Consider the following 226,424-nt stretch of genomic DNA (forward strand, 5'->3'; position numbering starts at 1 on the left):
GAGGGCTGGGCATCTTCAGTGGTAAGGACAGCACCAATAAAGGTGCAGAGGTCAGGCTTCTGCACAGCAAAAGAAACAGTCGACCAAACGAAAGAGCAACCTACCAAATGAGAGAAAATACCTGTGAATCATAAATCTGATAAGGGGTTGACAACCAAAATGTATGAGGACCTCATGTAACTCAACAGCAAAGAAAACAGAGAATCTGATTTAAAAACGGGTAGAAGCAGGGCTCAGTAGGGGAAGCATGTGACCCTTGATCTCCGGGTTGTGAGTTCAGGCCCTACATTGGGTATAGAGATTACCGAAAACTAAAATCTTTTTAAAAAATGGACAGAAGAACTGAATAGACATTTTTCTTTTTTTAATTTTTTAAATGTTTGTTTATTTTAAATGTTTTTATTTATTTTTGAGACAGAGAGAGACAAAGCATGAGCAGGGGAGGGACAGAGAGAGAGGGAGACACAGAACCCAAAGCAGGCTCCAGGCTCTGAGCTGTCAGCACAGAGCCTGACGTGGGGCTCAAACCCACGAACCGTGAGATCATGACCTGAGACAAAGTCAGACGCTTAACCGACTGAGCCACCCAGGCACCCCATGAATAGACATTTTTCTAAAGAAAACGTATAAATGGCCAATAAGTACATGAAAAGATGCTCAACATCACTCGTCATCAGGGAAATGCAAGTCACAACCACGACGAGGTATCAGCTCACACCCATCAGGGTGGCTAGTATCAAAAAGACAAGAGATAGTGAGTGTTGGCAAGGATGAGGAGAAAAGGAAACCCTACGTGCAGTTGGAAGGTGGAAAAGCTTGCGGTCCGCTAGGGGTAGACAGGCCTTGGAGGGCAGATGTGGGAGAGGTAGCAGGAGAGGTTGGAACCAGGTCGGGGGTGGCCTTGGAGACCACACTGGGATGCCCAGACTTTGTTGGGCCGTGGGGAGCCACTGAAGATGTCTGAGCTAAAGAGAGGCAAGATCACGGTTTGCTTCAGGACAGTCAATAACGAAGAAGAGAAATTGTCAGGCGTGGAACCTTCCACCTTGTCCCTTCAGAAGGGGAACAAGCACCCTTGAGAATTCTGATTTTCCAGAAGCTCTGTTACTTCCCCATGCTTGTGACTTCTAGTTCCTTGCAATGATTACCATGAAACCCCAAACCAGAAAGAGACTATGGAACTGCCCCACGCCTGTCAGGAGGAGAAGAGCCATAAGAGGGTATAAGGAGCTGTTCGAGAAGGAAGGCATCCCCAGGGCCCAGAGAGAAGGGCGGGGGGCTGAGGCAGTGGTGGGGGGGTGCGCAGGGAGACAGGCTGGCTTCTGTGGTATCCCTAAGTCACTGCTGGCTCCTAAGAAGAGCCAACCCCCTATCCAGGCTGGGACCCCCTCAGCAGGCCGTTGAGGCAGCCGTAACTGATTTTATTCTGAGCTGTGGGAATCTGTCGTAGCCCAGAGAAGCCCCGGGACCCCACTCCAAGAAGACCCCCCCCACACACACACCTGGGGAATCCAGGAGTCACATCCTAAGTGGCAGCCGGGACCCTGACACCAGGGTCCCGTCTGCTGCCCCTTCTGAGTCCAGGAAGTGGCCTTAGAAACTCCCTGAGGGGCGTGCTGAGTGCCTCTGTTGGTTAAGCATCTGACTCTTGATTTTGGCTCAGGTCATGATCTCGAGGTTTGTGAGATGGATCCCCGAGTCTGGTTCCTGCTGTGCCGAGCACGGAACCTGCCTGGGATTCTCTCTCTCTCTCTCTCTCTCTCTCTCTCTCTCTGCCCCTCCCCTGCTGCCCTCTGTTTCTCTCAAAATAAACAAATAAACATTAAAAACAAAAAAGAAGAAAAAAGAAATTTCCCGAGGAAGGCAGTAGAAGCATCCCAGACTGGCAGGCCAAGTACCTCTCTGTGTGTGACCTTGGACCAGTACCCGGTGGCTCTGGGCTTCAGCCTTCCTCATCTGGAACTGAGCCCTTGGCTTGTCTCACAGGCGGATGGTGAGCATCACATGGGACCACTGTTAGGAACATACTCTCTGAACAGTGAGGGACCAGTCAGGGCCCAGGTAGCCAGGGCAAGCTGGGTTTCCCAAGTGGGTCCCCTCTGGACACGGGCTGGAGGCCGGGCTGAGGGAACCCCGCACAGCCTCGCAGGCAAGCTCTTGCCTTGTTGGGTCTCCCCACCCTCTGATTACGCCAGGGAGAAAGTCTCCACTCCATGCACCCTGTCTTTAACTCTGTTCTCCCATGTGTTTGTGGCTTTGTTCAACAAACAGAAGAGGCTCCAGACTTCTTTCTGGAGGCCAGAACTCGTAGCTAGAATTAAATAATGATGTTTTCATCACTTTTATGTTTGATTTTCTTAGCTTCCTGGAAGCTTTATGATTTTGCATATTTTAAAGGGAACTTTTAGACTCAATAACATTTTAAATGTTTATTCTCTTTACTAAGCAACTCTGTGTCTAGGAATTTAACCTATGGAAACAGGTCCTTACAAAAACGTGCAAATATAAATGTACTTTATGAACAAACAGTGGTCATTCCAGCATAATTTAGAACTTGGAAACACTAAATGTCCATCACTAGGGGATTGGTCAGATAATTTATGGCATAGACATGCTTTAAATGATGTGCAACTCTCATAATGAATCCATTAAATGTTCATTTTTGAGAGAGAGAGAGAGAGTGAGGGAGGGGCAGAGAGAGGGAGACAGAGTATCTGAAGCAGTCTCTATGCTGACAGCAGACAGCCTGACGTGGGGTTGGAACTCATAAACCCTGAGATCATGACCTGAGCCGAAGTCGGACACTTAACCAACCGACTCAGTTAACCACCCAGCCACACCTCGTAATGAATGCATTAATACCTACATGTACCACTGACCTGTGAGTGTGAGCATGACGTGTTCTTAAGCAAAAAACACAAAGCTGTAAAACGGTAGTGGTAGTTTTTTTTTTTAAATTGTAATTATATATTTACACAGATAAAAAAATGCAAATTATTATTATTATTTTTTTTTTTTAAGAGAAAGAGTGCGAGCCTGCGAGAGTGGCAGAGGGAAAGACAGAATCCAAAGCAGGCCCCATGCTGAACGTGGCTCGGGGCTCAATCCCACAACCCTGGGAGCATGATCTGAGCCAAAATCAAGAGTCGGACTCTCAACCAAGTCACCCAGGCACTCCGGAATACAAATATTAGTAGAGATGTAAGGGGAGAAAACCATGGAAGAATATAACTGAACTATTAACAGTGAGAAGCAGAATTTCCATAAGATAAATTCCTATACACAGAGTTGCTGAATGAAGAAAATAAGCATTTACAATGTTACTGGGAGCCTAAAGTACAAATACACAAACAACTTTCTATATTATATGGATATTTTTAAATTTTATTTTATTTTTAAAATTTTTTTCAATGTTTATTTATATTTGAGAGAGAGAGAGAGAGCGCGAGTGGGGGAGGGGCAGAGAGAGAGGGAGACAGAATCAGAAGCAGGCTCCAGGCTCCGAGCTGTCAGCACAGAGCCCGACGCGGTGCTCGAACTCACAAACCTTGAGATCATGACCCGAGCCGAAGTCTGACACTTAACCGACTGGGCCACCCAGGTGCCCCATATATTATATATTTTGATAATTGATTTTTTTTAATACAAGCGTGTGTTACATAAATACTTTTATAAAGGTAATTTTTAATTGTTGTGACATTGAACAATAAAATAGAAGAGGCCTTTGGAGACAGTGCCCTAGTTCAGGGGAGGGCCACCAGTGGGGGGTGTGAGCCCTGCTTCAGCTGAGGGGCAGAGCTCCGAGAGTAATAGCTCCTTTTGGTCTTCCCCTCTTTTTCCAGGAACAAGGCCCCTGGCTGTGAATAGGGTGGAGGAAGAATTGTGCAGTCCAAATGGCTCATCCGTCTGGGAGGAAAATTCCAGCTCACGGGTTCCCTGGGGCCTGCCTGAGTGGCAAGCCTGGGAGACAGGAGCCAGCACAGGTGACCTATGGTTCTCCCCTCCCCCGACTCCTACACCCCCTCAGCACAGGGGCCCGTGAGGTCCAAGCCCTCCGCCAGCCCTTCTATATTCTTTCTATCTAGCCCTCAGGTTCACTTAGCTCTTTTTTTTTTCAAAAATTTTTTCAAATGTTTATTCGTTTTTGAGAGAGAGAAAGAGAGAGACACAGCGTGAGCAGGGGAGGGGCACAGAGAGAGAGAGAGAGAGAGAGAGGGACAGAATCCAAAGCAGGCTCCAGGTTCTGAGCTGTCAGCACAGAGCCTGACACGGGGCTCAAACCCATAAGGCTCACTTAGCTCTTTCCTTTTCCAGAACTTTCCAGAACTTCTGTACTCTGAGCACCAGACAGCCCTAGAGTCTGGAGACAGGGGTTGGGACCCAGGCTGCCCTACTCCCCAGCTCTGTCACCTTGGCTGAGCATTCTGTCTCCCTGAGCACTGACTTGGGAGTCAGCCAAGCCCAGGCTCCTATCTTATCCAAGTTTCACCTGTAATATAGGGACAGTAGTAGTACCTGGTTCATAGGGTCTGTGTGAGGGTAAAATGAGAAAATGGGTGTGAAGCAATAGGACAGACCTGGCATATAGAAACTGTTCAATAAATGGTTGCCAGCATTTTATCATCCTTTCCGTCTTTGTGACATCATTAGCTCCATTTACTACTGGGGAAATTGAGGCCTGATGTGGTATAATCTACCCAAAGTCCCACAAGGAGCAGGCCTGAACTGGGGAGGCGGGGGGAAGGGGAGCCAAAGTCTCCTGACCTCCAGACAGAGACTTTTCCCACGAGCAAGGATAATCCCCGTCTGGAATGAGGGTTGTTTATTCTCTTTACAGGGCAGATCCGGGTATTGGCTTATTCATCTTCCACCACAGTCAGGAAAGAAAGGGTCACAGGCTCTGGGATTCTCTGAAACCAGGACCCCCAGGGGGGTGGGCTTTGTGGGGCCAGGCCATGTAGTGGGCGGGCTTTCCCTTGGCATGGCTCAGCTGCCCCTGAGTTGGCGGCTGGGCCTGTGAGTCACAGCTGCCCCACATCTCCATTCCTGTCCCCACTGGCAGCCGCAGCCCCAGACCTCTGGCAGCAGTCCAGAGACGCGAGCGGTTCCAAAGCGAGGTGCCCGTGTTCCAGAAAGAGATGCCCCCTTCCCCGCATCAGAGAAAGCAAGCGATGGCCAAGATCACACAGTGAGGTGTGATAGATCTCAGACTGAAACCTGGTTCTACCTGAGGTGACCCCTGCCAGAGGGCCCAAGTGAGGAGGTCAGGAAGCTGTGGCCTGGGTCTAAGACGCTTGTGCTGGGGCCCATGCCCCGGTTAGCTCTATTGCCCTGGCCCCGTGCTGCTGCCAGGGTCTGTCAGGCCCGGGCTGGGCTGTGGAGCCTACGGTCAGGACAGAGCTGGCCAGCAGGCACCAGGATGTCTGGCCCATGCCGGCCCCGCACCACTGAGCGGCTGCAGTCGTGAGGGGCCTGGGGCCTGCTGGTCTGCACCCCTCTGCCCTGCCCTCAGAGCCATAGCTGGGCTCCTATTCCCTCGTTGGCCTCGCCCTGGCTGCACCCACCCCCGCCCACCTTCCTCTCTCTCTTCCTCTTCCTCTCTCTTGCTTGCCCTCTCTGCTCACTTCTTCCTGCGCTCTGGCCCCCTTGGGCGCCTCTGTCTTCCTTGCTCCCACTTGAGACCCAATCGCTAACTCACCAGGGCCTGGAATCTGGGCTGGAGCCGATGCCTCTCACGAGCCACACCAGCCTGGGCTGCGGGCGGAGTGGAGGGGAGGGCAGGGGGTGTCCCAGCTTAACAGCCAAAGCCAAAGCACATGGTGGGGTGGGGTGGGGGACGCGGGAGGGACTCAGGTTTCTCCACGTGAGCCTGTGAACAGTCCAGCTGGTCCCAGGGCCAGGCCCTGCAGAGCCGGAAGAACCTTTTCATTTCACACCTTGGAAAACCGAAGCCCAAGGTCCAGGCCATCCGGCTGCTAGCAAGGGGTGGAGAGAGTGTGAAAATCCCCATTTTACAGATGGAAATGAGACTCAGAACCGAAGGACCCTGTGTGGGGACACTGTGGCCGGGGATCAGCCCTGTTCACCCCATTTCATATCTGTCACCTCCCAGCACAGGGACTCAAACCCGTGAGAGACCACGAAGTCCACGAGTGAGAAGCACCAGGTTTAATATTAAAATCTTTCCCTTAAAAAAAAAAGTACGCAGATAAGAAAATTTGATGGCATATAAAATAGCACTTCTGCTGTATAAATGTGAGTTAATGTGAGTCCTAAAAATACTTGTAAACCTAGGTGATTACATCTTTGGTACCGTAGTGAGAACCCACTCCATCTCCTGGATGGGCAGAGGGGGCTGGTGCCCGGGGGCTGCTAGGCTGCCCTCCCCCCACTTCCAGCTCTCTTCCTGCCAACAGTCTTGGCTGCAGCCCTCGCTCCCCTGGCACCTCCAATGCCCCCTGGGTTGGGACATGGCTGGAAGAGAGAGTACAGTGAGCGGGCCTGGGCAGTGACAAAGCCATACCCCACAGTTACTCCCTTGGGGACCGGGCAGCTGGTGGGTGAGAAGGAAACCCCCAAAATATCTGCCTCTCGCACCCCTTCTCAGGTTCCCTAGAAAGCCTTCTTGTCCTTTCTGGGGGACCCCCAGACTCCTCACTGTCCATTATGTCTGTGGCACAGACCCGGACAGCTGCTGGAGAGGCAGACTGCGTGAGGTGGCCTGCTTTGCCCTCTCTGCCTCCTTTGTTCAGGAAGGCTCCAGAGGCGGTTGTGAGCCTGAAAGGGGTTCTGTAGTCTTCCCATGGGGCAGCTGCTGGGGGCTTTCCAAGACACTGGCTGTCACTTCGAGTCAAGACCTGGCCAGCTGGCCTTTTGGGACTTGCCCGGGGGCCTGGGGAAAGGGCACGGTTCCTGAATGCCCGGAGAGTGAGGCAGGGTCTGAAATCTCCCCAGACCCCAGCTGATGCCCAGGACGGAGGTTTGGGGCATTTGGCTTTGCTTCATCTGGGCAAGCGTGCCACCCCCTGGAATACTCTAGAATGTTCGTGCTGGCAGGACACAGGAAGTCACAGAGTCCACCTTGCTCATCTTTCAATAGGGCAAACAGGTCCGGAAAGGGTGAGGGATCCCTCCAGGGTCCCATGTCGAGTCCAATGCGCAGCCTGATCCACACGTGTGGACGTCTCTGGCGGGCCCACCAGCACGCTCATCACAGATGTGGGGCCCACCTGGCCCCGGAGACTCTGGTGGGTGAAGTAAGACTGGTGGTGACAAGGAAAAAGACCCGCGCACTTAGGGGGCCAGGAAGACACGAACGCAGGCACTTTGTATGGGGAGGTGTGTCCCAAGTGCCTGGGACAGCAGCTGTGGGCCAGGGTGTCCTGTACTTGGCTAGGCCCCCAGCATTAAGCGTGGATGGCCCCAGACCAGCTCGGGCCTGGGAAAGTGGAGACTGGCATTAAGGGGCGGTGGCTTCCGGATGAACACCACTGTCCAAGGCTGGGCCCCAGCTCACCAGGATCCGGGGATGCCAGAGTCCCTTCCCCAGCTCTTAGGTGGATGAAAGTGCAAGGAGAAGGCTACAGCTCCTTGAGGCGTAGCTGGCTGAACAGAAAAAAGCTAATCCCCCCCCTCTGGAACCTCGAGACTCTCTCTAGTGATTCCAGCCTCCCCACCTGTCAGCCAGGGAGAGAATCCCAGATTCTGCGTCACTGAGCCTGGCTTTCCCATCCTGTAGATGGAGAAACTAAGTGCCCTGGGAGAACCCTGGCCCCCAGTCACATGGCCTCCCCAGAGGCAGAGGGCTGGCCACAGCCCCTGCAGTCCTCTTGCCTCCTAAGCCAGCCCCAGCGGTTGGGTGCCACATGCCCACGGCAAAAGCTTTCTAGAAAGGGACAGCTGATGGGAGGCCAGGCCAGGCCGGGAGGCGCTGGGTGCTGGGAGGTAGAGGGGGAGCTCTGGGCAGGGCGAGGTGGGGCCAGCCCCCTACAGGAAGCTGTCCTCCGCCTCGGCCCGAGGCCCAGGGCAACATGAATCCAGTGGTGGCTCTGGCTCCACCTGGGGCTCGAGCTGGGGCTCTGGCTCTGGCTCCTCTTGGGGTTCCAGGGGGCTGTCACAGGAGATGGTAGAGGAGGTGTTGACTTCATTCAGGGTGGAGCTAGGAAGAGAAGGCACACGTGTGAGGGGCTGGGAGGGAGCCAGAGTAAGATAACAGCAATAATCAAGAGCTTCCTGTGGGTGCAAGCTTGCACCATGCACCTTACACCCTTTAGTTCATTGAAGCCTTGTAAAGACTACATAAGAGGGACGCCTGGGTGGCTTAAGGGTCGGTTAAGCATCTGACTTCGGCTCAGGTCATGACCTCACGGTCCGTGAGTTCGAGGGCCGCGTTGGGCTCTGTGCTGACAGCTCAGAGCCTGGAGCCTGCTTCGGATTCTGTGTCTCCCTCTCTCTCTGCCCCTCCCCCACTCACGCTTTGTCTCTCTCTCTCTCTCTCTCTTTCAAAACTAAATAAACATTAAAAAATTCTTAAAAAGAAAAAAAAAAAGACTACATAAGATAGGCACCATGAGGAAAGGGCTGATCAGAGAGGTTGTGTCAGTGGCCGACATCACACAGCGAGACTTTGGAGCAGAATATCCAGTTAGCTCCAAAGCTCACTCCTCACTCACCAGCAACTCCATTCCCTGCACTCCTGAAGCTGATCCCATTGGATCCTTCAGCAACCTCCAAATAGACGTGTGCTACTGTTTTCATTTTATAGTTGAGGAAACTGAGGCTTGGAAAGTGGAGGCAGCTTGTCTGAGGGCACATCGCAGGGCCAACATTCACACCTCAAGGTGTCTGAACTCTGAGCTTAACTCCTCTGCACACTGGCTACCAGGAGCCTTGGAACATTTGCTTCTTACGGAAGGTGAGGAGGGCCTTCTAGATCTTGTGTGTGCTCCCAGCAGCCGTGGGAGATGGGTCTCAGGGTGGCTGGGGGCAGAGCTGGAGCTGAAACCCAGCCTGTGGTCGCTGCCACTGCACCAGAGGGGGGGATCTGGTTTTGGGGGTGGGTCTGGCCTCACGGGGGACACTCCTCTCCAGCTGAGGGAAGATCCTGTTGGAACATGAAGTCCAGGCAACGGCTGGGCCTTCTTTCAACCACGCCCCCACCCCTACTGTAACTTCACCACATCTCAAGGCAAAAGTAAAACGTGAATCTCCTTCCCAGCCTGAATTCTGACCTCAGTTCCTGTGGGCACTATGCCTCCCACAATCACGCCAGGCTCCCGGGGGCCCTCGGGCCATGGTCCTGGAGAACAGAGCAGAGGCCAGGGCTGGCGATGACCCCAGAGTGATACACAGGCTGCCGGGGATGCCGATTAGATTTCCTACCTCTCCTTAGGGCCTGGATAGGACGAGAGGGTGGATGGCCTGTGGGGGCCACTTTTCAGGAAACAGCTACCTTGCAGCTAAGCCCTAGGCCTTCTGTCTCTTACCAGCCTGCCCTTTCCTCCTGAGGTCATCAAAGGTCAGATGAGTTCAGTTCTCTCTTCTCCTCACTGGCAGGAACAAGTGCTCACCCTAGGTAGCTTGCTTCTAAGGCAAGCCTGACGGCATGAACACACACACACACACACACACACACACACACACACACTGCACACTATTGCCTTGGGCCTCAGGCCACAGTGGCTACCTGGCAAGGCTGGGGGAACCCTCCAGGGGGCCCTCATCAGCAATCTCGGGTTTGGGGTCAGGCAGGGGGATGATATAGTCATTGTCACTCTCGTTGGGCTGCACAGCAGTGTAGAGCACAGAGCTGGTGTCCAGGGGGGATCGGAGTCCATTGAAGCCGGGAAAGCGGGCTTGGGACCGAAGGACGGCTGGGTGGTCGCTCCTCAGAAACTCCTCATCCACCTGCTGGTACTTCTGCTCCACAGGGAGGGAGAACCCAAGAGAGAGGGATGTTCAGACCAGAAATGCCCGTGGGGATCATCTAGCATGAGACTCTGACCTGGCCCCTCCTGCCTAAGGCAACTGGTGCTCAGAGAGGAAGGAGACCCACCCAAAGCCTCACAGCCGGGAGGCTCTCCCACCTGGCATCTCACAAGACCAGGTGAGCTCAGGGCCCCCCAGGGAGGGGGCAGTCGGCAGACTAGTGCCCGTGACCCTCACACTTCCCCTACTTCGTAGTAGACAGGTGTGGGCTCTCCCCCCGCCTCAACCTCCTTCAGTGGGGCCTCAGTTTCCCTAACTACTGAATGGTGACAACCCACTCCATCTCACCGGGCGCTGAGCTGGGACAAGATGTGGGGGGGGGGGGGGGGTGTGGTTAGGAACGGACAGGGGACAGGGAGCGCGCATCACCCCTCCCTGTAACTCCCTCTGGTGGACAAGCCCTACTGGCTTCATTGGCCTCAAATGAGCCTGCAACAGGGTCCAAGCTGTCCGGCCCTTAGCAGACATGGAGCCTGGGGTTGTTCAGATTTCTGAAGGAGACCCAGGCCGTGGCATGGGTGCAGAGACATGAAAAGGGAGCAGGATGAAGGGGGCTGTAGGCATCGACTTCCAAGCAGGACGTCATCTCAAAAACCTCTGTGCTGCTAAAATAAATTCCACTCATAGCTCCAGCCCATCCCTTACAAGAACCAGCAGGGAAACAGGCCCAAGAGGATACAGGGTGGTCCCTCAAATACCAGCATGACACACAGAGTCAGTGTCTGACTTCTGGACCAGAACTCTCCATTTCGCTGCCCCGACATACCTTCTTGTACCCCTCACCCAGCAGCCTCTCGAGAAGCAGCACCAGCTGGGAGAAGGGAGGCCGGATCTCAAACTTCTCTTCCCAGCACTTCTGCATGATCTCGTAGCTGGGGAGAGGTGCACAGGGGGTCAGGGTCTCTGGCTCAGAGTCTGCCGCCTCCCAGAACGAGGTGGGTAATGAAGGGAGTTGGGGAGGACTGGTGAATGGGACTGTTTTTCCCGCTCCCTCAAGGCCCTCCCTCCACCGGTGGTTCCATGGGGTTGACTGCTCCTTGGTGAGCACACGGCCCAGGCAGGTCTGGCTGGTAGGAGTTTTCATGCCCTGCTCTGGATGGGTGGGCACGAGACCCCAGCTGAGCCCTTGACAGTCAGCTTGGGGCCTTTTACTCAAACTAGGGTGGAAGCAGTGAGGAGGTAGCCGTGTGACCTGAAATCCAGGCCAGCGCAGGGGACAGCAGAGACCAGGTAAAACAAGAGATTCCTGATGACGGCGTCTGAATGCCTAGATCCAGCTATAGCAAGGTTTTTCTAGCTCCCTGAACTAATCTATTTTCACCTTAAGCTGGCAACATTGGACATCTATGGTTTGTACCCCCCAAAAAAACTCTCCCAAAGGCTCCACTCACATTTCATCGGAGGCATGGGCAGGCTGGGCCATTCGGTAACCCCGCTTGATGGCATTATAGAACTGCTCGTTCATGGGCAGCTCTGGGTAAGGGGTGCCACCTGTCAGGGAGGAGAGACAAGAGATACACAGGCTCAGACGTGTTGGAAAAGTGGCAGGTGCCCTATTCTATGGCACAGGGAGAGGCACACCAGCCCTCGAGCGGGCGAGGGTGCGGTGGCCTCGGCACTGGGAGATGTGGCTCTTTTAGAGGCTCTGGACAGAGATGACCACCACCCCCAGAATCAGAGAACCAGAGGACGCCAGAGTCAAATAGACTTTTTGATGTCACTTTCAGACCCCTCGAGAGATGGGGAGGTAAAGAGACCCAGGGAAGACAAGGGACTTGCCAAGCTCACACAGCAGCGAGACAGCAGCAGCACTGTGACTCGAGCCAGAGAGCCCTGACCACCGCCCTCCCCCCCCCCCCCCCACAGAGCCTGTCCCATGGCCCCACCAGGCTGGGGGTGTGAGTGGCCAGTGTGCCGTGCAGCTGAGGGCTGGGGGAAAAGGAAGCATACCCAGGGTGAAGATCTCCCAGAGTAGGATCCCGAAGGACCACACATCACTCAGGGTGGTATAGAGGCTGTTGAAGATGCTCTCGGGAGCCATCCACTTCAGAGGCAGGAAGGTCTGTGGGAGGGCAAGACGGCACTAAGTACCAGGACGGCCAAGCCGCAATCTGTGCCTGGGCCAGGGGAGGAGGTCTGGCCTCCTTACTTAGTAAGGCCCCCGCGCCTTACTCCCCAGACCCTGAGAGCCCGCCTCTGCAGGCATACAGATCCCACACTCATCCCAGTGCTGGCCAGAGGATCAGAAGGCCATGTTTTTTCACCCACAAGCTGGTCACATGGCAGCCTCTACCCTAAGGAGGAGCCCCAGGGTCTGAAGCCTCTTACAGAACGGCCCTTCTTCCTGATCCCAGTAGAGGCCCTGGCCAGGTTGGCAGACAGCAGGGGCGCCAGGGACATGCCAAGGTGCCACCCAACTCTCACCCGGCCACCTTAGATCTCTTGGGTCTAGAGACCCTCCATCTCTGGGGTTCACTGTCCCCTTGTGGAAAGTGGGAACATGAGTGGCAGGCAGAATGGTCACCAAATATACACTTGACCTGCTTCCCTCTTCCCAGAACCCATTACAGCTGGTCCCTCGCCCCCTGTCGTGACCAGTGAATCTGAGCCCCGGGATCACCCTTACAACCTTAACATCTCTGCCCCCTCCTGCCCCATGCACAGCCGGTGGCAAAGCCTGTCACCACTGGGCAGGGTAGGCCATGAGGAACTCCGTCCTGACCTCCTATATGCCACAGCCACACTGACCAGGAGGAAACCTGTTCCCAGGTCACACGGGTCAGGGAAGGTACTCACACTGCCTTTGGAGATATAGTTCGAGTCCCTCATGATGTCACGAGCCAGGCCAAAGTCACAGATCTTGACCAGCTTGCCTTCACAGATGAGCACGTTCCTGGCTGCCAGATCTCGGTGGACGCACTAGGTTGGGGGAGATGGGAGCTGAGGCCTTGGGGGCAGTTGTAGGAGAAGACCTCCCCGTCAAGGGCTTTGGGGAAAATGCATCGCCACACAGGCATGAGAGGCCACGCGGTGAGGGCTTTGACTGTCCTCACCCACCAGAGTTGTGGTGAGGGGACGTAGCTGCCATATGGAGCTATGTACTTGGAGGACCCTGGCTGGCTTGGGTTGCCCACCTCCCCATGACCCTGCTCCGCTCGCTGCAACCATACGTACGTTCTTGGAGGCCAGGAACTCCATGCCATTGGCCACCTGGTAGCTGAAGCCCACAAGATCTGTGTAGCTAAGCACCGGGGACTCGTTGATCAGAGTTGCCCGACAGGTCCTCTCAGGAGCTAAGAGAGAGAGCAGAAGTTCACCTACTTACTGTCTGTGTCTCCACATGGCCCACAGAACCCCCGCCCTTTTATTCACCGAGGCTGAATGTCCAATACAGGTAACTACTAACCCTCTAAGTCTCCCAAAAAAGGAAAACAATTGCCAAATATCTAATGTAAACCTCTCCTACCATATCAGTGCTCTCATTGGCCGGAAAAGCCTTTGGCATTAGCCTGAGGCCTGGGCCACCTTTTCTCAGCCTGACCTGCCCGCTTCTCAAGGACACTGGATCACCCTTGTGCCTGTGGTGTGCCAGCACCCCAGGAGGCCAGGTACTCCTCCAACCCAACTCCTCCCCTCTGGATCCAGAAACAGAGGCTCCCGATGGGGCTCCACCACAGGACAGCTTTGGGCAGGTGGCTAACCTCAGTTTCTGCATCTATGAAATGGGTACAAGGCCACCTTCCTCCCAGTAAGAAAGGCTGTGATAAGAAAGCATGATTACATAGGCAAGGGGGCGGTGCATAGGCATGCACCCACCTGTGGGGACGTAGTTGTCATAAGGGGCCACGTAGCTGGAGGACTCGATGTCTGCATATTTGATTCCTCCTTTCATGTCCAGCATGGGCACGTAGTCCACCGACTCGTCCTTGCTCATGTCCATGTAGCCACCGTCACTCTCCCCAGGCAGGGACACGTGGCTGGGGGAGAGAGGAACATCCCAGGAGGAGCCACAGGCTGTCCTTTTCCTTCCCTTCCCACCCCTGCTCGCCCCCAGGGCCCACCGGGCGCTATTACTCAGGGATTTCTTCTTTCCACTCATCCTCCTTCAGCTAGTCACAACTTGAATGGCCACGCAGTGAGCTCTCTCAGCCAGCCTGTGGGGCCCTAAGCTGGGCACTGGGGTGCTAAGAGGACACAAGACCCAGTGTGTGTCCTTAGGGAGCTCACACCTAGGCATGATCACAGCACCCCAGCATGAGGGTCATAAGAAGAGCATGAAGCAGGTGCCTTTCTGTGACACCATCCCGCCGTGATGCCCTGGGAGGCCCCAGCCACAGCCCAGAGGCGGCAGGAATTGCCCTAATTCCCTGCAGCACCTGCTCCCCAGAGAGCTACGGGACCGTGTATACACGTGTCTCTAGAGGTAGACCAAAGACCGGAAGGAAATCGATCAAATGTTGGGGAGGACAGGGGTGAGCCGTAATGTCTTTTAAGGATTTTCTGAAGTTATGCTTGTCTCTGCAATAAACCCATCTTGCTGTTGTCATCAGCAGAAGTAGGAAAAGTTACTTTTGGAAAAGAAGAAGAAAGACACTGCATTGCCCACGGGACACCGCACACCAGAGACTCCCAGCAGGGAGCAGAGCACCGTGCACTGCGATGGGAGTCGGACCTGGGACCGGAGAGCCCCAGGTGCTCACCGTGAAAGGAGAGGGTATCACGACACAGAGGGAGGGGCCGACGGGTCACATCCACAGAGAGTGCCCAGCCCAGGGTGGGACCCCTGCAGGCAGTCCATAGCTGGCAGCCGACCCCACCAAGACCATCACCAGAGTGTTAAGCCAGTTCCGGGGGAGGCCAAGCCCCGGGTCCCAGACTGACCCTTGAAACAGCCCGGGCTCCTACACCTTGTCTGCCCACCCTGGCCTCAGCCTCCGCCCCGGCCAGGAGGGAGCGAGCAGGTGCTCCTCGGGGCTCCCCGAAGATTCGGGTCCCCGGCCTCCTTTGGTACCTGGGCAGAGGGAGCCCCGCGGGCAGGGCGTTGCTGTAGAGCTCGGCGCTGGGCGGGCGGCGCTTGTCGGAGCAGCGCTGCAGGAAGGTGTGCTTGTTGCGGTGAAGGTAGTCCACCAGGTCGCCGTAGCGGCAGTACTCCGTGATGATGTAGATGGGTCCTAGGGGGGCACAGGCTCAGCGACAGTCCCCGGGGGGCCACAGACTTCCCATGGGGGCCCTGAGGCCGACCACCGGCTGCACGTCGGGAAGGCAGTGGGGTAAGACGGCAGAGAGGCTTTGGCACCAGGCGAACCTGGGTTCTCTTCCCGCCTCCGCGACCATGAGCGAGGTACTTATTCTCCCTGAGCTTCACTTTCCCCATCTGTTAAATGGGGCTAACCGCACCCACCTCCAAGGGCTGTCCTAAATGTTCCTAAGGTAACGCCTTCGTCGGCGCGGCTCAGGGCCCGGCACATGGCAAGTACACAGTGGTACATATCACCAACTTATTCTGGAGCCCCGTATATAAAGGAAATCAAGGCAACTATTTATTATCAGGTTATTGGATCCATTCAAATACAACACATTTACTTGAAGCCAATCAGTGGGAACGGGAAGATATTGATGAAAACAAAAATTTTGAAATGGGTGATCTTGCGGACATAAATTGGCCTATGTACGCAATGTACTTCTGTATTTTATTTTGGTTGCACAATACTGAGGAAAATTCCAAATCTCACAATAAGCAGCTGCAAACAACGATAACATTTTTTTTTTTTTTTTTTTTTTTACAGCCTAACTTGCAATCAGAGCTTCAAATAAACACACTGGCTAGAGAGGCTTTATTCTGTGATCTGAATGAAAGCCACTGCCAACCAGCATGCTGGTGGCCTCCAGTTGTAGGGATATAACTCACCTCACAGGGGCCGTGATTGATCAGTTTGTAAAATGTATTGTGAAAATTTAAAAATGTCAGAGGACCTGGGGCACCTGGGTGGCTCAGTCAGTTAAGCGTCCGACTTCGGCTCAGGTCATGATCTCTCGGCTCGAGAGTTCGAACCCCACATCGGGCTCTGTGCTGACAGCTCAGAGCCCGTTTCAGATCCTCTGTCCCCCTCTCTCTGCCCCTCCCCCACTTGCGCTTGCATTTCCCTCTCTCTCTCTCTCTCTCTCTCTCTCTCTCAAAAATAAGTAAACGTGGAGAAAAAATGTCAGAGCACCCCCGGGGTTTGGAAACGGCTGACCTGAGGAGTCCATGGGCCTTGAAAGTGTTGTGATTCTGTGAGTTTGTAAACCCCACCCCCGTGTGGGTCTGTGAGGTGAGGGCAGGATGGGCGCAGACCCTCCAGCTGGAGTGTCTCGTTGTCTGTGGATTGAGGAGGGGTGGGCAGGGGCCAGGCCTGGGCTGCTGGCATTTTCCAGAATCCTCTGGGGGAGTGGTTTTGGTACCTCCTTTGGTGCAGGCCCCCAGCAAGTTGACCACGTTCAGATGGGGCCCAAGGTGACTCATGATCTTCAGCTCTGACATGAGGGCCTGCTTCTCGCTGCTGCGGGCTGTGGCTGAGGGGGAGACGGGGCCTCAGGCATGCCCTGTCACCGAGGCCCCAAGGAGGCCCTTCTGCCCCACCCCGTGCTGGAAGACCCAGATGGCCGAGGGTGGTGAGGACCCACGTGCAGGGGGAGGAGAAAGAGGATGGGAGGACGGTCAGGGACGGAAGGAGGTGCCAGGAGGAGGGGGCAGGATGAGGAAGCCTCTTAGCCAAAGCAGAATCTGGAGTGGTGCTGGCCGCCAGGAGACCGGACCGCTTGCGCCCAGCAAATCAGAATCAGGGAGTGCCTGGATGTGCGGGCAAGGGGCAGGGGAGATGTGGGGCCCAGACGTGAGGGAGGGGCAGGCTCCCAGGACTCACATTTCAGCATCTTGACCGCCACTTTCATCGTGGCCTGAGAATGGCTCAGGCCGTGAGCTGTGGCCTCCACCACCTGCCCAAAGGCCCCAGAGCCGAGGGTGCGTCCTGGGGTAGAGACAATCCCTCAGCTCCTGGCCCACCAGGAAACGGCATACCCCATCCTCTCTGAGGTCAATCCCCCAAGCCACCTGGACTTAAGGTGTTCCCCTAAAGGAGTCTCCTAAGATAAGACCTCAGTGTTTGGCAGGCCTTCCTGGTGTCTCATCTAAGTTCTGCCTGCTTTCTGGACCATCTTTTGTCCCTGGAAGCCTTCTTTCCACCCCAGAAGGGTGCTCAGCTCCTCTGTATGCCTCACCCTCTCCAGCTAGACTAAGCACAGGCCTGGCATGCAGGCTGTCTTCGATGAATACTTCCTCTCTCGCCACAAAGGTCTCCTAGCTCACAAAGGCACAGGGTCATAGGACCTCAATGCTGAACGGTCCCTAGGGGACCACCTTGCCCATTATATGGCGGCGGGGACACTGAGGGCCAGAGAAGGCAGGACGGCAGCCCTAGGTCTCAAAGCTAGTCATGGCAAGGCTGGACCACACCTCAGACAGTCTTCCCCCCGACCTCAAGTACCCAAACTGCTCCACGACTACTCCCTGGACTGACCAAGCACAAGCTGGTCCCGTGGCAGCTCCCAGGTAGAGTCATAGGGCAGCTGCATAGGGTCCACGTAGATGTACTCATGGCCATCAGAGCTCACAGATTCAATCACCTTCCATCGGATCTCATAACGTGGCTTCTGTAGGACCGACACCAAGGATGGATCGTCAGAGGAGTTCTGGGCTTTGGGGCCCACGAGCCTATAGCCCCTTACAGAACAGATGGAGCAGGAGCCCCTGAGGCCAGGGAGGGGCAGAGGCATATTTGAAGTCACACAGCAAGTTACTGATAAAGCTCAGCTCCGTGGGCTCAGTGAGAACAGATGACAACAGGCCTTAGCTGGGCAGTGGCTGAAGAGGGGCTAACGGCCAAGGGCCCGGCTCATCAGAACCTCTTACCAGCTTCTCCCAGAGCATTGGCTGCTCCCCAGATGGGCATAGAAGGGCAGGCAGCCCCAGAAATGGACACAAGCTAGGGGCACTCGGCTGGGTATGGACAGCCCCTCCCCATGCTGGGTCACTCGCAGCGGGAATCTCAGAAGGATGTAAGCTTAGAATGTCGAAATCATAGCATGTTGGAATCACAGGATTGGAATCATAGAATGATAGAATCATGGGTGCTGCAACCTTAACTCGGGAATCTTAAAACGTTGGGATCGTAGAATAATGAAGCCACAGAACAGGGCATTGAAATCACAGGTTAATAGGACGCGAACGCATTTCATTAGAATCCTGGGAGTCTCTGGGGGTGAGAGGTGGAATTCTGGAGTCCAAGGTCCACCCAGAAAGTGCCTTGCCCTGTGGCTGGGAGGGGCAGGACTGATGTCCAAGTAAGACCCAGGAGGGCAGAGCAGGGGCAGGGGACCCCAGATGGCCTGGACCAGGCCTGAGATGGCCCTTGCTGCTGGGGGTGGAGGCAGCTCGGACACCAGTGCCATTCTATATCATTTTACACCTGCCCTGTGTGCTGGGCTGGGACGTGGACAGATCCTATAACATTCAAGGATGGCAGGGGCCTCCGTGCAACAAAAAAAAAAAAAAAAAGGAAAAGAAAATAGTGTACCAGTCTGCACCCATTAAGCAAGGATGGGAGATTACCTTTTGCCAGAGCATGATGAGGATGATGAGGGAGATGATTGTGAGGACCACCAAGGCCAGGATGGCCGAGATCACCACCACCTTGAAGGGCAGAGCTGGAAGCAGAGACAAGAGCTGGCCATAAGCAAAGAGGGAGCTTGGCAGCTGCCCTGGCCACCCCTCACCCCACCTCCAGAAACACGATCCCTCTCTGCTTGTCCCCCTCTCCATTAACCATACCCGTGACATCAGACTCACAGCCCCTCCCTCTGGGCCAGAACTTCAGCCTCTCCCATAAGTACCCAGGTCCCTAAGTAACAGCTGTAGCTCAGCTCACTATGGGCCCCCATATCCCTCAGCCCTTGCAAGGATCAGTCTGGCCCGACCACGTGTGACATGTCTGACCAGGCCTGACATGTCTGCCATGGCTTCAGACTAGATGCCAGCTCCTGATGACCAGACTCACCTCACCTCTGAATCTCTGCCCTTGCCGGGGCTCTCACAGCTGGGACAGAGCCTGACCAAGTGGCCAATGGACTGAGTGACTGAGCTCACACAACCTGATGAATCCAGACTGTTTCCTCCTCTACTTCCCCTGAGTACCCAGTGGCATTGGGGTAGTGACAGTAGTTATAAGGTGTATCCCCCAGGGAGCAGGGGTAACCAGGTAGGGCTAACTCTGGGCCCCCAAGTCCCAAGTCTCCTCCCTAAGGCCTCAGCCTCTTTGCTGCACAACTTCCCATTCTTTCCCCCTCCCTCTGCACCCACCCAGGCCAGACCCTCATAACCCCCTGCCCTGACCCACTGGCAACCCATGGGTTCCCTGAAGAACTCATTCCCTCCCCCTCTGTCCCCCACCTGCCCCTCTCGGCTCCCCTGGAGGCCCTGTCCCTCCTCCCTAGGGTCGCAGACCAACATCACTTCTCTCCTCCTTCTCCCCACCAGGTCACACATCGCAGTCCTGGGAAGGAAGACTGAATCTTCCAAGGAGCCATCTGAGTACAAAGAAGGTATGAAAACCTCCACCTATCCCATCCCAGGGTGGGGGGCTGGAGGCAACTCTGCGTACGGAGACACATGTGTGGGCCAGCTCACCGACCTGTCAAAATGCCTCACACAGCCCTCAACGCTCTGCTTGCGCTGGCTTCTGCCCACCCCTGCAGCTCCTCCTTTACCACTCCCTTGCCTCTGTCTCCTCTCTCCAGCCCCTAAATCACACACATACTCTGTGCTCCAGCCAAGATTTCTCTGATCCCATCGTGCCTCTGGGCTCTTGCACAGGCCATACATTTTTACTGGAACACCATTCCTCATCAGCTAACTCCCAGGTTATCTTTTCAGGTATTGACCTAAAGCTTCCTTTTTCCAGGACACTTTCCTGAATCCCATAGCTGGACATGGAGCCCCCTCCTCTCTCTAGGCTTTCCCCCACAAAGTACTGACCCCGGCAGTGGGACTGTCTGTTTCCTTCTCTGCCTTGTCTCTGGGTTGTGGGCACTAGAAGGGCAGGCAGGGCTGGGCCTTCCCCAGTGAGAAGCTGGGGATTACTATTCCATTATTATTTACTGAATAAGGAAACGAGCGAGTAAACGAAGTACAAGCAGACAGGTATATGCACACACAGGAACTAGCAGGGAGCAAGAGCATCCAGGTACTGGAAGAGACTATTCACACGGATAAGAATCATGCACGTCTGTGTATCTTCTAACAGACGTGCATTGTGCAGCAGGCATCTGTGTGCAGATTGTGTTTGCCTGCTGTCACGGAAAGGTGTGCTGCAACTCCATGCTTACACAGACGCACACATGCATAGGAATTCTACATGCACTGTTTGCACACCTGCACGGGGATTGTGCATGCGCACATATGTGCATACAGACATACACTCCTGGATTTATATACGTGTCTGGGGATTGGGCATATTCATATACGTGGTTTATAAACATACACTCGGTGGGCTGACACACAAGGCAGGTGACAGACATGCACTCCAGCTTTACATGCATGTCTGGGGGTTGGGCATTCTTCATTGTGTGGTTTACAAATCTACACTTGGAAGGTTTGCACCTGCATCCAAGGATCAGGCCTACTCATATGCATGGCTTATGACATGCATACAGCGTACATATACTATAGCCATGATTTATGTCAGAGACTCATGGATGTACACACATATGCCAATACTGTGTTGTTGTGTGAGTGTGTAAGAGCACACACTCTGGTGGGTTTCACAATGCTCCTGAGTGCCCACAGACACACTGACTCCAGCCCACTGGGCTCACAGGCACGGATCCAAGTATGGCAGGGTTGTGATGGGGGTGAATGGTCTTCAGGGGCCACTAAGGCAGGAGGACTCACAATGTGGCACCACGGTGACCTCCTGCATGTCGTGGCCCAGCAGGTTGTGCAGAGTGCAGCGCACGGACAGAGGCTGATCCACACGGCGCAGGCGCAGCGTGCTCACCACCTCGAACTCCTGATCCTCAGGCCAGTAAGTCACGTTAGTCTCCAGCTGGCTGTCCTCCTCGGAACTGTTCCCCAGTGGGGTGGGCGGCAGCTCACGCGGACATCTGCCGGGAGAGCCAGTCGGGTCAGCTTCCAGTCCCTTCCCTCTTCGGACTGGGAAACTGAAACCAAAGGCAAGCAGCGCCACAGGGCGGTGGTGGAAGGAGGCTCCCCTTACCTCCACCCCTCTGCCCGCCCCCCATCCGGCCCCACAACCCCCTTCTGGTTCCTGCTTCTTCCCAATGCCTGGTCCTGAGCTCGTTCCTCTTGTGGCCCCTAGACTGACCGGCAGAGGGCGCTCCTACCCCAGAACGGAAAGCCCTGGATGGCAAAATCCACTCCATTCATTTGATCATGAGTCAAGGTAAGGAAACGGACACTTTAGGTCATACAGAGAATCTCCAAGAAGCCACATCTCCTAGGACTGGGCTCTAGCCTGGAACAATGTGCCCAGAGAAGGGGCTGATCTAGACGACCTTCACTGGGTCCTTCCAGCCAGCTGTGGTTACCCTGGGAGACAGAGGCCCCAGGTCTGCTCACCTTTTGAGGTCACTGCAGGTAGACCAGGTGAGGTGTGGCTGGGGCATGCCCCGGCCGCGACAGCGGACTGTCTGCTCCCCGCTGGCAGGATGGTTTTCACTCAGCTCCAGCACACGGACAGGCACTGTGTGGAGAGGGCAGGAGGCCAGGAGGTGGGGAGGTCAGAAAGGACAGTGAGAAAGGCCCTCAGGAAGGACCTGGCCCAGCCTCTCCCCCCGGGGTGGGGGAAGGGAGCTTCAGGCTGCAGGTGAACATTAAATACCAGGAATCACCGTGTGAAAACTGACAGATTCCCCTTCTGGGTACTTCAAAGGGGAAGCCTCAGTGGGGTGCTAGTCTGTCTCTAACACCTCTCTGAGACTGGCTAATCTTCCCTTTTAACAAAGACAAGAGCAGGTCTGAGGGTCAGAGAAAGCCCTGGGAAAGCGCGAGCATGGAACTAGAATTTCATAGCATTGCTTTGTTTCCTCAGAGTTTATTTTAGTGGTTGCTTTCTATTTATGACATGTGATGCTGATTTTCCATCTACAATTGAGAGGTTAAATTCTCTTTCAAAATAAATTTATTTTTAGACAGTCAATTGACAAAACAGTAAGTCTTCAGTGTGTCATTCCCTTGCTCCAAACCCTGCAGTGGCTGGTCATTTCCGTCATAGTAAAAGCCAAGGTCCATACGGCAGCTCTAGAGGACTGTACTGTCTGCCCTCCTCCCAGCCCCCAACTGCCAGGCCTCAGCTCTGACCTCACCTCCCACCACTCCCCCCCTCTCTGTTCCAGCCACACAGGCTTTCTGCTGTTGCCGCTGCCTTCGTACAGCGTGGTGGGCCCTTTCCCACCAGCCACTTGCCTGATGGCCTCCCCTTGAAGTCTTCACGCAAACGTCGCCTCCCTGAGGCCAGCTCGATGAGGCTATATGCGCCCTGAACTCTCAGTCCTGTCTACCCAGGCTCTTTTTTTCTACAGCACTCCTTACCTTCTAACCTTCTATGTAATTTGCTGTGAGGTTTTAGAAACACCAGTCTAACCCAGTGGCCTCCTTGTATAACTTGAGGCCCAAAGAGGGGATATACTGAGTTCATCCAGCAGTGGAAGTGTGGGAGCTCAGCCTAGAAGCCAGCCTCCTGAGTCCTCAGCTCCTGCTCCTGCTCCTGCTCCCTCTATGGGTGGGTGGACAGTGTAGAGAGGGAGAATTGACAGAAGCGGGGGTTGGGGGTTGGTGGGAGGCAGGGTGGAGGGCCCCTCACCATTGACCTGCAGCTGGAAGGAGATCTGGGCCTCTGCATCCTCGTGGAAGGCCCGCATGGTGTAGTAGCCAGCCTCAGCCACCTTCACCCGCACCAATGTCAGTTCTGACACATACCTGGGGAGCAAGACAGGCCCAGCTGCCAGAGCTGGAAGGACTCTTATGGGAACCACCCCCCCCCCCCAACCTCCTTGTACAGACAAGAAAAACAAGACCCAGGGAGGGACAGGGGCTTCCCAAAGTTACACAGGCATCGGTAGCAAAGCCAGGACTCTCCTGAATCCCCACCTACAGGAACCTGGCTCCACTGAGCCAAGAGGGAGTGTTGGGTAGGAGGAGGAGGGTGGGGGGAGCACCCTTTCCCTCTCCCCCTCCCCCCTACATCTCCCCCTTGCAGAAAGGCCTGGCATTGCTTTATCCTAACATACCGTGCCTGTGTCAGCCTGCTCATCAGCCTCCCAGCCACCATCCATGCACAGGTGGTAGTGGCCTGCCTGGCACCCTCTTCCCTCTTCTCTGGCCTTTTTCTCCTCAGCTGCTCCCTGCTGGCTCCACCCATCACAAGGACAACTACACATCTGGGTGATCGTCAGAACAATGTCTGTTTCCCCCATAGACAGGAAATTCTAGGAGGCATAGAGTAGTCTATCTGGATCTCTGCAGCATCCCCCAGTGCCTGGCATGGCACCTCGCACATAGTGGACTCTCGGGAAAGGTGGGTCTACGTTTATCCAGTGGCTGAAGGCTGTGGGCTGCCTGGTAGCTGCAGAGAGTAACTTCAAGAATGGGGTGGGTGGGTTGCTGCTCACCGGGTCTCAGACACATTGCGTGTGGACAGGGCAATCTCGCCTGCGCTGGAGTCGCCTAGCGTGCGGTTGTCCTTGAGCCACATGACAGTAGGCGGCGGGTAGGCCTCGAACACCACCTGCAGAGTCCGGCTGCGGTGCAGCTCCGCGAATTGTACGGCGTCCAGCTCTCCCAGCAGCTGCACGTAGCCACTCTCTGCAAGGGGCGGCTGTCAGGGGCGGTGCCCCGGGGGCGGGGCTGTGCCCGGCTACCAATAAGGCAGCGCCTCCTGGAGGCGGGGCTCCCGGAGGCAGGGCATCAACTGAATGCCAAAGGAGCCCAGCCTTCTGGGGGCGGTGCTTCAGGCTTTAGGAGCCGGACGAGAGATGGAGTTACCCGAGCTGGGGTTGACGTTGGAACTAAGACGGAAGCAGGGGCCAAACTGAGGGGTGATACTGGTTTGGGAGCCAGGTTTGAGATTGGGACTGGAGTTGTTCTTACCGGGAGTGTTCTGGCTCAGGATTGCGGCTGAGGTGAGTTGCAACATGGTTGAATTTGAGGATGGGGCTGCCTGGGCCTGGGATGGCAGTTAGGTTTAGAAATCTGGTTGGGGCTGAGGTTCTGGCTAGGCAGAAAGCCTAGGCTGGGATTAGAGTTGGATTTGGGGCTGACATTGTGTTTTGGTTTGGATTTATCCCGGAAATAGGCTCTGGTTGGTACTGAATGAAGCTAGAGCTGTCCTTGAATGTGACTGACAGTACCCCGGGGCTGTGACAGGGTCTAGGTCTGGCTCAGAAAGAGGGTCGGGGCCAAGCCCAAGGCACGCACCAACCACAGTGACATTGATGGACTTTTCATCTCGATGGTCATTCACACTCTCCGATACATTGCAGATGTAGGTCCCTGAATCGCCAAGCTCGGCATTAGGGATGTGCAGGATGGAGCGTATGTGGGAGGGTACATTGAAGAGGAAGTCAGTCACTGGCTCCACCAGCCGCCCACTCTGTAGGGACAGGTGGGGAAAGCCCCCCAAATCAGGCCGCGTCCAAGAAGTTAGGCTGCAAGTCAAGATATCCTTGCCTCCTTGGCCCTTCCTCCAACCCCTGGCCCAGCGTTACCTCCATGCGTGGGTATGTCCATTCAAAGTTGACCACCTCATTTCCGGTCACAATGCACATGATGGTGATGTTCTCACCCTGGCGGACCACAGTCTGCACTGCATTCACTGAGACATTGATGGACGACACTGATGGAGAGAGACTGGCTTAGGGATGAGGAGGCCACCACCAGCCACCAGCACTTCGGCTTGGGGATGGGGTGAGGGTTCCGAGAGAGAGAAGGGATGAATGGTGTAGAAGATTCATTCATTCAACAAATATTTATTAAACATTTCCTATATGCCAAGTACTAGTCTAGGCACTGAGGCTTTAGCAGTAAACACGACAGACAAAATTCCTGTCCTCATGGAGCTGACATTCTAGAAGGGATGAGAGTCTTGAAACCAATGTCCTCTCTGGGCATCTAAGTATAGGAGACATGCATTGAGCACAACCACGCACCAGGCAGCCTCTGTCTTTAATCCTCACAATAATCCCACTAGGCGGGCAGTCACTATTTCCCCCATTTTACAGAGGAAGAAGTAGGCTCAGAGATTGTATGCCTTGTGCAAAGTCACTCAGACGGGAAGCGCACGGTTGGCCTTCAAACCCACCTGGCTCCAAGGCCTGTGCCTTTGCCTGACCCAATGTACAGCCCAGCCCTGCCACTAACACTTCCCGTAACCTCTGAGTGTCAGGTTTTTCCTCTGTAAAATGGGGAAACACCACCTGCCTTCCAAGACTACAGTGAAAATCCAGTGAAAAACGGAATTGCACACTTCGTAAAACTGGAAAGGGCTATACCTCTGCGGAGGGTCATACTTGCCTCTGCTGAGCATCAGGCCAGAAAGGGGGCTCACCCTGGAGACTGTAGACATAGTAGGCTTCAGAATCCACTTCCCTGTCCCCGATGATGGTTTTGCAGACATAGGTCTTGTCCTCGAAGATACCAGAGAAGCCACGTTGGTGGTCATAGGGGATGGGCAGTGGAATATCCACTTTCTTCTCGTGCAGTGTCACCACCAGGCTCGGATCCGTCACTCGGCAGGGAATTGTGATCTCAGATATTTCCGTGAGAAAGATGAACAGGTCCTCGGGGAAGACCGGAAGAAAGCCCATAGTCGGATCTGCCAGGTGTGGAGCCAAGAATGAGGGTCAAGGTGGCTGCTTTTCTGGCTATCCCCTGAATTTCTGTGTGTGACCTTGAGCAGGTGTCTTCCCTTCTCTGGCCCTCAGTCTTCCCATTATAGAATAAGGCTGCTCTCAGAGGTCTCTTCTAGCTTTCACATTTGATACGGTCAGCACCAGGGTGAGAAAGAAAATAAGCCACAAGTCAAAAGGCAGCTAGTACCTGGGGCTTGGAGAATGGGAAAGTTAGGACATGGAGGCCAAAAGAGAGCATACTGGAACCTGCTGAGAATGAAGAGTTCTTGGGAGCCAGGAATGGGGTGGGCTGGCAGGGAGGAGTCAGATATCCAGACCAAGGGGTGGGCGTAAACACAGTCCTGGACTGAGCCAGGCTGGATTCCATGATTTGTCTGCATTTCTAAGCTGGCTGTGCCTCACAGTGTTCACTAAGCACTCTCAGCTTCCCCCAGACACCTGCAGTTGAGAAGTCAGGGAGTGGGCACACAGGCGGGGGCCCTTACCTGGCACAAAGATGTAGAGCCGTTTTCGCTCAGCAGGCTCCGGCCCGAGGGAGTTTTTGTAGGTGCAAAAGTATTCTCCCGTGTCTAGCCCAGTGACATTGGTCAGTGTCAGTGTGCTGGAGAAGGTGCCATCCTGGTTCTTGGCCGTTTTCTGCAGGGGCTTCTGGGACATCCGTTCCCACACCACCGGAGCTGCACCCGAACAGGTCAGAACGAAGGTGCTGGAGATATTGAGGACAAGCTCTGGCTCCGGAGGTGTGATGACCAGGCCCCAGGAGGCCTGTGGTCCCAGCAGCAACAGCAGGGGCAGCAACAGCACCTGGCCTTTGGGAGAAAAGGCATCGGATGTCAGGGCACAGGCGCGTCAGCACCTCCCCCCACGGCTGACCCTGGAGGAGACCATATCTGCACAGTCCTTGAAGAACACACCTCCCTAATCCAACAGAGACTGGAACCCGTGCCTCTGAAGCCTGCTTGCCAAGTGCCTGGTCCCCAGGGACTCCTTCTAGCCTCCTGGCCTCCTGATCTTAGTGTCTCTCCATCCTAAGCCTCAGAGTCCTTCAGCTATGCTGTGTGCAGGCTGTGGGCATGTTCTCCCGAAAGCCTCAGGAAATCCTCGGGAAGCAATTCCCAGGCCTCCAGTTCCTGCATTACTTCCCAGGTCACTTTCTGAGCCCCTTCCCTGCAGCTGCCCCAGCTGCCTGGGTTCCATCCAAAGCCCAGAGGTGGCCTTGCTCGGGGAGGGTGGAGCACAGTAGTTCAGAGTAGGTCAGACTGGGCAGGAGAGACTCAGCAGCCGCTGGGAGCCAGAGGGAACTGGGGTGTGAGCGGGAGGGAGGGGCAGTCAGGTGATTGGTTCCCCTCCCCCTGCTGATATCCTCCGGGAAAGGTTCTATAAGCCACGTCCCCCAGACCTATGGGTGCTCAGCCAGCCAGTCAGTCATCCTTCATCCTTGGTAGGCTGTCAGCTGGTCACTGATTGCCAGTGACCATTGATTGACTAGCTGGTCGGCCGCCCAGCCCCTGGAGCACCGACAGCATGTAACAGGCAGCAGTGAGGGAAGGGTGTGCTAGGAGAAGCCCAGCCAGGCCTTGGGAGCTCACAGCCAGTGAGAGATCCAGGCAGGGGAGGGGAGTCCCAGACCGGAAGCAGACCAGCCAGGCTGATACCAATGAGTCCTCAGAAGAGGTGAGAGATGGAAGTGACTGTTAGCAAGTGGGGTGGGGGCAGCTGGTGAGGGGCCATGGGGTACGGAGGACTGAGCAAAGGATTTGAGCTAATGGCTCTGGACAAGCAGGGGTCCACCGAGGTTTCTGAGTTGAGTGGGCAGTAGAAAAAGGCCTCCACTGAGAGCCACAGGAAAGGCAGGAAATTGAGGTTCAAGAGCACGGCAGGGCCCCTGCCTCCCAGGCCCTGGTGCTATCATGCACCACCCTCCCAGGGCCCCCCTGCCCCTTTGACGACAGGAGCTAGCATGGCACTCAGAAGCTGCAGTGTACCTACCTTTGAGGACAGGAGCTGGCATGGTGCTCGGGAGCTGCGTGGTGTCCTGCAGAGTTAAACAAGGGTCAGGGCTCAGGGCGAGCCGAGTCATTTCAAAGTCTGACTTAGCACGTGGGTCCTACAGAGTAAACCCCAGCCCCAGTAAACCCAGTCTCCGTGTCCATGGGGCTGAAGTCAAAAACCACCCATGTCCCATTACCAAGAGGGCACTCATGCCCAAGGGTCCCCTCCCCCTGCACGGGGCTTGGCCTTGGGGTGCCTGGACCCTGCTTTGGCTCTGCCTCTACCTCTCCAGTGGCCTTGGCTGAATCCAGGCCTCTCTGGGCCTTAGTTTCTCTGTATGTACAGTGGGAGAGGGGACTTGGGCTGGATGGCGTCCAGCGCCCTCCAGCTCCAACAGCCAGTCCTCCGGGTGACAGTTCCAATACCAGGCTCTTATCTGCCAGGACAAATATTTGGGAAAGCGTGATGAAAGGCGTGGGGGAGCTGGAGGGGGTAAGCCAGAGCCCAGAGAACTCCCACAGGCTCCACAAGCACAACAGGAAGTGGAGGCGGCTGTGGGAAGGGAAGCGGGGGAGTCAGGACTGCGGAATGTAGGGGGGCACCTCCGTGCCTGGCCCCCTCTACTCAGCCCCAAGCTACACAGGGAGGCCCAGGGGAGAGGGGCCAGGGGGTGGGCCCAGGGGAGGCCCCACTGCACGGCAAGGCTTCGAAGGTCCTTGGAGACTACTGAATTCAAGTCTCCCACCCCCAGTGTCCGGATGGGGAAACTGAGGCTCTGAGAGGGAAAGAAGTTTGTCCAGGGTGACACAGCAGAACTTGTCCGAGAGGGAGACAAAGAGGCCTGGAATGATAGAGGCAGAGAGAGACAAACACAGAGACCAAAGGAGGCAGCGAGAGACAGAGGCAGGAACACAGAGACACAGACTGCATTAGGTGGGTCTTTGCTCGATCCCTGCCCTTGGCAGCCCTATCTGAGGGTCCCAAATAACCACCAGTGGCCAGGCTTACAAGGGTCTGCCCACGGCATCGACAGGAAGGAGGCCAGAAGTGGACAAGATCACAGAGCAAGAAACGTGAGAAGTGACCACATGACCGGGCAACAGGGAGCCTCCTGGTGCTGCGGGGCTGCTGACTTCCCTGAGGGGCTGCCCAGCCAGGTCCTGCTCCTGCGGCCAAGCCTGGCTTGCCCCCACTCCACTCCCCACCTTGGCCCTTTTACTCTCCAATCCAGGGCCAGGGTCCCGGTTTGAGCCCCGGCGCGGCTGCCTCCTGTGCCACTGCTGTCCCTATGTCCTCAGTCTCCAACTCTCAAAGAGGGATGACGGGAAGCTTACCACTCACAGGGCTGCATTGACACATACCGGTGGACCCCAGGCTCCCCTCTGCCCAGCACCCCACGAAGCTCCCTGAGCAGCTCTGCTCTGCCCTTCTTCCTCCTCCTGCCCCTTCAGACTGGCCTGCCTGAGGTTCCCCTCATTTCTCCCCTCTCCTCTCTCCCCACTGTCCCAGACCCGAAGCCCAGCCCTTCCACACACCCCCACTCCCTTGCCTTCTGCCCCAGCCCCTCCAGCTGGATGCCAGGCCTCCTCCTGCAGGAGGGAGCCGGGCCGTGGCAGAGCCAGCAGCCCCCACAGAGGCCCATCTGCCCCTCGGTGGGTGCCCCTCTGGCTCCCCCCTTCCTGCCCGAGATCTCAGCCAAAGAAAATCATTAGCAGCCCAGGCTGGGGGAGGGGGTCATTTCAGCCTCCCTGCCCCTCCCCTCGCAGCCTCCCTGGCTGGCCACACTGTTTATTATTCTAAAGGAGGAATTTGGTCGGCTGGCCTGGAGATGGGAGGTCACTGTAACCAGGCCTGGCCTGGCTCTGGAAGGCTGGGCCATGCCGGCTGGGCCCCCAGTTCCCCTGACCCTGGCTCCTCTCCTGCTGGGCCTCGGGCTGGGGGCAGCTTAGAGTCTTTGAGACTCTAATCCATGAGGGGCCTTCTCAAACAGGCTGTGGCCCAGAGAGGGACAGAATCATGACCTAGTCACACAGCAAAAAAGCAGGATCAGGCTAGGGATAGGATAGGCCAGTCAAAAGAGCTCAGAGCGAGTATAGATGCCCCGGGATCTTGGACTGACTTCTCTCTTTAGGCAATGAGCATTTTGGCTCTAGTCACAAGGGACCGCAGACTCGCTGGGAGACTCAGCAAGTCCCCTGCCTTCTCTGGGACTCAGTTTCCCTATGAATATCGGGAGAGGTTCAGATGGGTCAACTCAAAGAGCTATCCTGTTCTAAAACTGCTTTTTTGACTGGCCAGGGAGAAGGTTCTAGTCACTATTATTCCTGCTGGGGTGGTTTAGGGAGGTGAGGGCTGATGAGAAGGAGGGGGCTACATTAGTGAGGCTGGAGTCACGTGAGAATCCATAACCCATCTCATTCTGTGGATTGAATTTCCCTGACCATTTGGTCACAGACATGCCGTGTGGACTCTGACAAGTTGTTTCCCTCTCTGGGTCTTACTTTTCCCATCTCTACAATTGGGAGTTAGACGGTCTTTCAGGGGACTTTGAGACAAGTAAGCTGATGATACGGAAACCCCAGAGGTGGCATGGACAGCAAGCCAGAGGAGGACGGGGAAGAACCAGAGTGGAGTTTGGTGGCACCCAGACCTAAGCTCCCAGGCCATCTTTAGATGACTCCCTGACAGGCCCAGTTATCTACCTAATGCCGACGGACCTCTGTGCTTCCCAGAGGCTGCTGTGGTTCCAGCCAACCCCAGAGAGGTCCAGGCAGCTGATGTGGAGGTTAGGGGCTTTCCTGTGACAACTCCCTCTTCTTTAGGGGGAGGGCTGCAATCCAGGAAGGAGCCACCTGGGACAAGGTGGATGTCACAGTCAGGAAGCAGGCACCCTCTGACCTGCCATACTGTCCTGCCTGGGGAGGCCCCTGAAACAGAGAGAAGGAGGAGACTCTCAGGGATCCCCCCTCTGCCCATGAGGAGAGTGCTGAGGACCAAGAAGGCCTCACGATTCCTCTTATTTTGGCCCGATTAGGGGGACAGAGGTCAGTCCCAAGATGCAATAATTGCCCAGCTCCTCACAGTGAATCAAGGACCTCAAGTCCAGGGGAGCAAGCGTGCTTGGGGATCCCTCGTGAGCCCAGCCTTCCCTCCTCCCGGCTCTTCTGAGTCTCCACTCCTTTCCCACCACCTTAATCTAAATAAATCCAGTCCCTCTTGGCCACATCCGCCAGCAGCAGCTTCCCTCCCTCGGGGTCCCGAGACTCCCACGACACAGGGAGGCCAGGGAGGAGGGCCTCTGCGGCTGCCAGGGAGGGAGGCTTGCATACGGTGAGCGTGGACGCACACGCACACACCCCCGCCTGCACATTCACTCGCACGCTGCTCCGAAACACATCTGTGTGCAGCGGGCCATGTGTGTGCCCAGCCCCCACGCAGGCACTCAACATGTGCCTGCCCACGCAAGCCCCGCGTGCACACACTCCCCTCCCTCCCCGTGCCCAGCACACGTGCGCACGGCACAGACTGCCGCCTGCATGCCTCCCACACGCCCATGGGAGCGTGCACGTGTGCAGAGCTGTGTGCACACGATATGCACAGAGCGTGTGCACGCAGGCCCAGACACACCTGAACACACATCCACGACACCGAACACAAGCCAGTGCGTGTTCTACATTTCCTGTACCATTGGCCGTTCTGAGCACTTAGCCTCTTTCGACTTTACTTGCTCCTCAGCCAACTCTGGGAGGTGGATACAAGGATGATTCCTGTTTTCGATGGGGACACTGAGGCAGGGAGCACTTGGCGAACTTGCCCAGGAATGCACAGCAGAGACTGAACTCTCTCTACACCACCACCTTCTCCGCTTACTTGGTTTGGGCTGGGGAGAGGGTGGAGAGAGACAGATGGCAATGAGACTTGTTTAGCCGAGAAACCACAGGACTTGGTGATAGGTGCTGGGGCGCTGGAGCGAGAGTAGCTCAAATGAGCCCCCGCTCCTGTTTTGGACTTGGAATATTGGGGGCCAGGAGCGTGTGTGTCCTGGGGGCACAATGCCATTTTCTGAGATGAGAATGGGGCAGAGGGGCAGGGCTGGGAACTGCCACCCAGCTAGCTGCTTTAGGGTTTGGAGGGGCTGGGGGCACCTGAGTGGAAAGAGGCCCCCTCAGTCTGGCAGCAGGGGACAGGCCGGGCACAAATAGCGGCGAGATGGGGATGGGGGGGAAGGCATGCTGCGGGGAGGAGGGGGTCGTTGGGGCAGGCAGTCCCGGGCAGGCCGGGGATGCTCTGAATAAACAAGATGCCAGAGGGAGGAGGAGGCCTAGCCATGGAGTCTCGGGGTTAGAGTCATGGAATCTCAGAGCTCCATGGCCCTCGGGGATTATGTATCCAATCCAACCCTCTTCCTGTGCCCACTGTACAGGTGAGGAAACCGAGGCTGAGAAAGAACCGAGGCTGAGAAAGTGTTTTGACCTAGGCAAGCTCAGGTCCCTGGCTCTGATGTGAGGCTGGGGGCTCGAGGCCCAGGGGCTTAGACTATCTCTGTCCCCACAGAACGCCCCCTGCCCTGCCATACATAAAGCTTTATATCAAAGTCACTTTCCCTGTGCTGTCCCAGCCAGGCAGGGAACGGGGACTGAGACTCCCAGGAGATGGCTTACTAAGTTGCAGGCAGAAGCGGGACAGCGGCTCGAGTGGCCCCCTGGGAGCCTCGTCCTCTCTTCTATACACCTCTCTCCACTCTGCGTCCCCTGGGACAAACTGGCACAGATCCCTGGCTGGGGAATAAGGGGATGTGGGTCCTCGGCCCAGCTCTGTCACCCACCTGCAAGGTAGTCCTGCCCCTTTCTGAGCCTTGGCTTCCCCGTGTGCACAGAGGGTGGGCAGGGCTGTCCTGGATGCCCCTTCCAGAGCTGCCATGCTGTGGCCGTCGGGACCCTGCTCTGGAAGGCGGCTGGGCTGGGCTGGAACGCTGGGGTGGGGGTGGGGTGCCAGGGAGGGGCCCTGGCCTGGATGTCATGACTCAGCTCAGAGAAGGCAGCCAGCTTCGGGCCTGGGAGTGTGTGGGGGCAAGAGGCATCTGGAGCCAGGGACTGAGCCCTCCTGCCAGCAGCTGGGAGGGCACGTGAGTGAGGGCCACACCAGCTGGACCTGGCAGACTGTGGTCCGTGTGGCCTCAGCCCAAGTGAGCTGAGGCCTACGTGCACTCCTGCAGCATGGGTGGGAGCCAGGGAGGACTGCAGGGTCCGCTGGGCAGGGACACAGTTACAGGTCGGGGGGGTAGAAGCCTGGGAAGGGGCTCCCACCTGCCACCCTCAACCCTATGCCTCACTTCTGTCTGTTCGTAAAGGTTCAGCGCTCCACCTCTACACGATGACTCCCCCCACAAGCCTCAGGATCACATCAAGGCCAGAGAGGGTGACCAACCTGGCCCAAATCACACAGCGATGCAGCTTGGTCATCCAGGCTCTACTCTGCCACGCTGCTTCTAGACCCAGAGGACCTTCAATGTTTTCAGGTACCTATGAGGTCCCCCAAACAAAGCAGCAGCAGTCGGCTCAGTTGGAGGCTGGCCTGGGCGCTCGTTGTTCTGGAAGTCCAAGTGGGTGGAATTAACCGTGCCAGTTCCATGGACTGTTACTCTGTCGCTTCTGTCGGTCCTGCTGCACCTCCCCGCTTCTGTCTCCTCACCGCCAGTCTGTCCCCTCCCTCCTGTTCTCACACCCCAACCAAAGGAAACTTTCTGCCCCTAGGAAGGGGCTGGCTTCTTAACTCCGCCTTTAAGAACTTTGGTGCCCTGGCCCGGCCCTGCTGACAGCTCATCATCACTGACACAGGGAGGCTGATGCCCTCCCAGCTCCCCAGGGCCCGAGCGAGGCCCCCACACTCGTCACTCACTCTGTGTTCCTCGCCCCAGGAGGCCTCCCCGGGGACACAATGGAAAGAAATGACCTATTTTCTGGAAGTTCAAAATAAAACGAAACATCTGTCTGGATCAGAGCCAGGCTGATAAAGAACGGACCGATCCCCCCCCCAGCCCCAGCCCCCCCTTCTGCCACACACCCCCTCACCCGCCAGAGTGCTAGTGCTTGGGGGTGGGGGATACTGCAGGCCCAGCTACTTGGAACAGTTCGTGGGAAAGCGCTCAGTGTGTGCTTCACGGCCACTGGGGGCCCAGGGGAGGGGGCCTGGGTCCTCACACAGGCTGGGAACCAGCCTGAGAAGGAGGTCAGTGAGGGAGGGAGGCTTCTACATGCTCCCGTCCACCAGCCTGCCTGCCGAGCAAACACTTCCTGCCTCCTCCGGCACCTCTCTGGCCTCCCTGCTTGTCCCCCACAGCTGCCCACCCCCACCCCCGGGGCCATATGGCCTGGCTCTACCCAGGCCCAGTGGGCCCCTGGACCAGAGTCCTATGGATCCCATCTGGACCCCCTAGAGCGCCTACAGAATGGAACAAGGGCTTAGAAGGCACTGAAAGTAACAAGAGTAATAATAGCTACCTCTGATTTCGTTTGTATCCAATGCCTGGGCTAAGCCGTTGATGTGAATGATCTCAGAAGAATCCATGATCTCTGTGTTGCCTCTCCCATTTTACGGAGGAGAAAAGCAAGGCACAGAGAGGTTAAATCATTTGCCCAAGGTCACAGAGCTTGCCGGCAGGGGAGCCAGTGCTCAGCCCTGGGCGGACTGACCCCAGAGCGCCCAGGCTCAATGCCCACGTGACAGCCTCTCAAAGGCAGGAGGTAAAGACGACAAGCCCTTGCCTGGCACACAGCATGGCCTCAAATGAGCCACCCGCCTTGGTCTTTCGCCCTCTGCTTCCCGACCTCGCCTTTCAGTGCAGGCCCTCCTTGTAGCAGGGTGAGCCTGAAGCTGAAAAACAGGGTAGGAGACAGGCAGAGAGCCCCACAACCTGGGGGCTGGAAGGGGCCATAAATACTCCCTATTTGCGTCCCTCCCACCCCCCCACCCCCCGCCAACAGGCTGTGTGGTGCCCAGTGACCAGCGTCTCACCACCTCATCCATAACCCATTCCACTCTTGGAGGGCTCGGGATCCTCAGAGGTCCGGCTAGTCAGAATTTTTCATAACATGGGGGGTTTTGTTCTGTCCTCACAACAATGCTGAGAGAGGGTTATAATCGTGCTTTCTGTTTCATGACGAGGAAACTGAGTCTCAGAGAGGTCTAGTGACTTACCCAGGCTGACACAGCCAGTAAGCCACGAAGCGGGGACGCAAACTCAGGCTTGTCTGACTCCAAACCTGGAGGCTCAACTGCCATGAGAGCTGGCCTGTCTCCCACCCAGAAACAGGTCTGTCCACGGAGGAACAGTCCACAGTGAGTTTACCCTAATGGGGTCCGTACAGAATGCAGGCTCCCAAGGACCGAAGGATCCTGAGGTCGGAGCCCTGTCCCTCCCTCGCTGAGGTGCAGAGTGAGTGGGGGTGAGTCCCAGCTCGCCCAGCAATTTGAAAGTCAAGCTGGGGATAGAGCTCAGAACCTTCCTGCAACTTCACCGCAGAGCCTGCCGGAGAGCGCATGGGTGAGGAGAGGAGTCCTTGCTGAGGACAGCCTGGCTCTGGCCAGGACAGCCACTGCCTTGAGGCCCGTCCCGAGTATCAGTGAGGCGAGGTGTGTGGCCGGCTCTGCCACAGGCCCGCTGTGCTCAGGGTCCAGGCCTGCCCCTGCAGGGGCCCCAGCACCTCTGCAGCTGCAGAGTTCCGGGCCTTCACCATCCCTCACTGCCCTCCCTGCACCCCCCCGCCCCGCCCCCCAGAGCCTCATCTCTGGCCGGTGCCATGGCAACAGAGAGCCCAGGTCCTGGCAGCCAAAGGAGCCCCTGAGAGGGGTCCCAGGCTGAGGCTGGGGAGGCGGTGGGGGTGGGGGGGGTGCGGCGGTCGGAGACAAGCAAACCTTCTGTTCCCCGGGCTGCTGCCAGCCCCGGATCAGCCCTGGGCTGGGGTGGGGGCCGCAAATAGAATGGGTCCTCAGAGCCAAGTGGGCAGGGGGCAGGCAGGCCTCAGGCCGTTTGTCCTGACCCACCAGCACGTGGCCTGCCCCCGCCAGCCCAGAGCCCAAGCCCACAGGCAGGCCGAGGGAGCTAGCGAAGAGCAACCCTGCCATTAATTGGAGCCAATGTGGGGCATTGAGATTCCCCTCAGGGGCGGCAGAGCCAGAGGGGAGAAAACTCCCACATTTCACTTCCCTCTCCTTTTCTCAGCGTCTCTCTCTCTCTCTCTCTCACCCCTTCCTCCGGTCCCGCACCCCGCTTCTCCCCCAGACTGTTAGTCCGCTTCTCTGGGCCTCGGCGTTCCCATCTGGAAGTCGGGGCTCGTCACCGAGCTGTGGAGGCCATTGAATGAGTTCATACAAGGAAAATGCTTAGAACAGGGCCTGGCACACAGCCAGTCAGTGGCCTCGTTCTGCTTCACTCACGGGAGAGTAACTCACTCACTCACTCGCTCGCTCACTCGCCCAGGCCCCCTGGCCAGGCTCGTCAGCCAAGGATTGCACGTGACAAATGAGAAGGTAGGAAAGCCCCTTCCAGAAGGGCTCCTTAGGAAGGGGCAGCTGCTGTTGTGATTGGCATTGCCAGCAGGCTCAGCCAGGGTGGGGGCGGGGTGTCTCCTAGCATAGTCAGGGATTTCAAGGCCCACCCAGGACCACAACCCAAGTGCAATGACTCCTGTCCCCTGTCTGCCAACCACTTCCTTCCTGGACCTTTGTCTTAATCCCTTCATTTGATTCCCCCACAAATGAGGAAACACACCTAATAAGTTTTTCAGAGGCCTCTAGATTCCTTTTTGGTTTTTTTCCCCAATGTTTATTTTTGAGAGAGAGAGAGAGTTGGGGAGGGGCAGAGAGACACAGAGAGAGAGAGAGAGAGAGAGAGAGAGAGAGAGAATTGAAGCAGGCTCCAGGCTCCAAACTGTCAGCACTGACACGGGGCTCGAACTCACGAACCACGAGATCATGACCTGAGCTGAAGTCGGACGCTTAACTGACTGAGCCACCCAGGCGCCCTGAGCCTCCAAATTCCTAATTCAGAATTAGGCTTTACAGTAGATGCTTAATAGATGCTTACACAGCGTAAGGGATCAAATGGCCTTGTAGGGTCAGCCCTTCTGGTCTTCAAGCCTCAGCTGTCCCCTAACACCTCGGGGTTCGCTAAGCTGGGGAGCTGGGACGGGCAATCAATGTGGACTCTTTCCCTCCTGGGTGGTAATGGGACCAGCTGGCGAGAGGGCAAAAGGAGACCCTGATGCCACCCAGGGCATGGAAAGCACATGGAGCCCAGCCGGACCAGGTGTAGCAGTTCCATTCTGAAGCCACTTAATCCAGGTCCAAGTTCCAGGCGGCTCTACCACCTTGTAACTGTGTGACCTCTCTGACTTTCACTTTCTTGAGTCCCAGCCTCCCGGAAAATGACAGAAGAGACTTCCTTTTCCATTGCTGGGAGAGGTAAGATGATGACGAAAAGCACCTGTCACATAATAGGTGCTCAGTAAATGGCAACAATATGAATATGTGATTATTTCAGTGGGAAGGAGGTGGCCTCCAGCTCGGCCTCCAGGGTTTAGTGGGGTTCTTTGGTGGGTGATGCCAGGGAAGGACATTCCACAGCGGCTCTGCATGCGAAATGGGAGATCTCGGGGCACCTGGGAAAATAGCAGGAAGAAAACTTCTAGGTCAGAAATCAGGGCTCTTTAGCAAAGAGGTAGGTGATGGGCAGGGAAGGAGTGCAGAGGTTACTTTGGGAAAGTTTGGGGGTTCCGGGTGAGGATTTAGGCTTTGCCCTGCAGGCATGAGGAAGCCAACCTTTCAGGGCATTGGTAGTGGGGAAGGGGGCGGCTGGCTGCTGGCTGGACAGCAATACAGCCCAACTCCAAGCACTGTGGGAGGAGGGGCTCCTCAGATGGGAATGACAGGAGCAGGTTAGCATCAGTGGGAGGGCGTGGATTAGAATGGGGACAGTGGAGGCAGAGACGCCAGTTTCGGACATGAAGCCATCTCAAACCCTGCCTAAACCCCCTGGCAGAACCAGCTATATAATTTGTGGGGCCCCTTGTTACAATATTAACAATTTCAAGTGTGGGGCCCCCACGAAGCATGGAGGCCTCTGTGACTGCCCATGGTGAATGCACATGAGGTCATCCCTGCTCCCTGGACCAAAGGGGAGGCCAACTGTCCAGCCAGCCAGCTGCCCGTCTGTTTTATTCATCTCTCCATGCATTTATCTATCACTGTTTCACTACCCATTCAGCAGACAGGCCCCAGCCTGGGAACCTATAAGGGCACAAATACAGGTAAGAGGGGAGAAGCCCACGGTCTGCTGGGTCAGATGTGAGCCTTTCCCTTCAAGCCCGGTGCCCTGAGCTAGGGCTGTGACAGGTTTGTAAAGCGGAGCCTTGCCCTGTGCATTGACCCTGGAATCCCCCCACCCACCCAACTTCGGCTCAGTCTCAGGAGTGGAGAAGCTAGCAGGCCACAGTCTTTCAGTTCTACTTCTCAAGAAGGAAGGCTACCAGGGCAGCAACAAGGATTTGAAACAGCCACAGAAGCCTGGCAGAGGCTAAGGGCAAAGCGGGATGGAGCTTCTGGGGTCACTGAGCTGCTCCCTCGGCCTCCCCTTCGTGTGTATAAAAGGAATTTATGGCCAGAATGGAGAAGTGATATGATCAAAGCTCCATGGTCCACAAAACTACCCTGGGGGAGGGAGAGGGGGAGGGGGAGGGGGGGGTTCCACCCCTCATGGAAATGACACTTCCTCTTTAGCCCAAACTCTGCCCTGTGACCTCACACAGGGGAGGACTGGGGCTGAGTGAGCCTTGGATGACAGACGTGGATGGAGAAGCCACAGCACATGCCCAGCTCAGTGGTCCCGGGTTCAGTGCTATCACGGATGATCTGTACGACTTGAGCTACATCCCTCCCCTTCTCTGGACCTCAGTTTCCCACCCATAGAATAAGCAAGTTGGACCAGGTAACCCCCAGAGTCCTTTTCATCTCTGACCTTCAAGAACGGACTCCCTGGCCCTGCTGCCCCCACTTCCTAAAGTACAACCGTCTCCATCATCGGGCGGAGAAGCTGGTACCTCCTGCAGATGAAAGGTTTTGGGGCACCTGAGACATCAAATAGCTCTGATCTGAAGCAAGGAGAAGAGATGGCAGATGGCATTAATGCAGCTAAAGCAAAATACACTTTGATTTTCAGCCTCCTGCACTAGGCTGGGGGCAGGGTGCCCCAGAAAGCATCTGGGAAGGGGGGTTCCTGGGGCAAGGGCCTGGGGCTTCAGGAAGCCCTTTTGCCTGTGGGCTCTGAGTCTGAAATCTTGGGAGATTTCGATCTTAAGTGTGAGAGTCGCCTTAAGACCCTCACACTCGAAGCAACAACTGTGTCGATTCCACACCCGCGCCCACCCAGAGGTGGGGCGTGGGTCCCCACACCATTCCATTGCCTCGGGACCCCATCATTGCTCCAACCACCACTGGGCCAAAGCCCTTCTTCCTCTTGAAATCAGAGCATATGAGATTCGAAACATCAGCACTGGAAGGGGCCTAAAGGGTCACAGCATCCACACATCCACACCCCAACATGCACACCTCCCTACCCTCCTTCCTCTGTATCCCAGGAAAACGGGCTCCACAGGCACACACCCTCAGAGCTCCCTGAGAGACCAAGTGCGTTAACAGGCTGCTCTAACTATAGAAAGTTCCCCCTTTTTATTGCAGGTTACAGTTTTCCATTAGTGGTCATCGATCCTGACCTCTTTCTGTAACGGATGGAGAAAGGGTAAGAAAAACCCCTTTCATTGTGAAGTTAAATATGCATGATGCCTGAGTACACAACAGAGCTTGTGTGGCTGCCAATCCGGGCTGGCGTGGCTTGGAATCCTGGAATTGTTTGGGGCCTGGAAGGAGCTCAGAGATCATCTTGTTCAGCCTCCTGGTCTCACAGATGGGAAAACTGAGGCCCAGAGAAGGACTGACTCACCCGCGGTCACACAGAATGTGTTCCAGGGTCTGATGACCACCTCTGGAACTCTGAGGGGCCTCCGCAGCTGCGGCACATTCTCGGAGTTTGTGCTGCATCCCCAGGGGTGACCCGTGCCCCACCCAGCCTCTCATCCTGCGCTCTGGAGTCACAAACACCCGGATGCAAATCCCAGTTCTATGGCTTCCTAGCTGTGGGACGTTGGGCAACTGACTTAACCTCTCTGGGCAGTTCCTCGTATAAAACAGAGAGGGTTTCTATCTACGCCTGGAGGTTGCTGTGATGATTATATTAGTTTGGCAAATATTTATTAAGTGCTTTCTGAATGCTGGGCCTGTTCAAAGCCCCAAGGAACCCAGCAGTGAACTTCACAGTAATGGATGGGAGGCACAACAGAACCGCTCAGGAATCGGTGTCCCTGTTATATCACCCTGCCCACTCTACTTCCCAGCTGAGGTGCTATGAACTCTGCCCTGGGGGGAGGGGGGGGTGTGGGAAGGGCAGGAAGGCCTACGGAAAGCAGTGGAGGAAGATCTCCCCCCATTCCAAGGGCCCCCTGCCTACAGCGTTCTGAAACATGCATGAAGAAGTAAGGTGGGCATGAAGGGCATTTCAGGGAAGTCTAGGGGACCCTCTCATTCCTTCCGCCCTCCCCACCACACTCAGTAGCCCATCCCAAGCAAGGCACAAGTCCCCTCCTTCAGTCCTGAAGGCAGCTGGTTTCAGAACCAGCCTGTGCCTGGAAGATGGAACTGGGCCTTTAGAATCCCCACGGTATCCAAGCCCCTTCTGTGGGCATTGCCTTTTGTGGATCGCAGACGGCTTTCACCGCCAAGTCCTGTGCAGGAGGCAGAGAGAGCAGCGACCCTCTCTTAGCCAATGGCATTAGGTCGAGCCCTGTAAAGTGCGAACGCCTTACCTATGTTATACTCACACGGCCTACATACCTCCCTGCTGCTCACAGAGGAGGGGACTGATGGCCAATCAGACACAGGGTCACCCGGCCAGCCAGGAGCCAACTAGGGATTGATGCACAGTCATCTGATGCCCAAACCTGACGTCGTTTACGCATGGTGCCCACTGCCTTCGAGATGTGGATGCAGCCCGGAAAAAGGACATGGGGACCCGACGTTGGCCACACAGTGGACTTGAGTTGGGCCAGGACAAACGCCAGGTCTCCTGACTCTGAATCTACGGTGCTTTCCGCTGTCCCACATCTGTGGGCAATTACAAGTCTCAGCTTTTCTTCCCACAGAGGAGGGAGGGCTGCCTGATCACCCCTGAAGGGAAGGTGCTGACCAGATGGTCTCCTTCCTCACTTAGGGCCAGGCCAGGCTCCTGGTGGACCTGGGAGCAGGTGGGGCCTGAAGCTGAACTTAACCGCCGCAGAAGGTGCCGGAGCCAGGAGCAGCCTATGTGGGAGGATGGAGCCTGTCTTCCTTCTGACCTGGGGCTCCCCGGGTAGCAAAGGGTTACGTCTTTGCTTTCAAGCAGACACGGGCGAAGTACCAACTCTACTAACTGTGTGACACTGGGAAAGTCACATAGCCTCTCTGGGCCTTGGTTTCCTTGTCTGCAAAATAGGGGTAACAACAATACCAATTCCCAAGACCTGGTAGGTGAGGTCCCAGGCTCTGGGCCTGGCACAGGGCAAGCCCTCCTTGACAGTGACCAACACGATCCTCATCCTGGAGCACTGCGGGTTTAGGGCGTCTTGCATGGAGGCAGGGGAGGACTGTGTGACTTCAGATATCTCACTAGAGGCCTCTGTGCCCTCTGGGATTGCAGAGGCGGGCAGGGACACTCCTCCCTGTCTGACATAGAAAAATGCAGTCTGGAGGAACTACATGATGCTCTGGAAGGTCACCGGAGGGAAGGCCGGGGCCTGGTTCTGGTCTCACATTTGGGAACAGGAGGTATTCGGGGGAGCCCCTCCTCCCTTCCCCGGCACGTTTTCTCGGTTCCACTGACCGCCGGCAGATGCTGGGGACAGAACACAGAGCACAAACAGGAAGAGAAGGCCAAGCAACAAGGCAAAAGGGCATGACAAACACTTGGAAGACTGGAAGAACCTCGGAAGACTGCCTGGAAGAGGTGAAGTAGGCAAGGTCCTTGAAAGAAAATGGAGGGGATGAGGAAGTGCATTCTCATAGGCAGGATTGTGCTTACTGCTCCTGAGAACCCTGGGATCTGACTGACAACAAAGCCCAGGTTTGGAGAAATGAGGCAGGGAGCCTGTTATCTCCCGGAGCTCTGCCACTTAGTAGCAGCGTGATACAGTTTTGTAGCTGCTGTGAACCTCACACGTACAACCAACATAAAATCCGTCCCTGCCTCTGGAGCTGCTGGTGAGTTCCGTGAGATCATGCTCATAAAGCTCTCCACGCGGTCCTGGCATGCAGTTAAGTGTCAATGACAGCTACTATTAGGAGTTGGGGCTTTCTATAGGGGAGAATCAAAGAAGGAATCGTGATCAGATTCATGTTTTAGGATGGAGTGAAAGCAGCATCCGGAAAGAGGGAGACAGCAAGGCGGCCTGAGCAGCTGCCTGAGTCCAGAGGGAAGGGCCCAGCGACTGACCCCCTTCTTCACAGAGGGGCCCCCACATCTGACGGCCGGTCCCAGACCCCCAGCCCCACAGCCCCAGCTGCGTGACCGCTAGCCTTGCCACAGCCCCCTTGCCTTCGCACTTTCCCAGCCACTGGGGGTTTGGAAGGACATCTTAGGAATCTGGAAAATTTGCAAATCCATTTAAATCCGAAGAGGTTGCCTGGCTGCCGGCTGGCCTGGAGCCAGATGGATTCTTAAGGACAAGGCTTGGGCCCAGAGACAGGGGCCATGGCTCTGAGGTCCCCTATCCGTGTACCCTGCTTGCCACCTCCCAATGCCCCTCTCAAGCTCCTTCCAGCTCTCCCCAGCCCCGTCAGGCAGTGCTACGTTTTGGAGGCCCTCCGTTGGCACCCAGAAACCTCTGGGGTTCATTTGATGAAGGCAGGGGGCAGCAGGGCTATGGAGACTGAGACCGCCCACCCCAGAAGCAGCCTGAGCAGGAGAGGAGAGAACTAGCTCCTCCAGCCCTGACGTGGCCCACAGCCTCCCGGCCTCCTCCCATCTGGTTTTGTTAAAAATATTTTCCATTTTTTGACCTACCCAAGAAGGCACAGGCTGGCGCAAGGGGACAGGACAAGGGGTTGGGAATCCCCCCTTCTCCCAGCACTTACCTTGCTGCTGATGCCTGAGGGTGTGGGCACAGTCCTGAGCTTTGGGCTGTCACCCCCTCCAGGAAGTCCTCCTCACTGGCCTCTCATTAACAGAGAGACTTTGCTGGACCCCAAATGGGGCAAGCGCTGGGTAGGAGAGCAGGGAGGACAGCTGCAGTCTCTGGGAGCCTCAGGAGAACGGAGGGGAGTAGGGGGCTGCAGGGATGAGGAGTGGCCTCAATCCCAAAGCATCCTGCGGGAGGAGCAGGGTTGCCAGGAGGGGCCGCCCTGGGTCTGGCGGTCGGTGTTGCGGGGCACAGCCGCTGGTCAGAGGGTGGCCAGCTCTCTCCTTGCCGTCCTCCTTCTCTCTGCCTCCAACTTGTTCACAGAGGGATCCTGCGTCCCAGACGGGATGGGCAGGGACTGCGGGCGCTGGCAGCCCCAGGAGCTCACACTACTGTGGGCTTCCCTGCCCCTCCCCCACTTTGGGGGAAAGGCTGAAGGGCCGCCTCTGATTGGCTCAGCTCGGAGAAGGGGGGCGAGGGGGCGGGGAAGGTGGACGCGTGTGTCTGTTTTCAATTTCAGTTTCTTCCCCCTCTCTTTCTTTTCCCCCAAGTTTCTTGTTTTTCTTCCTCGTTTCCCTCTGCTTGCTCCCTCCGTCGCCTGCTCTCTCAGGATGTGAGGGGATGTTTAGAAATTCCGCAGCCCACGCCAACCGCTGAGTCACTTTTATTAAAAAGTGGCCTGGCCCCACTTGCCTGATGCCTTGCCGTGGTACCTGGGACCGAGTCCTCCCTCCGTGCCTCAGTTTCCCCATCTATAAAGGCAACTCCGATAAGTTACATGATTGATTCAGTCAACATCCATTTATTGAAAAGGCGTGTTGACGGGGCACCTGGGTGGCTCAGTGGGTTGAGTATCCCGCTTCGACTTCGGCTCAGGTCATGATCTCCCGGTTGGGGAGTTCGAGCCCCATATCGGGCTCTCTGATGTCAGCCTGTCAGCGCACAGAGCACACTTCGGATCCTCTGTCCCCCTCTCTGTGCCACTCCCCTACTTGTGCTCTCCCCAAAATAAATAAATACTTTTTTTAAAAAAAGCAAGTTGAGCACCAACTATGTGCCAGATACCATGCTGGGTGCTGGGAATGCGGTAGTGAGTAAGACACAGTCTCTGACTTCGGGGTGGCCCAGGCTAGTGGGAGAGACAGGGATGTACAGGCAGGTACCCCAAAGAAGGGCAAGGGCGCTGAGAGCGCATTTAGAGGGGTAGCTAACTGAGGCTTTTTACGATCAGTCACTTTTCAGAAGAAGAAACCCAAGACCCAAGTGTGAATTGGTTCAGAGGCAAAGAGACCTGCCCAGCGTCACCCAGTACAGCTCAGAGTTCCAAACGTATCACTTCTTGTCATCTCGCAGCCCCTGGAGTACCAGGAAAGGATTATTTCTCCACCTTATAGACGATGAAATGGAAGTCCGGAGAAGTGAAATGAGCTTCCTGAGCTCACACAGCAATGGCAGAACTGGGGCGGAATCAGGCCTCCTGGGTTACATGGTGAAACAGACACGGGCAATCTGACCCCAATGGAAGACCCACACCGCAGTGCAGACTGGGCCTCCCATCCTGCCTCCTTCCTCTGTTATCCCTTTCCCTGCCTCTCATGCAGTCAACAGGTATTTTCGAGTACCTGCTCATGTTCCATGTCCAGCTTCTTGCCCTCCCTTCCCTACTAGGGTCTGCCAAGGCCCCTCCAAAACCTGGGTGGATCTCTGGATCTCTGGCTCCCCCTACTTAGTCCACCCTCATTTCCTCAGACCACAAGACGTCTCTAGTCACAGACTCCTGGCTCTTAGATGCCCGAGGACATCATTTTAAAGGGCTTTAGGGGGGGCGACTGGGTGGCTTAGTCAGTTGAGCGTCCAACTCTTGATTTCAGCTCAGGTCATGATCTCGTGGTTCGTGGACTCCAGCCCCACATGTGTCATCACGGAGCCTGCTTGGGATTCTCTCTCCTCCTCTCTCTGCCCCTCCTCCCCTGCTCACTTGCTCTCTCTCTCTCAAAATAAATACATAAAAATTGCTTAAAAGTAAAAAAAATAAAAATTAAAGAGTTTAGGGAGTTTAGCTGAGTCATCCTCTGCCCCAACACTATATACATTGGGGAAACTAAGTCCCAAAAGGGGAAAAGAAAGGTGTCCCGGGTCGGGTCACACAGGTAGAGTCTGACTCTGCCCGGGGCTCCTTCCTTCCTACTCTCCGCACCTCTGTCTACCCCCTTCTTCTGGGGTCCTCTCTTCATGGGGCAGGAGTGTTTGCCCAAGCTGGGATTTCATGCCAACCACAATAGCATATCTTGAGGTCATTTCTTGGTCTTATCTAAGTGGAGATTGCCCAACATCTGAGCATCTGGGCTGGGCCGCACAGAGGGAGAAGAGTTCTCAGATGAGTCCTAAGCCATAGTGTGCAGGCCGTGAGAGACTCCGAAGAGAGGGGCCTGGCCTAGCTTGATAGCACTGGGGCCCTAGGGGATGAGAGGGGGACTCCAAAGACCACAGGGTCAGGCCTACACTGGGATTTCTTATGCCTGGAGACCCTACGAGTCCTTACAACTCTGAGCATTTGACTTGGCCACTCACCTCCAAAGCCTTGGCTTCTCTGCTGGGACCAGACAGTTTTGGGGGGGTGGGGTTCGGGGAGCAAAGAGGTATTTCAACCCCTAATTCCGCCCCCCCCAAGTCCGGGAATGAGGAGACCCAGATATGGACTTGATTTGTGGCCTTGGAGAGATACCTTTGCCTCTCTGAGCCTCAGTTTCCCCATTTGTACATAACGGGGTTGAACTCCTTGTGCTGGAAGGCGGTTGGGATGCTCTGTTTACAAGTGTCTTAGGTTGGACTCTGGCTAGGGAGAGGAGGCTGGTGGGCCCCAGAGCAAGGGGACAGCTGGGGGCCAGAGATGCAACACAGAGGGGAGGGGGTGGCTGGTGGTGGCTCCCCCGGGAAGCTGGCGGCGGCCGGTTTCCGGCCAGCCCAGCCGTCCGGCTGGCCCATCTGGAATCATTTAGCCCCTACCACCATTAACCCTTGGCAGGCACCAGGGCTGCTGTGCCTCCTCTCAGCTGAGATGGGGCTGGGGGACCAGAGCCACACGGAACACCACAGGGCACTCCCCAAGGGCTGGACCATTGAGGCAGAAGAGTCATGATTGACAGGGCAGGCTCTAGAGCCAGAGACAGAACTGGGTTCAGACCTCAGCTTCTGCAATTCCCAGCTGCGCAATCTTGAGCCAGTTGTTTAAACTCCTGAGCCTCAGTTTCTTCCTCTGGCAAATAGAGCTCATTTGAGGAATGATTTGAAAGACTGCTGCAATTTGTAATGCACTTAAAGGACTCAGTACAGCGTCTGGAAGTGTTAAGGAAATATTGAGTTTCCCTCGTTCCAGCTGCAGCCCATCACTGTGTGCTCCTGAGCCGAGCCGGTCCTTCTCTGGGCCTCAGTTTCCCCTGTGTGCTCTGAAGGGGTGGGCAGTGGGCAGTACCTTTGAGCAGTGTAGCACTTTCAAGCTGGGGTAGTCAGCACAGCCCCCCGGCCCCACCAGGGACAGGACCGGCCATGAATAGTCTCCTAGCTGCCCAGATGCTGGGAGCCCCGTCTAGCCTGGGACAACGCTGATGTGGAAAGGCTGGGCCCACAGTGAGCAGGCAGAGCATGGAGTGAGGGGAATCCTGCCTCAGGTGAAGTGAGCAGGATACAGAGGGAGAAGGAAGCTCTGGGTCTGGGGCTCAGCACTTCTCCCCCCTCCACTGCACAGGGTCACGCTCAAGGATTAAGAGCCTGAGCTCTGACACTGGAAGGTCCAACCCAGCTCTACCACTTGCTAGCTGTGTGACCCTGGGCAAATTAAATTACCCAAGCTCTCTGAGCCTCAGTGTTTTCGGCTGTAAAATGGGGATACATGTGCCTACCTCGCAGAGTCGTTGAGGGGCCTGCATGAGTGCCGCACCAGGTGTCTATGCAAGGACTAGAGCAGAGCGAGAAAGCCCCACTAAAGGTAACGATTCTCCGGCGTCTCCTCTGGGAGCCGCCGTCGCAGAAGTCCATCACCAGGGCCACAGGGCAGCCCATCCAAATGCTCATTTTACAGCCCAGATGACTGAGGCCAGGGCTGGAAAGTTGACTGAGCAAGGCTTTGTAATGCATAAGACCAGGACGGGAAGGGATGCTTTTTGTCTAGATTCAGGCCCAAGCTCTTCCCTGAAGGAGGGAACCAGGCTGAACTGAACCCCCCTCCCCAGACCCCCACCCACGCTTGTCAGAGCCGGAAGCCACAGCTCTCAGTGGGGCAGGGGGAGGAGGGGCCCGGAAAGGGCGCCTGAGTGGGAGAATTCCCAGTAGGCCAGCTCAGCACTCACTCAGGCAGGGCCAGCAGCCACCGCATCTGGCTCTCCCACGCTCCCAGCGCTGCCCCCCTCCCAGGCTCCCCAGGCCCGGGGTGAGGAAGCAGCACACACAGCACAGGCATCGGCACAGTCATCTTGGATGTCAGGGCCTGAAGTGTCCTAAGAGTGCATCCATAGTACAGGCATGGACACCGAGGTCCAGAGAGAGAGTGGAGAAGACTTGCCCGAGGTTAGCTGAGAGAGAAAGGTCCTGGAACGCGGGACTCCTGACCCCCAGCTCGGTGTCCTTCCACTCTGCATGCACTGAGCAGGTAGATCCTGGTACCTGCAGCTGGGGAGCCAGAATCGGGGTACATTGGGAAAGGCCTCTTCCCCTCCTGGACACTCGACATAGTGGCTGGCTGGTTGGGCAGAAGAACCAAGGGGGGGACTTTGGGCCACACTCCCACCCTAGATTCCTCGGGAATGATTTGAAAGACTGTCGCAATCTGTGATGCACTTAAAGGACTCAATACACTGTGTGCTGCCCTCACTGGGCCAGACTATAGCCACCAAAGCCTGACAGGGTCCCTGGAGATAGGGCTTTGGGACCCTGCCTACCTCGCTCGGCCTCTCCCAGGCTCCAGCTGACCTCAGTCTCAGTGCCCCAGAAATCAAGAGTGTGCCCTGGTACACACAGATGGTTCGAGGATCGTCAGAACAACAGGGCCCTCAGAGGACACATATGTCCCCCTCACTGGACACACTGGGTCCCAGAGAAGGCCGAAACCTGCAGGAGGGCACATAGCAAGAACCGGGCAGAGTCTGACCCCCAGGCTCTGCTGTCCCTCTTACCATTTATCCATACAGTAGAAATTAATTGAGCACCTACTATGGGCCCCACCCTCATAGGGCTCACAAGCAAACACCAAGGAAACCACAAATCAGTGATATCATATTGTGATCAGTGTGATGAAAAAGATGAAGAATAAGGGTGGGGGCTTTTGTCTAGGCAGATTAAGGCTTCTCTGGGAAAGAAATACTTCAACTGAAGCCTGAGGTTAAGAGGCCACACACACCACAAGAGTGGGAACAGTGTTCTAGGTAGAGGGAACAGCATATGCAAAAACTTGGAAGCCAAAAAGAACTTGGTGTGTTTGAACAGAAAGAAAAGAATGGTTGAGACACAGAGGGGACATGGCAGGGTAGAGCCTGGAGAGGAAGCCAGCGGCCAGGCCTCAGGGTCTTGTGGGTTTTGTCTTGAGGTCAGGAGGGCCACTGCACGATTTTAAACAGGCACTGATAAGATCAGGTCACTGTAGTGCACTGTGAAGGATGGGCTAACAAAGGCGACAGCAGGGGGCTAGTATGGAGGCTGTTGGAGTTGACTATGGACTGGCTGCCCTCCCTCCGGCACTGGATCGTAAATAGAGACTGTGGGAATGCACCCTATAGGGAGTTAGGACTTGTGGGCCCCAGTCCATGCTTAACCACTGACTCACGGAGTGACCTTCCTTTCCTTCCCTGGCTGCTGTATCTCCTTTGAACAAAGGGTCCGATGCGCTGCCCCTTCAGATGATTCTGCCCCTAGGCCTTAGGTTCTAGCATCCTTTCTGCTCCCTAAGTGGCGATGTACTGGAGGGCTGCCTTCCTTCCCCACAGGGAGCAGGAGGAGAATCAGGGAGTCTGGCAGGGAGGTCAAGTTGGAGACCAGGCAGCCTGTGAGCCTTCCGGTAGTACCCCGCAGTGCCAGCAGGTGACGCCCCAGCCTCTGGAGGACGAGAGGAAAGGTGCGGGAGGGGGAGGTGGGGAGAGGGGTGCAGAAGGAAAAGACGTGTCGCAGGAGCCCCAGCACCCACCCGTGAGCCTCACATCTGCCCCCTGGAGGTGGGCAGGGCAGGAACGGCCATCCCTGCTTTCACCTCAGAAATAGCTCAGGCTGGGTGGCTCGGTTGGTTCAGCGTCCAGCTTCTGCTCAGGTCATGATCTGAGGTTCAAGCCCCGCAGCAGGCTCTCTGCTGTCAGCACAGAGCCTGCTTCGGGTTCTCTGTCTCCCTCTCTCTCTGCCCCTCCCCTGCTTGCTCTCTGTCTCTCTCTGTCTCTCTCTCTCTCTCAAAAATAAAGTAAACATTTAAAAAAGAAAGAAAGAAATAGCTCAGAGAGAGCTCCTCACCTAAGGTCACAGAGTGAGTCAAGGCCCTTGGGCTGCAGTCTGGGTAAGTCGAAAGCCAGCCCACCAGCCTCTCTTAAGCAATCCACTTCCAACCGAAAGCTCAGCCCAGAACCTTTCCTCTTCCAAGGCCATAAACCTGTTTAGAAACCGAGTTATCACCAAGATCTTTATGAGGCCATGTCTCTGCGCCCCACCCCTGGAGGCTGTGGTCAGGTATGTGAGAGTAGCCCAGAGGGAAGAGGGGCCACGGGGAGCCAGAGGCAAGGAAGGGTCCAATAAACAGCTGCTCCCAGAGATAAGGGGCTATCAGAGGAAGAGGCTGTGACGCGGTGGACGGGGGCTTCTCCGCACAGTCACAGTACCGTGCTGGACCACCGTCTGAGACAACCAGTTCCCAGTGGGCAGATGGGGACACTGAGGCCCAGGGAGGCAGGTGCTCAAGGTCACATGGCGAGTCGGAGGCTAAGGTGGGGCGGGACCTGCCATTTCAGATTCCCCGCCTGGGACTTTTGAACAAGGTTACAGTGTTCTCAGGAGGGGGAAGCAGGATTCACATCAGGGCTGGTCTCGGGTCTCTGGTTGGAGGGGTCCATCTAAAGGTGAGGGTAACGGGAGAACTGAGGCTTTTTTGCATGAGCCAGAGGAGGAAGAGGAAGCAGATATTTGTATAAGCAAAACCCCGGGGTTTAAGAGAGAGACGCACACAGCGCACGACCTTCCCAGGCTGGAGAGGAAAGAAAAACTTCCAGAGAGGCCACCGACCTGCTATGTGGCCTCCGGGGAGCGACTTCACTTCTCTGAGCTCCAGCTGCTTCATCTGCAAGGTGGGGGTAACAAGACCCTGCCTCACCCTACCTGAAATAATACATGCAAATGACTTGGCCTCCTGCCTGGCACTAAGTGAAGGAGCGCGTTGGCTCTGTAAGGGTCTACCATGGTCAGCATGCAGCGAAGTCTATGTTGTCCCTGCTCTCCTACTCTATTGGAGGGGGTGGTGCTTGGAGGATCAGCAGGGCTGGGCCGAGGACCCCTCGGGCACTCTGGGTGGGCAGCGAGAAAGGCCAGTGGGGTCCGGAGACCCAGCTTCCGGGCCCAGCCCCGTGCCTGTGTGACCTTGCCTAGATACCTGGACCTCTCTGTGCTTCCTCATCCAGGAAATGGGGCCAGCCTGCTTTGCCCCGCCCTTCCCAACACCCAGGGTTCAGGAAAGAGCAGGCCCAGGGAAAGGTGGAAACAGAGGCCTACCCCCAGGATGTGTCTGTGGAGTAGGAGGCCTACCCCAGCCTCCACCCTGGGAGAGGACAACCCTGAGGGGATCACGAAGCCGGTGGGATGACTCCCCCCAGGCCTCAGGGCTCCCTGGTCTTGATCTCTCCCGGATCAGGAAATAGGCCCCACTCTGCCCAAAAGGCCCTCATCTCTCAGCCACCGCCCAAGTCCTAGGCACCGTCTTCGTCATTTCTGGACCCCTGCCCGGCTTCCCCGCTGCTCTTACCAAGATGTAATTTCACCTTTATCTGTGATTATTTGATTCATACATGCTTCTTCCCACCCCCCCCCCCAACCAGACTATAAACCCCAAGGGCAGGGCCTCACTACCATAATACATATTTGTCAAATGAATGAACACACGAGCAAATGAATTCCTGTATCTATTCCCGAGCTCTGATTTAGCATATTGTTGGAATTAGAGGGCACCCAGAAAGTACCAACCTTCCTGTCCCCCAGGATAGGCATGCTTTCTGCAGCGTCCGTGACCAGAGACCTCCAGCAGTCACTTGCATACCTCCTGTGATAATGAGCTCACTCTCTATTTCCTGACAGCCCATTTCATAATGGATGGCCCTTCAGAGGGCACTCTATTATGGATGGGTTGAAACCTATGTCTGTCTATGCCTACAGCTTTCTCTCTCAGGTCCCAGGTCTGTCCTGCACGGCTCCCCAAACTCAGAACCTCAAGTCCCATTCCAGATTTTCTCCTCCTGCTGAGCAATCCCGGTTTTGTCAACTCAGAGAGGAGAACCCTGTCTTTTTGGGCCTCTTCTCCCTTCTTTGTATACTTGTCAATTTTTTACTGACCGCTTGAAACAGTCAGAATTTCACCAATACGCCCCCTTCCTGACCTGGGAAAGGGAGCCTTTCCCGCAGAGGCAACCATGGGCTCATTCCATGTCAGTGACAGGCAGCTCCCTTTCCCCACCAGCTTTCATTTTGTTGCATAAACTTGGGCATGGCCCCTTTCCTTGCTGGGCCTCACTGCTGCCATCTGCACAATGGAAAGTTCCTCTGATCAGGAAGGGGAGCTCCGTGCTTCCTGTCCCCGATTCTGTTATAGTACCCATTGGAACCCCAGATGGACAAGATTCTGACCAGCGCCAGCTTCAATGGGTGGGTCACCTGTACAGTCACCCAAGGCCCAGTGTTTAGAAGGGCCCCATGGGTGGTTAAATCCTCTCTGTCGCCATCTTGCAATTCTGAATAATTTTTGAACAAGGGACCTCATGTTGTCATTTTGCACTGGACCCTGTAAATTATATTCAGATCCTGACATCTGTCTGGATCTAGCCTTGAAATGATGCTGACCTGCGCTGGCAAACTAATGCAGTGACCCAAGGGAGGGACAGGTTGATAAGACCCTGATTCTGTCCACCTTTTGGGGGCCACACGTCTCTGCACAGGTAGGGTGTCCCCAGGAAATGTTGGAGGATCAAACACCGTTGGGGGCTTCTGTGCAGCTCGTTGGCACCGAACCCCACCCCCCGTGGAAAGGGAACCCATCTCCCCAAGACTTCCTGACCCAGGGCCTTGTCCTTCATGAATCCTTCCCCAAATCTCTCAGCCTTGCTGCCCGTTCCGGGCTCCTCAGCTGTTTTACACACTCCCTCTTGGGTAGCTGTGAAATGTTTACCAGTCTTTCTTTAATAGGGGGAGGGACACGCATGAAGCGTTTAAAATACCAATGGGCCCCAGCTCTATAAGTGAACCAAAGCTTTTAGACCTTGATCACACAGGCCAACTGTTAAAAAAATCAACTGGAGAATTTTGCATCCAGACTGAGTGTTAGATAAGACTCAAGAATTTGTGTTAATTTTGTTAGATGTGTCTAATGGCATATTATGTAAGAAAGTGTCCATGCGTTTTAGAGATGCATGCGGAAGTATGTAGGGGTGAAATGACGCGGTGTTTGAAGTTTGTTTTTAAAATACTCTGGCAAAAAGAGGGGAGTCGATAAAATAACTTACAAAAACTTGATAATGGTTGAAGCTGAGTGATGGGGATATAGTGGCTCATTACAAATTCCACTTGTGTGTATGTTTGAAACTTCTTAGTAAAATAAAGGGGGCGGGGGAGGGAAGCGCCTGCTGAGAGAATTGTGAAAAATTCCCTAGAATGTCCTCTTAAAGATGCTCCTCTTTAAGAACTTTCTCTGGAGAGTCAACTCAGGAAAACTCCCCGATTGTATGCAGACTCCTGTATGTGCATATGTGCATTTTCCCGGAAAAACCTCCACAGCTTGCTTCGGAGGCTCAGAGGGGTCGTGACCCCTCCCCCCCCCAACATTAAGGACCCGCTACCTTACAGAGGGAACCCTGTTTGAAGTCAGGTTGCCCCCTCACCTCAGGCTGTTCACTGCGGAGTGCGCCACAGGCCCGATGTGGCTGTGTGACGCTGGCCTGGGGTTCCCCCCGCCGGCCCCTCGGATCCCTTTTCTCCACCTGTAAGATGGGGTCACGGGCGGTCCACGCGGCCCAGGGAGAAGGAAGTGTTCGGGCCGCCAGGCCGTCGGCCCCGCAGGAGCCCCACACCTAGCGATGCCTCGACGCTCGCCCGGGACGCGTCCTCCGCGCCCCCGCCCCCTCCAGGCCCCGGCCCGTCCACCTCCCGCTTGGGGCAGCAATTTGTCTCCTTTTGAACCCCCCGCCCCCGACGGGTTTCCCCCTTTGATTCGCGGCGCGGAGGCTCCCCCCCGCTTTGAAATGCAAACCCGCCCGGGCTGGGGCCGCGGGCGCCCGGAGCTATAAAAGGCCTGGGTGGGGCGGGCGCGGCGGCAGGGCCCGCGAGTTCAGGTGAACAGTCTGCTCGTCGGGGCGGCCGGCAGCGGCGGCTCCAGGGCCCAGCATGCGCGCGGGGCCCCGCGGCCACCATGTACGTGGGCTATGTGCTGGACAAGGATTCTCCGGTCTACCCCGGCCCCGCCAGGCCCGCGAGCCTCGGCCTGGGCCCGCAAGCCTACGGCCCCCCGCCCGCGCCCCCTGGGCCCTCGCAGTACCCCGACTTCACCGGCTACTCTCACGTGGAGCCGGCCCCCGCACCCTCTGCGGCCTGGAGCGCGCCCTTCTCTGCGCCCAAGGACGACTGGGCCGCCGCCTATGGCCCAGGCCCTGCGGCCCCCGCCGCCAGCCCAGCCCCGCTGGCATTCGGGCCCCCTCCGGACTTTAGCCCGGTGCCCGCGCCCCCTGGGCCTGGCCCAAGCCTCCTGGCGCAGCCCCTCGGCGGCCCGGGCGCACCGTCCTCGCCCGGAGCGCAAAGGCGGACGCCCTACGAGTGGATGCGGCGCAGCGTGGCGGCGGGAGGCGGCTGTGGCAGCGGTAAGGACCCCTCCTTTGCCCTGAGCCTTTGGAAGGTTCCCCTGGGCACCGGCAGGTGCTGGGGCCAGGCCCAGTTGCCCCCTGTCTCACCCTTGCCGTGGTCCCGCGTGGGTCCCCCCTTTGGGCCTCCCTGACCTCTCTGGTCGGGGGGTGCTGTTCTCTGAGCTTCCCCCTTCAGAATCCCAGCCTGCCTGAGCCTTAGCTTAGGAAGCACAACCTGTCCTTCTGTATGGATAGGGAAACGGAGACCCTTAGAAGTGAAGAAACTCGCCTTGTGGTTGCCTGGCAAGGCTGGAACTAGAACGCGGGTCCCCAGGTTTATGCCAGGGCTCTTTCAGCAACACTGGCCCTGGTGGTCATCCGTTTCTTCCACTCCCTATCCCAGCCCCAAGAGGAAGCTGCACACCATACCCAGAAGGGGCGGTGCACTGATTGTGTGAACACGGGCGGATCACTTTCCTTTCCAGGTCTCAGTGCCCCCATCAGTACAGTGGAGAGAGTGGCGGGTCATATCCTTTGGACTGAAAAAGAGCCCTCTTCGGTTGAATTGGTGTGGGGGTCCATACCTTGCCATCCCAGGGCCCTCCCTGAACTCTTGACCCTGGGGGAGGGGAAAGCAGGAGCAGTTGGGAAGGTGGCTACTGTTTGGCTCCTGAGACAGTGAACCTCCTGCCCCCAGGCAGGCCTCTCTGATCCACCCTCTTCAAAGGCAGAGGAGGGGGCAGGACAAAGGGCCAGCTTTAATGAGGGGCGGCCTGACCTCCTTTATAGGTCCCCCCTTTGTCATGTAACAGGCTGCCCCTTGGCTCAGTAGTGACTCCTGTTGGCCGGAAAGTGAACACGATACCCCATTGTCCCGACTGTGTCCGGCCTGTCCTGACAAAGGCCACCTGGCCTTAGGGGCGGGAAGTTGGCCTGCCCACCCTTTGATGTCCGACCCCTCCCCCCTTCCTCCAGCTGGGAGGGAGCCTGGGACTTCCCCCACCTCCTCTCTCTCTTCACCCCCATGTCCCTACACACATACTCCTCACTCGCTGGGGCAGATGCTGGGGAGGTCTGGCTATAATTGTAGCACCTTCTTGGGAGGCCCAGGGACACAGAAGCTCCTATCAGCCTCCAGAGGCCTCAGAGGACTGGGGTGGATGCCCCAGCTCTGCCATTCATTTGTGTGACCTTGGCTAAATACTAACAGCTAACATTTATGGAACACTTACTAACGGACCAGGCACTGCCTAAGACCTTGCGTGCATTAACCCATTTAATTCTTACAACATTATTGAAGGTACTGTCATCATCCCCATTTTTACGATGAAAAATCTACAACCTAGAGGGGTTAAACCCTTATGCAAGGACGTATAACCAGTAAATGGTGGGGCTGGGACTTGAACCCTGGCCAATTGACCACCAGGCCTGTGTTCTAATCCTCTAAACAATAGCTTCTCTTAAATTAGTCATCTTTTCTGGGTCTCAGTTTTACCATCTGTGACATGATAGGGAAGGGTCTTGTACCTTTGTTTGATTTTAAAGGGGCCCTTTAGAAAAATCTGGTGGAAAATACAAATCTTCCCCCTAGAAAAAAAGTGTTGCCTAATTCAGCAGATAATCCAAGGGATTCTAGAAGCTCCAAAATGATTTCTCCGTTGACCCTGGTTGAGAACCCTGCGTTAGATTGAATGAGAGGAGGTGTCTGGGGCCACTGACTCCCGGTTTTGTGTCCGTTCCCTGGAGAAATAAGCCTGCTTTTCCTGCTTCTCTATTCTAGTTGTTGCTTCCTCCTGATCAGGCAGCTTTGGAGATGGATGGTGAGGTGGCAGCTGGGAGAGGTCCAGATGGAGGAGGAGTTCCTCAGGAGCAAGGACCTGGAGAGGGTGCGCCAGTGGGGGTCAGAGGACAGGTGGGAGGCCTGGAGGAACTTTCAGGCTGTGTGATGTCAGGCAAATCGCCGTTCCTCTCTGGGCATAGGATCTTCAAGGGAACGGCCCCAGCCTCTGGTCTCAACCAGTCATTTGAAAACTGTTGTCCCCAGGCAGATAGGAGGCCCAGCTGTAAGTCTGCCCAAAGGCAAAACACCTTTCCCCTTTTACTCCCAGAAAGTAGAAAGAGAGGGCCAAGGGAGGTTTGCAGGCTCCCAAGGAGAGTGGCTGCCCCAGAAGCCAGGTTAGACTTATTCTGCTGAGGACACAGGCTCGCCAGCTTTCTAGAAGCTAGAAGCTGGTGCCTGTCTGCCCAGGGACATGTGACCAGTGTTCCTGAGATGGGGCAGGATTGGAATGGGGTTACAGAACTATCCTGAGAGAGAGGCCAAGCACCCCCCCGCCCCCCACCTACTGTGGCCTCAGTTTCTCCTTCTGAGCCATGAAGACCCCGGGGCTCTGGCGTGCTGCCTGTGTAATGCTGCTCTCTAGGATGGCAAAGGGAAGGTCAGCACCTGCCAGCACACCCCCCCCCCCCCCGCAACAAATGTTGCTGGCCACCTGGTCCTCTTGCCAGCCCCTTCTCTCCTGCACCTGAGCTTCTAGCACTCTAGAACATTTGAACCGGACAGTTGGGAGACCAAACAGGCAGTTGGGGAACTGAAGCCCAGGGACGGCAAACAATGTACTTGTTTCGCACCAGTGGAGGCTGAGCTGGGATAGATGTTGGGGGAGTCTGTTACAATTTCTCCGATGGTTTCCCGTTGGAAAATCTAGACTCCCTGAAGTCCACCAGACTGTAGAGCATCAGCACCTGGCCCCCGCCTGCCTCCCCAGCCTCGCCCCAGGCTATTTACTCTCTCCTTGGCCACCAAGCTCTAGACACTCCAGCCTTCTTTTACTTTCCCAGATGTGCCATGACCTGCTGCAGGTCTTGTGTGTGTGCTGTTCCCTCTTCCTGAAAACTCCTTGGCCCTAACTCTTGGCAGGCCTAGCTCCTTCTCACCCTTTAGGTCTTAGCTTGATGGTCATCTCCTCAGAGAGGTCCTCCATGATTTCCCAGGGAAGGCTCCCCCTATACACACACTGATAATCTTCGCCATGTTTCATTCAGAGCACTAACCCTGCTATCAGTTTACCCACTTGTGTGTGTGTGTGTGTGTGTGTGTGTGTGTGTTGTCTGTTTTCCCACCCACCAAGGTAAATGCCCATGAGGTCCAGAGCCACGTCCATTTGGCCCATCACTACATTCCAGATGCCATCTCAGTGCATGGCATTTAGTAGGGGCTCGATACATTTTGTTGAATGGATGAACAAGACAAGTGTGAGGAACAGTAAGACAGCTCTGAGAGAAGAGGGGGGGAGATGAGATCTGGGCTTTGACATGTTTCTGAGGTCCCAGCCCTGGAGATGGGCCCATGACTGTCCAGCTGATCGAGCTCTTGCCTGTGATGGAAGCCTGGTTGCTCCCCCTCTCCCTCCTGGGACGGTACTGCGGCCTCAGCCGAGGAGGTGGCTGAGATGAGACTGGGACTACCACCTTGGCTTTACCCTGCGGGACAGTGAGAACTGGAGAGAGGAGGGAGAGGCTGTTGGGCTCCATCCCATAATCAAAATATTAACCAATTCTGAGTGATTGCTGTCACTTGACTGGGACCAGGATAGGACAGGACTATAAGGGGTCCTATTTTGTGGTCTTCCCTGTTGGCGTATATAAATACCAGCTTTGTCATTAAGAGGGTTATACATCACCCTCTGTCAAAGGCTCAGCATCTATTCCTTGGGAATCGACAATACTTCGCAGGTTAGTGGCCTTTGGGGTAGTTGATGTCCCACACAGGCCAGGGAGATGCTCACGGGGATGATGAAGCTGTTGCAGCAGGGTTTAGGTCTTGGGCCAGCCCCTTCAGATTTCAGACAGAGAAACTGAGGCCCGGCGAGGGGATGAACTTTCCTCTCCCCACCACAATCCAGATCCCCTCTGTTGGCCTGTTGCCACAGCCACCAGCCTGGCCTCTCACCTTCACCCTCTCTCTGATACCCCAGCTGTCCTCACAGCCATTACCAGATGTACCTTTTCAAGGCACATCGCCTGATCCAGAGCATTCCGTGGCTCTCCACTGCCTTTGGAATGCCCGTCTCGTTGTATGTCATTTCATTGCTTTCAAATCCAGCCCCATTTCTGTGGCATTCAGAGCCCTCTTGAGAGGGCTGTTGAAGACACTCTCTCACTAGTTTGTCTAGATACAGAAATGCTTACTGGGGGTGGCTTACGGCTGCGTTTGGGAGCCTCAGGCCTCGGACTGCATTTCTGTTAGAAGCTGCCGAGCCTCAGGCAAGTTAACTTGGATCGTCTCTCTGAACCTCAGTTTCTTCCACGATAACATTAGGATAATAATAGGATTGTACCTTGAAGCAATGGGGCCCACTGAGCCCAGCCTCTCTGCTTGGCACACAGTAGGTACTTAGTATATCAGTGCCTATGACTGTCTCTGCCTGTCCCTAGCAGGTGCACGGAAACACACACCTCACACTCCCTGCCTCTCCAGTCCGGGTCCCTCAACCTAAATTACCCACCCTTCCTTCCTACATCTTCACTAGTTCAAACGCTGTGCCTTCGCTGCCACGGCCACCTCCTCTAGAAAGTCCTCCTTGGTTTCCTCCCCTCCAAGCACTACGTCAGGCCCTTGTTTTCACAGCATTTACCACTGTCTTCTTTACCCCTTCCATCTCCCTCAAGGACCTGTCAGAGTCAGCCCCGTCCTTCTCACCATGCCTTCCCGGGGGCAGGAGCTCGTGGCAAAGCCGAGAACTATGGCATTGGTTGAGTCCTCCCTGTGCACTAGGCAGCGTGCCAAGAACTTTGCACGGGTTTTCTCACTTAAGCTTCGTAAGGACCTTAAGAGGTGCGAGGATCTATTATTAGCCTCATTTTACAGATAAAGTTAATGAGGCTCAGAGAGGGTAAGGTACCTGCTCGAGCTCACATAGCTAGGATGCAAACGGCACGGGCTTCAAACCCAGACTCCACGGCCTAGGGAGTATCTATCAAAGAAAGCAACCCACTCAGCAACCCCAGACCCCTGCCCATGTGCGTCCCAGCCCGGGGGGGGGTGGGGGGGGTGGAAAGGAGGCTGGTCAGGGAGGAGCTGGAAGACGCGGATGGGGGGAGGGTGGGCACAGCAGGGGCCAGGCTGTTTAAAACTGGTTCTCTAGGCAGAAGCTGGATTTGACACCTCGTCTCTCAGATGTAGCTGGGAAGGGGAATGACCCAGTTAGAAGGTGGCAGAAGGCTTTTTTTGGTTGGGTGTTTTCCCCCCCCCCCGCTTTGGCAGATATTGCTGCCGAGAGCTCAGGGAATCATTCTGAAGGTCTAAAACAGCTTTGTTAGCAGTAGGGTCTGGCTGGTCAGGAGGAAGTTATCTTCGTGCGCTGGCCCTCCGGTTTCTGTTCTGGAGCTCCTGGGATTTGGAAACAACGTTTGCGTCTGGAGTCAACGTGGGTTAACTTGTTTGAACCCTCCCCATGCCACACTTCAGCCCTCAAGCTTGTAGGGGTGCACAGGGAGGGGGCAGACATTAGTGGAAGCCAAGATTGACCCTTCAAGTTCAACACCTTCCCGTGACTTCCCGTTGCTCTTGAAACCAAATTCAAACCCCTCACCCCAGGGCTCAGAGCTCTGCTGGTCTCTCCAGCCTTACCATGTGCCTCTCCCATTCGTTCATTTATTCGTTCAGGTAGGCAGACTGGGGACTCTGGCCAGGAAGGCAGACTGGGGGCTCTCGGGAGCTGGCATTATCTGCCCCTTGCTCTGCTACTCTCTGCCACAGGGCCTTTGCACATGCTGTTCTCTCTTCCTGGCACATTCCTCTCATCTTTGATATAGAAACCTCCTCAGCCTTCAGGTCTTGATTGAAATGTCACCTCCTCCAGGAGACCCCCCCAAAATAATTAAAGGAGTTCCCCCCCACCCTCCACCCCTGCAACTTATTCTGGCTCTCAGCTCTATGCTTACTTTCCTTCATGCTAATCCCAGTTTGTAATTATTTTGTTTGTTTGTTTTTAATCTGCCCCCCTCCCATGAAAGAGGGGAAGGAATGGTTTAACAAATCAATCCTGATCATCTACCATAGTAATAACGACATCAACTAGTACCTAGTAAGTACTCGGCACATGCTTAGCATTTCCTCAAATGCAGGTATTTCTGACCCCAGAACTGCACATTTCTGCATTAGATTAGTGGCTTTGACTAAGGCTCTGGGAGCAGGGGAGCTGGACAGAAGGACTGAGGTTGAGCTGACCAGCTGGTGGGCTGGCTGTGGGGGCCTGAAGTGCCTCTTGGGCTTTTGGCCTGAGTATCTGGAGGGTGGTAGCCATTTACCGAGATGAAGGAGGCCAAGGAGCAGATTTGTGTTGCATATTCAGCAAAGACTCATCAGGTACTCACTGTGTGTCAGGCACCATTGTGGGGCTGTGGGAGCAAGACGGCATTGTCCCTACCCTCGCGGAGCCGACCGGGGGAGCAAGGCGCTGAGGGGAGGGGGCTTGCAAAGGTCACCCCGTGATCCAGGAAAGGGCTGGAGCCTAGAGCCCCTCCCTGCATCGCACCCAGAATGTGTGACCTCAGGACGCAGGCCTGCAGACAGTTGGGCAGGAAGTTGACTTCCAGGGTGACCCTGGTAGGGCAAGGCTGAAAGGGGCACCGGGAAACAGCTCAGAGAGGCCTCAAGCTGTTCAGGCCTGGGGGAAGACGCGGAGGGACACAGTCGCTGTTTGCCAGTCGTGGAAGGGCTGTTCTGGGTCAAGGGCCCCCCCTTATTTTTTGGCTCCCCTGTGGAAAAACCGAGGGAAAATACAAGTAGGTGGTGGATGTAAAGAACAGGCTGCTTTGCAGATATACAAGCACACTCCGCTTAGGATGCGACACAGCTGTGGGCATCTGGCCCGAGGGAGGGTTTTGGTCTAGGAGGGCTGTCCAGTTGAACTTTCTGTGATCGCGGAAGTGCTGGGTATCTCTTCTGTCCAGTCTGCTAACTAGCCACTAGTTAGTTAATTCGTGTCCTCAGTTTACAGGTGTATTCCTGGCATCCAGAGAGGTTCGGTGACTTGCCTGGGCTCACGTCGCTGGCCTGTGGCCAGGCGGGGGTGGAACAGACAGGTCTCCCCGACCCTGAACTTTTCTGTCTTCCTCACTGCCTCCCTCAGCCAGGCCAGGCCGTGTGCCTCCACGGAGAAGACATGGCAGGGGACGATGCCAGGGTGGCCTGGGAGGAGAGGGTGCAGTGCCAGCTGAGTGCTGTGGCTGGGAAGGAGGGCGACAGTGGGGAGGAGAAGCTGGCCTAAGGCTGCAGGACCTCCCCATGCCCCTCCCCCCGGCCATGCCAGCCTCACCCCTGCTCCAGAGCTTGAATGAGGAACCGTGATGGAGCAGCCTGGGGCCTGGCCACACAGCCGGAACAAGGACCCAATCAGGGCGCAGTAGACACCCTCAGGGCCCAGGAAGGGACATCCATTCATCATGAAACCGGCCAGGTCAGGGCTGCCACAGCAGAGGTCCCACCCCTGCTGGCGGGATGGAGAATCAAGCCCAAGCCGAACATCCATACGCAGCGGCCGGCCGGATCTCCCCACTCGCAGGCCAGTGTGTTCCTTGCCCTGCAGCTCCCCATCGGGCCGCATTCCTCTGTCTCCCTAGGGACCCTTCCCGCATCCGCTTCCACAAATAGCTCAGCTGTCCTTGACATCCCCTTAGCTCTTTGCCCTTTACAAACTGCTTTCCCGTCCAAAGCCCGAAGAAGTTTAGTCACTTGTCAAGTCCTTCGGCCTGGGCCCAAGCCCTTAGAGGAGGGCTCAGAGCTGCAGAGAACTTCAGAATCTACAGGCCCTCAGCGCTGATCTTCTTCTGATGCACGGGAGAAACTGAGGCCTGGAGAGGAGAAGGGGCTTATTCAAGACCACACAGATGGCACAGAATTGGGGCCAGGAAACACTGACTTCGGCTAGTGGTGCAGAATAGCGTCCGTGGGCTGCCAGAGACGGCAGGGAGAGCAGGATGCCGTGGATCAGGGCTGGAGTATTTTTAACAGGCCTACCTGCGTACATGTGCGCATACTGCGTGTGTGTTTGTGTGTTGGGGGGGATTGTGATGCACAGTCAGGATGGGGCTGGACCACACAGGGAGAGGGCATGGAGGGTTGAGGCTGGGTCGGTGTTCCAGGCCCTGAGGGCCGGAACTGGCAGTGGCTTCCCCAGGGCCACAAACCTAGCAGGAAGAGGACAAAGGAAGTGCTGACCCGGGGGCCATTCGATTTTCCTGGAGCCACCCACCCCGCCCTGGGGACAGAGGCTGAACTCTGTCCTCGCCTGGCCCAGGCTGGGTGGGAAGGCCCCACCGCAGGCCGCTGTGGCTCCTGTCCCCTATCCTCCAGCTGGGCAGGCCCGGTATCTAGGCTCTCAGACAGGGAAATCGGTCTTAGAATTCTTTCGGCAAAAATAACAAACACAACCAGAGAATCAACAAACATTGGGAGCCTCATGTTTCCAAGTTGGAGAGGACCTTATAAATAAACAGTCTCATCCAGCACATCCCCCATTGCCCAGATCCATTTCCCAGCCTTTCTGCTACAGGGCTTATCGTGCCACTGTTGGAAATCAGCACGGTCTGCCCATCCTTGCGCACCTACTAAGTGCCAGGTACTGCGCTAGGCGTCCTCCATTTATGTCAAGTGATCCGCTGTGCCCCCCGGTGGTTGGAGATAATTATGGGAGTCCTCACCCTGTGTGAGAGGTTCTAGTGCTCTTTCTGAGGCTCGACAGACCTGGGTTGAAATCCCACCTGCCAGATGTGTGGACCTCTCTGAGCCCCAGTTTGCTTATCTGTAAGTAGGGATCACAGTTGCCCGGTTTCATAAATTGTTGAGAGATGTGTGCGTGTCCACACGTGGACGTGTTGGCCATTATTAGAATGTTAGTTGCCTGCATTGTATAGATACAGAACATGATGCTCAGAAAGCTGAGGTGACTGGTCCTAGATCACCCAGCCAGTGAGAAGCTGTACTGCACAATCCCAGAGGTCTGCTTGCTCAGACCACCTCATGCCTGGGACACCTGAGAGCTCGTCACACATCAAATCCCTGAGTCCCATTTTAGCCCCACTGAATCTGAATTTCTGGCTTAGAATCTGTGCTTTTAAAGAGCTTCCCAGGACCTCCAGTGTGCATGCTTTCGGAGATGGGGACTTTGCTACCTCCACAGCCGCCCAGTGCACACGGATGGGCCATTCCTCGTGTCCCAAAGCCTGAGCAAAGAGAAAGCCTCTCATTTGGGTGAGTTATCCGAGGATCTTCCCTGGTGTGCTCACCACTGAAGAGCTGGAGGGGGCTCCCCACCCCTCCTCCCACCCACTCGCACTGGCATCTGGCCCGGAGGGTTATTCATTAGGTGGCTGGGAGCGGCTGGCCTCCGTCAGACACCTGTTGCAGGAGCCCAGACTTCCCTCTCAGCCCCAGCATCCCAGGGGCCTGTAAATCATTCATCCCAGGGCCCTCTCCCTGCCTGCTGCTCTCACACACCTCCCTGCCCCCTCCTTCCTGGGCTCCTGGGTGGCGCAGGTGCTCATAGGAGGGGGAAGGGAGGGTGGCTTGGGGCAGTCAAGAGTTCTGGCCTAGAGCTGGGACTGGAGCCCAGGGCTCCTGACTGTCATTAAAAATACAAATTCATATCGCACATGGTAAAAAAAAAAGAGAGAGAGAGAGAGAAAGAGAAAAGAGAAAGGAAGGAGGGAAGGAAGGAAGGAAGGAAGGAAGGAAGGAAGGAAAGGAAGGAAGGAAGGGAAGGAAGAAGGAAAATAACAAATGAGGGGAGCCTGGGTGGCTCAGTCAGTTAAGCGTCCAACTTCAGCTCAGGTCATGGTCTTGTGGTTCGTGGGTTCGGGCCCCATTCCGGGCTCTGTGCTGACAGCTCAGAGCCTAGAACCTGCTTCAGATTCTGTGTTTCCCTCTCTCTCTCTGCCCCTCCCCCACTTGTTTTCTTTCTCTCCCTCTCTCTCTCTCTCTCTCTCTCTCTCTCTCCCTTTCTCAAAAATAAACATAAGAGAGAGAGGAAGGAAGGAAATAAAGGAGAGACAGGAAGGAAATAAAGGAAAGAAAGAAAGAAAGAAAGAAAGAAAGAAAGAAAGAAAGAAAGAAAGAAAGAAAAAGAAAGAAAAAGAAGGAAGGAAGGGATGGAGGGAAAGAAAGAGAGAAAGAAAGAAAAAAGAAAGAAGAGAAAGAAGGAAGGAAGAGAAGAAAGAAAGAAGAAAGAAAAAGAAAGAAAGAAGGAAAGAAAGGAAAGAAGGAAAGAAAAGAAAGGAAAAGGAAAAGAGAATCCTCTCAAAGACTCTTACATTCTCACCTTCCTGAGGCCCCACAGCTTCTAGCTCCCTCTCCAGAGGCAACCCTGTTATTGGCTTGTATATTCTTTTAGAAAGAATTCTATGGGTACACATACATGTGTGAGTGTGTATGTATGTGTGTGTGTCTCCCCATTTTTATACAAAAAAAACAGTAATATGCCATTCACGCTATTTTGTCTTTTTTTTTCCTCAACATATCTTAGAAATCACTCCATATTAGTATGTAGGGACCTTTATAGTTTCTTTCTTTCTTTTTTTTTTCTCACCATTTTATTTATTTTTGAGAGACAGAGAGAGACAGAGCATGAGCAGGGGAGGAGCAGAGAGAGAGGGAAACACAGAACTCGAAGCAGGCTCCAGGCTCTAAGCTGTCAGCACAGAGCCCGACGCGGGGCTCGAACTCACAGACTGCGAGATCACGACCTGAGCCCAAGTCAGACGCTCAGCCACCTGAGCCACCCAGACCCCCCAGTATAGTGTTCCTCTTCGTGGACCTACCGTCTCTTGTTTAGCAACTTCCCTACGTGTAGACGTGTACAGTTTTTAGTCTTGTGCCTTTCAAAACAGCCATAGCTTTGGGCACTTTTTCTGTGAGATCAATTCCAGGAATTGGGATTAATGGGTTGAAGGGTGCGTGTTAAATGAGGCTAGATAGTACCAAGTTGGGCTCCAAGGAGAATGTTCCAGTTATTACTCCGTGGACAGCATATGGGATCTGTTGGTTCCCGGACCACAGTGTGATACCAAATGTTTTGTTCTTCGGCAGAGCCATTTTCTTAGCAGTAAAATGGTGTGCTTTGAGAGCTTCACCAGACAGAGGTTGGCCAGTGGTTCCTGAGCTTACCAGCCCCATCTCCTGGGCCCAGAGAGGAGGCGACAGGGTCTGGGGGCTGGGTCTGCCCTGGCAAGAACAGCAAGAGATAATTACGTGGCTAGAGCCCTATCTCCTATCTGGTACCCCCCTCCTCAAATCTGGGATGAGTCAAGCTACGGTTTGAGTGGCCAGAGCCCAGGGTTTATACCGCTACCAGGCAGGATGGCCCTCGGCAAAGATGCCCCCCTTCTGAGCCCCAGTTTCCCCCCATTACAAAACTGGGTGTGATGGATCCCCGCTTGCTCATCAGAAAAAATGGGAAGGAGCCCTGGGTGCCTGAGGAAAAGGGTGTCTTTGTAAGCGCTGCTCGTAATCTCAGGCTGTTTGGGTGGGAAGGGAGCCTTGCAGCCCCACTTCAGGCTGTGAGTGTTCTGGGAATTTTCAAGGGCCCACCCAGCCTGTGGACCATCCAGCCCCAGCCCAGGGCTCTCGGGGGCCTGTCCTCACCATGATCTGGCCCCTCCCTTCCCAGAAGTACAAGTATAGCAGTGGTCTGCTCTTTGAGCGTCTCTTGCCCAGGATTAGGGGGCCTCTTGGGGGGTTCTGTGGACCCTAAGCCTGACGGGGTGGGGAGTTGTGCCAGGAGCAAGGAGTGGGACTCTAGACCAGATGACATGGCCTTGGGCAAGTCCACACTTGCAGGGGGCTTCAGTGACCCCGACTGTACAGGGAGGTTGAACTAGAAGGACTCACGAGGTCTCTATTATTTGGACCTCCAGCAGTTGTATAACCTGCTGGAACCCTTAGTCTCTTCATCCTTAAAATGGGAGGAGACTAAACCGAGCCCTTCTGGCGTTAGCCCAGCGAAGATGCAGAGCTCTGTTGGGCTCTGGGGGTGGTGGCATTAGGCAGAACTGTTTTTGAGTTGGCGTTGAATTTTCTAGGCCAAGGAAGGGCCCATCTGGAGCCAAGGCCTCAGCAGCCACTCCCTTGTCCCTTTCCTGGGCCAGACCTGGCCGAGGGCCGAAGTTGTCCCGTGCTACATCAGGCGGTGGGCTGAGGTCAGTGGATGTGGAAGCGTCCAGTGCGGTTCTGCTGCTCTGGCAGGAAACCCAAGGAAAAAAGCCCAGAAACATCTGCTGTCTCCCATTTTCCGCAAAACCATTTGGCTCTTGGGGAGCCCGGTGGCCGTCCTGCCAAGCTGCGTGGGCTTAGTAGTGGAGCGGGAGCTGGGAGAGGGGTGGGTGGTTAGCACAGGGGTGCTGAGGGACAGGCAAAGCCAGAGCTGTGACCCCGGGGGGGTAAAGGCCAGGCTGTGTGGGGGTAACTGGGTAAGGTGGAGCAGGGTCGATGGTGATTCCAAGACCCGCCATACCCTGGTGGGACACACGTGTGGGCCTGAAAGTGCTTGCGTGTGCCTCCTATTTATAGCCAAGTTCTCAGCTTCTTACGAAGGAAGCTGGTGTTTAGTCAGGCCCCCGCACCAGCCCAGGCCAAGCATGACTCTTAATATTCTCTCCAGACAGACCTCTGATCCCAGCCCCAAAGAGAGCCCTGACATTAACCCCAGTCGGTCCTCAAGTCCAGCTCTTGGCCCCAGGCTGAGCCCTGTAGAGAAGCCAAGCCACATCCTTCTCTCTCCTGGGTTACTGCGGGACTATCTGTGCTTCCCCCATCCTCTTGCCAATCTGTCCTCCATGCAGCAGCCAAAGTCATATTGAAACCTACATCAGACTTCCTGTCTCCTGGGCTCAGAACCCTGCAATGGCTCCCATCCCAGACAGAGTAAAACCCAGAGTCCTTTTCATGGCCTGTAAGGTTCTGGATAGCCTGCCCCTCTGTCCTTGCTCACTGCAGTCTGGCTATGCCAGCCTCCTCACTGTTCCTCACACATGTCAGATGTCAGGCATGTGCCCACCACGGGGCCTTTGCACTTGCTGTTCCCTGCACCTGGAACCCTCTTCCCCAGACACCTGCATGGCTATTTCCTTCGCCTCCTTTAGATCTTTGCTTAAATTCCCCTTCTCAGTAAGACCTTCATGGACGACTCTATTTAAAATCACGTACTCTCTCCTCCCCAAATTCCCAGTCCTCTTTTCCTGCCTTCTTTTTCTCTGGAATACCTATCAACTAACATATCAAATATGTAGTATTAACATATCAAATTATTTTGGTCTAGCTCCCTCCACTAGAACCTAATTTCACTGTGAGAAGGGATTTTTTTTTTTTTTTTTTTTTTAGTTTTGCTTACTGGTATACCCCAGTGGTTGGCCCACAGCAGGAGCTCAGTAAATATTTGTAGCCTGAGCCTGAGTCACTGCTCTGTGCCCGCAGAAGAAGCGGCAGTGTGGATGGCTCTGGGCAGACCAACCCCAGCTTGGGGCTTGGTGTCTAGGGCCAGGGCCTTTTGAGGTACCTGACAGGTCCTCAAGGCCACCAGCTGTCTCAGTGTTTTCTGTTTGGTCTCAGGGCCAGCAGCCACCAGGGGTTTGATGGAAATTGAGGAGCGCCCACCCCAGGACGGTGCGGCAAGCTTCTGCCTCTACCTGTGGTCGCTCTTCCCCACTCTCTTCTCATGCACTGGAAAGAGGGGCAGCTGACTCGTCATTAGTCTCCATCTGGCCTGGCCTGCCAGGTGACCCTCCGTGTCGCTGGTGTGAGTGCCTGTGGTCTCAGGATCCTGAATCAGAACCACCAGGGGGGCTTGCTAAAAATGCAGACTCTATCGCCAGGCTTTCCAGTTCACAGGGTCAGGGATGGCTGAGAAGCTGTGTTTTCCACAAGCTCCCCAAGTGTCCTTTGCGCAGCGGCATCTGGAAACTGCTGGGTTAGAGCTGGTGGAGCTGGCGATCACAGTAGGGTCAGAGGAGCCGGATTGAAACCCCAGCTCCACCAGCAGCTTGCTGTGTAACCCTGAGTGAGTGGCTTCTCTTCTCTGAGCCTCAGTGCCTCCCCAAATGGGCATGAGAGCAGTGCCTGCCTCTCAGGTTGGGGGTCTCCAAGCCTGACGTTGGGGGAGTAATTGTTACCCCAGGCCTCGGTGTGTGTCCCTCCCCACCTCAAGGTTCTCCCTTGGGGGCCTGGATTTCTCCCTTCACGGGGCCCTGCCTGGGCCTTTTACAGGCCCCACCCACCCCCTCACCACGTCTCCTGGCCCCTCTGCTTCTCAGGTAAGACCCGGACCAAGGACAAGTACCGCGTGGTCTACACCGACCACCAGCGCCTGGAGCTGGAAAAGGAGTTCCACTATAGCCGTTACATCACCATCCGGCGGAAGTCAGAGCTGGCCGCCAATCTGGGGCTCACTGAACGGCAGGTGTGTGGGTACCCCCACCTTAACCACAGGAGCAGTACTGGGAGTCTGGCCTCCAAGCTGTCAGGCAGATTACGGACTCAGTCAAGGGAGAACAGAGAGGTTGAGTCTCTGGCCATAGTCACACAGCATAGCAGAAACCCAAACCCCACTATCCCTGACCCCCAACGGGGGGGATAGGGGATCTGCTTAGCTATAGGCTACAGCAGGCTATGATGATTCCTGTTTAAGTCCCAGGGAGCACAGGGAAGTCTTCCTGGAGGAAGGGTGTTAGAGCATGGCCTTAGAAAATGGGGACAGAGGAGGTTACAGAGAAAGTTGTCTTTAGGGTTGCAGGTTGTAGACGGGGAGGATGTATTCAGCGTCCATGAATAGTCTGGGTGGTGGTGCAGGAGGGAGGCCCGAAGCCCCCTGTGGAGAAATAAGAGCCCAGCTATCCTCCCTCTTCCTCTCGCTCTGCCTTTTGGTCTCCTCCCCCGTCCCCCCCCCCGCCCCCCCCCCCAACCTAGCCCATCTCTGCTCTCTGATACCACAGGTGAAGATCTGGTTCCAAAACCGGCGGGCAAAGGAGCGCAAAGTGAACAAAAAGAAGCAGCAGCAGCAGCAGCCCCCACCGCCAGCCCACGAAGTGGCCCCCACCGCAGCTGGGCCGTCCCTGGGGGGCCTGGGCCCCAGCTCTGCCAGCCTCTTGGGTGCCTCCTCCCCAATGCCTGTTAAGGAGGAGTATCTGCCATAGCCCCCTGCCCCCACCCCGCGGGCTGGGGGCCTGGGGACTCCGACGCTGGGCATGTGGCTCCCGTTAAGGCCTAGGAGGCTCGGTCTGAGTCCCAGCCCTGCCACTGACCTTCTAGGTAACCTTGGACAAGTTGCCCACCCAGCCCTTGCATCCCCTTGGCCCATCTGTGCAGTGAGCCTATGGGAGAAGGACCTTTCCAGCTCCTGTGTTCTAGGCCTCAGGGGGGTAAAAGAACCCAGGGTAGGAGGTCTCAATCCCCAGAGGGCTAGGTGAGGGGCCATAAGTCCCTAGGTCCCACCTCCCCTTCCATAGGTTCAAGGGTGGGAGGCCCCTGGAGGGAGTGCACTGACTCTGGAGAAAGGGGGCAGAGCTGAGAGAAGATGGAAAGCTTGCAGCCCGGAACCGAGGGGGAGGGATGCGGTCAGCTCACACCTGCCTCTTCCTGCAGCCTCCCCTCTGGCTGCCCCCCACCGCAAATTGCCCTGACCCCTGTCCAGGCTGGATGCAAAGCGCAAAGCCCACAAGACGGAACCAGAGCAAGAGGCTCTGATGACCGACCCCTCTGGACCGCAGAGCCATATCCCCCCGCGAGCATTCTCAGTGGGGCCTCTAGATGGGGGGGAGCCAAGGGGGGCCAGAGGGGCAGCGTCCACCTGCCTAGTTTCTGTCACCCCACTAGGCTGTCCCTTAGGGCCCAGGCCCCAGGGAGTCCCCGGGGGACTTCCTCTGGACCAAGCGGCGCTCACAGCTGGGCAAGCGTTGTAAATAGAGTGGAATCTCTTGGATGCAGCTTCAAGAATAAATTTTTTTTCTCTTTAAAAAGAAGTATAAAAATCATTGTACACAGCATTAAAGGAAGATGCTGAAGAAGCATAAACCGTCCTCACCCTTCCCTAACAATTGCGCGGTCCCCTCCAGTCTCTGTAGGCCTGTAACAAGGTCACCTTTAAAATGTGTTTGAAAGATCAAAAGAGGACATTGTTAGAGTAAGTCCATGAGACTATGTAAAATTTTAAGTGCATCTTATAAGCAGAATCATCAGACCCAATATATCAGTTTTGTTTTTTTTTTATTACTCAAGTACTTTCAGCTCACATTTTTCTTTCAACAGATGATACTCATTGGGAACCCCCGTGTGCCAGGCCTGGCTGAGCCCACAAAAGTTCCTTGGCCCACAAAAGTTCCCAGTCGGAGCTATGCCCTGGGCATCAAAGGAACAGAGCATCCGGGGAGCCCAGAGTGGGCTCCCAGCTTATAGCAGAAGGTCTGGGAGGCTTCCTGGAGGAGGTGATGTTTGGATTGAGGCCTAAAGGTCTAGTAGGTGCTGTCAGACCAAAAAGAGACCAACATACTCATAAAAAAGAGTACTGACAATGTGAACTTAAAATATAATTTTTTTTAAACTCCTGAGACAAGCTACTGTTCTCAACTCCCTTCCAGGGGCGGGCAGAAGTCTGGGGCCTTCGCTCCTGAGAATCCTCTGGTGCCAGCTGCCTGCCCCTGTTTACCGTTCTGGGATGTGGCCCAGCCATAAAAAGTGTGTGCAGCCTGCCTGCCTGCCCTTTGCTCCTGGGGCACGTGACAGCAATGCACAAGGTGGATCCAGTCCCCACACAAGCCCCTGGGAGCAGCAGGCACTTCCCCCTCCTCCTGCTGGTGGCCTGGGAGACAGCACAGCTTCCCCGAAGATGGTGGGCATCTAAGGCCTGGGAACAAGGCGGTACCAGGGAAAGGACTATGCTTCCAAGAGCAGAGGAGGAAGGTTGGTGGAAGGTGCAGTTGGCAGCGCGCGGATTCTGACCTTCACAAATATTTGCTGTGTGACCCTGGGGTAACTGCATCTCCTCTCTGGGCCTCATTTAAGAAGTGGCTCAGGTCAAATAAGTTTGGCAAGTCCCGCAGACTCAACCCTTCTGGGGGCGAGAGTGGCACGTAAACACATCAAGTCTCTGATATGTCCAGCAGCAAAGAAACCCCTTGACTTTTCTTTAATCCAGCATTCTCCATGCTTTGCTACCCGGGAGCCCCCTACCAGCCCCTGCTAGCACCCCAGGGAGCACCACACACTCTGGAGTGTGGGCATGCTGTGGGCTGGAGGGCCATGCTTCAGCTGTAACTCGGTGTTCATGGCACGTTTTGTCACATGGCCTGGCCTCCAGCTTGACTACCTCCAAGCTCTGAGACTTCAGACAACTTACTTAGCTTCTCTGAGCCTCAGCCTCCTCGTTTGTCAATGGAAATGAAATACTTTGACCTATCCAGATTTTAGCACAGGGTAGGTGCTGTCTTTTAGCCACCTGCTTACGGGGCTGTTGTGTCCTAATGTGAGATGCTGGCGGGCCCGCCTAATGTCCCCACCACCCCAAGGCTGAGGACAGATGGTGGTGTGGAAGATCTGAGGCAGGGCAAGCCTGTCCCCAGCCACAGGAAAACCTCTGTCTGGCGGGAGGGCAGTGGCCGGGCCTGGCAGGCTGGGTGAGCAGCAGGTGAGGCCCACGTGGAAGGTCAGGGGGCTAGGTTGGGCCCACAAGTGAGGTTGATCACCTGTCAACCTCCAGAAAAGAGGAAACCTTTATCTAAAGGGACTTTCAAGCAGTGTCATGGGCTGCCTTGTGAGACAATGAGTTCCCTATCACTCAGAGGGTCCCCCCAGAGCCTGGGGTGTTGTGGCTCAAGAAAGGGACCCTTCCTGTCCTGTCGGACCCAGAAGCCAGCCCAGTGCTAAGAGGTATTCTAGCTTTCCTCTTGTGAGGAGCTGCTGTTACTTCTGTTCTGTATATAGCAATTTTATGTCCCCGTTCCCCCTGGGGGGCAGGCGCCGGTGGCTGGAGACTGGGGCTCCAGACAAACATCAGATATGGCTTGGCCTGGCCCTCAAAGGCCCATGGCCTGGTCATGGCCTGCAGCAAATCAGAAGCATGCCCATCAGCACTATGTTTTGCATGCAATTTCATCTGCAGACCCCTAATGCCCCGCTGAGAACCTCAGTCTGTCTCGACTGCCAAGAGATCAGTGTGGGCAGAGCAGAGAGGGCCACAGCTCCACTCTAGGGGAGGACTCAGCCCAGCTCTAGGAATAGAAAGGGTCTCCCGCCCCCCAGGGTATGTGTGTGCACACGCATGTGTAACGGATTGTGATGGGGATCTGTCCGAGGAAACCAGCCTGGCTCCTGGTGGATGAGGTGCCCTGCCAATGGGATGCAGAACCTGGGAGCACAGCAGGCCTAGGAGAGGGCGGCTTTGGAGGGCAATCCTGTCCCAGCACGGCCGCACCAGAGCCACTTTCTCTGAATCATACCAGATGGACCAGCAGCCTGATTCCTCATTTTTTACAGTCGCCACTCGCTGGTGTAACAAAACACATGCTCTACAGTGATACAGTCTGAACGTTTCAGCAAATTAAAAATGTTTATTTATATGCATTTAAAAATATCTCCGTATATAATAAAAGGAAGTACATTTTCATCTAAGACTTTCCTTAAATCAGCACACATCTCCATTAGACTTCTGGTTTGATGTGAGACCAGGAGAAATGAGAGAGAGAGAGGGAGAGAGAGAGGGGCGGGAAGAGGGAAAGAGAGACAGATTATTTACTGGTTGGGATTCCTAAGTGCTGTCTTTCTGCCAAGTAGTAACCAAACTTCCTCTGGGAGAGGGGAGAGGGGACAGTGGCTGCAGGGGACGTCAAACACGCTTGGTGTTCTGAGGGTGACTGAGGGTTCAGTGGGCAGACTGACTTATGTGGACAATATCTTCTAGAAGATGTTGGGATTTTGTTTGTTTGTTTGATGAAGACCAGACTTTTCCAACAAGGGCTGTGGTGATAGGGCAGGGGATGGCAGAAAGCTGTGATCTGGAGGGCAGAGCCTGAGTGGGCTCAGACTCCTAGATGCCAGGACTAACCCTGCCTCTACTTCACACAGCGATTATGCAAGTCCTGCCTTTTCTGGGCCTCGGTGTCCCCATCTGAAAAGTGGGAGCCTGGATCCATTTGCACTCACAGCCTCAATGACTGCCTCTGATGTGCAGTGTTCACCCCATAATGTGTTTGCTTGTGGAAGGCTAAAGATCCAGTCCTGTTCCCTCCCATTACCCCAAGGCTGGCTCCCCCCAGGACTGGGGGGACCAGGTGCAACTGGGAGGGGGCCATAAAGAAGCCAGTCTTCCAGGGCTCTTGAGCCAATGCCTCCCCTCTATTCCCTCTTCCTGTAGTTCTCCGGACCTTCCGTAGGATCTGATGAAACCCACGTACCAATGGGAGGGGGTTGTTCAGCAAAGCTGGAGCCTGTCCTATAAGAGAAGAGGTGATAGTCCCTGGAGCGGGGGGGGGGGGGGGGGGGGGGGGCGGTGGGTGGGTTCCACCTGGGCCTTCCTGGATTCAGGAGCTGCTGGCTTTTGCCCTCTTGGCTTCTCTCCAAAGCCCAGAGATTCAGTGCTCTGTGTGGCCTTGGGTATATGACTTCACTGCACTCTGAGGCAGGTTCCTCAGGTGCAAAATGGGGACGCACAAACCTGTCTTCCCAAGCTGTTGGAAAGAATTACAAATTAGATATTAGATATAAGCCTTCATCAAACGAACACAGTAGGGTTCAATAAATGTTCCTTCCCTTCACATTCAGGCCTAAAGGGCTCCTTCCTCCTGTATCTGGAGAGCCCCTGGCCTGCCCTTGAGGCCGGACTTAAAGAAAGGGGCCTCTGGGTGAGCAGGTGTGCCCAGAACCCACCAGCCTCTTTCCCGAAGCACACTTCAGTGTAAACCCTTCTTGCCCCTTCCAGACTCCGCGGGTATGAGAGGCAGCAGACCCTTATCTTCCCCATGTTGGCTGATGGTAGGGCAACCCTATGATTTAGTGTCTGAACTGGGACACCTTTGAGTGAAAGGGGCATGATTTGCAATGCATATGCTGGGTCCACTAGCTTATACCAGTTCAGGCCCATAGATGAAAGAACATGAATGCTCTAGCTAATAATTTCCTATCCTAGTCACAGGCTCACACAGACCCTCACGCTGCTCCGAGAGGTCAGTCGGGTACGGGGTGGCTGATGGCTCATCTTAGAGGTGTGAAATCCTAACAGTCCTGAGGTCATACTGCTGGTGGGAGAAACCCAGGTGCTCACGATCTAAGTCACAAGCCATGACAACAACACGGCGACCCTTGCCCTGTCTCTTCTTCCCAAACCTCTCCCAGGGAAAGGAGACATGTTCAAGACCTCCACCAGCCCAGAAGGTCCATGAGGCCTGACTCCGTCACTGGGGTCACTCACTAGCTCTGTGACCTTGACTCAACCTCTCTGCTTCAGTTTCTTCATCTGTAAAATAGGGATAGCACCATCTGTCTCTCCAGGTCCCTGTGTTGAGACAATAGGACCTAGCCCAGGATCTGGCACAATAAATACCGTGGGTGACTGAAAACTATCTGATTAATGGCTGCTGTGTCCTTTTCTTGGCAGAAGCGGGCAACCTCTAGTCAGTCGATAAACGTCAGTTGAGCCCCTGCTATGTGCCAGGCCCGGTGCTACCTGCTTTCTATGCACAGTCTCCCTGGGTTCCTCGCATCATTGTAAGGGAGGGCAGATTCTTAACCCCATTCTCCAGATGAAGAGGCAGCACAGCACGCTTAAGGAATGTGGGCAAGGTCACACAGCAAAGAGGAGGCGCTGCCTGGATCGCTGGAACCTAGAGCCCGGCTGTTAGTGTCCGTGCACGTGGCCTGCCACTCACTGCCCAACTGGGGAAAGGAAGGCCCAGAGAGGGCAGGTTACCTGCCCAAGGTCACGCAGGAGACGGCGGCCCGAGGCCTCCGGACCTCCGAGGGTTTCCGTCTCGGACCCCCCTCCTCCCGCGCTCGGGCCCCTCCAATCCGCAGCTCTGCGTGCGGGGGCGCGCGCATCCCCCGGCTGTCCGTCCGTCAGCCGTCTGTCTGGGTGGCTACGCGGGCGCAGCCGTGCTCCCCTCCCCAGCCCGGGGCGCTGCGCAGGGAGAGGCAGGGCGTTCGTGGCGCCCGGCGCGCGCGCCCCACGCCCCACGCCCCACGCCCCACGCCCGCAGCCGACAGACGGCAGCGCCTGCGCCCGAGCCCGCGCCCCCCCAGCCGGTGCGCGGGAGCCGCCGGGGCAAAGTCGCGGCGGCCGGCCGGCTGCGCGATCTCTGGCTCCCTCGCTCGCTCTCTGCTCTCAGGGGAAGGCAAGCCCGGAAGCCCCGGTAACCCGCCCTCCAAGATGAAGAAGCTCCAGGGAGCTCACCATCGCAAGGTAGGGCACGAGGACGAGGGGGCGCACACGGGGGCGGGGGCACACCTGAAGGCGGAGTGCAGAGAGAGGCCCGCCCCCCGTCCAGGCCCCGGGAGGGTCGGGGAGGGCGCCTGGACCATTGCGAGGTTCTGGGGGAGTCGGGGCTGAGCTAGATGGCAAGGAGGGGCGGGGTCACGGTCTGCTGGGGCAGGGGGGTGGGGGGGGATGCGGTTGGGAGGAGGGTTGGCAACACGGCCTTCCCCATCTGGGGGTCGGGATGTGTGTGAGGGGACCGAGGTTCGTTGGGCCGGGTCCTTCGAACAGGTGTCTGAAACCCCAGGAGGCGTGGGGTAGGGCGGCTGGGGCCAGGCGCCCGCCCTTCCCCAGCCCCCCGCCTGTTTCCTCCGGGGGCTGATTGGGGTTGGGGATGTAAGAATAGCCGAGGGCCAGCCTTGAGCTGGACTAATTACAGGGGTGGGGGGCGGGGAGCCGCCCTGGTCCTCATCGGGTGCGCTGTACACTGAAGCAGCGGCGGAGAGCCAGCAGGGAGACGCTATCTTTCCTGCCCGCGCTTTTGCCCTGCGGGGACCCACCACCTGCTTCCTCCCCACCGGCTTTAGCTTCCCTGCTAAGACCCCAGGCTGCCCCACTGCAGGGCTGGCAGGAGGCGAAGGCAGGGAGGGAGGAAATGGGAGACCCAAGGGATACGGGGGTGGGGCGGAGGCTGGCATGAGAGAGGTGGGCAAATCTGTGTTCTTGGAGCCCTGGGCCGGGACCTCAGCCCCTTCCCACCTCCTCCTGTGGGGTCAGACCTCCCGGCCCGAGGAGCCTGTGTGGGGTCAAGTTTTCTCGCTTTGGGCTTAAGAGTGGGGGGTGGGGGGTGGGGGATGTGGTGACCCCACAGGGCCGGTAGGTGTAGATATGAGAGAGAACTCACAGGGGCTGGTGTTATTGTGTCCCCCCCCCCCCATTCACGCTCTCTGCCCCTGCATCTGGGGCCATCGGTGTGTGTCTTGGGTCTTCTTGGGCCCTGCCCTCCGTTCTTTTCCATTCTCCTACTCTCTCTCCTTTCCTTTCCTCCCCTCTCCACTGCCACCAGACCACACAGTATGTAAATAGCCATAGTCTGTAAAGGCTTATCTCACGTAATCCTCCAAAATTCTGGGGGCTAAGTCTCTCTAGCCCCACTTTATAGACAAGGCAAAAACAGACGTGGGAGATGCAGCTAGCTGCTTTCCTAAAGATGGGCTCAGTAGCCTAGGACCAACAGGGCAGGGGTGGGGCCGCCTGGCCTCTGTGTCCCCTCCTTGGGTCTCAAGGTGAATGGGGCAGGGAGTGAGGAATGCCAGGTATCAGCAAAGGAACAGCGGTGTTCAGAGACGAGCACTGGGCTGAAAGTCAGGGAGTGTGGGTTCAGGTCTTAGTCTGCCCTTAACTTGCTGTTTGACCTTGGGCTCGTCTGTTTCCCTCCCTGAAACTCAGTGTCTTCATCTGCACAATGATGAAGTTGGACTCCACATTTCTATTGTCTCTTGCATCCTGAAGAAGGTGTGAGAGCCTTGGCTTGGGGCAGGCTAACCTCTTCTGGCCCCTGCTGCTGCTAGTGACCTACATCTGTTGGTTCTTAAAAGAGGGGGTGCAGGTCTGGCAAACCCACGATTCTGTTTCTGCGTGACTCCGGATAGGCGGCGGGGCGGGGGGGGGGGGGGACCGGGGGTGGGAGCTTCACACACAGGCGGAAGTGTGAAGCGACTCATTAAGCTTCCAACCCTGCCCCATTGATTTGGTCACTTGTCTCCCAGCCAGTCCCGTCCTCTTTGTGCCAGCCTCCTGGGATTCATCCATGGTGGGGTTGGGGGCCCCAGGTGGTCTTGAGATTGGCTCATCTTTGGAGGACCCAATCCCCTGTCCCTGGAGCAGGAGCAGGCTTCCCTCTGATCGGAGGAGGTGGGGGACAGAAGAGCTGGCAGCATCCTGCTCTTGGAACTCTTGTCACCATGGAAACAGAGAGCCGGGACTGCTCTGTGAGCAGAGAAAGGGCAGCAGCTTCTCAGGAGAGATCAGAGGAACCTCATTACTGGGCCCTCCTGCCAGCTGGCCTGAACAGGGTTGGGGGGTGGTCACAGGGTGACTGGCCTGTCACACTGCCCCATTTCAGGGGCCGATGTTAACTAGCTGCTCCTCCATACCTCCTGGAGCTCGCCTGGCAGGGAGTGATTCCGGAGAGCCAGTACCCACCCAGCTGGGGAGGGACCTTGTGGAAAGGGGCATCAGAGGGCAGGGGTGAGTTTCAGATCAGTCTGGGGGCCATTGCTACCCTCAGCCCAGCATGTCTGAGATCACCACAAGCCCAGTTACTGGAAAGGGCTTTTTCACGCTCTTCCTCATTATCACCATCACCCATAATTATGCCAGGCTGTCCTTGCTACCACTGGCCCTCTGGCCAACAGCCAGCCTCAGGCAGGATCATTACTATGGTCGCCACTGTCACTGAGAGTCACCTCAGTACTGTTACCCCCATTCTGCCCCCTGAACCCATTGCCCCGACCCTGTCACCGCAGCCAGCCAGACACCTCCAGTCCTGTGACACCTGCACTCTCCCTTCCCCATCTTTATCCCTGCAAAGCCTCCTCTGTCACCACCCAGTTTGTGTGTAGACACCTACTTGGGTGGTGCCGGGAAGGGGAATTTGAGGGGGGGAAAAGTGTGTCATCAATAACTGATTACTGAGTCCCTGTGCTAGGATCTGATCTGGTCTTCAACCACTGTAAGTGCCTCTGGTGAAGCCTCCCTCACAGACCATTAGAACCAGAAGACTAATAGATAGACCTACACTTCTCTGAATAAAGCTCAGCATACTAGCTTCTTAAAACCCTTTTCTTAAATAGAATTGCAGAATACTGTCTGTTCTAGTCCCTATTTGGAGAATTGCAGTGGGTATTGGTCCATTAAAGGATCTGACAAGCCCTGCAGTAAAGAAAACTTTTGCTTTGTGTTAACCCAGTGTTTCCCAAACTTCTTCTTCTTTTTTTTTTTTAAGTTTACTTATTTATTTTGAGAGAGAGAGTGTGCACACAGGCCTGGGGAGTGGGGAGAGCGGGGGGCGGGGGGGAGGGCAGAGAGAGAATCCAAAGCAGGCTCTACGTTGTCAGCCATGTCAGCGTAGAGCCCAACTCGGGGCTCAGACTCACAAACCATGAGATCATGACCTGACCTGAAATCAAGGGTCTGATGCTTAAGCAACTGAGCCACCCAGGCGATCCCTCCCGAAACTCCTTTGCCTCAAGAATCCTTTTTGCCGCTGAGCACCTGTGAACATCCAAAGGGATGTGTTTTTGGAAACACTGATTTATTCAATGCCTTCTATGTCTAAATGGGGAAACAAGGCTCAGAAAACTCTTTCCTAAAGTCACACTGTGAAGTGCCACCGACCTGGGGCTAGAATTGTAGTCTCCTGACTCCCAGTCCAGAGATATGACTGTTTTCCTATAACCACTGCTGAGCAGGAAACAGGGCGTCCTTTCTCCTCTCTCAAAACCATGAGATTTGATAATCGGCCTTCTTTGCAGCTCCATTCTTCTCTGCCAAGGGTCTGAATTTCAGAGGCAAGCAGGAAGGGTGTAGCTGTCCCTTTCTTCTGACCCATTTCAGGAGACCCTTTGGGGACTGCTCTCTGAATTGTAGATAGTTATCCTGATATCTTTGGGCTCCCCTACAGGCTAACTCACCCCCAGAGCCAGCATTCTAAGCGGCTGGAGGAGGACCTCCATTTCCCAGCCCCAGTCTGAAGGGAGAATGCCCAGTGCACTTCCCCACCCTCCTTAAATTGCAGGAAGGGCTCTTAGGGACCGCTGGTTTCCGTTCCCCTCTGTGCACGTATCTCTCCTGTAATGACAGGAAGACTGTGACTTTCTGAGATAGACCAGAACTCAGTAGCCTCTTTCTGCTCGTGAACTAAGATTCACAGCACTCCATAGGCCTCCCTGAGCCACTAGAGAATGAATTCAATTCCTCCCTCAGGGGAACCCGTGTTCCCTCCAAGGCCTCTTCTTTCTATGCTAAGGGCCCCTACTTCTCCCCTGTCCTCCTGTGACTACTTCTCCTGAACACCGTCCTGTCTGGCCACCTGCCCAGTGGACATGCTCCAACCTATGTCTTTCTTAAAATACGGTGCCCAGAATAGAGTAACAAAAGGCCAGCACCACGGGCGCCTGGGTGGCTCTGCCGATTAAGCGTCCGACTTCAGCTCAGGTCATGATCTCACCATTTGTGGGTTTGAGCTCCGCATGGGGCTCTGGGCTGACAGCTCGGAGCCTGGAGCCTGCTTTGGATTCTGTGTCTGCCTCTCCCGCTTGCACTCTGACTCTCTTTCTCTCTCAAAAATAAATAAACATTTTTTAAAGAAATTTAATTCTCTCTCAAAAATAAGTAAACATTTTTAAAACAATTTTTTTAAAAAGGCCAGCACCAGCAGTTGAAGACACGGGCTCCAGTGTCAGGAAGCTCTGGGCCCGAGACCCAGCTCTCCACCAGCCAGCCGCATAAAATCTTGACACCTCCGTGAGCCTCGATGTTCCTCATGAGTGAAGCAGCGCTTAGACCAGTACTTACTTAGCTCGTAGCGTTATTTTGAGAATGAAATCAGGTGAAACGTTGAGTGCGCGGAGCGTGTAGTAAGAGCTCAGTCCACGGTAACTGTCATTAAGATCATCGTCGCATCGTCATCAACATAGGACCGTCCCTTGATGTGACCTCTGTGCTAACCAAACTGAGACCCAGGTAGCTCTCTTAGGGCTTGAGCCATCCTGCTGGCCTCATACGTTTGTAGTTCCCTGCAACCCAGAGACGCTCCTGCGTAGGACCACGTGAGCCCAGGCAAGAGCGGTTGATTTTCCCAAGCAGGAGAGTATCTTTGCATTTAGCCCTGTTTGATTTTATATTCTTATTTTTGTTTAGGGGAGTGGAGGCATCACAGTGCTACCCTGGCCTCACCTTTCTCCCTCACCCCTTTGGTCTCTCCTACTGGCAGCCCATTACCCCAGACCTACTGATGACCCCCAGTGACCAGGGGGACGTGGACCTGGATGTGGACTTTGCCGCAGACCGGGGGAACTGGACAGGCAAACTGGACTTCCTGCTGTCCTGCATCGGCTACTGCGTGGGCCTGGGGAATGTCTGGCGCTTCCCCTACCGAGCCTACACCAACGGAGGAGGTAGGGGCCCGAGGGCCTGCTAGAGGGGCATCTAGGCTAGTAGGCCACGGCTGGGGGTGGAGTGAGGTTTTAAGTGGCCTTGGCCACCATCTCCCCTGCGACCTTGAGCAGAATTGAAAGCAGTGACACGGGGCTGGGAGAAGCGAGCTCCCTCTGCCTTGTCTTTTTTCATCACTCATCCCCTCCTCTGTCTCCCTCATGCCCAGTGCGGATACCTACTCGGCTCTCCCCCAAGGCCTTGGCCCTTCCCGGACCCCAAGAGATGGGCAGAGAGGCTTCCTCCACTTCTTGAGAGCAGCCTCTATCTGCCTCTCAGCGATCACTGTGCTTTCAAAGTTCTCCCATCCCCCCCTTCTCCCCCACCCCCGCCAGGACCTCACTCCATCAGTCAGTTCTCACTCTCAAATCTTCGATCCGCCCTCCTGTCCTGGTTCCTTCCATTCAGACTGCATACGTGAAGTCTCCCCCATCTTCAACAAATCTTCCGCCGTCCCTGCTTCGCCATCAAGTGACTGTTCGATGTCTCATTAACAGTAGCTGGGGTTGAACACTCACCATCTGCCAGGCCCCGGGCTTAGTGTTCTCACTTAACCCTGATGACAACCCTCCTGGGCTGCACCATTTTCCTGATCTGACTGCCAAGGCTTGGAGAGGCCAGGTTCCTTGTCCAAGGTCATCTGGTGGCCGACCCAACATTCCACCTTCCATTCTGCCTTCTCGAGAGCCAGTGTGCTCCCACCCGCCCTCGAAGCCTCCTTCCCGTTTCTGCCAAACTCATTGAAGAAACACCCATTGGCAGAGCGACAGAAATCCAAATAGGAGTAGATGAGGCAAGGAAAAGATGAATTGCTGTGACCAGGAAGTGTGGGACTGTAGCTGGCCTCTGATGCTCTAGGAACTCGATAATGGCCCCAGTTCTGCTGGCTCTCCCTTTCCCTGGTTCCCGATTCTGTTTCTTTCTGGGTGCTCACCTCATTTTCTGCTGGGACAGTCTCCCTCCTTGAGGTTGGGCTGGCGGGGGCGGGGGGGGCACAGACAACTCTGGAATGACTTTATCCTCAGAGCTGTTCTCTCTGAGTGAATCCATATAGGACCGCAGGGAAGGTCTTGAACTGGCTTGGCTTGGGATAAATACATCTGAGGGGGTGGGGTGGGGTGGCTGTTGTGAGTGAAAGCCCTCCCAGAGCCCTATAGTGGTGGGCAGTTCTCTAAAGGAGATGGCTACCGGTATGAGAAGCAAATGGGGAGGGATACTGGGCACACAGGATGCCACAAGCATCTAAGGGGGCGTGGCAGAGAGGATGCAGGAAGGTAGATCGGGGCCAGATTCTGCAGGGTGTTCATTCATTTCCATACTGAGGCGTTTGCACTTTTCTCTGGCAGGGAATTCACTCCTTTATTCGTTCACTCACTCAGTGTTTGCTCGAGGCCCAGCCCTCCTCTGGGCCCTGGGGCTGCAGAGGTGGGGAGATCCCCACCAGCCCCCTTGGCTCTCAGTGAGCTGGTATAAAAGGACAGTCCCAGTCCGCACGAGAAGTGCTCCATGGGGTTGCAGGTGTCTGCCATCAGGGCAGGGGCGGGGCCGGAGCTGGGCTTTAGGGGAGCTGACCCACCCGAGACCTTCCCCAACCTCCTTCCTCCTCGCAGGTGCCTTCCTCGTGCCCTACTTCCTCATGCTGGCCATCTGTGGCATCCCCCTCTTCTTCCTCGAGCTCTCTCTGGGCCAGTTCTCCAGCCTGGGACCCCTGGCCGTCTGGAAAATCAGCCCCCTCTTCAAAGGTGAGACCTCATCGTCCCGGGAGGGGTCCGGGCCTGGGGGAGGCAGGGAGGCTGCCCCCCTTCCCCCAACCTCTAGGCAGACGGGGGGATGAAGCTCAGAGAGGGGATGGCTTCCGGAGGCCACACAGCCTGGCCTGCAGGAGGCCTCGACCTGAGGACAGCCCACACTCCCCCCACCCCCAGGTGCCGGCGCGGCCATGCTGCTCATCGTAGGCCTGGTGGCCATCTACTACAACATGATCATCGCCTACGTCCTCTTCTACCTCTTCGCCTCCCTCACCAGCAACCTGCCCTGGGAACACTGTGGCAACTGGTGGAACACAGACCTCTGCCATGAGCACAGAGGCTCCAAGGATGGCAATGGAGCCCTGCCCCTCAACCTCACCAGCACCGTCAGCCCCAGCGAGGAGTACTGGAGGTCAGGCCACCGCGGGCCCCTAGCCGCCGGCAGCAGGGAGGGGGCGAGGATGGGCCGGCGTCCCCCAGGGGCTCGGCGTGCACCCGGAAGGCCGAGTGCCGGTGCTGGTGTTAGGTGGACCCCGGTTCTAATCCCAGCTCTTCAGTGACCAGCTGTGCGACCTTACCCAATATATTTGGCTTCTGATGCTCTGCCTTTGACGTGGGTCTGGTCATATATTTCTGAGGGTCACTGTGAGGATTAAGGGAAAAAAGGTACGATTGTGCCATCCAGCCTGTTGGATAATCATGCTGAGTAAATGCTGGCGGACAGTTGTGATGCTGGTGACAACAGTGATAGGAACCTTGCTGGCCGCGGCTTTGCCCCGCGTGTGTGGCGTGTGGCAGGGTGACCAGAGGACTCTCAAATCTCCATCCCCACAGCCGCTACGTTCTCCACATCCAAGGCAGCCGGGGCATTGGCAGTCCTGGGGAGATCCGCTGGAACCTCTGCCTCTGCCTGCTGCTTGCCTGGGTCATCGTGTTCCTCTGTATCCTCAAGGGCGTGAAGTCTTCGGGCAAGGTAGGGCCTTCTGGGAGGCCCTAGAGGCCTGAGGGGCTGGGAGGCGTGAGGACTTCCCGGAGGAGGCAGGGCATGGACTGAGCCTGAGAGGATGAATAGACTTCCTACTTGGAAAAAGTTCAGGGGCAGGGGCGGGGAGGGGGGAGGTGGGTGGCTAGGGATTGGGAAGGGGGAGGAAGAAAGATGTGACGGTAAGGGTGGGCAGTGGCTAGAAACTTGCCAGGGACAGGACTGATCTGTTACTCAAGTTTGCATCTTGACCCAGTGCTTGGCACTTTGAAGAGGCTCCGTCCGCATGTGTTTGTTGAATGCTTGGAAGGTGGGTGTATGAGTCAGAGGTAACTGACCAGAACCCAGTTGTCACACTCGATTAGAAAGTCCAGAGGGTGTGCTTCAGGTACAGCTGGGTCTAGGGGTTCAAAGGATGTTATCAGGAATGTGGTTCTCTTGGTCTCTCAGGAGTGCTTCATATCTTACCTGCTTGGTGAAAGGTTCTCCCTTGCTCCACTTCTCAAAAACCCTAGAACTGGGTCTCACTGTGTAGGCTGGGTCATGTTCCCATCCCTGAACCGATCACTGTGGCCAGGAGGGTGGGGTGCTCTGCTTGGCTGGGTCTGGTCAGGTGCCCACCTCTGGAGCTGGGAATGGGGTCAGTCCCAGCTAGGGAAAGTCAGGTGACTGGTGTCTGAAGGAGGCCAGATGGATGCGAGGCAGACAAAGCCACGGATGCCCACTTGAGGTTATGAAGGGTGGGAAGGACCATGAAGCTGTTTTAGAAAGACTTGGAAACCTTCTGAGTGGTTTATTCACTCATTTATAAATTAGAACTTGTCCCTGTGCAAAGTGCTGGGAAGTGTCGCCCACGAGGAACAGAACCAAAAGAAAGACTAGAAAGGTAGGGTAGAAACCAATGAGAAAGAGGGGAGAAACAATCATGGTGCAAGTCGGGACAGTGACGAGCCTGAGACCTGGTGGCGTTTGCTGAGAAAGTGGCTGGAGGTTTGGGAACAGGTGGAGACAGGATGGAGGGGAGTTTGGGAATGTGCAGTGGCTGCTGACCACGCAAGGTGGGCTTTCCTGGGCTAGGGGCACGGGGGGTGGACGCATCGGAGGGGAAACTCTCATAACCCCTGCAAGGCAAGGCTTCCGGGCAAGGGGCGAAGGCAGCCTGGACCAGGGCACTGCAGAGCTGGAGAGAGTGGGTGGGTCAGGGACTCCTTGGGAAGCAGCGACAGGACTTTGCTGAGGGATCCATGTGTGGAGGGAGGGGCGCAGGGAATGAAAGAAAAGCATCATGGATGATGGCTCTTCTCATCTTGGCCTACCCAAAGGTTGGGGAGGCGAGTTGGGTAAAATGGGGACTTCTGGAAAAGGAGCAGGGTGGAAGGAAGGTCACCCCTGCCTTCCCTCCCCACTTATCGTGCCTCAGGTGGTATATTTCACGGCCACGTTCCCCTACCTCATCCTGCTCATGCTGCTGGTCCGAGGAGTCACCCTCCCAGGGGCCTGGAAGGGCATCCAGTTCTATCTCACCCCTCAGTTCCACCATCTGTTGTCTTCCAAGGTGAGGCCCTCGGGGCTGGGGCATAGAGGGAGGGGTCAGGCCTGAGCCAGGGAATAGAAAGAGGGCGCCCCTGGGGAAAAGAAGGTGGGGGGGGCACCTGGGTGGCTCAGTCGGTTAAGCATCTGACTTGGGCTCAGGTCATGACCTCGCGGTTTGCGAGTTCGAGCCCCGCGTTGGGCTCTGTGCTGACACCTCGGAGCCTGGAGCCTGCTTCGCATTCTGTGTCTCCCCCTCTCTCTGGCCCTCCCATGCTCATGCTCATGCTCCATCTCTCTCTGTCTCTCAATAATAAATAAAACGTTAAAAAAAAAAAAAGAAGGGGGTAGGAATCCTTCATGTGATGGGCCCCTGCTACCAGACCCTGGGCTCGGCTCTGTGCTCAACACTGTGTGTCTTTTTCACTTATTATTCTTCACCATCCTGTGAAGTAGACATTATTCTGGGGCACGTGGCTGGCTCAGTCAGAGGAGCGTACGACTTTTGATCTTGGGGTCATGAGTTTGAGCCCCACATTTGATGTAGAGTCCTAAAAAAATATATAAACCTTAAGGGGCACCTGGGTGGCTTAGTCGGTTAAGCGTCTGACTCTTGATTTTGGCTCAGGTCATGATCTGGTTCCTGAGTTCAAGCCCCGTGTTGGGCTCTGCACTCATGGTGCCCACTGACAGTGTGGAGCCTCCTTGGGATTATCTCTGTCTGCCCCCCCCCCCAACCCGTGCGAGCACGTGTGTGCTCTCTCTCTCTCAAAATAAATAAAACTTAAAAAAGAAATGTAAAAAAAGGGAAGACATTATTCATCCATTTTACAGATGAAGAAACTGAGACCCAAAAGAGTGATAAGTTTAAGGTCACGGGGCTAGGGAGTGGCAGAGCCGGAATTCCAACCCAGATCTGACTCCACACCCCAAGGAGGGCATTTGTAATTATGGAAACAATGGTACCGACGGCTTTAACATTTCTCATTTGTTAACAGATGCCCGCCTGACCACGCCTTAGCACTTTGCACATACGTGGTCATTAGTCCTCACCACCACCTTCATTTCAGAGGAGGCGCCCGAGGCTCAGGGAGAAGCTGTGGCATGCCTAAGCCACACAGCTAGAAAGTGGGGAGCTAGAATCAAATCCAGGTCCCTCCAACTCCAGGGAAGAGGGAAAGGGGTTCCAATGGGCTTATTGTCAATATGAATCTACTGAAAATTTACGTGAGACGCCACTTCCTTCAGAACTGGACCAAGCTTAGCGATCATCTAGATCCTGGATGGGGAAACTGAGGCCCGGAAAGGGACTTTCCCCAGTCCTGCAGTGTAAGTGCTGGAACAGGGTTTGCTCCCAGCCCGTGTCACTTGTGAGCCGGGCTCCTTACCGTACCATCCCTGGACCTGCCGACTCGCTCTCACTCCACCTCCTTCCTCCTCTTTCCTTGGCCCTCTGGATGCCACGGTGTGCAGCCCCTTCTCTTTGCTCTCCATCTGCACCCTTTCCTGCCACAGGTGTGGATCGAAGCTGCTCTTCAGATCTTCTACTCCCTGGGTGTGGGCTTCGGGGGTCTCCTCACTTTTGCCTCCTACAACACGTTTCACCAGAACATCTATAGGTCAGTGCAGCCTCAGAGCCCTCGAGGCCAGAGCAGGGAGGAGAGTGGCTGGCCAGGGCGGGCCTCCTGGGGTGAGGGCGGGGCCCGCTCACTCTGGCCTGGACTTCTGTGCCCGGACCTCTCCCGGCAGAGACACCTTCATCGTCACTCTGGGCAACGCCATCACCAGCATCCTGGCTGGCTTCGCCATCTTCTCTGTGCTGGGCTACATGTCTCAGGAGCTGGGTGTGCCTGTGGACCAAGTGGCCAAAGCAGGTGGGCAGGCCGGCCAGCCCTGGTGGGGGGGGGGGGGGGGGGGGGGCGGGGGGGCGGGGCACCGCTGGGGCTGGGCCAGGGAGCACAGTGTGGACCGGCAAGGTCGCGGATGGGTTTGTCCAGTGCGTGTGTGGGTTTGCGCACACACGAACGCGTGTGTCTTTGCCGGTCTCTGGGTGTCCGAGTGCAGAGGGGGTGTGCATCAACCTGAGTCCGGAGATAAATGGATTTCTGTGTGAGAGTGTCTTATGTTTGATCACGTCTTAGTAACTTGCCTTGTTTGTCCAAGTGAGTCATTTCCTATGTCAAGAGGACATGTGCACGTGAACTGAGGGTTCAAATGAGGATGTGAATCAGTGTCTTGTGCCAGTGGACGTGTCTAAGTGTGTGTGTTAGTGGAATTGTTTGTGTCAGTGATGGTATACATAAATGTATGCAAGTGAGGTTTTACGTTGGGTCTTGGGTTTATTCATGTACTCATTTTTTTTTTTATTTTAGAGAGAGAGCAGGGGAGAGGGAGAGAGGGAGAGAGAGAGAGAGAAGAGAATCTTAAGCAGGCTCCATCGTCAGCATGGAGCTCGATGTGGGACTCGATCCCACGACCCTGGGATCCTGACCTGAGCCAAAATCAAGAGTCAGATGACCAACCGACTGAGCCATCGAGGCACCTCTCACACACTCATTGTTAATCCATTTATTTTATCAATCTATGTTTCTTGAGCACCAGCAATGCACCGGCCCGCGTCCTAGGAGTTAAGTGTTAGAGGTGTGCAGATAGCGTGCGTCTCTGGGCTTGGCTGAACTAGTGTGCCCCGGTGGATGTAAGCGACCGCATGTGTTTGAGTGTGCATGTGGGGGGCCTGCCCCGTGCCCCAGGCTGCTGACTCTTTGTGCCCTTGGCCCAGGCCCCGGCCTGGCCTTTGTCGTCTACCCACAGGCCATGACCATGCTGCCTCTGTCGCCCTTCTGGTCCTTCCTTTTCTTCTTCATGCTCCTGACTCTTGGCTTGGATAGCCAGGTGAGCCTCGTGTGTGCCAGCGGGCCCCCTGTGGTGTGTGTTTGTGTCTGTGAGGTGGGTGCGTCTGTGTGTGTCCATGTGTGATGTGTGTCTTTGTGTGAGATGTGCAACTGTGTGTGTGCGTCTCTGTGTGCTGTGTCTATGTGTGATGTATCCATGTGATGTGTCTGTGTGTACCTCTGGGGGTGTCTGTGCATGTGTGCTGTGAGGGGGGCAGAATTCTGACCCTCCTCCCCCCTCCCCCCAGTTTGCCTTCCTGGAGACCATTGTGACAGCTGTGACAGACGAGTTCCCGTATTACCTGCGGCCCAAGAAGGCTGTGTTCTCGGGGCTCATCTGCGTGGCCATGTACCTGATGGGGCTGGTCCTCACCACTGACGTGAGTGGTGCTTCGGGGTGGGTGGGCAGCTGGTGGGTGAGGCAGGGGCAGGCGCCCACAGCAATGTCAGTGATCGTTCCCTGGGCTACCGGCTTGTTCCTGTTCGGGAGGAAGCTGGCCCACCCCAGGCGCCCTCCCCGAGGGCAGCTCGGTCTAGGACCCAGAGTCCTGGCTTGGAAGTATAAAAGACCTGGGCTCCAGCCTGGTTCCTGCTCTGGCTGAATGACCCCAAGACAAGTGGCTTCCCCTCCCGGAGCCTGTTTTCCCACCAATAAAATGGGGGTCTACATCTAGGATTGTTGTGAGACTCAGATAAGATGGTGTGTGTAAAGGGCTTGGCAGGTAGACAGCAGTCCCACTGTTACCGTCTTGCTGTCACCGCTGGCCTGGCTGCTTCCTGCCCACCTCCTGCCTGGAGAAGGGGTCGCAGCAGGGAGCAAGACCGGGGTGAGGGAACCCCAGAGCTGTGACTTGTGTTCCAGGGGGGCATGTACTGGCTGGTGCTTCTGGACGACTACAGCGCCAGCTTCGGGCTAATGGTGGTGGTGATCACCACGTGCCTCGCCGTCACCCGGGTGTATGGTGAGAGGGGCCACGGGAGGCGGCGTTGAGGCTCCCCACCGTGGGAGGGTGGGAGTCTACTCTGGAGCCCGCCTGCACTGGGTCCCCGGTCCCAAGGGCCAGGGTCTCCAGTCGGGGCAGTTGGGGTGGAGGAGGGGCTGCTGGTGGGGCCATTCTCCTCCCCTCCCCCGTGCAGGCATCCAGAGGTTCTGCCGGGACATCCACATGATGCTGGGCTTCAAGCCGGGCCTGTACTTCAGGGCCTGCTGGCTGTTCCTGTCCCCGGCCACGCTTCTGGTAATGGGTGGGAAAGAAGGCTGCTGGCTGGGGCCCCGGGGCTGAGAGTAGGGCCCCGCCCTGGGCACTCAGGCTGGCGGGGCTGCCCTGGCCCGGAGTGGGCCTCTGTCAGGGCTGAGGGGTGGGTGGGCACCAGGATCTTGGTCTACTCCCGTCCCCTTGATGTCCCCAGCTGTTGTAGCCAGGCTGGGCCTAGCCCTGCATTTGGTTGGCAAAATGAGTGGGGCATTCTCAGGCCTCGGGGCCTTAGGGCGGGGGCTTTGAGGCTCGTGTGTTTGCTTGTGTCTGTGCTTTCTTGGCCTTGGAATTGAAGCAGTTCAGGCACAGGCTGTCTCAGGAATTGGGTGCTTCAGAGCTGGGCTGTCTCAGGCCTCGCAAAGGCTCCGAGGATGGACCATCTTAGGTTCTGCACAGCTAAGGTTATCTCCGACACTGGGTGGCTCTGAGCTGGGCTCCCTCAGGCCTTCGGGTAGCTCAGACCTGGGCTACCCCAAGCCCTGGGGCCTGTGCAAAGCCCACTGTGACACTGGGGCCCCCGCCTGCAGGCCCTGCTGGTATACAGCATCGTCAAGTACCAGCCCTCAGAGTATGGCAGCTACAGATTCCCAGCCTGGGCGGAGCTGCTGGGCATCCTGATGGGCCTGCTGTCCTGCCTCATGATCCCAGCCGGCATGCTGGTGGCCGTGCTCCGGGAGGAGGGCTCGCTCTGGGAGGTAAGTCTGCCCTTGGTCTTCCCGACCCGTGGCCCGGCCCCGGGCCCACCTGCTGGAACAGAACACATCTGCACCAGCACCTTATCCAGGGCCTTGCAGGCTTTTCCAGCCAATAGCCTGAGCTATGAATCCTGCTTGGGGTAATGCAGTCTCAAGGGGCTTCGGGTCCTGCCCTGTGGCCCCCGGGGCCACACGAGGCCTCTGAGCGGGAGCACACTCCAGAGACCACCGATGTGGGCCAGTGTCCACGTGTGTTGGGGAGAGGACAAGGGAATGGCCCAGGGTCCCACTGTGAGTCAGGCAAAGGTCAGGACCCAGACTCCGGTCACCAGCCCAAAGCTTCCCTATGAAACTCAAGGTCAGAAGGCAACACTCAGGGACCCCAGAGGGTGGACTCTCACTCTTCTCCCTGCTGCAGCCCACGGGTGGCCTGAGAACGGGCTGATGGTGGGAGCCCTGCCCACGCCAGGCTTTGTGAAGAGATCTAGAAAGCACAGAGAATGCAAGCTGTCTGGGCACGGGGATCTGCAGGCCTCAGAAGAGGGGAGTGGGCCAGTGGGTGTGCTGTGATGCTGTGTGACCACTGCAATGTTCTGCCCCTCTCTGAGCCTCATCACACTCTCGGGACTTCTGACGCCATGGGTGTGGAGTCCTCTGGGGGCAAGAGGCTGTCATAGTGAGCAGAGCTGAGGGAGGCTACTAGGGCCTGGGAAGAGCCTACGGACCCCCAAAGAGAGCCAGCTTGTGCTGGTTCATAAGAGCTAATTGTTAAATACTCAGGGATATTGTGAGCCAGTTGTTAAACCATCAATAACTTGAAACTGACCTTGGTGGGAATATTTACACCACCGGAACTGGTTACAAATCGAGCCTCCTGTGCCCCTCCATACACCACCCCCAGCCTGCTCGTCAGCTTCTCCCACCTCCCATAGAGCTCCACTGCACCTCAGCTGCCCCCCACCCCACCTTCATATCTCCACCTGGAGAGAGGCTCAGAGCCCTCCCCCTGCAGAAATGACTGCACCACCCAGACCACAGGCTAGTCCTGGAGTCCAGCCACCGCTCTGTCTCCAATTGCTGTGTGACTAGGAGCAAACGCCTTGCCTTCTCTGAACCTCGGGAGCCCCACCTGTACCTCTAAAGGAAACCTGTCTCCTTGCGTGAGAGCCAGGGTGTCTGCAAAGGAAAGGAGGAGACAGCCAGGTGGCGGGGCCATGTTGTTATGGGGTCAGCACTGCAGAGGACTTGCCCAGGTCCGGAGTGCCACCTTCAGAAACCAGGGCTTCTAGCACTGACACACTAGGAGGAATCCTAGGGCTGCCTTTTGCCAGCTGCATGACCCTAAGCAAGTTAACACACCTCTCTGAACCTTGCTTTCTCTCTCCTTAAAGTGAGGACAGTGACACCTACCCATAAGGGTTGCTGTGAGAAGAAAAGAGGCTCGTCAGCATCTTCAGAGCTGTGAGGGGCAGAAAAGCAGAGTATTCTAAAAGTTTAGGATGGAATCAGACTGCCTGGGTTCAAACCCCAGGATGACCACTGTGTGAGCTTGGCCAAGGTGACCGACCTTGCTGAACTTTACCTCCAGATAGTATCTGTGGGAGTAGACGATGAAAGTCTTAATGCCCCTTTCCCAGGGACTCTGTAAGGATTGAAGAAGCCCACATTTAGCATAAGGCTGGAACATGGTGAATGTTTTGTTCCCCACCAGGGATTCTCACGGGGGCGATTTTGCCCTCAGAAGCCATTTGCTAATGTCTGGAGGCACTTTGATTGTCGTAAGAGTACAGTGTGCACAGGGGATGCTCCCGGGATCCAGTGGGGAGAGGGCAGGGATCTGCTAACCATCCTCAGTGTGCAGAACAGCCCTTATGCAGGGATTCTCCAGGCCGAGACGTCCACAGTTCTCAGGTCAGGAAGTCTTGATCTAGGCACTAGTGTGCAGCTGGGAACAGACCTAAGTCCTTGCTCTCAAGGGGCTTGTATTTTAATGTGGGAGACAGACAATAAACAAACAAATACATAAAGATAGTGGTAAGTACTATACTTAAAAAAAAAACAAAACAACACAGAAACAAAAACAAAAAACAAACCTAAGTTTAGGAATAGAGAATGATGGAAGGTGGTATTTTGGCCAGGGTGTCTGGGAAGACCTCCCAGGGGGGTGGGGGTGTGTGTGGGGACAGACACCTGACCAAATCGACAAGGTGATCTATCTAGCTTTGGAAGGGGAGAGCATTCCAGGTAGAAGGACAGCCGGTGCAAAGGCCCTGAGGCAGGAGGGGCTGGCATGTTTGAGGGCAGCAAGGGGGTCAGCGAGACTGGATCAGAGCAGGTGAGGGCAGAAGGAGAGTGGTCAGAGCTGAGGTCAGGGAGGCAGACAGGGGCCAGGACGTGGAGGCCATGGTGAGCACTTTGGGTTCCATTCTAAGTGAGATGATAAGCCACTGGCAAATTTCTGAGCAGTGGGGTGACGTGCTCTACAACAGTTAAGTGTCACCATGCTTTGAGTATGGAGCCATGCTAGGCCTCGGGCTAAGGGCACCGCACACGTTATCCTCCTTGAATCTGCACCCAGCAAGGCTCCACTTGATGTTGGTTGTCCGTCTGCCTTCAAGGGTCTGGGGCTCTTCTCCCTGCAGCTCAGGCAGAAGGCTTTTGGGAATGTAGTTGGAAAAGGGAGGAACCCTAGAACGTCCAGACTTAGTCATTGTCTTAGTCACCTCCCTCCTCCCATGGAAACTGGGGCTTGAGAGGGAAAGGTCAGACATCAGAGTCAGAGCGAGGCCAAATGTTAGACACTTGGAAGGTCAGCGACAGTCCTGTCTCAGTTCTCCTGGTTCCTGGCTCTTTCCCAAACCTCCCAGCTCCTTAGGACTCAGCATTTAGGGGAAGGCACCCAGAGTGGGCTCCTGGATTGCAGTCACAGCAGACACCATTTACTGGGCCTTGCCCTGTTCCCGGCACCCTGCTAAGTGCTGCATCTCAGGGCCTGCCCGTGAGGGCATCATGATCCCCAAGTTACAGAGGAGGAAACAGAGCATGGAAAGCTTAAATTCCATGCTCAAAGGCCACCCAGCTCGTGACAGCAGAGCAGGACTCTCATCCAGGCGTGTGGCTCACTCCCCTGGGGAAGGTGCTACCGCCCGGGCCCCCTGCGATTCTTGCGCGGACTGATCCAGGTGCCGTGGTGATGTCTCTGTCCGGTGCCCGGCCCCAGGAAGCACTCCACCACGAGCGCCGGCCGTTTTCACCGCTCTCCTTGCTCTGCTGCAGCGGCTCCAGCAGGCCAGCCGACCGACCATGGACTGGGGCCCGTCGCTGGAGGAGAACCGGACTGGCATGTACGTGGCCACGCTAGTGGGGAGCCAGTCACCCAAGCCACTGATGGTGCACATGCGCAAGTACGGGGGCATCACCAGCTTCGAGAACACTGCCATCGAGGTGGACCGCGAGATCGCTGAGGAGGAGGAGTCTATGATGTGAGACAGAAGGCAGGCGGGCAGCCTGCCTGGCCGCAAAGGGTAGCTGTGCCCTCTGGGGCTCTGAGAGGCCCCGAGGCCGTGGGAGGTTGCCCCGGGTGATGCCGGTCCCCCGTGCAAGTCCTTTCTTGTGGCCTCTGCCTCTCCTCCGTCTACCTTCTCCGCGTGTGCACACAAACCCACTCAGAGCTCAGCCCTCATTTCGCAGATGGATGAACTGAGGCCAGGGAGGAGGGACTTGCCCAAGGTCACATGGCGGAGGGGACTGGATGCCAGGCCTGCTGGCCAACCAGCTCCCTTTCTCACGTGGCAGGTGGGAGCATCTTCTCATCTCCGTTCAGGGCCCAGACTCCTCTCTTTTCTAGGGGAGGCTCCCCATACACTTCGAACAGCCAGAATCCAAGCTGGGCAGGGACGCCCAGGGCATGGCAAGGCCCACGAGGCCCCAGGCATCAAGGGTTAGCAAGTCAGGTGGGAGAAGGACCCCTGTGGACTCATGTGCCCACCAGGTTTCCTGAAGGAGGTGGGGCCTGAAGGCCCTGGAGGATGGGGCAAGTTGGGAGAGAGAGAGGAAGAGGAGGGCAGGGTGTGGAGGCCCCCCTGTAACCCCTGTGCCTCCCCTGGAGCCCCGGGCAGAAACCAAAGTGTTCCCAGGTTACAGCAGGGTCCAGGTGGGAATGACGAATGAGGGGGAGGGGGAGGAGGGACGTGGGGTGGGCAGGGTTTTGCATGATCTGGGTGTGCTTTCGATAGAATATCTTTCAGGGTCAGCGTGCAGGGTGGCTTCGAGGGGACAGGGGGGAGGAAGCAGGCCTGTGGAGGGCAGGCAAGAGGGGCGGTGGCCTGAGTGAGGGGGTGGGGTGGGGAAAGGAGGAGGACCCCACACTCCCCTCCCCCCCAGATAAAGGCCGGCAGCCTCCCACACTGGACCCCGCCCTCCGGTGTAGGGAGCCCTGGGCATGATTAGGACAGAGGACACAAGTGGACAGGTGGGAGTGAGGGGTCCTAGTCAGGACCCAAAGCCCCTGCATTCCCTTCTCCCTGCCCTGGCGGCCCTCACTGTCTCCTCCAGCTCCGGGCACTGCTGGGAAGTTGGCCTTGGCTGTGGACGACCAAGGCAACTAAGAGGCTTGGAGATGGTCCGCACATGTGGCTGTCTGGTCCTGATGCTGCCCACCCCTGCTCCGGGACGCGGGTCCCCGGGCCCAGGCGTGGGGGGGTGGAGCCAGCGAGCCCAGGGCAGCCGACTCCTCAGCCCCGTGGCCAGAGGCCTTGGCATCTTCAGTCCCTGGCACAGGAGGGGCTGTCCTGGGGCCCCCACTCGCCCCCAAGAGATGAGGGTGGGGTGTGCGAATGCCTGAGTAGAGCTTCTGCCCACACAGTGCTCCCCAGCGGGGCGGAGCACCCTCGTGCAGGGGGCTGGCCTCTGTGCCCTTTCTCCTGCTGTCTCCCCAGCCCATCCATGTTCCGTCCATTTGTTGTCAATAAACACCAACGAGCTCATCCTTCTCACCCCTTCTCCTTACTGCTGAGAACCATGAGTTGGGCAGCCCAGGGCTCTCCGGCTGACGGCTGAGGGAACCGAGGCTCAGCTGTTTGCTTCCCTGGGTCCCCCGGCTTCTGACACTTGCTCTGCCATTGTGCTATGGCCGTGGTGGATGGGTGGGCTGAGGAAGGGTGGTGAAGAGGAGGAAGCCCTTGAAGACTGCTTTGCCCCCCTTGTACATCTGGGCAAACTGAGGCCCACCGAAGGGGAAGACTTGCTCGAGACTACCCAGCTGAGGCAGGAGGCCGTCCCCTTTCCCCCTCCAGCTGCTTCCCAGCCTTACCCTCAGGTGCAGCTGGGGCTAGAAGACCAGGGTTAGGAGGGGCCCAGAGTTTCCCAGGCTGGTGCGACCCACCCCCTCCTGGCAGGACGTTGCCACATAAAAGAGTCCCAGGGCCTTTCAAATGCGAAGCCCAGGTGTTTGCAAAGGCTTTGATTAGGGGTGGGGAGAAAAGGCCGCTGCCTATTTTGGATATTAATAAATTTCCCCTAACAAAGAGCCAGGCCCCCTCCTGCCCCTCTTTGGGGCAGTAGGTGGAGGAAGAGTGATGGGTTTGCTAATTTGCTGAGGGCACAAGAATGGCCTTCACAGTTCAAGGTGCCTCTTCCCACACTCTTGGGGGCAGGCTCCAGTCTTGCTAACAGAGGCCCCTGGTGCCAGCACAGTGGCCCCAGCCCAGGAGAGGGCACTCTCCAGTCCCCCCAGCTGTCTCTAGGACAGACCCCAGGCCCCGGGCCAAGGTCCTGTGAGTACTCATTGCCCAGCCTCTTGGGTGCAGCCTGGGGTCCTGGGAGTCCAGAATGGGCGATCCTAGAAGTCCAGGTTTCTCTTCTCCCAGATTCCCAGTCTGGATTTGGAGAATTCCAGGAGTTTGTGGAGCCCACCAGTTTCACTTCCAGTCCCTCCAGGACGCACTTCCCCTTGCTCCTGGGCCTGCGGTTCCTGGTCTGCCCTCCCTGGCCCCATCTTCCAGTCTGTCCCGCTTTTCCCATTTCCGCTGCTCCCAGACAGGCTGTGCTGCCACATCACCCTTCTCCCACCTCTGCCACCAGCGCCAACCCCCAAACGCCCTCAGACCCAACCCCCCAAGTGCCCCCAGCCCCATTCCTTCGTTGACTTCAGATCTCCCTGGCTCAGAACAGACCCCAGCCGGGCCCGGCTGCAGTAGGAACTGACTGGGGACCAGGAACACCTGGCTGGAGGGGTCCGTGGCGACATAGTGGGCAGCTCTGCCCCTCCCTGGCTGTATGGCCGTCAGGGACCCATAGCATCAGGTCACCACTTTGCACATCGCGGCAGCAACTGAAAGCAGTTTGTTGGTAGCTCTAGGGACAGCCAGCGAAGAGTTAAGACAGTCCCAGCCCCTCTGAATTTCACGTGACCCTGGCTTGCTGAGCCTACAGTTCTGGTTCTGCGGTGGACACTCTTCTCCAGACTCATTTTTTGCTGGTGGCTCATGGAAAATATGGCTCCTTGAGCTCCAGGCCACTCCCTCTGGGGCCTGAGGCCTCGCTGACGCTGGTCCTGCCCTGGAAGGGCGTCTAGGGCCGCCTGCCTGCCCTCGGATCCTTGGCCAGCACCCCCTCCCTCGCCCCCCCTCACCCCTCTGTCTCCGCCTGACTTCCTGCTGCCTGACCTTTTCCCCCAGGACAGAACGGCAGCCCGCCCCCCTTGGCCACGCCGAGGCCTCCTCCCGGCACCCCATCCCGGATCGCTTTCTACTGGAGGGAAAGAAAGCCGCTTCCCACTGAGCCACCGCATCTGTGAGCAGCATCCCTTCCAGAACTGTAGTCAGCAGGAGCCAAGGCAGGCTCGGACTCTGCCAGTCGGAGCCCAGTCTTGACTCAGCTGTCCACTGGCTGGACGACTCAACTGGGTCTGCTGCTTCATTGCCCTGACCCCCAGTGTCCTGACCCTCAGATGGAAGATGGGAACAATGGCTTTCCCTCTGCAGGGAATTACATGGGATAATATAGGTGCTCAGTGCATAGTTTTTAAAAAGCGATCAGTGCTTAGTGCAAACCGTGGCAGGCAGAAGGCCTGCAGGTGGGATGGTTCTCATGAGCCTGCTGTCCCTAGTTCAGATAAAGAAAGTGAGGCCCAGCTCCCGCCTCCAACCAACAGAGGGAGAAGGAGGGTGGGGATTGGTGTGCTTGGAGCCAGGGTCAAGGCAATGGTGGAAGCCTCAGGGCGAGCTGGCATCCTCCAGTTCCATGGCAAGGGGCCTGGGAGGCTGGGCCTCAGTGTCCCCACCTGTAAAATGAATGGGTCGGAAAGCCACAGAGGGAAGTGGTGCTCATTCTTCGGAGCCGGATTCCAGGACTGGGACCCTCTTGCTGGATGGAGTTAATGGTTAAGAACTCGGATGGCGTCACCAACGGGCTGGGAGGTCCTGCCAAGCCAGCAGGAGGTGCAGATTCCGGGTGGGAGTAGGGCAGCACTGAAATCCTCCAGGCTCCGAGGCTTGCTTTGACCTTGACTCGGCTGACCAGGGGTCAGGGTCTCACAGAGTTTCAAGGATTGGGGTGGCAGGAGGCAGGGGCAGGGGAGGGGCCAATGGTCAATATTGATCTAGCTGAGTCAGGGGAGTGGATGGGGAAGCGGGCAGGCTGGGGTGGGGTTTACTGATAACTGGTCCTCCAGCTCCCAGCATGGCTGTGGGAACCGGAGAATGGGGTGGTTGGTGCAGAATCCCCAGACGGAGTGCTTCTCGAAATTACAGCTGCCTGGAGGCCAGCTCAGGCTTAATGCATCCAGTCCTCTGTGGGGAGGGTCTAAACATCTGTATTTTTAGCATACTCCCTGGGTGACTCTGCATAGCCAACTCGGTTCCCATATTGGGGACTGTAGGCTCAACCCCCTCTTTGTAACAACGAGACACCTGAGGTCCACAGAAGGAGAGTAACTCACTCAAGGACACACTGGGAGAGGATGATGATAATTCTCCCCTTTTTCTTGGGCGAAGGGGGAGTCTACTTCTAGATAGCTCCATCCATCGTGCAGCTTTGGCCCAAAGCCCAGGAAAGAATGGTAAGGCCAGGATGCCCAGAGGGAAGTGGCTTCTGAGACCTTGGTAGGCCCAGGTAGAGAAGGGAGGGTGGGGCATGTCCCAGGAGGAAGGACAAGGAGGAGGGGCCATTCCCACAGGACTGGACCTGCCCCGCCCCGCCCTGAGCAAACACTCCCAGCACCTGCTGGGGGATGTTTCCTAAAAGATTTACTGTGGTCCAGTCCGGGGAAGGCCATTTCCATTTCTGGAGACCTACCTGTGCCCTAGAAGAACACATCCACATCAAGGGATATTTGGGACCCACATGGCCCTCTGACACTCTGGCCCCAACAGCCTCCTCCCTAGCCTCTTCTCTCCCCACCCCTCCCTGATCCACTGTGCTGGGCTCTCAGCCTTTGCTCTGGCCTCCACCCTCCCCACCATTTCACCCTGTGGGGCACGTGCACAAAGCCTCTCGGGCAATCCCAGTCGCTGCCACGCTTCTCCCGCTCCTTCTTCTGGTTCTGTACACTTGGCACCTCCAGACCCAGCCCCCACCCCAGCCCGTCCTGCGTTCTGCTTCTCTGCATGTCCCTCACTCTTGGGATGGCCTCTCTGGGGACGGGAGACATGCCCAGCTCATCACTGGGCCCTACTCAGAGCCCAGCTGGCTGCAGCAGGCCCCAGCAGGTGTTTGGAGGGGCTAAAAATCCCGAAACCCCCCTCCCTCCCTCACACCCTGGGCCGTCCTGGTCAGGTTCCTTCCCCTCTCCACTACAGTCTCTGTGTACATGGAATGAAAAGAAGAGAAATGTAGTGCCCAGCGGAGGGGCAAACCCAGGATCCTGAGAGCCCGGGAGTAAGGGGTGCCTGGTACCTTGTGTGAAGGAAGACTTCGCCATTGTTACCGCAGAAGTGGGGGAGTGGGTGGGAAGTTCCAGCCCCTGCACCAGCCATCCCTCCGTCACTGCTGAGGCACACATTTGCCAGGAGTTTACTCTGAGCAAGCGTGATGATACTCTGTGCGTGTGGGGAGCAGCGAAAAGATGCTGTCCTGCCTTCAAGGGGCCCTCAGCTTCGCAGACTCTTCCTTAGGTGACTGCAGCCCAGGGCACTATGAGGAGATGGCTATGGGGGCTGGGTAAGCCCACAGAGGGCCCTAACCCAGCAAGTGCTGGGAGAGTGTGAGGGAGGCTTCCCCAAGGAGAAGACACCAGAACTGTGTCCTGAAGGGTGAGGGAGCATCGCTGTGCACTGAGCAAGAGGAGAGGAGCCAGCGGGTTTCACAGCAAATGGGCAGTGGGGAGGTAGGGACTGCGGGGTAGACTATGGAGGGACAGATGGTCAAAGATTCCTAAGAATCCCAGCCACAGTTGGCTGGCTGTTCAGAGACGGGGAAACACAGACTGGGTCACCAGAGGCCCTGAAGGGATTCCGGGTTCTGTCTGGCAAGAAGCCTTTTACCCTCTGAGCCTCATTGTCTTCAGGATAAGGCTCTTCTAACTGACACAAGAGGTATTATGAAAGCACTTTGTGAGCTATAAAGGGTCACACTACTGTCAAACAATAGTAGTGTTTTGGGTGGAGCTGGTGTGTTCTGAGTTAAAGGATACCTCAAGGGGCGCCTGGGTGGCTCAGTGGGTTGAGCCTCCGACTTCAGCTCAGGTCATGATCTCGCAGTCTGTGAGTTCAAGCCCCGCGTTGGGCTCTGTGCTGACCGCTCAGAGCCTGGAGCCTTGAATTCTGTGTCTCCCTCTCTCTATGCCCCTCCCCTGCTCATGCTCTGTCTCTCTCTGTCTCAAAAATAAATAAAAACATTTTTAAAAAATTTTTAAAGGATACATCTTGAGGTCTACTGGGGACTGGAGGCACAGAGCCCAGGACTGCTGGAACCTGCTCCTGTGCTGCCACCTGCTGGCGATTGTCTGCAATGGCAGCACAGACCCTCGGGCCCTTCCTCTTGCCCAGGTGGGGAGATCCGAAGGCTGTTTGAAGGCCGGAGCTGGGAGAAGCCCAGGCCCCAAAGGTTAGCAGACTCCAGGGCAAGAGGGCAAATAGAAGGCCCCACATTCCTCTGCAACCCACCCCCTTGCCCTTCTCAGCACTCCTCGTGGCCACCCTGCATACCGGCGGCAAGGCTAGATCCCAGAAGTGGCTGGTACAGGAATTCTGGAGTCCCAGATGTCCCAAGCATGGGCTAGAGGGGACTGTGGGCTCCAGAAGGCACATTTCCCTGATCCTGTGGAATCCAGGCCTCTTAGGTGGCAGCATGGCTGAGAGTGACCAGCTCACCCGCCTTGCCTAAGGCCGTCCCAGGTTTACTACAGAAAATCCTACATCAGCAAACCAGGACCGGTGCTTACCCTGTCGTGGCCTTGAGGAGAGCCAAAGCCTCTGCATCACCATGTTGGCTCCGCCTGACATCCTGGGCTCAGAACCAAACTGGCCTCTAATATGGCAGGGGCCTCCCTTCCGCCAATGGAGCCTCTCAAGCCATCTCTCTCTCCAGCCCCAAGGCCCCTGCCCCAGGCATTCTGTCCACAGATTGTGGGTTTGGAAGGTATTTCTCCCTTACCCCTTTCTCCAAACCCGTCTCCAGGACTTCGGAGGCCTGGGGGCTTGTCTGTGAGGTTCGGCTGAGGGGAGAGAATAGGTGGGGAGGGACTTATGGAACAATTTCCTCATTTTACAAGGAAACGAAGGCCTAGGAAGCCTAGAGGAGAAGAGCCTCGCCCAAGACCCCTGAGGGAGACTTTGCTGCTGTTTGTGGCAACCCGCATCCACCGCCCCCCCCCCCCCCCCCCCCCCCCCCCCCCGCCACCCACTCTTGTTAAGGGCACCCCATGTGTCTGAGAGAAAGCCAGCCCCACCCCTGGCTCTAAGCCTGGGCACAGGGTCCAGACACAATCCCACTGCAATTGGCTCAGGCTTGAGCATGAGACCAAGTTGGCCCAATCAGAAGGGAGACCTTGGCTTTTATTTTGCAAATGGAGAGATCTTGTACTGGAAACAAACAAAACCCACCCAGTGCCAGTGCTTGACTGAGACAGGGAGACCTCAAGTGCACAGAAGTTTGTAGCTATTTATTGCACTGAAAACACCAATAAAACAGACACCCCGTTTTCCCCCCCCTCCCACCCAATAGCAGAAGTTTTGAGCAGTGGTCATTCAAATTCACAGCCACATAGTTTTAAAAAAAGAAAAGAAAAGAACTGAAACAAACGCCCCCCCCCCCACCCGCCCCCCAGACAAATAGTAACAAAGAAACCAGCATGGGGAGTCTGGCAAACACATCCCCCAAAGGGTCTCCCTTTGGGAGACAGGAGGCCGTGGGTCAGGATTAGTGCCACAGTGTGCGTAATCCTGGGAGAATACTTTCCTATAAAGGTGTTTGCATGCTGGAGCCTAGGTCTGGTCTTAGGTCTGGATTTTTTTGCGTCTACAGGATGTTTTAGAGGAGCAGAGTTTCACTGTCTGGTGGGGGTGGGCTCTGGGCCACTTTGTCTGCCAGCCTCCCCTGCGTGCTGCCTCAGGATCGCGCTGATGGCCTGTGGTCCACACTGGCTGACTACCCGCCCACAGGAGTGGCCTTCCTCGTGGGGCCGTTTCCTCCCGGGGTAGGGACCTGCCTCCATTTCTCTGGCACTTGGAACTGGACACGGTAGACGGGAGGCATGTCAGCAAATAAAGATCGGGACACTGGGGTCCTCCAGCTCAGTTACCCCTGGTGGGAAAACCCAGGGCCAGAGCAGGAAACGGACTTGCCCAAGGTCACACAGCAAGTCTGGTCAGAACTGGGGATGGAATCCTACTAACCCCCAAAGCATGCTCTTTCCCCACAGTCCACTGCTAATAAGCAGTTGACAGGCACCGAAGAGGGGGAATGAGGGGCAGGTGGGGGAGAAGTGGGGGCTGGTCAAGGCCCAGAATGAAGCAGGGGTCCAGCCAGTGGATCCTGTCAGTTCTTGCAGGTACATCGGGCTTCACTTCGCCGTCCTGTTTGATCCCCCATCAGCTCTGCAACATAGGCTGGGCAGGAATATTTAACCCTTTAACTGATGGGGAAACTGAGGCTGGAAAAGGGACCAGACTTTGTCTTGGTACTTGCAGCATCCCCTGTGAAGGCTGCACCCTCACCTTTGGCTTAGGGATGGCTGTGGGAGCTGGCAGCTCACAAGGGAGGCAGGCGGTTTTGTGGCTGGGACGCTGGGATCACTGGGCCTTACTGGGAAGCCCTCTGGACCTGGGGCAGACCAGGTGCCTGCCCCTGGGCCTCAGCAACAGGGTGTCTGCCAAGGATAGAGGCCGGTGATCAACCAGTTTGGAGACCAGGAGGCCCAGGCAGCCTCTATCCTGGCCTGCAGCCCCAGAATAGCCTGCCTCACCTGTCCCCAGGGCAGCAGCACTTGTGAAAAGGGCCCAACAGACAACTCATGATCAGGGAAAACTCAGAAAGTCCTGGATCAAACATCCCCTCAGTCCTCCAGCCAACACCCAGGACTCCCCAGAGGTTCGGGGGAACCAGAGCCTCCTCCAAATCCCTGGGGATGTGGCTCTTCCTCCCCTAAAATCCTCCAGAGGGGACAGTATCTCATGCTGGCAAAACACGGCCACACAGAGGCCAAAAGCACAGAGAGGCGGCAACATAATTCCGAGTCGGACACTGAGAATACAACCTCTATTTTTTTTTTTTTTTTTTTTGTCCAAAACATGTAGATTGGTTTTGCTGAGTGTTTTTTCTTCTTTTCTTTTCTTTTCTTTTTTTTTTTTTTTTTTTGACGTACTTACTGCATATAAAGTCATGCAAAGAAAACAGTGCAGACAGTAGATGCTAGTGGATGTGCCAAGGCATTCCACATCAGAGTCAATCCCAGGGGAAGAGGGGAAGAGAAAGGAAAAAAAAGAGATTCGAACCCACGGCTGCAGGACGAGGCGTGAAGAGGAGAAATTCCAGTGCTCTGCTTGGACCAGCAGATACAGAGGGGAGAGGCAATGGAGACACATGCTCGTGAACCCCCAAAGACTGGGGGAGGGGCTGAGAGGGCACATAGATGCGGTGCAATGAAATCCGGGGAAGCTGGGAAGCGTCGTAGTAGGAACCTCAGTTTGGGAGGCAAGAAAAAAAAAGAAAAAAAAAAAAGATAATTTCCGTCTTGACAACCTCCCCCCGCCCCCCCCCCCACCCCCCACCGGCTCTCTCTGCCCTGATTTGCTATTTCTTAGCTCTAACATCTGGTGTTTCTACAGTCCTGAAAAGGAACCTTAGGACCAAAATGTCAATGAGCCCCTCTTCCCCCTACCTCCCGCACCTTTCCATCCCCGGGGACTGAGTCCACCTCGACCCCAGATAACCACGGGTGACAAAGTCCATCTCAGAGATGACATTAAAAAAGAAGAAGAAGAAGAAAGAAAGAAAGAGACCTAGAACAGAAAAAAAACTACCCCTCATCCCTCTTCCCACGTCCCTTCCCAACCCAACCTGACCTTCCCCACAATAATTTGAGAGGTTTAGTTATCACATAGATATCCAGGAACGCAAAATCCATTTAGGAAACACACAGAAGTTTGGCTATAAAAAGGCATGCGGTCCAAGTAGAAGTGATACCTAAATGTTGCCTTCTTTGCCCCCAAAAAGCAATCAGATTCTCTCCCTCAGATGTGACGGAGCTGGAATTCTCCAGGGCTGATGGAAGGGGTGGAATGGGAGTTACTGTTGGAGGTGAACATCAGCCGGAGGAGAAGAGTGAGGGCACCCTGAGACGGTTGTGCTCCACACGCTGAGGGGAAGGGTCCGCAGGGACAGGAGGAGGGGACAGGATGGGAGAAGAGCTAGGGAGGCAGTGTCAGGTGGGGACTCCTGGTGTCTGCTCCTCTCTCACCCTCTCCCACAGGGGAGGCTGGCTCAGGGGTTGAGGGGGACCCTGGAAGGAGAGAGACAGCGAAAGGTGGGGGCAGATCCACATTCCTCCTGATTCTGTCCCTCTTTTTCCTCAGCCCCTGGGGGACACACAGCTGGGCATTCTGGCCTATAGCCAAGGCAAGAGCAGGCTAGCGACAGCCAGGAGCGGGGGTGGGGGGGGGGGGTCCTCGGAGCCAGCACCCAGAGCACCCAGGGCACCCAGGCCTGAGGAAGCCTCGCCCTGGCAGGAGAGTGACAGGTGGTGGCAGGGAGATGTGGCTATTTGCTCTGAAGTCATGATAACTTTTGTGGACAGACAGGTTTTCTTGATGCAGGTGTGGCGGTGGTGGTGATGGTGATGGTGGTGGGATGGGGTGACGCGATTGGGGGAATTCCAGCCAAATCCAAGTGGGAGAACCAGCAGCCACATTCCGTGAACGAAGAGAACATCTCTGCGGTACAGGGCCCCCGGCCCGGTCCTTCAACTGTAAGAAATGGTATGTCTGTGGGTAATGGCGGTTGCTCCCGAGGGCGTCATGCTTTCCTTGGGCAACCACCCCTCCCCCGTCCTTAGATGGAGTCGGAGCTGCTTCTGTGGGCCCCACCCAGCACCCTACCTGGCCCCCCCTCCCCCACCGGGGACCTGCAGGCCAGTCTCCTCCCTGTGGTCCTCCAGCCCCCACCCCATGGCCTTCCAGTGCCCAAGTGCCCCAACATGTCCCCCTCCAGACTGACACCACCCTGTTCCTTTAGATCACCCTAGATGACAGATGGCGGGAAGGAGAGGCTCTTACTGGGGCAGGACGGAGGGCGCCCCAGATCTGTGGAAGTGGACGATCTGCCATTTGCCATCCCGGCGGTGCCAGACACGGGTCTCCTCCGACTGGGCCGTGCGGGGGATGCCACCCGCATCCAGGTACTGCGTGATGCGGATGTAGGCGATGCAGGCCGACTCGTCACCCATCAGATGGATGTGGGGGTTCAGGATGGTGGTGTGCACGGGCTTGCTGTTCCGAGACCACACTGGAGGTGGGGATGGGGGGGGGCACAGGAGATGCACTTGGGGGCCTTCTTCACGTCCTTCATTTGCCCATCTCCCAGCGACCCTCTCAGCAGAGGCACTCCCCGCCCCCTGCTTCATTTCCACAGGAGGGGTGTCTGTGACAGGGCTCAGCTAGGTGTCAAGGCAGACCTTCTAGATGACTAGATCAGATCCCAGCTTAGAGACAATGGATTTCAGGCATGCCAGTTCTTAAAACACAGGGGAATGGGATTTTAGAATCACAGTATCTCAGACACACAGAAGTATAGGACTATGATGGTAGAATCAGATGAACTTAGACCAGGGTCTCAAACCCAGATTCCCTACGGGGGCCAGGCGTGTACATAAACGAGGCTGGTGAGCTGGGTGTAAAATGCTAAGTGACAACAGACCCTTTGCCTCGGAGTCAGGGAGCCATAGGAATGGGGGAGACTGGTGACCTACAGAGGGCGCCCTGTACACAGCTTCCCTGGTGGCTGATATGCGAGTACAGCTGACCCTGGAATAATGAGGGGGCGCAGGTTAGGGCACCCACCCTCTGCACAGTTGAAAATCCACATATACCTTTTGACTCCCCTGAAACTTAACTACTAATAACGGTCCGTTGACTGGAAGCCTTACTGATAACACCAACAGTCGATTAACCCATCTTTTGTATGTTATTTGTATTATGAGCTATATTCTTAAAGTAAGCTAAGGGAAATAAAATGTTATTCCTTAATAGGGAAAGGGAAATACATTTACTGCACTGTGCTGTATTTATTGGGAAAAATGCACGTATAAGTGGACCGGCACAGTTCAAACCCCTGTTGCTCAAGGGTCAGCTATAAGTGGAACCCACATTGCCACATCTTCTGAGTTTTCAAGAGAATCCAGAAATCTGGATGTTTATGTGAAAATGCTTCATTTTTTATTATTGGTATTTAACTCAAATTTAACACATGCGAGCCCCATGAAACATATGTACAGTCCAGATGGCCCGTGGACCCCTCAGTTGCTATCCCTACTGGCAACAGAAAGAATTATGGAAACCTGGGTAATACTGAAACTGCAGAATCTTAGGATCTTGAATTGAAAGGATAGAATTAGGGGTCATGGGGTGAGGTCGTGGAGTTCTCCAGAGTTATGGTGGAAATACATAACTCTTATGATCAGGACAGAACTGACAAGGTACTTGAAACCAGCTTTCTCTATGCAAAATATGAGTTACTATTGTTATTATTATTAGTAGTAGGATTAATTATTTTGGTTCTTGGAACTCTCCATTTTTTTAGCAAGATAGAAAACAAAAGCACAGCAAGACAATGACCCAGGGAGGGGCTGGACAGGGGTCACCAGGGTCCCAGGCTTTAGAGGAACCCTCATGCCTTCTCTTGGTGTAGCCCAAATGTAGGTCCAAATCCCATAGAGAGCTGACTTAAAATATACACTGCCCATCTCTTCCCTTAGAGATGACAATTCAAAAATCTATACTATTAAAAAGCCCCCTTCCCCTCCCCCCCCTTTGATTCTGAAGCCCAGCCTGGTTTGTGAACCACTGATTTCCTAGAAAACATAAAATGTCTTTTTTTTTTTTTTTTCCAGGACTACTGGAAGCATCCCTAATATTATAATCCCACTATACCCAGGCTTTGCCTACAGAACTCCAAATCACTGAGTCTTACATACGTAGACTACACTAACAGACTGTTGCAATGTGGGGCTCTCAGAGAGAATGTAGAGCGTTTGCATTATAGGCTTGGGAGAGACTTCAGAGGTCAAAGGTCACCCAGTGGCCTTCCTACCAAATGCAAGGAGGCCTCAGCAAGTATCCTTGACAGCAATCAGGGCTGGAGGCACTCCAGACCGTCTAGTTCAATGCGTCCATTTTAGCACATCTGGAAGCTGAGGTCCAGAGAAGCAATCTGACTTGTCCCAAGCTGGGCCACTTCCTGAAGGAAATGCAGTAGGACCTAGAAGAAGTCAGTCTCCAGACGGGACTGAATTAGGACAATCTAGAACCGTCTCAGAAGGGACAGACAAGCTCAGCATTGTTGAGGGCACTGCGCCTTGCTGTTGTTGGCAAGGGCTGGGGTTCTGGGGGATGTTTGTAAAGAAATGACCACCCTAATTTGGTGTCTCTGACTAGACCGGAGCCTTCTAACATCCACCCTTGTGGGCAGCGTGGGAGAAAGGGCCAGGTCCTCCAGCACCGGCAGGGAAAAACAGGCTGGATGGTGAGACTTGGCCTGGGGTGGGCCGTTACTCCGGGTCTTGCTCTCATGGGCCCTTCGGCGTTCAAACCTGCAGTCCAGGGGGCCGGTGCTGTGATGGGTCCCCCTGCCCGGACGCAGGCCAACAACTAGGTCAGCCTTCTCTTTGTATTTATTTTCCTTTTCCCACCCCTGAGCCTTTAGAGCCAGCTCAGCCTGGTTTCTGCTCTACTGGCTGGGGATTGGGGAGTCCACTCTGGGGAACCAGCGCCCCCAGAGGACAGGCCTGTATAGAGGTGGCCATGGTGATCAGCGAGGGAGCTCCAGGGAGATGGGGACACTTGGGGTCCAGCCACCTCTCTTCACATGAGAATTTAACCTCCATTGCTAGCCTTGGAATATCAGAGTTTGATTAATCAAGGGAAAATGCAACTTCCTTCTCCGCAGCTTTTTGGGGGTGCTCTTGAGCCCCTAGATTGGGTGCAGGCAGGAGAGGAGTGTCCAGCTGGGGGCTGCTAACACATAGTTGAGAGGGGGTGACACAGGGCGGGAAAGGGAAGGAGTGAGTCAGGTGTTATAGAGTTGGACTAGATCCTTTTTCAGTCACTTAAATGCCCCCTTTGTTTTAGCCACCTACAAGTGCCACTATACTGACTTCATTACAATCCTTCCTTAAATCAATACACTTTATCAATTTATGTCAATTTATTATAAAAGAAAACTTTCTGGCACAATCAGTAATGAACAACCAGTATCACAAATACAAGTTTAATCACGAGTCCAGTGTAAATGAAATAAAGTTATGTAATCCTAGCTCTGAGCTCTTGCCCGCAAAGGATCTGAGCCTGAGACCGTTCTCTCTTTGATGAAGAGATAAATTAGAAGGTTGGAGAGATGTTTAAGACCAGCACCCAGCTGAGCCTTTCCCCCTGATGAAACCAGACGTATTGAAAGAGAATTTGGAAAGGGACCAACTTTCTCACTGTGTGAACCAATGTTGTTTCAAGTGATGCCCACGTGCACCGGAAATCATCTTGGGTAGCCTCAGTGGTATATGCCTTCCCTTTGGGGTACCCTGGATATGCCACTTCTCAGGTCCTGAGCTAGATGATTCTAACCTGCATGTGCTTTGGTTCGTCCCTGTCTGACCCCTGGCCAAGATGAGACATGGACACAGGCAGAAAGCGCCCTCGGTCAGGCCCAGCCTCAGCCCCCTGACAGCCCCTGGTTGCAAAGCTGCCAGGGTCTCTCCTGCAGAGGAGAGGCCCAGTAAGGACAGACATGCGGACAGAGACCTAGACAAACAGGCAGGGGCACAGCAGTGTGAGCTCGGGTCCCCTCCTCTTCCCTGGACTGCCCACCCACAGGCATTAACAGCCCATGAGCCGGCTTGTGACCAGTTGGACAGCTGGGGTGGCCCCAGGCGTCTAGATGGCTGTAACTTGGGTACATGCTCCGGCAAGAAGGCTCCCATATCTGTAAAATGGGAACAAAGGTCCTCCCCCAGCCCTCCCAGGGTCAGGGGCAGAAGAGGCCTGGGAGTGCTTGTCACACTTGTCCCGGGTCCCCGTCCTCAGCCACCGGAGGGACAGCCGGCAGTCGGATGGGCCCAGGTTATGAGAGGGAACCAAGGTGGTACCAACCCCTGTCCACACGGGATCTTCCTCTTCGCTGGCTCCTGAGCTTCCCCGGGGGCCCTGCCTGTCACCCTGCTGTGCCATCCGGCAGGACATGGAACAGAGAGCAGACAACAGGCACCCCAGAGAGAAGGGATTGCTCACAGTTTTCAAAATAGAATCGATGGAAGTCCAGGCCCTCGACCAGGTTCCCCAGGGCCTCAGGTTCGAAGGCTGTCATCCCAGGGTCACACATCTTCCTAGGGGGAGGAAGTCAGAGGAAAGAGGAGTTGGGAGTAGCCTCTTGGAGCCACCCTCTAACTCCAGGGCCTGGACTGGAGGAGGGTGGGCCTGAGAAACCAGAGGGATGGAACCCACCTTACAGGATCAGTGACGTCAGCAGGTGGGACAGGGCTTGCAAACTGTGCTATGAGGCACCCACCACGATCCAGTGGTAGAACTGGGAGGCCAGGGTTCGACTCGGGTCCTGGCCCTGCCACTCACCGGTTATAAGATCCCCAGCAAGTGGCTAGTGGCCTAACATCACCCAGCAAGCATGCCATGAGTGGCCGTGAAGCGTCGTGCAGAGACCCCAGGCGGGGGCTGACTCAGTGACTCAGCCTGTGAGGGCCTCTCCAACCTGCATCTCCCCACCGAGGGCAGCAGAAGCCAGAGGGGCTTTTCCTGGTGGGGAGGACCTTTTCCTTCACACCAAAGTGACTTCTGCTCACCAAACAGGTACATCCCTGGAGGGGGTGCGTTTTGCTACTTTAAAAATGGCCTTTTTGCCCTCAGCGAGAGCCGCAGTTTCCTCTTCTGTAACATGAGGAAAATAGCATTCCGTCAGGTTTTTCATGCCTGGGAGGGAGGCGCACAGGGCAAGGTGAGGAGGCCCTCTGCTGTGTGTTTTCAGCTCAGAGCTCCCTTCCAGGTCTCAGCTTTCTGGGGAAACCTGACATCCAGGTTGAGGAAGGAAAAAGGCCATCTCCCCCACCCCACCCCCACCCCCAGGTCTCTAGGATCTGTGGCACGACACAGACCCCTGTGACAATGACGGTGAAGCCAGGGACAGGAAGTACCTCAGCACAAGCAAAGATCCCAACCCTGGAGAGGAACTGGAGACACTGGTGGATGGGTATCAGGCCCAGCATCGTCTGAGCTGGACATTGGCTACTGCAAGCCACTGTCTCCCTGCTCTTCCCTGACTGTCCTGTCCATGTGACCCAGACAATGCACTTCTCCACTCAGCCCCTCAAATTCTCCAGGCGGACTAGCCAGGGGTTGGGGACTCTGCTCAGACCATAGGAGATGCTCGGGACCCTTCAGCTCCAGAATCCTCCAAGGCTGGGGGTCTGAGCTCTGAGTGTCCGGGAGACTGAGCACCCCCACTGGAGAAGCCCCTGCCTTTGAAGGGACTCAGGGACCACCTTCTCCAACTCCATTATACATCTAGAGACACTGAGGCTCAGTGAGTGAGGGTTACACAGGGCCAGACTCAGGGTACCACAGGCTCCAGGGGTCGTGGCAAGGGGTCAGAACCGGGAGTAGGCTACCGATGCCAGAGAAAGTAACATCACAGAGGTGAGAGTGGGTCCCCAGAAATGGCACTGGTGGGGGGCTGGGGTCCACAGAAGCCACGTCTCTTTCCCTCCCTCCTTGGGGGCATCTTTCCAGAGAGACTCGACGACTCTTCCTGTGGCTGATTTAACATTTAGGGCTGGCCACAAGACGCATTCAACAGCGTGTTTCTGGGCTTTCATGCTTTACCCAGGTGCAAACGTGCATACACACCTGTGCACGGCCCTTATGCACACAGTCACAAACATGCAGTGTAGACAAGTGCACACACACGTGCATATGTGTGGCCTATCTCACACCTGTCCCTTCCAGAGTCCTTGTTCATCCAGACATAACCAGGGGATTGCTGGGGCCTTGCCATCATCAGCTGCTGCCAACACCCTCCCACAATTACCACGTACCTGGCCTGTCAAACCTTTGGGAGACAAACTTCAGCTCCTGGGCACAGTGGAAACCAGGAACCAGCTGCCCAGGAACCAAACCCCGGCTACGTTATTCCCCCTTCATCTGAACCCAACAGTCAAGGGTCATTCTGCCTCAGTTGGCAGCTTTTGCCCACCAAAAAGCATATGTGGGGTCTTGTCAGCCCTGCCTGAGTGGTGGAGACTCCTCCCGCTCCTTGGGGTCGGCTAAGGGCCCCGGTGGGGCCTGCTTCTGGGCCAGACCAGGGAGGGGCGTATGGGTGACCACTAGGGGGCGCTCCAGCCCAGCCTTTGCACACAGCCGCCCCATGAAAGGCTGGTCCAGATGCGCAGGGGACAGTCTCAGACCACCTGTTTCATTTAATGTTAGTTTTGGACACTCTGCCTTATTCCCCCAGAGGATTTAAGGTTCTGTCTTGAGGTTCTTTTGCTCACCCCTGCTCCCTGGAGGACATACCCTACCCTGCCCTCCTGAGGTCAGGCCCATTGCAGCAGGTCTGAAGAGCAGCCCGGCCCGCCTCCCTCCCCTCCTTCCCCACTCATCTCCTGAGGAGACCCATGCTGTGGTGGAGACCACCCTCTGTTTCCTTGGAGAAGCAAAGGGGTTTGGTTGGAGCCCCTCCTGAGGAACAAGATAGGAGGAGGAGGAGGAGAGGGAGGACCAAAATACAGAGAAGTACTATGAACAGAAAGCTTCACTAAAGCATAAAGTCTAAATGCAAAACAGCATATGAGCTCAGTCTGACTCACAGCTCATGCAGAGGGAGTGATTGAGGGTCAGAGACCGGGACCCCCAACGTTAGCCATCAGCACCCCCTCCCCCTGAACAACCATCTGGACATGACATGCAGAATGGGCTCAGCCAACTCACGTGTAGGACTCAAAATCTCCATTGCTTATGGCTTCGATCAGCTGCTCTGTCACTTTTATAATCTCCTGTTTCCGCACTGTAAGGCAGGAGGAGACACAGAGAAATGATAGTAATAGAAATAGTAATGAAGCACCTGGCACCATTTTCTGAGTCCCTATCATGTGCCAGATCCTGTGCTAGGACCTGAGGGCCTCGTGGAGACTGTCTTCATTTATATTCACGTTATCCCTGGGAGGTAGGTGTCATGACTCCCATTTCACAGAAGCAGAAACTGAGGCCCAGGAAAGTGGGGAAAAGGTGTGACAGTTCCCTCAACTGCAGAAGGCAAAGCCAGTGTCCCAGGTGGAAGCCTTTGTCTCAGTGAGGCATGCATGGCAGACATTCTGACATTAGGTCTCATTTGAACCCAGGTTGTCTCCAAAATACGCCCCCCGCCCCCATCGCCTTGCTTTGCCGCCTGAATCAAAACCAGGTCAACGGTGGGGCTGGACCTAGTAGCCATGAACCAGGGCCCTCCCACCCCGGGCCCAAACTGGGGCCCCCAAGGAAGGTCTTAGGGCTCTACTCCTCCCTCAGGTCTGGGTGAGCGTTTTGGTCTATTTGGGTGCCTGTAGGAATCAGGCACTGAGCTGTTCAGAACTTTCTAGGCCTTAACGAATCCCAGTTGCTGAGACCTGGCCTCCCCTGGCCACCCCTGAAACACTACAAATAATTGGTCTTTCTAGTACAGGTTTAGGCATCAGCTTTCTTATTAGATGTGTGCTGTTCCAAGCCCCGGTTTTCCCATCTGTGAAATGGAAACACCACCACCTCTCATCCCTTCAGTGCCAAACCCAGACTTGAGGGCCAGACAGACCTCATGGAAATGCCGGCGCAGGTCCTTACACGCTGTGTAACAAGGCCACAGGGTTGTTTCCTGGCCTGTCCGACGGAGACAACAGTGCCCCCCACCCCCAGTAACGAGGTAACGAGGTGGGATGAGGCGATGCGCACGAAGCCCCCGGGCCCACTGTAGGTACGCATTTTCAGCGCTGCCGTTTTCTGCCTTCTCCTACACAGGTTGCCACACCCGCTTCTCACAGACACCCCGGGAGGTCAGCAAGGGCCAGTGCCCCCCATCTGATCCACAAGGACCCTGGGCCTCCGTGACAGAGGAAGCTGGAGCTGGGTGTCGTGGCTCCCGGCAGGGCTGTCTCACCAGAAGCCTCACATGGTTCCCTGGTGGCAGGCCGCCCCCCCCCCCCCCCCGACCCCAGGCCCAAGCTTCACTCCAAACCCAGTCAGCTCTCCGGCCTACTGGAGCAGCCTCGGTGAGGTTCAAGGGCACACTGTCATTTCTCAGTCTGGGGCTGAAGGAGGGGACCACGCCTGGCTGAGGCCCTGTCCCTGCCCCTTTCCTCACCACCGCCCATGCAACCCAACCCCGTCTCACGCCAGGGAGCTCACCTCAGGCCCAGAGGACACAGGGTCCTACGACATCCAGGCTGAAAGAACCCCTGGAGACCAGGGACTCAGCCTCCTTATCAGACTTTTGGGGAAATGGAGGCCCAGTAAGGGGGGTGACTTGCCCGAGGACATAGAACATACTGGGTGCAGAATTTGGCTCCCAGCCCATGGCCTTTTCCACAGGACCCCCACACCCCACATGCTCCCTGACGTATCAGGCCCATAAGCTCATCTATTTCCCAACTCAAATATGTGCTCCTCGGAAGCTGGGCCGTGGCTGCCCGTGTTGTACAGGATCCCTGGACCTGGATGGGACCCCTGGCCCCCCCAGGCACTCATCCCTGAACGAACGAGTGCATCAGGCACTGTGCTATGCGCTCTACCTGCAGAATCTCGAAGCCTCACAGCACAGCTTCACGTGGCCATCACTTCCACATCAGCGATGAGCAAACCGGAGGTGAGAGAGGTCGGCCGGTCTGCTGCAGTGGGCTGACCGCCCCAACCAGAGTCGTCATACTGTTCTCAGGGCAGGGGCCCTGTGCCCAGCACGGCTCTTGGCACACAGTGGGTGCTCCGTAGACATACTGGCGACTTTCTCCAATGTCAGTACCACAGTGAGGGGCTAATTCTTTATCTGCTGGCTCTGCTAAGATTTACCAGGGCTGGGAATGAGCCTGTCTTAGACCTTGAGCTCTGCCGGCTCCCTCTGGGGTCTTGCCTGGGGCGGGGGCAGAGGAGGCTTGAATGAATGAATCAGTGGGTGGACCCAACACCGGGGCCTGGGGCTGCTGTCTTCACCCTGTGTGCTAGAATTGCCCAAGTTGCCAGGTGGTCCCTGTCCCTAGGAGCCCAAGAGCCTGGCCTCCAGGTCGACTCTGCCCTCCTTCCTGGAGACAGAGGGTGGGAAGAAACCCATCCCTGCCAGGAGATGCCTCATTCCACTCCCACGCAGAATCAGGCTGACGATCCAGAGCGGGCCACGTGCTCCGGGCAGGCCATGGCACCTGTCCCACCTCCTAGCCTTTTCTGTACAGACCTTAAGATTCCTTCCAGCCTGACATTGCACGAGCCTGTGCTTAATTAACGCCCTGTCTCCTGTGGGCTGCCTCTCACTGCCATCTCAGGGAGGCTAGCGACGCGGTCAGGGGCATGGATTCTGGAGCCAGAGTCCCTGGGTTTGGATCCAGATTCTCTGCCACTTCATAACTGTGACCTTGAGCAAGGTGCTTCTGCGTGCCTCAGTTTCTCCGTACGTATAACGGAGCTACTGACACTACTTACCTCACAGGGTGGTTCCCAGGACCGAGTGAGTTAAGAATGTATCAGTAGGAATAACTAATACATAGATGATTCTCACTAAGGACCAGCTACAGTTCCAAGCCCTTTATATCAACTCATGTATGTAAATAATGATGCATAATCTAAAGCGTTTAGAGCAGTGCCTGGCACTCCGTAAATAAGAGCTGTGATTATTGTCATCCGGAAATCTCTGAATTGGAAGTTTTCCCTGAGGACAGCCTCTGGTCTTCAGCCTGGGCAGGGATGTTTTCCAGAAGCCTGATACGTGATGGTTCCATCTGGGTTGGGATTTGGGGGTCTGCAGCCTGCTGCCCTGTTTGACATCTCCCTCTCTTTGCACCCACCTCCTCCTTCTTTTAGCCCCTTCTTATATTTCTCTTACCCTTTCTGCCTCCTGGGCCTCTGAAGTGTGCACCTGTTTCCTCAGACCCTCTGCCCTCCCCCTCTACTAGTCTTCTCTTTTTAGGGCTGAAAGCCTCTGGGTTGGGATTTGCAGGATCTGACGTAAGCTGGCCATCCACTCTTTGAGCATCCTTGAGCTATTTAAATGCCTCTCTGAGTGTGAGCACACAAACCTCAGTGTGGCTTGAATATTGCAGCATATCAGGTCTGGGGTATCCTATCCCCTCCCTAATTCTGGACACTATACCTCTCTTAATGCAGCCAGAGACTATGGCTAACTTGGCTCTGCCTCCAGCCACTCAGGACATCAAGTTTGCCAGCAGTGGAAGTCTAGTGAGCAGAAATCTCCCTAGTAGCTTCATCTCTGGGATGGGAAATCTGGGAGTCTGGTGCTTCTGAGATGTGGAGAAATTCATTCTGGTTTTGGGTTCCTTCCATGTCCTCAGCAGTCCTGTTGCTGCGTGAGAGATCCATTCAGCAGCTGCTCAGTAGCAATCTCTGGCATTTCTCACCTACCAGGTGTTCATTCATTCAATCCAGGAGTGCTCCCCTACAGATGGGAAAGCTGAGGCCCCAGAGAGGTTAAGGCACTCTCTCAAGGTCACACAGCATGCTGAGACGGAGATTGGATCAGCATTCCTGGCTGGTATTTCCCAGAATGTCTCTGCCCAGATTCTGAGGCAGCTCTTTGGGTTTGGGGAGGAAATTAATTTTTCATGGAGTTGACCAGGAGGAGGTAGGGAAGTGGGAAGGAGCCTGGCAGGGCCTCAATGCAGCTCAGAGGGTGAGAGGCCTGTGCATGAAGCCTGAGGTGCTCTGAAATATTAATGTCTCTTTCTTTGCTCAGGGGGAAATGTTCCCTAGAGGATGACATTTCTAATTAACTTTAATGTTAGGTCAGAATCTACCCCACCAGCTGCTATTCTCACTTAGTAAGAAGACTTAACAAATTAACACCAGAAAATGGTTTTCTTTTTTTGAAACTTTCTCTGAGGGCCGAAGAAGCTGGGGGAGGCGCAGGGCTCCTCTCTCCTGCCAGACATGGGGAGAAGCTTCTGGCTGAGCCAGTGTCTCTTCCATCAGACATGGACTTTTACATGTGGGAGACAGAGCAGGGGATGGGGTCCCAGTTCTGCCAGTAATAACCTGGATATACCCTTTCTCTCTGGGCCTCAGATTCCCCTCTACAAAAAGGGCGTAAGTGAACAAAAATTTAAGACTTCACAAATCTTCCCATCCTGGTCTCTAGAGGAGAGGATAATGGCTGCACATGTGGGGTCTCAGGGACGCCAGCCAGAACCATTACTCCATGTGGACAATGTCTTCGATAGGTCACATTTGACACTTATAATGCATACAAATTTTGCATTCTGTTCCAAACATTTCTCTGTTTAACATATAAATATTTGTCTCAAAATAATCATTGAGTAAAATCAATGCTCCAAGGAAATGTTATGTGGCCTCTTATCATTCAGCCCTAAGCTCCAGTTTGAAAATAAAGAAATTAGGGGCGCCTGGGTGGCTCAGGTTGTTAAGCATTGGACTTCAGCTCAGGTCATGAACTTGTGGTTTGTGAGTTCGAGCCCCATGTCGAGCTCTGTGCTGACAGCTCAGAGCCCAGAGCCTGCTTCAGATTCTGTGTCTCTCTCTCTCTCTCTGTTCCTCCCCTGCTTGTATTCTGTGTGTGTCTCTCTCTCTCAAAACTAAATAAGGAATAAAAAAAATTTTTTTAAGAAATTAAAATTTATTAAACAATAACTATGTGCCAAATACTGTGTAACCACTTGATACACAGCCTCTCATTTCATCCCCACAGCAACCCGCTGAAATGGAGACTATCGTCATCATCTCTTTACTGAAGGAAACTGAGGCTCAGAGAGGTTGAGTTTGTTGTCCAAGGTCACCCAGAAAATGGACCGCAGTGAAGAAGCACGGAGCCAGTTTACATCCATGACCCCCGTCTGCTCTGAGACCAGCATTATGAGACCACAACGAGCCTTTTCAAAATCCCAGTGCCTCTTATCATTAAGACAGTGAACCTCTAATGTGGGGAAAGCCTTAGAAATGCCATGTCTTGTCCACCACAAACCTATGGAATCAGAATCCACAGGGGCAAGGGCTGGGAATGTGGTTAGAAAATCATACCTGAGGGACTTAGGGTGCAGACTTGACCCCAACAGGGAGATTTTCTTCAAGATGATCCTTTTTTTTGGTAAGTTTTTATTTAGTTTTTGAGAGGGGGGGAGGAGAGTGCAGGAGAGTGGGGGGAGGGCAGGGAGAGAGATTCCCAAGCCGACTCTGCACTGTCAGTACTCGGGAGTCAGACTCAGGGCTCGATCTCACAAACCGTGAGATCGTGACCGGAGCCGAAATCAAGAGTGGGATGCTTAACATGCTGAGCCACCCAGGCGCCTCGAGGTAATCTATTTTTAAAGGGTGCCATCATGGAAGACTGGTTGGCTCTAGTCCCAGGCTGTGGTGATAGAGTGCCCCCATGCCCAGCTGGGAATGACCACCCAGGGACACACACAGGGTGGGTCTGGTCTCCCAAGGCATCCTGGCAGAGTCGGAAGGTAGCCATGGTGCTCTGTGGGTCACACTGACCTTAGAGGCGGATGCAAGGATACCAAAAAATCTGTTACATAGTAAACCACTCTTTCCCCTTCATTGTATTCTTTTAGAGGCAAATGTTTACACTGAGAAACGTCTACACGGATATAGCTGCAATCTCTCCAAGCCAACCGTGTTTTTCTAAATTACAGACACCCCCCAGGTGTCTCCACCATGAGCTGTGAGAACCCCCACCCACCGTGGCTGGTCTCCCTGTCCCGCGGGATGGCCGGGCGCAGGCAGCACAGCGGGACATCACGAACTCATCCGGGGATTTGGGGTCCCCAGAGAAGAAGTCGACACTCGTCCTTTCTGCTCCCACTCCAAGCATGCATGCCACACCTTTGAGCCATGGTTACGAGGCAGCATCCGGAGCCACGTTGCCCAGGTTCAAATCCTAATCCTACCCTTATGAGCTAGAGGACCTTGGGCCAATTTACTCGACCTCTATTTCCCAATCCATAGAAGGGGCTCAATCACAGCACCTGCTTCACAGGGGTGTTGTGAAGCGCAGGTAAATGTAAGGTGCGTGGAACAGGTCTAGCAAGTGCCCCACAAAAGGCAGCCACTGTTCCTGTTACTGTCCTTGCTATTTTCTCCCTTACTATCCAGTCCCAGTTATCTAGGTTCCTCCCCCTCATCCATCTGAAGGCTTTTGGGGACTGTTAGCCCCTGGCTACAGTAGGTCTTTCTCATACGCCTGTCAACTGAACTTTCTGAATTGTTGCTTCCCCTTCCTTTCCTATCATCGCTTCGTGTTTTTAAAATCAACTCACTTTTTATTGATTATTTAAAGTAAGCTTTATGCCCAATGTGGGGCTTGAACTCCTAGTTCTTTTTTTTTTTTTTTTTTAATTTTTTTTTTCAACGTTTTTTATTTATTTTTGGGACAGAGAGAGACAGAGCATGAACGGGGGAGGGACAGAGAGAGGGAGACACAGAATCGGAAACAGGCTCCAGGCTCCGAGCCATCAGCCCAGAGCCTGACGCGGGGCTGGAACTCACGGACCGCGAGATCATGACCTGGCTGAAGTCGGACGCTTAACCGACTGCGCCACCCAGGCGCCCCTCTTTTTTTTTTTTATGAGCAATATAGACTTTATTTTTTCCAGATTTTGCACAGTGAATATCAGTTTTCTGCTCCTTTCAGTAGCATTTAAGAGTGACGTTTTAGGAGTTATTTTATGTGCTCAGGACTCCAAGTTCAAGAGTCAAGAGTCATATGCTCCACTGACTGAGCTGACCAGGTGCTCCTAAAATCAACTTTTTTTTTTTTTTTGAGACAGAGAGAGAGAGAGATCAGGGAAGAGGGGCAGACAGAGAGAGAGAAAGAGAATCTTAAGCAAGCGCCATGCTCAACATGGAGCCCGACACGGGGCCCCATCCCATGACCCTGGGATTGTGATCTGAACCAAAATCAAGAGTCAGACGCTCAACCAACTGAGCCACTCAGGCGCCCCCAAATCAACTCATTTTTTAAAAATTCAAAAGAAAACGTCTACCAGTGTGATACATCTATGACTTGGCTATGTTAATCCTTTCCCTAAAATGTACCAAACTACATACATGACCCCTACAACAGGAAAAGCCTATCTGCACGCCACCAGTGGACCAAGCACCTCATATGGGGAAACAGTGCCCCGCAGCGTGCCCAGTCTATGAGCGGCCACAGCCACGTTCTCTGTGGAGGAACAGGACGCACGTTGGTACTGGGGCCCTTCCAAGCCCGGGCTGTCAGTAAAGGGGGCCTGCTGGGAGGCCCAGGGCACCCAGACACTGGAGGCAAGGCCCCCCCTACCTTTGGTGTCTTCATCCTCAATGGTGGTATTGGTACTCTCTGAAGATTCCTGCCAAAGAGAACATGGGACACGGTGAGGCCTGCCTGGCAAGCGGGAAGACGCACGGCCAGTTTCAGGGCCGCCCCGGCTGCCTGATGCTGTGGCCCGGTTTCCGTAAGCCTCGCCGGCTCTGCCATCCAGATGCTGCACTGAAAACCCTGCCAGACCTCCAGGCCTAAGGAGGGGGAGGGCCCAGCTGAGCGGGTGGCTGGTGGCAGGGGGCGTGGATGAAGGGATGGTCGCAAGGAGAACCCTGGCCTTTCTGGAAGGGTTGGGAGGGCTCCCTGGCCCTGTCAGCTTGAGGGAGCCAAGAGGGGGTGTGGAAGAGCAGAAAAGGCATATGGTGGCCACAGAATGGGGAAGGAATACACACACTGGCAGGAGAGGAAGAGAGAGAGGCAGGGAGGCCCAGTGTGAGAGAGGCTGGGCCTCCGGGGGAGAAAAACCACACAACTGAGGGAGACAGCGATGGAGTCAGAAAAAGAGGGATGTGGGCCACCATGTCACCACTGGATCCCCTCGACAGAGGCAGGGGCTGGTGGCTCCTCTGCCACCGGCAGGCCCTGGGTAGCGTCGAAAAGCTCAAGAAGGGCCTCTCTGGCGCCCACTCCTTTGGCCAAACCGAGCCCCCCCTCGCCGCAACTGGCACAAACCAAGCCCTGAGACGAGTTCCAGAGCGGAGGGCGGGGAGAAGCGAGAAGCCAAGGGCTGGACGTGGGATGGGGTTCAAATCAACCTTCATACCTGAGGGGGCTCTCAGGTCTGCCGCCAGGCTGCTGGTCTGGGCCATGGAGTTGGAGGTGTCAACAGAAACACGCCAATGACACGCACACACAACACACATGTTGTCGCACGAGGCACACACATACCAAGCACGCCCTGAGCACCCTCTCCCCGCCCCGGGTTCCCAGTGCAGCCCTGCAGGAGGGAGGCGGGAGCGAGGGTTTGAGGCCCAGCATTTACCGGCGTTTGGGAGACGGCAGACACTCACCATTAACTGAACGCTGGAACTGGACTTTCTTTTCTGGAAAAACAAGGAGAAGAGATGGGACAGGAAAAGACACAGCGTGAAAACGGCAGGGAAGCAGAAGAAACGGCAGGGAGCAGAGAAACAAAAGACAGGGGAGGTTTGGAAGGATGATGGGCCTCAGGGTCACCCTCTGTGGTCCCTCGCCAGCATGGCATTGGGGCATGAAGTCAGGGCCACCAGCAAGAGCTGCCCTAGTATGGCCAATCCTCTCTCAGCCTGAAGCTCTCGGGGCCTCGTGCACAACTGCCTGGGGCTCGCCATCCAATCGCAAGCTCCAGGCCGGGCCTCGCCTGGACCAGGGCTCCCCCTACACCAAGCTCTGACGGGGGAAACCAATCCTAGGGCTTGGATGCCAGTTGCCTAAGGCCTCCGGAAGCCAAAGCTCTTGCCGGACGAGAGGGCGCTCAGGTCTGGAGATGAGGCCCCGTGTCTCCTCCTAGACTCCCCACGTGTGTCTCTACTGAAAGAACCCCACTCCCGGGTGGGTTGAGCGTCATAGTCACTTGGGAAACTTGTCGAGAATAAACATCACCAGGCCCCCTCAAGGAGTTTGATAACTGGGTGTGGGGCGGGGCCTGGGCATCTCCGTTTTAAACAGTATCACCAGGTGACTTCAAAGCAGGTCCCGGTGTGGAAACCAGTCCTTTAAGTAGCCTTTGAAATCCTGCTTCCCAGCGATTGGCCTGTTCAGCTCCTTTACGGTGACAGAGAAACTGAGGCACAGCCAGACGCATGGCTGAGCCCAGAATTTGAGTCTTTAGGTCCTGCCCTCCCTCCTACTCCAGTTTTTGGGGGATTTGTAGCTTCATTCCTATTATTGGCTGGGGAACCATGGGAAGGAGAGAAAGTTAGAGGACACGTGCGGATTGTCTTCTCCTTTGCTCACTCCTAAGCTAGGTGGTGCAAAGACTCACATTCAGGAGGGGCTGTAGGTCAAGACTGACACTAAAATTGGACAGATGGGAAGCTGGGGTCCAGAGACGGGCAGTGACCTGCCCGAGGTCTCTCAGCCAGCTGGTAGCAGAGGGGAGGCTGGAACCCCTGAATGCAGGCTTTCTCCTCTGTCCAGGTCTCCAGGCCCCACAGCCTGATGGCGCTGCAAAGGCCCGTCCTTCCTGGACGCGCTTACGTCTAAGAGGCCTGGAAGCTGTCCTCCTCGCTGTACTGTGAGCAGGGACAGACTTGAGATGCCCTCAGGTAGGCCTTTGTGGGGGTGGTGGGGGGCGGCGGAGGCACTGGCTATTCTCTGAGGATCCTTAGGTCTAAGTCTGCACTCTCTGACTTCAAGATCCAGGATCCTCTGAGGGCCAGGAGGAGCCTAAGATCCTGTGCTCTCCGTCCAGGGCCCCCAAAGATGTGGCAGAAGTGGCTCACTGGGCACTGCCCAGTGTAAAGTCTCACAGTCCCTGCATCTGCCCCAGCTCGATAGACTCCCACAGCCAGCAGCCCGCAGCCAGCCCCTCATCCCCTCTTCTAGCAGAAACCTGAGGAACGCAGGGCCCGGGGTTCCAGGCGGGACACGAGGAGGGAACACAGAGCAGAGACTGCGTCAGATTCGGACATACAGTGACAGGATGGGACATGGGGGAGAGGAATCACGATGGCACGGATGGGACACCAACAGGGGGCAGTGAGTGGGGCTGAGGGGTGGGAGCGGTCGGCCGCTCCTCATAGAAGCAGAGGCTTAGAGGTGGCTGGGAGGCGGGGGTGGAGGGCATCACTTCTGGCCAACAGAAAGGCTCAATTTCCCCGGATCACAAACGATGACGATGCTAATAATAACCCCGCACTGACCAGGGGCTTTCACCAAAAGCAGAGTCACATCTCCCAGAACCACGTGCAAAAGCGTGGTTCTAGGGTTAGCAAAGACGGCAGACGTAAAGTAGGGTCAAAATTAGCCTTGCAAAGCCCATCAAGTACAGTACGGTGTTATCTCTGTTCCCCAACCAGACCTTTTCCCATCCAGCGTTGGAAGCAATCACTGGGGCTTCAGCAAAGCCTCCGATGAAGTCGGTGGTTTCTTTAGGGACCAAGTGGTAAGAAGAATATGTACGTCCCCACTTGGGCGGAATGTGTGTTGTTCCAAGCAGCACACGGTGTGACCCCCCCCCCCCCCCCCCAGGGCCCACTCTGGTGTAGAGCCTCTCACTGGCCGCAGGAAACACCTACCATTCTCCCCTTGCACAGATGGCAGGACTGATGACCCAGATCGCCAAAGGAGGGCACGGTGGGGCCCATCAAACCAACGGTTCCTTGACTGGAGGTCCAGCATCACTCATAGTGAAACACATGACTGGACCCCCCAGAGCAACACATTGCAGGCTAGGCTCCCCAACTCCCAGGCAGGCCCCTGGTTAACTCTGGCTATTCCTGGCCTTTGGGTTTCTCTTCGTCCACACCAAAGCCACCTGAGAAGCCGCTCAGGGTCTGTCCTGCTGCTGCAAGAAGGAGTGGCTCTTTCTCCAGCTGGGCCCACCGGCACGCCTTGCGGTGACTAGCCAGAGTTCCGCCATGCTACGTGATGTCCTTGCCCCCAGATAGCCTCTGCCTCCTGGCCTGGGCTGGAGAGGAGCCAGAAGGGAGCTTCATCCCAAGACCCACTATGAGGGAGGACCTGACCTCACATCCAACGGCTCTGTGTCAGCCTTTGCCAGGGCCACACCCAAGAGCCAAGCAGACGGGGCAACCCTCCCTCCGCCCCTCCTCCTCCGCTGACTTCAGCCACAGCCCACCCACACCTGTGACCTCTGCCCTATGTCCTTCAATTATGATTTTTTTCCCGGGGACCCCAGCACCCCCGGTGTCTACCCACTAGGGCCAAGAGGACCCCGGCTGCTCCAAACTGGGCCACCCTCATACTGTACCTCCCCCCATTACCCTTTCCATTTGGAGGAGGGAGAGCGTTTGACTCATGCATGACCCAAAACAGCCAGGCAGCCAGAACTCAATTCTGGATTCCATCCTAGGATTTGGGATAGATGTGTGTTAACTTTATAAATTGGGTTGGCTTTAGAGCTGTGTTTCCAAAGACTTCCTTGATCAAACTTTGTTTTCAAGGGAAATCTTACTTGCAAGTCCAATCTAGAAAACAGAAAAGATAATACTGACTAGCATCTCATGAGCGAGGATCGCACGCCAGTGCCCCTGCTGAATCCTCAGGATACGCTGGTTTGTTTCATCTTCACAAACAGCCCCGGGAGGTGGGAATCCCTTTTACTCCCATTGCCCAGATGAGGAAACACAGGCTCAAGGGATTGAAATAACCAGCTGAGGTCTCTAGCTGCTAAGTCCTCCCTGGCTCCCTTAACCACTGCGATGTCTGTTACATGGAGCTGTTTGGCTGAAGTGGGTGTGACAAGCCGAGAATCTTCTCTGCTCAGCCTCCCCCTTTCTATCCCGTGCTCCCTGCTGCTAGGGATGCCTCCCCAGAACCTTCAGACTCCAAGAAGTTCAGTTTGAAAACTACTGACTTTGGCTGATAACCAACTAATTACGTATTCCTCACGTACCCAAGATGAGAAGGAAAAATGATCAGATAGGGTTTTGTTGGCTTTTTTTTTTTTACTCTTCTGTTTTTAAAGCTTATATCTTAGAAATGATGGAGTCCACATGCCTCCCCCCCCCACACACAACCCATTGCACATTGCACTTATGAGGAAAACTTAGCCCCCAGAGGACTAAGGGCAGAGAGGAGGCCCAGATCCTGGCCTCAGCCAGCCAGCCCAGATATCCTCCCATGCAACCCATAAACCAAACAAAAGCCAGTGGCCTGAGACCATAAATGCCACTACAATGAAGCCATGAAGCCACCAGCCCACCTGGATGGCTGTGTTTGGACAGCATCCCACACCTTCCAGCATCCTGGGCACAGCCCAGCCCTGGGGTCCTGGCCAGGCAGGGCTCTGAGCCCAGAAAAAGGCAGGGTCTCAAGAGAGGAGAGCCCACAAGGCAAGCCAGTGGCAGGGGAGGAGGGGGCCGGAGAGGGAGGGGGGCCAGGCCCCAGAAAGCAGAGGGAGAAGAGAGAGGAGGGAAGGAGGGGTCAGCAGGGTGTGGGCGGAAGTAGCTCGGGCAGGGCATCGGGGGTGGGGACAGAGGGCAGGCCTGGGTCATGGGGAGGAGGAGATTCTTGGCCCTGAGCCGGCAGGCCTTGACAGGGTGGGTGCCTCTGTCAGATGATTGGCTATCCAACCTCCATGGACTTCGTGGGTGGGACTGGGGTGCACACTGGGTCAGGGGCCCATTCCAGCCAGCCCACACTCGGGGAGGAGGAGGTCACCCCTCATGATCAGCTCTGTCTCTTCTTTGTACCCTCTCACTTTCCAGTCTTCCCATCCCAGAGAACCACAGGTATCTTCAGACCTGCCCCTTTCCTTGCGCCCGCCCCAACTCCCCTGGCCACCTGCCTCTCCCACCTACTTTCAACCCTCCCCCTTCCCCTCCCCCCAGCCCCCCCCTCCCCCACCAATCCTGGGGACAGCCCGGCCGCACGAGTGACCACATCTGCCCACAACACCTTCAGCAAGGCCTGGGTCTCGCCCCAGCCCTGAAAGGCAGGCCCTGTTGGTGGAAACGCTGCCTGATGCTGGCCCTGCCGGGCTCCCGGGGGCTTACCTTCACACCATCATTCTTCTTGTTTCCTCCGCTCTTCCCTCCTGCGGAGGAGAAAAAGTAGAGGGTTACCAACACCAGGCAGGGCACCAAGGCCCACAGGGTAAGGAACAGCAGCATCCGCGGGCAGGCGGAGGGCACAGAGCCGGCTCAGTGATCCGGGGGACACCTCCTCCTTCTGCTCCTCCTTCCTTCTTGGGGCCTGGACTGCCGGTGGCCCCCTAGGTGGGCCTGGGCTCCCCCGCTCTCAGCAATCTTGAGTGTGACCCTCTGGCCCCATGGGTTGTAAGAGGTGATCAATGTGTCCCAGGCCCGTGGGGTTGCTGTTTCAGCCCAGGGATTCCCTCTGGATCCCAGTCACCACCCGTGCTGCTGGTGGCCAACCCAGAGGCCTGGCTGCCTGGCCCGGGGCTGGACGCTCCCTCCCCACCCTGGCCCACTCTAATTTTAGCCCCATGCTGCTGCAGAGGTCATGTGTCAGCCCTGCCTACTCACTCCGGACAGCTGCGAGCGTCGTTTTGCCGGTGATGAGAAGCAGATGCCCCGCTCTGGGGCCCATCCCTGCCAGAGCACCCACCCCTACAGAGGCCTCCCTACCCCTAAATTCCAGAGCCCCATGCTCGGGCTGGCCGTGTCCCTGGTGCTGGGAAAAGCAGAGCAGCGGTTCTCAGGGAGGCCCCTCCTCTTGTTTTTCCTCTTTCCTCCTTCCCTGCCTCCTGGACAGAGCCCCTGGAGAGGGCAGCAGCCAGGAATCGGCAGGAATGCCCAGCCCTGCCCAGCCCGGCATCTGGCCGCTTCAGGCTTCAAACAAATGCCTTAAGTTACGTGAGACAGGATAACTATAGAGTGCTTAGCACAGCACTTGACCTCGATGCAGTAGATGGTCGGTAAATGGTAGCCACTGTAAGTCCTTCTCCCGGACGCTGGGAAATGGGGAGCCTGGGAAAAGGGGCGGCATGGGACATGGACGCCCCAGAGGCTCAGAATGACAGGTTCATGCTAGCCCAGCTTCCCAGTCCTTCTCACATCTCTACCTGTGACCCCTTCCAGGCAAGTCTCCCTCTTAGAAAGTAAATGCAGGGGTGGGTGCCTCTGGATCCCAAAGCTGGGAGGAATGAGCTTCCTGGGCTGGACTGGGGTGTACAGAAGAACAGGGGGAGTAGTTGCCCCTCCAGCTTCAAGGGGGCGCTCTCAGCTCCAGCCCACAACCGCAGGACTGTGGGTCCCATGAGGTCACATGTTCTGATCTTCAAGAGAAGACAGAAATCTGAGTTTTTCTATGAAATCGTCTACTTTTTAAGTGCTGGGAACTCTTTTCAAAAACACCACTGTTTTAAAACACCACTGGTCCCATAAGCCCATCAAGAGATGGGAACTGACCCACGGGCACCATCTGGACTAGAGTTTCTAGGGGCCCTTCAGATGTTAAAAAAAGACTCTGACTGTCTGGGTGGCTCATCTTTCAATTTAAGGAGCTGCAGGATCCTTGTCTGAGGAGAGAGTGGGAAGGCAGTTAAATGTGGTGGGGCAAGCCCAAATGTGAAATTCCAGAGTTTTCCCACCCGTGGGTCTCATTCTCCCGGCTGATTCAATGGGCAGATAGACTCTCTGGGAAGCCAGAGCCATAGCTTCCCAGAGCCGACCCCTTGCTGTGGAGCCGGCCACGTGTCCACAGCAGCCCTCTCCGACTGGCCCAGCCCCAACCAGAGGGCCCCTCGGGTGAGCTTTGCTATATCTGCTCAGCTGCCCCGTCAGCTGTCCGGGCTCCCCAGAGAGAAGCCTCTGGCAGGCATTGACCTGGGTTCTCTCCCATGCGCCAAGGGGAGCTTCTTGCTAAGCCCTGATGCAAATCCCTTCCTTTTCTCTTTGGGGCCACATGCCACAGGTCGTTGGGTACTCCCTGCCTTAACCAGCCGGCTACGGCCAAGGCCAAAGACCATTACCCCGGCTCCCTGGTGACCCGTCGTGGTTAAGGGCTTGCTCCGGGGTTGCTCAAAGCTGCACCAGAAGCAGGCTCTGCCTCTCTCTGCCTAGCAATGGCCCCCACTGCCTTGTCACAAAGGCCACCTAAGTGAAAGCACGGGGACTGCTTAGCACAGGGCTCAGTAACAGCAGGGAACAGGAATATTGCTACTTCCTGGGCCTACTTCAGTCCTGCCTGGACGTGTACCCCGGTGTTTGGGAGGACTCCCCCTGGGGCTGGCCCAGCCTGAGAACCCAGCACCGCTGTGAGTTTGGGGCATTAGCCTTTCCTGATGGGCCTTTGGCCTGCTGACCTTTCACCTCTTGCCACTTGTGGGTGCAAGTGACCTAAGCCCCCAGTCTTTGGTCCTCTGTAGCCCTCACTCTCCCCAGGCCCCTGGCTCAAGGCCACCCAGATATCCAACAGGGCAGTGCTTCCAACAGACCTGTGCGGGACATATTTGGGGCTCTGAGGTCCCACCACCTACCAGAGAAGTTCCTGGTAGCCAGCATGGTGGTAAGGATGGCTCCCTGCAACAGAGAAGGAGGGGGCATGGGGCACAGGAGGTCAGAGGTGAGGGGGGAAAGGAGGGACAGAGAAACGGGAGGGGCGGGGGGAGGGGAGGCAGGTGCTGCATTCAGACACAAAGCCAAAGCCTTCTGCCCTGCCCCTCCATCTGTTTTCACCCCACAGCCCAGAGACCGTCCCTGCCTCCCTGGGGAAGTCGGGGAGAGCTAGGCCTTAGCTGGCACAGCTCCTGGAACAGGGCCACCCTAGCAGCAGATATTAATAGGTCCCACTGGCCTGGTAAAAGGGCTCAGGGACACCTGTCAGTGGGGGCTCCTACAGGCCAAGGAAATGTCCTGCCTGGACAAGGACAATAGACCTGTCCTCCCGGGCCCCCTTTACTCTCCACCCGGTGCATTCGAGCCCTCAGTTCATCATTAGTTTGTCCACTCGGGGCTCCTGGGCTCAGAGCCGTGGAGGGTTAACAAAGAAACTCTTTTGTCTCGATGAGGGGGCTAAGGCACCACCTTGCTGGTTCTGACAGTCTGATCTGGACACTCTCTGAGTCTGACAGTTCGTGATTTTAAGACATGAACAATGGTTCTGACATTTTGCGATTTCCTCTGCGACAGCTCTCAGTGGGGGTTGGGGGGGTGGGGGGCAGTGGGACTTAGTTCTCCTGGCCTCATGCTGCCCACCACCCCCTTGGCCCGTGTCCCCTTCCTGAACTACCACATCAGGCCTGGGAGCAGTTGGTGAGGAGGTTCTGAATGAGTTGAGGCCTCAGCACCTGTCACTCAGCGTTCTGATGCCTTCTCTGTTCCAGCGGGCTGGAGATTCCTCAGTCATTCTTCCTACCTGCTCGTGGGGTCCCTGGCAAGGTCTAGGCCAGTAGCTATCACAGCCCTGGGGGCACACATGACCTGCTTGAGAGGCTGGCAGCTCCGGGCCCACCTGGGTCCCACTGTGGCTTCCTCTGGGCCGTGACCCCTGACCACGTCTCTTGGCTTGTCATCTCCTGTGTTTGGCAGCCGGATCTCTCATGCCCCTGGCCTCCTGCCCCATCCCATCTCACCCCCTAGGACCCCTCACCAGCCACTCTGGAACCATGCTTCCGGACTTCTGCACGAGCTTTTCTCTCCATCTGGAACATCTGCCCACACTGACTCCACACCGCTAATACCTGCTTGTCATTTGGGGCGTCTGCTTAAATGCCACTTGCCTAGCAAGTCTTCCTGGGATGCTTCCGTGGTCCTCCCAGACCTCGCCTGTGGCCCTGCTGTGTACTCCTCCAGCCCCAGGGTGTGCCCAGGCACAGCACTCACCACTGCCCCTTAATGTCCTGCTTCCTTGTCTGTCCTTTCCACCGCCCCCTCCCCAGCCCAGACAGTAGATGTTCAGTAAATGCTTGTTGACTCAGTGAAGGAAAGAACTTGTGAGGGGGTCTCTCGGCCTCTGCGGAGACCCGACCAAGCTACTCCATGTCGGGGGCGGGGCTCGGGAGGGCGGGGACCCGTTACCTTCAGTTTTCTCCTGGCGTTGAACTTCTTCAGGCAGTCCACGGTCTCCTGTCTGTGCATGCAGGAGGCCACAGTGGACCGATGCTGGAGGAAGAGGGGAAAGGTCTGTGAGTGGAAGCCAGGCCCGCCCAAGGGCCCCTCGGCAGGGTGTCTCATGGAGATGTGGTCGGGATTTGGGGGGGAGGGGCGGGGGGACAAATCTCTGTTCTAGGGAATGCTGTCCACACTGCAGGTGCTTGGCACCCCCGGCACCCGACATTCAATGCCAGCAGCATCGCCAGTCATGACGTCAACGCCTCCCGTTCTCACTTCTCCCTGAGAACCACAGCCGGGCAGCGTCTCGTGAGCAAGCTCCCTTGACCCCATGTTGGGCCCGAGGGGCCAGGGGCAGAGCCATGGGGGTCCGGACCCTGAAGTCAGGAGGGGCTCCTGGGAAGGGCCCTGCTGAGGAAGGCTCACCGAGATCCAAGGGTGCTTGAGGGCCTCGGCGGCCGTGATGCGTTTGGATGGGTTGATGGTCAGCATCTTATTGATCAGATCCTTGGCTTCCGGGGTGACAGTGTCCCATTCTGGTGACGGGAACTGGAAGGGGCAGAGGGGCCAGGTTTGCCCAGCCTAGCCCAGGCCACCCCTGCGATCCCCCAGCCCCTGACTGGCAGGGGAGCAGGCAGGGGTCCTACTGCCCATCCACTCGGGCATCCACAACCAGGAGGAGTGGGGACCCTCAACGCAGGGACCCCCCTGGAACCAGAGGAGGGACAGGGTGCTTTGCCGCCGGGGACAAATCAGAACAGAGGCCAGAGGGAAAGGAGGACTTCCTCTGTTGTTCTAAGGCTGTGCCTTGTCTGGGGAGCAGTAGGCCAGCGGCTATAGGCCAGACTCCAGAGTCAGAAGGCTGAGTTTAAGTCCTGGCTCTGCCTCTTAGGCTGTGTGACTCCAGACAAGTCATGTGACTCTCAAACTGCCTCTAGAGATGTTGTGAGGATTAAATATGATGTGAAACACACAGCACATAGCTTGATAGAAGCAGCCTTATTGAAAATCAGTATAGGGGCGCCTGGGTGGCTCAGTCGGTTAAGCGTCCGACTTCGGCTCAGGTCATGATCTCACGGTTCGTGAGTTCAAGCCCCGCGTCGGGCTCTGTGCTGATGGCTCAAAGCCTGGAGCCTGTTTCAGATTCTGTGTCTCCCTGTCTCTCTGACCCTCCCCCGTTCATGCTCTGTCTCTCTCTGTCTCAAAAATAAATAAAGGTTAAAAAAAAATTTTTAAAAAAAGAAAATCAGTATAGCTTGGTCCTTAGGAACACAGACGCTAGAGCCAAACTGCCTGGGTTCAAATCCCAGCTCCACTACTTTCGGCTATGCAGGGTGGGCAGTTATCTAACCTCGCTGCGCCTCAGCTATCTTATCTGTAAAATGGGACTAATACTCACACCTATGTCATAGGTTGGTATGCAGATTAGCAGTAATATATATATAAAGCATCTAGAAGAGTCCTCTATCAGTGCTAGCTATTATTATTATTTATGTGTGCATTACTATTGGCGGGAGCAGGGTTGGGGGGAGTTGAGAGTCCGGCTTCTGGACCTACCCTCCACCTCTCATCCCACTTGGGTGCTGTTTCTGCCCTCTGGGGCCCCGGGCTAAATCCCGTCACACAGAGGCTCAACCGTGAGGCGAGGCCTCACGCATCAGCCCTCAGGCTCTACCCGCCCCACAATTAGAGAGTGGCAGGGGGCCTAAGTGGGTTGGGAGGGCAGGAGGGAGGCACAGGGGTTGACAGGGAGGCTGGAGAGAGGAGGGACACTCACATCATAGGCGCCGGCTTTGATTTGCTGGTACAGGCGGTGCTGGTCCTCATCCCAGAATGGCGGATACCCAACCAGCAGGATGTACAGAATGACCCCTGGGAAGAGGACCAGGAGAAGCCTCACCCCCCTGTGGGGAGGAGCCATGAAGAGGGGAAGGATGGGAAAGGAGAGGGCAGCAGAGGGGCAGGTGACTGGGGGGATGAGGCGGCTTCGGGGTAGACTCACCACAGGCCCACAGGTCCACAGGCTTCCCATACGGGTCCTTCCGCAGCACTTCCGGGGAGAGGTATCCAGGCGTCCCTGCGAACCCTGCTCCCCAGACACCCAGACAGGCAGACACACACACAGAGGTTGGCACATTAGCAAGCCAGAGCAAGATCCTGCTGGAAGAGGGATGAGGTTGCCCTGGAGATGAGGAAAACACTCCCTGCCCCCAAGAGTGTGTCGAGGGCAGGAAGCTCTGGCCCGGCCAGGCAGCAAAGCCTCTAGACCCGGCTGGACAAGTCCACAGTGCACCTGTCACTACCCCCACTCCAGAGCCTATGGCAGAAGTCATCAATCAATCCCAGAGTCCTTCCCATGGGGTCCTGACTCAGCATCCCTCACTTCTAACAGCCATCCTGCAGCCACTATCAAGCGCTGGTGGCACGCTGGACAAAATGTCCTTGCTGTGTCAGCTGTAGCCGAGCAGAACCCTTGCCCACTCCCCACCCTTGTCGGAGCTGGTCCTGGGAGAGGAGGAGGACTCTCCCCAGCTCTGGTTTTGCCTTAAGTCTCTTTTTCTTCGAGGCCTCGGTTTCCTCATCTGTCAAATGAGGGATTAGGGACGCCTTCCTTCACCACCTCCCGGCATTGTTGAGAGGATCTCGCTGGCAACAAACGGGCATCCAAAGTACTTTAACAGATAATCCAAAGAACAGTGACTATCTCTTAAGTGTGTGTGCTAAGCACGGAGCTGAGCACTTACTCGTCTGGTCTCACTCCTCACACAGCCCTGAGGAACGTGCTGTTATCACCCCCATTTCACAGGTGAGGAAACAAAGGCTCAAGCAAGGTGACGTGACTCGTCCCAAATCACACACCTCCTAAGTGGCAGAGTCAGAACTTGAACCCAGAGCTCTGGCTCTTAACAGATGATCAAAGGTGCCCACTAAAAAGTTTCCCCAGATAGCGGAAAGGACTTAATTATGCCAGAATCTCAGAGTGCTCGGGCTTGTCTGAGCTTAGATCCTGGCTCTTCCCCTTTTGATCTCCCGTGAACTCTTCCAAGTTTCTTAGCCTCTGTTCCCCATTTGTAAAATCAGGATAATTAGCCCCGGTACCCAGGCTGTTAGGGGAACCCATGGAAACCCCCTAGCCCGTAGGGATGGTGCACGTGTGTGTGAAGAAGCCACGTACTCTTTTCATGATAACTGTGTCCCTGTGCCTGAGTCCCGTGGATATAGGATGGACAACACCCGGTGACCAGGGGCTGACTGGGCTGCGACCGCTGCTCCTAGAGCCCTGGCTAGTGCAAGAGCCATCTCCCACTTGCCCCTGCTTGGGCAGGACTCTCCTAGACGCCAACGTGTCAACACAAGGCCGGCCCCCAGTGCCCCCGGCACCCCCTGCTCCCACTCACCGAACCATGCCTGCTGCTCCCCTTCCACCTCTATGGCCAGGCCAAAGTCCGCCAGCTTCACCGCGGCGCCCTTGAGCTTGGAAGCCAACAGCAGATTCTCCGGCTTCCCAGGACCAGAGAGAAGAGTGAAGTGGGGGAAGAAAGAGCCAGAAGACAGTGATGAGCAGATTCAGAACCTCACCTCTGGGGGCCTGGGCGTACGGAGGAGCAGCTGGACAATCCAGACGTGCCCTGCACCCGCCCCTCCAGTCCCAGCCACGGGACCCTGAGCTTCAGCCCCCAGAGAGGGGACGACCCTAGGGCAACACCGCCATCTACTGCACCAGAAAGACCTTTTCCCCACCCCGCATCCCCTCCTTCACCTCACCTCAGGGTTTGGGGCTGGGGCTGCGGTGAGGGCAGGGAGTTGGGGCAATAGCCACCACTATAATAGAGAAGAAGGAGCGATATTTATTGCGCCCCTCCTAGGTGCCAGTCACTAGGCTAAGTGTTTTGCATACATCATCTTATTGCCTCAACAACCTGTGGGGTCAGCATCATTCTCCCCGTTTTCCACAGTAGCCTTCCTACATTCCCCGAAACAGTCATGCTTGTTCCCACCTCAGGGCCTCTGCACTTCCCGCTCCCCCTGTCTGATTTGCTCCTTCTCTAAGCTCCACAGAGCTGACCTCTTCTCTTCATCTGCTCTCACCTTCATGTCACCCTGTCAAAGGATCCCTCCATGACTATCCAAAGGAGGAGCCCCCAGGTAGCCTCTGTCTTAGCAACTTGTTACTATCTTCAGAGATATCATCACAATTTGTAATGTTTCCCCATCTGTTGTTGTGCTTGTCCATTATCTGTCACCTCTATAGAAAGTAAGTTCCTTATCCGTCTGTGCACCACTACATCACCCGCACCTAAGACAGGGGACAGCACAGAGCAGACACTTAATAAGTATTTGGCATACGTATGAAGGTGAGGAAACCAAGGCTCGGAGAAGTTAAGTGACTTGGCCAAGATCACACAGCTGATAAGTTATAGAGCCAGAATCGAGGCAAAGTCAGGCTCTGGAGCTGTATTTTAACCACTCTAGGCTGAGAGAGGGCCTCATATATGCGGCCTGGCCTCTGGGGCCCCAAGGCTGCTGTCTTCTGCTGGGTCTGGAGAGGAGGAGATGCGCCTACACAGGACAGAGGGAAGTGGAAGTGAACCCTGCAGTTAGATAGCCCTCGCTTCTGACCCAGCTCCACCATTTCTATGCCGTGGAACTTGGGCAAGCCATGTCAATCCTGAGCTTTAGTTTCCTCTCAGAAAAATGGATCAAGCCCAGCTCATGGAGCGGTGTGCGGATTAATCCGTGTAGAGCCCTTGGCAGTGGCCTACGGCGTGTGGTTGATGAGCATTAGCGCTCCCAGTTTCTGCTTGGGGTGGGCTGGGGGCGTGGGCTCCGAGTCCCCGGAGACAGCTGGTTTCCTCTGACCCCCTTCCCCACTGGAACTTCCGAGGGGTCCCACCTCTGACCTTCCGCTGACCAAAGTTAGGCGGGACCCAAACAAATATAGCTCCATCTGTCCCTCGTTAAGGCCTCTTTTATCCTCTGGCGACTGCGTTCCCAAAGTGTCCTGGGCCTTGGTAGCTGTCCTGCCCTGATTTGATGAATATGCCACTAATTAATCTATGCAGAGTGGCCTAAATTTGCACTGCCTCTCCTCCTTTCTCCTCCTGTGCAGGGGCTGTAGCTATAATGGGAACAGGCCCTCTGGGAGAACTGCCCTGCAGTCTGGCAGGACCCTCTGGGAGTGCACACTCACCTGTGGGTGTAGACTGATAAACTAGGAGCTCCCGGGAGCTCAGCTGAGAAACCACGGACTGCTCGTGATAGAGGTGGGCAGGGGCTCAGGTCAGAGCACTGCATCCCAAAGAGGGACCTGGGTCCCACTGGAGGACGCCCAGGGAGGGCGGCCAGAGAGGGCGCCCAGGATGAAGAGGGCCTGGAAATCCTGTCCTGCCTGGGAACGGAGGAGAACAGCCTGCGGAAGACTTAGGAGGTATAACAAAGCTGCCCAAGGGTCTCTGGGCTGCTCCAAGCTGGAGGCTTGATCTGTGTGGCCCCAAAGGGTAGAATTGGGGTTCACAGACAAAACTCCCACAGCAGGAAAGATTGAAGGAGCATTTCCCAGTGGTTCAAGGGGATACCCCATAAGAAGCAAGTTCATAGTCACCGAAGGCCAAAACGCAGAGGTTCAAAGGCACCTAGAAGGAACTACTGTAGAAGCAGGAACTGCATTGAGGGGCTTTTTGGCCCAGGCCACTGCGGGCACAGGATCTGGGATCAGAAGGCCAGGGCTCCAGTCCTAGCTCAGACACAGCTGAACTGCGTATTCTTGGGCAGGTCCCTTAGACACTCTAAGCTTCAGTTTCCTGCTCTGCAAACGGGGGATACCAACCGAGGTAACCAGCCTCGATGCCGTGAGGCTCAGCAGAGGAGAGCTAGGAGTCTGTGCCGACCAGGCAAGGCTATGTGGCTCGTGCCAACCCTAGACTGCACGTCTGCTTGGGTCTGTCCATCTTCCCATTCAGGTGGGAAGAGGAAGGACTCTGAGGACCCCGAGACCTGTTTTTCTTCTCCCCCCACCTGCCAGAGACCCAGAAGCAAGAATGACAATGTGTCCGCGCACCAGACACTGTGCTGTCTCCTTTGACACCCTCAGCAACCCTGTGCAGAGGTTGCTATGGCAACCCCGCTGTAAGGAAGCTGAGGCCTTGAGGCTAGAGAGTGGCCTAGCTGGGCCTTGGACCCCTTCGTAGCCAGCACTGTCAGTCTAACTACATCTTACCCGGTCTGGCCCAAGGCACATGGGGCGAGGAGTCAGGACACTGGATCCTGAGCCTAGATACTCCTCCCTGAGCCCAATTTCCTGATCTGAACAGTGGCGTCTATATTCCCCACCCAGCCCAACTCAGGGGATTCTGGGGGCTCCTGGGTGGCTCAGTCAGTTAAGTGTCCAACTCTTGATTTCAGCTCAGGTCATGATCTCATGGTTCATGAGTTCGAGCCCCACGTCGGGTTCTGCACAGAGGCTGTTTGGGATTCTCTCTCTCTCTCCCTGTCTCTCTCTGCCCCTCCCTGGGTGAGCTGCACCCCCAGATGGGTCGCTCACCTTCAGGTCCCGGTGCACCACACCCATCTGGTGGCAGTGCAGCACGGCCTCCAGGATCTGCTGGATACAGTGACTGGGGAGAGAGAGGAAGGGGTCACGGTGTGAACGCAGGCCTCTCCCGGAAAGCTGGAAAGGCAGGGAGGGAGGCCCCCTTGGCCCCAGGCACCATCGCCAGGCTGCACCTGGCACTCACCTGGCATCAGCCTCACTGTAATACTCCCGGGCCACGATGTCCTCAAACAGCTCCCCACCAGTAACCCTGGGGAGACAGGCACAAAGTCACCCTCCCACAAAGGCCCCAGGTGTTGCCTCTTCCGAAAGAGTCTCCAGGAAGCTAAGGACGGGACCCAGGGACCTCAGAACCTCAGCCCAAAGGGAGGAACCCCAGAGGTGTCTCCTGTTGGAACCCTCTTCCTGGCTTCTAGCCCACCTGTCCACCAACTCCCCTCCCCTCCGCCACCTGCCCTTCTCTCCCACTGGGTCCAGGCTGCACTTAGGACAGGGGATGGGACACTCAGAACGTATCACTCAGGGTCATCAGGCTCCTGGAAGCCCAAGGACTGGGTTTTGTTGCTGTTATTGTTGTTTGTTTGTTTGTTTGTTTGTTTAGTAAACTTGATGTTTTTAGAGTAACTTTAGGCACACCGCGAAACTGAGGCACAGAGATTTCCCACACACCCACACATGCAGAACCTCCCCCACTATTAACTGTTTTTTTTTTACAGACGGGACCAGTGCCTTCACTGAAGTTTCTCTGCCAACCCAAGAACTTATCATTTCATTATTGTTTTTCCTTCCATTGACTGGCTTTAAGAACTTCACAATGACTCCAAAAGGAAACTTTCTATCGCCACCAGACATGCAAAGCCAGCATCAGTGGCCACAAACAGAAGCAAAATGAAAGCTGTGCCAAGGAGAGGAACGGGTATGTGTCGCCTTTTCAGGGAACCCCACCTGCACTGCTTGGGTGGCGGGCCTACCACATTTGGGAAACTTCGGTCTCAGAAGAGGGAATTCAGCCCAGCCTGGGAGCATTTGGGAATCGGGCCGAGGGACCCAGCCAGGTCACCCCGGCTCCGGCTGCCCCCCCACCCCTTGTACAGCCCGGGGTGGGCCCAAACTCACAGGTCGAAGATCAGGTAATGGTGTCCCTCCTCAGAGATGCTGTCGTGGAGCCGGACTGTGGGAGGGGCCCAGGCAGCCAGTTAACCCGGAAGCACTGCTTCCTGCCCCCTCCTGCCCTCTCACCTCCCCTCCCCCGCCCCCCAACAGCCAACATGCCAATTTCTCAGTCACTGAGCACAAGCTAGGTAACAGGTGCTTTGACAAACTAAGTAAAGGATGGCTCACTGACTTTGGGCATCGTCAGAAGAGGCCCGGGTTTAAAGGTGAAAGACCTCTCCCCGCTTTGGTGAGAGTTTGACCCCTTTCTTCCCCCAACGCTTAGCTTCTTGCAGGGCAAGGTGGCATTGTCGAATCAGCCCGTGGCTCAAATCTCTGCCACTTCCTAGCTGTGTGACTTCAGGCAAGTTGTTACACCTTTCTGAGCCTCTCTTTTCTTGCCTGGACAATGAGAATGAAACTTCTGGACCTGCAGGCTTGTGAGAATTCCATGAGGCACCCAGCCGGTGTTCAACCAATGCGGCCCTGAGTGGCTAACCCCACTGTGTATCCAGGTCTGAGACAAGAGAGCTGGGGGACGTGGGGGACAGTGGTCCCTGAGTGTGAGCATGCTGAGAAACTCATCTCTTCCTACCTCATTTACCAAGAACGGGGGCAAGGCTCCCAGAAGCCCAGAGCTCCCTAAATTACCCCCTGAGATTCTAGAAGGAAGGGCCCGAGGCCTGGGATTGACTCTAGGGGGCTGCACCCTGCCAACCAACTGCATTTTCTCCCAGGACAGCTTCACATCCTTCCCTGAGCCACAGCCTAAAAATGTCCACAGAGCGGGGTGCGGGCTCAGAGAATTAAGATACATCGCACAACGGAAAATTACACAGCTGTTAAAATAATACGGCAGTTATGTATCCACTGGTTCAGAATCATCTCTGAATTATGTTGTTTGGCAAAAAAGCAAAGCGCAAAACAGCGTGCGTGGTACTTTTTATAAAAGATGTATTTAAGCCTGTCTGTGGCATAAGCCTCTCTGGAAGGATACAGAGAAGTGGGCACTGAGGTACCTTGGGAAAGGGAATCGGGAGAGCAGGGGTTGTGAGTTGTTGAGACTATTTTTTCACTGTGAGCCCTAGTGCCATCTGAATTCTTGCCATGTGCATGTATTTCTGACTCAATATTGAGTCCCCTAAATGGCTTAAGACTCTCTTATCTGCACATAAAGTTTGGAGAAGCAGGATCAAAAACACAAGAGTGGGTGTCTGCTATGGGGGAGGGGAGAATGTGATCAGAGATGGAGGAGGAAGGGAACACAAGTTTATTATTTTTTTTAAAGATTTATTTATTTAAGTAATCTCTACACTGAACGTGGGGCTCAAGTTCACAACCCCGAGACCAGGAGTCACACACTCCACCGACTGAGCCAGACAGGAACCTCAGGCATGCAAATTTAATTAAAAAATTTTTTTAAATTCCTAATGATGATATGTGTTTATAAATGACAGAAAGAGGGGCACCTGGGTGGCTCAATCGGCTAAGCATCCGCCTTCGGCTCAGGTCATGATCTCAGGTTTGTGGGTTCGAGCCCCACATCGGGCTCTGTGCTGACAGCTCAGAGCCTGGAGCCTGTTCTGTCTCCCTCTGTCTCTGCCCCTCCCCCACTCATGCTCTGTCTCTCTCTCTCTCTCAAGAACATTAAAAAATCTTTTAAATAAATAAATGACTGAAAGATGTGTTAAACATATGTTTATTTTGCTCTTAACTAAGCTCTATGCTTAACTTGGGCTCGAACTCACAACCCCGAGATCAAGAGTCGCAAGCTCTACTGCCTGAGCCAGGCAGGCGCCCCTGTTTGTAGTATATTTCAAAGCAAAAACAAGAAGCAGGTTGCCTACAAGTACATATTATGTGATCCGGCTTTAATTTCTTCTCAACATTTTATTATAAAAAACTTCAGGGGTGCCTGGGTGGCTCAGTCGGTTAAGCGTCTGACTTCGGCTCAGGTCACGATCTCGCGGTATGTGAGTTTGAGCCCCACGTTGGGCTCTGCGCTGACTGCTCAGGGCCTGGAGCCTGTTTCAGATTCTGTGTCTCCCTCTCTCTCTGACCCTCCCCCATTCATGCTCTGTCTCTCTCTGTCTCAAAATTAAATAAACGTTAAAAAAAAAAATAAAAAAAAAATTCAAACATACACTCATGTGAACACCCGTGTACCCCCCACTTAGGTTCTATCATTAATCTTATACTTGTTTCACTACGTTTCTACCCATTCCTCTACCTATTAACCTGTTTCCATTTTTTAAGGCATTTCAAAGCAAAGGTAGGCTCGGTTTTTGAAATGTCTATGTGCTGTGAAAAGAGCATCCTGTATATCCTGTGTGCAGAATCTGGCAACCCCGTATTGGAGCCCTGGCCAGGTCCCCTTTGGTAAGATGGGGTCGCCATCCTGCAGCTGCCAGGGGGGTGAGCTGCTAACAGCTCACATTTACCCCCTTCTCTGGAGAACTCCCCACTGCCTACAGAGCCACCTTGTGTACAAGGTTACCTGCAGCATTCAGCCAAGGACTGACTACTGTGGGAGGGCAGGGTCGGTACAAAGGGGCAGTCTCCTTGCTTTAAGGAGGGACAACCCCAAGACAGGATTTATGTTCCAGTGTGTACGCCATACACACACCTGGAATTGGGTCAAAGTTAGACTTGACCTGAGGCCACACCCTTGCTCAATTTCTTCCCTTTTTCCATCGTGCTTCACCCAATTCCTTGCAGGCCTTCCATGGGAACACACCCTCGATAAATCACGAGAACCTGAGTCTCTGCCTCAGGCTCTGCTTCTAAGAAACCTGACCAGAGATAATATGTATAGAAATACTCTCAGATCATGATCTCACGGTCCGTGAGTTCGAGCCCCGCGTCAAGCTCTGTGCTGACAGCTCAGAGCCTGGAGCCTGTTTCAGATTCTGTGTCTCCCTCTCTCTCTGAACCTCCCCTGTTCATACTGTCTCTCTCTGTCTCAAAAATAAATAAACATTAAAAAAAATTTAAAAAAAAAAGAAATACTGGAGAAGGTACAGACATCATATATCATATGGAAACATGTATCATACAAAGTTAGCATTGATAGTGTAACAAGATAAAGTTTTTAAAAAGACCCTTTCCTTGGGGAGTAGACTCCTTATTGCCTACTCGGTTCCTGGCAGGCACGCATGTTTTTAACTTCTCTTTCCTGAGCATGAGAAGCTCTGAGAAGCCAACCTGCGGTCAGAACCATCTCAGAATGGGCTTTTAGAACCGGGTCAAGAGGCATTTGAGAGGAGCTCCAAGAAGACTGGGCTCCTTGATCTACCCTCTGACCAGAAGCCTCAGCCCCTTTAGAGAAGAGTCTCAGGTTTCAGAGAAATGGACAAAATTGGGGGAGGGGGAGGGTCCTTCGGCCTTGATTCTAGCTCAGATGGTACTTTTATGCTGATTTAAAAGCCTGCCCCTCTAAGAAGCCAGGCGACAGGAACACAGGCTGGATTCTAGCCCCCACCTGCATGAGGGCACTGGCATTAGTCCCTGAGAGGAGGTGCCATCATAGCTACGAACCCAGGAGATAAGACACATCAAACCTCTCCTCCCATCCGTGAAGGCTACCCTGAGAAAAAAAAAAACTGAGTCCAAAGCCAAAGAGGAAAGGAAATTTTCAAGAGCCGCCGCAGGGTGTGAAAGGGTCTCACCACCTGGTAGAGATTGACATGACTGTGGTCGTTGAGTTATGCTGTCAGTTTTTGACTTTTTAAAAATATTGTCATAGATCAAATAGATCTGTAACCTAGTTTTCATTTGTGTAGCTGAGCTCATGAATTTCTGACATGCCTTTCATATTTCCAACAGTTACCAGTTTTTTCTTGGAAATTAGAGGCTGGTGCTTCTTACCTATCCAATGCCCCCTGACAACACATTCCTGATGTCCACTTGGGAAGCTAAAGAGAACGGCTGGGAACCTGGGCTCTGGAGTCAATCTTGCTGGGCTCACCGCCCAGCGCTGCCTCTTATAAGCTGTGCAACTTTGGGCAAATTAGGTAACCTCTCTGACCCTCCTTTCCTACCAGTAGTGGTAACACTACTGGCCTGCTTTGGAAGTTAATCGATGATACTTGTAAAGCCCTCAATACGGTGCCCGGCACAGGGAAGAACCTGATAAATGAAAACACCATCGTCTTTATTATCAACCAGCCCCCCTTCTCTTGCCCACCCAAATCACTTGTGAAACTCTAAGGTTGTCCCCCACTCCCTGGGATGGCCTTTGGGGTTTGCCCCATCAGCAGGTGGTAATACAGAGTGTAGGGCACTGTCCCATGTGCATGGCACAGTTGGGCCGCCCTGTGCTAAGCCACGGCCTCCCTGACCTGGTCCCCCTGGGGCTGGGCACCGGCCACACACGGGCAGCAGCCAGTAAACATGGCTAGAGACACCAAGCAGGCTGGCTAGGTCTCAATCTAGCTTCTCCAGGCACGGACTTGCCTCGTGGGTTTTGCATCCACGGCTGTACCTCTTTGCATTTCTTTGGGCAGATTATAATCTATAATCTATTTAGAAGTGAGATATTTGGAGGCTCAGGAAGTAGCACCCTTCAGGGCCCTTCCAGCCCTAAGATAGCTCGGGTTCTTCCCCCGCGTCTTCCTGGTCTGGGTCTCAGCTCGGCTCTCCACTTCCCTGTGTATCAGCCACCCCCGCCCCTTCCTTTCCCCCTCCCCACCCCCACCCTCACTTCTTCCGCACATCCTCCATCCCTAGCAGAGGCCTTGGCACACGGTGGGGCCTTGGATGCCCTTGCTATCAGGTGAAGGAAGGAAGGAGTAAATGATTCAAAGATGACAACGATATTAAAGGTGACAGCCATCATTTCTGAGACTTCCCCATGTGCCAGGCTTGTGCTAAGTGCTTTATTTGCACTTTCCCATTTAACCCTCCAACAGTTGTAGAGGGTGGATATCATGATTACCCTCACAGAGGAGGATACCGAGGGTCAGAGAAGTTCAGAGCCTGCCCACACTCAAACACCCAGTGAACAGCGGAGCTGGGATTTGACCCCACGTGTAAACCCCGTTCTCTTTACCACCATGTTAAACATAGGGCCCCAAACTGTTGACCAAACACCTTGATGGCTCAGAGGAATGAGAATCGTGTGGAGGTTACATTTTCAGGTAAGGTGGTTTTGTGGAAAGGTGTGGACTGAGGCAAAAGTGGAGCAGTCTCATGATAATAAAGCACTTACCTCGGGACTGTCACTGTGCTATGCTCTATCTAATCATCACAACCCTATGAGGTGGGTATCATTTCCATTTTCCAGCTGAGAAAACCGAGCTTCAGAGTGGTTAAGCAACATGTCCGGGGTCACACAGCAATTAAGCGGCAAACCCAGGATTTCAGCTGCAGTCTGTCAGCCCCAGAGCCCATGACTACTGCTCCCCATGCACAGCTGGGAATGAGAGGGGGAAGGAGGTGCAAAGAGGAGGCAGCGTTGACCTGAGACAGCTGCAGCACACCCCCTTACACACACCCTTACACACACACACACACACACACACACACACACACACACACACACCACCTCCTTCCTCTGGGGCTGACAGGCTTTCTCAGAACCGTGGGACTTTATCGTCAGAGATCACTCACAATCCTGTCCGTCATACAGCTGGGGAGGTGGAGGCCCCGCCCAGGCAGGAGCCAGCCTAGGGCTGCACAGTGAGTCTGCAAGCAGGTCGGGGATCGGGGGTCCAACCAGCCTCGCTCCCCACCAGCTGCCTTGCTGCCCCTCTTCTGATTCTGGCCCTGGAGCCTCTGGCTGCTGTTTGCAAGGCTCTGCTCCCCTTCCCTGGGCACAGGGAAGGGGAGGTGCCTTTTGGGTATAAATACCAGATGGAGATGCTTCTCTCCAGCAGGAGAGTTAACCCTTGGGGCTCTGGGCACAGAGAGATGCTTCCTCCCCACGGGTGAAGGCGTGGCGGCTGTCAGAATTGGAATATTCCTCAGAGAGCCCCTAGGCCTGAGTCCTCAAAGCGTGGTCTGGGAACCAGCAGCCTTGGCATCGCCTTGGAGCGTGTTAGAAACGCAAAACCTTGCCCCCCGCCCCCAAACCCACTGAACCAGAATCTACCTTTTAACAAGATGCCCAGATGATCCAGAGGGTGCTTCCTTGTGAAGTTGGGGAGGAAAGTGGCTCAGAGAGGGAGGGGCTCCCACCCAAGGTCACACAGCCATTCCCTGACAGAACTCCATCTAGAATCTGCACTTCCTTCCCACGCCCCACCCCCAGCCGCCCAACTCAGAACCATGATGGGCAGGGATGCAGCCCCCCAATCATGTAAGGGGGAGGTGGGAGGCCAGCCAGTGACGTGGTCTAGGCCCGGCCTCTCCTGGCGGCCTGGGCTCAGTCTACCCCGGCACCGGGGCCACCTTGGAGCCTGCCTCTGGGGGGCAAGCAGGCGGCTGGGCTAGGCAGGCGGCCCGGCCACAGTGCCAGGCTGACTCAGCATGGGGCAGGTTTGGGGAGTGGGGCGTGCTGGTCAAGGCCAAGCCTGGCCTATTTTCGTCTCTCTCAGAGCTTCGGGAGTTTTCCTGCAACAGCTTTTCCGAAGGAGGCTGCCGGCAGCTGCGTGGGCTGGGAGGAAGGGCCCCTTCTTCACCTTCCCCTCAACCAAGCTGGTCTCTGAGAAACGTGGAAACCATTAAAGTTACCCCCTTTCCCATAACGGGGGCCATGATGCCCAGAGAAGAGAGCAGCTGCCCTCCCAGCCCCCAAACACCCACCGGGCCGGGTGCCACCCACACCCCTCCCCCCTCCCCAAAGCTCACCGATGTTGGGGTGCTTCAACAGGCGGCAGATGCGGGCTTCACGCTCCAGCTTCTGATGGTCTGAAACACAGATGCCCAGGTAAGTCCCAGGTGAGGGAGGAACCTTCCCCCACTCCATCTCTGCCTCTTCATGGCCTCTTATGATCTGCACCTGCCAGGGCAGCCCCTGGGCCCCGCCTGGAGAAGCTCGCCTCTCTGGCAGGGGCCCTGGGTCCTCCAGGAAGGCAGCGGGATGCAGCAGTAGGGGGAGAGACCAGGTTGCAGTGCCTCAGAAGTCCCTTCCTCTCTCTGGGCCTTGGTTCCCGGGGCTCTCAACTGAGGTACCTCCCAGAGCCACAACCACAGAGCCCAGAACTGCCCCCCAGGGCAGGCCCCTGCCCCGCCCCCAGCCTTGCCCCTCCCATGGGGCTCCAGCTGGGACTGAACCACTGACAGGCACTCCTCCAGACCCACCCTGCACAACCCTCTCCCTTGGGCTTGGGGCCTTCACCCGTGTGGTTCTCTCAGCTTGGAACTTTCCCTTCCAACCTCCCGCCCAGCCATCATTAGCCATCACTGGTTCATCCCACCTGTCTTCAGATACACTTTCTCCTAGCAGCCTGTCCTGACTGCCAGGCTGGTAGGGGCCCCTCCTCTGGGTTCTCAGGGCCCCTGGACAACACATCCTACCTTGTCTCATGGACCGGGACCTTGTCTCGTGCCCTTAAGGGCAAAAACTTGGTCTCTGTTGTACCCTGGCATCTACCCAAATGCCTGGCACATAGTAGGTGCTCAAGAAATAATTGAAGTAAAGAATAAACCATTGAATGGCAAACCTTTCTAAAGGAGTCTGTATTTTCTCTGCAAGAGAAGAACCGTATTAATTTGCAGGGGCCACCCCCCTTACAGGGGACTCTGGACCAGTGACACAGAGAGCCCCAAAGAATCTGCAGTACAGAACCTGCATGTGACAGCATCGGGGCTTACCCAGAGCTCTTGCACCTGCTTTCCAGGACTTTTGTCCAAACCCCCAGGGAGAGAGGACTTGTTCAGAATCTGCCCCCTCTCCCCCCCATAGTCACTGACTCTGGGACTGCTGGGAACAATCATACCCATGACCCCCTTCCATCCCCCCAACGACCCTGTGCTATGGGCATCCCTGTCCCCATTTTATGCATGTCTCCATCTCCTTTTGGGTGCTTTCCTCACAGTTCAGGGGTTGATGCCTTAATTTAAAACAACAACGACAACAACAACAAAAAGGGAGGCGGTAGCAAATCTACAAGATTTACTATGTGCCCCGTGCTGTGCAGGGCACTTTTTTTTTTTTAATTTTTTTTTAACGTTTATTTATTTTTGAGACAGAGAGAGACAGAGCATGAACAGGGGAGGGTCAGAGAGAGAGGGAGACACAGAATCTGAAACAGGCTCCAGGCTCTGAGCTGTCAGCACAGAGCCCGACACGGGGCTCGAACTCACGGACCGTGAGATCATGACCTGAGCCAAAGTCGGACACTTAACTGACCGAGCCACCCAGGCGCCCCTACAGGGCACTTCTATATGCATCTCAAGTGCTTACAACCGCCCTTTGAGGGAGGTGCTGTCACATTCTGGCTTTACAGAGGAGGAGACAGAGGAACAGGGACGTTAAATACCTGGCTCAGAATCACAACTGTGGTGATCAGTGGAGCCACACTTTGTACCCAGGCAGGCAGACTCCGGGGAGGAGCTTTAAAACCCTGTACTATACTGTTCTCCGCACCCTGACTCATTGCCACCACCTCCACCTGCCCCCAATTTCTGAATGGGAAAATCGAGGCCCATGCCAGGGAACTTGCAGATACTCAGAGGCAGAGCCAGGACTAGAACCCAGTCCCTGAATAGCCCCTTCAGGGCAGGCAGGCACCAAGGAAGATTATAAGGACGAAGCAAGTCCCAGCTCTTGTCCCCAGGCAGCCAGCTCCGCTTTCCCCTGCCTCTTTATTAGAGCAATCACTATTAGAGCAATCACAGCCGTCCTCCATGGGCTGCAGAAGCCAAGATCAATACTGAAATGTGGCTTTTTCATCAGCAAAGCAATTAAGTCCAATCCTGTTTCCATAGAGCGTAAGCTCAGCTCCCCAGCTGAAGGTGGACTACAGGCTGGGGGAGGGGAGGTTGTGCACACTGGGGGGCTTCCCCTGGCCCCCCGTCCTTCCCAGCCTCCTTGCATATCTTCCAGGGTGGGGGCAGGCCGATTCCCACACAGAAGAGGGGGATCCCCAGATCACACCGCATTGCAACTTCCAGCGCTAGAAGCATTAATTTGTTGAATTTACGTAAACATATAGGTTTTCCAATGGTTTTCGTAACTGTGAAATGCTTTTATTTTCTAACATTCCTCGAAGAATGTAGGGACTGTGTTTCTCTTGACCTCTGAGGACTTGCTCTGTTATGTAGGTAAGGAAACTGAGGCCCAGTGATGAAAAGGGCAATCCCTTTATCAAAATCACTCAGGGGTGCCTGGGTGGCTCAGTCGGTTAAGCGTCCGACTTAAGCTTGGATCATGACCTCATGGTTCGTGGGTTCGGGCCCCGCATCGGGTTCTTTGCTGGCGGCTCAGAGCCTGGAGCCTGCTTCGGATTCTGTCTTGGGCTCTCTCTGCCCCTCCCCTGCTTGTGCTCTGTCTTTCTGTCTCTAAAATGAATAAACATTAAAAAAAATTTTTTTTTTTGAATCACTCAGTAGGGTGGTGAAGCCTTGTTAGTACTCAGAGCTTTGAGGAACTGCTCCTGGATGCTGTCCCTAATGCAGCCAATAGTCCTTGGCAGCGAAGAACCTCTTATTAAAATATGAATTAGTTGCTGTCACTCCCTGGCTTCAAACCCTTCAACAGTCCCTAGTGTACTTATAATCCAAACTCCTCACAACAACCAGCCAGACTCTGCTGGGTCCTGCCTCATCTTGGCCTTGGAGCTTCAGCCACAGTGGCCGCCTCCTTTCTGACCTCAGACACACCAAGCCCCTTCCCACCCCAGGGCCTTTGCATTCGCCCCGTGCCTTCTGCCTAGAATGCTCTTCTCCTGGGTCTTCTTATGGCTGCCTCCTTCTCCCCTGGCAGGTCTAGCACAACGTCACCTTTTCAGAGGTGCCTTTTCTGAGTGTCCCCTTGCCCCATCACTTTCCCACTGCCCTGTCTTCTTTATAACACTCCTTGCTACCTGAAGTTATCCAGTTTATTTATATGTTCAGTGTTATTTTCAGTCTTCCCCCTTAGAAAATGGGTGCGGTGAGAGCAAGACCTTGTCTGTCAGTCGCTGCCGTGCTCCCGGGGCCCAGAGCCACTAAGCAGCTTGTCCAAAGTCCCATAGCTAAGAAATGGCAGCGCTGGGATTTCAGCCCATGTTAATAATTACTATACTATATATCGCCTCCCATTCTTATAATTAATTAATTGACAAATCAATCCATCCAGCTCAATATAGTCCCACAATGGTGAAGCCTCCTGCCCAGGTACCTGGAAGGATTAGCCCCAATGCCCACTACAATACCTTGTGAACCTTCTCCCCCACTGCCTGGGGGCAGACCTCCAGGGTGTTGGGGTTAAGGGGTCCTACCTTGCCCAGGAGCTTGGCAGGCAAGGGTGAGTGGAAGTAAGGTTCAGGGTGAGGTTCCTGGGGCCAGATAGCACCAGAAGGGCAGGGCAAGACAGAGCAGAGCATGGGGGCAGGCTGGAAGTCTGTGCCTGCAGAGGGGGTGGGCTCCAGCAGGCAGGTGGGCAGTGGGACTCTGGCCAGAGGCACAGGACAAGAACCAGGGGGAAAAAATAGACTTCAGAGTCTTGCAAGAGGAAATGCCCCCACCCTCTGTAGGGCCTCAACAGGGTTCCTGATCCTGGGGGGGGTTAGAGAAATAATCCTAAGGAGCAACAGTGCCAGGCAGGGGTGGGGAGTAAGATGAGGAAGACGGGAGAGATGTGTCTTACTGCCTACTTCCCATCACGGACCACAGGGGTAGCCTGAATGGCTCATGCTGCGTCCTGGGACTGGTTGCCAGGGAGCCAAGGAAGTGACCCCTCAGCACTCAGATAGAGAGTGGGTACTGTGAAGGTGTCTGTACCCCAGTCAGTCTCCCCTGGCTGTGCCAGCCACATCCATGTGCCCAGCATGCCCTAAAATGTTAATGAATTTTTCTTCTTTTTTTTTTTTAATGCTTATTTATTTATTTTTGAGGGGGGGGGGGGGCGGACAGAGGATCCCAAGCATGGTCAACACAGAGCCCGACATGGGGCTCGAGCTCACGAACTACGAGACAGTGACCTGAGCCAAAATCACGAGTTGGCTGCTTACCCGACTGAGCCACCCAGGCACCCCTAATGACTTTTTTCTGTGTGCTGGGTGAGGCTGGGGCTAGGAAGCATCTGGAGCCCCTGGCAGGGAGTTCTCGCCGGCATATACTAGCTATCATCACTGCTGATAGGAGTCTGGGCCTCACCTACTGAATCCAACCCTCTGGGGTAGAACTAGGGCAGCTGCATTTTTTTAACCGCTCCCAAGGGGATTCAGCAGGGCTTGGGACAGGCAAAATTTGTACTTTCTGTTCCATGTCTTTATGGCTCCTTGGAACTGTTTATACTATAAGTATCTTATTTAAAAGAGTAGTTTTGGGGTGCCTGGGTGGCTCAGTCGGTTAAGCGTCCAACTCTCGATTTCAGCTCAGGTCATGATCTCATCGTTCGTGAATCTGAGCCCCATGTCAGGCTTAGCGCTGACAAGGAGCCTGCTTGAGGTTCTCTCTCTCCTCTCTCTCCCTGCCTCTCCCCTGCGCTCTTTCTGTCTCTCTCTCAAAATAAATACACATTTTTTTTAAAGAGTAGTTTTAAAATACATACAAGAAAACATCTTCTGGGCTGGGGAGCCATGCAACAGCAGGAGAGGCTGACCCTGGTGGGGAAGGGGAAGGGGAAGCCACAGCCCCCGCCCAGGGGAGGACGGATGCTCCGGGTGGGCATGGCCCCTGCGGGGAGCTGCCAAAGTCACCGGGAGTGCCAGCAGGAGAAGCTTAGGGTACGTTGCCAAATATTCAGCATCACACTGCTCCCCACCCCGGGCACCATGAGTGGCAAACAAAGAAACCTGTGAAAAGCCGCTCTTCTCCTCCCCTCCCATTGGGGACAGGAGTGTTGGCAGTTGGCAGACTTCTTTGAGAAGGTTCCCCGGAAAACCTCCCCACTCCCACCCTCCGCGCTCACCTAGGCCTGGACCACCTTCCTCTAAGGATTTCAGAGCCTCAACAAATCGCCAGAGAATGACAGGGTGCCTGGCAGTTTCCTCCTGGCACGGCCCAGAGTCTACACTGCCTGAGGAATGCTTAGTTCTACCTTCCAGAAAAGAGGCAATGCCCTTTCCATTCTCCCCCATAAACATCTGTCTCTTCCTGTCAGAGTGTGTGTGTGTGTGTGTGTGTGTGTGTGTGTGTGTGTGAGAGAGAGAGGGCGGGGGGGGGCAGTGAACTGCCCAAGAGCCCCAGCATCCAGGGAAGACATTGGTTCCTGACCCTCCCTCATTTTGGAGCTACCTCAACTTGCCATCCCGAGTCATGGCTCTAATCTTGCCCCCACTGTATCTCAGGGATTGGGACGTCTTCTTTGATCACTAGAGACATAAAGCACAGAGAGGGCACTAGAGTGCCACTAGTCACACAGCAAGGCAAACCCCAGCATTCCTGTGGCCTTCCTGCCCGCCCTGACCCCTGCCCCTGGCTCTGGCTCCGGACTTTCCACAGGTGTCACCCTTCCACACCAGCTTTCAAGCTGAATGTGTGCCATCCTGGCAGGTTCAGGGACCCTCAGAGAATCCACACACACACAGCCCCAGCCTCTTCTCCCAGCAGGACACTGGCTGCCTATGGGGGAACTCAGTGACTAGGAGAAAGCGCTGGGCTCCCAGCAGCACTGAGCCGGGGGATGAAAGGCAGCAACACACGGTCAACACAGGGCCCGCTGGGAGGCCTGCGGGGGACAATGTGAACATCCTGTAACAGCCTCCGTAAACCCCACACCTGCTGGGCTCCAGCCCAGACGCAGCTGCTGCCTATGCCGGGCAAACCCCTGGACACTATGCCAGCCCCTCGCTCGGCGTCCCCCAGGCTGCACCTGCACCTGCCTCACCCAACAGAATTCCCTTCGCCTCCAGGGGACCCCCAAGGCAGCTAGACACCATTCAGAGCAGGAATTGGAGTTTTGAAGATAACCTTCCCCAACCCACTGACCATGGTTACTGCCCTTCCCGCTCTAACCACGTGCTCAGGGCAAGAAGCAAGGCTCCTGGGCAGGCTTTCCAAGTTCCAGTGTCCACACGGATCACCAGTGCACCTTGTTAAAATGCACATCCTGATTCCTTAAGTCTAGAAACAAGAAGCCTTTCTAACGATCTCTTGGTGACGCGGATGCTGCTAGGACCATTTCCGAACTGGAATGACCCGGGGATCTCTTCCAAACCCAGGTCCCACCTCACACGGATTAAATCACAACTTCGGTGGGTAGGAGCCAGGCATCAGGAGTTTTGGAAACTCTCCGGGGGTCCCAGGGTGAGGACAGTTTGGGGAGCCACCGTTCTAGGGAAAATTTAGGGATAAGAGAGTGGATTTGCGTGGCTGCAGCAGAATGTACTTGGCATTAGCTGGCCTCTAGTAGAGCACTGGGGTGTGTTGGGTGCTATCCTAGGTACTGGAAATAGCAGGGACTGAGACCCATCCCTACCCTCTTGGAGCTTAGAGTCAAGATGCAAGATGGATGTGAAATCAGGGACCAAGTCAGTCAATGGGATAAGTCCAGGTTGGGGTAAAGCCACAAAGGTAAACAGTAATAACATATCAAATAGGGGAGACCCCTCAGATTTGGGGGTCAGGGAAGCCTCTCAAAAGATGGGACATTGAGCTGCGACCTGAAGATTTAGAAAGGATCAGGCTTGTAAGGAGCCAGGTGAGGGAGTCCCAGCAGAGGGAATGGTGGGTGCAGAGGTCTGGAGATGAGAGAGGGAGCAAGTGGCAGAAAAACAGGGAAAGGAAGTCCTACCTGGAGCCTTTGCCTTCATCTGGGTGGGAGGCAGAGAGGCCATGGCCTCCGGTCTAGATCCCCGAAGGAAGGAAAATGGAGAGGTCTGCCCTCATAATACCCACAGGAGGAAGCAGCTCCCTCCTGCAGCATCACCCAGGGGGACAGACCCAGGTCCTGGCTCTAACCCAAGGGGTAGAGGGTTGCAAGAGCCCCAGAGGGCGGGCGAGGCATAGGTCTGCTACCTACCTCTGGCTGACAGCTTCTTGGTGTTGATGATCTTAGCAGCATACTCCTGGCCAGCCAGCACCTTCACACACCTGCGCACCACCGAGAAGGCTCCCCTGGAAGGACAGAGAAGGTGCAGGGGGTAAGGAAGGGCCCAAGGGACGCATCGCTGGGACAGACCAAAGCCCATGCGTCTGCACCATGCTGGTTAGGGAGACCTCCTGCGGGGCTGCAGGAGCTCCCAAGGACAACTGTGGCCTGACTCAGGGACGGGGCAGGGCTGGAGACCTGGGAGAACCACTGGTAGCAGATTATCAGGGCCTTGGCCTCACGAGAGACAAACCTTGCAGAGTTGTAATAAGTTGGGCTCTCCAAGTTGTAAAACATTAGAATCGTGTAGTGTGAGAATCATAGCATCCCGGTCTCTGAAAGATTTTACTTTTTCATTCTTTGAGTAGGTAACACATCAACACGGTTCAAAGTTCAAAAGATTGGAAAGACTCCCTCCCACCCCTGTACCCCAGTCTCCGAGGTCCCATCCCCAGGGACAGCTAGTGTTACCAGGTCCTTGAGCAGCTGTCCACAAATACTCTCCCCCACACAAAGGTACTGGAACTTGCAGACTATTCTGCACCCTCCTTTTTTTTTTAAAGTCTATTTATGTATTTTGAGAAAGAGAGGGGGAGACGGTGAGCAGGGGAGGGGCAGAGAGAGAGAGGGAGAGAGAGAATCCCAAGCAGGCTCTGTGCTGTCAGCGCAGAGCCCGACCTGGGCCTCCAAACCACAAGCTGTGGGATCATGACCTGAGCAGAAACCAAGAGTCGGATGCTTAACCGACTGAGCCACCCAGGCACCCCCTCACCCTACCTTTTTTCGGTAGATATCTTGGAGATACTCCTTCCAAATTGTATATGTTACAAGAGGGGTACCTGGGTGGCTCAGTTGGTTGAGCATCCGACTCTTGATCTCGGCTCAGGTCATGATCCCACAATTCGTGGGTATGAGCCCCACACCAGGTGTAGAGCCTGCTTGGGATTCTCTCTCTCCTTCTCTCTCTGCCCCTACCCTGCTCTCTCTCTCTCTCTCTCTCTCTCTCTCTCTTTCTCTCTCTCAAAAATAAACAAAGATTTTAAAAATCTTTAAAAAACACAAAAAACAAATCGTCACATAAAGAGCTCCTCATTATTTATTCATATGGCTGTCCTATAATTTACCTAGCCAGTCCCCTATCACTGGGCAATTAGGTTAGTTCAAACCATATTACAAACAATGACTAACCTTCTATGTGTGCCTTAGAATTACTTTTGTCTTGTGTGCAGCTGTCTGTGGATAAACTTTGAGAAACGGTGTTCCTTGGTCAAAGGGTAGGTGTTATCGGTAATTTCAACAGATAATGAGAGATTATCCATCTTAGAGATTGTACCAACCTACTTTCTCTAGTTTGTGAGGGGACCATTTCCCTCGCCCACATCAACAGTGTATCATCAAGCTTTTTTGTCTTTGCTAGTGAGACAGGTGGAAAATGGCAACTAAGCTTAGGTTTGATCTGTGAGTCTCATATTGATTAAGGCTGAGCCTCTTTTCACATGTTTTAAGAGGCTTCTGAGACTTGACCCTCAAAGTATCAGTGGCTGGGAAACAATCTGGAGCGAGGGATAAGTTTCAGCGCTTGCATGGGGACATTGATTACTGCCATGTGGAGTGTGGCCCATGTCCCAGATTGTTCAACTTTTTGAGAAAAGCCAGAAGTCTGGATATGTATGTGAAAATTCCCAATTTTTAAAGACTAGCACCTTATTCTTGAAAGTAATTTTTTTAAACAGAGAATCTGGCCAAACAAAACTAGTTTGAGGGTTAGATCTTGTAGCCAAGAACTATGTCATACCCCCTCCCACAAAGGTCATCTGGTCCAACTCCTTCATGTCACAGACGATAAACCTTCCCTGCCCCTAAGGAGCTGGACACTGACCGTAGGCACCACCCTTAGCCCCCTAACCACAGACTAAAGGCAAGAAGCAAGTCTGTGGGCAGGTTTTCCCTATTTTATTTTATTTTATTTTATATTTTGTATTTGAGAGAAAGAGAGAGAGAGACCATGCACAAGCGGGGTGGGGGGTGGGGGCAGAGGGAGACAAAGAGAGAAAATCTTAAGCAGACTTCACGCTCATCGCGGAGCCCAGCGCAAGGTTCGGTACCAGACCCTGGGATCAAGAGCTGAGATGAAATCAAGGGTCAACCCTCAGTGCTCAACAGCCATCCAGGTGCCCATCCCAGTTTTAAGGTGTATGTGAATCACCAGGGTGTCTTATCGAAATGCAGAGTCGGGTTCCTTAAGTCAGGAGTAGAGCTCAAGACTCTGGGAGCTCAGCGTAGAAGACTCGCACAGCTAGCTGTAGGCAGGGCTAGGTCTGGAACTCTGGTATTTGCTCTCCCTCACCAAGGGAGCCCGCCACACCCAGGTTCCTGACGTGGCCACATCCTCCAACGCTGATGCCCTATCCTCAGCATACGGGTAGGTCCAAGCCCAGGAGGCCTGCAGGCTGGCACAGACACCCTCCCTATGTACACCCTGGGCCCCGTGTCACTGGTTTCACGTCTGGGCAGCATGAATGGAGAGGGTGGGAGACTGAGGAGGGATGAGGAAGAAAGTGCCAGGAGGGGGCTGGAGACCAGGAAATGCGACCTCTAGGAAAGCCCTAGAAGGCCAGAATTCCTGGGCAAGTAGAAAGTCTCACACAACAATGGACCTTCCTTGAGGTGGGCACCACGCTGTCCCCCCACCCCGACCCCCCCCCCCCCACACACACCCAGGAAAGCAGCAAGACCTGGGTGCCTGGCCTGTGCTCCCAGAGCACTCCACACCCACCCATCTAGCCCAAGTTCACGGCTGGTTGCTCCTCCTGTCCCTCCCACCTGACGGTAAGTTCCTGAGGGCCAGGACTTTCACTTGCTGCTCCACGTGCCTGTGCCCCGGGGAACCCAATGTCTACTGCCCATAGGGCTTCCATAAATGTTACTTGCAGAAACAGGAGGTGGATTGAACTCGCAGTGGGAGGGACTGAAACGAGACGGGGAAGGGGATTTTCCATCGGAGGTGTTAGGAATAGGAACAGGCATCTGAAGAAGGTAGGGCACAACTCATCTCTCAAAGAGACGACAGACAGACAGGCGGGCGGGCCTAAAGACCTTCAGGTCCCTGCCCAGCTGGAGTCCTCGATTCTCAAAAGCCTCAAGGGACAGAGTGTTTAAGGTGGCCCCTCTGGGAAAGGTTGGAGAGCCCCAGTGAGATCAGGGGGCAGGGAAGGAGAGAGGCTGTAAGCTCCTGGGTGCAGGGCAGAGTCTTGCCCCAGTGACCAGCATCTAGCCCATGTCCGGTCTGGAGCCTGGAGTTCAATTAATATGGGAGCGAGGGATGGAGGGATGGAAGGGTGGTGGGAGGAAGGCAGGAAAAGAGGGATAGACATAATTTCTCCGCTAAAGAAATAAATGCTAAGTAAGAAGTAGAAAAAACTAAGTAAAAAAATCCATTCCAGGTAAAGACCTTAGACCAATGGTTGTCGAACTGGTTGCTCAGGAATCCCCTGGGGGTATTTTTAAAATACATATTCCAAGGCCCCATCCAGACCTACCAAATCAGAGCCTCTGGGCAGAGGCACAGGGGATCTGTATTTTCATTGAACACACGGGTTCAGGTGATAGTTTCCCAGCCAACTGGGCTGTCCTTCCTGCCCTCTGCGGGAGTCCTCCTAGATGCCCTGTCTCCGGACATCAGCACTGAAGGGGCTGGCACATGTACTTCTGTGCAGGGTGGCTTGACAGGCGTGTGAGCCTGGGCTCTGCCTCAGGAGCTGAGAACCTAGGAGCCACAGCTATAAAACAGTAGAAGGCACATTTGCTAAACTTCCTTCCTGGAACACAGCCCCAAGCTTTTGGGTAAGTCTCAGCTTATAGCTGGGGGTCCTAACTAGGTTCTAACATGGGGAGGGCTGCTGCAGGGGCCGTGTACCCCCTAAAGGACATCCTGCGCCTCTGAAAGTAGGTATGTGCATTTTTTTCTGGGGCAAGGATGCATAGCTTTTAGCAGCAGCTCAGAGGGAGGAGTTTATCAAAACCAGTTCAGAGCTACTGGTCCAGAGGGCACCAGCCTCCCACGTACCCAGAAGGCATCCTCCTTTCAAATGCATGTGCACCACTAAGCTCCTTCTTGAACACAGCAGCCCTGTGAAGTGGGAATTATCATATCCGGCTGGCAGGTCGATGGGCAGGGGCTTGGAAACAGGACAGGGCAGAGAGGGGAGGAGGCCAAGATGGGGAGGTCAGCGTGAAAGGGAGTGACCAGGGGTCCTCAGAGGAAGGGAAAGCAGGTCACAGAACGTGGTCAGGGAGGGGTGTGTCTGTGAGACAGACAGACCCAGAAGGGACAGAATCGCAGCTCTCAGCCCTGCTGGGAGGTCTTGGGCAGAGGTCTGCCCCAACACAGGCCTCCCCTTCTTTATCTGCAGCACGGGAGTCGGGGTGTGGATGAGGCGAAATAGCACAGAGCCCTCTCCATCTTTAATATTCTATACCAGCACCGTCCAACAGAATGTTCTGGGATGGTGCAAATATTCCGTGTCGTCCAACGCGGCAGCCGCTAGCTTCATAGGCTCATAGAGCACTTGCAATGCGGCTCGGAGGACTGAAGAACTGAATTTTTTTATTTTATTTCATTCGAACAGCTATACGTGGCTAGTGACCACCGTGTTGGATAGCGAAGTTCTAGAAGAACAGGCATTCCCGAACCAGACCAACCAGAGTTCAAATCATGGTGCCGCCACTCACCAGCAAGCCCCTTAACCTCAGTAAGCCTGTTTCCTCCCCTGTGAAGTGTAGCCAGGAATAGTACTCACCCTCTGCAGTTGTTTCAAGGATTCAATGAGATAATAAGGTATGCAATAGCTTTAGCACAGTCCCTGGAGTCTAGTAAATGCTCAAGAAACATCGCCTTTTATAGGCATCATTATCTACGAAGTGATGAGAACAGCTGGCTTCATCAGAAACAAAATGGACCCTGTTTGCCAAGCTCAGAGAAGGAGGAAGTCAGGAGAGGAGGTTGTGGGGGCCACGGTGAGGAGGGGAAGGGCTGCTCCCCAGGGCAGAGCAGCGTGCCCCTGTGGGGGCGGGGGGGGGGGGGCACAGGCAGGCAGGGAGGCCCTGCTCTCCAACAGACAGATGGAGAGGGCACGGTGAGAGTGGGTCCAGCATGGCTGAGAATGTGGGAACGTGCTAATGGGCCGTGAAAAGCAAGATTCACACTGGGAAATTGCTTTCTGGCTGCCTGGCAGGCTCGGTGTCCTGGGAGTTGCTGGCTGTCAGCCCACGGGGGGCTCACCACTCTCTCTGGCCTGAACCAGCCCAGAATGCTGACGTTGAAGCCAGGTGAGCACGGGGAGCATTCGAGGGGGGGCTTGAGAGACCTGGGTCCTCGCCCAGCTTGGCTACGAGCTTCTTATCCTCTGGGCCTCAGTTTCCCCATTTGAAAGATGGGGATGAGGACCCGCAGCCACACTTCCCCCTGGGCCATTTGGGAGAAGTCTCTCCTACACAGGGATGGGGAGAGGTTCCTGCTACCCAAGACAACTTCCTCTAAAGTAAACCTCCCCACCTTTACCCCGAGCTGCCCAGAGCCCAGGGCATGCCCGTGGGTCTCAGCAGACAGAAGACAGTTTCTGGGGGCCTTCTGGAAACAGCACAGTCACAGAACCCGCATCCCCCTCCACTCTGGACTCCTTAGGGGGTCTGATTGTCAGGGGTCCCGACAAGTACTAGGGTCTTCTGTTCACTGGCTGCTTCCTCAAACACACAACAGGTCTCCCTTATTCTGGAAAAATAAATAACCATTCTGCTCCCCCCCCCCCAAATTTTTAAATTGAAAACCAAGAACTTCTCTCTCGACCCAACAGCTTGGGCCATTTCCTTCCTCCCTCTTTGCTGCCAAACTTCCAGAACAAGTGTCCGACATCCGCTGCCTCCTCTTTCCACCTCCCACACTCCATGAACCCACCACAATCTGGTGCCCACCCCCGGGCTCCCTGGAAAAAGCTGTGCCAGGCCCGCCCACCCAGTGCCCCTCCCCCCCGCCCCTGCAGCCCCAGTGGGCCTGCTCCCCCTTGCCTGTCCTACACCAGGAGACATCTGGCCCAGCTCCCTTTTTGTTTCTAGGTGGCTGCACTCTCCCTGGGACCTTGCCCTGCTGCCAGTGCCTTCCCCTGCTCATCTCCCCCCAGATCATTTCTCCCCGTTCTCTCTCCACCGTCCTCTTACCACCTCCCTCCAGCCCCTCCACCAGGGCATCAGCTGGGATCTCTGGGGAGGGTCTGGGCAGTCATGAGCACACATAAAATTTAAACAAAATGACTCTGTGTCTGCGTATTATCCTGGGCAGAGGATGCATATCTTCCATCAGCTTCACAAAGGATCTGTGACCCCACCACCCCTGCAGATAGTAAAAGCCACTGACCATCATGCAAGATTGAAACCTGCTTCTGTATAGCCCCTCCTGCCTCCAGAATTCCAGTCCCGAGTTTCTAGCTACTCATCATGTTGCTTGGATGCTACGTGACAGGCAACTCATAATCAAAGTCCAGTCTCCTCGGGAAAGTCTCCTCACCCTCAGTTAAAATACCTAAGCATTCCACCTCTCTGAGATGAGCTGGGGTGATTCCAGAAAGTTCCAGGTCAACAGGAACCGTTATCTGTCAGAGCATCAGGGTCCGGAACCTCTTGGTGGTAACTCACAGCCCAAGTTAGCTGATCTGATCACTCAGCAGAGAGGAAGGCCTGGGGGTATGGATGCCCGAGCACACGGAGTCAGGATGTCTGGCCATCAGAGGGGCCACGGGGTGGGCCACATGTGACCGCATCAGGAGCTGGTGTGCCCAGTGATATCTTCCCAGTGACGTCGACTTTTTCCCCATTCCACAGATGTAGAAACTGAGGTCAAGCCCTTGAACCCAGGACTCCTGACTCCTTGTCGGTTGCTCTCTCCAATACCTCACATTCTCAGATTAGAGGCGGCCCTCACCTTGGGTCCACAGATGGACTTTAGGGCAGAGGGATCTTTGAGAAATAATACACCCTTGCAGTGGGTTGTAGTGAAGCGTTTTTCTAGGAAAGTGCCGGGGGGTCGTATGAGATTCTCTGAGGGCTCCTAGATTTCCAGACCAGTTAAAAAGCTGGGGTCAGATCTGTCGAGAAACAAAAGGGATATCCTGTTTCCGTAATAACCCCTTCGAGTGCTTTAAGCAAATCCCTTCACCTTTTGGGGCCTCAGTTTGCCTATCTGTGAAGTCAACTGTCGATCATTTTTAAACCCGCTCTTTCTTTCTTCTTAGTTCTTTTTATTATTATTATAATTATTTTCTAATCTTTATTTATTTTTGAGAGAGAGAGAGAGCATGAACAGGGGAGGAACAGAGAGAGAAGGAGACACAGAATCTGAAGCAGGCTCCAGGTTCTGAACTGTCAGCACAGAGCCCGACATGGGGCTCGAACCCACGAGCTGCAAGATCGTGACCTGGGCCGAAGTTGGACGCTTAACCGACTGAGCCACCCAGGCGCCCCTTAGTTATTTCTTTTTAAGCAACGATGCCCTTTTAAAATAACAAACAAAACACAGCTATGCAGGTCTCCAAGTGGCAAATAGATCAGAGGAGATGGGGCTGTGGGGGCTAGGGGCCCCATTTGTTTGGTGTTCTCTCTCTTCTCCCCAGTTCGCTACAGCAGCTCGGCCCAGAACCCCACAGACTATAGCATTTCGCAGCCAGAAAATTCTAGGACCTTATTACTGAAACCTTACATCTCCCTCCTCCCATCCTGGGCTGTAGCCGCCCGCTGCCAGGGACTCAGTGTCCCACACCCCACAGGCCTGCCCCATGCCAACCCAGCAGAAGTCTTGTGGGGGACACAGAAGGTCTGGGAACCAGAAGATTCTGTTTGCCACAGGGAACAGTGAACCAACAGAAGTCCTAACATATTCCTTGTTTTGGCTGTGCATGGGTTTTCTTGAATGGGTTACAAAAAGGGAAATAGAACGATATTCACAGACCTTGGAGAGAGGACCTGAACGGACAGAAGCAGGGGGGATGATGAGGGCCTGCTTCCTCCTCAGGCTCCATCCACCTGCACACCCTGAAGCCTTCTAGAAGTTCAGAGAGAGACACTAGAGCCAAGCACCAGACAAGAAAGAGGCTGGCGTGCCCTATTCTTGTGTGCTATTGGCCTGTGCGACCTTGGGCAAGGCCCTGGCCCTCTCTGGGCCTTGGTTCCCCATCCGTAAGACAAAGGAGCACTCCTCACTCCAGTACTCTGAGTGGGACTGAGTGTGTGCTCAGGAAATACCTGTTGCCGGGAGGCAAGAGTCACAGACATGTTTCTCCTTTTACGTGACCCCAAGGCCCTCAACCTTCTCCGGCAAGGAAAGTTCCAGGGGCCCCACCTGATGCCTTGGGGCCAGCCACGCCTGGCTGGGCCTCTGGGGGCTGCGCCAGCCTGGCCAGGGACGCAGGCTTCCTACTGTGCCCCAGAGAAGCTCAGAAGCTCAGAATGCAACATGGGCAACATGCATGCTGGAGAGGGTGGACCGTGGCCAAGGGGCCTGCACAAGAAGAGGGAAGGGCAGGGCGGGGGAGCCCAGGAGCGCAGCCAGCATCATCTTGCTCCCCCTGCGCTGGGAGGTAGACCTGGGCTGGATGCCCTCTTGGAACCGGTGTGTGCGTGTGTGTGTGCGCGCGCGTGCGCGTGTAACCGGATGCAGGCATTGCATTCCAAGGCTCTGGCCTCACCCCACTGAGGGCCGGGGCCCCAGACTGCAGGGGTGCTGGCAGCAGTGTCACTGTGTGCTTGTGCAGGGAGGCAGGCGGGCAGGAGGGAGGCTCAGCAGAGTGTCAGTGTGTCTCAGCCTGTGTGGGGGTGGCTGTGCGGGGGTGGAGGGCTGCGGCATGCACCAGAACATGTGCGTGCCTGCCGCTCGGATGGCTCGGAGGGGGAGGAAGGAAAGTCTGTCCCTTTCCCTGTTCCCGTCACCCCTCCCCACCTTGAAGACCTGCCCCCCCCCCCCCCTCCAACTTCCCATCCTTGGCTTTTGGCCCCTGAGAACGATCTGGTCCCCTACCTTGGCTTTGCCGCTGCCTCTCCCTGTGGCCTTGGGCTATTTCTCTCTGGGTGTTGGTCCCACCATCTAGGTTATAAATAGCGAGTGTGGACGGTCCTTCCAGTTCTGATGTTCTTTGCGTCTGAAATTTCCCATGTGTGTCCCCCACAGAGGGAAGCTAAGGAGGGCAATACCTCTCATGGGGCATTTCCGCATCTGCAGAATTATTCTGATCCCCATTTTACAGATGGTAAAGTTGGGGCTCACAAAGGACCAGGGATCCACACAGGGGGGCCCGGTAAATTCGAGGCAGAATCATGTTTGAACATAAGCCTCAGCTCGGCGTTCTCTTACCCAGAAGGTCATGGCCCCTCTTCCCTGGGAGCATTCCCCCGACACAGCAGCGAGAGGGGTCCCTATCATGAACCGTCTCCCCACCATGTCCCGGGTGCCAGACACCGGCACAGCGGCCATTCCACCTTCTCAAGCCTCAGTCTGCTCATCCGGCAGGTGGGTGAGTAAGCCCTCTGCCTCCCTCAGAGACGAGCTAATGGCTGGAGAGGTGCTTCACCGGCCCCAAAGCGCTGTGAATATGAGGTTATTCGAAGCAAAATGCAAGTGTACCTCCACCTTTGGGTGGTGTATGGACGGCCAGGTGTTTCCTCTCCCCAACATTACCCCATTGAGGCTCCTAACAGCTCAGCTGGGGAAGGATGGGATTGTGGAGCACACTGGCAGACGTTAGAGCTTGCATGTCATGCGGGATCCTAAGCACCCAGGATGCTGGCCCCCCAGTGTGGGGAGCAGCCTCTAGGCCCCATGTCCCCCACTGGTCACCCCGGCCCAAGCCCAGCTCCTGATACACAGCTGAGGGCGTAAGAGCGGGCAGGGGGCTCCGGAGCTAGCTCTGGTCCATCCCTCTGCCGACCTGGCTGACCCCTGGAGCCCTCCCTCCGCCCAACACTACCCTTGAGTCAATTTCAGATCCCAGTTTCTAGAGAAAGAGTGGGCTGTGCTCGCTCTCCAGTCTCCCTCCCTCTCCCTCTCTCAAGTAAAATCTCCTTCGGAGGCTCTTTCTGGACGGCTGCAGAGCAATTCTCTGCCTCCCTAACCTCTCCTAGAAGTGGGATTCCAAAGCCCAGAGAATGTCAACGGCTGGAAGAGATATCCTCCTTTCCCAGCCTCCTGGAACCTGACCCCTTGCCCCGATCGTGGTCTTCCCAGAAGTCAGGCTCTGCTGAGAGCTCTGCCCAGACCGCACCCCACCCAGCTGACTGACCGGCAGGTGGGAGAGAGACAGCTTCTCTTACATCTGTAGCCCACCCCATCCTGGGCTCCTAGAAGGCCTGCATCATAAGCCAGTCCTCACCGAGTAGGGCTTCAGGAAGCCCTCGAGAGGCACACGCCCTCCTCTCCAGCTGGGCAGCCCAGGGCCCTGCGGGAGGTCCAAAGGCTCCCATGTCCCCTCGCAGGACCAACCCAGCTGCCTCTCCAAGGCCCCCTGCCAGTGATCTGAAGCGGGTTCCTGGAATAAGGGACTCAGCTCCTGCATGGTGACCGCAGTGTCCCAGCTGGCAGGGACTGTGGGTCAAGCATCCAAGGCCGGGCCCTGCGGGCATCTTCCTCGCTTCTCCCAGCAGAAGAGGAGCTTGGTCAGGCCCCTCCCCCAAGCTGGGCAAACTCCAGACAGAAGGTAAACATGTGGCAGGCCCCGGCCGAGGGCTCCAGCCTGCCCAGCCTTTGAGGGCAACAATGATTCCAGCAGCAGCCCCTGCTGATGGCGCACTGGGTGCCAGGCCACATCTTCACGCGTGCCACCTTATTTCACCACCACAGCCATTTTTTTTTTTTTTTTTTTTTTTTATCTCCAGACTACAGGGGGCTGTGGTCTGGCCGCTGTCGCAGAGCCACGGATGGTGAGATCCAGAGCCTGGGCCGTGTGCTGGGCCCACCTCTACCTGCCCCACAGGGCGCCTGGCCTAACGCTGCTGCGCGGAGCAAAACCCCCACCCGCTCAGTAATATGTCCCGGGGTTTCTAACCCAGCCATGGGTTAAAAGAGGTGTGGAGCCTCATTCTCGGCAACCCTAAGCCCATCACAGCCTTCCTAATGTCCTGCAAGCTCCCGACAATGCATGCGACATTTCGTAGGTTTGCGCTTCCTTCTGGAGAAGGCAGACTTAGACTTTCATCAGATTCCTGGAGGAATGTGAGACCTAAAAACGGTTAGGAGCCCGTATGGTTCTAGAAGGGAGAGGTCTGAAACGGATTAGACAAGGCCTGGCCATGCCTGCCACCCTCGGTTCTCCTCCCGTGGCCACACCAGGGCTCCCTGTCCCCTGAAATCCTGCCCCTGCCCCGGTCCTGGCCGGCAGTGGGGCTGAGAAGGCTCCCGAAGGCTCCCTGGGCCAAGTCGCCCCCACAGCACCCAATCTGCATGATATCCATCTCCTCTCGGGGCAAAATACCACTTTTATTTTCACTTTAAGTGCCTGAGTCACATCTCAACTCCATGTCACTGCACCCTGTGACGCAGTCCTCCCAGAGCTGAGCCTTGGTCATGCCCTGAAAGGCAGATCCCAGCTAATCAGGGGATCCTTGGGCTCCCGTGGGCACCAGAGCCCGGCTGAGAAGGGGCCCTGCGCACATTTAGCAGACAGCTTCAGTCCTCTGGAGCAGCTCAAAACACACTCAGAAACGCAGGAAGTCTGCAGACAAGAGTGAGCACACATCTGCACATGGGTGTGTGTGTCTGTACAGGGCCCCGGGGCATACCTCAGGGTGTCGGGATAGCCTGGGATGTGAATGTGAGTGTGTGTGCAGGCAGCCTACTCGTACACAGCCACAGGCCCACCTCCCACACATATGCAGACACCAGCATAAGCTCACACATGCCTTCAACACCCACACTCCCACCCGAGCCTTTGGCCCAGGCCTCACACGCACGCACATAAACCTTTCCGTGTGCGTGGCCCCCCATCCACACCCGGATGTGCGTGTCCAGACCTCAGAGAGGTACCACTGTGCCCAAAGCCCACACAGGCATCCTTACACAGACATAGACATCCTTACACAGACACGGACGTTTGCACACACCCAGACCCCACACACGTTTGCCTGCTGACGTGCATGTAGCTCTGACCTGCCACACTCAGGCACACACAGTGACACCTATTCACGCCTTCACCCCCATGCAAATCAGCCAGTGGTACCCCTTGGGCCACCTGCACGCGCCCACTCTTGGCGGCCTTACACACGAAGGACACCCCACAACCCCCTCCTGCTGCACACATGTGAACACTTGCCTACCCTCTCGGGGCACGCAAGTGTACCCCAGAGTCAGTCTTTACACAACACACACCAAAATGTGCACTGGGTGCACACATCCGGACCTCACCCCGGCACATATCTGCTCACAGGGCCCCTCTCCCCTGCACTCCTGCTGCCACAGCAAGGACCACCCGGGGCGCTGGAGCTGCTTTGCCCAAGGGGCAAACTCTGCCTCCAAACTATACCCCTACCCTGATCCATCCCTGGGTCCTCCACACACCTAGCTGGGGGCAGCCAGAGTGTTTCCCTGACGCTCCACGACTTACTGGGCCACCCCAGGGGGCTTCCCCCCCCCCCCCGTACGCTCCCACCCTTCTCCCCCCGCCAGTCATCAGAGGCATAAAATGAGCTCTGGAGCTGGACAACTTTGCCAAGGGACCAGAGCCCGTATACCACTAGCCCCTGAAATGGTAGTGCTCCCCCCCACCCCACTTGCCTGATTGCCCCTCCCCACCTCCCAATACACAGGAAGCCTCACCAGTCCCTCGGTTATTAACCCCTGCTGTACCGATGCCCTCACGCCAAGAGGAGTTGGGAGGAGGAAGATGGGGAGGGGATGCGCTTTCAGGGAGAAGTTGGCCACTCTGCACAGTCACCATTGGTGCCTAAAGTCAGAAAGGACTGCCTGGGAGGTGGTGAACCCTCTCCCATCAGAGGTGTCCAAGTTGAGGCCAGATGAACACCTCAAGAGAAAGTCGGCAGGGGGTTCCAGCCCTGGACTTAGCAGCCTGGGAAGATTTCTTTTTAACCCTGAGTTTCTAAAAATCTGTGTGTGCCCAGTCATGTGCCCCCATGTATGTGTGTGTGTGTGTGAGAGCGTGTGCATGCACGCGTGCACCGGCATGCACCATCCACCTTTCACCCCTACACACACACTCACCTGGCTGGCCTTGGCACATCTGTGCACCCACAAACATGCCTACACCCAGCTCCGGGCACTTTGCACAGGCAAGCGTCCCCAAACACACGCAGACTTCCTCCCTATGGGTACACAGGAAGCACGCAGGTGCACACCCCCTGCCCGTGACGCTGACCCCCTGCACCCTCCAGAACTCTCTGAGGTGCAACTCACTTTCCCAGTTCCTCGAAGAGCTGGTACTCTTCCGTGAAGCGGGTGCAGGTGATGGTGGCCATCCTGGCGCTGGGCGGGCAGGCGAGGCTTGGGGCTGGAGGACCAGGACTGGGGCGCTGCTGCTCTGCACCCGGAACTGGGGACCACTCGCCTGCCTGCGCTGCCGAGCGCGAACCAAGAACCAGCTTGACTGACGAGCCCGGGGCTTCTGAGCAGGGCACTGTGGCTGCTCACAGCCTCGCGAGCCTTCGTCAGCATCCAGGTCCCCATGGCAACCACCTCCGAAACGCCCTGTTCCCGTTGCCCCGGTAACTGCCTCCCCAACACCTGCCTGCCTTCCACTGCGAAACCTGCTCCCGGACGCCTTGGCCCTAACCACACAGAATACTGCAGGCCTGTGTGGGCCCAGGGCAGGTGGACCCAGCACCCCCTGAGGTGATGGACTGAGGGAGGGGTCTGGAGAGGGGGAGAAGAACCAACTTAATCCACAAGTGATCTTCTCTCTTCCCACCTCCCCCACCTCCAACTGTGGGTCCCTTGTAGCAGACAGGATGGGATTAAGTGGGGCAAAAAGGCAGTTGCCATGGTAACGGCCGGTGGGTGCCACATTCTGGGATGGTCCCCAGGAAAGACAGGATACAGTTACCCTGGCAACTTCATCTCCTCTGGAGAGACAGGTATTGCCCCGTTGCCCTGGCAACAGCCGGGTTCTAAGGTTTACAGGAAAAGATGGCTAATTCATGGGGATCTCTCTCCCAGTGGATCACTGTAGTCTGTAACTATCTCTCTGCTCCCCTCTGTATTTTGTTTTGGCCTCTGTCTCTGTCTTCCCCATTTGCTCTCGTTCTCTGCTACCCCTGTCCATCACACTGGCACTCTAGCTTGGGGGACAAATGCAGAGGAGACATCCGGATTCTGGAGGGAACTGCCTTGCCTGCCCGCTCATCCCCACCCCTCTCCTCCAGCCCATGTTCCCGGTGGGACCATGGAGATCTGGTCTCCTGGGGCTCACGTCCCAGTTTCTGCTTGTGCTTTAAGTCAAGGTGAAAGAGGCAGAGGCGGGCAGTGGGGAGGGAAGCATGGCCTGGCATGGAGGGGAGTGGCCATGGGCCTGCCCTGAAATCCTCATTCCCTTTTCCTCATTCTCATTTTCCCTGCCAAGTTTGATTCTTCAGGGCAGCAGCCAGATCTATGGCCCCAGGATCTCACCCAAGCCCTGGGGGTTTAGGAAGGAAAAGGACTGGAGTCAAGGATCTGAGTTCAACTCCAGCTCTGACGTTTGTTAGCTGTGTGACCCTGGGAAAGTCACTGCCCCTCTCTGAGCCTCCAGCGCCCTTTCTACAAAACAGAACAAAGCTGCCACTGCAGAGGAAGGTTGTGAAGAAGGAGTGGGCTAAGGGCTGTGGAAGCCTTTGGGAAGTATGTAAACATGAGGCCTGTTTTTAGTTTCTGGAAGAGGAAAAGGAAGGTCTAAAGCAGGACCATGACCACCCCCATCACTAGCTTGGACTCAGAATTTCACACCCACCTCCTCCACGCAAGCTCATTTCACAGCCCACCAGGCTGAGGTCTCTTGCCAGCATTTGCCCACAGTGAGCACAGGTCGGATAAAAGGATCCAGGATCCAAACCCTTGTTTCTACCCCACCCCTCTGAGCCTCAGCTTGCCTTACTGGTCACCTCACTTGCTGGACACGTTGTCTGCTTGTCGGTTATCCCCAGCCCTAGCGGGTCCCTGACTCACTACTTTAGGTCCAGGGGCCCCGGGAGACATCTGGGTCCCCTCTCCCACAATTCTGCCCCTCTTCCTGGGAGTTGGGGGTGGGAGAGAATGATGGGGTTAGCTCTCTGATGCAGCCACTTCTTCCCAGGAGAGAAATGGGAGGGAGGCCGAGGGGAAGGAGGGGAGGCGAGCTAGGGAGGAGGGGTAATGGCTTAGCCACTAATTGCACCATTACCACCTTCAGAAAAAGGAAAAACCACTCAGTTTTGTTTCTGCGCACAATGCTTCCCGCTCCTGCCGCCAACGGTTGCAATTCAGAGGCAGAGAAGAGAGGCCTGTGCTCGGGGGCTGCACAGCTGGTGGGAGCGGGCTGGGCACGGAACACCACTAGAGGCAAGAGAGGCTAGAGGCAAGAGAGGCAGACGAGGGGAAGTGGGGGAAGGACCGCACCCCCACCTCCCTGCCCAGGCCCTCTAGCCCTCCCCGGGAGGTGGCTTCCGCTCATGAAGGTGCTGCAACAGCCTTTAGTGACCACTGAAGCTATCTCAGTCATTGTCCAGGGGAGAGGAGAGGAACTCCATGTTCTATAGGCTGTGTGATTTTGGATGAGCAGCCTAACTTCTCTGTGCCTCAGTTTCTTCATCTGCAAAATACAGTTCATAATATTCCCTACTTCCAGGGCTGTTTAAGGATTACATGAGAGGAGCAGATGAGTACAGCAGCTGGCATGCTGTACGTGTTCATTGATGGGCAATTATTACTATTAAGGGACTCATAAGAAGCCCCTCCCTCCTCACGCCGCTCTGCCTGAGTCAGGGAAGCACACACGACTATCCTCTAGTCCTAGCACTTTGTGGCGCGGTTCTCTGAGTCCCCACTGGAGTTGAGCTCATGGTTTGAGCATCACCCTGGCCCGGCCTGGTTTGCAGCCTTTTGCTGGTAGAACAAAGAGGCTAGGAGAGGGCTCACAAGGCCTCTAGCTCACTGGTGCCAACTTAACTTAATGGGGCTTTAGAAATTAACACATAAAACAAATAGCAAACGTGCCCCAAGGCTGTATTAATGGGAGTCTGAAGTTCTGAACAAAGGAGGTGATAGTCCTGCTCTGCTGGGAGCTGGCTGGACCACCCTGTTTCCTGGCTCGCCCCATCCCCAGTCCCCACTGGTGAAGGGAAGCATGTTCAGAAGAGAGCAGAGCACTGGGCAGCAAGAGCCAGAGGGACGAGAGGAACAGAGGCTAATGGCCGGCTCTCTCCCTGTGTCTGACAGGGACCATGGAGGTGGCCTATGTGGATTTAGGGGGCAAAAGCAACCTGGCCTCACACCACCCCGTCACCCATCACCCTGTCTGTCCTTCCCTACCTCTGTCTCCCCTTTCCGCTCTCCTTCCTCTTCTCCTTTTCTTCTTTCTTGCCTTTCCCCATTTCCTTCCCTCCCTTGAGCCCTTTCTTTTCAATCCTCCCTATCCTTCTTGCTCCTTTTCACCTCCTTTCTTGTTTCTACCTCCCTCCCTCCTGCCTCCCGGCTGTGTACCTCTTCTTTCCCTCCCTGGGCTGGCCCGGCCCAGACCCTGTGCGCCCTGGGGGACGTCCAGGACCTGGCGGAGAGATGCATGGAGAGGAGGAAGAAGACAAAAGGTCTCCTTGGCAACTCTCATACACACCCTGCCCCCGCGTGCTACGAACCTTCGAGAGCTCAGCTCAGGGGTGTGGGCACTGCCTCGGACAGGCACCCCCTTCTGGAGTGGAACTGCCGCCCTGCGCGACAGCTAATTCACTGCCTCCCCTGTGCCCGCGAGGCTGGCAGCTGTGCCTGGTGGTGGCGGGCAGCGAGGAGCCAGGCCTGCCTCTGCGACGCGGGGAGAATGAGCCGATGATTGCAATGGGGGGACTGTTCCTGCCAGACTCCCCACCCCCCAGGGCCATGGCAGGCATGCGAGCCAGCACGTGTGCTCCCATCTGTAACACTCATGTGGTACTCAAGAGCTGGCCTGCATGCCGCGGGCTGGCGGCCAGGGGTGGGAGCCCAAGAGGTCACTGAGCACAGTTGTGGCATGTGAAGGTGGGGAACCTGAACGTGAATGCAAGCTATACCCTGGGTCTATGGGGTGGGATGGAAAAAAAAAAAAAAAAAACGGGACCAGGGCCAAGTTCCTGGGCCATAGCAGAGGTGGGAAGGGGGTGGGGGGAATCAGAGCCCGGGAAGCATTGTGCCAGCCTACTGTCATCCCACCTGCCACAGCCCACACACATACTCTCAGGCACATGCCCAAGGGCCTCAGGGTCCTGCAGGGCCTGGGCAGGTACCACAGAAAACGTGCCGTCTGAAGGGTCCCCACGAGGCCTGTCCCACTAAGGGCAGTGAGCGTGAGGGGCAGAATTGGTGGAAAGTGGGCCAAGAGAGAAATGATCCGGCAGAGGGTCTGGGTGGAGGGTGATGTGGTTAATTAACTGCAGTAAGTAATGCCAGCCTCAGACTCTGGAGAGAGGGAGGGGTCAGGGAGCATCGCTGTCCCCTGAGGGGTCCCACATAGGAGACATTCCTTCCAGAGCAGAGGGAAGCAGGAAGCCAAGGGACAGAGGATGGTGGCTGCCGGGCCAACGTCTGCACAGCACAGCCTGCAGTTAGAGGACCCAAGTTCAAGTCTAGCTGTTGGCTAGGAGTGATTATGGCAGGTCTCTTTCCCACTGGGGCCTCCATTTCCTCCTCAGAAATATGGGGACAAGATGTTCCTTCGCTGACTCCAAAAATATGAGAAATAGTTATTTCCGCTTTAGAGCCAGGCCCTGTGCTAAGCATACTGCACAATTTATACCGCACCACAGATATCTGTGAGATAGGTATGATCACTGTGTATCTTGCAGAGACGTGACATGACTTACCCATGTGGGGTCTGTGTGACCTCTGCACCCCTGCCCTATGCCCTTTGGCCTACACAAGGGCTGAAAGGGCCCTGATGGAGCCCATGTCCCACACAGATGGAGACCAAGGCCCAGAGAAAGGAAGCTGCTGCTTCCTCCCTCGGCAGCAGAAGTCAGGGGCAGAGTTGGGACATAATCCAGAATTCCTGACTCCCAGAACAGTGCTCTTTCCCTTACCCTGCTCTGCCCTCCCTCTTTCTGGCACTGAACGGCTGCTTGCCTAGGTCCCAAGGTAGCCAGTAGGTACCAAGCGAGAGGAGGGAATACTGTCAAGGCCCAGGGTAGGGCTCAGAGCCCTGTCCCTCTAGCCGGGTCCAGGGCTCCCTCCCGGTTCCTGGGGGACTGGTCGTCCCTGCCCAGGACTCCACAGGCAGGGCCCAGCTTGGACAGGGCCCCCCCGGTTCTAATCTGGGTGGCAGATCTGCTGACATCTGGTCCAGCCAAAGGGGAAATAGAGGGGCTGTCTGGCATCTCTGGACTCCACTCCCCCAGCTCTGTGACCCAAGGGGCCAGCGCTGCCTCTGGTCTCCTCTCCCATCCACCCCTCCCCACCAGGTAGGTGGTCCAAGCATCTGCCTAGCAATGCCAGTCAAGGGCCTAAAACAGAGTCCAGACCCAGGTGCCCTGGCTGGGGGAAACTCAGGGGCCACAGGAAGACAGGAGGAGATGGGCAGGAGCCATGCTGTCTGCTGGGCCCAGCAGACACCACAGCAAGCAGGCTGAGCCTCCCCTCACCACACTCTAGTCCTGGTGACTCCTTACCCCAGTACCTTCCACAAATCTCAGCCCTGGGTCAACCGCCAGCACCTTGGTTAGGCAGGCTTGGGGACTGCTGGGCTGTGGACCAGGTCGTTGGCTGAAGCTTGAGTGGGGCTCTTGGGCTGTGTGCCAGGTTCTGGGTTAGGTAGGACTCTGAGCCAGGCAAGCTTTAAGCTGGGCTTGAGATGAGGCTGAGCTTCCTTCTTAGGGCATCAGGAGCAGGGGCTGGCCTCTAGCCCCAGCTGGGCCCTCTATGTTTGAGGCCACGTCAGCCACAGGAGGGTAGGTGTTGGTGTCTGGGGAAGAACATGAAGGGACTTTTATGGTCCAGCTCTCATGGCCCCCAAAGGGCATAAGAGAAGCAGGGTTGGAGCTGGAGGCTAGGTCACCTAAGGCAGGGCCAAACTCAGCAGGCATGGGAGAGGCCTCCACTCAACTGGTGCAAGCCTGGATCTGCAGGAGAGCCCTGGCTCCACGCGGCTCTGGAAAGGCACAGCCCAGACAGCTGGGAGAGGCACCCAGTAGAGCCGGAGAATCCTGGGTAATGGGCAGACTATGAACAACCCATCTGTGGGATATGCTGGGCCTGGGACACCGTCTTCTTCAGAGTCTCCCTCCTGAGCAGGCAGAAGTGCTGGGGGTGGCCGGAATCCAGAGGCTTCAGCCAGTCCTGGCCCCTGCCCCACACAGCCCAGGCGTCCACATCCTACAGACAGAGAAAGCTCCAGCTGGAGGGGTGGAGGAAGGGGTCCAGGATGTGGACGGTCACCTCCGTCCTGCAGCCCCAGGCCACACTCTCACTCCTGGGCTCAGCTACCTCTGCAGCTCTGGAACCAACACCCAAACCCCCTCCACTGCACCGCACCCACCCCCCCCCCCCACCCGTCCTGCTCATCCACAAGCTGACGAGTCCTAACAGGCCTCCTTTGCCAGTGACAAAAATAACTATTTTCAAAATTCACAGCAGGGCTTTCGCCTACACACGCTGCACCGACTGGAACCTGAAGGGAGATATGCAGAACGCAGTGTGTGCATGGAGGCGCGCTCTGCAGCGAGCAGGCTCTGAACCCCCCACGCCCCTCCTCCCACCACTCAGCCCATGCCCCCCCACACACACGCACAGGGGTGTCCAGAATGACCAAGTAGGAGGGGCTCCTAAAGCATCCATTGTACACAGGGGGGCCCTGAGGCCCAGAGAGGGTCCAGGATTTGCCAGAGGTCACACGGTGGACCTGTGGCAGGACTGGACCAGAACCCATACGAGCTGCTTCCTAGCCAGGCTACCCACCTCCTCTCCCATTCACTTGGCTAATGGTGAGCTCACACTTGCCCTCAGGATGCACGCGCACACCCCCCAGTGCGTTCACAGACCGCACCACAGCCCTGGCTTCCATGTTAGTAGCATTTTAATCAAGTGCACGGGCTCCTCCACAGCCATTACCTTGGCCAGTTCTCTACAACCCTGTGAGGTAGGCAGAGCTCAGGCTAGCATCCCGATTGGCAGTTGGGGAAACTGAGGCCCAAAGGTGAGGGGATGGGCCCAAGGTCAAAGAGGCACCCAAGTGTCCTGACTGTTGGTTCAGGGCCTCTTTGCACAGCTGTTTCCACCACCCTTGATCCTGCAGCAGCTAAGAGCCAGGTCAATCCTCTGGGTCCTGGGGGCCAGAAGGAGAGCTTTCTGCCATAGCCCCCAGCACCAGTCTGGCCCCAGGACTGACCCAAGCCATGTGAAGACCCATCCCTGCACCCCCACCCTCAGCATCAGAGGATCCCTTCAGAGAGTGGCCAGATCGCCATGCTTCAGCTGGAGTCCAGGCCTCGAGCTGCCTCCAGTGGCCCCTCACCCAAGCAGTACCACAGAGGTGCAGGGTCCAAGGGCAAGGCTTTAAACGAGCTGGGAGGCGGCAAGGTCAATGGCAACTCCACCATGCTCCCAGGCACCAGGTCCACATCACAGGGCCACAACATCAGAACTCATTTACAGATGAGGAAACTGAGGCCCAGCTCTCATGCAGACCACTTGAGGTCACAGAGCAAGTCAGTGAAGAGGCAGGATTGGAATCCAGGCACCCCAGTCTAGTTTATTCTCCCCCAAGCCAAGCTCCCCACCTTTCAACCGAGGGGCTCGATGCCCCCCCCCCCCGATTTCCCTGCAGATGGGGGCTTGACCTCAGGCCCCTCCCTGGGGAGGAACAGGGCCAGGTTTGAATGGGGAAGTACATCTAGAGGGACAGAGATCCTCACCTCCCCCCACTCCCCATCAGATCCGCTGTGACATCAGCCTGGTGTTGAGTTTACGAAAAAAGGATCGCAGCTTGCAAATCTTGCATTTTTTCTTGCGGCGTCCTCGGGAGAAGCTTCGAGCCCTGCCTGCCTCTTCCTCCTCTTCCTCTTCTTCCTCATCACTGGCCCAGGGCCCCCAAGCACCCCCGTTAAAGTCAGGGTGGGCCCGGGGATTCTCAGCCGGGTAGCGCACAGGGATGGCTGTGCGGTTATAGTCCACCAGACGGGCCAGCAGGGCACGGACCACATCAGGCCGCTGGCCAGCCAGGTCCTCCCGTTCGTAGGGGTCAGCGCTGATATTGAAGAGCCACACTGCCTGGCGGGCACTGGCCATGCGCTCGAGGTTCCACCAGCTGCCAGGGAAGGCGGCCAGCGTCTGCGGTGGGATCCAATCGCCATAGCCAGGGTCCCCTGTTAGCAGCTTCCACTCGCCCACACGGATGGCGGCCTGCACGGCAGTGTTCCAGATGCCAAAGCCAGCCTCCAGGGAGCCGTGCCGGGCATGGTTGTAGAGGGGGTCAATGTTGTGCAGGATCTCTGTGCGCGGCGAGGCCCGGCCCTCGCTGATGGCCGGCCACACATCGTAGCCGTCCAGCCCATCGGCCGCCGAGGCGGTGCCGCCTGCCAGACCCACCAGGGTCGGGTACCAGTCAGTGATGTGCACCAGCGCCCGGCTGGTCCGGCGCTTCCGCTTGAGCAGGGGGCTATGGACAAAGCCCAGGCCACGCACACCACCTTCCCAGTAAGTGCCCTTGCGTCCTCGCAGCGGCCAGTTGCTGCCCCCCGAGAAGGTCTGGCCGCCGTTGTCACTGGAGAAGATGATGACGCTGTTGTTGTAGAAACCATAGCGCTTGAGAGCCCAGGTGATGTTGCGCACAGCCTCATCCATGCAGGTGACCATGGCCGCATACTTCCGCCGGGCCACGTTGCCCATGGTGCGATAGCGGTACAGGTACTCACGAGGGGACTGCAGGGGCGTGTGCACCGCCTGGAAGGCCACGTAGAGGAAGAGGGGCCGCCGGGGGCTGTGGCTGGCTAGGATGTGGCTGACACGCTGGGCATAGAGCATAGTGGAATACTGGCCGCTGAGCCCCCAGGCCACACTCTCGCCCTCGTGCAGGTCAAAGCCACACACCCCGGGCCCGTCGCAGTTGTCGTAGGTGTAGTAGTCCACGTTGCCCGTGAGCGAGCCCAGGAAGGTGTCGAAGCCCCGGCGGGTAGGCAGGCACTCCTTCCGGTAGAAGCCCAGGTGCCACTTGCCCACCATGTGGGTAGAGTAACCCGCCTCCTGCAGCTTCTGGGGCAGCGTCACCTGGTCCAGGGGCAGGCAGTTGGGCTGCCGTGGGCGGATGATGGAGTGCTGGAGTCCCGTGTGGATCTGGTACCTGGAGGAAAGAGGGGAGGGCAAAGAAGGCCCGGGTGAGCTACAAAGCACTGCTCTGGCCCACCGGCCCCCAGTTCTCACCCCGAGGTGGGCTCTGGGCCCAGCACTTCCGGCAAAGGTACAGCAGGTATTACGACACGTGACAAGCACTTCCAATGTATCACCTCATTGAATCTTCAAAATTAGTTGAGCTCATATTATGGTCATTTCGCAGATGAGGAGACTGAGGATCAGAGTGGTTAAACCACTCGGCCCAGGATCACACAGCTAGGAGCTGGGGAGTTTAGAGTCGAACGCAGGTTAATCATGACAATGTAGCTAACATTATTCTCCAAATAAGGCAACTGAGGCTCAGTACATGAAATCGCTTGCCCACTGATTCAAACAATCTGTAACTGGAGTTGGGATCTGTATCCCAGGCAGTCTCCAGAGACTTCAGAATCCCTAAACTCGAAGCCACTAATTTGCTCTGGGGCCTAGAGCAAGTCCTGCCCTCCCAGGGAAACTCCTGCTCACTCTTCAAAGCCCAGTCCAAATGTTACCCCCTCTGTAAAGTCTCTTATAACTCTCTCCAAGAATGAGTCACTTTTGCTTCTGGGTTAAATTTAGTACACATGATCACTGTCCTACTTGACCATGGGGTTCTACTCAGTTGTACATGTTCTTAGGCCCAATCATCTGTAATCGGATTGTCCTTTACTCAACTTTGTGGTCTTGGCACTCAGGTGACGTTAAAAGGACACTCAATTACTTACGGAATGAATGGATGAAAGAACGAACGAATGGTGGCACTCCCAGACAATTTTAGAACCAGAAGGGACCCAAGTCAACTTCCAGTGTATTTACCTTGTTTTAAAAACACAGTTCCAGAGGAGGGGAAGGGCCTTGCCCAAGGTCACTCAGTGGTCAGGGGCAAAGCCAGGACTTGAACATAAATCCAAGCCAAGTCCAAGCACAGGCTCCCTTCCAGCAAACGAGGCTGCCATGTCTCCTCCCCCATGGTGGCCTCAGTTTGCTCATCTATAGGGGGGGAGTTGGGTTGAATGGGAGATCTCTGAAAACCTTTCAGTTCCCAGATTTTATGAGACCTGTTCTCCTGTGCCTACCCACAAGTTCATGTGGCCCCTGGATCCGGTCACTTACACATGCTACTGCTGTGAGGCAGGAGTGAATGGTTAGCAGAATGCTATATTCCTCATTTATTCATTCAAGTCCCTTCTGTGGTCAAGGCCCCCATGCGATCTGCTTGGGGTGTCCTGCCTTTACTCAAGTCTTAAAAGTCCCAGGGTAAATAAGAAGCCTGGAACTTCACTAGGGTCTTAGAATCCCACACCTGAAGGCCTGACACCTTTAACCCAGGCACTAGGTGGGCTTTCCTGTTTTTAGTTTCCTTAACTTAAAGCTGTTATTGTTGTTAGCCATCATTAGCTACTACTGCCATTTTTAACACTATAGGCCACACGCATCGTTTCACTTAATCCTCATAAAAAACCTACAGGGGAGACCATTATCCCCATTCTACAGATGACCAACCGAGGCTCTCAGAGGTATCGCAACAGGCCCGACTGCAGACAGCTTGCAAGCAGCTGCCCCGAGCTTTGAACCCAGGTCTGCACACCTCAGGCTGAAAACCTCTCGGTGATCCTGGCTCTACAGACCTCTCAGTCAACCTCATGAACGATTCCATTTAACGGAGGAAGTACCGTAGCGCCCGGTCACAGCCGAGTCTCTTCCTAGGGCTGGGCACCACGGAGCACTGGTTTGTAAAGTGGGTGGGCCAGCTCAGAGTCACCGAAGCTCATCTGTAAGCGAGTAACATGAGAAACACTGGCTCTCTCCAGCTTCGCCCAACACGACTGGATGCATTAAGAAAACACTAATGAGAGCAGTCAGCATCAGTCAGATGGAGCCAGCTGCAGGGGGCGGAGGGCAGACGCTGCCCAGCCACACTCGGCTCACTTCACAGATCAGGGGGTTGGCACACTGCCCCGTTGGCTGCTCATTCCCCTGCTTAAACCCAAAGTCACCTCTCGAGAGAGAAATGCTAACTTGTGCACAGTTCTCAGGAATGCAGATTCTTCTTCCCTCTCCTGGAGGTTGGTCAACATTTGGGCTTCACCACCACCACCAACGCCCCCGCCCACGACCCATACACCAGCCCCTCACCCTCTTCTCCGACGCTCTCTCTTGCTGTTCCCGGAGCTAAATGCTGAGTGCCCGAGTGAGGGAAGAAAAGGCACCTATTTTGACTCACGGCTCTGGGACCCCTGCCAACCACCTGGCCTCTCAGCCCCCTCCCCAACGGATGCTACAGACTCTAGGCATGAATTGGGTCCTCCCTGACTCCATGCCTCAGTTTCTCCCACCCAGAAACAGGGACAGCAAGGCTCTGGTTCCTGAGATCATACTCAGAGATGGAGATCTCCCTGGGTGGAACTTGGGAGAAGGCATGCCTTGGACCCCATCCAAGGAGGATTAGCTTCAGCCTTGCCAAAGGATTTTCTCCTAAGTGGCCAAAGTTTGCCTTCTACACCCCCACCTCCTGTTTCCCTGCTCTTTTAATCCTGTAATCCTGCCGCCTTGCCTGTGGGCCACTCCTTACGGAGAAAGCAGCACGTCTCCTTGGGACTTTCGGCCAATTTAGGAGGACTTTGCAGATGAAAAACCAGAGGTTTGGAGAAATGAAGTAACTACCCAAAGGTTCCACCGGTCACGGCATCCTGTGCATATCTTTCTGCTCTATCTAGAATGTCTATCTATCTAGACATTCCCTGGCTTCCTTCCTCTCCTCGCAGCCATCAAACAGTTTGGGGACCCTAATCCCTCCGGTGACATGGGGGCTGCCATTTATTGACAGCCAAGCAGGTGACACACAACTCATCCCATCATCACTCTTTTTCAAGTAAACACTCCTCTTCACTCCGTTTATGAACAGACAAGAAAACGGAGGCTTAGAGAAGGGAAATGACTTGTTCGTGGCCTCAGGGTCTGTATACAGAAGTGGCGTTAAAACCCAAGGATCAGAGACTGCCGTGTTCCTCCAACAAAGGGATGACCAGATGTCTCCTTCACATGGTGTGTAATGTGTGTCCTAGAACATCAGAGGGAGGAGACCTCAAAGATGGTCCAATCCACTCCGTGTACAATTGGAGAAACTGAGGCCCAGAGAGGATAAAGGACATAACTAATGATCACATAGGCGACTGGAGACAGTCGTGTCTGAGTGTCTCAGAACTGGCCCTGAGTCCTTGCTTCCCAGGTCCCAGAATGGGGGGGGCGGGACTGTGAATGCACAGGAAATCTCCAGACAGGATTCATTTGGGGCTCACACCGCCAGCCCCAGCAGCCTGGGTCATGCCTACCTGCCAGTGAGAAGTTGGCTCCGCGAAGGCGTGCAGATAGGCTGGATATAATAATTCTCCAACTTGACACCCTCAGCTGCCAGCCGGTCCAGCGTAGGGGTCTCAATATCTGAGCCATGGTAGCCCACGTCGTGGTAGCCCTGGTCGTCGGTGAGGATGAAGATGATATGGGGAGGCTGGGGTGGAGCGGCCGAGGGCTGCTCCACGCCCGCCTCCCCGGGACCGTCGGCCGCCAGGCTCGGCTTGGACCAGTCCCAGGACAGGTAGCCGAAGCTAAGCAAGCTGACCAGCGAGAGGCCAGTGAGGGCGTGCATCGCCATGCCGGCCCGCGCGTCCCGGCGCACAGGGTTCCCCGGGCCTCACCGCCTCGCGCGCCCAGGGCGCACGGCCCGCACGCCCGCAGGCTGGCCGGCCTGGACGCTGCGAGATCCTTCAGCGGCCCCGGGGGTGGCCCAGGGGCTGGTCCAGGACTGGCGGCCGGACCTGCGCGGCCGCAGCGGGGCGCTCTGGGGAGGTCAGGCCCGCGCCGAGCCGCCTCCCGCCGCCTGCGCGCCCGCCCTGCGCCGCCCTCGCTCCCTCTCCCCCAGCTCAGCCGGGCCAGCCTGAGACGCGGCGTGTCTGCTTCCAAAAAGTGCTCTCCACCATCCTCTGGCTCTCCCCTTCCTACTAGCCCTCGATTTCTCCCGCCTCCTAATTTCTCTCGCCTCTGCTTTCCCTTCCTCCTCCTCCCGACCCTCCAGCCCCCAGCCCGGCCTCTCGCCCCGCCCGGAGTCCGGAGAAGAGTCGGGCTCCCAGCAGGGAGGCGGGCAGGACCCCAGCGGGGAAGGGGAGGGAGGCACGGGTTGGGCGGGCCTGGGGGGGACACCGCGGGAGAGAATGCGAGAAAGTTGTAACATCTGCCGGGCCGAATCCCAGGTGGAGGGGCGGGACCTGGAGCAGCGGCTCCGCCCCCGGGCGGGAAGCCCAGGCCCGGGCGGCCCTCTGGCTCCGACCCCCTCCCGGGCCCCGGCCCGGGCCGGGGAAAGGAGGGAGAGGGGCTGCTTGGAGTTCAGTGGAACAGCTCCGGAATGGCCCGGTCAGACGTTCCTCGATCTTGGGAGTCTTAGCATCTCTGCGTGCCAGCCCTGGAAGGGACGCGCATAGTTTTCTATTCCAACCGAGTCACTGTGCAATTGGAGAAACTGAGGCCCTGAGATGGGTGGGAACTCGTGTAAGTCACAGAGCATGTTAGTAGCTTCTCCCCTGGCTCTCAGTGGCTGTTAGAGTGGCAGTAGAGGCAGCAGTGGAGAACAGGGATGACTTTAGCAAGCACGGCGTGGTGGGGGGGAGGGGGGGTCTGGAAGTCGGCAAACGCGGTTCAAGCCTTCGCCAGCTTCCCTCTCCCCAACCCCTCCCCCTCTTCATCCTGCGGTTCGCAGCAAGAATGCCAGCGCCGAAATCCAGAGGGCGGGGGCTGTTGAACACATCTCGTATCCACGGGGTCCAGAAGCTGCATGAGTACATGTTGCATGAGTCAATGGATGAATGGGCCTCCCGCATCCGGCAGGCCAACTCGCACCCAAGGAAATCTCCAGGGTGGAGAAGGCAAGCCCCAGGGACTCCTGAGCCAGGCAGGTACCATAAATGAGTGAAGCAGGGGATGGTGTATTAGGCCGGGGCTACAGGGAGCCAAGGACCACAGCCTTGTGTCCCGCCGGCCATTTGTCATGCAAGAATGTGGCCCAGTGTTTCCAGATCTTCCGATTTTCCAAGGACACCCAAATCCAGATTATTATGAGAAATATTCCAACTGTTAAGTGCTAGCAACTAATTTGAAGCACATTTAAGCACCGCACAGGCCAACTCAAACCTATCTGAGGAACAGTTTAGGCCGTCGGGAGCCCTTTGCAACTTCCACTCTGCAGCATTGTTTTCAGACGTTTTACTAGGCTACATTCGTAAATGGGAAAGCTGACTTAAACAAAACCAGTTAGGCTTCTTTACTACCAGGACTTCAAATGCTGGATATGCTCATCTCCAGGAGGGGAGTTCCTAGCGCTGTATTTTCCGATTTTATGTGAGCGAGGACCCTCCTTTTCAGAGCTTTTCAAAGCGCCAGTGTTTGGGGAAGTTGGGGAAACAAAGACTGGCCAGGTGTGTTTTCTCTGCTAGCATCTTTCCCCTGCTAGTATTCTGTCATGATCCCTTCCCTCTTCCTTAAAACCACTGTGTGTGGGGAAAGAAACCAGACCTCCAAAATAGCAGCCCGAGTGAATCCACATTTTGAAATGAGGGCTGCGTGGGGCCGGCCGCTCCTGTTTGCTCAAAGCCCCATATTTAGGGTGACCAGATTTATCAGAAGGGAAAACTGAGCCTGTTTTTCTGGCAAAAGAAATGTTGAGGACAGACAGGAAAAATACAGCCTCCTGAGGGGAAGGCTGTTAAAATGGTGCTCCGGGAGGCTTCAGCCTGAAGGCTGTCCTGGGGGGGGTCAAAGTGGGACAAGTCACAGGAGGTCCAATGGACTCGGGTCTTGCATTCTGTGCATTGTCCCAGACCTCGGTCAGGAGGACATGGAGAAATGGCACGAGGAGAAACGGCAAGGGAGGTGGGGTAGGGATGCAGCCTGGAGGAAAAAAAAAAAAAGGTCTGGGGAGGCAAGCTCACAGGCTGCAGATCTCGGAGTGGGGGGTGGGATATGGGGAGTGTCATAGGGACAAGGCCAGCAGAATTTCTAAGAGTTCAAGACTGGGCACCGACGTCAAATTGCATGTGTTCAAATCCTACCACTCCTTTGGGGTCAGGCCTTGGGCAAATCATTTGGCCTCCCTCGGCCTCAGTTTTTTCTTCTGTGAAATGGGATAATAATATAAATAAGACACAACACGGTGTTCAGGAAAATGCCCAGCACATAGTAAGTACTCAATGAATGTGAACAATTACGACGATTGTTCTCTGGGGTTCTGGGAGAAGAGACTAAGTCCTGTGGGTGAATGTTACGGGGAGGCAGATTTCGGGCCAATTTAAGGGATTACTTTTGTAGGAAATCTGGCAGTTTTCTTAATAAAAGGATGGCAGTGATGGGTGAATCACCACATGGAGAGGAGTAGGTGGAACTCTGGGGCCCAACTCTTGCTGCCAGTATTCACGTTTAAGAGCCCCTCATACTCACTGAAACCCACATGGCCTCAGAGGGCACCATTTCCCCTCTAACGTCCTAGGGATATAAACACTGACCCTCAACTCTTCTTTTAATACCGTGACACAGCAGGGCCAGGCTGGAACATTTAAGCTGGACATTTCCAAAGGCTCCGGGATGACAAGGGGGAAATAAACAAAGAGTAACGTGAATCCAGGTCATATCGCTATTAAGTTGTGACTCACTCGTCTTCCCTTTATGTTCCCTACAGGATGCCTCCCTGCCTCCTTCCCTCGGCACGGTGTCCCTCAGCCCCACCGCAGCTCAGATGGACCCGAGAACTCCAAAATGTCTCAGGGTCAGGCCCAAAAAGTAAGTCACAGAGAAACAGAACTTCCCTCTTCAGCTAAGCTAGTCTCTGCAGTTTCTAATTTAGGACCCACCTTTTTCCAAGGTGAATGACAGCGGGAATATCCACCCCTACAGATAGGGAAGATCTGACCCTCATTCACATAGATGCACGCTTACCCCTTCATCCCCCCAAGACCAGCTGCATTGAAACAGTGTGAGAGTGGTGCCCCTGGGTGCCTCAGTCGGTTAAGCATCCGACTTCAGCTCAGGTTTGTGTTCTGCTGGTTCGTGGGTTTGAGCTCTGCATGGGGCTCTGGGCTGACAGCTCAGCCTGGAGCCTGCTTCAGATTCTGTCTCCCTCTCTCTCTCTGCGCACCCCCCCCCCCCTTTCTCACTCTCAAAAATAAATAAACACTAAAAAAATTTAGTTAAAAAAAATAATAAAACAGTACCAGAGGGGCACCTGTGTGGCTTACTTAGTTGAGCATCTGACTCTTGATTTCGGCTCAGGTCATGATCTTACGGTGGGTCATGAGATTGAGCCCCAAGAGTCAGCCCGGAGCTTGCTTGGGATTCGCTCTCTCCCTCTCCCTCTGCCCCTCCCCTGCTTGTGAGTGTTCTCTCTCTCTGTCTCTCTCTCTCTCTCTCTGAAAAGAAATAAACATTTTTAAAAAAACAGTACCAAAAGCCTAACATCTGCACACAAAATGCAGATCAGATGTAGCAGGGGTATAGTGTTGTTACTTCCTGTCGGGCTTAAAAAAACACTGCACTCCTCGTTACCAGCACTGTGCAAGGAAGACGTAAAGTGCCCACCTGTTCAGGAGGTAGGGAGATTCTGAACTAAAATGGGGGGCAACACTAAAGGACTTTGGAAGGTCTTTCCAACTCGAAAATGTTATGATTTGCATTATGTATCCATAGAAAACTTTCTAGGATACAGAAATGTAAAAGTGAAAAAGTGGTGAGTCTGTTTTGTGGTGTTGTCTTTCATGGCTATGCATGTTGTGGGGCAGGTTGTACGGTGTGTGTGTGTGTGTGTGTGTGTGTGTGTGTGTGTGGCCGTCTTTGAGCTAAAATTAACTTCGTACAGATATTATTTTCTCCTGACGTGACTGACCTTGGCAAAGATCTTAGGCACAGATTATACACGCTGTTGTCCTCTGGAGGTCAATTTTCTAGGCTGGGCCAAATCAAGGACCTGAAAGACAAGACAGAAGGCCTCTACACAGTCACAAGTGTCACAGAGTTCAATCCCTTAATTCAGAGGAGAGCTTGTCAGGCCTTCCTCACTCCAGACCTACTGACTCTTGTTCCACATGCAATTCTTACAAAGCTAATGATTTTGTTCCCTGGCCCAAGAACATTGGAAGCAGTTCAGAAGGAATGTATAAGAAAGTGGCTTGAGGCGCTTGTCTGTCTTCTAGTAATACAGTTTCCCAGTGGAAACATCAGGGGGATACAAAAGAATAAGCATATCAATCAGACCGATGAATTCCAAAAGCCTGGGAGTTTGGGGCCCTTTGGTGCAAAGGCAAAGGAAGAGCTGTATGCATCTGAACAGACCCGAGGGCACCACCAAATCACAGCCGCACCACAGCAGTGAATGATGGGTCACCCTTCAGAGTTGACATTCTGCTCAAGGTTCTCTTTTTAGGAAAGCTGGAGAAGCCATCGGCGATTGTTTAAGGTTTCCGTCCAGAATGGTTGCTTTGACAGGCCCACGGCGTAAGCTCAGCCAGAGCGGTACAACATCCCCCCCAGCCCCCCGGAGACGCGGGCCCAGGAAGCAGCATTGGCTGTGGCGGGTTCTGTAGTGAGGAGGACGCCGCGGTGAGGCTGGGGGTCCGGGTGCCCAGTGGTCAGCCCGGCTCCTTCACCTCCCGTCTCTCTTGCGGAGCCCACAGATGCCAGTATCACGTTCCCTGCCCCTTACGCCCCGCCCGCCTCTGGAGTTTGAAAGGGCACATGGCCCCGGAGCGCAGAATGCTACCGCCGGCACCCTTTCCGACAGTTATAGGCCATATCCTCCTAAGGAGCAGTTGCTCTATATGAAAAATGCCTCCACGAGAGAAAGTTCCGTGGGCTTCCTTGGTCATCTAGTCCTAGCGGCCACCGGTTCTCTCTTTACCTCCCACACTCACGTGTAGTGCATCGTTAATTACAATAGATTAATGATCAAAGGTGATGTTGGAGGTGTTTAAGACAGCCGTGCTGGCTGTATTATAGAAAATATATTGTCTGCCCAGCTGAGCTGTTCTCACCAGTGGGTAGACTGAGGGGTATCCGAGGCCCGGTCCTTGCTGGATATTATCTGGGCAAAATGTTCTGGGAAGAGAAGCATTTTCCTCCTTAATGCTGGCACGCCCCCTTTTGCATTTCTGGGAGGGGGGAGACACACAGCCCTCCTGACCCTTGCTTCCGGCCCTCTTGGTGGTCTCACCCAATCCCCCTTGCTTTAGTGTCAGGATCCCCAGATCAGACATCTGAACCCGGAGTGGCAAGAGCCAGGGCACCGTAGCCCCTTGCCTTTAACCCTTCACGGGGCCCCAGTCCTGGGCATTTCAATGGCTCCTTTCTCTGGCGCTCAATGAAACATTCTTCCGAGTAGATTATTGAAAGCAGAGCTCTGGGTCCACAATGGGCGCTCTGTGCTCACAGCCGCTGCCCAATCTGTTTGCCCAGCCCGAATGCGGCCTCGCCTCTCGGCTCGTTCCCCGCCCTCCACCCACCGACCCCGGCCCCACCTGGAGGCCAGCTCAAAGGGAGGCCGTATGAAAGGACTTGTTCTCCACCTTCTCAGAAGTTCCCGCCATGGCCTCTGCCAGCCCTGGGAGGAATTAGCCCAACAGGACCTAGGCCTGCCTCCAGCCCATCCATCCGGGGCTCTGCCCACTTTGATGTCCAGAGGCTTCCGTCCTCACTGGTCAGCTGGTTTCTCTCTCTCTCCCTTTCTCACACACACACACACACACACACACACACACACACACCAGGTGGGACTTTCAGAGAAAGAGGTGAAGTCCCAGAGCATCAGACTGGGGGGGGGGGGGGGCACTGAAATCCAGATAAATGGTGGGGCTCCTAAAAGTGAGAGTGACAGGTTGCCCACCAGCACCCCCTCTTCTGGGTTCAGGGAAGGAAAAAGAGTACAGGGGTTAAATGGCAGACCCCTGGAGCCAGGTGGCTGTGTTCCAGCCCAGCTCTGCCATTTGCTAGCTGTGTGACTTAGCTACCTGAGTCGACCTCTCAGTGCCCCAGTTTTCTTATTTGTAAAACGGGACTAATTATAGTAGCTACCTCATAAGGTTGTTGTAAGGATTACAACAGACAAGGCATGTGAAGCTCTTAGCATGGTGCCTGGTGCGTAATAAGCTCTCTCGTGAAATGATAGCTGTTGTTATTATTGTTACTATATTTAGATTCTATTGTCATTATACTTAGAGTCTATTCCTACAAGTGCATAGAGCTTCAGGGACGAAAATCTGCATTCCCTTGATCAAGTCCTTTTTTTTCTTCCAAAATGTTCAATGGCGACCGACTGCCTGTAGTAAATGGCTCAAACTTCTTGGCTTGGCTCGCAGGGACAGAACCTTGACTCCCTCCTTCTTGATAATAGTCACTGGACACTCGGAAGGTAAATGGGTCCCCTCGCTACCCTCACTGTTGTCATTGTCCTCGTCTGCTATATTTGGAGAACCTGGCTTTTAGCACAAATATAAGGAAACTCTGCCTGGGGGGGGAAAGACACTAAAACAATACCCAATTGAAACTTGGAAGTCATAATAGTGCTATAACAGCTTGCATTTATTGAACATCCACTGTGTGTCAGTTACCATACATGACTGTGTTTATTATCTCACTTAATTCTCATGCAGGCCTATGATGCAGGTAAAATTATTACCCTCATCTACATCTTACAGATGGGGAAACTGAGAAGGAAAGAAAGGGTAAGTAATTTGCCCAAGGTCACACAGCTAGAAAGTGTCAGAGCCAAGATTTGAACATACGTCTGGGGTCTAATGTCTGTTGCATTAAATACCCCACCATTCGCTCTCCTGTTAGAGACACCTAACCTGTCACTGGCGTCTTCACTTACGGTTTCCCCTGTGCTCTTAGTGGTTAGATGCCAACTCTCTCAGTGCGTTGGGATGCCCTGGTGGTCCCCAGGGGCCCTGGGAGGCCACGCTCAGGGAGGTACCCTCACACCCTGGCGTCCCGGATAGAACTCTACCCCTTGGCCACTTCTGGTTCTCAGGCCTGTTCCCTGCCCTTCGCATTCCCTCCCTGATGTCCCAGTGCCTGCTCTAGTAGCTTTGGGATGTCCCAAAGCCCTCTGAGGCAGAGGCTTCCCCTGGCTGGCTACTTTCTCTGAACCAGATGTCACCTGTCAGCTCTCCTCCCTATGAAACAAGAGCCAGTCTCCCAGGGCAGCAATCTTGCTGGGCTTTTCTTCTAAGGGACAGCTCAGCCCAGCCCCCGCTGCCTCCTGGCCCTGGCTAGACAGCTCAAAGCCAGGGATGCTCACTAATGACAGGGATGAGGCTTGCCTCTGTTCCTATGGCAACTGCTGCGCTCCACTTACTCAATCACTTTTTGAAGCTCCTGCTGGTGTGAAAGTTATTTTGCATAGACATGCTTAACTCTTATCCAGGAACTCTGCACTGGGCCTTTAGATCCTTCCAGATCGCTTATAAAGTTGATTTTCTCTCTCCTCCCTTTGTTGAAGTCCCTTTATCTTTCAAGCTCAGTTCAAATCCTACCTCTTCTAAGAGACCTTTCCAGGTCCCCTCCCCTCACCCCTCCCCAGGCGGAGTCAATCTCTTGCTCCCCACACTCCCCTGGGGCATGTTTATGGCTCTATTAGATCACAGTCTGCCTGTTTCACAGTTATTTATGTGTCTCCCTCTGAGCCCCTGGTGAGTGATCAGCCCATAGTAGGTGCTAAACAAACATTTGTTTGAATTTATTTGAATTTCCCTTTCAGGGTTTTAAAAAAATTACTATTATTAACAGTACAGACCATTACTAATAATCCCTATGCTTGTAAAATTATTTACAGTTTATATATAGCTTCATGCTTGAGGGCACTGCTTTAAACCCCAGCTCCACCCTTGCTAGCTATGTGACAGTGTACAAGCCTTATAACTGCTCTCAGCTTGCTTCTCATCGGTAAAACGGATTGTTGTAAATATTAAAATAAATGTGTCAAGAGTTGACTTAGCACAGGCCAGATGCCTGCGATGGCTCAATAAATGTTAGTCATTATTATAACTCACAGCCTTGGTGGGACCTCACAAAAGCTCTAGAATGAGGAGAAGCACTGGGTTTCTGTCAGGGTCGTCTTTGTCCCCAAGGACAGGTGAAGAGGGCGAGGCTCAGAGCGGAGAAGTTTTGCCTACACTTCAGGCTTTAGTCGAGTGCTATGGTGGGCACCTGCGGGCGGCCGTGGAGCCACCTCCCCTTTCCTGGTGATGGAACCTGCATTTTCGTTTGCAGAACTACTCCTTCCTACTGGTGGGTCAACTCCAGGGCAGGCTTGGGTAATCAGAACATCAGATGTCCCTGGCCACAGGGATTAGTTTGGGAATGGGCAAGGGACCCAAGTCTATCCAATGAGACTCACTTCTGAGATTTTTGTTTGAATTTCTGAGAACAAGATTGTCTCTTTTCTGCTGGACTGTAGGCCTAACTCCAGACCAACTCTAAGGGCTAACAGAGAGGAAAGCCAAGTGCAGAGGTGGAGACAGATTCATCATATTGTCAGTTGAGCAGAAGAATCCTAACGTTATAATTACTCCGGGGACTTTGGCGATATGAATGGATACAGTTGTTCCGTCTCATGCCAGGTGCATTGGTGTCTACCACCCGCAACTGAACAAGTACCAGCTCTTGTAATGTAAATCTACGGTCTCCTCCACACAGAGGTCAAGGATCTCTCTATACCATTCATTCACACGACAAACACCTACTAGGGTGCCATCCACTTCCGTGGGGCTGAGACTACAGGGATGGACAAGACAAATCACCCGGCCCTCTTGGAGTTGATGGTCCATTGTCATCCCATTTGATATATGAAGAGACTGGGGCTCAGAGAGGAGGACACCCCCAAGGTGTGTGTCCTTCAAGTGATTCAGGGTGCCATGGTCCAGAATGAGGCTGGGCAAAAGCTGAGGCAGGCGGCTGGGACTGGTCAGTCACTGGCAGGAAGGACTTATGCTTCTGGCAGTCATATGTTTCTGCTCATCACAAGTCAAAGATGGAAGAAGGTTCTGAACCAAAGCAAGAGGTTGGACACAGGGGCTGAGGCTTTAGGCCCCGAGGTCTAGGACTCCTGACAGGGGACATTTTCCTGGGGAAAGGGTGGCTCTGAGGTCTGTTTTGGGGGATTTTACTCCTGGCTTAATGGATAACCTCTCTTTGGGGGCTGTGTCCAGCATCAAGATTCTTCTAGGAGGAGGCTTCTTTTCCCAGGATCTTTCATTACACTTCTCAAAGGGAAAGGCCAACTTTCCAGCCCAAGCTGGGGCTAGTTTTTCTTCTCCATCTGATGACTCACCCCTGGGAGAGCCCAGTCTCTCCAGGGCTGGGCCCCCGGGGAGGTTGTGATGTCTAGAAGTTGGATTTGCTCTCAGCTTGCTTTGTTTGTCTCCGCTTCATCCGGATCTAGCACAGGCTCTGGCATATAATAGATGAACACGTCCTTCTTGAATGGATGTTTGTGGAGTTTTGTTTGTTTGTTTTCTGACTCGTGGAGGCTTTTACGATGGAGAGAGCCACTCATCCAGAGGCAAATCAACCGTGAAACCAGTCCAGTTTAAGCTTCAGGACCCTTTCCTGGCACAGGCCCCCCTCTAAGCCAGGGGAAAGGCCCTAGCAATGTGTTCACATGGTCATGTGTTTCTGTAAAAATTGCACAAGTCATTCTAACTGTAATCAGTTGAGATCATTCACTTTTTCCCCCTCTGACCTCCTTACTGCCAGATTTTTCTTGTTGTCAGATGGCTTTAGAAGGGTCCGTGGCATTTTGGGGTTCTGGTTAAGGGGACGTTGAGTTGGCGATACATTTAGTTTGCATCTGGTGGCTGTCTAGGCTTTATGTATGGTTAAGTCAGCTGTCTCTGGATAGACATGTCTCGAAGGACCCGCCCGCTGTCTCCTGAGCCCACTCACCTGGCATAAAGACACAGAGGTGAAGGTTCAGAGCTGCATAGCCACATGAACACGTCTTCCAGTACCTGGCAACAGAACTGTGCGTGCTGGAAAGGAGGGATACTTTGAAATGTAGGAAGCTGGAAGCTAGACTGTAGATAGTTCTTCAAAATCCTCAAATGGTCAGGCCTCTACAATTGTAAGCAGAAGACTTGCTGTTCAGAGATACTTATGCAAAATGGCAGTTACTTCCTGTCAGGAATATTCTCTGTAATACAGTGGATATAATCGTACCCTAAATCTTTCTTGATGGAGGGATGGAGGGATATCTTGTTGTTTATGGTTGAACTGTGTCCCTCTGAGAGAGTATGTTGTTATCCCACTCCCGGTATCTCAGAATGTGACCTTAGTTGGAAATAGGGTCTTTACAGAGGTAATCAAACGAAAATGAGGCCCTTAGAGTGGGCCCTAATCCAATATAACTGGTGTCCTTATAAATGGGGGGAAGTTTGGACACATAGACAGACACACAGAGAAATCCCACATAGAGATAAAGGCAGAAATCAGGGTGATGCTTCTATAAGCCAAAGAATCCCCAAGATTTCCAGCAAACCTTCAGAAGCTATACGAGGGGCCCGGACCGGATTCTCTCTCATAGCCCCCGAAAGGAACCAACACCTTGATTTCAGACTTGTAGCCTCTGGAACTGGGAGACAATACATTTCCATTGTTTAACTCACCCAGCACGGACCTTGGCTATGGTGGTCTGGTAAACTTATGTGCGTGGGAGATAGAATTTGTCAGAAGACCTGCGTCTCTGGGCCATGAACCTGGAGCAATTCATCGATGTGTGAAGTCCCATGTTTCATGCACTCCAACTATCACGAATTAAAAAGAAGAATTTAATTAACTGTGCAAGAAGGAAGAGTCAATTTTCTTTCCAGGAGCATGTCTGAGATGGCACGGGTGCCCTGCCCCATCCTCCAAGGACTACACAGCTCCCGCCATCTGGCACTTTCTCTCAGTGTCCCCAATTAGGACTTCCCTACCTCCGCCCCCTGAGCCCTCATCTCGTTACCTGTGTGTGCTCCCCGGATCATATTTAGAAAACAACCAACTGGGCTCTGCTCCTGTGGGCCCAGATCCCAGATTTGAGATTCTAGAGAGAATTAAAGGGTAGAGTGGCCCGAGCCCTATCTCTACAACCACCCTTCCTCATCACTTTCCATTTCTTCCCCCTGCCCAGAAAACCAAATCGGAGTTGTTTCCTCTCAGACCCTGAAAGAACATTGCCTTCATGGTTGGCCCCAGATGAGCTGTCTCAGTTACTCTGGAAAGGCCATCTAAACATTGGCGATTCTGCTGAGTTTTTCTTTCCACCTTTCCCCCCCTCCTTCCCCTGGCCTGGCCTCCAGCCTCTCTTCCATATTCCCTGCCCCACAGTGTCCTCAGGGGAACCCGGCCCTCTATTCCCACTACCACCCACCTCCCACCCACCCTTACCACCAGCCTCTTCTCTCTTATCAGATGACAAGCCACAGCTGTTTTCCTCAGGCATCTATCTGAGGCTCTTGGCTGAGGACAGGAGCAGAAGCAGAGGGAACCAGAGGGCGGTTCGGCTGCGGGTTCCAGGCAGGGATTTGGCGTCTCACAATGTGGAGGGTTCCATCTAGAGTACCCTCAAACCCAAATGGACATTGCTGGTGGGACTGTAAAATGCCAGTGAGACCCGGCAATTAATCCCACACCTAACTATGTACCCCGAGGAAGTGAAAACAAGGACTTAAACACATACCTGTACACAAATATTCATACAGCACGATTCGCAATAGCCAAAAAGTGGAAACCGCCCAAATGTGTTTCGGTGGATGAATGGATAAACAAATTGTGGTAAATACACACAGTGGAATATTACTCGACCATAAAAAAGGAATGGAGTACTGATACATGCTACAGTGTGGATGAGCTCAGTGAAAGAAGCCAGACACAAAAGTTCACATATTGTATGATTCCATCCACTTGAAATACCTGGGTTAGGCAAGTCCATAGAACGCGGATTGGTGGTTGCCAAAAGAGTTGGAAAGAGGAAATGGCAGAGCAGCTGCTTAATTGGTAGGAGGCTTCCTTTGGAGGTGATGAAAATGTTCTCGAACTAAACAGAGGTGGTGGTTGTACAACGCTGCCTTGAATTGAATTGCTCACTCGCTTTTAGAAAGTTAATTTTAGGCTATATTCAATTCGCTGCAACTTAAAAGCCCCAGAGAAGTGCTCTAGTTGGTCTACCTTGGGTCAGGTGACCACCCTGGCCGATCATTGAGGATTGGGGGTGACATCTACAAAGATGGCAGGCCTCCTTGGAGTCACATGGTTGCAGTTGGGGGAAGGTACATTTCCAGGTGCTCTTCTGAGAAAATGAAACTCTAATAAATAAGAGAATCACCAAACGTCAGGGCTAAAAGGGTTATCTAGAACTGCACCATCCCTTTGGTGCCTACTAGTTAAGAATGGCTGTTTAGATTTAAATTGATTCCATTTCTAAATGGCTCTAGCACCTTCCAAGAGCTAGCGGCTACCATATTGGACAACAAAGAGGTAGAACTCGTCCATCATTGCAGAAAGCTCCATTGGAGAGCACTAATGTAGAGATTGTAGAGTCCAACCCTTCATTTTGCAGGTGAGGGAAATGAGGCCCGGAGAGAGGAGGGGACTTAGATACATAGACACAGCCAGCGATTTAGGGCCATCTCCAGAACCAACACTCAGGCTTCTTGACTCCTTTTCTGACGATGTGCTGCCTCTATGTTGGCACACAGTGTAGGGTGCTGTCTCTCCTCCGGGGGGCTCTCCGTTTCGTGGGAGAGGAGATGCACCCACAAGCCGGGGCAACCCCTCCGATTCCGATCAAGGACGGCACTGAGAGTCTGCGGTGGGCCAGGCATCAGGTCACACCGGGAAAAGCAGTGTGTGCCACAGAGGAGACGATTGGCAAAAGGCCACAGGGGAGGTGGAGAAGGAGTTTTAAATTAGAAAGAAGCTCTAATGTCTTTCTGTTTATAAAAGCAACATGCTCGTTGCATGCAATTTAGAAAGCCTTGAAAAATATTAAGGAAAAATAAATATCACCATCATCTTCATGACTCAGAGATTGTCATGGTTAACGTTTTTATATATATCCTTCTAGGCGTTTTTTTTTCCTATGCATTTCCAATTATAGACACGTATATATGGATCAAAATGCATTTTATGCACTTTATTCTGCCTCCTGCTTTTTTCGCTTAATATATTTTGTACATTTTTAATGCAATCACATGTAGATTCATGACATTGTTTTAACATCTGTGAGAGATGAGTTTTGAATGGAAGGTTCTGCAAGGCTCCTCGGTGAAGCCGCGATGGACCAGGCCCTTGAAGGACCAGGAGGCAGACGGTGGCCAGGACACCCTCAGCGGGGGGAGCAGTGCGGATAAAAGTCGAGTTGGTGATGGCCCACTCTGCCCACTAGAAGCTGGCTGTCGACAGATGAGGGGGTTGAGGCCCAGCATGGGGGAGGTAATTCTACCAAGTCCACATGTGAGGTGGTGTTAAGGGTGAGACTTGAGCCCAGGACCCCAGCCCTTCCCCAGGGCATCGGCCTCCACAAATTTCAGCCTAGAGTCCGCCCGTGGGCACTTGAGGTTCTCGTTCACTTTCATTGTCTTAACTGCAGATGACATCCCATCATGGACCATGCGGGGCCTCTGCTCCATGCACCCACAGGGAAATCGAGGCCCACCAAGGAAGAGCTATCTGGGTCACTGAGCTAGAGGATAACATTCGCTCTCGTGGACTGCCCTCACGCGTGTCAGGCCACGAGCTGGGGGGCTGGCCGCCACTCCACCTGGGGACTCTCTCCTCCCTTCCCGAGGGAGGGCTGTGCCTGCACCGCCCTGAGTCACAGCCGGCCTGCCTGCCTGCTGTGAGTCAGCAGCATTCCTGGGGGCTGAGAGCGTTGCAGCGGAAACACAGGCCCTGCCTTGTACCCCGGTGAGCCTGGCACATTCTCCAGTGAGGGAGACTAGACGTGAGAGAGACAGCCAGATGAGTGGCCTCAGGTCATGGCCTGACAGCCTGGGAGCTGACCTGTAGGGGCCTCAGGGGTTCGGATGACTCAGAGAAACCCCAGCTGCCTCCTACTGCCTGGGAGCTGGGCGTTGACCCTACGTGCTCTCTCTGAAGGAACCTGGGGCGGATGGCACCAGCAGCTGCCCTGGCTGGGAGAGGCTACGGGGAGTCAGGGAGAAGGTTCTCTCTCCAGCCGGATTTGGGCAAGTCATTTCCCACCTCTGCGTGCAGGGGAGGATGTTAAGAGCACAGGCTTTGCCATGAGGCAAACTTGGGTTGAGATTGGGGCCCCACACCCTGCAGCACATGTGTCCGTGGCCCATTACTTAAGCCCACGGGGCCGCAGTAGGACCCAGTGAGATAATGTAGGCAATGCACATAGCACAGTGCAGGACACAGAGACAACGCTTACGAATTGGTAGCTATTGGGAGGCAAACCATAAGAGACTCTTAAGCACAGAGAACAAACTGAAGGTTGCTGGAGGGGTGCTGGGTGGGGAAATTAGCTAAATGGGTGATGGGCATTAAGGAGGGCACTTGTTGGGAGGAGCACTGGGTGTTATATGTAAGTGATGCATCACTAACTTCTACTCCTGAAATCATTATTACACTATATGTTAGCTAACTTGTATTTAAAAAAAAAAAAGAAAAGAATTGGTAGCCATTATTAAGAGAGTAAATATCATCCAGGGTCTTTTCTGGCACTCCCCTTTTATGCATTCACCCATTCACTCATTCATTCATTTAACCGGTATTTACTGAGTGCCTCCCAGGCAGGGACAGAGCTTGGAACGGGGCCTTCCGGGAACTGGAGGTCACTCAATAGCTCATGTTCATGGGTAAGGCCTTGGCTGAGCCAAGAAAATACAGATGTTGACAGTCACAGTCTCTGCATCATGGAACGTACATTCTAGTGGAGACAAGCGAGACCATAAAAAGCTAAATGGCCAATAAGAAAGAAAATTACAGATACATGGTCGAGGGTGACGGGATGGGCCACTTGGATGGAGGGGCCAGGCAGCCTCTCTAAGGGGGTGATGTTTATGCTGAGACGTGAGGGAGGAGCTGAGAAGAAGCCAGCCTTGTGAGGAGGCGGGAGGAAGGCCTCTGTGCCAGGGTGAGGACCAGGGCAAGGACCAGTGCCAGGAGAAGGTCCGCTAGGGAAGGCAGAGCGAGGAGCTGCACGGGCTGTGCAGAGAAGGGGAGCGGCTTGAGGTGAGGACAGGAAGCATCAGGGTCTTTCAAGTCAGGTGCAAACAGGTTGCCTTTCTAAATGCAGTTCCATGCCTCCGTAGGCTGGAGTTCCAGGCCACGACCCCGCAATGCCTGACTCAGATCTGAGCTGGCGAGAGCTTGGCCACTTTCCCAAGGGGCATCCTGTGTCCTGTTCGGGCTGCTGTGACTCTCAGCCTTCCCAGCAGCAGGGCCCTTGGAGGTGAGCCCCCCCTTAAGCAGGGAGACCAGAGCAAAGCCACTGGGAGGCTATTTCTGGTGGAGGGTCGGCCCTCCAGCTGCATTCCAGGAGGAATGCTGCCGGAATAGTTGTTCCTGAGGAGTGCAGAGTTCACCCCTACCCCAGATACAAGGAGCCTTTTCTCACCCAGGCCCCTGGGGGTGAGGCCTTCCGGGGCTGGAGGTCACCCGACTTCCGCTGTTTACAGGGAAGACCTTTGCTGAGCAGAGAAAACACAGCTGTCAGCCAGAAGCCCAGCATAATACCTGAAGGGAAGGACCTGGATAGGGGAGGGGAGGGAACCACCAGGCTCGCTGCGTCCTCTCCCTGCCTCCCTAAGTTCAGTCACCCTGGCATTCAAGGACCTGCATCTTCCTTGACCATGCTAAACAGGAATGACAGCTTCCCATACCAGAGATCATCCCCTGAACCCACTTCAGAGACAGGGACACTGAGGCCAGTGAGGGGAGAAGGCCACCCAGCTAGATAATAATAACTGCTGACATTGAGAACTTGTTATGGGTCAGGCAGTATGGTAAGAGCTTGACCAACATTTCACGACAATCCCGCGATGTGGTCACCCATGTTAGTGCCATTTTCCAGATAGGGAAACTGTGAGGCTTAGAGAGGTTCCCTTACATGCCCGAGGTCAAGGAACTACTAAGTGGAAGAATCCAGATTTGAACCAAAGCCTTCTGACTCAAAAGTTCACTCTAGTATTTTTTGTTGTGTTTTTTAAAAAAATTTTTTAAACGTTTATTTATTTTTGAGAGAGAGAGAGAGAGAGAGAGAGAGAGAGAGACAAAGCGTAAGCGGGGGAGGGACAGAGAAAGGGAGATACAGAATCTGAAGCAGTCTCCAGGCTCCGAGCTGTCAGCACAGAGCCCGACGCGGGGCTCGAACCCACGAACTGCGAGATCATGACCTGAGCCGAAGTCAGACACCCAACCGACTGAGCCACCCAGGCGCCCGCCCCTGTTGTGTTTTATTTAAATTAATTTTTTTCTCAAAGGAAACTTCTTATTACTGCTACTAATGGAAAATGCATGCTGGACAAAGGCAAAAATGCATGCCACAAAAGCCAAATAATATTAGTACATTCTAACTGAAGTCTGAAAATGCTGTTGTTGTTCACAGACCGGAACCCGAGAGGTGTTCACAGTTGACGAGAGAGATCAACACAGGTTGGAAAGGGGTTGGTGATACGCTGGTACTGAAGGGGGCTTTCTCCTTGAAAGAATCTCAAAGCTGAAAGGAGATGGTGTGATGGTGTGCGTACCTTGTCCTTTAGTGCACCTTAGCTCTGTGGTTCTCATTAGTGCTGTCCACCGAGCATTCCTGGGTTTCTGCCTCCCGGCCTGGGGAAGGATGACACCACCTGGTCCCTTTGTGGTGGTAGGACCACATGACCAGTGCCGGTTCTGAATTGCACCATGTTATGAGCTGGAGCATGTCATCGCCGGGGGGGAGGCCCTCCAACACCCCCTTTTCCAGAGTGAGGGTCCCTGAGTGAGAAGGAGACATAGTGAATATATCACAGGAGCGAGAACTAAGCCTGGATGTTACAAGCCATTAAGACTTTCAGGTGTTGATTTACCGCAGCGTAATCTAAGTATTCTGACTAATATGGCATACCATCCAGAATCATGCTGAAGACGCAGCCCCTTCCCAGAGCCCACAGCCTGATCTACTGTGCCGTGCGGACGGACACTGGCCAAGTCCAAGCCTTCATGTTCCTGTAGAAGCCATGGCTCCTTCCCTGAGTTCACTGCCTTGGAAAACTATTTCCCCAAAGTGCCCTTGACTCTTCCGCTCCTGGGGCTTAGCTTATGCATCTCTCTCTGGCAGGGATGATAAACGCCTCCATGTTTGCCAAAACCAGCATCATGGTAGAGATACACCGCCTGTGTTTGGATCTGGGCTCTGCTTATTACTAGCTGTGTGGTCCTAGATTCGTCACTTCACCTCTCTAGAATGGACTGATAGGAGTATTAAAGTACTCAAGTGGAGACAGCAATAGTATGGTACTACTCTCAGAGCCATTGGGAGGATTCAGTGTGTGACTGTCTGTACAGCAATAGAACAGGGCCTGGCACATGGTTAGATATTTACAAGCATTAAACTATCAGCATGATCCTTGCTTACTGAAATCCTGCCTTGGCCTTGCTTCTGGCCTGTGCATTGAAGATCAGGGACCCTTCCCCTTATTTTGAGGGTCACTTTGCATACTAGGTAGAAAGATGAGACATCAAGTATATTAGTTTGCCAGGGCTCCCGTAACAAAGTCCCCCAAACTGGCTGGGTTAAAACAATAGAAATGTATTCTCTCACAGTTCTGGAGGCTAGATGTCTAAAAATCAGGTGTCAGCAGGGTCATGCTCCCTCTGAGACGCCGGGCAGAATCCTGCCTTGTCTCTTCCTAGCTACTGGTGGTGGCCGTCGATCCTTGCCTTGACATTCCTTGGCTTGCCCCCAATTTCTGCCTCTGTCGCGTTGTGGGGTCTTCTCCTTGAGTGTACATATCTTTGCATGGCATTCTTCCCTTCTAATGAGGACAAAGTCGTATTGGATTAGCGCCCCATTCCCATCCAGGAAGACTTCAGCTGCAAGACTCTATTTCCAAATAAGGTCACATTCACAGGTGCTCCTGTCAGGACGGCAACAAAGTATCTTTCCGGGGGAACACAGTTCTACCCGCAAGGCCAGGAGGCAGACCACATGGCCCTTGGGCCTCTGGTTTTCCCTTGAGGGTGGAAGAAACTAAGAGGCACAAGGTTGAGCAGGAACTCTGGTCCTGGTACTGGGACACCTGGGCTCTGCCATCAGCACCCAAGGCGACCTCGGGCACTCCCCTTTTCTAGGCCATGTTATCCTTCATGGTAAGATGGAGAAAAGGACGCCCCACCCCCAACCAGGTTCTTATGAGACCCAAACGAGGCAGGGGGTGGGAAGGGCCTCTGCAGCCTGGAACCCCAGGCACAGATGCGGAGACTGGCCCTCAGCCTTTGACCTCTCTCTCATCGTCTCACATGAGCTGTTCAGCATTCCTGAAATGGTAGTTTTTCCAACAACGTTGCCAATTAAGCAGGCTGGGCCCTCACCCCCTCCCCCTCCAGTCCCAGAGTTCTCTCATGAACTCTTCCTTTCTCCTGGTTTCCTTAGCTCGGTTACTTGGCTCTGAAACTTTTCCTGCCTTCTCTCTCACGTGGGGAGAAGGTTGCTACCACATGTGGTTGTCGCAAGGATTAAATTTGGAGGCAATGCAGTTAAGTCAGCACAGTGCCTGACACACAGCAAACTTGAATGAACATCCATTAATATTGATTTGCTCATCACCACAAGGAAACAGCCTCTGCAACATAGAGACGCAAAATGCATTGCGGCCATCGCGTCTCCCTTTAGCTGGTGGGCCTCTGTTGATGCCTTTCTCCTGCAGGCTCGGATTCATTGGGCCCCTCTTGAGCGCCGTGCCAGGCTTCAGAAAGGACGGGCCCGGTTTGTTGGGACACCGCACTGGTTCTGCTCACTGTGTGGCCTGGGAATGACCCCTCTCTCTCAGGCCCTCAGTCTCCTCATGTGCATAATGAGAGTATTAACCTGGGCAATCTCTGGGAGGCCCCAAGGAGCTCTCTGTGTGTCGCATGACTCTAGCCTGCTGGGGTCCCGTAGGGACTTCTGGCCCCTGACCTGGAGGGGCTGAGGGAAGGCGCAGTGGCGGGAACTCAGATAAAGGCCGGGACTCCTGGTCCTGCCCCCTGTGTGGGCAAATCCTTTCCCTCTCTGAAGCTCTTTCCTCCATCCCAAAAGAGGCTGGGCAGGATGAAAGCCCTTGCAGTCTGCTTTTCCACAGTTCAACAGCCAGCCCCGCTTTGGAACATGTCGGGGTCATCTTCACCTGGCCTTAATGCCCACCCAAGAATATGAGCCCTACGCCAACAGGAACCTTCTCTGTCTTGTTCAACACAGCACTCCAGGGCCTAACATAGGACTGGGTGCATAGCAGGTGCTCGATGTACTGTGGAAGGAAGAGAGGGAAAGAGAGAAGGAAAGGAAGGTGGGAGGGAAGGATGAAACAAAGGAAGGAAAAAAGGAAACATTACCTACATCTCTGAATTTAGCCAAGATCACCTAAAATGCCTTTTCTTTTCTCACCATTGCTGTTGCTAAGTGATGTTTTTTTGTATTTATCTACTCAACCAATATTTATTGCCAGCTGGCTCTGCCCCAGGCATGGAGCTGAGCCCAGGGGATATGGAGGCCATCTCCTCTGGGTCTTACATTCTCCAAGGAACAGACAGTTAATGTTTTACCCAAACAAGAAACTAGGCTTACGGTCAGTGCAGTGAAGGAGAACAGGGGCACTAAGTGACACTGGAAAGGGTCACAGGCTGAGGGTCAGGGAGGAGTTAGGGAAGGCTTCTCTGAGGAAGAGACACGGGGCCCAAGTGGTCAGTCAGGGGAGGGGGAGGGAGGCTGGCTCCCTGGTGTGGACCGTGGCAGCCCCCGGGGCCTGGCCTGCTTTCCTAGGAACCCTTGCTCCCTAGCTGCCCAGTAAGACACCCTCTTGCAACCAAGCCGGGACCTCTCTCCTGTCTCTACAGCCTGGGATAACAGATCCTTGCTCTCAGAGCTGTCCCTGCCTTGCCGTGGGCTCCACTGCCTGACCTCTCCACAGGGCAGTCCCTCCCCGCCTCTCTTTGACACATGCTGGGGACAGGCCCTGAACACATTCCCCAACCTCTGCCCTGCTGCAGCTTACAGACCACCTCCCTCCCCTCCTGCCTTACCCCTGTGGCTCCCCTTTGACTCCCCTTCCCCTGTGGCTGGGGCACAACCCCTGAGGGTTTCCCCCCTGAGTCAGGGCCTGGCTGACCCCCAGGTGGTGTTGGAGGATGTCCCAGGAGGCCACCCTCTAGGCAGGCTCCATTTAACAACAACGACAATGACAACAACAGTCATAGTAGCAGCAATAACAACAAACACAACAATAATAGTAACAACAACAATAAAGTGCATCCCTCCAGCACTTGTCTTAGTAGGTGGTTGAGCAGGGCCTTTGAGACAGGGCAGTGACACAAAGCCCTCTGTGTCTTTCAGAAGAGCAGGGCCTGTCCGCTCCCCACCCCCAGGTCAGGGCAGGGCTTGCTGGGGCCAGCGGGGCAGAGGGGGTTGCGGGGGGCAGCTAAGGGCCTGCTCCTTTTCCAGGGAATCCACTGTGCTCCCCTCCTGAGGGAGCCGGGGGTAGGGTTAGGAAGTGATCAGAATCATGGATCTTTTCAAATATGGGCAAAACCTTGGAGACGAGAGTTAGATAGCTATCTTGCCCTCTAGACATTTCCATAAACAATAGTGATTTCAACAGCTATCATTTGTCTAGTGCTTACCATCCAGCGTCAGGCACTGCTCTAAACAATGACACGTGCATTGATAGCTTGATCCTCACAAAAACTGTTATCCCCATTTTACAGATGAGGAAACTGAAGCGGGGAGAGTTACATCCCCACAGCTACTAAGGGGATGTCCTGCCATGGAAGCCAGGAGGCTCCGAAGTCAAGCTCTTAAGCTCAGCTGATGAAACATTTCACAGTCGCTAACACGGCCCTGCACACAGAATCACCCAGGCTCACCCCCGACCCCAACTTGGAACACACAAGGGCCAAGGGGCCTGTCATCACAGCTCACATACACACCCAGCCCTTGTCCTCCAGACCAGGGGCCATTTTCACGGTGATGGGTCTGGATGCCTTTTAGAAGAAAAATACAATTTTCTTTTCCACTCAACAAGCCCGTGTTTCTCTCCCCTACCTCCAGCCCCAGTGTTTATTTCAGCAAGGAAATGGCCTTTGAAGTCCTCACTTCTTGAAAGCTGAGAGGGAAGGGAGGCACTACAAACATTTCAAAGCATGTCCACATTTTGGTTGGAACGTGGAATTTTTTTAAGGATTAATAACAGTTTTTGGAATCCACTGACCCTGCTGCTTTTTCAAGGCGAAAAAAATAACCCCTTGAATATCATAGCTGTCAGGGTCTGGCAGGGAGTGGGGGGAACCCCGCGAGGGCAGGGAGCAATGCCAAGGGTCTCCTTAAGCAGAACCAGGCAGAGTCTGATGAGGAACAGCCCAAAGTGTGGTCCAAGGGGGAGATTTCACTGTAGCAAAGTGAGAGTAAGAACAATCTAGTTGTTACCAAAGCTCCATTCACTCAGTTTAAAGAATTGTCTTTTGCTCAGGGGTTGTGGTTTGTTTGATGTCAAAAAGTACTCCCTGGGGCGCCTGGGTGGCTCAGTCAGTTAAGCATCCAACTCTTGATCTCAGCTCAGTTCATGATCTCACAGTTTGTGAGATCAAGCCCCGCATCGGGCTCCATGCTGACAGCACAGATCCTACTTGGGATTCTCTCTCTCTCGCTCTCTCTCTGTCCCTCCCCTGCTTATGCTCTCTCTCTTTTTCAAAATAAATAAACAAACTTAAAAAAAATGTGGGGGCACCTGGGTGGCTCAGTCAGTTAAGTGTCTGAGTTCAGCTCAGGTCATGATGTCACCTCTCGTGAGTTGGCGTCCCATGTTGAGCTTTGTGCTGACAGCTTGGAGTCTGGAGCCTGCTTCAGATTCTGTGTCTCCCAGTCTTTCTTTCCCTCTCCTGCTCGTGCTATGTCTCTCTTTCTCTATGTTTCTCTCTCTCTGTCAAAAATAAATAAACCTTAAAAAAAAATAGACTCCCTTTAAGGAAATCATCACTATATTAAACAATAGCCTTTTAAAAGTGTCTTTAGCAAAATAGTTGCCAACCCTACTTTTGGTCTCCCAGTTTTTAATTTTTAAATCTTTTTGGAATGTGTCTGGTCTATGAAATACCAGGGCTGAGAGTACAGTTGGGGAGAAATAAATCGCTGAACCTAAGCTCTCATAATCCAAAGTAGAAACTGGGGCCTCGTAAGACTCCACCAAAGTGCTGTAAGGTTCAGGGAAGGTCTCTCCAGATGCAGATCCTGGAAAAGGCTTCTTGGAGGAAGGGGCACTAGCTTAGACCAGGAAGAGCAGGGACCATCGGCCACCCAGGGCCAAGGCAGAGCTCCAGGGAGAGGGAAGGAAACGAACAAAACCACAGAGGAAGAAGCAGAATGGCCCTAGGTGGCACCTGCTTGCCCACAGCTTCCTCAAGCTGATCTCATGCACTTCTCATGACAACCCTGCAAGGAACATACTCCAGTTATCACCATCTGACACCCTAGGAAACAAAGTCATGGGCAGGGCCACACAGCGAGTGGAGGCAGAGCTGGGTGCTCACCCAGACCACCCTGGCATGACCAGCTACAGAGTTTGCAAGCCCAGTGCACAGTGAACATGTTGGGCCCTGAGTTCAAACATTATTAAGAATTTCAATGGGGCGCCTGGGTGGCTCAGTCAGTTAAGGGTCCGATTTCGGCTCAAGTCATGATCTCGGGGTCCGTGGGTTCGAGCCCCACGTCGGGCTCTGTGCTGACAGCTAGGAGCCTGGAGCCTGTTTCAGATTCTATGTCTCCCTCTCTCTGACCCTCCCCCGTTCATTCTCTGTCTCAAAAATAAATAAAAAAAAAAAAAAAAAAAAAAAAAAAGAATTTCAATGGGGCATCTGGGTGGCTCAGTCAGTTAAGGGTCCAATTTCGGCTCAGGTCATGATCTTGCGGTTTGTGGGTTCGAGCCTCACAGCGGGCTCTCTGCTGACAGCTCAGGGCCTGGAGCCTGCTTCAGACTCTGTCTCCCTCTCTCTCTGCCCCTCCCCCGCTCACACTTTGTCATTCTCCTTCTCAAAAATAAACATTAAAAAAAAAAAAAAAAAGTCAAAATGGTGACAGCAGAACATTCAGCCAAGCCTAGGGCCCTCCTAAGTGCAGGGCCCAGTGTGACTGCATGGGTCACACACCCAGGACATGAGCCCTGCCACCTGTCCCAGAAGTCCAGCTCTTTATACGCTGCTGGCTGATGGAAGTGTTAAGTGAAACAGAACCAAAATCTGCAATATACCACATTGTTCCTCGACGGCTATGTTTGGGGGGTTTCGGACCACAGGTGAATTTTCGCTACATTTCTATATAACTTACTTTTTAATACAAATACGAATTTCTTTAAAAGAGAAATGAAGATGGTGCCTTGACTCTTCATTTTGGTGGTTCTTCCTGCAGAACAGGAAGAATTACGGAGTTTCCTGGCCACTCTCTGCGCTTCCCTTTCAGCACCACTCCGCTCCTCATTGCCTGTCATTCCCTCTGACTGCAGACCCCCAGCCACCCCCTGTCAGGGCCCCAGCCTGGCCCCGGCCTGTGGATGACTGTCAGGACCGGAGTGTGCTGTGATAAACCAGAGCACGTGCACCAATGGAGAGACCACCGCCTGGGAGAGAAGGTAGGTCAACTTCCTGCTCTGCCACGAATGTACTGTGTGACCTTACGCAAGCCCCTTTCCCTCTCTGGGCCTGATGTCATAGTAAAGCCCTTTCATACAGAGCGGCCTGCAGCTCAATCACTGCAATGGTCAAGGAGGCAAGGCCACCCCACCCTTTCTTGAATGCCCTCCGTCTCCAGAGAGGATAGCGGGAGTGAAGCAGGACAGCCTGGGGAAGAGGCAGTGTGGTATACTGGGCAGCACGCTGGGCCCGCCATCGGGAATTCTGAGTTGGAGATTCTTGTGGTGGGTACTATCTGGCCCTCTTGGGACCTCTGTCCTCTCTGTTCCAAACTCTCCATGGCTTCCAACTCTACCCAGAATAAACCCCAAACTCCTTACCATGGCCCTACGTGACCCATCTTGCCAGCCTCATCTGCTTGCATCTCTGCCCCTTGTTCAGAGGCCAGGCTAGCCACCCCCACCCCCCATGCTAGCCTCCTGCCTTCCCTCATTCGCCCTCAGGACCTTTGCACTGGCTGTTCCTTCTGCCTCGAACTGTCTTCCCCAGACCTTCCTGTAGCCGTCTCCTTCTTGCATTTGGAGCCCCAGCAGCAATGTCACTCCTCAGAGAGGTTTCCCCAACCCTGAGAACCGTCCAGCGAGCCCATGTCTGTGTCTTCACAGTCCTCCCAATCGTCTGAACATTTCTTGTTTGTGTGCTTTATTGTCTGTGTGTCTCCCCTTTCCCTGTCTGTGATAATCAGCAATCAAGCCAGCTGGGACCTTCTGTCTGGTTCCCTACAGTGGCCTCAATGCTTCCATTTGATGAAAGCGTGGAGGAATGACTAGCAGGGACCTCAATTTGCCTATCAATGCAGTGGGAGGGTGGGTGTTGCTCAGCTCTGGTCACAGATGCCTTTTCAAATATAACACAGTTTAGGGATCCTTTCCCTGAGAAATCACCTACACACAACATTTTGCATCAGGTTTGGAGAGGGTGTCCCCAGCCCCTTTGAGGCCTACCCCAGAGACTCCCTGATCTTGCTGTGAGGTTTTCTGATTTGGGAACAGAAAACAATGAAGATCAAATGGCTGTTCCTTTGGTCGCAAAAGGTGCTCAGAATTCGGCACTCCCCTTTCATGCACTTTGCATTTCCTCATTTGGAGGCAAGGATGCCCCTTGGTGCGCCCCCTCACTCCTGTTCCTAACGCAGCAGACCCCTCATAGTCTGGGCTCATTATTCTTACTCCTTGGTTGGCCACCCTGTTCCTTCTGGCCCTCTCCCCTCCTCTTCCTGCCTCTGGGATCTTAAGACAGCAAACTCAGGCCCCCTGGAGAAATGGTCTCCCTTAACACCAACATAGTCCCCGTCTACAAAACCTTTCAACTTCATAAACTCGTAACTGCAGAAATCTGTCCAAACATTCCGGGGCAGTTGTAACTATTGGTGTTGGCTTGCGGACCTGAGCCCAGCCGCCAGGGCTTTAATGAGGAAATACTTAACAGTCCCAGCCCAAGGTAACGGCCAGGGAGGGCGGGGAGCCCACTGACGGGCACCAAGGAGCCATGAGCTGGCCTCCACCGCAGAGTGGATAAGACGGGCTATGGAGCATTTTTCTCAGAAAAAGTGAAATTGACTTAATCCTTTCACCCTTTGCGGGTGTGGGCGGAAGAGGCTGAAGATGGGTCAGGACAGCTGTCAAAAGCAAGAGCTTGGCCAGGGCTGAACTTTTGAGTTCAGCATTCTCAAGCCCTGTAGCCAGACAGATGAAAAAGGCGCTTTCTCCCTCCCAGGCTCGGCGTGCTGACTTTTCCATGATTAATGCAGAGAGAATGGCTTCGACGCTTCGCAGGGCCGGCCGCGAGGACAAGTGGCCCTTTCCCTCTCCTCCTCAGGCGCCTGTCTGGAGGACGGTGGGCCAGGAAGGGTCAGCCGTGTTGGTGGGGTCAGTGGCAAGGTTGCCTGAAATTTGCACAGGAATCCACATCACTGAACTCCCAGGGCCCCTGGCTCCCTCAGGAAGCTGCTGCCACCCCAGCCGAGCAACTACAGAGAAGCAACCGCCCCCCGTGGTATTTCCCCTCCCACAAGCCACATGAAACAGCTCTTGGGGGAGACGGAGAGAGAGCACACTTCAGAAGTGGGTGTGAAAATTTGAGCTTGGTGGATGAGGTGCCCTCCACGAGAAGGGGGCAGCTCTGTGGCCTTGGAGGCTAGTCCGGAGGAGTTCCCTCAGGTCTGGTCTTTGGGAGAAAGGGCACATTGGCTATGCGGTGGGGGCAAACCGCTGCCCCGCCGCACCCCTGCCAGAGGTCCCCTCTCCCTACAGAGTACGGACAGGGCCACACTCTGCACCCATGGCTAGTGGACAATTCTAAAATTCGGGTACCTGGAGGTACCGAATAAGAATAGCGTACCTGACTACCCCACATGGCCCAGCCTGTCACCATACCTTGGGGGCTTCGATTTTTCAGGGCGGTTGGCCCTGGGCCAAGGGAATCCTATAAATTCCAGGTACATGCAGAAATAAAGGTCATGCTTCTAGGAGCCAAGGGATAGGGTCTTTCCCAAGAGAGTGATGGATTTCTTCTCCCTTCATTACATCAACAGCCCTTAAGACCTTGCCTTACCTAGTGTCCTGTACCCCATTGACATTCTCCAAGACACCCCCGGGATGGAGCCTTATTCTCCTGACAGATAAGACCTTGGGAACTATGCTTGAAGCCCCGGGGGTTAGGAAAAGCACTGGTTAATTTCCTGACTGCTAGATGAAAGAAGAAACTGAGGCTCCAGAAAAAAAGCTGAACTCGAATCACAAAGTGGACTTTCCCTTGGAGGTCGAGGGAATCAGCAACAGGCTGATTTTGCATGTGGGACCCCTCCAGCTCAGAGAAGGGAGAAGACTAAATGTGCCTCCCGACTCCCCCAGTCCCAACACACATGCCACAACGCTGCATGATTCCCCCTGCCCAGGCCCCCTGAGCACGGCCTCCCCTTCTCTTCCTCTGCTCCCGTCTCTGGAGAGGGCGCAGCAGGCCCAGCCTCTGCAGAGGCTCCCCCAGCTCCCCGCAGAGGCTGGGCCTGAGTCAGAGTCTCAAGGACCTCATGAGAGCTGGGGGGTGGAGGCGCTCGCAGGCAAGAAGGCAACAGACGCAGGGACGGGAGTCGTGAAAGCTGATTTCAGTCCTAGTTCTTCGCGAGAAAGCTGTGTGACTTTGAGGGGGCGCTTTTTCAAATATCCCTGATACTTGAAGAACCCATTATGTTTGACAAGGCTCTCTCACATATGTTATTTCATTCTACCCTTAGTCTCTCGGGGCCTCAGCGTCCTTGCGTCAAGATGAGGGGATCGAAACTTCAAGGCACGCTTGGTATCCACGTGCTGGTAGTTTGTGAGAGACCGTGTTTTATGGTATTAGGGATATTTTATTGTTCGTTTTAGGATATATGGTGCTGAGATGCCGCATTCTGGGGTTCTAGAATCTTTGGCTTCTAAAATTCAATGGCCTTTGGTTCTGAGAATATGTGACTTTTTTGTTCCATGGTTGCAAATGTCAATGTTTCCCAAATTTCTGTCGTACCAGAACCACCTTTACCACCGCGGCTGTCTGCACACACACCTGTATTATTGTTCATTTAGTATTTTTCTTTAAATAGACTCTTTTTCACTTAAATAAATGTCTTTAAAATGGAAACTTTATATCACTACTGCAAATGGAAAACCAGTCTCACCTGCCATAAATAGGACCTAAAAGTAAAAATAAATACAATAAAAACAATGTTATTAAATTCTAACTAGATACTGTTGCCCTGCCAAAGGCTCAGAGCCCAGGGCCTGCTCTTAAAAAAAAAAAATTTTTTTTAGCACACATGCACACACACACACACACACACACACACACACACACACTGGCAAGGCTTGGAGAGGTAGTAAAGACATGTTAGCATCGAATTAAAACAGTATAATGAGAAGAACTGAAAATATCACTGAACTTTTCATTTCCTTCTCCGTAAGTGATTCTGTGTTCACTGTTGTCCCTGGACACCACCCACATTCATCGTCAAGTGTATCCCTTCACCCTGCACGTCACCTCGCTCTACCCCACGTGGGATAAAGGAACCTGGGATTCTTGCCTCCCAGGCCACACACACATTGTCCAGGGGGCAATTGTCCACACTTCGTCCAGCCAGTTTCTTCTCTTCTGAGCTTTCAGCCAAGGCTTCTTTGCATTATTGCAAAACTAGGCCCTCAGACTCCCTCTGCTCATCTCCCTCTGGCTACAAAGAAGCTAGAGAAAGCCTGGAAGCCTACCACCTACCAGAGCCACCGATGGGACTCGGCATAGGTCTAGTGACATCTGGGCCTGAGGGCGACCCCTTCACTTGTAGGACAGAGAGAGCACACACTGCCCAGGCCATGCCACACCCCCAGAGTTAGGGAGGGTGGGGGCTGTGGGAAGATTCTGATGTTTCCCAGCACATACCCCCGTGGGTTCAAGGCTATGCTCACCTTCTGGCATGGAGAAGAGCTGGCCGCAGAGCTAGGGTGGCCTCAGGATGGGCACTGACCTGTGGGCAGGAAGACCCAAGCCCTGGTGCCCCCCTCCCCCCGCCTCGCCACTGCTGGCCCAATGTGGGACCTTGAACAAATCCCTTTTCCTCTGTGGAGCCACTTCCTCACTGTAAAATTGGGATGGATACACTGGCTCTGACTGTCACAACCGATCACTTATTGGATCACATTCTATCTTAAGCATCCGTTCACGTTCAAGTCAATGGCTGCTGCTATTATCATTAGAACAACAATAATCATTATTTGAGCCTCACGGTTGTTCAAGGAAGGGTAGGGTGGGCAGTAATTTTCTCACTGAGAGGGTCAATACATATAAACGTTTTGGTACACAGTGGTACTTCATAAATTTGATGACAGTCCTATCTCCCTCCTTCTAGGCTCTCTGGTGCCTAAGGGCAACATCACTCACTAGACTGAATTCAGTTTCTGGAGCTGGCCACATGACAACTCTCCGTGATAGTGACTGGGCCCTACAATCCAAGGCAGCCTCTGTCTGACTCTAGCGCAATTTGTGAAAAGCCAAAAGTATCGTCCTCTCTGCTCCCTTCATCCTGTGCGCATTCTCACCTCTCGGCCTTTGCCCTCGCTCTTGCCTTCACTGGGATGCCCTCTTCTCTTCGCCTTGTTTGATCCAACCCCCCGGGACCAACCTCTGAGACCCAGCTGATGGTCCTGGCTGGACCCCTGGTTCTCTTATTGCTCTGGGTAAGTCCCATGGCTGCTCTGGGCCTCAGTTTTGAAATAAAGCATTGAACTGAGGGTCCTCTAAGTTCCTTCCAGTCCTGACGTTGCAAATGGCAGATACTGTAGTGTCCACCACAAGAAGGACATGATCCTGACTACTTGGACTCCCTTGGCTCATTGAAGACCTGTCAGACTTGCAGTCAGGAGAGTGGGGACAGTTGGCTGTACAGCCCATGAAGGTTTGTAGCCATCACCGCAGAGACTGTAGGCAACCAGAGGAGAGGGTTGGGCCTGTGTTTACTGACCCTCCCGTTCTCAGCCCAGCACAGTGTTCAACACCAAAGCTGCTCAATAAGTAATCAGCAAATGAATGCATGCATGTTTGAAAAGCAGTATGGCAAGTATTATTAGTAGAAGCTGAGGATGGAGTCCAATGCAGTCAAGTTAGGGCTCCTTAACCTTAAGCTCCAAAGAGAGAAGCCCCCTTTCCCCACCTTTGTCTTTCCCTCCAGGCTCAAAGAGCTGCATCAGTGCGTTCCAGGAGTGTGTGTGTGTGTGTGTGTGTGTGTGTGTGTGTGAGAGAGAGAGAGAGAGAGAGAGGAAAAAATAAGACTTTATTAACTTATTTTAACTAAAGAAAACTTTAAATCCACAGGCATCCTTTCCCCACCCAATATTCATTCGTTTATTTCAAAAAAATTTCTTGAGAACATCTGTGCTGTTGAGGCTACAGAGAGGGTTGGGCGGACAGGCATGGAATCTGGAGAGCCAGAACATTTGGTTCCTCACCCCAGCTCAGACAGACACTGTTTGTATGACTTTAGGCAAGTCACTTTCTTCTTAGTAGCCTAGTATCCTCATCTGTAGAGTAGGGGAACTGGTCTTGATAATATCTAAGGCTCTTTTCCTTTCTTATTATCTGTGATCAAGCTGCACGTTCCCCTGCAGAGGAGGGGCAGAGATTTTCTCAAAGATCTGGGAAGTTGTCCATGCAGCAGGCATCATCTGTAAACTAAATACGTGCAATCATAAGTCCTTTTATGTGTGTTGGAGTGAGATGGCGAATTCCTTCACAAAAGTGTCTCAAACTCTGAAAGGTAGAACCTCCAACGGAAATGGCACTGGCTCCAGTCCTGACTCACAGGGAGCTTACAGTTTTGCAAATAAAATAGAATCCAAGTAACTTGAACTACAAGGCAAGAAACAGATGTAGGTCCTGAAAGTTCAGAGGCATCAAGACCAGTGATTTTTTAGAGGTCACACCCCACTGAGGATCCGAGAAAACTACCAGCTCTCCCCAGTAAAGGTACCCTCATGTGCTAAATTTCATGGCAATTACTCGGTGATCACAGATCTCTGGCTCATCTCACAAACCTCAGGTCAAGAACCCTTGATTTAGATAAAGCCATAAACAGAAGTCCAGCAAGTCTGGAGCAAACGCCTAGCTTGAATTCTTGAACAAAAGCATCGCATGAATTATTAGGAGAGGCTAGGGATATATAGGTCCATAGCCTAGGGACCTAGGGGCAAGGGTGCTGATCAGGGAGAAAAGAGGTGAGGGGGAAGCTTAGGTAAAATAAACCGTGAGCCATCCTGTCTGTTCCTTCTGCTAGACAAAGCAATTCTTTAAGCTGTTTTAAAAGACCAAACTCATAAGCTTCAAAACGTAAACAAGCAGAGCTTCTTAAATCATTGGGGAATTGTTTATGAATGTAATTACTGGACTACATTGTCTGTTCATAATAAACAGAGACTGGCTGAGAATCCACAACCTCTGTGATTGGGTGGAGAAGGGCAGAGAATCAGGAAGGGTCCCTGTTGGGATGAGACCCCGTCTAAAACGATCCTGTTCACAAGCAAGACCACGAGCTAGAAAACTGCCTCCGTTCCCAGAAACATGTTCCTTGGGGTGCTAGAAACCTGATGGACAAGCAAGCTTTGAAAGGTGAAATATGCTTTTGATCCTTAAGTGGTACTAATTTTGAAAGACACAGCCACAGCCACCAACACTAACAATTACACCCAGCAGTCTCATGGCAAAGGACAAAGGACCTAATGGCCAAGTGCAGTTTGATTGAGGCTGCCTGGCAGCCAAGGGCTTAGACCCCTGAGTGAGGTTGGGGGTGGACCAGCTGGGGAGGAGGGAGGAAGTACAGATCACTGAAAACAGACTGCTCACACTTTGATGCATATCTGCATCGCCTAGGCGTCTTGTTACAATGCAAATTCTGATTCAATAGGTCTGGGGTACACGGGGAGATCTGCATTTCCAGCAAGCTCCCAGATCATGCTGATGACACTGGTTCTCGGGCCATACTTTTATAGTTCCCTTCAAGGTAATGGCATGGCTAAGCCCATAAGCTTCAGAGTCAGACAGACCTGGGTTCAAATCCTGACTTCCCCACCTCACTAGCTGAATAACCTGTTACTTAGCCTCTTTGAGACTCAGCTCCTTACCTGTAAAATACGAACTAGAGGTAGGATTATTTGTTCATTCAACAAGTATGTATTTAGCATCAACTTTGTGTCAGGCTTGTGGTAGGCCCCGGGGATGCATTGGTGAGCTAAAACAGGCCCGGTTCCTGACAATCTTAGAGATAATGGATGTGAAGTCGTCAGCACAGTGCCTGGTACATGGTAAGAACTCAACAAATACCATCTATTTTTATTAGGAGGGGGAGGAGTATCATCCATTTTAAGCACCCAGGGGAGAGAACTCTTCTGTTAAATGCTGACTACATGGAAGGATTTGGAATTCGTTCTGCAAACCAGGAGACCCAGATGTGAAGTGTACATGGCCCCTCTCCTTGAGGAGCTCCTAGTCTAGTGGGAAGATGGGTGTGCAGCCTGAGTGGCCCCTGTAAACAACCCCCCCCCCCCCCCGCCGGCTCTCTCCAACAGCACACGTCAACGCGGATTCACTGTGTTCACACACTTGGTCCTGGCTGCCAGCCTCTGCTCACTTCTCCAAGCTGGCACCGGTTCTCTGTTCTCTCTTGATTGTCCCACCCCAATTTTACTTTTCTTATTCTGCCTCCCATTTGTCTACCCTTCCCTCACCCCCTTTGACTTGAAAATCACTATTCTCCCCTCAGGAAAGACCCTGCCCCAGCTCCCGCTTCACGGGCCAGACAGCCTGTAGACCTCCCGCTCGGAGCTGGGCACCACCCCAAGGGCCTCCCTACCATCCTGACCATCGGGACCACACCAATCAGTCAATCCAGACACTGAGCGGACAACAGTGTCGTGGGTTCTGCGGGATGAAATCACAACAGCTTGGACTGCTCTGCAAATCTGCACACTATCCTCAGGCCAAGACCTAGATGGGCCGGGATAGGCTTACGTCAAGAGGCTGAAGGGGCGCCTGGGTGGCGCAGTCGGTTAAGCGTCCGACTTCAGCCAGGTCACGATCTCACGGTCCGTGAGTTCGAGCCCCGCGTCAGGCTCTGGGCTGATGGCTCAGAGCCTGGAGCCTGTTTCCGATTCTGTGTCTCCCTCTCTCTCTGTCCCTCCCCCGTTCATGCTCTGTCTCTCTCTGTCCCAAAAATAAATAAATAAACGTTGAAAAAAAAAAAAAAAAAAAAAAAAAAAAGAGGCTGGAGTTCATGGAAGAAGGAATGACAGCCCGCTTCCAGGTGGGGTTGGCCCGGACACCTGGGTCTGGGCCTCCCTCTGCTTCCTTCCTGATACAGGCTTCGCTGTAGTGAGGTTCTGAGTCGAGGCCAGAGAGAAGGAGCAGAGGGAACCTTCAAGAAACAGCCAATGACAGGAGACCTGGAGGCAGCCTCAACCTTCAAATAAACTGCAAGTGACAGGGACTTCTTACAAAACTATAGTGAGCAGTGCTAGGCCATGGGGACACAGTGGGGATCGGGGCTGAATCCCTGCCCTCACGGAGCTTACGGTCTAGCCAAGAAAGCCGATGTGTTGGCGGGGCATTTCAGCACAGCGCAGTGGGCACTGTCCAGAGCACGCGTGAGCCATCAGCAATGATTCCCAGGGGGCAGGACTTCAGTGAGACCTACCAGAGAACGAAGGCTAGGCAGAGAAGGTGAAGGGAAAGAGCATTAAAAGATGAAAAACAGCTCATGTGGAGGCCGGATCAAGAGGACTGGTCTGTATGGTCGAAGCGGCAAGTGTAAGAGATAGGTGTGGCAAGGAACAAGGCCAAGGGCAAGCCACGGAAGGTTGACCATTCCACGAAACTTGGGAGCTCTTTTGAGGGCAACGGAGGGTTCCACAGTACAATTCAGCAGTACAATGATTAGTTCCCTTTTACGGGTAGGGAAACTGAGGCACTGAGGAGCAGTAGGTAACTGGCCTGAGGTCATACTACCAAAAAGCGGCAGGGACAGGATTCCATCCCGGCAGCGTGAAGCCAGAGCCTACACTCTCGAGCACTTTACATACACAGACACAAATACACATACATTAAAACTAAAAACAAACAAAAAAAAACAACCCTGCACCCTGGGCGCAGGGCTCAGCCAGAGGCCGTGCAGGCAAACTCTATTTAAACCCGTTTAACAAGGAGCCTCTTAATGATCTCATTAGCCCGGACAGGGCCCTTAGGAAACTTGAGGCAAAGCCCTGCTTTAAATGGGGCTTCTTTGAAGTGGCCACCACCTGAAGCAGCCACCTGAGGGGGCGGGAACAAAGCCAGACTGTGAGGCCCACACCCTCTTGGGCAGGCGCCACATGGGGCTGCTAACGCTGTAAGACTTGGCCTCCGTGTGGCCCAGGGCACCCGTCGGGTTTCCATTAGCTCCATCCCAGCTACCCTCTCCACAGGCTTGTTCAGATGGGTGACCTGACTGGCCACAAATGAGGTCATGCGCCATGATGGCGACAGCCAGGAGCCTGTGGCCTTCCTTAGGCCTCCCCTCTCGGGTTTGGACTTCAGGCTTCCCCGGTCTGGCTCATGACCGTGCATGGGTTCTCCCTGACCCCAGACTCAACCTCCACTCTCTGTATCCCCCATTTCCTGTCATCAGTCCTCCTGTGTCTAGACTGACCAACTCCCATCTCTCCATGATGCCCTTAAGGGCGAGGGCCTGATCTTCCGTGAGAGCTGCTGTGGAGACCCCAACCGGACCATCCCCCACCCACATGAATGTCTGCCTCTCTGGCCAGCTCTGGGTCCTCTGCACTCCCTCTCCCTCCGGCTGGGTCCAGCATGAAGGGGCGGGGGCAGCATCCCAGCAGGGTCATGCCACTTCCCCAGCTGCCCCAGCAAGGCTCGGGGTGACCGACCTTCTGAGAAATAATCACCTGGCCAATTGTCCCCCCCCAGGGTGCAAAATCCAGACAGGCAGAAGGAACTGATTCACCTTTCCAGAACTACAAGCCGAGGCCCTCCCAGCAGGCTGTGGCTGAGGCCCCTGCCTATTAATAGTCAAGCAGATGTTTGCCTCCCTGAATGAGACTCTTTATTTGCAAGCTGCGTTGACAAAACAGATTCTGCTCCTTCCTGCCGGGAATATTTGGGGGTGGAGGGGCCGCAGAGAGATGTTTCTTCCAGGGAAGTTCAGAAGGTCAGCGTAGGAAGAGACCTTAGCGGTGACCCCCCTCGACACTGGGCAGACCAAAGCTAAGCTCATTATCACTGTCCTTTCTGCCCCCTCCCTCACTCCTCCCACCCTGGTTCCCAGTGTCAGCCAACAGCCCCATTCTTCCCCAGGTACTGCCTCCTCGGCATTCTCACCCCTCCTTTGACCCAGCCTCATTCTGGAAGCCAACAAAGTCAAGTCCTTGGGTGACTGCCCCCTGCTGACATCCAGGCCTCCTCCCCTGCACCCCCAGCCCTTCAACCCACTGTGTCTATGACTGCGTGCTCTCCCTTAGCTCCTGGCCTTGGCACATGCCGTTCCATCTGCCTGGGGTTCCTTTTTCCTGCCCTCTTCCCATGTTTAATGGTCCCTTACATCTTGGCCTAAAAGAAACCAGTAAGCCTTGCCTCCCCATACCCACCTCAGAGTGTTTTCATGCTCTGCTGAATTTACTCCCTCATCTGAAGTTCTAGGAGGGGCAAGTGAGGCCTTTTTTTTTTTTCGTTGCATTTCTCTACCAGCCACGAGGATACCACAAGACATTGAACTAAATCAGAGAAAGGGCATATGAATTCTTTCTTCCCCTTCTCCACATCAGTCACCAAGTCCTGTTAATTCAAACTGGTTAAGAACAGGAGATCTGGTGGGGCACCTGGGTGGCTCAGTCGGTTAAGCATCCTACTTTGGCTCAGGTCATGATCTTACGGTTTGTGAGTTTGAGCCCCACATTGGCCTATGTGCTGACAGCTCAGAGCCTGGAGCCTGCTTCAGATTCCGTGTCTCCCTCTCTCTGCTCCTCCCCTGCTTGTCCTCTCTCTCAATAATAAATAAATAAACATTTAAAAAAAAGATTATGAAATAAATCATGATAGCAAAACTTTACAAACTCTTAAAAAAAGAGCAGGAGATCCGGAAATGTCGGTTTGAATCATGGTTCCGCTGCTTACCAGCTGAGAGACCATGGTAAGTCCCTTAAACTTACAAAACCTCAGTTTCTTCACCTGTAAAATGGAGCCAAGCATTGTGCCTGCCTTGTAATCTTGTTGTAAGAAGTCAATGAGCTAATGCTTATAAAATGCCTAACCGAGTGCTTGACATATTCAGTAAATGTTAGCTGCAAAAATAACTTAACTTTCAACATTTTGATTCAAAGCAGAATCTCCCACCCATCCCTGCCATCCCATCCACTACCACCCATGAGAGTTATCGCTCCACCGCACATGCTTTGAGAAATGCCTGTCTAGACTAACCCCCCTGCTATAAACAGGCAAGGCATGGAAGGCCCGAAGGAACAGAGGAAAAACCCAGGAACCGATGGGTTAGGCACTGTCACATGGCTGCACCTTTACTTATTGGCCAGGGCAGCTGAGCCTGTGGCCACACACTGGCCCTAGAACCTACAATGGCTGGCCTCCCACAGAAACACCAGGCACCAAAGGGTTAGCTGTCTTCACATTAGAGCAGCCCAGGCATGTTTTTTGGGTCCCGAAGCCCCTCGAGGGTGCTAAGGCATGTTTGTGCCAGGAGTTAAGGGATTTTGTTCCTTCTCTGCCTGATGGGGGTTGACAGGGGCCTGGAACGGTTTGGGGAGGAAGGAGATATTCATTCAGGCCTTGGAGCTGGTGCTCTCTGCTTCCAGGAGGTCTGTCGGTTGTTCCTGGTCCCCTGGACTTCAAAGCCTTCTTAAATTGTCTTCAAAGAGTGAGTACTAATCTCTGCCCGGTGTAGGAGTTTTCAGTCCCCAAAGCACATTGACTTCCGTGAGCTCATTTGATCTCCTAGCTGCCCTCCCTGTGAGCAGAGGAAGATTCTCCCTAACCTGGCCGATGGTAAATTTGAGGCTCAGAAGAGGCAAATGCCTTGCCTAAGGCCACAGAGTGAGGATGTCACCATGCTGAGGCTGGAACCCGGGTCTCCTGGCTTCCCACCCAGCACTATTGGGTTCCCTGGCTGTTGTTCAAGGCGGGTAGCTAGCAGAATGTTCTTTGGCTGTTAGAGGCCCGGGCCCTTTAAGCAAATAGTTCTGAGCCCAAACAACATATGAAAAGAGGCTCAACCTCATTCGGGTTCAGAGAAATACAAATTAAGTCCATTATGAGATGCCATTTTACACCCACGAGATATTCAGAAAACCATCTGCTGTTATTTTCATAAAGTTGATCATTCACTTTCTCTACAATGTAGCAATTCCACTCCTAGACCTATATGTTTCCAGGTATATATGCATGAGTGCTTACCATTTTGACCACACTGGTTATTAAAATTTTGAAATAATTGCAGGTCAGTTGGAAAATAGCTGCTGTCCCAAGTCTCTCCACCCAGCTCCTTCACTGTATGGCCCCCCACCCCCACCCGTGCCCCCATGATCTGGCTGCCCCAGCCCCTCTCCTGGGGACCCTCCCAACATTCTCATGATCCGGGAACTATAAGGTTAACACCTGGCCTCTGGGAATACCCCCGGCTCCATAACATTCTTTCTGATCACTCCATGCCCTTACCTTTCCGGCTGTTTGTTATTATTATACATACCCCAGAGAAACTCTGGTTCACATTCACCAAGAAAAATGCACAAGTTTATTCATAGCATTTATATTCTGAGTAGAAACAACACCAACTGCAATAACCACAATAACAAATCAACTATAAATAACCCAGTGTGCGTGGATGGAAGATGCCCATCTGACCTACCTCCTTCTGTTGGGTCAGAGAAGCTGTCCGGGGGCTCAGAGATGAGCCTGTCTCCCAGCAGGGCCCAAGCCCCGTCAGATGTCATGCTGGATAGCAGCAGGTCCTAAGCCCTCCTTTCTGTGCCAGGAGTGACATTCCTTAGGGTTGTCTCTTATTTCCCAGCCAAGGAGGCAGGTACTAATCTTCGTCCCATTTTGCAGGGAAGGAAGCTGAAACGCCAAGAATTAAGGTGGTTTGCCCAAAGTCACACATTGTAGCGCTGATTGCAAAGCCCGGATTCTTCTTCAGCGCTGTGGGCTCACTGCCACAGACTGGGGGTTTCTGGGGTGCAAGACTTTCTCTGCTCAGGATCCCCAGCATCTAGCACAGAGCCTGGCATGTGAAAGATGCCCAGCCAACAGAGACCAATAACTGCAAGTCAATCAGCCTGTTGTGTCTGCCCTCAGCCTCTGTGCTGGCCTTACCCCTGCCTGGTCTCTGAAATCCAGGCCAAAAGGCCATTTCTGCCCTGAGTTCCCTTGCTTCCCGATCTCCTGATTTTGAACCTGGACTTGTTAGATGCATCTCTGAGGGGCCCCTCCAAATCTTTAAACACAAAGAATGTGACTCTGCTCACAAGCACCTACTATGTACGAGGGGCAGACTCAGCTTGGGAGAAACAGCTCTGACCACAAATCGTCCTTGCTTTCTGAAGCTCTCAGCCCATGCTGGGTGACCCCAACCCTGTAAGCACATCGTCCAGAAGTGTGGGTGCTGAAGTGAAGCCCACGTGCTCGGCTCGGTGGCCCGTCTACCAGTCGAAATGGTAAATCACGTTGGCACTGCGGTGCTTGGTTGGGTGTTCTGTCCCCACATGCCTCCTGTCTGACCTTTTGCCTGAGAAAGAATTTGTTTTTGCTCCGGGAAGAGAGGTATGGCTGTGGAAAGTTCAATGTGCTCATTTATTTGTTTGGCTTCCTTAATTTAATCTCTTTAACAAATAAAAATAAAGATAGTGTGTTTGCCCAAATAGTGACAGGCCCCATCTGAGATGTTATTATTACTCTTCTAGAATTAAAACCACACCACTGCTGCTGATGGACCTCGGTGCCCGGGGCAGGGGGAAAGTGCCGGGTGGGGTAGGATCCCGAGCCCCCAGCCCAGCTCCGCCAGTAACTGATGTCGGAAAAATCATCTCGCTTCCCCAGGCCTGTTTCCCTCCTTTATGAAATGAAAGAGTTGAACACGCTTATAAAGACAGAATTTTCAGGGCGCCTGGGTGGCTCAGTCGGTTAAGTGTCCGACTTCGGCTCAGGTCGTGATTTCGCGGTTCATGAGTTGGAGCCTGTTCATTGGGCTCTGTGCTGACAGCTTGGAGCCTGGATCCTGCTTCAGATTCTGTGTCTGCCTCTCTCTCTCTGTCCCTCCCCCACTCATGCTCTGTTTCTCTCTCTCACTCTCTCTCACAAATAAACATTTTTAAAAAATCTTTAAAAATTGTTTTAAAAAAGACAGCGTTTTCACATTCACTACCTCATTTTGCCATCATGATATCCACAAGGAAGGCTTTTTGATCCCTAATTTATTGGAAAAATTAAAGCAGAAGACTCTAAAGAATCCAGGTGACTCAGCCAGTAAGAAACAGAGACAGAACTTCAGTCCAGGCTCCCAGCCCCTGCCTGGGATGCTCTTGTCTTCACCAAGGGCTTCTCATACTTGAGTAACGGACACATGCCTTAAAAATGTCCCACTGACCATGCTCAACTGATTAAGTGTCCGGCTCTTGGTTTTGGCTCTGGGCGTGATCTATGGTTTGTGAGTTCGAGCCCCATACTGGGCTCTGCGCTGACAGTGTGGAGCCTGCTTGGGATTTCTCTCTCTCTCTCAAAATAAATAAATTAAAAAAAAAATTTTTTTCTCACTGACCTTAAGAATATTTCCAGGGATCTTAGGGGTCTACAGACACAAAATATAAGAACCTGCTCAGTTTGATCTTTGTGAAAATCTTGGTTTATTCAGGAGGCCACAGAGTCATTGATTATCCCAGTGCTGACGTGATCATAAATACAAACACTAACACAGGTATAGTCACACAGCCGTGCCATTATCAGGCGGACATCCAGAGGATCCAAAAATATTGCCTTTAATTGTTTTAGATTGTCATCGAAATGAACATAAAAAAATTAAAGTCTTAAAGAACTTGTGGGGATGCCCACCCCCCAGTCTGAGATTCTGTCAGGCGGCCTCCACATTGCCTGAAAGCCCCTCCCAGTTCTAACATTCTTCAAGTTTCCCTGGTAACCATCTGCTGGTGGAAATGACAATGAAGCTGTTCAGCTGCCTGGTTCACTTGGTTCCCCCCTCATGATGGCTCTGTGCCAGGGTCAAGAAGGCCTGAATTTACCCACCTTCAGTGACATGCCAAAGGAAGAGGGAAGCTCCCAAGGTCAGGGGTGAGTCTCACAGAAGAGAGTCTAAAAAGCCTCAACCTGGATGAACATCGTTCATTTATTCACCACCCCATCCACTAACCCATCCACTCTTCAAGTATTCACTCCTGCCCGTTATAGTCCAGGTCCTAAATTTGGGAGAGAGAAGATAGGGTGGAAAAAAAATAAGCAAAGTTTACCAAATGTGTATAATGTGCTACTCTCGATGTTATTTAAACCCATATATGTATACACCCTCCAATAACATTGCTTGCTTCCTCCTGGGGAGCTGGGGAGAAGGGTGGGAAGCTGGGAGACTTTTCTCTGCATCCTTTCTGTACCTTTATAGTTTTACATCATGCGTGTGTGTGTGTCGCCTACTCCAGAAATAAGTTTCCATTGTAAACGCTCCCAACCACCATCCCAGTGCTCTGGTCCCTTAAGCAGAGTAAGGTGATGGTGGAGGTGGTGGGGTGATTTGGGGTAAGTGGAGTGAATATCAGGCATCCTTTGACCTTATTGTCCATGGGCTCCGTGGTCTTGTCCAAATGGCTGCTCACCCCAGAGGGCTAAGCCCACCTCCCCCCCAGGCTTGATCCTGCCCCAAGAGGATGCCACGCCTGGGATGAATTGCGTGGAGGTGATGGGGGTACCCCCCTGCTGTGGCCACATGACACCCGTTTGTGTGGGCTGACATGTGGTCATATATGAGTGAAAGCAACTGGACACGTGTGCCCTTCTCATCCCCCAGGTATTTTGCTTGGAGCCATCAGATGCTCTCCCAAGCCTGCTGCCGTGGGTAACTGGCTTGCAGCAGCCACGGTGTGCATCCTCCCACCTTTCCTGCAAGATCAGGAATGCGAATTCATAGCTGTCCCCACCTCCGGAGTCACCTAACACGGGCTCAGGGCACAGGGCCTGAATGGGATTGGAGGGGTGCTAGGTCTGGCTCTCACATGTCCAGTGTTCCTCCAGAGACGTAGCCACATTCTGAGATGTAGTTAGATTTGAAGAGACTGTATTGATCCCTTTGGACCAGGGAACGTTGGGATATCCATGCTGGATGGGTCTCAGGTGACAGCGTCTCTGGAGACTCTTCTCAGCAAGTCCTCCCTCCCCTTCTGCGGTTGCCTTCCTCCCTCCAGCCTCATAGCATCCCTGAAGCTTAAGGCTGTCTTTATCCCTGTTTTACAAGAGAGGAAGCTGGAACCCAGAGGTAAAGTAACTTACTCCCAAGTTCACCTCACCTGAAGATCTCCCAGCAAGGGTTCAGCCCTAGCTGGCCCCCTTCAGGAGCCCATTCTCTTCCCACTCCAGCACAAGGCCTCCTATGGAGGGCGCCACGCAGGGGAAATGGCCTCTGCTTTCCACAGACTGCAGAAGCCCAGACCGCAGAGGGAGAGATTGACACTGTAATTATATTAAAATGTAAAAATCCTTGTTCATCAAAAGACTCCATAAATAAAGTGCGAAGACAGGCCACCGACTGGCAGAAGATAGTAGCAACAGGCCCAGGATTAGAGCTCCCACAAATCAGTAAGAACGACACAGACGGTACAATGGAAACACGGGCCGGAGATACAAAGGCAATTCACAGGAGAGGAAATGCAAGCGACCAGAGAAATGATGAAAACATTTCAGCCCCACTGATCAGAGACATACAAATTAAAAACACCAATGAGAGGCATTTGGCCCCCATCAGAGCGGCATAAATTCCAAAGTCTGACAATTGCTAGCATGAGTCTGGATGTGAAGCGACAGAAGCTGGCCAGCCTTTCAGATGCGGTCAGGCGATGGCGAGTGAACTGGAAGGAGATCACGCGCCCGCGACCCCTCCCCAGGCACACGCGGGAGACATGTGCAAGGACGTTCTTGGCAGTGAGGCTTGTCTGATGGAAAACTGGAAATGGCTCAAATGCCCATCAACAGGAGAATAGACTAATACATCGTAGCACATACTTGCAATGAAATGGATTAGAACCGTGGCAATGTATGTACTGGGCTCTGCACATAACGTGGATAAATTTCAAACAAAATGTTGAAAGAAAACAAGCAAGTTGCAGAAGGCTATATGTACAATATTATATCACTTACAGAAACTTAAAAAATCTGCAAAGCAATACATTACATGTTTTATGGATGTACACATATATAGCATAAACATAAAAATATGTATAAGAATAATTCACGCCAACCTCAGGGAACGGGGTGGTGACTGTCTCTGGGCAGGAGGGTGGGGAACAGGCTGAGACGCTCCTACTTACTTGTGCTGTCTTATTCCACAATCTAGGTCCTGGGAACATGGGAGCTATGTGTACTTTTCCCTATAGTTTTCATACGTTGAATGTTTAATTTTTTTAAGACAACGGCTCCAAGGTCAGTTGTCTCCCGGGTCACTGATCACTGTTAGCCACTGCTCCTAATTCTGTTCCTTGAGGATCCCGTGTGGTTGTGCAGGCTGGCAACTGCAGAGAGGAGGCTGAATCTCCCAGCCACCCCCTCTATTACCACCCCCTCCGCCCCTCACCACCCCTTCCAGTCTTTAAAGCAGATGGCTTTCACACAGCATGTTCTTTTCTGTGGAAAGTCCTTGAGAAGCCCAGACGCAAAGGAGGCTCAAAGAAATCCCACCACATTTGTCAGTGGCGCTCTCTCTGCTAACCACGGACTAGGCTCAACAAGGGATGCTCAGTGGGAAGTTCTGAGCTGGGCGTCAGGACATCTGCTGTTGATTTGCTGGGTGACTCTGGGTGACTCTGGGTAAGGGATAAACCTCTCTCAGCCTCGGTGTCTCTACTCAGGTGTGCTGAGTGAAAGGTGTGCTCTGACGTGACGGTTCCAAACCTAGAAGCATTAGAATGACATCCGATTGTAGTGGCCCCGTGATCAGAACTGCCTGCGGTGGGGCCCTGCAACTGTGTTTCTGTTGAATTGCCAGCTGATTCCAATGCCCGGGCAAGTTTGGGAATCAGCCGGTCATTCCAGGTTGGGCACTCACATATGTGAGAAAACGCTGTCCACATCGCCTTATTTTCTCTCCCCATCCCCAGTGCCTTCCTGCATCCTTGTTAATCATCACCCTGAATAGTTGATGCCAAGCAGGGTGCTGGGTGAGAATGAGGGAGCAGATGAGCTTCCAGAATGCGGCCCCTCTCAGCCTCCCACTCCTTAGTAACCGCAGGGAAGCTGAGAAAGAAGGCGGGGAGGAGGGGCAGGCACTTGCACCCCTCCGCAGGTGGAGGAGGGTCCGGTGGGGGGGGGGGGGGACAGGACCCATCTGCTGAATTCCTGCCCCTCCACTCCAAGGCCTGGTGCCCCAGCCCCTGGAGGCAGTGCCTTCCTCCCTGCCCCCACCTTTGGCAAGGGCAGGAATCACCCCAAATCACAGAATTCTGGAACGTCAGAGGCAGACCAATCTTTTTCAGATCAAAACCATTCACTGCCGTCTTACCACCTGTACTATTATTTAATTGCTACTTTCTTTTACATTGACTCACTGTTTTTTTTTTACCTGAATGCCTACTTTAGCCCCATTCTAAGCAATATCTGTGAAATAACAGGTTTGATGTGCTAGTTATTTTTTGTCTAATACACATTAAAATAAATACATAATGATTTCCATTTTAAAACGTCCATCTATTTATCTCCCGAAGTCACTTTGTGCGTCACCGCACTTTCAGAAACCCGGAGCTGGTCCAGCCCTCTTGATTTACAGAGATGCAAACTGAGGCATGAGGAGAGGGGCAGCTTGCCAACGGTCACGCCAGTGGGGTGAACCTCATATGCCCACAGGCGTCTACACTGGAGATGAAGCGTGGACACCAAAGGGCTTGTGGTGGGCCTCGGTTACCCTAGTGACCTTGACCTTTAGGGAGACCTTTCTTTGGTTGTACACTGCCCCCTCCTGGTGGGTCCTTCTGCAATGTGGCTCCTCCTGGACCACGCGGCCAAGCGAGGCCCCCTCCTTGCAAGGCAGAGTTGACTGTGCTCAGGTGACACGCTGAGGCAGTCAGGGAAGGCAACGTTAAAGAGGTGGTGTTTGCACTTGGCTTTGAAGAATGACCAAACAGGGATGAGCTTGAACGCCTATCAGGCAGCTGTGATTTATTCTCCTGGTCAGCAGTTCACCCAGAGGAGGTTTGATAAGCAGGGGAGAGATGCAATGCCGAATGCAGTGTGGAGAATGGACAGGGGAGGGGGGAGCGGGGCAGATACAGCTGGAGGCAAGGGACGTGTGGCAGTGGTCCAGGGAAGTGGGGTAGGGCCTGCCTCGGCCTCTACCCCACTGGGACCTCACCAAGTTAATTCCTGCCTCTGGGCCTGTTTCCTTACCCGTGAGAGGAGAAAGCCAGGCTCCATGTTCTCCAAACACTCTCTTCCAGCTCTGAGAAATAAAACCACGTAAATCAGAAATTATGCCGATGAGGTTGTGAATGGCTCCACCCTTTTGGCAGTTAATCCGGCTTTAGCTATTAAAATAAACCAGAGCATCCCCTCTGGCCTACTTTCATTCCATTCTACAAAAATTAAAGCTCCAGTCTGTAAGGACGTATTTACCAGGGTGTTAGAGTGGTGCTGTCGTATTAGCCAGAAAATGGGAAGTGAATAACCTAGGCCATGCATGCTATCTCCTCCCTCTGTCCGTCAGGAGTCCCCCAACCCTGTAGCCCGTGTCCATCCAAGCCCTGCCCTGCACTCACCAGCTTCACCGCCTGGGCCTTAACTCGCTGAGCCTCACTTTCCTCCTCCGTAAACAGGGCAGGGAACCAGTTACCTGCTCCATAGGGTGCCCTGAGGGCTAAGCCAGGAAGTGCTCCCCACAGCACAGAGCCGGCTCATGGTTCAGGAGCTGCCACTCTTACTCAAAAGGCTGTGGCAGACCCCAGCGTCTGGAGAAATGGCTCTGATATATCACTAAGGGAAAAGTGTGAGTTGCAGCGAGAAAGAGAAGAGTGATGAAAACGCGCAAACGGGAAGGGAGGATTAAAACCCTATGCAGGGTGTCTGTCTGTGTTGGTCTGAGGGAAGGGAGGAGGTGAAGGGACTTGACCCCAGGCCCCTGAGGTTACCAGCCCGTTAGGGGAGGTTCTGGAGGGACAGGGAAAGTGGGCTGGGAGTGGATGAGATGGAGGGAAGGACTAACTTGGTCTTTATACATCCCTGAATTGTTTGACTTATGATTTCAGTAATCACTTTTAAACCTTTTGTAAACCGTTAAAATCTCCGATGAGGCTGAAGAAAAAAGAAAGCAAGAAATTGTCATCCAGGGAGAGGGAAGGAGGCTATGGGAAACCTCCCGGCCCAAGTGATTTGGCCCAAGGCTAACCCATTGTTACAGTGAATGAAGGGGCCATCTTTGGGTCCAGGGGGGCAAAGGCAGTCTTCCCAGATGGGCTCCTCTTTTGAGAGTTCCAATGCCAGAAGGGCCTTTGTCTAACCTCTTCAACCAAAACAATTGTTGAGGATCAGAGAGGGCAAGAGACTGGCCCAAGTTCACACAGCAGAGCCTGGCCAAAAAGGCAGTTTCCTGACTCCTGGCTCAGTAGCCACCACCCTATATGATGCTACCTTCCAACTCTGTGCGGGAGCCATCCTGCTGGGAAAAGAAGAATATCATGTCCCACCTGCTTAACTTCTTTCCGCTCCGCTGACAGTTCTTCCTTCACTCATTCCCTGAGTGCCCTCACTGTGCCCTGCTTGAGAATTCAAGGTGACTAAGGCATGCTGCTTACCCGAGAGGCACTCATCGTCAAGTGGTCTGGAAGCTTCTGGTTTCTACCACTAACAAAGACATCTTTTTCTAACTGGTAAAAAAAAATGCTCTGAGGCTAATTTTTTTTTTTTTTATGTACTGTTTTGTTTGCTGCTGTCTTAATTGTTGCCATGTTATATTTGATCAGTTTAATGTTTTAATTTTGTGCTTGGGCGCTGAGGCAATTCAGTGAAGGGTATCATTCAGAAAATCAAGAAAATAAAATTAAAAAAAAATTGTCCACAGAAGAGGAAGCCTCCCAGGAGCTGAGGGCAAAGCATAAGTGTCTGAAATGAATCTTATTAGGAACGAAACAAAATCAAACAACCTGTTGCCAGACAGAAGGTATTAGACCATCCTGGTTTTGGTTTTGGTTTTAATTTAATATCAGTTCTTCATTTTTCCCAACGTCAGCCCAAGAGTCATCATCCCGTTCCCTTTTCATTGACTTCTAGAAGCTTCCCCATTTCTGCTTCCAGGCCTGTACTCACAGTGTGTGTCCTGCCTGATCTGCCCTCTTTCTTCTTCAGGAGATAGGCTATATGCTCTAACCACCCTTGCGTTTGCCAATATTTGTTGACAGGTGTTGGGATAACACAGCCAGCAAGACAACCCCAAATCTGCCTTCAGGGAATTTATATCCTACAAAGGTGTTCATTCTCAACGGGGGTGATGATACCACAAGGGAGTGAAAATTAGTTCTTGGAGCGGTGAAAAACATCTTTGGTTTTTCCCAAAGATTTGTATGTTCATCAGCCTGTTGACTAGCTCAGTCGGTGGCCCATCCAGCCACCCAGTCAGGAACCCGGGCATTGCCATCAGTTTGAGTCGTCAACCATCTCCAGGCTCAGGCTGCTGGTTATCAGCCTCAGGGTCGCCCAGTCCACAAAGGCTTCCCCTCTCTCGCTGCAAACTGACTCCGTCTGTCTCCACTTCCCTCCCTGCCCAGAGCCCAGAGGTTGGGTACCTCTCTTGCCAACACTTTAGACTTCTGTGCCCCTTTCCCCCACCCATCTGGCAAAACCCGAGGCCTCCGGATAAACCCCACTAAGTACTTTCCCCCGGCCTGCACCTGGGTGGGAGAGCTACGAAGGGGGATATCACTCAGTGGGATGGGACAGGACACACATAAATTAACGATCGCCAGCCTCAACTGGGTTGTCAACACTGGGGATTTTGTGGGCAAGTTTGCTTCTCAACTCAGAATGCTCATTCTCCTCCTTCCTCCAGACTCTTCACCACCTCTTCCTCGCTCTCAGCAGAAGACCTTGCCTCCCACTTTGCAGAAAAAATAGAAGCTCAAGATGAAATCTCCCTTAACATCCCACTACAAACCTACATCTACATCTGCACCCGTCCTCTCTTTGTTCCTTCTTTTGGTTTTAGAGAAGTCATCCCTCCCCCTCTCTGAGACCAACCCCTCCACCCACATGCCTGATCCCTCGCACATGCCCGTGAACATCACTTACTGATTTTCTCCCCTATTCCCTACACCCCTAATTAAACTCTCTCCCCTTGATCTGCCTTTAAACAAACCCAGCTCTCTTGCACCTTAGAACACACCTCCCCCAACACGCACACACTGACCCTGTCACACTGTCTCTCTCGTCCGCTTCACTCAGAAACTTTTCAAAAGACCCACAACCTCCCTCATCCCTCCTTCAGTCATCAGACCACTGCCACCTGACTTTCCCCATCACACCACAGAAGTGGAACTCCCGAAAGCCATCAACAATCGCCATACCTGTCATTAACCCAACGCTCTTGGCTCTCTCCTCACCCCATCTGACTTCTTAGAGCATTCCCCATGGACTCGCCCCACTTTCCTGAAGCTCTGTCCTTGCCTTCCTTCCCTACACCCACGGTCCTGGGTTTTCTCCTGTCTGTTCACTCCTCAGTCTTTGCAGACACAACCTCCTGTGTGCAGCTCTAACCTGTGGGTGTGCCTCTGAGCTCCATCCCGGGTCCCCCTTCTCTCCTCTGCCCCTGTTCTGCTCCCTGGGCAGTCGGCCCTCATCCACAGCCACGATGAGCATCTCTCTGCTGACAGTTCCCCGTCTTCACGGGAGTCCAAACCCAGGCTTCCAAGTGCCTACTCAACACCTGGACTCGACGTCTCAAAAGCATTGCAAGCTCCACGTGGCTAAAGTGGAACTTGTGCTTTTCATGTCCCCCTCACCACCCTCCCCTCCTCGCTCTGCCCCCATCCCAGTCCTCTCCCAGTGGTCTCTCTTTCGCAGGGCAAGTAGCTGCCTGCCAGGCTGCACAGAAACCTCAGAGTCCATCCTGACACTCTCTCTCCATTCCAACACAGCTCCATGACAATTTTACTTCCTGATGACTCTGGAATCTTCCACCACACTCCACCTTCACTGCCACCGGCATCGCCCCATTATATTCTCTCTGGATGCCTGCCTGTGCTCCTACCCCTCACTTGGCTTCCAGCATGTACACATACACACCCTACTGCACTCTCCACTGAGAATTCACACAGGTCACATTAAAATGAAAAATCATCCTGTCCTTCTTGGACCTACACTGTCAAGTGGCTTCCTATCATACTTAAGATGAAAAGAAAGATCCTTAATGTGGAACCTGCCTCTGTCCACCTTCCATATTCCCCAATCCCCCTGTTCCTCTACGCCCTGCTACCAAGGGCCGTTCTCGCCTCTTCTCTAAGCTGCACCTTCTGCCTCAGGCCCTTTGCACTGGTTCTTCCCTCTTCCTAGGAGTCTTCCCCTCCCATCCTCACCTATACATAGTTCATATTTCCTCACAAATATCATTTCCTCAGGGAGTCCTTCCCTAACCCCTCCTTCCTGTTAAATGCTCTCATGACAATGGTTAACATACATAGAAGCACAGCACTATTGTTCGGAGCCCTTCTGAGCATTTCTGTTTAGAAGGCAGTTACTCCTCGTGACAACCCTACGATGTAGAAAGTATAATTATCTCTATTTTACAGATGAAGAAGCTGAGGCACAGAGAAGTTATGTAACTTATCCAAGGTTCCCTAGTGAACAAGAAGCAAAGCCAGAATCTGAACCCTAGCCCTGTGACTCCTGCCCTGTGTTTACTGTTCCATAAGAAAACTCTATCCTTTTCCTATCTGCATGTCCTCGCTGTTTGTAACAATGTGTTTGTACGACTGTTTGTTTAGCGTGTCTCCAGCGTGTCTCCCGCTTTAGACTCTAAGCTCTGTTGGGGCGAAGATTACTTCATCCCCAATAGTAGGTGCTCAATAAATATTTTTTGGTAAATGGCTGAATGCAGACTCGTCTCCTCCCCCTTTCTCACTCACTGCATTCAGTCACCTAGCCCTGGCCCTGGTTCTTCCCAGAGCAGCAGTAACCCTAGGAGGTTCAGTTATGTGTTTATGTGCATCCTAAAACTGGAAGGAAAATGTTACGTCTGTACACATTCAAAATTTTCTACAGCAGGGTGCCTGGGTGGCTCAGTCCGTTGAGCGTCAGACTTGATTTCGGCTCAGGTCATGATCCCTGGGTCGTGGATCGAGCCCTGCATCGGGCTCTGTGCTGAGTATGGAGTCTGTTTAGGATTCTCTCTCTCTCCTTCTGCCCCTCTGAAAAAAAAAAGGGGGGGGGAATATTTTTAATTCT

The 226,424-nt window shown here is 54.5% G+C and overlaps 5 protein-coding genes and 2 long non-coding RNA genes across 11 annotated transcripts; 4 read left to right on the plus strand and 3 right to left on the minus strand.

The window, feature by feature from the left end:
- Nucleotides 1–6,150: 6,150 nt before the first annotated feature.
- PDGFRB (platelet derived growth factor receptor beta) lies at nt 6,151–43,592 on the minus strand. 3 transcript variants are annotated; one of them, XM_053907022.1, is made up of 24 exons: nt 43,156–43,592; nt 30,642–30,866; nt 27,937–27,982; nt 26,433–26,756; nt 25,644–25,910; nt 24,805–24,932; nt 24,515–24,689; nt 23,710–23,902; nt 22,902–23,017; nt 21,659–21,782; nt 20,972–21,183; nt 18,635–18,729; nt 17,544–17,676; nt 16,890–16,994; nt 16,429–16,539; nt 14,999–15,158; nt 13,804–13,964; nt 13,162–13,280; nt 12,784–12,906; nt 11,938–12,049; nt 11,379–11,478; nt 10,754–10,859; nt 9,686–9,918; nt 6,151–8,158 (listed from the first exon to the last, which is right to left on the minus strand). In XM_053907022.1, the coding sequence occupies exons 3-24, from the start codon at nt 27,956–27,958 to the stop codon at nt 7,987–7,989; spliced, it is 3,291 nt and encodes a 1,096-aa protein (XP_053762997.1). In that variant the 5' UTR covers nt 27,959–27,982; nt 30,642–30,866; nt 43,156–43,592; the 3' UTR covers nt 6,151–7,986. The 3 variants fall into 3 exon arrangements, with proteins under 3 accessions (XP_053762997.1, XP_053762996.1, XP_053762998.1); XM_053907021.1 differs by lacking the exon at nt 30,642–30,866; XM_053907023.1 differs by lacking the exons at nt 26,433–26,756; nt 27,937–27,982; nt 30,642–30,866; nt 43,156–43,592 and having other exon boundaries at nt 25,610–25,757.
- On the plus strand, nt 33,347–45,249 carry LOC109275949 (uncharacterized). Its single transcript, XR_002084454.2, has 3 exons — nt 33,347–33,457; nt 39,673–39,733; nt 44,431–45,249. It is a non-coding gene; the product is annotated as an uncharacterized LOC109275949 (long non-coding RNA).
- An 8,459-nt stretch (nt 45,250–53,708) lies between these two features.
- CDX1 (caudal type homeobox 1) lies at nt 53,709–70,545 on the plus strand. The gene is made up of 3 exons (XM_019464408.2): nt 53,709–54,274; nt 68,564–68,709; nt 69,242–70,545. The coding sequence occupies exons 1-3, from the start codon at nt 53,830–53,832 to the stop codon at nt 69,440–69,442; spliced, it is 792 nt and encodes a 263-aa protein (XP_019319953.2). The 5' UTR covers nt 53,709–53,829; the 3' UTR covers nt 69,443–70,545.
- A 4,590-nt stretch (nt 70,546–75,135) lies between these two features.
- SLC6A7 (solute carrier family 6 member 7) lies at nt 75,136–95,009 on the plus strand. Its single transcript, XM_019464409.2, has 14 exons — nt 75,136–75,693; nt 80,702–80,885; nt 82,533–82,664; nt 82,848–83,082; nt 83,505–83,643; nt 85,073–85,207; nt 86,698–86,801; nt 86,932–87,056; nt 87,962–88,074; nt 88,322–88,453; nt 88,936–89,035; nt 89,211–89,311; nt 89,857–90,024; nt 93,301–95,009. The coding sequence occupies exons 1-14, from the start codon at nt 75,661–75,663 to the stop codon at nt 93,508–93,510; spliced, it is 1,911 nt and encodes a 636-aa protein (XP_019319954.1). The 5' UTR covers nt 75,136–75,660; the 3' UTR covers nt 93,511–95,009.
- A 5,988-nt stretch (nt 95,010–100,997) lies between these two features.
- Nucleotides 100,998–164,411, minus strand: CAMK2A (calcium/calmodulin dependent protein kinase II alpha). Of its 3 annotated transcripts, XM_019464412.2 has the most exons (19): nt 164,181–164,411; nt 150,671–150,765; nt 143,410–143,469; nt 136,585–136,639; nt 135,653–135,718; nt 135,460–135,532; nt 132,317–132,419; nt 130,921–131,004; nt 130,696–130,790; nt 129,345–129,467; nt 128,886–128,969; nt 127,346–127,388; nt 124,899–124,939; nt 120,249–120,281; nt 119,218–119,266; nt 111,663–111,738; nt 108,957–109,051; nt 104,736–104,964; nt 100,998–104,426 (listed from the first exon to the last, which is right to left on the minus strand). In XM_019464412.2, exons 1-19 carry the CDS (start codon nt 164,240–164,242, stop codon nt 104,423–104,425), a joined length of 1,470 nt encoding a protein of 489 aa, XP_019319957.1. In that variant the 5' UTR covers nt 164,243–164,411; the 3' UTR covers nt 100,998–104,422. The 3 variants fall into 3 exon arrangements, with proteins under 3 accessions (XP_019319957.1, XP_019319958.1, XP_053763005.1); XM_019464413.2 differs by lacking the exon at nt 120,249–120,281 and having other exon boundaries at nt 164,181–164,409; XM_053907030.1 differs by lacking the exons at nt 100,998–104,426; nt 120,249–120,281 and having other exon boundaries at nt 104,732–104,964.
- A 6,559-nt stretch (nt 164,412–170,970) lies between these two features.
- ARSI (arylsulfatase family member I) lies at nt 170,971–177,494 on the minus strand. Its single transcript, XM_019464414.2, has 2 exons — nt 176,612–177,494; nt 170,971–173,250 (listed from the first exon to the last, which is right to left on the minus strand). The coding sequence occupies exons 1-2, from the start codon at nt 176,929–176,931 to the stop codon at nt 171,843–171,845; spliced, it is 1,728 nt and encodes a 575-aa protein (XP_019319959.1). The 5' UTR covers nt 176,932–177,494; the 3' UTR covers nt 170,971–171,842.
- A 5,992-nt stretch (nt 177,495–183,486) lies between these two features.
- On the plus strand, nt 183,487–201,159 carry LOC109275956 (uncharacterized). Its single transcript, XR_002084457.2, has 3 exons — nt 183,487–183,717; nt 183,959–184,030; nt 201,041–201,159. It is a non-coding gene; the product is annotated as an uncharacterized LOC109275956 (long non-coding RNA).
- The last annotated feature ends 25,265 nt before the right edge of the window (nt 201,160–226,424 follow it).

This window comes from Panthera pardus, unplaced genomic scaffold (genome assembly GCF_024362965.1).
Source record: "Panthera pardus isolate Hobbes unplaced genomic scaffold, ASM2436296v1 HiC_scaffold_2, whole genome shotgun sequence".
Classification (NCBI taxonomy): Eukaryota; Metazoa; Chordata; class Mammalia; order Carnivora; family Felidae; genus Panthera; species Panthera pardus.

Excerpts from the sequence above, each read along its gene's own strand:
- CDX1 (XM_019464408.2), top strand. The coding sequence starts at position 53,830 with ATGTACGTGGGCTATGTGCTGGACAAGGATTCTCCGGTCTACCCCGGC. Across the intron at positions 54,275-68,563 it reads GGGAGGCGGCTGTGGCAGCG|GTAAGACCCGGACCAAGGAC; the intron begins GTAAGGACCCCT and ends TCTGCTTCTCAG. Across the intron at positions 68,710-69,241 it reads TGGGGCTCACTGAACGGCAG|GTGAAGATCTGGTTCCAAAA; the intron begins GTGTGTGGGTAC and ends CTGATACCACAG.
- ARSI (XM_019464414.2), bottom strand. The coding sequence starts at position 176,931 with ATGGCGATGCACGCCCTCACTGGCCTCTCGCTGGTCAGCTTGCTTAGC. Across the intron at positions 173,251-176,611 it reads AGCCAACTTCTCACTGGCAG|GTACCAGATCCACACGGGAC; the intron begins GTAGGCATGACC and ends TCTTTCCTCCAG.
- SLC6A7 (XM_019464409.2), top strand. The coding sequence starts at position 75,661 with ATGAAGAAGCTCCAGGGAGCTCACCATCGCAAG. Across the intron at positions 86,802-86,931 it reads TTTCACCAGAACATCTATAG|AGACACCTTCATCGTCACTC; the intron begins GTCAGTGCAGCC and ends CTCTCCCGGCAG. Across the intron at positions 88,075-88,321 it reads CTCTTGGCTTGGATAGCCAG|TTTGCCTTCCTGGAGACCAT; the intron begins GTGAGCCTCGTG and ends CCCTCCCCCCAG.
- PDGFRB (XM_053907021.1), bottom strand. The coding sequence starts at position 27,958 with ATGCCAGCTCCTGTCCTCAAAG. Across the intron at positions 24,933-25,643 it reads CTATGTCTACAGTCTCCAGG|TGTCGTCCATCAATGTCTCA; the intron begins GTGAGCCCCCTT and ends TCTCTCCATCAG. Across the intron at positions 18,730-20,971 it reads GGTCACCGTGGTGCCACATT|CTCTGCCCTTCAAGGTGGTG; the intron begins GTGAGTCCTCCT and ends CTCTGCTTCCAG.
- CAMK2A (XM_019464412.2), bottom strand. The coding sequence starts at position 164,242 with ATGGCCACCATCACCTGCACCCGCTTCACGGAAGAGTACCAGCTCTTC. Across the intron at positions 143,470-150,670 it reads CAAGAAGCTGTCAGCCAGAG|ACCATCAGAAGCTGGAGCGT; the intron begins GTAGGTAGCAGA and ends TCTGTGTTTCAG. Across the intron at positions 135,719-136,584 it reads CATTACCTGATCTTCGACCT|GGTTACTGGTGGGGAGCTGT; the intron begins GTGAGTTTGGGC and ends CTGTCTCCCCAG.